The sequence below is a fragment of the Choloepus didactylus genome, chromosome 9, assembly GCF_015220235.1.
Source record: "Choloepus didactylus isolate mChoDid1 chromosome 9, mChoDid1.pri, whole genome shotgun sequence".
In the NCBI taxonomy this organism is placed as follows: Eukaryota; Metazoa; Chordata; class Mammalia; order Pilosa; family Megalonychidae; genus Choloepus; species Choloepus didactylus.
Genome location: NC_051315.1, coordinates 124,225,846 through 124,514,203, shown reverse-complemented (window position 1 = coordinate 124,514,203; position 288,358 = coordinate 124,225,846). Strand labels below are relative to the sequence as shown.

The following is a 288,358-nucleotide window of genomic DNA, read 5'->3' as shown; positions in this document are numbered from 1 at the left end:
CCATTCATATTCAGAGTTATTACTGTGAAGGGAGTTCTTGAATCAGCCATCTTATCCTTTGTTTTCAATTGTTAAATCTATTTTTTTTACCTCTTTCTTTATTTCATTTAAGTTCCCTTACTAATAACTCTTCAGTTCTGTGCAATTTTCCAGACCTCTCTCTCCTTTCTTTTTCTCTCAGCTGACAATTCTCCCTTTAGTATTTCTTGCAGTGCACTTCTCTTGTTAACAAATTCTCTCATTATTTGTTTGTGAAAATTTTAAACTCTCCCTCAATTTTGAAGGAGAGCTTTGCTGAATAAAGAATTCTTGGCTGGCAATTTTTCTCTTTCATAATCTGAAATATGTCATACCACTGCCTTCTTGCCTCTATGGTGCCTCCTGTGTAGTCTCATTTTAATCGTCATTTGACAATCTAATCAGTATATGTCTCAGAGTAGTTTCTTTGGAATTTATTCTTTTTGAACCATCCTTGCATGCCTGGAATGAACCCCACTTGGTCATGGTGTATGATTTTTTTAATGTGTCTTTGGATTCGATTTGCAAGTATTTTGTTGAGGATTTTTGCATCTATATTCATTAGGGAGATTGGCCGGTAGTTTTCCTTTTTTGTAGCATCTTTGCCTGGTTTTGGTATTAGATTGATGTTAGCTTCATAAAATGAATTAGGTAGTGTTCCATTTTTTTCAATGTTTTGAAAGAGTTTGAGTAAGATTGGTGTCAGTTCTTTCTGGAAAGTTTGGTAGAATTCCCCTGTGAAGCCATCTGGCCCTGGGCATTTATTTGTGGGAAGATTTTTGATGACTGATTGGATCTCTTTGCTTGTGATGGGTTGGTTGAGGTCTTCTATTTCTTCTCTGGTCAGTCTAGGTTGTTCATATGTTTCCAGGAAATTGTCCATTTCTTCTACATTATCCAGTTTGTTGCCATACAGTTGTTCATAATATCCTCTTATAATTTTTTTAATTTCTTCAGGATCTGCAGTTATGTCACCTTTTTCATTCATTATTTTGTTTATATGGGTCTTCTCTCTTTTTGATTTTGTCAGTCTAGCTAGGGGCTTGTCAATCTTGTTGATCTTCTCAAAGAACCAACTTTTGGTGATATTTATCCTTTCTATTGTTTTTTTGTTCTCTATGTCATTTATTTCTGCTTTAATCCTTGTTATTTCTTTTCTTGTACTTGGTTTAGGATTGGTTTGCTGTTCATTTTCTAGCTTCTTCAGTTGATCCATTAGTTCTTTGATTTTGGCTCTTTCTTCCTTTTTAATATATGCGTTTAGTGCTATAAATTTCCCCCTTAGCACTGCTTTTGCTGCATCCCATAGGTTTTGGTATGTTGTGTTCTCATTTTCATTCGTCTCTATATATTTAGCAATTTCTCTTGCTATTTCTTCTTTAACCCACTGATTGTTTAGGAGTGTGTTGTTTAACCTCCAGGTATTTGTGAATTTTCTAAGTCTCTGATGGTTATTGACTTCTAATTGTATTCCATTGTGGTCAGAGAATGTGCTTTGAATAATTTCAATCTTTTTAAATTTATTGAGGCTTGTTTTATGTCCCAGCATATGATCTATTCTGGAGAAAGTTCCGTGAGCACTAGAAAAGTATGTGTATCCTGTTGATTTGGGATGTAATGTCCTGTAGATGTCTGTTAAATCTAATTCATTTATCAGATTGTTTAGGTTTTCAATTTCCTTATTGGTCTTCTGTCTGGTTGATCTATCTATAGGAGAGAGTGATGTGTTGAAGTCTCCCACAATTATTGTGGAAACATCAATTGCTTCCTTTAGTTTTGCCAATGTTTCTCTCATGTATTTTGTGGCACCTTGATTGGGTGCATAGACATTTACGATTGTTATTTCTTCTTGCTGAATTGCCCCTTTTATTAGTATGTAGTGGCCTTCTTTGTCTCTCAAAACATCCCTGCATTTGAAGTCTATTTTATCTGAGATTAATATTGCTACACCTGCTTTCTTTTGGCTGTAGCTTGCATGAAATATTTTTTTCCATCCTTTCACTTTCAGTTTCTTTGTGTCCCTGTGTCTAAGATGAGTCTCTTGTATGCAACATATTGATGGTTCATTTTTTTTGATCCATTCTGCGAATCTATATCTTTTAATTGGGGAGTTTAATCCATTTACATTCAACGTTAAAACCGTGAAGGCATTTCTTGAATCGGCCATCTTATCCTTTGGATTATGTTTGCCATATTTTTCCCTCTCTCTATTAATATCCTTTATTGTACCCATACCGAATCTCTTTAGTACTGAACCTTTCTCCAAGTCTCTCTGTCCTGTCTTTGTTTCTCTGTCTGTAGGGCTCCCTTTAGTATGTCCAGTAGGGCAGGTCTCTTGTTAGCAAATTCTCTCAGCATTTCTTTGTCTGTGAAAAATTTAAGCTCTCCCTCAAATTTGAAGGAGAGCTTTGCTGGATAAAGTATTCTTGGCTGGAAATTCCTCTCACTCAGAATTTTAAATATATCGTGCCACTGCCTTCTCGCCTCCATGGTGGCTGCTGAGTAGTCACTACTTAGTCTTATGCTGTTTCCTTTGTATGTGGTGAATTGCTTTTCTCTTGCTGCTTTCAGAACTTGCTCCTTCTCTTCTATGTTTGACAGTGTGATCAGTATATGTCTCGGAGTGGGTTTTTTTGGATTTATTCTATTTGGAGTTCGCTGAGCATTTATGATTTGTGTATTTATGTTGTTTAGAAGATTTGGGAAGTTTTCCCCAACAATTTCTTTGAATACTCTTCCTAGACCTTTACCCTTTTCTTCCCCTTCTGGGACACCAATGAGTCTTATATTCGGACGTTTCATATTATCTATCATATCCCTGAGGTCCATTTCGAGTTTTTCAATTTTTTTCCCCATTCTTTCTTTTATGTTTTCATTTTCCATTCTGTCATCTTCCAGGTCACTGATTCGTTGTTCAACTTCCTCTAGTCTTGTACTATGAGTGTCCAGAATCTTTTTAATTTGGTCAACAGTTTCTTTAATTTCCATAAGATCATCCATTTTTTTATTTAGTCTTGCAATGTCTTCTTTATGCTCTTCTAGGGTCTTCTTGATTTCCTTCATATCCCGTACTAGGGTCTCATTGTTCATCTTTAGTTCTTTGAGTAGCTGCTCTAGGTGTGTCTCTTCTGGTCTTTTGATTTGGGTGCTTGGGCTTGGGTTATCCATATCGTCTGGTTTTTTCATATGCTTTATAATTTTCTGTTGTTTTTGGCCTCGTGGCATTTGCTGACCTTGATAGGGTTCTTTTAGGGTTTGTAGACCAGTTGAAGTCCTTATCTCTAATTTATCAGATCTACAGCTTCGTGGAGTACACTTTCTCTAACTAACCAGCAGGTGGCGTCCACGAGCCACCTGTTCTCCACAAGCCAGATCTCCCCTGCTTAGCCTGTTTGGTGAGTGGGGGAGTGAGTCTTGTGGGGCCCAATTGGTGTCCCAAGCTTGCGTGTGTAGTTGGTGTTGCCTGCCCTGTATGTGGGGCGTGTTTCTGGGCAGTCGGGGAGGGGGGGTGGCCCTAACAATCAAATCTCCCTGATGATCCTAGAGTTTTAAAGCTACTGCAATAGTCTAATCCTTCAGTTCAGTCCTGCCACAGTTTGTCTCTGCCACTGACCCACAAGTCTTTGGTATTGGCGTATGGCTCCTGAGACTTGCAAGTGGGCCCCTCTTCCAGGCTGTGCACCCCGGGTCCTCTGTTGAGGGATGACTGTGCTATGTCGCAGGTGAGTGCCGTCCCCCCAGGGCAGTTCTGGGCTGCTGGGCTGTGTTGGGAGGCTCCCAGTCTGCTCAAATGATGGCTGAATGGGGCTCTGTTAATTCACACTGCTCCCCCTTCCCAGCTCTGGGACATTCAGCTGAGGTTGCAGGGAAGGCTAATGTCCACGCCCAGTTTTGTGGTGTGTGCCTGTTATTTGAAGCACTTCCGTCACTCTGGGTTGTCTGGGGCAGCTCTGGGCTATGGGGCTGGCGATGGGCAGGAGTGTTTCCTGTCCACCAGGATGGTGGCTGTGAGCGGACACCCCCCTTTTCTTGGGAAGTTGTGTTGTTTAGTGAATTTTCTCAGCCACTGGATTATTGCCTTTTGTCTCAGAGCTCTCTTAGTTCTGCTCTTGACTTGACGTGCCCAAATTTCAATTCTTTGAAGCTTTCTGTATTGAGCTTCTTAGAGTAATTGTTTTAGAAAAAGCAAAAAGGATTTAAAAAAAAAAAAAAAAAAAAAAAAAAAAACGGCCCTCCTCAGAGATCTAATGGGTTATTGAAATGCTAATAGACAAAGCAACCAGGGCCATTAAGGAAAAGTGCCCAGGGCAGAGAGATCAGCCTTGCTTCAGGATTTGCATATGCGCCTCAAGGCCTGATCTCCGCCCTTCCCCTTTCTGTGTTCACCAGAACTCCAAAAATCCTCTGCTTTTATTTTGGAGTTTTTCGTGTTGTTTTTTTTCTATGCCTGTCTCCTCTCTGCTGGGCTGGCTGCTCTCAGAGTCTCTGGTGTCTGGCCTCAGTCTATCTATGGTTGGAGTTTGAATCAGTAGAATGAGTTTCCGGTAAGAGCAGCCACTGCAATTCTCCCTTCTCCTTCCTGGAGCTGACAGCCCCTCCTCCCCCGGGACTGAGCCTGGCAGGGAGGGGCGCGGGTCCCCTGGCCGCAAAAACTTACAGATTTCGCTGATCTCAGCAGTTCCACGTTTTCATGAGTGTTGTATGAAGTATGCCCAAAGACAGATTGCTCTGTGGTGTCCAGTCCACGCAGTTCCTGGCTTTTTACCTACTTTCCTGGAGGAGTAACTAAAACATACAGCTCACCAGTCTGCCATCTTCTGGAATTTATTCTTGTTGGAGTTTGTTGGACATCTTTGATTTGCATATTAATGTCATTTAAAAAGTTTGGGAAGTTTCCCTCAACTTTGTCTTGAAACACTCTTCCTAGCCCTTTACCTTTCTCCTTCTGGGACACCAATGATTCTTATATTTGTTTACTTCATGTTGTCAATCACTTCTCTGAGATCCATTTCAAATTTTTCAATTCCCCCCCCATTTGTTCTTTTGTGTGCTCACTTTCAATTAGTCTATCCCTAAGTTCACTTATCCTTTCTTCTACCTCTTCAAATCTGCCACTGTGTGTCTCTAGTATATTTTAAATTTGAGCCATATTGTCTTTTATTTCCATAAAGTCTGCTATTTTTTTGTTTACTCTTTCAAATTCTTCTTTTTGCTCTTGTAGAGTCTTCTTGATTTCCTTTATGTCTTAGCCATCTTTTAAAAGTTGTTTTGTAGATTTACTTGTACTTCTTTAATTAATTGCTCCAAATTTTTTGTCTCTTGCAGCTTTTTAATTTGTTCATTTTGCTTGTCCATATCTTCTAGATCCTTCACGTGCTTTGTAATTTTCTGTTGGCTTTGGGACATTTGCTTGTCTTGGTAGGGTTATTTTGGGAAATGCAGAATTATTTGAGCATTTATATAGAATTTGATTTGCTGGAGTGCAGTTTCCCAATCCTTCCATCAGGTGGTGCTCTCGAGGCACAGCTTGCTGACATGCAGTTTCCCTAACCTACCAGCAGGTAGTGCTCTTGAGGTACAGCTTGCTGGGGTGCAATTTCCCTAACCTACCAGCAGATGGTGCTCTCCAGTTGGGCTTCCCGGAACTTATCCTGTGTGGTAGGCAGTGTCCAGACCCGGTGGGGAACCAATTGGTGCATGGGATCTGGGTGTGCATTGGGGACTGTCTACCCTGGGTTTGTGATGTGGGCCCTGAGCAGGTAGGCAGGGAGTCTGCTCAAGGGCACCCCACAGATGGAACGTGGGCCCTGCCTGCCTTGTGCCCGCAAGTCTCTGGGGTGTAGGAGGGGCTCCTGATTGCTGGTATGATGCATCTCCCTTCCCCGTTTCTCACCACTGCCTCCTCCCAGACTTCCGCTGGGGAGAGCAGTGCTGCCCACCAGGTTCCCTCAGGAGGGCCCCCTGCTGTCTGACTATGGAGCATCACTTCCCCCCCCGGCACCCCCAGCAAACTATCAAGGTAGGTGCTGGGGAGCGGAGAGCCACTGCTCACTCTTTGGTATGGCAGTGGTTTTATTGCTACCAGCTGGGAGGTCATTCAGCAGGGACACACCGCATCCCTCCAGCCGCTCTCTCTCCTCTTTTTTTGTCGGTGCCTCCTCCATGTGCTGTGGGGGATCTTCTGTGGCTGGTCACACCCAGAAATCGTGGTTCCTGGTGTCCTCAGGCCCCTTTCTATTTTCACAGAGGAGAAGCCTGTTCCACCTCACCTACTCCACCATCTTCCCAGAAATTTTCAGTCAATTTATTTTTGACAAAGGTACAATGCATTCAATGAGGAAACCGTAGTCTTTTCAACAAATGGTGTTTGAACAGCTAAATAGTCATTAAAAAAAATAAACTGAACCTTGACTCCTCAAATTAACTTTGAGACCTAAATAGAAAGTCTAAAACTATAAAACTTTAGAAGAAAACAAAGGAGAGTGTCTTTATGATTTAAGGATAGGGGAACATTTCTAAGAAAAGACACAAAAGGCATTAAACAAATGAAAAATCATTGTTAAATTGGACTTCAACAATACCCAAATGTCTGGTCATCAGAAGACAGTGTTAAGAAAGTGAAAAGATAAGCCATACATTGGGAGAAATTATCTGCAGGACACATTTCTAACAAAAGTCTCCTTTTCTGAATTTGTCAAAAAGGTGAAGAGGCAGCCAACTCAATGGAAAAAATTTTTGGAAACCGTGTATCTGACAAAAGACTGATATCTTGCATATATAAAAAATCCTACAACTCAATGACAATAGTACAGACAGCCCAATTATAAAATGGGCAAAAGATATGAAAAGACAGTTCTCTGAAGAGGAAATACAAATGGCCAAGAAACATGAAAAAATGTTCAGCTTCACTAGCTATTAGAGAGATGCAATTTAAGACCACAATGAGATACCATCTCACACCAATTAGAATGGCTGCCATTAAACAAACAGGAAACTACAAATGCTGGAGAGGATGTGGAGAAATTGGAACTCTTATTCGTTGTTGGTGGGACTGTATAATGGTTCAGCCACTCTGGAAGTCAGTCTGGCAGTTCCTTAGAAAACTAGATATAGAGTTACCATTTGATCCAGCGATTGCACTTCTCGGTATATACGCGGAAGATCGGAAAGCAGTGACACAAACAGATATCTGGACGCCAATGTTCATAGCAGCATTATTCACAATTGCCAAGAGATGGAAACAACCGAAATGTCCTTCAACAGATGAGTGGATAATAAAATGTGGTATATACACACGATGGAATACTACACAGCAGTAAGAAGGAACGATGTCGTGAAACATATGACAACATGGATGAACCTTGAAGACATAATGCTGAGCGAAATAAGCCAGGCACAGAAAGAGAAATATTATATGCTACCACTAATGTGAACGTTGAAAAATGTAAAACAAATGGTTTATAATGTAGAATGTAGGGGAACTAGTGATAGAGAGCAATTAAGGAAGGGGGAACGATAATCCAATAAGAACAGATAAGCTATCGTGGGTAAATTTAACATTCTGGGAATGCCCAGGAATGACTATGGCCTGTTAAATTCTAATGGGTGTAGCAGGAACAGGTTCACAGAAATGTTGCTATATTAGGTTACTTTTTGGGGTAGAGGAGGAACATGTTGGAAGTAAAGTAGTTATCTTAGGTTAGTTGTCTTTTTCTTACTCCCTTGTTGTGGTCTGTTTGAAATGTTTATTTATTGTATTTTTTTTTAATTTTTTAAAATTTTTATATAGTTGATAAAAAAAGTTAATTAAAAAAAAAACAATGAAAAAATATGCAGAGCCCCCTTGAGGAGCTGGTGGAGAATGCAGGGGTATTGGCCTACCCCACCTCGATGGTTGCTAACATGCCCACAGACATAGGGGACTGGTGGTTTGATGGATTGAGCCCTCTACCACAGGATTTGCCCTTGGGAAGACTGTTGCTGCAAAGGAGAGGCTAGGCCTCCCTATAATTGTGCCTAAGAGCCTCCTCCCGAATGCCTCTTTGTTGCTCAGATGTGGCCCTCTCTCTCTAGCTAAGCCAGCTTGGCAGGTGAAATCACTGCCCTCCGCCCTACATGGGATCAGACACCCAGGGGAGTGAATCTCCCTGGCAACGTGGAATATGACTTCTGGAAGGAAAGTAGACCTGGCATCGTGGGATGGGGAACATCTTGACCAAAAGGGGGATGTGAAAGGAAATGAAATAAGCTACAGTGGCAGAGAGATTCCAAAAGGAGCCGAGAGGTCACTCTGGTGGGCACTCTTACGCACAATATAGACAACCCTTTTTAGGTTCTAGTGAATTGGAGTAGCTAGCAGTAAATACCTGAAACTATCAAACTACAACCCAGAACCCATGAATCTTGAAGACGATTGTATACAAATGTAGGTTATGAGGAGTGACAATGTGATTGGGAAAGCCATATGGACCATACTCCCCTTTGTCTAGTTTATGGATGGGTGAGTAGAAAACTAGGGGAAGGAAAAAAACAAACAGACAAAGGCACCCAGTGTTCTTTTTTACTTTAATTGCTCTTTTTCACTTTAATTATTATTATTATTCTTATTTTTGTGTGTGTGGAAATGAAGGTGTCAGGGATTGATTTTGGTGATGAATGCACAACTATGTAATGGTACTGTGAACAATTGAATGCACGCTTTGTTTTGTTTGACTGCATGGCATGTGAATATATCTCAATAAAATGAATTTTAAAAAGTCTCCTTTTCTTTCTTTTCATTTCTGTGTTTATTTCATTCAACATAATGTCCTCAGTGTCCATTCACCTAGTTGCATACTTCACAATTTCATTCCTTCTTGTAGCAGCTCAATATTCTATTGTATGTATACACCAGAGTTCACCCTTCCATTTATCAGTCTATATACCCTTAGGCCACCTCCATCCACGCGAATCGTGAATACTGACACCATAAACCCCACTGTGCAAATGTCCATTTGTGTCCCTCTTTTCAGTTCTTCCAAGTATATACCCAATAACAGGATTGCAGGACCATATGGTAACCCCATGCTTAGCTTCCTGTGGACCCACCACACTACTCTCCAGATGGGCTGCTTCATTCTACTTCCCCACCAACTGTGATTAGGTATATCCCTCTCTCCACATATTCGTCAACACTTGTATCCCTCTGTTTATTTTTTAGATGGTTTTATTCACACACCATACATTCCCTCCTAAGTAAATAATCAATGGTTCCCTGTATAATCACATAGTTATGCATTCACAACCACTATCTATATGAGGACATTTCCATTTCTTCCACAAATAAAGAGGAAGAGGTGAAAAAAGAAAAAAAGGAAAAGAAAGAAAAACATGACAACTAAAAAGCAACAAAAGAAAAAATAAATCAAAATACAATACAATACAATAAAAAGGCCAGACAACAACACCAATGCCAAGAATCCCATACCCCTCTCTTATACTCCCCTATTGTAGACATTTAGTTTGGTATATTGCCTCTGTTACAATTAATGGAAGCATATTACAATGTTAGTGTTAACTATAGACTCTAGTTTGCATTGATTGTATTTTCCCCCAATATCACACTACTTTAAACACCTTGCAAGGTTGACATTCATTTATTCTCCCTCATGTAAAAACATTCTTATATTTGTACATTTAATCAAAATCTGTGCCAGTTTGGATGTATTATGGCCCCTAAAATGCCATTGTCTTTAATGCAGTCTTATGGAGGCAGATGCATTAGTGTTGATTGGGTTGGAACCTATTGATTGAGTGTTTTCATGGAGATGTGACTCAACCAACTGTGGGCAAGACCTCTGATTGGATAATTTCCATGAAAGTGTTACCCCACCCATTCAGAGTGGGTCTAAATTAAATCACTGGAGCCATATAAAAAGCTTACAAACAGAAGGAACTCAGAGCAACTGAGAGTGACATTTTGAAGAGGAGCTGCAGCTAAGAGAGGACAAAACACCCCAACAGCAACATTTTGGAGAATACTATTTTGAAATGCAACCTGGGAGCAAGTGGATGCCAGCCACGTGCCTTCCGAGGTTTTCTGGATGCCCAATGGCCATCCTCCAGTGAAGGTACCCTATTGTTGATGCCTTACCTTGGACATTTTATGGCCTTAAGACTGTAACTTTGTAACCAAATAACCCCCCTTTATAAAATCCAATCCATTTCTGATGTTTTGCAAAACAGCAGCATTAGCAAACCAGAACAAAATCACTGACCACTCTAGTGTTCACTTAATTATACCATCCCAGTATTTATCTTCTATCTTTCCTTCTGGTGTCCTACATGCCCCTAACCTTCCTCTTTCAACCATACTCACAGTCATCTTTGTTCAGTGTACTTACAATATTGTGCTATCATCACCCAGTATTGTGCTATCCATTTCTGGATCTATAAAATCAATCCTGTTGAACATTCTGTACTCCTTCAGCATCAAATGCCCAATCTTTACTCTCTATCTCCTTGTATCTTCATTTCTACACTCTTCTCCAGACCTCTCTCTTCTGTCTTTTCCTATCTGTCTGTAGAACTCCATTTGATATTTCTTGTAGAGGAGGTCTCCTGTTCACGAACTCTCTCAGTGTCTGTTTATCTCTACCTCATTTTTGAAGGACAGTTTTGCTGGATATAGGATTCTTGGTTGGCAGTTTTTCTCTTTCAGTATCTTGAGTATATTATACCCTTGCCTTCTTGCCTCCATGGTTTCTACTGAGAAATCCACACTTAGTCTTTCTGAGCATCCCTTGTATGTGATGGATTACTTTTCTGTTGCTGCTTTCAGAATTTTCTCTTTGTCTTTGATATTAGACAATCTGATTAGTGAATTTCTTGGAGTAGGTCTATTTGGATAAATTCTGTTTGGGGTATGCTGCACTTCTTGGAGCTGTAGTTTTATTTCTTTCATAAGAGTTGGGAAATTTTCAGTGAATATTTCTTCTATTATTCTTTCTGCCCCTTTTCCCTTCTCTTCTCCTTCTGGGACACCTATAACATGTATATTCTTGCACTTCACATTGTCATCCAGTTCTCTGAGCCCCTGCTCATATTTTTTCATTCTTTTCCTTATCTGTTCTTTTATGCATAGGATTTCAGATGTTTTGTCCTCTAGTTCAGTAATCCTTTCTTCTGCCTCTCCAAGTCTGATGATGTATGTCTCCATTGTATTTTTCATCTCTTCTATTTTGCCTTTCGTTTCCACAAGTTCTGCCATTTGTTTTTCAAGGTTACAAATTCTTCCTTATGGTCATCCAGTGTCTTCTTTATATCCTTCATCTCTTTTGTCACATTTTCTTTCAACTCGTTGATTTGATTTAGAAGATTTGTTTGAACATCTTCAATTGGTTGTTTTAACTCTTGAATCTCAGTTGAGGTGTTAGTTTATTCCTTTAGCTAGGCAACATCTTCATATTTCCTGGTGTGGCTCATGATTTTTTGCTGTCTGGGCATCTGAGTTTCTTGACTTTTTTTATTCTGGAGGTTTTCTCTTTTGCCTTGTTTTCTTATTGGTTTTCTTATTTCTGTATTTCTTTGTTTCTGTTACTGGCCAGTTGTCAGATTGGCTCTGTCCCCCAGTCTTCCCCCCAAATCAAGCACCCACCATGGACTGCCACATGGATGAGAGGTAGGCACTGGGCAAGTTCACTATGTGTGGTAATATATATCCTGTGTCTTCCAGTGGTGCTCTGTTTTCCACCAGTCAGCAAGACCTTGGTTTGTTTTAGAGCCCTGCTTTGACAGTTGGGTTGTTCATATTTCTCAGCCCAAACCAGGCTTGGTTTCTGTGCAGGGCATGTAGACCAGCTCCTGTGGTCCTAATAAAGGGTCTGGAGCATCTTTTTAAAAGTGTTCTATTCCCTTGCACTTTGCAGACTGTACAGCAGATGGTGCTCTTTGGTAACTTAATCATCCGAGAGGCTGCTTTGCCTCAGAGCACAAGCTGCATCTACATGGGTGAGCTGAAACTGTGAGATTCCTATGCCCTCACTTTGCTGGCTTGATGGCACAGCACTCCCTCAGCTGACCCAGTACTCCAGCCATCCCAGAGGCAAGAAATCGGCCTCTGGCTGCTGCTTCCCTCTAGGGTGGGGGAAGGGTTTTCAGACCCAGGGCTGGAAACTCAGTCTCTGTCCCTGTTTTCTCAGTCTCTTTGTCCCTCACTAACCTGGGCCTTGAAATTTCCTCCCCTGTCCCACGGGTCTTCAAACAGTGGAGGTATGTCTCACTGCTGTGAGAGATTTTAGAATCTGTGTTCTTGGTGGGAGGGTTCCCATCTGCTGATTCTGTGCCTTTCCCATAGGGAGTCCGAGTGAGGGGGAGGGGAGAGGACTGGCTTTTCTGGGATGGATGATCCCTACCTGATATTTCTTCTCTTTCTTCAATTCTGCATATGTAGGATCTTTCTCCAGTCTATATTCTCCTGCAGAATTTCAAAGAATTCAGAATTGTCCTCTTTTTTGGTTGAATCTCTGGAAAGGTATTTTCAGTAGCCATTTACATCACTATGTTGATGATGTCACTCTGACAAAGGTCTTGTGCTCATAATATAGAAAGAATTAAAAATCCATAATAAAATGACAACCCAAATAAAAATGCACTAAAAACTTGGACACTTTGTAAAACAAGAAACATGGATAGCAAAAAAAAAAAAAAAAAAAAAAAAGATAAATAAAAGCACATTAAAAAGGGTAGCAACATAATTCATCATCAGAGAAATACAAATTAAAACCACAATGCGATACCACTAAACAGCCACCAGAATGGCTAAAATTAAAAAGACTGTCAACACCAAATGTTGTCAAAGATATGGGACAACTTGAGATGTCAATTATTGCTGGTGGAATGCAAATGGTATAGCCACTTTGGAAAAGTGTCCATTTATTATAAAGTTAAACATACACCTACACTGACAGTTTATACTATTAGAAAATTAAATGTATACCTACCCAATGACCCAGTAATTCCACTCCTAAATATCTACCCAAGAGAAATTAAAACATATGTCCCCAAAAAGACTGGTATAAAAATGTAGCAGCTTTATTCATGGTAGCCAAAAACTGAAAACAACTCTTATATCCATTAAGAGGAGAATGGAGCAATAAATGTGCTATATTAATGCAATGGAACACTACTCAGCAGTAAGAAGGAACAAACTACTTATTTCCTGAAAAACATGTAGCATGATAGCCAGAATTAATGAGCAAGGCTAATCAGTAGTCATAGAAGTCAGAACTACCTCTGGGAGGTGGTGGGAGATTGAGTGGAAAGGGCTCAAAGGAATTTTCTGGAGAGATGGAAATATTCTGTATCTTGATTGGGGTGATGGTTACACAGATATATGCAATTGTCAAAACTTGTCGAACTGTTTATTTATGATTTGTGCATTTTATTTTAGGGAAATGCAAATCAAAACCACAATGAGATACCACCTCACACCCACTAGAATGGCTACTATTTTTTTAAAAAAGGAAAATTGTTGACAATGTGGAGTAATTGGAGCAGTCATTTATTGCTGGTGGGAATATAAAATGATGCAGCTGCCATGGAAGACAGTGTGGTGGTTCCTCAGAAAGTACAGAATTACCATTCAACCCAGCAATCCCACTTCTAGGTATATACCCAAAAGAACTGAAAGCAGGGGCTCAAACAGATATTTGCAAACCAATCTTCATGGTGGCATTATTCACAATAGCCAAAAAGGTGGAAGCAACCCAAGTGTCTATCAACTGATGAATGGATAAATAAAATGTGGTATATACATTCAATGGAATATTATTCAGTCATGAAAAGGAATGACGTTCTGATACAGCTAAAATGTGGATGAACCTTGAAGGTAGCTTGTTGAGTGAAATAAGCCAGACACAAAAGGACAAATATTGTATGACCTCAATGATTTGAAAAAAGTTAGACTAAGCAAAATCATAAAGTCAGCATCTAGAATACAGGTTACCAGGAGATGGGGTGGGGTAGGGAATGAGGAGTCAATGCTCCAATTGTACAGAGTTTCTATTTGGGTGGATAGTAAAGTTTTGGCAATGGATGGTGGTGAGGGTAGCACAATATTATGAATGTAATTGACAGCACTGAATTATGCATTTGAATGTGGTTAAAAGGAAATTTTAGGTTGTATATATATACTAGAATAAATTTTTAAAGCCAGAAGACTGTACAATACAGTGAACTCTATTGTAAATGATAGACTATAGTCAATAATATAATTATAAAAAGTTCTTTAATGAATTGTAGCAAATGTACCAAAGTAACACAAGGTATTAATAATAGGATGGTATATGGGAATTCTGTATATTATGCATGATTTTTCTGTAAATCTACAACTTCTCTAATAAAAAAAATGATAAAAAAATGAAAAAAAAAACTGTACAACAGGGTGACATGGCAATATATATATAATTTTGGTCATACAATTGATTCCAGCTTTTGGGTTTGATGGTAAAAGTGATGAAGGTCTTGATTAGCAAAGATATATTGTTGCAAATGGTATTTAAGCTTCCATGGCTTTCTTTATTAGGTGAAGATAGCATTTTCTCAAAGAATATCAGAATTTATCAAAGCTCTTTTAGTTAAATTCTAGTTGTAATAGATATTTTTACCTTAGAACAATGAGTTCGTCTTTAGCTAGGTCACAACATAAATACATATTACAGCAGAAAGAAAAGAGTTGTGCATCAGTGGTTCAACTTCGATGCCCTCAAGAAGGAAATGACTTTTGAAAGAGAAATGAAGTGTTTCCAGTTGTTGGCAAATTTCTCCTTGCAAAGAAATTGACAGAGAATTTTGCCTGTCTACTCTCTGCTGGTAAAGTACTCTTCTACATCGGCGATTTAGCCAAGAAAGCTTGACATGTGTTAGAAGCATCCTAAATGGTGACTTCAGGAAATTGAACAGAAAAATTTCTCTCTTTCATTTGGCTAAAGTTTCCTGCCAGGTAAGTCAACCCAAGGACAAATCTTTTCTCTCAAGTGTTTTCAGGAGTGGGCTTTTTTTCCATTAAAAAAAAAAAAAAGTGAAGCTTCTCTCCTTAGTTTGAACAAGTGGTCAGGACTTGTCCATTTTGAAACCCAGTGAGAAGCACTTCATGTATTGTTCTCCTGTTTCCTGATGAACTTTGTGACACGGAATGACTGAGACCCACCTTTGATAAAGTTGATGACTTTTACAAATGCTGATCAGACAGGTTTCAGAGATGCTGGAGAAGCCTTTGCTGGTTGTGTACATCTGGGTGAAAAAAAAGACGAGTGAGGAGATGTGAGGAGATTCTTTTTCACCAAAGTAGCAAAATCAGCTTTGCAGAAGCTCCATCTGTGCTGACAATGAAACTTTTCTCTCTAGGCAAAGTTTTGTGTAGCAAAAAACCTTTCACCATTTCCAAATTGTCGACAGCCTTTGTAGTTTGCAAAAGCAACTCACAAAGTAAGAATCTATTTTGTGTCTGCATGCCCCTGGTGAACAAAAGCGAGGAGTCTATGTTGAGCGATGTCATCTGTCATTACATCCAGTTGCATAATCAAGTGGAATGGCGAGGCTACTGTTCTCTCGATGACCTGCTTCAAAATGCTAAATGAAATATCATCCATTTTAGAACATATCACACCATTTGACAAGGAAACTGCTTCTAGTTTTTCCTTCTGATCCATCCAAAAGCAGCTCAATAATTTCCATGCAGATGCCCTTAACTAGAATCTCTGACAGTGTGGGATTTTTTGATTTTGCTTTTATTGAGGATGCTTCAATAAAAGGTTATTGTGAAGCAGTGAATCCAGGCATTGTATGTTTCCCAACTTTTTGAATTGTGCTTTCCTTACGCACAAAAAACGCCTGCATTTAAAAATGCATTTTCAAAAGGGATAGACATGCTGTGCCCTTTCAGTTTTGCTGCTTTCTTTCTTCCTTTGACAAGAATTTTTCAGCACAAAAAACACTGTGGCTTTTGTGTCCTGCCATGTTCATTATTATTATTTTTTTCCTCCAAGCCCTTTAATACTCACTTAAACAGTTGAGGCACAAGCAATAATAAAAAACTGCATTTTTTTTACAAGAAAAAAAATTTGTATGATGACTGCATGATATGCCAGTTTTCTCAAAATCTCTTCCGCAATAACATTTCATTAACACTCTGGTCCATAGGTTGAATCAGTGAGGTCAAAAAGACAGGCAGGAAAGAGGTAAAAATATCAAACTTACTGAGGGATTAGAAGAATCAATATTTACTGACTGTATGCTAGGCACACTGTATTAGGTTTTACACACTTTACCTAAGTCAAATGTGAACATAAGTTCTAGTTATCTATTAATAGAAAAACAATGCTACTGTCAGGTAAGCCTATGTTTTAAATGCTTTCACCTTAAATAGAAACTATAGAACCTCTGTATTTAACAAAGATCTTTCCCAAAGAAACATGTCAACACACCCTAATACATGTTTGCATTTCTAAAGATTTTATACTAGTGTGCAACATTAGCACTTGGTAACATTGTCTGTTTTACTTGAATTAAATATTGAGTTGTTTTATTCCAATCTACTGGATACCATTTGGCTAGCATCACAATTCCCTGGTTTCATCACCACTATTAAAACTTTAGGTAGGAAACATTGTGTTCACTGGGGTAAAAAAAGCAAGTGATTTTTTCTTTTTTCTTTTTTGTAATATCTTCAAAAGTACCAAAGCTGATTAAGCCAAAATGTACTTGGTTTAATCAGCTCTAAAGTGAGGCTATCATAGACTTTTCAACAAGGCTTAAACCAAAGTGGATTGTTTTCCAGAAAGCCAAGTGATACCCAGCTTGTACTGCACTATAATTTTCAAGGACATAAGTACAGTTGGCTTTCTACCCTCCCCAAATCTAAATTGACCCCTACTCTTCCAGCCAATTCTTAGTTTTTCTGGGCCCATTCTTTTCTTGCCAAGCTGTCTGCTCCTTGCTCTTTTCTCCACCTATATTCTCCCTCTATCTGCCCCACCCACCGCCTCAATCTATACCTCAACTATTGCAAGAGAGAAGCTTGTTTCTCAGCTGCATGGTCAATTATTAACCAATCACTACTACAATGCTTTGAATTTCAGAGCCTATTAGTAAAATAACTGTCATGTTTCTACTGATCATCCCCCCCAAAAAAGTACACTAAGTGTCATGATAATAATAATAATAGAAGTAAGAAGGTACCTGGAGGAAGAGTCCTTAAATGTTTCAACCATCTAGTTTGATGTTCTAATTTATAGGTGAGAATATTACAGGTGATATGACATGATACGCCCAAGGCTATGTGACTAACTAGAGGCAGAAGCTAGACCTGTATTTCAACTGTTTCTACTACACCACAACCACCACACACAAAAACCCCTAAGATAAGTAAGAAAAGTTTGTTAGTAAACCAGAAGCCCAGTACATAGGAAAAACCTTTGGGATCTCTCAGCAGACTTTTAGACACCATCAAAGCCAGTTTGTACAATGTTCAGCACATGTCATACAATACCAAGGATCTTTATCCTCAGTTCTGAAATTGACTGCAGAAAACATGTCAATATTTGGGAACAAAAGGTCCCAATAGCTGCATTCTTTTCAGTCTTCAGCCACAAAGTTAGGCCTTACTCTTAGTGTTCAACAAGATAAATGAATTAAAGATGAATTAGGATTGAAGAAGTACACTAAAGAGAAAAGCAAGGGGAATAAGCACATCTTACAAGCCGGTCATCCAATTACCAATACACTTCAAATTAATTTACAGAGTTGTGACAGAACCATATGATATCAGTGAAAATCAACACAATAGTTAGACATTAACAAAACAGTTTGGAAATACTAAGTCAGGCAAGCAGGCGAAATTCAGAGTATAAAACAATGCAAGCCTGGTAGTCAAACAAAGACATTCCTCAGGTGAAGGTGGATTTGAAGATACTGAAAAGAACAATATACATTAGTTGCTGAAAGGGATGCCTCAGAAATCAGTGGACCGGTTCCCTTATTTTATAAGTGAGGAAAGTGAACAGACATGAATTGGTGAAGCTCATGCAGCTAGTGCTATTTGCAACTACACATGTCTAAAATACGGGGTGATAAATACCCAGAACATATTAAGCCCACTGCTTTAAATAAAACATTTCACTAAGCTCATTGATTTAAACAAAGTATTTCAAGACTGATAGAAGGGGTAGAGGTGAAGTTGATAATACAGCACAGCAGCATGTTTCACAAATATTTGATAAACACAATCAAGTTTTCTTACAATCTTCTGATGCATAGCAAAATGTACTAGCTTTAAAAAATGTGCATCCTTCAGCTTTCTCCTATACTTTTTTTTTTTTTGTCTTAGCTTTCATAACTGAGCACTGGGTATTTTTAACCTAAGTATTGTTACATGTATGTACATTTTAATTGCACATTTTAGGAAGAAACAAAATCCATGCTATTTCAGTGTATTTATAAAATGAAAAATACTCATCAAAATACACTTTTCACTGGGAAAAATAAATAAAACAGACAAATGGATCTACACAAAATAAAAATTAACTTTGGTAGACTTCAGTGTGGTACACAGTGCATATCAAGCACATTTGCCCTTATTCCCCCAGAGCTGTTCATCTTCTGAATTTTTAAAATATTTTAAATTGAGATTTTATTATGCTGACATTTGTTTTTCATTCCACATCATCTTCAGCCAAGCTCTGAGCACTTACAATTCTCTAATTGTTGGGAGCTTAGTCAGACACATCTGGAACACTGGTGGTGGACGAGGTTGCTGTAATACTTGCAATAATCGCTGTGGCCATCCACACACAACAACTGCGTTTCTCAAATGCTCCACACCCTTCTCACGTTCCCCTTGGGCTAGTAACTCTTCACCAAGCTGTATTTCTTCAAGGAAAAATTTCTGAACAACTTCAGCGTCTTTAAGTCCAGGTAACTTGGAAAGCCCTGCTCTCTCCTTGGCAAGTTTTTGTTTCTTTCTTCGCTCTCACAGCCTGTTCTTGAAATTGGGGTCACTCTGTCTCTTGCAGTCGAAGTAAATGCAGAACCCAATGAAAAGTCCCTGCATACACCAGCGGCGATGGCTCTGCTCCCACTGACCGTTTTCTCCCGACTGGGGTGGAGGGTGACAGCGGCGGCCCGTGAGGGAGCAGCTCAAATCTGACCACCACAGGTGAGGGATGTGGAAACCATGTTCATTATTAAAAGCGAAACCTTCATCATACTTCCCTTTCTTCAATGTTACAACTTGTTTTAGTTTCCTAGGCTGCTTAAGCAAATATCACGGAACTGGTTGGCTTAAACAGTGGGAACATATTAGCTTATGGTTTTGAAGTTGGGAAAATGTCCAAACCAAGGCATCATCAAGGCGATGCTTTTCCCCCGAGACCGTGGCGTCCTGGGGCTGGCTGCTGGAGACCCTTGGTCCTCAGCTTGTCACATGGTAAGGTACATGGCAGTGTCTGCTGGTCTCTCCCTTCTCTTCTGGGTTCCATTGATTTCAGCTTCTTGCTCCCTGGCTTTCTCTCTGGTCTGAATTTCATTTTCTTATAAAGCACTCCCGTAATAGGATTAAGAACCATCCTGACGGAGGTGGGTCACACCTTAACTGAAGTAGCCCCATCAAAGGGTCTTAATTACAGCAGGTTTACACTGACATGGATGGATTATTTAAGAACATATTTTTTCTGGGCTATGGACAGCTTCAAACCACCACACAACTGGCACCTATCACATGATATGGCAGTATCTGTGATTTCTTTCTCTGATGGTCAGTTTTATGTGTCAATCTGGCCAGGCTATTCAAACCTTAATCTAGGCATTGCTGTGAAGGAATTTGGTAGATGGGATTACAGTCCTCTCTCAGTTGAGTTTGAGTGAGGGAGGGTCTCCATATCATCCTGATTCAAAAAGTTGAAAGGCTCTAAGAGCAGAGCTGAGACTTTCCTGCAGAAGAAATTCCGCAAGTTCACCCTGTGCTAGAGAGTTTCAGCCCTTCTGGATGGCCTGGCCTCAGGATTGCAGACACACCTCCCCAGCCCCCACAATGGCATAAGTCAATTCTGGCACTAAATCTCTCAGTCTGCATCCCTTGCTCTGCTATTCCTCTGGTTGAACCCTGAATGATACCGAGACAAAGTCATGGAATTGCTCACACCACTGTGGCTTGTTGCCTGCACTGACCACTGAAGGAAAGGTGGGGGTTAATGAAAATGAAGATGTCAGTTTTTTCCCCATCCAGGTTTACAGGCCCCCGGAATTCTCTCTTCGGACCCCTTGAGCATCTGGGGACCCCGGGTTAAGACCACATCCGAAGACGAAGAGAGAGAAGGCCTGGGGAAGGACGGCCCTAGCCGCCCTATCCAAGGTGTCGGAGGCTGGAGGCAGCCCTGGGAGCCCTGGAGGCTGGAGAAGGCCCCGGCAAGTGTGCGGGCGCTGCGGTCGTCACTCACCAGGCGGCAGTGGTCCGGAGGCTGGTCCATCTGGAGAAACAGTGCCTGTCCACAGGTGGGCAGGGGTGGCCCCCAGGGGTGGAATTTGGTCCAGAGTAGCCCCCGGGTTCCTTCAGGTGCTAAGCCTCTGCATGCCTCTCCTCTGACGTTCTCACCCTTCATCCTGTCTGGACAAACTCTCCTTTTGGCCTTTTTGTTACGTTGACCGATGAAGCCTGGTCTGCTGCCCGTGGGGTGACTGTCCACGCGCTCAGGCGCACCATCGGCTTCGTTATGAGCCCAATAAGAGCATTATACCATCTTGTCCAGCCTTTTGTCCATCCGTCCATCCATCAGGGTATAAGCCCTGTGAGGGCAGGACCCGCTCTGCCTCTTCCATGGCTGTCTTTCTAGAACACAGCGGAATTCCGCCGCGGGAAGGGCCTCCACGAGTACTGAAGTCAGTGAGTTTTGAGTGTGTTTCCTTTCTCCAGACATCTGTTGCTGGCTGCCTGTGTGCCGGCACGATGCGGAGCCCGGGAATATGAGCCGCAGCTGGGGCCGGGGTGTGTGTTAATAAAGCCCTTTCCCCCTCATGCTCTCATTTGAAGCGACCCCATCATACTCCTGGGAGGTAGGTGGTGCCTCAGTTTGGGGGGATGTAGACGCTGAGCGCAGAATTCAGAGGCGGATGGTTTATTTGCGCGCCGAGCCCGGGGGACGCTGGTCGGGACGCAGGGAGGCGCGCTCAGCAGGTGCAGGCGCCGGGGCCCATCGCGCGGCGTGTGGCAGGGGCTTTGGGGGGCCCCTTCCCCCTCCCAAGGGCGCAGCCGGTGGCTGCCTGCCGGTCGCGTGGGTAGGCGCGCGCGAGCGCTCCAGCCCTTCGTGTTTGCTCTGAGGGTGCCAGGAACGGTCTCAATTTTACAACAAAAAGCCCCGTGTGCCGGGATCCCCGCCGTCCTCGGTGGGCAAAGGGGCGCTGCGCGGCGCGAAGACGCGAGTGCGGCGGGTGGCCGCCAGGGGGCGCGCGCGGGCGGCGGCGGCTCCCGCTTCAGGCCCCGGGGCTGGGCCGGCGCTGGGGCCCGGACCCCGCAGCGGTGCCCGCGGCTCGTGCCCGTCTTCTCGTGGGTCTGCCTGACTCTACGTCCGCATTTCCTCTTCTTATAAGGACACCCCTGTTCCAGTTTGCTAATGCTGCCGTTTATGCAAAATACCAGAAATGGATTGCCTTTTATAACGGGGGTTTATTTGGTTATAAAGTACAAGTCTTAAGGCCATAAAGTGTCCAAAGTAAGGCATCAACAATAGGGTACTTTCACAGAGAAAGGCCACTGGCATCCCAAAAAACCTGTTAGCTTGGAAGCACGTAGTTGGCATCTGCTTGCTCCCACACTGCGTTTCAAAATGGTGTTCTCCAAAATGTCAGCTTTCAATGGTGGTCTTCAAAATGTGTCTCTCAGCTGCAGCTCCTCTGAAGTCCTTCTATTTCTGAGCTTTTATATATGGCTCTAGTAGATTAAATCAAGACCCAAGCTGAATGTGCAGGGCCACACCTCCATGGAAACAATCCCATCAACAGGTCCCACCCTAATCAAAGGTGTTACTAGTCACATCTCCATGGAAACAACCCAATCCAAAGATTCCAACCTAATCAACACTAATACATGTGCCCCCACAAAATTGCATCAAAGATAATGGCATTTTGGGGGACATAATACATCCAAACTGGCACAGCCCCTGTCACACTGGATTAGGACCCACCCTAACCCAGTTTGGCCTCATCTTCACCACTCACGTCTTCAAAGACTATTTCCAAATAAATGTCCCATTCATGGGGTGGGATTAGGATCTGAGTGTCTCTTTTGGGGGGACATGATTCAACCCAAACACCTCCCTCTGGAGGGAAGCTCCGAGAATGGCTGCTGCATTTGCGGGCCTAGCCTGATTTGGGGTCCTGCTGACCTGGAGGGGGTTGCTGCTCAGAAGAGCTCCAGGCAGCAGGTGTGAGAGAGGCCTTTCCCCCCTCGCTAGCCATTGCTCCCCAAGTCCTGGCACCTCCCTTCCATGGCATCTCCTGCCGGCCTGGACGTTGAACCCCTTTGCCCTGGGCTCCTCCAGACTGCGCTTGGCCAGGAGGAATCTTCCTCAAGCAAATGCCTCTTCTACACCAAACCCTCCGTGCCACCCAGCATGGGCATACATGCTCCCAGGACAGTGTCCGAGGGTGCTTCTTCCTTTAAGTAGCGGATTTTCCTGCACCTTGTCCAGGAGCAGCCAACAGGCTTCCCCTTTGATCTCCACTGTGCTTGGGCAGCTGGCAACCTCTGCTAGTCCCAGCCTCCTTGTCCACAAAATGGGAAGAATATGGGGCTGCCCCAGGGTGGTTATGAGGATGAAATGAAACAAAGCATGTGTGGACTTAGGAAAGTCCCTGCACCAAGTCAGCACAGGGGAACCAGAAGCTCCCACTTACCCCAGGAGCCACTTCTCCTGGAAACCAGGTGCCACGTAGCCACACGTGGGGAAAGTGTCTGCAGTCACTGGACACAGACCATCCGGAGGAGGCTGGTGGTTTCTCAGAAGTGGGAAGGCTGGGCCTCAAGGCCAGGGGTGGGGTTCTTCGGGGTGGGGTGGGGTGACCCTTTCTGAGGTGGACCTCCTCTCTGTAACTGTTCTCTTTGCTGGTGATAAAGGCCAGCCTGCCCTGGTTAATATATATTAAAAAGAAAAAAACACGACTTGTTTTATACCTATTTTGTCCAGACAGAGGCAGAAGTGTTCCACTGTGCTGGCTGTTGGCAGATGTCTCTCTGGCTCCCTCCTTTCACCATGGCTTCCACGTGGCTGCCAAGCACCCATGTGGCAGGGTTTCAGGAAAGCTCGGTGATGCACAGCGCAATCGGCATATGGCCCCCTGTGCACTCGGCGTGTGGCCCCTTTCCCGGTCCACAGGAGACATTGCTAATTGGCTGCCGTTCTCCATCCACGACTAATCAACTGCTCGGCATTTGAAGGGGGAGCTTGCAAAAGCCAACCAGATGCCTGCCTCAGGTGCAAGCTGGCTTCTACCCCAGTGGCAGCTACTTTCTCCATCTTTCTGGCCTGATTCTAATCTTTTCTGTGCAAGCTGCCCACCACTGGCCCTCTGTCTCTTGGGGCCTCCCCTCCTAGGACTGATGCTTGTCAAGAGCTCTCACTCTGTAACTGGTCTGCTACTCCTGGAGGTCTCACCCTCACCAGACTGAGTGTCCTTCCCTGAGAGTGCTGGGGACATGAGGACTTCCCCTGTCATTGTCCCCGAGGCCGTGGGGCTGGGCCTTGGCCCTTCTTGACCTGGCTTGCATTTTACCTGCACTTGATGCTTTCTGAAGCACAGTCCCATTGGTCCTCAGCCTCTCCCTAATGGAGATCTTATTGTTCCCATTTTGTGGATGAGAATTCAGCCTCAAGAGCTGGCTAGACTCGCATGATGTTTTTCCCATGCTGAGCTGACCCTGTCTTACCTTTCTCTCAGATTTTTGCTTGGCCACACCCTTTTGCTTTGATGGCTCGCTGCTTTGGGTGAGGATGGGGCCCTGCTTCAGATCTGGCTGTGTGGAGTTCTGTCCCTGAACGATCCTGGTATCACCATCCATGGAACCAGGGCTGGGGGTTTGTTCATTTTTCCTGGAACCCATGGTTCCCATCCTGGGCTCATGTCTGGGAAATGCTGGTACCACCAGAGACCATGTCTGACCCTCCCACCGCATGAGATTACATGTTCACACGCCCTTTCCAGCTCCACAGTGATGTACTTGTGGTCTCAGAATGATCCAATGGAAGCCTTCCGATACAACTGTCCTCCCAAAGTGGCCATGCTGTCTTCAGAGGGCTCCCTCGTGATCTGGTATCTTTCTTGTGGTCTCTTGATGCCTTATCAGCATCTTAGCACCTGCCCGTGAGCTCCAAAACACCCTCAGTGGACCTGCTACGTATTAGGTCTTGGCACCCGCAAGTGTTGCTTTGAGAATCTGAGGACTCTGTTTCTAGAAAAACCCACATAGGATCTTGCCAGCAATTTCCAGGGACTCATGGGGCCAGTCTTTCTCTCTGTTTCATCCCCCATGTCAAGCATCACTTGATGAGGAGTAAATGCAAAAAGTGAAGGACTCTGGCTTTCTGTTCTTACAAATGTTCTAAGCCAACAGGGAATGCAACTGTGGCTTCCTTCAGCATCTGTGGATAAACCCGGACTCTTACTGGTCACTCCCCAAAGGCCCAGGACCAGTGGCTTATCTCACCTCCCTGTTACCACGGGACACTGAAAAGGTGGCTGCCCCCACAGCCTCCTGCCCCCTGACTTCCCCCACTGGGAGCTCTTTGGAAGTGGAGGTCCTGGGCCACTTCCTGTCCAGCCCAAATATCTGCTCGGTGCGTCAGAACTGGGAAGGCAGATGGTCAGGAGTGAGTAGGAGATGGGAATGTAGACAGTGAGTTGACAACTCTATGGAGGATTCTGGTTGTGAGGGTCAGAATGGAGGCAGGGAGTAGCTGAAGAGGATGATGGGATTGAGGAGCTTATTATTATTATCATTATATTAATACATGAGAGACCTAAGCCCATCTAATTGGCATGGGGAAAGGGCTGAAGGAGCAATGTACAGATGTTGACCACACAGGAGAGAGAGGGGTCCCTGAGGGGCTCTGAGACTCAGGTGGGGGCTGCCTTAGAAAAAAAGGGAGGTGGGCCATCTATTTTAAATTTGGAGGTGCTCTCCTACAAGTCCTTCCATAACCTCTGTGAATTAGGACATGAGGCCCCCTAATGAGCACTGGGGAGATGTTGGCATCAGAGCTTGGTGCAGGGCAAGTGTTCTGGTTTGCTAAAGCTGTTGGAATGCAATATACCAGAAGTGGGTTGGCTTTTACAGTGGAGATTTATTAACTTACTGTTAGGTTCGGAGCCATTCAGGAATCCACACAACGCAGCGAGTCAAAGTATAGAGTTTATTTAGAGGAAGAAAGTGGGTGGGAGCCAGCGAGAGAGAAAGAAAGAAAATGGCTCTGGCTCTCTATCTGAGAGCAGCACTTTTTAAAGCAAAAAACCCACGTTGGGATGGGGGGGTGTCAGGGGAGAAGGGTGCCTGCTGAGTGCGTCCTGTGCCTCGATTGGGTGGGTGTCTATCAATTTCTAGGCTGATAGGTTGTTAGGATTTTAGCCCATTATTCTTCTCAGAAAAGCCGCTGTGTTACCTGTCTAGGGAGAGCAGGTCTGTTCAGTTGTTTGTCTTTTAGACATATCTGACCTTGCTTTTACTCGCCTTTTGGAGTTGGGGCACCACTGTGGCTGGAACAGCCTTCAACAGCCTTCATTCTTTAGTTTATGGGGTGCCTGTTTTCTGTGAGATAAGCTGCGGGGGCCTCTGGGTTAGAAACTCCTTCTACATGTTAGTTTCTTTCTTTCTGGGATCTAACATTCCTGCTTTTTGCTTTTAATAAAATTGGCAAGAATTTGGGTTGTATTAGGGTTAAGGCTTTAACTTAGCTTGAGGCAACCTTTGCAGGGGGCTGGGGCGTCGTTCTTTCTTTGGCTACTTCGGCTGTGTGGGGGTGTAGTTGGGGATAGTTGCCTCAAACTAAGCTTTAGCATTATTAAATTGTTGTTTAAACATCTTCTGATGGAACTGGTTGGTAGTGAGGCTTTTGCTGCGGCAGGAGCAGGTTTCCAAATTTTTGTTGCAGTAGAAGTATGTTTTTGGAATTTTGTTGGTGAGTCATGGCTGCTATTGACCTATTGATAAATTTAATTAGACATTGTAAGAGACAAGGAGCAAAAAGAAAAATTAATATAAGGATAATTAATGGTCCAATAAGGGGGAGTAGAATAGCTCGTAGAGGGTAGAACAGAATGAAAGAAAATTCGACAGAAAGTTTTCTAACCAAGAATCATCTGCATTTGCTAGGCTATTTTTCATTATGTTTACATTTTGTTTAAGTAGTTGTAAGCTTTATTCAACCTGCCCGGTATTATTGATGTAAAAGCGACAGGTTTCATTAATTATTGCACAAACTCGTCCTGCTGTTGCAGTTAGAACGTCCAGTGCTCTTCTATTTTGTATGACTACTTTAGCTAAACTGTTTAAGGATTGTTCTTGTTTCTCTAATGCTTCAATAGTGGCATTCCATGTTTGTTGTAGCATTCGAGATATATTTAGAATAGAGGCTTTTAGCACAGGAATACCAGCAAACCGAAAAAGACCACGATATATGGTGTGACCTAACCCTGGGTTTTCTAAAATTGGATTAAGGTGTCCTCTATCTGGGTTTAGTGTTTGAGTTTGTGCTTTAAGGAGGTCTAATTCCCTATGCTTTCTGTTCCTTTTAAAACCTATTTCAAGGAAGGATCCTAGAATAGGAAACTGTCCTGAGGATGCCATTTCAGCAGGGGCTAAAACTTGAGCGTTGGAAACTAGAGTGGTAATAGTACAGGTTTCTGTCCACCTTTCGGGGAGTAGCAAGTATGCTGTGTCTCCACACAGGAAGTAATACCCGGTACCTGTGAGAGAGAGAGCTGTTGAAGATCCTTGAAGGCGGATAGACCAAGAGTTAGTAGGAAAGAAGGCAGTTTCGGGATTTAAGTTTTCATTTCCATTAAACTGTTCATCTGTACATAGAGGAGAAAAGTGAGGTTTGCAGGGGTTTTGCTGACTGATGTGAATTTGGCTTATATTGCGAAAGAGGAGTTGAAGGAGATTATTTCTTTTTGGTATTTTGGTGAATGAAGTATTGGGAGCTTGGGTTAAGGTTGTTTGGGTACAGAAATTTTTGTTCTTAAGTCTTTGCTATGGCGGGAGTGAAGGTATTGGGGTTTACGGATATTATTTATTGTTTGGAATAGGGTTTGGGGTGATTTGTTAGGGGTATGGGTTAAGCATAAACATTCTTCTGATATTGAACTAGGCTCTTTTAAGTTCCATAAAAGTTCTTTACTTGTATTTTTAACAGCATGATTTTTTGTTACATTAAAGAGTTGCCCTGTGCAAGTTCCTAGGCTGAAAAGTGGGGTGTTATTTAAGGAACTATTGAATACAATTATATCTTTGATGTACTGACTTGTAGCATTTTGTATATTAGATCCCCAAAATAAGAGGCTAGTATGATTGGCATATGTAATATAGTTATTTGGGTTGTTAGGTTCCCATTTAAGCAGAGTTGAGTTTAAAGTTAAAGTATGATTACAGAGAGAAGTGTTAAGATGTCCTAATGCAAGGGCTTTAGGGTCCGAGGAAATGTGAGAGAAGCATAGATAAGGTTTGCCTTCTAGCTTAGGTATGGTTTCAGTGGGGCCAGGACCTCTCTGCTTGGGTTTTTGGTGTAAAGATTTATTAGATGGAGATTGATCATTATAATATTGTACCTTATATGAAGGCTGATTACCTGAGTAAAGTAGGTGATAGCCATAATATTGAGGGGTTATGGTGAGTAGCATTTCTGGACTTACTGGAAAGGCAGAGACAGAGAGAGAGGTAGAGTATATAGAGTCTGGGCATATCCAGCAATTGGTTCTATTAATGGTTGTAGCAATGCTTTGAGTGACCAGTACAAATGGATGTTGAAGTTGAGAAGACAGTTGTGTTGTTACAGTTAGGAGGGCTACAAATTGGAAAAGCCACATGATGGAAGGGCATTAGTTATGCAAAGGATCAGCTATTAGAAGGATAAGAATGAAAGAGTATAGGGTGATTTGGTTAGGGGTGTACTCTTGTAGGTCTCCTTGTAACCAAAGATCAGTAGTAAACTCTAAAAGAGTGTCTAGGGTGAAAGGGTTTTTGAATAATGACCAGGCTAGATTGTCAGAGACTATTTGCAAAAAGGCAAGAACAGAGGAAAAATTAGGCATGGGATATTAGGGTTGGGTGCCACCAAATTAGGGTATAATTAGTGTTGGGAAAATAGTGAAGGCAAATCTCTTCTAGTAGGGCTACAATTACCATATGAAGAAGGAACATAAACATGAAAATAAAGAATGCCAGTCCGCAGATACGGCAAGCTAAAGTACTCATCCTATGCTGGGATTGATTTTGGTGATTCTAAGCTTGAGTGCTCCAGCAGGCATGCAGAAATAATGCTTGTCGTGGTCCCTTGTTGATTTGATTGCATTTTTAGGATTTTTGCTATCAGGATTTGTTTCAAGAAGTTGTTGCGTTAATTTAAACCTGGAGAGGTGAACCCAAAACATTAAGCCTGACAATTTAGCTGCCGTTGGGGTGGTGAGTAACACTAAGTATGGTCCTGTCCATGAGGGAGTTAAGGACTTGTGGTTGTAGACTTTTTAGATATACATAGTCACCTGGAGATATGCAGGGATTAATGGGATCCTGGGTAACCTGGGGAAGATTGGTATTTGCATAATTCCTGAGAGTTGCTTGAATTTGGGTTAAGATGGGAAGATAGTCCCCATAGGGGGAGACTGGGGGGGGGGGTAGGTTGCCAAACAATAAAGGCCTTCCATACATAATCTCAAAAGGGCTTAGCATGTGAGGCTTACGTGGGACACTGCGAATTTTGAGTAGTGCAATTGGTAAAAGTTTAAGCCAAGGTAATTGAGTTTGAGTCCTTAACTTGGTTAGATGCATTTTAATTATGCCATTCATTCGTTCTACCTTGCCTGATGATTGAGGTCCATATGGAGTATGTAGTTGCCAGTGTATACCTAAGGCTTGAGACACTTGTTGTGTAATTTGAGAAATAAAGGCTGGGCCGTTGTTTGATTGTATGGACATAGGGAGGCCAAATCTAGGAATTATGCTTTGCAATAAAACAGTAGTTACTTCAGAAGCTTTTTCTGAGGTGGTGGGGAAGGCTTCAACCCATCCTGAAAAAGTATCTACTAAGACCAAAAAGTATTTAAACTTTTTAATGGGTGGAAGGTTGTAAAGTCAATTTGTTAATCTTGTCTGAGGATTTGTCCCCTTGTCTGGTGAAAAGGATAAGGGGCTGGTTTCAGGTTGCCTTGAGGGGTGGAATGCTGACAGATGGTGCACATTTTTGTAATGTGCTGGAGCTCTGAGTAAAGACTAGGATGATTTAAGGTTTGGGATAAAAGGGAGGTTAGTGGCTTAGCACTGATATGGAATTGGTTATGCAGGTCAGTTAAAATTTTTCTTGCATGCTGTTGTGGTAAGACTACTTTATTATTTATGTAAAACCATTCCTCATTAAGGGTGGCACCAAGCTGTGCTAGATCTGTCTGCTCTATGGTGGAATAAGTGGGTGCTGGGGTAGGCATTACTAGAAGCTGATTAGAGGCTTGGGCTTGTCTTTTTGCTTCTCTATCTGCTTTGTTGTTGCCTATTGAAATGGGGTCTTTCCCACCCTGATGACCCTTACAGTGAATAACTGCCACCTGGGTGGGGATCTGTGCTGCCTCGAGGAGTTTAAGGATAAGAGTTTTATTAATAATTGGAGAATTTTGGGAAGTAAGATATCCTCTCTCTTTCCATATAGCTAAATGTGAATGGATAATATGGAAAGTGTATTTAGAATCTGTATAAATGTTAGTGGGGACACTTGCTGCTAATTTTAGGGCTTGAATGAGGGCTATAAATTCTGCTTGCTGGGAGGTGGTGCCAGGGGTAAAAGTCCGGACTCAATTACTTCTTGTGCAGATACTATGGCATATCCAGCTTGTTTAGAAGGATCTTTAAAAGCACTGCCATCAATAAACCAGTTGTTGGCTGGTGTTGGTAGAGGAGAACTTTTTATGTTGGAAAAAGGATGGAGGAAATGATCTATAGTTTCTGCATAGTCATGTTTAAGTTTCTGGTGCTTTGAGGGTGTAAGGAATTTTGCTGGGTTAGGAGTAGTAGATGAATACGATATTCGTCTTGGGGATTATAAAGGAGCTGTGCATGTAAAGATTGAATACGAGAGGGAGAGGCACTAGAGATAGCTTGGGAGGTTAAGAGAGAAGGGAAGTTATGAGAAGAAAGAACAGACAATTGAGCATAAGGCACAAGTTTAAGGGATTCCTGTATGAGTAAAGCTGCAGAGGCTAAAACTTTAAGACAGAGTGGCCATCCTAGAAAAGGAGGATCTAAGGCTTTAGAGAAATAAGCAATTACATGAGCATTTGGCCCACTTGGTTGGGTTAATACTCCAAGAGCAAAACCATCCTTTGTATCTACATACAGTGTAAAAGGCTTCTTAAGGTTAGGAAGGGTTAAGGCGGGGGCTTGTGTGAGTGCTGTTTTAAGCTGTGTAAATGAGTGTTTGATAGTGGAAGGATTATCCAGCGGGTCTTGGAGGTTTCCTGCAGTAGCTTGCTATAGATGCTTAGTTATAAGTCCAAAATTGGGGATCCAGTTTTGGAAGAAATTGGCTAAACCAAGGAAGGAAAGAAGCTCTTGTTTGGTTTGGGGGAGGGGTATATTTAAAATTGTTTCTTTGCACTGAGTGGTAATGCCCTTTTCGTTGGGGGAGAGGGAAAGTCCTAAGTAAGTGACTTGAGGCTTGGAAAATTGCCCTTTATCTTTGGAAACCTTATATCCCTTTTGTTGTAAGTGGTTAAGGAGGATGACTGTGTGTTCTTGCGATAAGGCTTTAGACGGGCTGCATAGCAAGAGGTTGTCCACGTACTGCAGCAGCTTGCTGGGACGTAAATTTAGTGTTTGTACGTCAGAGGCCAGGGCATGTCCAAAGAGATGTGGGCTGTTTCTAAGCCTTGCGGCAAGACTGTCTGTGTTAATTGCTTAGAGATTCTGGTAAAAGGGTCTGTCCAGGTGGAAGCAAACAGGTTTTGAGAGTTAGGGTGAAGTGGAATGGTAAAGAAAGCATCTTTAAGATCTAAGACTGTATAGTGTGTAGGATTTGGGGGAATTTGAGAGAGTATTGAATACAGATTAGGGACCATAGGAATAATAGGTATTGTAGCTTCGTTAATTGTTCTGAGATCTTGGACCAGCCGGTAAGTGCCGTTTGGTTTTTTTACTGCTAAGATAGGCGTATTGGCTGGGGAGGCCGCTTCTCTAAGGATCCCGGAGGTTAATAGTCTTTCAATTATGGGTTTTAGGCCCACAAGGGCTTGGGGGGTGAGGGGATATTGCGGTTTATTTGGGTATTTTCTGGGTTCCTTAAGAGAAACTTGGATAGGCTTATGATGCTTAGCAACAGAGGGGTGGAGGTGTCCCATACTTGGGGGTCAGCTTTTTTAGCCAGGATGGCAGAGTTACTTCCTCGGGGAAAGAGAGTGTTTCCTCTACTGACAGGAGCAGGACTGTTTGAGGCAGTTTGTTAGCATGCTTTATCTCTGATAATTGAATGGTTGCTTCAAGTTTTGTTAGAATATCTCGACCTAACAAAGGTGTGGGGCAACTAGGAATTATTAGGAAGCTATGAGAGAAGTTATAATTTTCTATGCTACGGGCTAAGGGTAATGTTTTGAGGGGGACTGAGCATTGGCCTGTAATGCCTACAGCTGAAACAGAGGAGGGAACGAGCTGCCCCGAGTGCTCAGGCAGGACTGAGTATGTTGTGCCTGTGTCCAAAACAAAAGAAATGGGCTCACCTGCCACCTTTAAGGTTACCCTGGTTTCCGTGGCAGTGATGGCCACCATCAGTGCAGTGCTGGAGCCCGGGCTCCGTCAGTCGTTTGCGGCCAGTCCAAGGAGATTTACTTAGTTCCAGAGCTGGTGGTGCCTGTTCAGGACGAGATGGCCACCTGAACCCCCGGTAAGAGGCCGAGGCATAGTCAGCCTTCCAATGGCCTGTTTGATGGCACCGGGGGCAAGGGCCTGGCTGTGGGCCTCACGGATTTGGAATTATTTGCTGAGTGCATTGTTTGGCCCAGTGGCCTGTTTTGCCACAACGAAAGCACGGGCGGGGAGGCACTTTTTTGCCCTCTAGATTTTTACTACCACAGTTGAATCTGGGCTGCCTCAAGGCATTGGCAAGGAATAAGTAACGGGCATCATCTCTTTCCTATCTGACCTTTTCTCAAGCCATCTCCCTTTCCTCTTTCTCCTTTTCCTTTTCTTTTTCTTCTTTTTCCTCTTGTCTATTGTTATAGACCTTGAAGGCTGCTTTCATGAGCTCCTGCTGGGGTGCTTGAGGACCTTGCTCTATTTTTTGAAGTTTTTTATGAATATCTGGGGCTGATTGTGTAATAAAATGGGTATGGAGAAAAAGTGCTCCTTCTTGTGTGGTAGGATCAATGTTGGTATATTTTAGGATAGCCTCATTGAGGTGGTTTAAAATGGCAGTGGGGTTTTCATTCGCTTCTTGAGTAATTTCAGAAATTTTATCATAGTTAACAGCTTTAAAACTTTCCTGTCTCATTCCTTCAATAATGCAAGTAAGGAAATGTTGCATTTTTCTTTTGTTGGGGGACTGATCTTGGTAGTTCCAATTTGGGTCTGCTGTGGGAACGGCATTTGTTCCTTGCAGGCCGGGGAGAGAAGCTGGGTTTTCTGCAAATAGTTTATCTGCATGGGCTGTGGCTGCAGCCCATATACGATCTTTTTCTTCAGGAGTTGTGGTGGATAGTATAACAATATAAACATCTTGATAAGTTAAGTCATAGGATTGGGTTAAATACTTAAATTCTTTTGTAAATTTGGCTGGATCAGCTGAGAAAGACCTGAGCCGTTGTTCAATTTGGCCTAAGTCTGAAAGGGAGAAGGGAACATGAACTTTTATTATGCTCTTGCGTCTTGCATCTTGCTACTTCTCGTAAAGGAAACAGACCCTTTGCCGGGGGTTCTATTATAGGCGCCAGACCATGGGATCGAGTGAAAGGAGGTGAAAAGGGTTGGGGAGTTTGAGTGGAGTTTGGGAGAGGGGGACAAAGGGTGGATGGTAGGGTGGGAGAGGACTTATTAGGGTCAGGGATAGGTTCAGGAGAGGGAGCAGGGAGAAGGGAAGGGGAAGCGGTTGGAGAGGAATTTGAGGTTGGGGAGCATTCACTGGTGGATGTGCTGGGAAGGGAAGGGGCTGAGGGGGAGGGAAGGGGAGCTGGAGGGCTGGGAGGGGAAGAGGTTGGGGGACAGGGGAGGGGAGCTGGAGGGCTAGGAAGGGAAGAGATCGAGGATGAGGGACGGGGAACTGAGGGGATTGGAGAAGGATGGGGAGGTGGAGTATAGTCAGGAGGGGAAGGTCTGCAGGGTCAAAGGAACAGAAATTACTTAAAGGCTCTTCAAGATCAGAGGGTGTTACGATTCTCTTGGGAGGGGCAGGGGATTTGAAAGGCTTCTTGTGAAGGAGGAGGATTTGATGAGAGGCAACAGAGTGGCACAGATATGGCCGAGATCAGAGAGTCCAGAAAGCCTGGGAATAAGGGGCTTCAGACCATTTGCCATTGCGCCAAATAAAATTATCAAGTTCAGTGAGAATTTGCCAATCAAAGGTGCCATTTTCTAGCCAACGTTTTTGTTGTTCTAAAGGATACTGTGGACAAATTGTATTACAGAAGTGGATGAGTTTTTTTGCTTTTATTTCCCCTTCTAATTGAAGTTTACTAAGATTGCGGATTAAACATCTGAGGGGAGTAGATTTAGGAGGAAATTCAGTTTTGGAGCCACTGAAAAGTGACTGTATGTTATCCATGATTATTTAAGAAATTTGAGAGGCTCGAGGTTTGTCAGGGAATTTTGCTCGTCACAGGCTTACAGAGATTGCCTATGGGAGACTCACAGTTCCCTGCTCCTTTAGAGGCTTACAGAGGCCACCCAAAACGTTGCTCAAGTGAGACTAACAGCCCAGACCCATATGACTGCTGCAACAACAAAGCAGGCGTCCCCGGTTTGCTGTTAGGGGTCAGGAAATGCCTGCAGTCTTTCTCCCAAGGCATCCCCTGGGTTACTTTGACTGCTGCAATGGGGAAAGACATACATGGAGCATTGGAGAGTTTTGACTGAGCGCTCAGGTTTTCCTAGGCTTACAAAGCCGGGTGCTACTTTAAAGCGGGCCGAGGCACCACACTGAGTGGGCCAGGGTGTCCACGGGATCCCGAGGGGGGGATCTGGGCAGAAAGATGTCACTTACCTACCTAAGGCCGAATTAGTCGTAGAGATTTGAGAGCCATGAGGGTGAGCCGGCGTCGCGTCAAGGTGGTCTGAGTTGACAGACTCAAGCCGCTGAATGCATGGAAACCTGAACAGCTGTAGTTCGGGGAACAGAGTCGACTGGAAGGCTGCCCCATTGCTCTGAGGGGCCGGGAAACTCAAACCTCAGTTGGTCCTTCGAACGGGATTGACCGAGAGGCTGTCTCGTTGCCCACTAAGGGGCCGGAGACTCAAGCCTCAGTTGAAACTCCATCCCAGGTTTCAGCACCAAAATGTTAGGTTCAGAGCTGTTCAGGAAACCACACAATGCAGCAAGTCAAAGTATAGAGTTTATTTACAGGAAGAAAGTGGGTGGGAGCCAGCGAGAGAGAAAGAAAGAAAATGGCTCTGGCTCTCTATCTGAGAGCAGCACTTTTTAAAGCAAAAAACCCACGTTGGGATGGGGGGGTGTCAGAGGAGAAGGGTGTCTGCTGAATGCATCCTATGCCTTGATTGGGTGGGTGTCTATCAATTTCTAGGCTGATAGGTTGTTAGGATTTTAGCCCATTATTCTTCTCAGAAAAGCATCTGTATTATCTATCTAGGGAGAGCAGGCCTTTTTGGTTGTTCGTCTTTTAGACATATCTGATCTTGCTTTTACCCGCCTTTTGGAGTTGGGGCACCACTGTGGCTGGAACAGCCTTGAACAGCCTTCATTCTTTAGTTTATGGGGGTGCCTGTTTTCTGTGAGATAAGCTGTGGGGGCCCCTGGGTTAGAAACTCCTTCTACATGTTAGTTTCTTTCTTTCTGGGATCTAACCCTTACCATTTACAGTTCTTAGGCTGTGAAAATGTCCAACTCAAGGCAATACCTGGGCTCTGAAGATGGGCTGCCTGCGTCCGGGACACCTCTGTCACATGGGAAGGCACATGGCTGGCCTCTGCTGGTCCTTCATTCCCGGTTTTCATTGCTCTTGGCTTCGGCTCCGGTGGCCTTCTCTCTGAGCTTCGCTGGGTCCTCTCTTAGCTTCTCTGGGGCTTTTTTTCTATGAGCTTCTCTTAAATTCATCTCTCAGCTTCTGTGAGCTCCTCTGAATTTCATCTCTTAGCTTCTGTATGTGTTTTGTCCTCTTATAAAGGACCCCAGTCAGAGGATTAAGATCCACCTTGAATGAAGCTGGTCACATCTCAACTGAAGTAACCTAATCAAAAGGTCCCACCCACAGTAATCTTCACCCACAGGAATGGATTAACAGAACATGGCTTTTTCTAGGGTGCATTTAGCTTGAAGTCACCATAGGAAGTTAGGTGTAAATCCTTGCTTACCCACCTCCTTTTCTATTGTGTGCAAGTGTTTCCATCTATTTCCATCCCTCAGGCCAGGGGAGACATTAGGTCTAATGAAAAGGCCTGTCCATACCTTAAACCTTGAAATTAGGGAATGAGGAGCCCCAGCTGCTTACCAGGGTGGGAACTCTCCATGGCGGGGTCCCTCCCCCCTGGGTGAATAAATACTCAACACTCAAACAGCACAGGGTCTCTCCTTTCCTGCTGAGTGGAGTGCGCGGAGCTGCCATCCACCAACCCCAACCCGAGGAGACCAGCCATGATGGAGTCTCTTCCCCTGCTCTTTCAGATCCCTTGTGCTGTTTAAGTAATAAAGAGGCCATTTGCTGAAAGTTTCTTTTGTGCCCGAGCCTGTGTCCTCATGAGACACAATAGAACAACACACTGCACAGTTGGAGAAGACAGGAGAAAATCTCACATAGTGTCATGCATGGGAAGCACAGAATACAGGATATAATGAACTTGACACTTTGAATTGGTGGAAGAAAGATGGAATGGTCAATAAATGATACTGGATGTCCAATAAATGATGTGGATAATCACCTGCCTAGAAAAAAATTGGATTAATGCCTCATGCCATATATTAAAATAAAGTTCATATGTGAATATATCTCAATAAAATGAAGATAAAAAAAATAAAGTTCAGGTAGAACAAAGGTATTCATGTGAAAAATGAAATATAAAAGTACCAGAAGAAAATATGGGAAAATTTTTTTTATAATCTTAGAAAAGTATGAAAGACCATAGAAACTAAAAAGAAATTATGGATAACTTACATGAAAAACAAAATATTATTGCACTGTAGAAAAATAATGAAGTCAAAAGATAAATGACAAGTTGGAGAAAATATTTGCAAGGCATTTCAGATCAACTTCCTTAATGAAACCCTTCTACAAATCAATAAGAAAAAGACAAGCCAACAGAAATTGGACAAAGGATATGGATAAACCATTCTCAGAAAAGGAAATACAAATAACTCAGGTACACTGATAGGTGTTACCCTTACTCAGAGAAAGAGAAATGCAAATTAAAACAATGATGATGCTAGGTATCTTTTCTTACCTATCAGATTGGCGAGCTCCCCGTGTTTGCTAACTCACTCTGTTGGCAGGTTTGTGGGGATAGGGCTCCTTTGTGCATTGCTGTGGAGCATGCAAATTGGTACGGTCTCCAGGGAGAGCAAGTTGGCAATTGCTATCAAAATTTAAATTGGTCTGAAATTTCACTTCTAGAAATTTACGCCCGAGATATAGTGGCACCCTTGTTCGCGAACACGTCAAAGATATGCATGCAGGATTTCTCATAGTCAAGTTTCAGTCAGGAAAACAGAAGCCACTCTAGGTATTTCGAGTAGAAAGAGATTTAATGTAAGGAACTAGCGACTTGCAGAAGCACTGGGAGGACTGGGAGAGGAAAGATCAGGAGGGGATCGCAGGGAAGGCACTGCAGTGATCCCGGATGCTGGCAGGACTGCAGCAGGTGAAGCCCAGAGGACAGCTGGCACCGCTGGTCGTAGCCAACCTGGATCTTGGCTGCCTGTAGGACGACAGTTGGGGTTTGCGGAAGGGCCCCCAGGGACCATGGAACAACTCCACCAACGACTTTCACTGCTTCCCTGCAGCTGCTGCTCAAGAGCTATGGCTTCCAAATCTGGCAAGGGTATCCCTCTTGGGCAGAATTCAGCCTGTAACATTCTAGAAAGAGATTCTGGAAGTGCAGAGGAGCTGTAAAACGGGATGGGGATGATGTTAGTTTAACAGTAACTGATCCAGCACGGTCCATCAACAGGAGCTGGTTAAACACATCATGATTCATTCATGCAATGGAACACCATGGGCTTCGTGATCTCACATTTATTGTTAAGTGAAAAAGCAAAGTACAGCCAGCCTAGTATGCTTCAATTGTGTAAAAGATTAAAATCCATATATGGATGACCTCTAACCCTGACCCTAACCCTAACCCTAAAGAAAGGTGATGGGTGGCTGCTTCAGTGGCTGGGAATGTGGTGACTGGGGGCCCGGGCAGGGAGAAGGGACCTCCTTCAGTACCTTCTCCTTTGTCATTTTGTATACTGTGCATGTATTATTACATATTCAAAAAGCAAGTAAAATAGTTCAAAAAGAAAATGGCCAAAAAAGAAAGAAACAAATCTTCCCAGAAGGTAGAAAGTGGGAGAGCTGACTTGTGGGCTGCAGAAGGAGTTCTGGGTATGGGCAGGGGCCTAGATGAGGCTGGAGTCTGGAAACTTCTTGTTGGTCCCTCTGTCTGGCTGTGTGGTTTCTCCTCCCAGTGCCGGTCAGCTGCCCTGGGTACCAAAGGGATGGCCCACGGGATCTGAGGACGCTCCCAAAGGCTGAGAGGAGGGAGGACAAAGCAGATCTGTGAACCTGGGTGACAGTGTCTGCCAGCCCAGCCCCCAGGCGTGAGGGGAGCAGGGCCAGGAAACAAGCGCTTCCAACAACAGCAAGGGCTCTGAACGCTCTGTCTGAAGCAAAAACAAGAGCCAGGCCTGGCTGGGGTGTCTGCAGGCTGCTGGTTTCCCTCCGGCAGCTCCAGGGATATGATGAAGGACTAGCCCTCCATTCAAAACCCTGAAAAGTGGGTGGGAGCCGGGCAGGATAGCTTGGCCAGGCTGCAGGGGTGAGGGGGTGCCGAGGCCCAGGGCCTGTTCTCCAGACTTCAGCCAGATGACTCCTTGTGAACTTGTGCTCTTGGCTGCTGCTGCTTTTTTACACTTATAAAACCCCACAAACAACACAACCTTCTTGCAGATTGTTTTGGTGTCCCGGCTTTAAACAGACCTTGTTCTGTCTCACACCTGACTACCCTGGGCTGCCTGGCTCTGCCTGCTCTTCCCGTTGGCTTAGCTTTTGCCATCTGTCCAATTTCTTCATCAAGTGCTTCTGAGGCAGGATAGAATCCCTGGTTTTTGATTCGGCCTCAAAAGAGTTAATGCAGAGCTGCAAACTTCAGCTGCAAGCTTCATGGGACAATTTCCCCTAAAGCTCTGAAGCCTCCCCAAACCATGAAAGCTTATAAAATCATGGGCCCCAGGCAAATTCTTAGTTAATGACAGAAAGCATGGGGTCATAAAGGTTGTTCAACATCTGCCCAAAGACAAATTTTGGATACAGTGAAGGCAGGCCTCCAGTCCAGATAAGCTATCTCCTCCTAGAGCTAAGAAGACACCTGCTGGTCAAAGGTCGAGATAAGAAAATCACTGTAAGACTTCCCTATATAAGAGCCAAGGCATTCCCACTCAGTGCATGCTTCTCCCTTGAATGTGTCTGCGTTATCGCTTTAATGTGTGCTTTTTCTCTCTTTCTTTAATAAACTTTACTGCTTATTTCTACAGGCCTCTCTCGTCTCTGAATTCTTTCCGCGACCAGAGTCCTGAACCTGGAACGGGCTTCTGTCTGGCACTGCTGCCAGCCAGGTGCTGGTTACACTGTCTATGTTCACATCTTCCTTTTATCTTCTCATCTGGTGTGTCCTTTAACGTTTTCAGCCCTTGGGCATTTTAGCTGAGTTATAATGTCTTCTGAAAGGAGACTTCTGAGCGTCTGGTTTTCTCTGCATTTTATTAAGCCCGGCTTGGCCAAGGAGCCTGTGGTTGAAGGGAAGAGAAAGCCGCTGGCCCTGCCTTCAGCCAGAATGGCCCTGGTTCCCAACCCAGATGGCAGGGGGAGGGCCGGACATCTCGGGCCCGGGGTGGGTCACAGGTTCCTGTCCCCCACCCCTCCCATTGTCCCTCTCACCTCTGATTCCTGATTTTCTGCCCCCTGCCCAGAACCCCTGACTCTGAGTCACTTTTCCAGTCCAGGACCCAAAGGCTTTTGAAGCCCAGAAGGTTGAAATGTGATTAAGGTTACCCTTGTGTTTTTTTCTTTGTGACTTCCTCCATTCTTTAAGCAGACAGCAGTGACATATTCAACCTCAGCATCATTACTATTATGTGTCATATTTCACTCTTTAATTTCTCCGTATTTTATTTTGTTTTATGTTATTTTTATTATTTTCTAAATAATCAGCTGTTCTAGAAACAAATTTTGAAGGAACAAGTCTCTTGGCTACTCATTTGCAATTCCTCCTTTTGTATATATGACAATCCTGATTATCCCAGGGTCCATTTCTGAGCTATTAAGTATCTTTAATTTGACTATGTATTATCTTGTAGATGATATTAATTTAACTACTTTAGTAGTTAATTTGTAATGGAATTTTTAATCTGGTAAGGTTAGTTCCTTTCCTTTTCAGCTAGCCTTGATTCGTTCTTGTTTATTCTTTCCAATTGCCTTTGAAAGGCCTTTTACAATTCTCAAAAATAAAAAAAAGTAAAAAAACATTTTGGTTACAATTGTGTTAAAACCTAAACATTGATATTTATACTTCTATCTTTAAACATGCCATTGATGAAGAAAAAAAATTCTGTTTCTTTATTTGCTTCTCATAGTTATTATTAAGGTTATTCCTAATATTTTTATGGTTGTAATTCTATATACTAGCAAAGGCCAATCAGAAATTTAAAATTTAAAATCCATACCAAAAGTAACATACAAGTTCCTTTATAAGAGAATGAAATTCAGAGAAAGAAACACAGAGAAAAAGACATAGAAGTTGAGAAAGCCACAGAATTTGACAGAGAAAAGCCACAGAAGCTCAGAAAGAAAGCCATGGAAGCAAGAAGCTGAAAGGAATGAAGCTTGGAAGAGAAGGCAGAGACCAGAAATGTCACCATGTGACTTGCCATCTGACAGAGGAGTCCAGGAGATGGAAGAAGATGGTGGCATAGAAAGGAGTGGAAGCTAGTTTTTCCCCCTGGAATGTAAACAACCAGGAACCACTAGTAAATAATCCAGAATAACTCTGGGGGACAAACGTGACTGTTCACTCATAATGCACCAACCTGAATTGGGAGGAATGCCTGAGATGGCAGCATAAAATCTATAAGTAAAAACTGTGGATCCAAGCTGGGGGCCCCCTCCCCTCAGAGCCTGAACTGCAAAGCCTCGTGGTGCTAGAGAGCAGCACTCTCTGAGCAAGCAAATATAGCTCAGCTTAGCTCCAACTGGGGTTTTAATTCACAAACAGGGACTGCTCAATACAAGCTATGAATCCTAATAAGCAGACAGAGGCTTTTGGTGATGACTGACCTTGGAGGGCTGGAGGGTGGCCACAGACTGGCCCTGAAGGGGACTTTCTGTCCCTGTTTCAGCTCAGTGGAGAAAGCGTCAACCATTTTCAGCTCCCAGCACTCTGACCCAGACAAGGGTGGAGATAGCACAGGCAGAGAGACTATTCAAATATAGATGACGTCTCTCTAGGGGGTGTATGTTCCCTAAGAGGAAGAAGGTGGTGCCAAGCTCTACTACCCACCTTCTATTCAGAATCAGACCCCAGAGCCTGGGGGAAAATAGCAACAGGCCACGACTCCTTACACCAGTTGGGAGCTACAGGCTGACAGGTGCCACCTGCTGGGCAGAAAAGCACAGTGACTTGAGGCCTCACAGGGTGTATCAGTCTTCTAAGACACCCTCAGGGAAGCCAGATACTATTGCTTCCTTTCAAGACCTGAGTCCGTTCTGGTCTGGGAAACCGTGATTGGGGTAACCAAGGAAACCGGATGCCTAGACAACAGAAAACTACAACCTACACTAAGAAAAATGAAGTTATGGCCCAGTCAAAGGAACAAACTTACACTTCAACTGAGAGACAGGAATTGAAACAACTAATGCTAAATCAATTCAAAAAGTTTAGGGAAGATATGGCAAAAGAGATGAAGCATGTAATGAAAACACTGGGCATACATAAGTTAGAAATCGAAAGTGCGAAAAAACAACTGGCAGAATCTACGGAAATAAAAGGCACAACACAAGAGATGAAAGACACAATGGAAACATGCAACAACAGATCTAAAGAAGCAGAAGAAAACACTCAGGAACTGGAGAACAAGACACCTGAAAGCCTACACCAAAAAGAACAGACAGAGAAAAGAATAGAAAAATGTGACCAATGTCTCCAGGAATTGAAGGACAACACAAAATGCAGGAATGTACATGTCATTGGTGTCCCAGAAGGAGAAGAGAAGGGAAAAGGGGCAGAAACAATGATAGAGGAAATAATCAATGAAAATTTCCCATCTCTTATGAAAGACATAAAATTACGGATCCAAGAAGTGCAGCATACTCCAAACAGAATAGAACTGAGTAGGCCTACTCTAAGACACTTAATAATCAGATTATCAAATGTCAAAGATAAAGAGAGAAACCTGAAAGCAGCAAGAGAAAAGTGATCCATCACATACAAAGGAAGCTTGAAAAGACTATGTGCGGATTTCTCAATAGAAACCATGGAGGCAAGAAGGAAGTGGTGTGATATATTAAGATACTGAAAGAGAAAAACCACCAACCAAGAATCCTATATCCAGCAAAACTGTCCTTCAAATATGAGGGAGAGCTTAAAATATTCTCTGACAGACAATCACAGAGTTTGTGAACAAGATACCGGTGCTACAGGAAACACTAAAGGGAGCACTGCAGACAGAAAGGAAAAGACAGGAGTGAGAGGTTCGGAACACAATTTTGGGAGATAGTAGCACAGCAATGTAAGTACACTGAACAAAAATGACTGTGGCTATGGTTGAAAGAGGAAGGTTAGGAGCATGTGGGACACCAGAAGGAAAGAGGAAAGATAAAGACTGGGACTGTATAACTCAGTGAAACCTAGGGTGTGCAGTGATTGTGATAAAAGGTACAAATATGTTTTTACATGAGGTAGAAGAAGTGAATGTCAACATTGCAAGAAGTTAAAAATAGGGTGGGATTGGGGAGAAAATACAATCAATGCAAACTATAGACTATAATTAACAGAAACATTGTGTTATGCTTCCTTGAATATAACAAAGGCAATATACCAAAGCTAAATGCATATGGCGGTGGGGGGGGGGGCATAGGGCAAGGGTATGGGTCTCCTGGCTTTGGTGATGTTTTCTGACTCTTTATTCTACTTTAGTTTAATGCTATCTTTCGTTTTGCTGCTTTCTAGCTGTTATGTTTTTTTCCTCTCTTTCTTTTTTCTTTTTCTTTTGTCTCTCTACCTTTTTTGATTCTTCCTCCTTCTTTGTGGAAGAAATAGAGATGTCCTTATATAGGCAGTGGAGATGGTGCTGAATACATAAATACGTGACTGTACAGGGAGCCAATGGTTGTTTACTTAGGACAGAATGTATGGGGTGTGAATAAAACCATCTTAAAAAAATGGGTTGATGAAGAACCTTGAGGGCACTATATTGAGTGAAATAAGACAGACACATAAGGACAAATATTGCAGGGTCTCACTGATATGAACTAATTATAATATGTAAACTCATAGACATGAAATATAAGTTACCAGGATACAGAATGAGGCTAAAGAATGGGGAGCAGCTGCTTATTATGAGCAGAATGTTCAACTAGGGTAAACTTAAACATTTGGAAATGGACAGAGGTGATGGTAGCAAGTTGTGAGAATAACTAACAGTGGTGAATGGTGTGTGAAGGTGGTGGAAAGGGTAAGCTCAGAGTCACGTATGTCACCAGAAGGAAAGTTGGAGGTTAAAAGATGGAAATGTATAAAATAGTGAATCTTGTGGTGGACAATGTCTGTGATTAACTGTACAAATACTAGAAATCTCTCTCATGAACTAGAACAAATGTATGACACATAACTAGAAGTTAATAATAGAGGGGCACATAGGAAAAAAATATACCTATTGCAAACTATACACTACAATTAATAGTATTTTAACATTCTTTCATCAACAGTAATAAATGTACTACATCAAAACTATGAATGAATAGTTGGGGGGGGTGGTTAGGGGTATGGGAGGATTTGAGTTTCCTTTTTTGGTCTTTATTTCTTTTCTGGAGTAATGAAAGTTTTCTAAAAATTGAAAAAAATTAATTTAGGTGATGGATGCACAGCTGTATGATGGTACCATGGGCAAATGATTGTACACTTTGGATCTTTGGATAATTGTATGGTATGTGAACAATCTCAATAAAAAAAAATCCAAAAAAAAAAAAAAAAGAAAGAAAAAAGAAACACACAAAACAAAAAGAAACCAAATTCCATATCATTTATAATAGCCTCAAAAATTATGAAATAATGAGGGATAAATTTGATGAAAGAGTTGCAAGACCTGTACACTGAAAACTAAAATATATTGCTGAGAGAGATTCAATGAAATATAATGAATCAGAAAACTCAGTATTGCTAAGATGTCAGTTCTCCCCAAAATTGATCTATGGATGCAATACAGTCCCGATCAAAATCCCAGCAGGGTTTTTTGTAGAAATTGATAAGATGATTCTAATATTTATATGAAAATGCAAAGGACCCAGAATAACAAAAGTAACTTTGAAAAAAGGAACAAAGTTTGAGGACTTACATTACCTAATATCTAGACTTGATATAAAGCTACAGAAATCAAGAAAATGTGGTATTGGTGTAGAGATACACAAATATATTGATATAGAAGAATATAGTCCAGAAATACACCCACAGATATATATATATGGTCAACTGATTTTTGACACAGATGCAAAGACAATTCAGTGGGAAAAACACAGTCTTTTTAATAAATGGTGTTGGGAAAATTGGATATCCATGTGCAAAGAAAACAAAACAAAACAAAAAACCAAATGATCTAGATCATGCCTTCTCAATGGAGGAGATATTGCCAACAAGGGGGCAAAAATTGGTTCTTGGAAGGAGGGCAAAGAATTTTAGATATTACAACGGTTTGTGGCCCTCCAACGCTCAACCCTACCTGAAAAAATCTTATTCTTTAATATTTAGTTTCTCTCTTTAGAAATGATTTAACTGAAGTTTAAATTTAAATTAAACATTAAAATTTAAGTTAAGTTAATTTTCCTCCTTAGGTGGAAAAGATTGAGACACACAGATTTAAATTTATACCTCAGATTATATTAAAAAAAAAAAAAACTCAAAATGAATCAGAGACCTAAATGCAAAACCTAAAACTAAAACTTATAGAAGAAAACATAGAAGATCTTTGTACCCTGGGTTAGGCAAAGCATGATTCATAAAGGAAAAATTTTAATACATTGGACTTCATCACTACTAAAACTTCTCTTCAAATGACAATTCACGAACTGGGAGAAAATCTAAGCAAACCCTATATCTGATAAAGGGGTTGCTGGGCCTTGGTCCTCGGTCCTTGCCAGCTATTGTCTGGAGGCCCTCCTCAGTTCCCTCCGCCATGGGCCAACCCGCATGCCAGGGAAAGAGTCTGCTGGCAAGACAGTCTCTTATGCAACCTGACAACAGAAGTGATATCCAGTCACCTTCGTTGTGTTCTGTTGGTTAGAAGCAAGTCAAGGGCCCCACCCATGCTAAAGGGGTGGGGGTCACATCACTGGGGACCATCTCAGAGTCTGCCCACCACACCTGCTCAGTGGTCAGCTGTGTCTGAAATGTGCGGCTACCTTGAATTCTCTAACAACAGATTTGGGATTTTTTATTCTAGTGAACCCTGGATGGGTGTGAGCTGAGCCCGTGAACAAAGTCTTCTCTTCCCCACTCTGGTTGGCTCTCCTGTTTCCATGTGTGTGTTTAGTATTTTATAAAGAGGAAAACAAAATGGTTTTTTTTGCTCTCAATGATCCCGCCTTTGTGTAGGCCCCTGCCACATTAAGCAGGGCTAGCCTGTGCAGCTGACAGGCTGTCGCAGAAGTGAAGGGTGTGTGACTTTGGAGGCTAGACCATAGTGGACAGTGCCGCGTCCATCTGGCTCTCTCTCTAGGATCACCAGCTCTGGGGAAAGCCAGCTGCCATGTCAGCGAGGACACTCAAGCACCCTACGGACAGTCCCAGCTAGCGAGCAACTGAGGCCTTGGGCCAACAGCCAGCACCGATGTGTCCGCCAGGTGCCTGAGCCACCTTGGAATCAGACCCCGCCAGCTCCAAATAAGCCTTCAGAGAAAGGCAGTGCAGGCAACCCCAAACCTGAACCGCCCAGCAAAGCTGCTCCTATATTGCTGATCCACAAAATCCATGAGATGATGACTATCTAGCATTGTTTTAAACTGTTCTGGGATAATTTGTCATGCATCAATGAATAACTAATACAGGCTTCTGTCCTGGGCTCCTCCTTCCCTTCAAATCTGGGGTCAAAGTCACATCTCCAGCTTTATACAGACCCAAAAGCCCCTTGGAAAATGTTGTGCATGCTATCTAAAAATGGGGGTCAGCCACAAGTGAACATTCCTGAAAGACTTTGGGGGACAGGAAATAGAAGTCAAATTGCAAGAAGAGTCAATAGCTCCCAAGAGAAAAACAGTCTTCTTGGAAGGGAGGGATTTGATGGAGGGTGCAGGCTCATCTGGTTGAAGTGTGGCCGACTGTAACTTATCTCAGTTTGGGGTTCTGTGGGCTGAGCCTATATATATTTTTATCTTCTTCTTATGTCTTCCTTTGAGGATGCCATCTTTCCATCACTTCCCTCTTTAATTGTGACCCTGCTCAGGTCATGTGACTCAAGCAGGACTAACCCTACTCCCAGACATGTGATCCAAGCCAACCTAATCAGCATCATCTCTTGAATTATCACTGGAAATATCAGAAAAGACACCCATTTTTTTCCCTTTGGATTGTGAGCTGTAAAAACTATGTAAGTCTGGAACTGCCCGTAGTCCTCTTTCCCTCTACCCAGAGAAAGTCTGGTGGAGAATTGGGTCAACTCTGAGAAAAGCAGAGCAAATAGACGAAGAACAGCCATTCGAGCACCTGGACCCAGCCATGCCTGAAGCCCTAGAGATTTCAGTGGTTATCTAGTAAAAGTTCTTTACTTCTCGAGCTTGTTTGGAGTTGGAGTACCAGTGCCTGCAACCTGAACAGAAAAGGTGTTGTGGTAAAACTATAAGTACCATATCCCCTGGGACCCAAGCAACTCTACTGTGGAATCCACTCTCCAGTAAGAGTGCAAGATACTGAAAAGGGAAGATGCATCTCAGTTTGCTGGAGAGACAGAGGTGCTTCTGAGTTCCCAGGGTCAGCTGCAATTTCACAGGGGGCAGGATGCGTTCTGCTTTCTTGTCTGTCTGGTCCAGGGCTGGTCAGCAACCTGGGGAGCTACCCAGGGGAATGTGGCTGGTCCTAGGGGGCTAGAGGTCCGCCCAGCAGTGGGCACAGGGTGGTGGGTGAGTGGCTGCTGTGTGCAAAGTCCATGAGAACGACGAGAAGGACAGTGGGCAAAACCCAGCCATGGTGGGAAATCTCCAAAAGACAAGCCCCTTGCGGGCTCCAGAGATAATTCTGAAAAGGGAAGCCTGGGTCTGCCTTTGACAGGGGCAACTATCAGTCAATAGGATTTAGGGACAATGGAAATCCAATACCTGGGAGCTGCAAGACTGGGAGACTGAGGGACGTTCTGGTCAGATATGGGTTACATAGGCTGGAATAGTTGTTTCTTGGGAGTTTGAAAGGATTTACTACCAAAATGGTCTCCAGAGACTCTAGGAAAGTGATTCTTTTGTATCTCTTGCAAATTTTTCTTCACTGTGGGGTGCATGTGGGTTTTCCTTTTCTCTCTTTCCTCCTTTCTTCCTTTCCTTTCCTTCCCTCCCTCCCTCCCTTTCTTCCTTTCTTTCTGAGTCTATTTCTTTTGCTTATTTATTTAAACAATACGTTTCAATAAGATATAAACATCTATTCACATATTCATGCACATAATTCTTAAAATTTAAAATTTCACCTATGTTAATTACACCAACTTGCTAATTATATTTGTCATTTCTCTCTTTTTCCTTTATTAGATTTTACATAGGTTTAGTTATCTTGATGCTTTTTTTAAGAATCAGTTTTGAATTTATCAATTCTACTGTTCTCAAATTCATTAAATTCATTTTACTATGTTTTAATTTCCCTTTTCCTGCTTTGTTTAGACTGTTTTGAAATTATTTTTCTAAAATTTTGAGTTGAAATAGTAATTCATTTATTTGCATTTTTTTTCTTATAATGAATGAATTTAAAGTTATTAACTTTCACAGTGTTAGCAGCCACAGCTTTCAAGGACTAATCTTGGATGTCATAATGTCATAATGACATAAGTTGGCTTTATACCCCAAGTATAAATATGTGGTATTCCCAATTTCAAAATAATCAGCCACTATATTTATCTTCTCTTTGACTCAATAGTTATTTGAGAAAGAGGGTTGGCATTTGGTCATTGTTCTTGTTTGGTTTACTTTTGAGCCTAGTTTTCAGTTCATTATGTTATGAACAGAGTTTGACCTATTCGATTTTTGCTTTGGGGGATGCTTGACATTTTCTTTCCTTCCAGTACACGTTTGTGGTTGAGGTTCCATGTGCAAAAAGAAAGTACAAGCTGTGTAGGGTATAGAGCCCAATACAGGTCTTTGATTCCATCTCATTCGTGATAGTGCTTGGGTCTTTGTTTTCTTTAATTTTTGTCAATTAACTCTATACTGGGTGGATAACAGTGTGTTAAAGATTCTCATTACATTTGGGGTTCTGGCAAAATCCCCTTGGATTCCCAATCTTTTTTAATCTTTTAAAAACAGTTTCTATTTATTATGTAACAGTTCTGGAGGTCAGAAGTCCTGCATGGAGTGGCTGGGTTCTCTTCTCAGGCTGAAATCAAAGTGCCTTATCATCTGGAGCTCGGGCTCCTCCTCCAAACTCATTCCTGTGAGAGGCAAAATTCAGTACCTTGCAAATACAGTGCCAAAGACCCCTATTTCCTTGCTGACTGCCAGCCAGCAGCCACTCTCAGCTTCTAAGCCACCCTCAAGCCAGCAGTGGTGCATTGAATCCTCCTCTTGCTTCAATTCTCCGACTCTCTCTGCTCTAAGTCGGAGAAAGTGCTCTGCTTTTAAAGGCTCATATGATTAGGTCAGGCCCACCCAGAAAACATACCTCTCTAAAGGTCAGCTGGGACATATCACCTAACCCGAGTACGGGAATCGTGTATCATTGTATGCACAGGTTCCGAGGGGCAGGCTGGGACGTCACTGGTGACTGCTGTGTGCCTTTTGATGCACAGCAGCTCCTCATTTTCCTCATAGAATGGACAATTATCAGTGGAAAGTTCCACGATTTTTTTGATTCCAGCCAACAGGGCTTCAAATTACATAGAATTAGCAAGAAATGTTTTGATGAGGTCTGGAGGAGCTGGGCTACTGGAGTTGAGTCTGGCCTTTCAACCAGCAGCTGGTTTTCGCTAACTGAAGGTGGCCGTGGGAATGACCAGCTGTTTCCAGACCTGTCTCAGGGTCTGGCAGAGCATGGCCACGTGTTCACTGAGGTGGCCTTTGCCATCAGGGACCCTGAGAGCCCATCTCTCCCATCGGTTACCAACCAGGCGACTCCAGCAAGCGGCATGACCACTTTGTCAGTCCTGGGTGAGAAACTGAGTCAGACTGACACTTGGACTTTCACTCGTGTGAGCCAGCAAATTCCCTTTACAGTTTCACCAGTCTAAGCTATCACTATTCTATCACTTGCCACCAAATGCACCCTAACCAATGTTGGCTGATATTAGCTCTTATGGAAAAAAAATTTTCTTTGTATTATTAATCTCTGAGAGCACTGGATATTGAAAAACAGTCAACTATTCCCTGATGTCTAAAGCCTTCTTTCTGATCTCAGGAGGCCCAGGTGGAGGGGCTGAGTCATCTCTGGCTGTAAAACAAGCTGCTCTCCTTCTTCCCCTGAAGGAGGGTCCCCTAAGGTGGCTGCCAGGGCCCCAAAGCCACCCTCTCCCACCAAGGCCACCCAGTCTGCTCAGATCTTGGCCAAATTCCATCTCTGAACTCTAAGCCTCCACTCAGTGCTACATGCTTAGGATAGAAAGATAAGCGGAAGGAAAAGAATGAAACCCCTGGAATCCCACTCCCCACTCCCGTTAATCAGTTTGGTGGGGGGCCCTCGGGTATTTTTGAGACACACGAGCCTTTCATAAAATGTTCGACTTGGGGTACAGGTAATGCAACTTTACATATTTCACACCCCCAGCTCAAGTCATCTCCCACCCCCACTGCCACGATGTCCCACCGTGGTCGGTTGGGGGCGCTCTCCCTCCTCTCCTGGGATGGCACAGGAACCGGGGCTCCCCCAGGAGCTCCCGCCCAGCCCCGCTCCCTCGCCCTCACCCGGCCCCCGGCTGCCCCAAACACATCGGGCTCACCCGCACCCCTCGGCTGCGCAATGCAAGCCCCCTGCCCCATTAAAGCCCGAGGCCGGCTCAGCGATTGCCTTGGCCGGGTGGGCTGGCCGCCCCGGGGCGCACGCCCCCGCCCAGCGGCTTTTCCGCGCCGGAGGTGGCAGACTCCGGAGGCAGGCAGGGTCCCGGCTGGGGGGGGCGCGTCCGGCGAGCCGTCCCCCGAGAGTCCGCGTTAATCCGCCTGGGGTGGGGCCTGGGCGAGGGTCTTTTTAAAAACTCCCTGCGGGTGCAGAGGAGCCCGGGGGCTGAGCCCCTCGGGGAAGGAGGGGCTGTAAGATTAGGCGCACCTCGAGAGGCCCACAGTGAGTGCCAATTTATTGGAAGACTCGGGTTTTGTATCAGAAAAAATGAATTTAAAAAAAAATTGCATTCTACTCAATAACGTATCGGTGTCCAATTGTTAAAGGTAATTTTCAGGAAAAGGTCAATTAATGACTCATATAGATATAAAAGTAAACACGTTACTTATTGGACTTAAGAGGCAGGGTAGATGCCATAATGGGTTCAAAGGAGAAGTCCAAAAGTACAGATTTATATGGAGTAAAGGAATTGAATTGCAAACTGGTTTTTCCACACAGGAGAGAGAAGTCAACGGAAGTTCTACGGGACCAGACAGAGTTTGCATATCATCAGTACTTGAAATTTAAAAAGAGGAACGGACGGCCGCAGGGTGTTCTACAGACTGCACAGTTTTTCAATGAAACCCAAAACTTTATTCCACACAATATTTTAAGTAGCTATCTAAGGAAAAATACTGATTTTCTTACTGCTAATATCACTGGGCTTCCACCAAATGCCAAATGACCAAATTTCCGGTCACCCATTAGACATATTTTTCTACTCCGGGCTTTTGGGCAAAACCCAACAGACAGGCATTAAGTTCCTGAGAGGACAAAAGGAGGGGTCTGACGCGCTGGGGAGAGGGTAGGGTGCAGGGGTTGGACGCAGCCCCGAGTTCAAATCATGCCCCGTCACACAATATTCTGTGCGATTTCCTCTTGGGAGCCTCCATTTGAAAGTGGTATATAATGGAGTTCCAGAAGCTTCCCTCCTTGCTCCTTCTCAGCTTCAGTGGACTAAGGCACCTCAGAACAGGCTCTCTTTGTCAAGGGTAGAATCCTTTGAGTGGGCTCCTTAGTCATGTAAATGCGCCCGAGAAGGCACCCACCGCCCTGAGGGAGAGCGGGGCTGGCCCTTTTGTGGCCTGACAATGGCCGCCCCTTCTCGAGGCCCCTTGGAATGCAGAGCCGAGGCCGGGAAGGCGGTGAACCAATTGGCACAGGACGCCCAGGGCCTTGGGGAGGAAAGCGAGCCTGCGGGAGTTTGTGGGGTTCCTGCAGCCCACGGTGCAGCTTCGGGGGAGGCCCGGGGGCCGGCACACCTGGCGGCTGCCGCCCTCGGGGAGGGGTCGCTGGGATCGCGTGGGTGACTGAGACAAGGATAACTTGGCGCCCGAAGCGCGGAAACCTGGACCCGCAAAGCTGGCGCGTGGACGCCACAGGGCTGCGCCCGCGCGGTGCTCAACAGCGCCGCCGTGTGGACCGAGAGGCAACGGCGCCCATGGCTGGCCGGGCTGCAGGGGCCAGACTTTCGGACCTTTTGGAATAAGAAAGCCCAGCAAGTTCTTGAGCAGAATGGGAATGAGTGGGCTCCAAGGGGTGATGTTGGATTTTTTTTTTTTTTTTCCAGTAAGGGTACACGAGGGACTGGAGCAACCAAGGAGAAAAATTAAAATGTAACCGTGTTTGTATCCTGAGTTAAGGAAGCAAGTGTAATGATTGGACATGTTAAGTGCCCGGTAGCCTGGAGCCAGGCGTTTCACATGTGCTCCGTAAGATGGCACTTCTCCTCCTGGGCGCAACCTCTTCTTTCAGGAGCCCCTCTTCTGCTGAGAAGCTGGGGGACAGTGGTGGGGGGTCCTTGGGGGTTCCCAGAGCCTGGGATCGGCCACCTCACCCCACCCCACCCCAAATAGGGGATGGGGTGAGGGCACGTTTCCAGATGCCCCTCTGATCTCGTTTCTTCCTGCTGTGAGCTGTGGCAGCTCCTCTGTGCCTGCAGAAGGGTCAGCTCAGGGCCTGACCGCAGCCTGTTCTGGAGCCATCTTCCCCACCAGGACAGCACCCTCAGGCCCTCCCCTTCCCAACCCTGTCCACGGCAGGTGGCTAGCCGGCTGTGCCTCCCAAAGCCCTGCTTCTCTGCTCCCAGCCTGGACTGTCCCTCCCTTCCTCTCCCACCACAGGCAAATGCCTGCTCCTCCTCCAAGATGCAGGTTGGCCCGGGGGGTTGGGTGGGGGAAGACTTCTCCCCACCCTGTGCCCTGGGGCCTGCCACTCTAGCTCCCTTAGGTGGGCTCCTCCTGCCCTCCCTGCCAGCCCACCTGGCCCCTAAGGAATGAAATGGGCTCTGGGGCAAGGCCTGGGGCCAGAGGCTGAAGAAGGCAGGAGTCACCTTGCCCCATGGTGGGTACTTGCGGCCTCCACTTAGAGCTCCTAGCCCGCGGGAGAGACCCCACCAAACAAGCCCAGAGGAAGGGGTGCAGGGGCCCTCTGCTTTCAGGATCTAGCCTACATGCCCTCCTGCAACCAGGGAGACTGCAGAGCCACCCCTTCCTTCCCACACCCCAACCGGAGCTCCTTTCAGCCTCAGAGTGCACCCACCTTCTCTGTCCCCTTCACCCTTTGGGCCCAGCATGGACACACTGTGGCCTTGGGGCCCCTCCCCAACTCCCACCTGGACCTAGTGGCCCATCCACCTCCCTGTCTCCTGGGTGTCCCTCTGCTGCTCTGTCACTGGACCGTCAGTCTGGGAAGGGGTCCCCACCCCGCTCTGCTTTCTGCAGCTTTGGCAGGGCCTGGCCTCAGTGGGTGAGGAATGAAGAGCAAATGCGACCCGTGTGGGCTTGCGAGCTGGGCCGTCACACCAGCCCGCCTCCGAGAGGCCCTGCCCTTGGCTGGACGCTCTGCTGTTGCCACCTTGGAATTTTTAGCTTTTGAAAGCATTTTGCACTGGGCCCTGCAAATCCTGTGGCTGAGGACAAGAGGGGAGGTGGGGGAGGATCTGTGCCCCGGAGGAGGGGATGGCAGCAAGTCCTGTTCCTCCAGGCAGCTGGGGACACGTCAAGATGAACATTTGGTCTCATACGCCCCTCTCCGCTGCTCTGTGCAAGGTGCCAAGGTATCTCCTTCTGTTAGGACCCAACCCCTCCCACCACTGGCCTCAGATGCCCCAGAGAAGCCCAGTGTAGAATTAGTAAGTGGGGGGCTTTCTGGGGGCATCTGACCTGCCCTGGGACACAGGTAGGTTGCTGCTCACTCCTGCCCAGCGACTCTCCCCTGATGGGTAACTGCCCCTACCCCAACCTGGAGGTAAGCAGCTCCTAGGCCGTTTCCTAGTGGGGAGCAGTCCCTGCCCCCCGCCAGGCCACTAGCTAATGCTTCTTGTCAACCACCTTCCCTTTCCAGGCTGAGTGGAAGGGACAGCTCCCTGGGGAGCCCCCAGTCCCTACATGCCCCACCTAATGCCCCCCACTGTCATGACCCTCCTGGGGGGAGGGCCTCCAAGGGAACACATGGGCCCCACTTGAGCCAGAGCGTCAGCTGTCCATGCGGACACGGGGCACAGTGGGGTGCTCTCGGCGCACATGGCTGTCCTGCCCCCAGGGTGCAGCTTCTCGACTCTGGACCTTGTGGTCTCTGCTTCATCCTGGTGGCGCAACTCCCTCCAAGGTCCTGCCCAGGGGTTGCCCAAGAGGGTCCTTGTGTACCCACCAGGCAAGGATGACAAGGAACAAGCCGTATCTTCAGAAATCTCTGACAACCTTGGGCCCCAGGCGGACCCTCTGATGGAGCTGGCAAGTGAGTTTTTGCACCAGATGAAAACCACAGTCCCCTTTTATTGAGAAAATAGAGACGACTCCTCCCTCTTTACCCAGGTGATTCCATCCTGAGGTAGGAGGTGGCACCCTTTCACACCCACCCCCAGGGACCCCCGAACCTGGCGGAGCAGACTGCAGGGGTCACCCATCCTTTCACAGGGGGCAAGTGATGGTCTAGTCAGAACCCTGGAAAAGCAGGGGTGCAGGTAGGGTGGGGCTCTGGGGATGGAAGGGTGGGAGGGCATGGGGGGGGGTCCGGGGAGCCAAGGGAGGTGGTGCCTATTGGGATGGGGGAAGGGAAGGGCAGGGAGACTGGCCACCACCGCCTGGAGCCTCCTTCCTCCAAATTCTTCATAAATAAAACTTCACAGTAACAGAGGAGTGTCCGCTTCCAGGGCCAAACCAGCCGGTTTCCGGCCAGGGAGCGGGGCCTCGTGGGGCTGCAGGAGGACCTGGGCAGGGGGCAGGCAGCACTGTGACGGTGTGTGTGTGTGGGGGGTCAGGAGCACAGCTCCTTTGCCTGGTGTCGGGGGTGGGGTGGGGTGGGGCGAGGGCTGCAGCCCCTCCAGAGGGTGTGCAGGGTGCTGAGGTAGTCCGTGGCCAGTTGTGCCTTCTGGGCATCCTGGAGGGAAGCAGGCTGGGAGCCAAGATTAAACAGCCGGGCTCCAGGCGCATGGGGGGTGCTGTGCTGAGGGGCTTCTGAGGCTCTGTCTCCCAGGAGACCGTGGGGGCCTGTGAGCCTGCAGGGTTGAGCTCCTCCTGAAAGGGCCCCAGTCCCAGTCATGGGCCCCGTGGGGAGACTGAGGCATTTCACAAGAAGAGAATCTCTGTGGGACAAAGAGGGCAGCCACAGACCCTGAGCATGGGGCTCCTTCAGAGGAGAGGGGGCCAGGGAACGGACCTGGGGTAGGAGGGCTGCCAGTGACCAGTGGCCTCCCTCCCGAGATGCCCCTCTCCATCCTGGGCAGGTCCAGCCGTTCCCTCCCGGGTCTGGAACTCACTTTCCAGAAAGTGTCTGCACAGGGAGCCCTACTCCAGCTACCTGCACCCCACCACCCTCCGGGGCACACAGGGCCGGCCTGAACCCCAGTAACGCCCAGCTCCTGCAGCCCCAGCCTATCCTGGCTGGCAGTCCAGTGGGGTTCAGAGCACCTGCAGCTTGAGGGAGCAGGTGAGGTTGCTGTGCACCAGCCCCCACATGGCCAGCAGCTCGGCGGGCAGCAGCTTGTGCACCACGAGCATGGAGCGGAAAAAGCAAGGCTCCTTGTTCATGCGGCTATTGCGGTTCCGCGAGATGCCGAAGGTCTTGAAGCCCTCGTGGGCCACGGGCCGCACGCCCAGCACCTCCAGGCACATGCCCAGGAAGACGTCGTCGATGGGGAAGAGCTGCAGGGTGTCACAGGCGTGGTGCAGGCGCCGGGCCAGGCCGCCGGCCATGAGAAAGCCCCCGCCGCCCGCGTACGGCGGGTAGCTGGTTTTGCTGTACAGGGCCGAGGGGATGTAGTATTTGTTGTCCTTCCTGCGGATGGGCCGGGCGTGCTGCAGGACATCGCCCACAAACAGGTCCTCCTGTGGCCGCCGGTCGGCCAGAAATTCGAGCAGGTTGGTGGGGTTGACGAAGACGTCATCGTCGCCCTTGAAGATGAAGCGGACGTCGGGGCAGTAGGTGTCGAGCCACTTGAGGAAGTGAATTTCCTTGAGGGTCAGGTTGAAGAAGCTGTCGAGAAAGTCCCACTGCAGGATGTCCCCGTAGAGACGGTCCTCGTAGGCCAGCAGCTGCTGGTAGTGGACGCGCTCCTCCTGCTTGGAGGCCGTGCCCAGCAGGAAGAGGGTGCGCACGGCCCCGCGGCCTCCTCCCGCCGCCGCCGCCTCCTCGCGGCCCCAGGTCTGGCGGATGACCTCGCGGCGGTCATGCTGCGTGATGACCGACTTGACCACCACCAGCAGGTGGACGTCACCCTTGCACTTCTCTGGGTGGTTCAGCAGCATGGGGAAGTATCGGCAGTGGCGATAGAGCAGAAACTGCTGGAAGTGCGGCTCCAGGGCCTGGAACCAAGCCTCCTGGGTCAGGTTGAGATTGGCTGAGCAGTTGTTGGTAGTCACGTCCCAGACCTGGGGACCCCGTGAGGCCATGAGTGGGGGGGTGGCTACTTCTTTCAGGTCCTTCCAGAAGCTGTTGGGGTTCACTAGGTGTCCATGTGGCTTCTGGTCCTTCTGTGGCCCCTGGGTGGGTGGCAGGGGGTCCTCCAGAAACTGATCGGGGGTCAGACTGCGCTGGAACACCGTCACGGCCACCAGCAGGGCCAGGGCCAGGCACACGCTCCTGTAGAGGGATCTCTTCCTGGGGAGGGGGTGGTGGTACAGAGGAAAGAAGTAAGGGGTGAGCCCCCCTGGGACCCCCAGCCAGCCCCAGTTGGGTACGTGGACCCTGGGGCCCTGTGCTGTCAGAGGGTCCTGTTCCTTCTCCCACCCTGGCCTCTTTCAAGGGGGGGGGCCACACTGCACAGAGCTCACACCTGAGCATTGTGGCGCTGGGCTGCTGGGTTCAAATCTGGGCCCTGCCACTTGCAGTTTACTTAGCTCATCATCTCACTTAACTTCTCTAAACGCTGATGTCTTCTTCCCCAAATGGGAGTAATGGCCCAGGATTGGAGAGCTACATATAAAGTGCACACATGCTGTGACCCTACCAGACGACACGCTGGTGAGGACCTCTGTCCTGCTCCCTGTCCCCCCCAGCCCCACAAGGCACCCCGCTTGCTTTCATTTTCCTGTGCACATCCCAGTGGTGTGTCATTAGGCGACTTGAACCAGGGCCCTGGGGAGGGGTAAAGATGGTGCCTTTTCTGCCGTCTGGGAGTTCAATAATGTTACAGGGGATTCTGGGCTGCTGGCCTTTCCCTGGGCCCTAAGAAGCCTGCCCCACAGCAACCCCCACTTCTCTGTACTGGCCCCTCTGACCCAACAAAACGAATAGCCCCGGGGGGAAGACCGAGGTCTGGAAGTGGAGTGGACACCCCCTAGCATGACCACTGCCCCCTCCCTCAACCTTCCACCCAGAGACGAGGTCCCCCAGCAATACAGGCCTGGGAGGGGAACCCGTTAGGACCCTCTGCAGGCACCCTCCTGTGGCCTCAGCCCCTCTCACCCCAGCCTCTGCTCCCGGGGTGGTGAGGAAGTCTGCCCGAGTCTCCCCTGCAGACTCAATGGGGGCTAAGGGCTGGGGGAAAGGGCCGGTCAGAAAAGTGTGGCAGGCGAGGGCTGGGAGGCAGGGAGGTTGCTGACGTCCAGGGACAGAGGCCAGGGTGCTGCAGGAAGCAGAGCCCGGAGAGGCTGCAGCGTGGTCAGTGCGGGACACTGGAGGGCGGGCTGCACACCGCCCCCCACCACCGGCGGGTCCGGGTCCAGCTGAGTGAAGCCGCCTAGAGCTGCATTTCCCCGCCATGGGGCCCCAAGATTTCCCAGGCAAGAGGGTTGTGGAAAACCGGGTCACCTCAGGTGCGCCCTCTCAAGAAGGGAGGGGCGCAGGATCCTCAGGTCCGGTTCTCCGGCCCTGGGGGTTCCAGCGAAAGCTCCCCAGCCCCTGCGGAAGGAGGAGGTCCGGCGGGGGTTTGCCCCACCGCGGCCCCGCGGCCCCGGCCCCAGCCGGTTCCACCTGCACCGCTCGATCCATCCGTAAGAGGAAAAAAAGCCCCGCAGGGGAGGGCCGGGGAGGGGGCGAGGTGGGCGGGCGGCGGGAGCTCCCTCCGGGGAAGGGGAGCCACTGGTGCGGGGTGGAGAGGCGGGCGGGGTCCTCCAAGGCGCAGGAGGCCCTCGGTGGTCTCTGAGCCCGACCAGCGGCCGGGGAGATCCCGACTCCCCAACTCCCAGAGTCCCGGAGGAGGATCTAGGTGTCCCGGGCCCGGGTGTAGGGGAAGGGAGGACCCTTTGGGTCTCGGGGCGGGGTTCCCCGGGCAGAGGCTCCGGGTGCCGGCGCGCCCGAGCAGAGCGCAGCGCCCCGCGGTCCCCGCCACCGCGCGCGGCCGGGCATCTTCGCACGGCGCCGGGCGAGCCCCCTCTGCCCCCGGGAAACTGAGGCCCGGAGAGCCGGGGACCCGCGGCACGGCATTCCCGTCCCCGAGAGCCATCTCCGGCCCTCGTGGCTCCGGCCGGGGGTCTCCGCCGCCTACACCTGGGAGGAAAAGCTGGGGGGACCCCGCGCCCCCGACTGCCCCGCGCGCCCCTTACTCACCACAGAGACATGGCGGCCCGGGCCGGGGCGGCGGTGGAGCGGGGCGCGCGGGTCGCAGCTCTGGGCGCCGCGGCGCGGGGCGGGCGGAGGCCGGGCCGCGCCCCCGCGGTGACTTTCCTCTTCCCGGCGGCGGGAGGAGGGGCCGCCAGGGGCGGCGGCGGCCCAGGTGCGTTAACCCCTTCGGCGCCCCCGGCCCACCGCCCCGCGCCCTCCCCACCGCCGGGAGCCCGCGGGGACCCATTTCTCCGAGGCGGAACCCGAGGCCCCGGAGGCGCGCGGCCGCGCCCTGTCGCCCGGCCGGACCGCGAGGGGCTGGGGCGCATCTTCGGACCCACGCCGGTCGCCTCCACTCCGGGCCGAGGTGTCTCTGCCCCGCGTTACGCGGCTGCCCACCGCCCCCTTTCCCCCCACCCCGCCGTCCGAGCCTCCCCCGGAGACCCCGGCCCTTCGCGGATACCGCGCTGCCCCCCACCTCCGATCTCCGCCCGGGGCGCCCTGGGCCCCCCGCTTTTCCCTCCGACCCCACTATAACTTGGGGGGCAGGAGGGGAGGAGGCAGAGGAGAAAGGAGGTTCCTTTTCTTCCTCACTTTCTTTCTGTACTTCTTTTCCCTTCCCAGGGAGAATCCCCATCCTCCCTTCCTCCCTCCCCCTTCCATCCCTTCCACCAAGCGGGTTGGGACTGGGGCTGAGAAGGCAAAGCCCACCCCCCCGGGAGAAGAGGTCCATCCTTCAGACCTCAGCTCAGGAAGCCTTCTCTGAGCCCCCAGGTGTCCCCCCCTCCAAGGGATGGCCTGTTTGGCTGCCCTTTCTCCCAGGCTGGCCGTAGCCCTGAGCCCCCAGGGTGCCCGGCTGTCTGCGGGGGCCCAGCCTCTCCTTTCATTCATCCATAAATATTTCGCCTAAAACCCCTTGGGTCCCCAAGTCTATTCATCTTCCTGCCCTCAGGCCCAGCCCCTCGTAGGGAGTGAGCTGCACGCGGATGATTCTGAGGGGCCCTCTTGGCCCAGGTAGGGGTCTGGGGGGGTCTGGGTGTCGCGGGCTGGTCCTGCCCACGCTCTGGTCTTGTTCCCTGCGGGGGCCCAGTGCTGAGCGTACAGTAGGACCCCAGAAACGCCCATGGAATTGAAATGAAGCGTGACCAGGAAAGAAACAGCTAACATTTTTTGAGCTGTTACAATTTGCCAAGCAGTTTTCCGGGCTGGTAAGCGAGTGACTCAATCTTAGAGGCCGGTAGTGTTCTTACTTGTACTTCATCCAGGAGGAAATGGAGTGCAGGGAGGGGGAAGTCACTGGGTGAAGTCCCATAGTCAAACCCAGGTGGTCTGCCTGGTGCTGGAGGCTGGCCCTGAGGCCCCCCTCAAGGCTTTTCCCAGAGATGGCAGCGATTGAGCTACCCTTTGCCGAGGAGGACACACAGAGGCCAGGGGACGACCCAAGGGGCAGGAAGTCTGGGAGACCCCAGGCTGCTCTTGCCAGATTGGGTCCCAGGCCCCTAAGCCTGGAATGAGGGACACCCCTTCCCCCGAGCCCCCACCTCAGCCTTTTCTTCCGGGAGAAGGAGGGAGAACCTGAGGTGCAATCAAATCTTCCTGGAGGCAGTACATTCTAATCAGGGAATGTGAGACCTTCCAGGCAAAATTCCAGAGGAGAACCCGGGGGCCAGAAGGAGCTCAGGGATCCCTTCCCTTACCCAAGGGGCCTGCCAAGGACAGCCCAGGTGGTCTTAGCTCACCCGGACGGCCTGGAGTCTCCTCTGGTGCTCTAAGGGGTGGACACACCCCTGGGGAGGAGATTTGAGCCCAGGTTTGGGTCTAGAAGGCTGGGGCTGGGTCAGGCCTCTACACTTCCTGGCTCCCCTAAGGGGTAGATGGCCTATGCCCTGGAGACCTCAACTTCCTGCCGTCACAGGGTTAGGTGAAGTGATGCATGCAAAACGCAGTTTGGTCTCCTCCGTGGTGACATCACGACTTGGTGTTGGTCGCTGTTAATACTATTGTCGTATCTGGCCCAAACCCCACTAGGTTCAAGCCGGTCCTCATGGGGAAATTGGTCGGTTGGACCTCTGATCTGTACCTGGGTCCAACTCGGAATGGGGAAGCTGGTGACCTTTATCTACTTGCCTCTCTGACGGTGGGGCGGGGAGGAGGTGCGGGAGCCAGGCCTGGCCCTCATCAGATGACAGTCTGACCCGCCTCCCTGGGGGCCACTTCCTATGAGAAGCACCACCCTGGGGTTCACCCACTCACTTGTCCCTGCTCCTGAGAACAGAGCCCTGGGGGCTGGCTCAGGCCACAGCTGGGGTGGTTGAGCAAGGTCCCTGAGGGGGAGGTGGGTCAGTCCCCATGGGGGGCGGGGGTGAAGCCCCGCTCCACTCCTTCTGGCTGAAGGCAGAGCCCGGGTGTAAATGGGAAGATGGGAGGCCTGGTGGGGGCAGGGGGGGGAGCCTGGAGGGAGGGTGGGAGGATGGGAGGAGCCCGTGGCCAGAGGTGAACTCGAGTCCCTGTCACAGGGCCACCCTGTGGTCCCCTCGAGGAGACTTCTGGAAGAGGGGGCTCAGTGAACCTGGATATGGGAGAACATCAAGAAACTCCCTCCTTCCCGCTTCCCCCTCATCTTTCCCCTCCCCTAAACCCCTTTTGACACCTCATTTCCCCATTCCCTCCTCCCCTCTGGTTCTCCCCCCATCCCCACACTCTCCTCCCCATACCCCTTCCTAATGCCCCCCTCTGCACCCCCACTTCCCTTTCCCCCCTCCTCCCTCCCATTGGACCCCCTACCCGAGGCTCGCCCCCCTTGCATTCCCCTTCCCCCTCTCGATTCCCACTTCCTTCCATCCCCTTTCCCCTCCCTTCTTAGCTGGTTTGACCAGGCCTTGGCCACAGTGAGGGCTTCTGCCTGGGAGCAGGGGCTGCAGAGGCCTTGGGTGTGGGGAGACATCTGCTTGACCAGGGGGTGCACTGAGCCAGGGAGGCAAGATGGGGCCAGAGAGAACCTGAAAGCTAAGGCAGGGTGCAAGGAGCTTCCTGGAGAGGGGCCGCCCTGCAAGAGTGTGGGGCTGGAGCTGGGCGGTGGCCGGCGGGGCTGGCTGTACCCACTTCAGTGAGACGCGCACAAGTGTGTGTGAATTAATTCTACTTGGTGTTTGAAAGATCCTGAGCTTCCAACGTTGCCATCTCGGTTAGCACCAGAGGGTCTGTGACTTAGCCCCAGAGCCAGAAATCAGCGTTCTTTAGTGCAGGAGTGTGGCCGGGGATTGCGCCTGGCAAGCAGCTCTGCCGGGGTCCCTCTGCCGGGGCCCCTCTGCCGGGGCCTGAACGGGGGTGGGAGCACAGGGAGCAGTGCCTGTTCTAGAACTTTCTCTAACTGGTTCTGGCTCCCCCAGAACAAAGTCAGCCAGTCCTTCAGTGAACATGTCTGTGAATTCACCGTGGAGAGAGAACCTTTCCTTTAAAGTGCTTGCTGCTGTGCCTGACGGGACAGAGAGAGGCTTTGCAGAGCTTGTGGAATGTGTCTGTCTCTGTGCTTCTTGCCGCTGGGTGTTTTCAGTGGGGTAGCATTTGACTGGAGGCTCGAATTCCTTGTAACACAGACTCTGGTGAGCAGGTGTGGGGTGAGGCCTATCGTCCTTGTCCACCTCTGGTCATTGGAGGCCACCAAAAACCACAGCAGAGAAACGGACCCATCCTGTGGGCCAGCACTGGGGAGGCCTGGAGGGACCCCAAAGCTGCTAAGTTAAGGGGGACCCCCAAAGCCCACGCACAACCTGTGTTGAGGAGCTGTCCGGGCCCCTGGGGGCTCCCCAGCGGGGATGGCCGCCCCGTGCAGGCCGGGCAGGACCTGGGTCCATGGCTGAGAGATGGGTGGAGGAAGTGAAGAGGGGAACCCTTTTCCTGGGGGAATGGGTGCTCTAATTAAGAGTGGGAAGATGAAAAGGCCAAGATGGAGCAGGCAGAGAGGTGGGGGGGGGGAGCTGAGGGGGTCAGGGGAGATATGGGGTGGGCGGGATACGGACCAGGACAGTGTCCTCGAAACATGGGCAGTCTGTTTTGGAGCCTGGGAAGTCCCCTTGTCCAAGAGAAGACTGAGCAAGAAGAAGTCCAGCTCACAAGGGGGTTGAGCAGCCAGTGGGAGGAAGCTCAAAAGGGGCTCAAGCAGCACAGTGGGCTAATATTTGGTTGTACGGAGCCCTGAGGTGCTGTCTATGGCCAGACCCCAATAAAGCCAAGACTCAGCCACTGAGGAAGTAGCTTGCTATAGCCACCTTGGAAAAGATACTGATTCCGGGGTCCCGCCTGCAGAGAATCTAATTCAGTAGGTATTGGGATGTTGGGGATTGAATCAAGTCCCCCCCAAAAAACCTGCTCAAGTCCTAATGCCCCGCCTTGTGGGTGGGAGCCGGTTTCTAAATAGGATCTTTGAAGATGTTTTTAGTTAGGATGTGGCCCAACTGAAGTGGGGGGGTTAGGGTTAGGGCTGAAGGTGTTATAAGCAAAGGAAATTGGACAGGGGAGCAGGAACCAGAGGTGGCCACAAAAAGAGAGGTTGCCATGTGACCAAGAAAGAGATGATTCTAGAAGCTGAGGAACCCCAAGGACTGCAGCAAGCCAGCCTCAAACGCTGCAGACCCTGGGAGAAAGCATGGCCAGGCGACACCTTGATGTTGGACTTCTAGTTTCCAGAATCAGTCCTTGAGATAGAGACAATCAGTCCGTGTTGTTGAAGCCCCCTGGGGCGTGGGTTTTTTCCCGGCAGCCCTGGCAAGCTCAGACAGTTTGTCCAGACTGGACGTGGGCATCTGTGTCTTCCCAGAGCTTCCCAGGGGGTCCTGGTGTGTAGACAGCCTCAGGACGCACTGGCTTTGAGCTCTCGACTCTGGCTGTCCTGGGCAGACTTGGGCAAGGGCCCAGGGAGGGTCTCCTTCCTGCAAGACTGGGGAGAAGGAAGACAGAATCGGTGCAGCTAGGAAGGAAATCGGGAGCAGAGATGACGAAGGATGAGGAAGTTTGATTTTCCCGTTGAAGTAGATGACAGCAGAGGAAGCAGAAGCTGATTTAGGAGCCTGAGGAGAGGAAAGGGTAGCCATGCTTCTGGGCAGAATCTGAGAAAGTCGGGGAAGGGCAGTGTCAAGTGTCAAGGCCAGGCTTGTGCACCCTGCAGAGCTGGGCCCGCAGCCCACAGGAGCAACTGGGAGAGGGGCAGTTCCCCAGTAGAAGCTGCTAAGCCTCCCTGGACTCTCCAGTTGTCCTCCAAAAAACCACAGACCCGGAACCCCAGAAGGAAGAAGGAAGGAGGTGGTGGCTTTCTTGACACTTTCTTGACAACTCCTTTCCTGAGAGGTCCCCAGGCTGGCCAGTGGAGGGTGGACACAGCTCCTTCCAGGGCTGGGCAGCCATTCCGGCCCTTTCCTGCACCTGGGCACCCACCTGCTGGCTGATCTGGGGGCAGCCAAGGCTACCCATGGCCTTGTGGGCCTCGGAGCCAGGCAGGTAGTGGGGAGCTGGGCAGCCGGAGAGAGAAGCCAGAGTTTAAGGGGCCAAGGAGCTGGGGGCTGGCGGCTGCCGGAAAAGCAAAGCAGAAGCCGAGCAGGGAGGGCTGAGCAGGTAAGGAAGCAGCAGCCAGCGTTTCCCTAGCACCTCCCTGGACGCGGGCCAGCTGGGCTGCACCCCAGGCTCCTGTCAGACGTGGACAGGAGTGGACACACTCACATGGGCACACACTCTGTCACAGACTCACAAACACACCCCCGTAGAGAGAGAGAGAAAGGCACACACACTCAGACGCACATGCAGACCCACACACATACATACAACCCTGGCCCAGACACACACAGAGGGACATAATGTACAGATGCAGATATACACACTCGGAGAGAAACACACACGCAAATATATATCTGTCCACACACACTCATAGACACACAGATCCAGACACAGACACATACACACAGAAACTCAGACACACAGTTACTCCAAGGCCTTTCTTCGGTGGCAGTGGCCTTCCCCAACCAGCTCATACACTACCGCTGAAACCCGGCCTGCTATGCCCCTGGGAATGGGCTCAGGACCGGGCAGGCCCACACTGTGTTTGCAAATGGTCCTTTTTGATCTGTCCTCAGGACCTCAAGCCTGTGCGCACCCCCACCTCCAGGAGCGCTAGGACACTGCCCAAGGCCATGCTGCCCACACTGGCCCCTAAACCCCTGCTCCAGCAATCCCCACCTTGGCCTTCTTCCATTCACCAAAAACCACTGCCTGCCTTCTGCTCAAATATACTTTCCCCTCCCACATGGAGGGAACCTCTGCTCATCTTCCAAAGCCTGGGTGTCCCCTCCCTGCACCCCCTGCCCTGCTCCCAGGGGTAGATTCTCCGTCTTTGACAAGTGCATCTGTCTGTCCCTCCCTGCCTGTCCCCCATGCTGGGCCTTTCTGCCCTCCTGGCGGGCAGCCTGGGGGAGGGGGAAGCACCAACGCCCTTTGTTGAATAAACGAGGAATGAATTGCCAGCACTGGCGGCCAGGAGGAGACCCTGGCAGGGAGAGGGCCAGCCTTGCCCCAGCCGTATTCAGAGGATGACAGGGTGTGCCCAGCTCGGACCCCCTGGGGAGGCCTGCGTGGCACAGACATTTGCAGACACAGGCCACCCCCCCCGCCCTGCCCCAACACACACGTTCAGACTCACACTGATGCACATTTACACGGAGGTGGCACGGTGGGCCCCTCGCCCTGGACAGCTGGGCCCGGGCTGCACCCTCCCCACCCCCCGGCCACCAGTGACTCACGTCCCCACCCGCCAGCGGCCGGCCTGGGCACACACAGCCTCCTTTCAGCCCCTTGGCCTCAAACACTAGCTCAGTCTTTCCTCTCAGTGCCTCCCTCCCGGCTGGCAGCAGAGCCCCACGCCGAGGCCCCCCCCAGTGCCTGCAGCTCCTGTCTCTCGTCACCCGGCTCCAGTCCAGGCTGGCTGGGAGCGGGCGCCTTTCACGGTCCAGAGCCCGGCCAGGTGTATGCTGGGCAGCCCCGGCTCCCGGCCCTTTGCCCATGGCACTGCTCCCAGAGGAAAGGGTCCTGAGGGGTGGGCTGGATAGCAGGAGGGCCTGGCCGAGGGTCAGAGGGTCTGAGTGTCCTCTGCTCAGAGCCCAGAAGCACCTAGAAGTCCCTCCCAGGCTCTGGCCAAGGGCCTCCTCCCCCCTCCGCCCCTGGCCTCCCCTCTCACACTGCATCCCTGCCAGCTCCCCAGAGCCTGAAAAAGCCTTGCCAGGCAGTGTTATTACACCCGTATCAGAAAGAAGGAAACTGAGGCTCGGGGAAAGGTGAGTGGCGGAGCTGGGACTCAGTCTCTGTAACGTGGGACACATGCCGGGCATCTGGAAGAGGGGCTCCACCAGTGGGCACCGTCACCACGATTAGCACAAAAACAGCTCCCAGTTTTGGACCCGGCACCCGCTGCTTCTCTTGTCCCAGGGGTGGGCTCTCGGCCAGGCCGGGCTGATCACAGCATCCGACTCTCCCTCTAGCTGGACAAAGTGTTTGGTGCTAGGGATGGATCTGTGGCCAGAGCTGAGCCCAGCAGGGTCCTTCCCTGGGGGTTTTGAATGGGCACTGGGAGAGGGACACCCTTTTACTCTCTAGTGGTGGGTTTTGAGGGTACAGCTCTGAACACATTGGGGAAATGTTCGGCCACATGCACCTGGCCCCTCTTCACCTAAGAGACAAAGAATAAAGCCAACATCCATGCTGTCATGCAGGAACCTGTGAACATGCCACCTGACGTGGCAAAAAGGACTTTGTCAGCGTGAGCAAGGCCACGGCCCTTAAAGGGGAATGTTCTGGATTATCCACCTGGGCCCAGTCAGATCACGTGAGCCCTTAAAAGCAGCATGAGGGGAGTCAGAGCAGCTCCAGGTGTGGGAAGGGTTTGAGGGGCCCTTGCCGGGCTGAGGAGCAGGGGTCGCTGAGCAAGGATGGAGAGGGGCCTCTGGGAGCTCAGGGCGGCCCTGCTGACAGCCAGCGAAGAAATGGGGAACTCCATCCCCAGCTGCAAACAACAGGGTTCTGCCGACAGCCTCAATCAGCCTGGAAGCGGATTCTTCCCAGAACCTTTTGCTAAGAGCCCGTCTGGCCGGCCCCTTGGATTAGACTCGGAAAACCCGGAGCCAAGCCAGCCTGGACTTCTGACTCCCCGAACTGTGGGAGAATTCATTTGTATTGCTCCAAACCACTAACTTTGTGCTAATTTGCTACGCTGGCAACAGGAAACTAATACAGGCTAGTGCTACTCTGCCTCTCCTGGTTTCGTTCCGTGAGCCAATAATTTTCTATTTGTGGTTTTTGTCACCTATGCCCTAAGACTCCCGACTGATGTCACTGATGTGATCTGTCTGCTTCACCACCCCACAATCAGCTCTCTCACCCCACTGGGTGGGGGACCGGGGGCACCGGGGGACCCAGCTCTTCCCCCCGGCCCTCACCACCCAGGCTTGGGGACAGCAAACGGTGTGAGAGCCTCGGGCCCTCTTGACCTCAGACCTTGGGAGGTGTGAGGCAGTTCTCCAGAAGTCAGGGGCCGGCCCCACCTCTTCCTCACCAAGCCACTGCTCGTCCTCCTTCCCCGGACCCCGGGAGGTCTGAGGCCACTGGGGACAGCCAGGGCCTGGGAGGCAGGGAGGGGTGACTTGCTGGAGATGGTCCTGCAGTGGCCTGGCCAAAGCTTATGGAGGCTGGCAGGGTCAGAAGACACAGGATGTCAGGGTTTGGAGGGAAGATTTGCAGCCCCAGGATAGAAAGGGTGGTGTCTTCACCACATGCAGAATTCATGTGGATAGAAAAAGCAAAGAGACCCCAGGAGAGAAATGGGGTAAGGAAACAAGCAAAGCGTTCACGAAGGAGATGGAAAGCTGGCTCGCAAGCAAGAGATGCCCACCCTCGTGAGAAATAAAGAGGAGGGAGAGGAAGGGAGGATGGGGAGGGAGGGAGGAAGGGACACATGCCATCTTTCGCCTAAAAGGCAGCCTTTATTTTTGAGATAAGGATGCAGTAAGACGGACAGTCATACTTTTCTGGTGCCAATGGGATTTGGTTTAATTTTTCTGGAAAACGCTGGTTTGCATATATCAAAAATCTTAAAATGTTAGTATGATTTGACACAATCTCACTTTTGCCCTTAATAATAACAATAATGATAATCATCATGATAAAAGCTTTATGCACCCGAGATATTTGAATAGGAAACAAATTCATTGTTCAGCAATGGGGTTAAATATTTAGTGGAATGTTGCATAGCCATTAAAGGTGAAAATGTACATGTCAGAATGTTGAGTAAAAACAATCACAATACAAAAATTATTCAAAAAAAAAAAATGTGCCACCATGGTGAGGTGGGGGTGGGGGAAACTGTGAAGAGAAAAAAAAGTTGTTAAGAAATATGACCGATACGTTAGTGGCTGTCCTCGGGTGGGGAGGAAATGGTCAACTTTTCCCTCTTGCTCTTTCCCGATGAGCATACATTATTGAATCAGTCAGAACGCAGGTTCAGCTGCACCAGCAGAGCCCCAAAATGACAGGGGCTTGAACAAGACGGAAGTTCCTTCTCGTCCCCCAGTGGCCCAGGCTGGCCCGTCGCAGGGCTCCCACCTATGGCCCTGGTGTCCCCGGGGTGTTGCCCTTGACTGCCCTCATGGCAGGACCCTGCTTTCTGGGTGGAGGGTGAGAAGGCAGGGGACCCCCTCTCCCCCTTAGAGCTTGCACCCAGAAGCTGCCCTCCTCGGGGCTCCCCGCACCCTGCTGGCCAGGACCTAACCACGAGGGAGAGCGTCTGTGCCTGGAGAGGATGGCCAGCTAGCCAGGAAAGGGAGCCCCCAAGAGCTCTGTCCAACTCCAGGGAGATCCGTCAGTGGACCTACAGGCCCTGAGTCAGCGCCGGCAGGTCTCGTCATGGGGCATAAGCACCCAGGGGAGCTGGAAAGCATGGCAGAGGCCTCCAAAGGAAAATCAAGAGCTGTGAGGAGACACTGGGTCCCTCTGAGCGGTCAGAGGAAGAGACTGAGTTCAGAGGGCTCCCCAGATGTCCACACCCCAATACCCAGAACCTGTGACTACATTACACCACCTGACAAAGAGGAATGAGGGTTGTGAATCAGTTGACTTTAAGATGGGGAGATTATACTGGAATATCCGAGTGGGTCCTATGTCATCACTGGGTGCTTGAAAGTGGGAGAGGGAGGCAGAGGACGAGTCAGAGGGAGATGTGAATATGGGAGAAAGAAACAGAGAGAGGAACATCGATGGCTTTGTAGATGGAGGAAGGGGCCACAAGCCAAGGAATGTGGTCGGCCTCTAGAAGATGGAAAGGGCAGGGCACGTTTTTCCCTACCACCTCCAAAAAGGAACACAGCTCTGCGGAGACCTTGATTTTTACCCCAGTGAGACCATGTCATACATCTGACCTCTAGGAGTATAAGAGAATAGACTAGTGTGATTTAAGCCGCTAACTCTGTGGTGATACAGCAGCAAAAGGAAACTAATAGAGAGGGGTTGGTGGCCAGGGCTTGTGACCAGTCTGCGGTGGGCCAGCTGGAGTTTGAGTTGTATACTGGGTTGTCACTGGAGGTGTTGGCGCCAGTACTGCCTGTGGCTTCTGGAGGCTTGGGAAAGCAAGAACTCAATTAAATTCACCCCAAACCCACCCTGTGCCACATAGTCTGCAGGCCCTGGGGTGCTGATAGAGACAAAACAGCCCCAGCACCCAAGGATCTCGTGGGATGGTGGGGAAGAGAAACCTCAGTGCCATGGTCTGTCCAAGGAGGACTGATCACCTTGCTTCACGGGAGGCCAGGGTAGGGTGGCTCCAGGGCTGGCAGATTCAGCATTCAAGAAACCAGGCTCCATCCGTCTTTGTACTCTGCTGAGCCTGACGTGTCAGTTAATCCACAGCGTGGTTTCCCTTGTGGTTCTGCTGTTTGGCATCCATCTCGACATGATGTCCATCAAAATAAGGTGAGGCAGGCTCTCCTTCCTTGAAATACTTCTGTCACATTTTATGGGCCCATATCATGTTGCTCGCCCACGGCTCAGTATTACGAGCAAGGGGCAAGGGTCCCGAAGGGCAGGGTGGACACACTGGGGTCCCCACAGGAAGGCAGGAATGGGGAGAGAAGGGATGTTGGGGAGACCACCCTGGTGTCATGACTGGGCTCTGGAGATCCCATTTTTGCGTCATCTTCAGATTAAAGCCCTCGGTGGGAGCATCCGATTGACTGAGGCGGGGGTGGGAACTCGACCCTTTGGCTTCTGTAGGAGGAGGCAGGTCCCAACTGTCCCCAAGTCTCCAATGCACAGGGGCGTTCACCCCGAAAGCCTGGGTGCTTGCTTTGGGGGCAGCTCCAGCAATGGCCAATGCCTCCTACAATCCCCTCCCCTCCCCTCCTTTTTAGGTAAAATTCATGTAACATTCATCTTACCATTTTAACCATTTTAAAATGTACAAGCCTGTGACTTTTAGTACATTCACGATGTTGTGTAACCATCACCACTATCTAATTCCAGAACATTTTCATCACTCCAAGAAGAAATCCCGAACCCATTAACAGTCACTTCCCATTCCCTTCTCCCCAGCTCCTGGTAACCACAAATCTGCTTTCTGTCTCTAGAGATTTGCCTTTCTGGACATTCATATAAATAGAGTCAGACACGGTGTGGCCTTGTGCCTCTGGCTTCTTTCATCAGTGTCATGTTTTCAAGGTTCACTATGTTGTAGCATGGATCAGAGCTTCATTCCTCTGATGGCTGAATACTAGTTCACTGCTCAGGTAGACAGGTTTTGTGTGTCCATTCATCCACTGGTGGACACCTGGGTGGTTTTCACTTTTTGGCTACTAGAAATAATGCTGCTATGAACATTCATACACAGGTTTTTGGGAGGACGTAGGTTTTCATTTCTCTTGGGTATACACCTGGGAGTGGAATAGCTGGGCCATACAGTGATGCTTTATGTTCAACTTTTTGAGGAAATGCAGGACTGTTTTCTACAGCGACTGAAGCATTTTGCATCCCTACCAGCAGCACATGAGAGTTTTGATTTCTCCGCATCCCCGCCGATGCTTGTTATTTTCCATTATTGAAAGGGGAGCAAAGGGAAGGGAGGTGTGAAGGCGAGAGGGGAGCAAAGCCCCGGGGTTGGGAAGAGAGGACAGGACATGTCAGGAGGACATGTGACGGGTCTGGGGGCCTGCAGGGGACCCTGGGTAGAAGTGGGAGCAGCGACAGCTCAGAAACATCCTCTGCACGCACAGGCTTGGAGGCCAGCCCTCCAGGGGTTAGTGGGCAACAGCTGGAGCCACAGGCGGGGGAGGCCTGTGTCCGATTGAAGCCACTGCCCCCACCCAAGAACAGGTGACTGTCCCTGTGTGAGAGCGTCTGAATGACAGGAAACAGCTTCCGAGTCTCAAAGTTGCTCCCCCAACCCCCAGACTGCAACCTGCTTCCCCTCACTTGCTCCCAGGAAATGTGCAGGCACCATCCGCCTCTCCACCCCCAGTAATGTGTGAGCAGCGTCTTGAGCCATTGAGCCAGGCTTCCCACGGTCTCTGGTCTCCCCACAGCTAGGGCCATGGCCCTGCAGCCTGCTGCCCCCCACCCCTGTCTCCCTCTTCCTCCCCCATCCTTCTCTCTGCTCTTCACAAACATGGATTGAGCAATGAGGGCTTACAGGAACACTAGTGCCAGGTGCTGGAACTGAGAGCACAGCTCACACCAAGAGCATGGCTCACAAAAAAAAAGCTTGATAAATTGGACTTCATCAAAATTATGAACTGCAGCTCTTTGAAAGACATTGGGGAGAGAGTGAAAAGACAAGCCACAGATTGGGAGAAACTATTTGCAAAGCACATATCTGATAAAGACATATCTGATTATACCAAGAACTCTTAAAACACAATAATAAGAAAACAAACAACTAGATGAAAAAAACAGCAAAAGATTTGAATGGACACATCACCAAAGAAGATACATGCATGGCAAATAATCACATGAAAAGACGCTCAACATCATTAGCCATTAGGGAAATGCAAATTGAACACAGAATGAGGAGCCACTATACACCTATTTGAATGTCTGAAATTAAGAAGACCGACCCTACTAAGTGCTGGTGAGGATGGAGGGGCCGGACCTCTCCTACACTGCTGAAGGGAACATGAAATGGTACAGCCACTTTGGAAACCAGTTTGATGGTTTCTTAGAAAGTTCCATGTACACTTACCATGTGACCCAGCCATTCCACTCCTAAGGGTTTATCAAAGAGAAACAAAAGCGTATGTCCATACAAAGCTTTGTGCATGAATGTGCATAGCAGCTTTATTTGTGATAGCTAAATATGCCAGCTGTGGTACATCCATTTAGTGGAAAACTACTCAGGAAGAAAAAAGAGTAAACTGTTGGTAAACATCACAACATAATTATGCGGAGTGAAAGAAGCCAGATGGTATGTGATTACATACACACATATACAGAAAATTCCAGAAAATGCAAACTCGATCTGTAACGACAGAAAGCTCATGGGTTGTTTAGAGCCAGGGGTGGGATGGATTACAAAAGGGCTGGAAGAAACTCCTGGACTTGTTCACTGTCTCAGGGCGATGGTTCGTGGGCTTCAGACGTGTGTGAAAACTTGTCCCACGTTAACCACATACAGCTGATCGTCAATTAAACCCCAGTAAAGGTGTCAAAAAGGAGAAGTCCAGGACCCAGGTGCCGTCCTCGGGGAGCGTGTGGTTTGTGGGGAAGGCCCAGAGGGTGGGGGTCTGGGGAACCAGAGCACAGTGCTCAGGCCGTCACCTGGGCAGTCGGAAATGCAGACTCCCAGCCCCCCCGCCCAGGTGACTCCCCTGCACTCACTCGGCGTGAGCTGGCCCCGGGCCCTGCCTACCGTCTGGGAGCTCACCTGCACTCAGCCCACAGTGGGTCTCTGCTGTGACAGGGACGTTAGAGGATCTGGGGGAGCTGGGGCAGGGAGGGGGGTGGGAAAGGCCTTCTGAGTTGCTGATGTCCGAGGAGAGACCTGAAGGAGGAGTGGGGTGAGGTGAGGGTGGCCAAGGGGACAGCATGTGCACATGCCCAAAGCTGGGGAAGGGGCTGCATGGGAGCGTCCCAGGGAAGGCTGCAGCAGGAGGGGGCAGGAAGGGTCAGGAGGGGGGAAGGAGAGGGCAGGAGAAGGGCAAGAGGGGAGACAAGGGGTCGGGGGGGGACAGGAGGGGACAGGAGGGGTCAGGAGGGGTTAGGAGGGGTCAGGAGGGGTCAGGAGGGGACAGGAGGGGTCAGGAGGGGACAGGAGTGGGGACGGGCAGGGCCGAGGTGCCAGATGAGGTTGCAGGAGAGCCAGGGAGATGGAGGCAGAGTTAGGAGCCAGGAGAAACCCGACCCTGCCTCAGCCTGGGGGGCTCGAACCCCTCCTCCCAGGATCTGCAGGGCCTTCCTTCAACCAGGTGTGGCCCCTCAGAGGGTCACAGCTTAGCACCCATCTCCAGGGCCCCTCCCTGACCCAGATTGCAACATTCCTAGGCCCCCACAGACTGTCCATTATCGGGAGGCTGCTCTGCCTCCCCTCAGGCTGCTGAGCTCCCTAAGGCCCCCTCAGATGCTCCCTAAGGACCCCCAGGTGCTGCACTCCCTAAGGGCCCCCCAAGTGTTCCCTAAGGGACCCCCCCAGGTGATGAGCTCCCTAAGGCCCCCCGAGATGTTCCCTAAGGCGCCCCCAGGTGCTGAGCTCCCTCAGGGTGGGGCCTGCGTTTTGCTGCCCACTGCCACCTCAGCACCCAGCCTGGGCCCCAAAACTCACTTCCTCCCAGAAAAGTGATAACCCAGAAACCCAGTGTGGTTCCCATTTCTGGGGGCCGTGCTACTCCCTCACCGGGAGGCTGAGTAAAAACCCTTGGAGGCAAACACCCCCAGCAGCTGGTCACTGTGGGAGATGCCCCTGCAGGCAGCACCCCTCAGCCCAGCCTGTCGGTCTCAGTCCTGAGAGTGAGGGGTGCAGGCGTTGAAAGGCACTGGGGGCTGGGGTGGGTTGAAAAAGCCTGGGAGGCTCCGCCACTCGGCCACCCTGGCCTTGCCCCAGGGAGGTAAACACATTTCTGGTCAGTTGGACACACACAAAGCCCTGCATAGTCGTTGCGGTCGCTGAGACTGACAGGAGAGACGGGGCGCGCCCTGGGGATCGAACACGCAGGAGCTGTGGTGCTGCCCTCCCTCCCCGCCAAGGCAGGTAAATGGGAGGGAACAAAGCAGGCTCTGGAAGGGTGAAACTCCACACCCGGCCCTGCCTGGCCAAGGAAGCTTCTAGCAGTGCAAGGAGAGCTGGCCTTGGACCTCCCCTCCCTGCCCTTTCCCCATGGACGGAGACCCCACTTCAGCAGCCTTGGGGACCCTGTGGGAGGGGGAGGCTTTTGGCACAGGAAGGCTGAGCTTGGCCACCTCCAGATGAGAGGCTGCAGGGCAGGGAGGCCATGTCTTCCAGGGGTCCCCCACCCCGCTTCCGTGTGGCGGCTCTTCTCCCCTCCCCACTCCTGTCCAGCTCTCAGGCAAAACAGGGAGGAGAAGCTGGTGGAATCACTTCTTCTTCAACTAACATCCATCCCACCTGTGAGCCGCTTCTAACTGGGATTTGCATCTCCAATCACTTTGTCCAATCCTGGACTTAAATTCACAGCCACTGTCGGGGCCTATGTTTGTTTCCTCGGGCCACCCTAACAAATGACGACAACCGGGCAGCTTACAACAGCCGGAGTTTCTTGTCTCATAGCTCTGGAGGCTGGAACGTGGAACTCAAGGTGTCAGCAGGGCCCCGCTGCCTCTGAAACCTGTAGGGGAGAGTCCTTCCTTGGGTTACCAGGTGTTCTGAGTTGAATTGTGTTCCCCCAAAAGATATGTTGAAGTCTTAATCCCCTGGGCCTAGAATGTGACTTCACTTGGAAATAAGGTGTTTGCGGATGGACTGAGTTACGAGGAGGTGATTTTGGAGCAGGGCGGGCCCTTAATCCCACGACTGGTGTCCATACAAGAAGAGGGGAATTTGGATGCAGAGATGGACAGACCCGGGGAGAAGCCATGTGCAGATGGAGGCAGAGATTGGAGCGATGCACCTACAGGCCGAGGCACGCCAAGGGCCACCGCAAACCCCAGAAGCTGGAAGAGGGAAGGAAGGACCCTCCTTTACAGGTTTCCGAGGGAGCGCGGCCCTCCCACACCTTGATTTTGGACATCTGCCTCCAGAACTGTGACACGGTACATTTCTGTTGTTTGAAGCCATCCCGTTTGTGGTCTGGAAACCAAGGCACGAGGCTATGGGTTTGGTGCCATGTCTGCTGGTGCTTGGGCTGCCAGTGGTTCAATCCCGGGCAGAGGGGGCCAGGCTGGCTCGGGGTGCTGGAGGGGTCTCGGGCCCAGAGGACCATGATAGGAGGTGGCTCCCAGGGCGGAGGGTGGACGAGCCCAGAGCGGCCAGTCAGGGCCTTTAAAACCTGCCTGTCCCTACCCCGGGCAGCTGGTCACAGAGCCTTTCGCTCCACCATCAAGGTTTTTAGGGGCAAATTACCCTGCAGGAGAAGATGGCTATACATTTCATTTGTGGGCCAGACTGAGTTTCTTTCTTTTTTAAAAAAAATAACTTTATCAAAAAAACAAAAACAAAAACATTTTTGAACAAAACAAAGGAATAGGAAAAACAAATATCCTGAAATAACTTCATTACTTCCAATATGCTCCTACCATACCACAAGAAAATTAACGAACCATAGTCATTCCTGAGAATTCCCATATCAAGATTGCTCTCCATATCTTATCTGTCCTTATTAGATTATCGTTCCCCTTCACTTCCCCTGAATTTCTGAGACGTTTTATTTAACTGCCACCGTGACCTTGTGCTGTTTGGTCTGCTGCTGTGTCCCGTGATGACCTCAGGGGCCTTGGTAGCTAACCAACAGCAGTCCCGAGACGCCCGGGTCCCTATCTGGGAGTCTATGTTTCACTCAGTTTCTCTCTCAGAAACTTAAATCCACCAGAGTGTTCCTATGCCAGACAAGTCCTAAAACCCAGAGGCAACAGCCTCTTTAAGAACAACAACCAGATGCAGCCCCTTCCCCATGCTGTTGACACCCCCTTTCAACATGGACAAGTTAGGGTGGTCACTGCCCAGACACCCCTGGAGATCGAGAAGGTGATTAAACGAGACGAAGGGGTAGCCACAGATGAGATTGGGTTTAACAACGGATTAGGAATACTGAATCTTTATATACATTTTTTTTAGATGTTAGAATAGTGGAATAGCTAGAAGGAAATAACTGAAATGGTGGAACTGAAACCCATAACATTCTTTGAAATTTGCTCTATAGCTACTCGTTAAATTTTTACTTTGAAAATTATCACCTTTCTATATATACCTTATATTTCACAATAAAGAAAGAACTAAAACTGTGGAACCCATAACATTTTTTGAAATTGCCTGTATAACTACTTGTGAAATTGTACTTTGAAAGTTATAAGCTTTCTGAATATATATTTAACAACAAGGAAGAAACTGAAATTGTGGAACTGTGACCAATTACATTCTTTGAAATAACCTGTATAACCGCTTGTGAAATTGTACTTCGAAAGTTATTACCTTTCTGTATCTATATTTCACAATGAGGAAGCTACTGGAATTGTGGCACTGTGACCCATGACATCTTTGAAATTTGCTCTCTAACTACTTGTTAAATCATGCTTTGAAAGTTATCACTGTTAGGTATACATGTTAAATTTCACAATAAAAAATTTATTAAAAAGAAACAAAGCCTTGGCAGGAGCCTTGACCCCAAGAGCATGGCAATGGTGTGGTTCTCCACCAGCAGGACCAAGGGGCTGGCGGCTGGACGACCGACGTGGCCCTGCCAGCATCATTTCCATCCCACCTTGTGCCCACCCCACCGTCATTCCCAGCTCCCTGGCCCCATCGTCACCTCTCTGCCCCTCTCCTAGTCTTGCATTTGCACATGGCACAGGGGAACCCTCGTTGCTGTGAAATGAAAATGAAAGTGGGTTGGTCTTGAACTTCGTGGAAGAGATGTTTGTTGCTAAAGAATCAGAAGGGACCCAGCTAAACGACGGCTCCCCAAGGACAGAGCCCGAGGCTGAGGCCAGTGCCACAGGCAGCTCTGCCCAGGCGTCCTGATGGTCCTGGTGAAGGTGATGCGTGTGGGTGGGAGGGGGCTGGTGCAGAAAGAAAAAGGTGCAGACACTGGACTGGAGGTGGGTTTTGAAGGTGGCATGCTGAACTCAGGCAGCCGGCCCCAGGCTAAGCCACCAGGGTCATTGTTTTAGTTATAAATCTCTTGGTTGCTAGCAACTGACGCCAACTTGAAGAATGCCTTAAAAAAGAAATGGCTGGAATTTATCGGTGCAGAGAAGCAGAAGCGGGCAGTGCACGGCTGGAGGCAATTGCACCGAGACAGCTGCAACCTGGCCTTTTCCTGCTCATTCTCTCCTCGTGCCCCAGTGGCTTTCTCCAGAACTGGGGCACAGCCACCAGCCACTGTCATCTCAGCTAGGCCATCGAGAGGGACAGGGCTCTTGCCGCCCAGCTCCTGGCCACGCTCCCCAGGGCAGGCTCTGACTGGCCCAGCTTGGGTGGGCTGCAGGGTCATGGAGAGAACGGGAATTCCCATTGGGGTCACGAGGCAAGAGAGGGCAGGAGGCGGAGATGCCCCACACCTGCAGGGAAGAAAGCTCAGGCATAGCTGTGGCCAGGCAGCCGACAGCCCGGAGGCACCCTGACTTCCAACTGCTATGCAATCCCAAGCACAAACCAGAAGCCCCCACAGGTGGCGTCAGCAGAGCACCTGATGCTGTAAAGCCTGACTACCCGGTATGTGCAATGTCAGCGACATGCCGTGTCTGGGCAGCAGCCCCTCTGCCCCTGGGTTGTCCCTGGCCCTCCCTCACCAGCTGTGGTTCTGTGCCCGCCTTGGTGGATGATTCTCCTTGAAGTCGTCGTTGCAAATGGCCACTCCCTCCATTCCTCCCCCTCCTCGCAGCCACTAGAGCAACAAACACCCAGCGGCCTGGGCAGCAGTCTCCCCTTGATTGCCGAGGGGGTCTGGTCCTGCCGGGCTGTGCCTCCTTCCCGTGGTGGGGCTGGGGGTGGTCCCGGGCTCTCCCCTGCCCTTGGGTGGCTTGCAGATGACTGTGAGTCCCATGGTCAGGCCCCTCTTTCTTTCTCTTGCCTGTTTTTGCATTTTCCCACCTGACGGCCGACCCACGCCCCTTGGCCACTGTTGGGAGTCTCCACGACAAGACTTTCCTGCCCAGGCTACATCAGCATGCTCTACTCCAAGCCACGAGAGCTGGAAGGGCAAGGGCCCTGGGCCTCTGGGCAGCCCCCGGCTGGAGCCTCCCTGAGCTCTTGCCCACAGTGGGGCCCTGCACCCCACTCCACGCCTGAGCCGTGAGCCCACAGAGCCCGTGCCCAGCACCCCTGGCCTGTGCCCCTCTGCGTGGGCCAGCACACGCCTTGTCCGGCGCCTACCCGCGGGTCTGCTCTTCGGGCTCAGGCCGGCTGGAATCCCAGTGCAGCTCCAGCTGGGCTCCTGCTGCCAGTCCCTTAGTCCTTCCCTGGGCTCGACAATGGAGAAGCAGAGGCTGCGGCCTCCCCTGGCTCCAGTGGGCCTCTCTCGAGGCCCTGTACTCATGCTCCTCCCCTAACCACCCTGAAAGGCTTTGGGCCTAGGCCTGGGGACCCTATGCCACGTTCCTGCCTTTGGCTCAGGTGGTTTAGCCAGGCTTTATCTCCTGCCTTCTGCCACGAAACCCCAGGGCTCTGGCCCTGCCCCTCTGGAGCTCTGGGTCAGCGGGCACTTCTCCTTGGCTTCTCCTGGGAAGACGCTGCTGTCCGAGCTCAAGCCTGGCCTGGGCCTGGCTGAGGGCCCGCGAGTCCGAGGAAGGCACCCCACTTCTCTCTGTTTCACTTCAGGGCCCTCTGCCCCAGGCTGGCTTAAGAACCAGAGTCCACGCCGTGCAACGGGCATCGCTGGGACAGCTGGCAGAAGCACTGCAAGACCGGGGGCAAGAGAAAACCCTACCCCAAGAAGCGGAAGTATGAACTAGGTTCAGGTGTAAGGAGGCAGCAAGAAGTACCGTGCCCTGAGGCTGAATGTGGGGAACTTCTCCTGGGGTTCTGAGTGTTGCACTCGCAAAACAAGGATCATCGATGTTGTCTACAACGCATCCAATAACGAGCTGGTGAAGATCGTATCGTGCTCACTGACAGCACAATGTACCCGCAGTGGTACGAGTCCCACTATGCGCTGCCCCTGGGCCACAAGGGAGCCAAGCTGACTCCTGAGGAGGAAGAAATTTTAAACAAAAAACAATCAAAGAAAATTCAGAAGAAATATGATGGAAGGAAAAGGAATGCCAAGATCAGCAGTCTCCCCGAGGAGCAGTTCCAGCAGGGCAAGCTCCTTGCGTGCATTGCTTCGAGGCCAGGCCAGCGTGGCTGAGCGGATGGCTATGTGCTAGAAGGCAAGGAGCTGGAGTTTTATCAGAGGAAAATCAAGGCCCGGAAAGGCAAATAATTCCTCCCTCCCATCCTAGCCCATGTAATAAAGGTTTGTTCTATGTTAAAAAAAAAAAAAAAAAAAGAACCAGAGTCCAAAGTCCAGATGGTCTGGAATGATCTGTGTATCCAGTGCAGGCTCCTCAACCCCAGGAAGGGTTGGTCAGCCCCGATGACCAGCCCGCAGCCCTGTGCCCCTACGCAAGCAGGCAGATATGTATCTGCAAGGCGGGGAGATAGAGGGAGTGTGAACATGGAGGCGCCAAGCAGGAAGTTGTCCAAGGCGGGGAATCCTGAGTTATCTAGTAACCCAGAGGGAAAGGCTCCAGGCTAGTTCCTGTAAGGTGAAGGCCTGGAAGTGAAATGATGCTAGTGCCCTGGGGTGATGCCAGAGATCTGAGGACACGCGGGAAGAGAGGCAGGTGGAGACTTCCAGAGCAGCCACCTGCCTGCCCATCACACGTGCCGCACTTTGGGTCTGCTGATCCAGGGGGAACGGCACGTCCGGATCCTTCCCACTTGCCCCAGCACAGTCCCTGGTCCACCCAGCCCTCCGCCTCTTTGCCCATCTCCCGCCAGTGCTGTGCTGGTGAGGCCTGACAACCGGCTCTCGGGGACCCCTGCTTTTATCACCCCTGTCATCCTCCTCCCTGGAGACTCCTCTCACTCTCACCCCCAGTCCTGTCCCTAGTCCTTGTTGCCGCGGTCCCCTTCTCTGAGATCCCACCCACTCCAGGCTTCAAACGACACCTGATGCAGATGACCACCATGGGTCCCTCTGGGCCGACTTCCCCCCACTTTCACCCACCCTTCCTCCTGGGACCAAAGCTCTGGTCCTCATCGAGGTCCTCCTCAAAGGCTGGGGGTTCTCTGGAGAAGATGGACAGTAACTTGGGGGCCAGTGGGACTGTGCAGCCCCCCAGGAAACACTTGCTGAATTGAATTAAAATGGGGAGGTTACTCCACAGTGGAAAACCGATCCTGAGAGATTTAGTTCAGAGAAGTAGGCAAGTACTGAGCACCTTCCTTGGTAGATTGTTGCAGTGAAGCCCCCAGGGTGCTCAGCTTCCCTGTGTCCACATCCTTAGCAGGCCCCTTCCATCTGGGATTTGCTCTTGGCCATGCGACTTATTTTGGTCAATGGGACAGCAGTAAACATGCTGTGAGTAGGGCTTTGAAAGGCACTTGTGCACAGGGGCTTGAGCTCTCTTCCTGCAGCTGGAGCCCTGGGGCCACCACGTGAAGGAGCTCGGACTGGCTCATTGGAGGATGAGAGCCCCGTGGTGGACAGAGGGCTCCAGCCAACAGCCAAATGTCAGACCTGCAGGTGAGGCCTTAGCCTGCTCTGACCACAGACGCATGGCAGAGTTCAGCCCAGGCCAGTGACCGAACCACCGGGCTGAGCCCAGCCCCCATTCTGATCCGCCTAATTGTAAGCTAATAAATTATTGTTTTAAGCCACTAAATTTTGGGGAAGGTTTGTTTTGTGCAAAAGCTAACTGCTACACCCTTTAACACAGCCCACCACAGTGTCTGGGGAGACGGACTGGTCAGGCAGATAGGCCTGGGGACCCAGCCGCAGGCCGTGCCATCCTGGAGGACCCCACCATCCAGAGAAAAGACTAGAGAAAGGGGACTGGGACATTTGCCACAGGTGCAAAATTTAAGGGTGCCACCCAAAACTCAGTAATCAAGAGAAATAATATTTTAATGCAATATTAAAGAAAAAAAGAACTCAAATTGGCCAACTATGGCCTGTGGGCAAGCTGCCTATGTTTGTAAATAAAGTAGTATTTGAATTAGGGCTTGGGGATAGGGTCAGGCACGCAAGGTAGGGTCCTGCGAGAGCAGGGTCAGATCTTGTCTTTGTTAAAAAGCTTATCTTGTTTATCAAGGATTTTATTTTTTATTTTTTGCATTAATCTCTTTTGTTAATGTTTTCTTTTGATTTGGGCCAAATCCTTCCCAACCTACTGAGTGACAGCTGGTGTCTGACTGGATCTCAAACCTCCACCTGCCCATTTTATTCCCAAGGAAGGGGAATTTAAGCTGTCACCAGCCATTTATACCTCGCTGAGAATGAAGCAAATGGGATCAAGCTCTACTTGGGAGAGACTATGGGATGGAGGTAACCCCTGGGGAGCCCCGGGGAGCTTCTTGGGGAGGATCCACAATCTTCCCGAAGGCCTACTGTTTTCCCAGTGTTGTAAGGAGCCCTCCCTGTGCTTCCCTTGGTAGGTTTCCGATGATTAGATCGCCAGATGACCTTTGACGATGTTTTGGTTTATTATGTCCTTGTTTTTCCGCCCCTTAGATTGTGTTCGTATCCAGTTAAGCCAGCAGAAGGCTGGAATATGTATAACCTTTGGAATTTAAAAACTCTCTATTTCTGGCCTTTGGTCTTGGAATGCAGAGGTGTGAGGCTGCAAGGGGTCACTCCCAGAGGCGGGCCGCAGAGACCTGTGCAGTATCTATTTTCCGGAAGAAACACCCAGCCCACAGCTATTTATGATATCAGTGTATTCTGACCCAATTAGGATAGCACTCTTATCTCTAAAAAACGGTCTTTCTCCTGGAATGATCAGGAATTTAAAGGTCAGACTTTAGCTCATCCATAGGCTCACGGGTGAAGCAGCGGTTGCTGTCACACTAGGGGGACACGCGTGAAACCGTGTGGCTCTCCCACCCACCCCAGTGGGGTTTCTGAGACAGGGCTGCTCCCACGCCAAGGCAGGGGAAAGGCTGTGCCAGTCGGCGCCGTCTGAGGAATCTGCAGGGGAGTGGATATGTGAGGGGAAGGAGTGGGATCTTCCCACCACACTCCTCGGCTGGCCATCGGCATCCACCGCACAGCTTTTCAGACTGGCCACAGGGATCCATTCTCCGCTTTTCCAGTCCTTATAAAGAATACTACAGATGCCCCCAGCTCAGATGAGCATTTCTATTTTCTTTTTATACCTCCACAGGGCAAGTCAGAAGTGCGGAGAGGGCTGGGGGGTGACAGCTCCCAGGGGCCAGGGGCCATGTTTGCCACAGCCTTCCTCCCCTCTGCACCGGCAGAGCACGGAGACGGGGCGGCGCTGCCCCGATGGGGCCTGTTGGTGTGGCCTGCGGGCCGGTCGCCCCACGCTGCATGGCTGTCACCCTACCAGCCTGGCGCTGCTGCCAGGGACCCTGGAGAACACCCCGGGGTCCCAGCCCTCGCCGAGCTTCCTGCCATCTCTGGGGTAACCTGGCCTCTTGCCTGCTCAGACGTTCTTCTGTTTACCCCCTCTGCCTGCTCTTTGGAAAAGTCAGAAGGCCAGGAGACGTGCAGTGCTTATACTCTCTTTATGTCCAGGACAGCTCCACCAAAGGCCACGGCCAGGGCAGATCGAGTGTTGGACGATAATGAGATTTTATGTACTTTCCATTGCCACGTGCGTGCGTGCGTGCGCGCACACACACACACACGCACACACGGGCCATCTAAACAGCGATTTATTTTATTTCAATATTTGAATTTGGAGGGAGGATTAGACTGCAGGGATTAGACCCATAGCTTGGGTAACGTCCAGGATCCCCGTGCCTTGCTGGCTGACAGCGAATTTCCTCCCTCTTGTTCCATGACTTGGCCCCTTGTTCTGTGACTTGGTTCCCCTCCATGGCCCGCCAGCCGGGTGGGCCGACCCTCCGCGGAGCTGTCTGCGTTTATGGAGGGAGGGAGGCAGAGGGCGTTATGCTGGTCACGCTTTTGGGGCCTTTAAAAAACGTCCATGCAGAAACGCAGGTCTGCTCTGCAGAGGCAGATGCCTGTCATAAACCTTATCAGATTTTAAAAGAGGAAGGAAAGTCCAAATCCGCTGCCGGGGCACGTGGATGGAGAATGTGCTTCCTTTATTCCAAATCCACTTCTGTTTCCACAGTCGGTCAAAGGGAGTTGCCTGTCAGCAGGCTCCGAAGGGGCCGCGCGCTCCGGCTGCGGAAACAGCCCGGGGTTCCCCACGCCCGCTTCCCCCACGGGGAACTGGGCTCGCTGGTTTGGCCTCGCACTTTCCACCCGGCTGGGTGCCTGTGTTCACCGGGGCCGGAGGTCTCCAGAGGTGCCTTCCTCCGGGTGTGGGAAGGCTGCGAGGGGCGTCCCAGCCAAGGCCGAGAGCAGGCTCCCCCGGCCCCCGGCTACTGCCCGGCTGCCCCCAGCTGCCCGGAGAGCCGCCCCCTCGGCCCTGAGCGCCCCGTCACGCCGCCACCTGCAGCTGCGGGGAGCTGGCTGGGCCTCAGGCGAGGCCAGGGGTTCGCCCGGAGAAAGACGCCATCCTCACTTCCGGCAGGACTGGCCGCCTGGGGGAGAAAAGCGAGGGGAAGGCGCCAGCTCCCAGGCGGGCTCCGGACAAACCCCCTCTGTCCCCGACAATCCCGTCTTTCCACCTGCTCACGTGCACAGGGGATGAAGAGCGCCTTCCTGCCGGGTCGCCTGCCCTGTGACCGGGGCAGGGCTGCTCGGGGCCCTCTCCTTCCCCGCAGGAAGCGGGCGGTTTGGCGCGGGGCGCTCAGCGACTTCTGCTGGCAGTGGCTTGTGTGTCTGTCGCGTCCCTGGGACACATAAGCCCCCCGCCCTCCCAGCCAGGCCCCCGGCCAGGGCCACGCTGTGTCCTGGGCTGTGAGTGAGGCCAGCCCGCCTGACTGCTGTGAGCCGGGGCTCCCCCGACCCGGGCGGCCTGGTCTCAGGGCAGGGCCGCAGAGGCCCGGCTGCCCTCCAACGGGCCCAGCGACCCCCGAGCTCGCGGCGCTCGCTCCCCCTGGGCCGGGTGAGGAAGCACCTTGCCCTGCGCTGCGGGGTGTGTTTCCCACCACAGCTTCCCACACGGCCCAGTAACCACAGCGGCTCCCAGCTGGCCAGCGCCCCAGGGCCAGTCAGGAAGCGGGGCAGGGGCAGGAATGCGCACATCCTGAGGGTGCTTCACATTCTTTTGTTCTGTTTCTCTTTAGCAAAGCCCTTTAGGAAGGCCCGGCTCAGCTGGGGAGCATGTGTGTGTGGGGGAGACTGGCCGGGGCTGGGAGGGGGTGCAGAGAAGAAGGGAGAAGTGTTATCACGAGAGCACCAACAGGGCGGAAGGGAAGCCCCGAGGACAGAGATGGGCCTTGTGTCCTCGGGCCCACCCCAGCCCCGGAGCCCCTGGGTGCAGCCTGCAGGGAGGCTGCTGCTGTCTGCTGTTGGGTGGGGGAGGCCGCGGCAGCTGCGGGGCGGCAGGGACGCTGTCAGGGTTGGGGCCGGCGGCCTCCCCCAGGATGCAGGCACGGATTTCAGGGCCAACTGGGGGACGTGAGGACAGGTCAGGCAGACTGGCACCCCCACAAGAGGGGTCCATATCTCCGAGTGGCCCGGCCTGGAGGTCTCACTCAGCCAGTTTGCTTGTGAGCCACCGAGGCCACTGGCAACTTCATCAACTGGAACGATTAAGAACCCATCTGGAGAGCAAAGGAAGCCGTCGGCGAGGGCCACGACCATGGAGAAGGGGCACAGGCCTTTCCCAACCCGGGCGGACCACATGTGGACGCAAAGTGCCCTTCCCCCCGGGTTGGCACGGCCAGGCCAGGGCCCCTCAAAGCCTCACCCCGTGGGTCCCTCGAGACCACCTCACTCTGTGGGCCCCTCGAGGCTGACTCACCCTGCAGGCCCCTTGAGACCACCTCACCCCATGGGCCCCTTGAGTCTCACCCCACAGTCCTCTCCAGACCACCTCACCCCGTGGGCCCCTTGAGCCTCACCCTGCGGGCCCCTCGAGGCTGACTCACCCAGTGGGCCCCTGGAGGAGGATGCTGTGGGGCCCGGGCAGCTGGCCCGCTGGGGGCTGCATGGGGAGAACTGAGGGGCAGAAGCCGACGCCTTGGCCTTGGGCAGATTCAGATTCAGGATCTCTGGAGAGCGGGGAGTCCGGGGCTTGTTGGCGAAGGCCGATGTAAATTCCCTGGAACAAAATGTGCAAACTGGAGTCCCAGCTCACGCCCCTCGTGAGCACAAACAGACGCCAGGCAGGCACAGTCCTAGGCCCAGCACGGGGTGGAGTCGCAGGGGGCCAACGGGAGAACCCCTGCCTCAGTGGAGCTCACTTTCTAGGGGAGGAGGGAGACACTGCAATAGAGAAAGGAATGCTGAGAGGACAAAGAGGGAAGGGGGATCGGAAGGTTGAGAGACTTCTGAAGTTTTAATCAGAGCGGTCAGGGAAGGTGTGGGTGGCAGATTTATGGCCCCCAAAGGTGTCCACATCCTAATCCCCAGAACCTGTGAATACTTTAGGGTACATGGTGTTGAACAGTGTCCCTTCCCGAATTCCTGTCCACCCAGAACCTGTGAATGTGACTTTATTTGGAAACAGGGTCTTTGCAGATAGAATCAAGTTAACATGAGGTCACACTGCATCAGGGCCTGGAGCCCCATATGACAGGTGTACAGAGACACACCGGGAAGACAACACGGGACGACGGAGGCAGAGATGGGAGTGATGGGGCCACAAGCCAAGGGGGCCCAGGAAGGCGGGCCACCCCCAGAAGCTGGGAGAGCAAGGACAGACTCCCCTCGGGAGCCTTCAGAGGGAGCATGGCTAAGCCGATGTCCTGAGTTAGGACTTCTAGAACTACGAGGCAGCAGATTTCTATTGTTTTGAACCACCTGGTGTGTGGGAATTTTCTCACTGAGCTCCTAGGACACTACTAGGTATGGCAGATGAATCAAGGTTGCTATCAGGAGATATGGAGCGGGGCAGATTATCAGATTATCCGGGAGGGCGCTTAAACGTGGGAGGGGGGGCAGGGGAAGGGAGTCAGAGGGAGCTGTCGCCATGAAGGAGAGGCACAGAGAGGCCACGTTGCTGGCTATGAAGATGGAGGCTGGGGCCACGAGCCAAGGAATGCAGCCGTTCCTGGAAGCAAGGACACTGTTTCTCCCCCGGGGCCTCCAGAAGGAACTCAGGCCAACACCTTGATCATGTCAGACTTCTGACCGCCAGAATTGTAAGATGATAAATCTGTGTTGTTTTAATCCACTAAATTTGTGGTAATTTTTCCCAGCAGCAAGAGGAAACTAATTTTAGACAGTGTAACCAGGGAAGACTTCGCTGAGGTGATGTTTGACTCTCAAATGGTCCCACGATGTAGGTGTTACTAACCCCATTTTTCAGATGTAGAAACTGAGCGTCCAATGTTCACGAACTTTGCAGCGGTCATGCACATCGTGCGCAGGACCCAGTGGGATCTGAAGGCCAACGGTTTCCTGGACGCCTTCCGCCCCACCACGGAGCCGTGGGAGCCGCATCCGGAAGACGGCCCCTGCCTTCCCAGCAGCCCCAGCCACCCGTGGTGAGTGCTGGCGGGAGGGGAGCTGGCTCTGTTACCTCCCAGCTACACAGCTGGGTTTGGGAAGTGATTTTCTGCCCCCACCCAGCACTGAGCCCTCTTGCTGTCACCGAGCTGTGTGCACGCTGGATCCTTCCGCCCTGCTTCAACTTCTATGTGCCCAAGACTCAGTGTCCCAGTCTGTCAGCCAAGGATCAACACCCTTCCTCACAGCCAGCTCGGCTCCAGGCACACAGTAGACGCTCCATTAAAAGCAGCTCCAGTCTTCCCACCCCCAAGTGGGCGACTGAGTCTCAGCGAGAGTGCTGACCTTGAGGAGTGAGGGACACCAGAGGGGCGTGGAGATGCTGGTGGGCCGCAGGGCCTTCCCAGCGTGCAGTGGTGTGTGTGTGTGTGCGCACGGGTGTGTCGGAGGAAGCACCCGCCGCTGGAGGAATCACAGGGAGAGGCTGCGGGGCCAGGCTGCCGGGGACTGAGGGAAACTTCCAACTGAGCGTGAGGTGTGGCTGGCGGAGGCGCCCCGAGGGTGTGCCCACCGGAAGGGCCCAGACACTTGCGGCCTGGATGAAAGTCCGGTTCCCACCCTCTAACTGGGGACTGAACATGAGCAAGTTCACTAACATTTGGGAGCCTCGGTTTCTTCATCTGTAACATAAGGATACATCTCTCCATAAAACCTGTCGAGGGTTTGGCGAGGTCATGCCCTATAAGTAGGACTTGGAAGAAATGGGGGGATTTTTTACTTGGTTCATTTCTTAATGCTTTAGCCCTATTGCACTTTAAGCAGGAATAACTAAGAGAAACTGATAAATAAACCACTCCCGTGAACGACGGTTCCTGGCAGTGGTGACCTGGGCATGTCCCCATCACAGGGTCCTGGGACAGGGGGACCAGCACGGCCAGCCCTGGAGGGATGACCCACTCCACCATATGGGGCCTTCGGGGCAAAGGACTGAGCTGGGGGGGCAGCAAAGTCACGGTCAGGGGCTCTGCCGAGGTGAGATGGCAGGTAGCAAGAGGAGAGAAGGGCCACCGGGCTCAGAATCCATAACCTCACCATGCAAGCGTGGCCAGAAAAGGACACCGTCCTTTGGGGGAGAAATTTGGCAGTATCAAAACCCTTAAAAGCAAGCCTCCTCTTTGTCCTGGGACAGGCTCTTTGTGTGGGCAGGGTAGTGTCCTTGGGGAAGGAGCACCTCCGACAGGGGTCCCACCCACTGGCCCTTGGCATGGGCCATGCCACGAGGTCCTCCAAGCCACTCTGGGGTCAGCTGCCAGAGCCAGCTGTGCTGACTGAGGATGCTGGGCCATTGTCACTGAGTTTTGCCTGGGCGATTGCATCAGGGTCCTCTGGGAAGGACAGTGTCAGGAGCCAGGGGTGGACAGCTGTTAGCAGGGGTCACCTCACCATCACCACCACCTGGTCTCCCAGCATGGTGAGCTCAACAGCCTGGAGGCAGCCCAGAGCCAGGAGGGCAGAGAAAACATGTGGAAAGGAAGTTGGGAGTGCAGAGTCATCAATGATTTAGAAGAAGTTATTAATTCACTACAGGAGCACATGGCACTGGGGACAAGAACACATGGCATTGGGTACCAGGAAAAAAAAATTCACTGAAGTAAGCTGCCCTGCAAGATAGGTGGGTATTTATTAGGGAGGCCCAGCTGGCTCATATCAGCTTTATCAATAGGAGCCATTGTGTTGGAAGAGAAGAGCAATAAAGAAGCTATTTAATCTTTCCTGGTGTTTGGAATGCTGCTGAGTCAACAGCCAGCTCATCTCCCAAGTCCTCCGGTCTCAAGGTTAGTGCTTGCATTAAAGAACAAGTGAGAAGTGCTCAGGGGTCCCCTAAGAGGACCAGGCTCATTAGGTTCATAACCGGCTCTTGGTGGCTGCCTGGGTTATAACAGAACCCAGAATGGACTGGGGAGGAGGTCGGGGTGAGAAGAGAATACACCAGATGCAGGCAAATCTAAAACCCGCACAGAGCCGTTTGCATGCAGATGTGCACGTCACACGCATAGCCACGCTCTCGGGCACCCCTCGGCCTCCTGGGGCTTAAGGCGCAGTTCCTTTTAGCTGGGTGCATCACAAGTGTGCACGAGCCTCCGCAGAGCCTTTTGGGGAAAATGCGGGGAAAAATACGCTTCTACCCATATGTAAAATCTCTTCCTTCCCTACCTTCAAAAGTCATGATACTTGCAAACGATCATTTCCCGTCTGTGGCAGGACAGGAACTTTAAGACCCTTTGCTGCTGCCCCCGCCTGGGACTGGGTGGCCTCTGTGCCAGGGAGAGCCAGCGACTGCACAGGTCACGTGCAGGGGACACGCTCTCCGCAGTCACGGGGCGCCCTCCAGGCTGGGACGCCCTGGCCCTGTGCCAGTCTAGGCAGTGCAGCCCATGACCTCCCGGGAGGTGACAGCCGGTCACCAACCCCGCACATTCCAAGGTGCCAGGCAGCCCCGGGGTCCGGACTGAGATGCTTCCTGGGAGAGCACCTTGACTCTGCGCGGTAAATGCATTTTTGAAAGCCTGGTCAGTAGCACGTTTCCGCAGCCACTCAATGCTAAGGATTCTAAGAAGCTGATCCGACTGCAGAAAACAGAAAAGAGAAACTTAGCCTTGGCAGAGGGTAGGGGAGGCAGCGGGGTGGTGGGGCTGAAGCTTTGTGCCCTGCTTCCTGGAAGGCAATTTTATGGCAAGACCGGCTGCTGCAAGCTTGGGTAGATTCTGAGCCGCAATTATCTTCTAAACCACCTGAAAGTCGGCCTGGCCAAGCCCGTGCCCTATCATTCAATCTACCGTTTCCTGAAGTGTCCCTCCAGGGGCTTTCTGCCAGGCTGGCGTCCAGCAGACGCCCGCCTCCTTTTCCTGGGGGCAAGGGGTGTCCTTACCCTAAAGACCTAAAGACTGAGAGGGAGGAGTTGGGGGAGGCTGAGGGGACAAACGTCCCTCCTACCCCCCCAAAGCCCTGCAGAGCCTGCTCTGGGCCCGGATGGGGAGGGCCCAGGAGCCCCGGGACACACCGTGGGGTTTGCACCCCTGTGGAGGCTGGGGGTGGGGTGAGAACTGGACTTTGGGGTGAGGCAGGAGGAAGGAGTGCTTGGCTGAGAGGTGACGTCAGTAGGGTAAAGAGGTCAGGGGTAATGAACAACTTGTACTTCTCCCTCTTTCATCCTCCCCTTCCCCAAACAGACTTAATATGGGAGTGGAATTCAGGTGAGGGGGCCCCTGGGTGAACCCCAGCAGAGGCACGGAGGGCCAATTAGGCAACCCCACTTGGGAGGTTGCCATAAAGGGAGCCTTCAGGAAAAATTATTTCCCTGGGGGGAGGGAGCTGCCCCCAGTGGTGAGCCTCAGAAACGAATTCAGCATTTACAGGAAGGAAAAAGAAATGGCCGGCCTGGGGCGGGCAGGCTTGGCCTGGTGGGCTGCAGGGGGAGCTGATCTGGCTCTGGGAGCCAGGGGCGGGGGCTCAGAGCAGGCAGTGAGAGCCCGGCCCCCGGCTCCGGCCTGCCTGGAGGAGGTTGCTCATTGTTTGGGATCCCCCCATTTCAGGAGGGCCCGACAGCCAGAGGACCCCCGACCCGCGACCCTGGGCGCCGCAGTCCGCAGTCCCGGTGCTCACTGGAGCGGGGAGGGGGGTGGGGGGGATTCCCTGGTCCAGAGGCCAATCAGCAGGGGGTGTTCTCCATGACCTCACCCCAGTCCTTCACTCCCGCTGCCACCTTTTAGGCCCTTCTGCCCTGCTCTTCCACAGGGCCCGGCCCGGCCACCCGGCTGGGCCGCACACAGCTCTGCCAGCACTAGCAGCAGTTCTGGGGCCCTTCCTGCCAACCCCCAACCTCCGTGCTGACCATGGAAGGGAAAGTGCGATGCAGGGACCCTGCTGGCTTCCAACAGTCCTTGGCTCAGAGTCCTTCTCGGCCACTCCTCTCTCCCCTCTCCCCCTTTCCACCTCCCCGACTTGCTCCACCACTGGCTGCAGGCACTGCTGGTTCTACCCCCCATTCTTGACTGCGGAAGCAGTTCCAGGTGTTTTTGTGGGGTTTCCAGCAGTGAGGCGGGGGTGGGAGACTGCGGAAGGGGGGTCAGCGGTTGGGGTGGCCCCCAGGCTCCGCCGGGAATGTGGCTCTCCCATGGCCTGCCTGGCTCCTGGAGGCCCTGCCTGCTGCTGAGACCTTAACATTCCCCTAATTCCGAGGCTCCAAGGGTGCCTGCACTTTAAACACGGCCTTGGCCCAAGATACTAGATCGGGGGTGGCTTCTCTGCCCTGCCCAGCAGGCTCTGCAGTGGTCAGGAGGAAGCAGCAAGGGGGGTGGGGGTGGGGGTCAAGAGACAGTTGGGGTCTGAACCTCAACCTGGGCCTCCTCCCTCGCAGACCAGCTCTCCCCAGATCTGAAAGATGGGGCTGGTTAGAGCCTCAGAAAGGCCCTTTCTAGATTCTAAAAAACTCCAGTAACCCAGCAAGGGCCCATCTGCACCCATTTGGTGGAGAGGAAGGAGAAAACACCTTTTACTGCACTTGGGGACAGAACACTGACCTCTGAGCCAGGGCCTTCCAGGTACCCTGTGCTCTACCTGGAGGGCTTGCCGTGCATCTCCCAAGGCATTGCCTCCCCTCCATCCCACCCCCTGCTAAGATTTGCCCCAGTCACCCCAAATCACGCACCCCTCCCACCACGTTAACCCACCCTTTGGGTGTGTGCCCGAGTCTCCTGCTCCCGCCTGACAAGGAAGGCACTCAGGCTCTTCTGACCCCAGGTTATCAGCCGAGTGGCCCCACTAGTATCTCAGCACCACATCGCAGATCCCAGCGACAGGCTCCCCATGTCCATTGCAGGAGCTGCGTTCCCCGGACTCCTGGGCTCTGTATCCCAGGCCCACCCAGAGCCCGGTCTCGTTGCTGGATTGGGAAATGAAGCCTTGAGACACCTTCCCCATCCCTACCTGGAGATCTCTCCACTGTCTGGGTCCTGGGACATCTCCCTGGGCTGGCTGGGACCTCCAGCGGGGGGCAGGCGAGGATCTTCTGGAAGCCCTGCTGACAACCACTCTTCTGGTTTGGCATCCATGGCTGCTGGGGGGGAGGAGAGAGCAAATGTTTTTGAGCTTAGTCTATACCTTTCTGGAGCCTCTTGGAGGATGCTTTTTACTGGGTTGGGCCAAAAGGCCCAGAAAAGCACAGACCCCAGGCCAGTCCCAGATGGTTCCCTGTGCCTGTGGGTGGGGGAACTGCTGACTGGGCAGCTGGGGCACTTGCTGGGCAGCCGCTGGGCTGGCCCTGTAACCCAGAGGAGGCGCCCGCAGACAGCTGGCTGTCACATGTGGCAGGGGCAGGCACAAACCACCCTCCCTGTTCAGCCTCCCCTGGCTCCTCGCTGCCTCTTGGTGAACAGCCTGGCAGAGCACGGGATTCTCTCCTGGGCCACAGGGGCATGGAGACACACTCAACACTTGTTCATTGTTTACTGGAAATTAAAATTTAACCGGACATACTCTATTTTTATTTGCTAAATCTGGCAACCCCAGAGGTGGGGCTCTTCCCACGTGGAGCTGCCCAAGGCTCCTTCAGGACTGAATCCCTCAGCCCCCCACAGGATCCAGGAAATGCCCCAACTCCAACTAGCAGAGTCCAGCTGACACCCACGGCCAAGGACCAGGGGACTGGGCCGTAAGGAGACCTTCACATGGAAGCAGAGAGGAGAAGTCCCAGAAAAGACAGTCCAGGCGCTCTCCCAAGGGCTGGGCACAGGGCAGATGAGGGCTCCCACCCTACTCTGTATTTCAAATGCCACAACTCTTCTCCGGCCCCACTTCTCTGCTCTTCTCGTTCTGTAGCCAAAGGGATCCGTTATCACTATTGGAGCAACACACTGATAGAGTCTGGATTTGCTGCGTCCTTAATCCCAGCTCCTTTCAGCTCCTTCATTTTCAAAATGCATCTCCCCTACCTTTGCAGTGTGACCCCTCTGCTTTTATCCTGAGTGTCAAAGGAAGCTTCCTTGCTGGATTTGGCAAACAACCAGGGCAAATGGCACAGCTAAGACTTCCAGATAATTCTGTTTTGTCCCAAACAAGAAATCTGCTTTGGCTATGGAGCCCAAATGGGTGGTTTTATTTACAGACTCGCAGCCTGATCACCACACTGAACTGTCCCCGACAGGACTGGGTCTGGGAACGAGGATTCCAGTCTCCCCTGAGCTATTCTCGAACAGACCATCGGTGAGTGCTTGCTGTATTCTCTGCTCAATGGGCTTCCAGTAAGGTCCAGGAGAAAAAGCTTAGGCATCTGAAACAACGTTTGAGGGAAGCCACACACAGTGTGGGAGATACACAGGAAAAATCTCACGACAGCTAGTGGTCTTGCAAAGATGGCGCCCAGAGGTGGGCCAGTCCTCCAGGATGGTAACTTTCCGAGGGGAGACAGGGCGGTGAGAGGGGGTACGCTGCTGAACTCTCTTGAGAACCTTTGAGGAGTTCCTGGTTCTGTCACCAAGTAGCAGTCACCTCCTCTCCTCACGCATATGAGGTTGGAAGGCACAGCAAGGAGGGGCAGGCACGCTGCGTGGGTGCCTGGGCTCCCTGGGCTCCCTGGGACCACGGTACTGTTTTCCTACCTGATAATTCACTTCAGATGGGCCAAGCATTTTAACTCCAGGGTCCACCAACAAGGCATGTGATTTTAATATTCAAGGCAGTCTTGGCCGATGAGGAAATGAGAAATTTCCTTGGGCCAAGATCTCAGAAAATTCTAAGTCACTTTCTTGGCCTTTTCCTTTGGGAATTATTTCCTTTTGGCCCGCCGGGCTGAGACCTTTGCTTAAAAAGAATGAACTTTCTGGCCTGCCTCTAACTGATCATGCAGTTTGAGGATGCCACAGGTTCCTGTATACGTAGATGCTAAGGGGACTTAGAAAACTCATTGTGTAGGCCCTTGGCAGTGGGTTGTCAACTGGGTCTCTTGGTCGGGGGCTGATTCCTAGGGAAGGAATTGCTTGTGCTTTGGTGTCAAGTCAAAGAAACCACTGTCTAACACAAGATTCTGAAGCTGCTTCCTTACATTTTCTTCTATGAGTTTTATAGTCCTGGGACTATTATATTAAGTTCTTTGATCCATATGGAGTTAATTGTTCTATATGGGATCAGACAGGGGTCCTCTTTCATTCTTTGCATTTGGATATACAGTTCTCCCAGCACCATTTGTTGAAGAGATGTTCTTCCCCAGTTGTGTGGACTTGGTATCCTTGTCAAAAATGAATTGGTCATAAGTGTGAGGATCTATTTATGAACTCTCAATTCAGTTCCATTGGTTGATATATCTATCCTTGTGCCAGTAACATGATGTTTTTACCACCAGCATTGTAATGTGCTTTAAAGTCAGAAAATGTAAGTCCTCCAAATTTGTTCTTTTTCAAGATGTTTTTGGCCATTTAGGGCCCCTTACCCTCCCAAATCAATTTGATAATTGGCTTTTCCACTTCTGCCAAGTTAGCTGTTGGAATTTTGATTGGGATTGTATTGAATCTATAAATCAATTTGGGTAGCATTGACATCTTAATGATATTTAGTCTTCTAATCCATGAATGTGGATTTATTTAGGTCTTCTTTGCTTTCTTTTAGCAAGTTTTGTAGTTTTCTGTTTACCAGTCCTTTACTTCCTTGGGTAAATTTATTCCTAGATATTTGATTCCTTTAGTTGCTATTGTAAGTGGAATTTTTTTTCTTGATTTCCTCCTCAGCTTGCTCATTACTAGTATACATAAACATTACTGATTTTTGCACCCCACCACTTAGCTGAACTTGTTTATTTAGCTCTAGTAACTTTGTTGCAGATTTTTCGGACTTTATATATGTAGGACCATGTCATCTGCAAATAGTGAAAGTTACTTCTTCCCTTCCGAATTGGGTGCCTTTTCTTTCTTTCTTTTTTTTTTTTGCCTACCCACTCTGGCTAGAACTTTCAGTACTATGTTGAATAATCGTGGTGACAGTGGGCATCCTTATCTTGTTCCAGATCTTACAAAGGAAGCTTTCAGTCTTTCACCATTGAGTATGATGTTAGCTGTGATGTTATGCCTTTATCATGTTGAGGAAGTTTCCTTCTATTTCTATTTTTCTAAGTGCTTTTATCAAGAAAGGATTCTGAATTTTGTCATATACCTTTTCTGCATCAATTAAGATGGTCATGCAGTTTCTTCTCATTCTGTTGATGTGATGTTTTACATTAATCGATTTTATGTTGAAGCACCCTTGTATTTGGGGGATAAAACCCACTTTATCATGGTGTATGATTCTCTTGATGTGCTGTGGATTCGATTTGCAAGTATTTTGTTGAGGATTTTTGCATCTATATTCATAAGAGAACTTGGTCTGCAATTTTTTATCTGGGTTTGGTATAAGGGCGATGTTGGCCTCAAAGAATCAGTTAGGGAGTGTTCCCTCCTCTTCAATTTTTTGGAAGAGTTTGAGCAGAACTGAAGTTAAGTCATCTAGGAATGATTGGTAGAATTCACTTGTGAAGCCATCTGGTCCTGGGCTTGCTTTTTTGGGAGGTTTTTGATGACTGATTCAATCTCTACTTGTAATTGGTCTGTTGAGGTCTTCTATTTTCTTCTAGAGTCAGTGTAGGTTGTTTGTGTGTTTCTAGGAATTTGTCCATTTCATCTAAGTTGTCTAATTCACAGTATCCTCTTATGATCCTTTTTATTTGTGAGGTCAGCAGTAACGTTCCCCCTCTCATTTCTGATTTTATTTATTTGCAACTTCTCTCTTTTTTTTCTTTTGTCAGTCTAGCTAAGGGTTTGTTAATTGTATTGTCTTCTCAAAGAACTGACTTTTGGTTTTGTTAATTCTATTGTTTTTTATTCTTGATTTCATTTATTTCTGCTCTAATCTTTGTTATTTCTTTCCTTCTGCTTGCTTTGGGGTTAATTTGCTGTCATTTTTCTAGTTCCTTCAGGTGTTCAGATAGGTCTTTGATTTTAGCTCTTTCTATTTTTTTAATGTAAGCATTTAGGGTTATAAATTCCCCCACTCAGCACTGCCTTCACTGCATCCCATAAGTTTTGATACGTTGTGTTCTCATTTTTATTCATTTCAAGATATTTACTGATTTCCCTTGCAATTTCTTCTTTGACCCACTGATTTTTTTTTTTTAGTTCAGTTTTACTGAGATATATTCACATACCATACAACCATCCACAATGTACAATCAATTGTTCACAGTACCATCATATCGTTGGATATTCATCACGACAATCAATTTTTGAACATTTCCTTACTCCAAAAAAAAAAAAAAAAAAAAAGAATAAAAATAAAAGTAAAAATCATCTAAAGCATTCTATCCCCCCCCCCATTTTTCATTTAAGTTTTGTCCCCATTTTTCTACTAATCTGTCCATACATACACTGGATAAAGAGAGTGTAAGCCACATGTTTTTCACAGTCACATGGTCACACCGTGTAAGTTACATAGTTATACCACTGTCTTCAAAATCAGGGCTATGGGGTTGCAGCTCGATAGTTTCAGATATTTCCTTCTAGCTATTCCAATACACTAAAAACTATAAAGGGATATCTATATAGTGCTTAAGAATGCCCTCCGGAGTGACCTCTCGACCCCATTTGAAATCTCTCAGCCACTGAAACTTTATTTTGTTTCATTTCGCTTCCCCCTTTTGGTCAAGAAGATTTTCTCAATCCCATGATGCCAGGTCCAGGCTCATCCTCAGGAGTCATGTCTTGCGTTGCCAGGGAGATTTACACCCCTGGGAGTCAGGTCCCATGTAGCGGGGAGGGCAGTGAGTTTACCTGCCATGGACCCACTGATTCTCTAAAAGAGTGTTATATAACTTCCATATATTGTTGGATTTTCCAATTCTCTGCCCGTTATTGATTTCCAGCTTCATTCCATTAGTGAAGATGCTTTGTATGATTTCAATCTTTCTAAATTTATTGAGACTTGTTTTGTGTCCTAATACATGGTCTATCCTGGAGAATATCCATAATCACTTGAAAAAAATGCATATCCTGCTGTTTTGGGGTGCAATGCTCTGTATATGTCTGTTAGGAGTAGCTCATTTATCACAGTATTCAAGTTCTCTGTTTGCTTATTGATCTTCCTTGTGGATAGTCTACCTATTGATGAGCGTGGTATATTGAAGTCTCCAATTATTATTGTAGAAGTGCCAGTGTTTGCCTCATGTATTTCAGGGCACTGTGGTTTGGTGCATAAATATTTATGATTGTTATTTCTTGGTGGATTGCCCCTTTTATTAATACATAATATCTTTCTTTGTCTCTTAAAACAGTTTTTTACTTAGAGTCTATTTTGTCCAGTAGTAGGATAACTACACCAGCTCTTTTTTGGTTACTATCTGCATGGAATAGCCCTTTCCATCTTTTCACTTTCAACCTGTTTGTGTCTTTGGGTCTAAGGTGAGTCTCTAATAAACAACATATAGTTGGATCAAACTTTTTTAATCCATTCTTCCAAGCTGTGTCTTTTGATTGGGTAGTTTAATTCATTAACATTCAGTGTTATCACTGCAAAGGCAGTACTTACTTCAGCCATTTCGTCTTTTGGTTTTTATATGCCATATATATACATATTTTTTGGTCTCTCTTTTCCTTTATTGCAACCTCCTTTTCCGTATCGTTGATCTTTTGTGATGCATCTGATGGGTCCCATTCTCATTTCTGTTTCTGTATATTTTTAAAATATTTTCTTTGTGGTTACCCTGGGGTTTATATTACACAACCTAATCTATAATCTGCCAGTTTGAAAATATAACAATTTAGCTTCAATAGCATACACATTCTCTGCTCCCATATCCCTCTGTTTCCACTCTTTTGTTTTTATTCCACTTTAATACTTTATATTTTGCATGTCCATTATCAGGAAATATGACTTTTTTCTTGTTCAAGTGTATTCTGATTCTCATATGAATTAAAGAGTAGAGTTGTATATTGAGGATACAGTACTATTGGGTTTTACATTCACCCTTCTAGTTACTCTTACTAATGATTTTCATTTCTTTACATTACTCCAAACCACTCTCTACTGTCTTTTTCTTTCAACCTGCAGAACTCCCTTTAGTAATTCTTGTTGGGCAGATTTCTTGTTGATGAACTCTCAGTTTCTGTTTATCTGTGAATATTTTAAACTCTCCCTCATTTTTTTTTTCTATTTTTGCCTTACCATCTATTCTTTTTTTTTTTTCAATTATACAGTCACCTGTGGTATACAATGTACAATCAACTGTTCACAGTACCATGATATAGTTGTGGATTTATCACCCCAATCTAGTTTTGAGAACATTTTCCTTTTACCAGAAAAAGTAAAAATAAGAATAAAAAATAAAATTAAAAAAGAACACCCAAATCACTCCCCCCATCCTATTTTTCATTTAGTTTTTGTCCCCATTTTTCTACTCATCCATCCATACACTGGATAAAGGGAGTGTGATCCACAAGGTTTTCACAATCACACTGTCACCCCTTGTAATCTACATTGTCATACAGTCGTCTTCGAGAGTCAAGGCTACTGGGTTGCAGTTTGATAGTTTCAGGTATTTACTTCTAGCTGTTCCAGTACATTAAAACCTAAAAAGAGTTATCTATATAGTGCATAAGAATGCCCACCCGAGTGACCTGTTGACTCCATTTGGAATCTCTCAGCCATTGAAACTTTATTTTGTTTCATTTCGCATCCCCCTTTTGGTCAAGATGTTCTCAAGCCCACGATGCCGGGTCCAGATTCATCCTTGGAAGTCATATTTTGTGTTGCCAGGGAGATTTACACTTCTGGGAGTCAGGCCCCATGTAAGGGGGAGGGCAGTGAGTTCACCTGCCAAGTTGGGTTAGCTGGAGAGAGCCACATCTGAGCAACAAAGAGGTACTCAGGGGGAGATTCTTAGGCACAAGCATAAGCAGGTTTAGCCTTTCCTTTGCAGTTCTCTCTCATTTTTGAAGGACTGTTTTTCTGGATAAAGGATGTTTGGCTGGCAGTTTTTCTCTTTCAGTATCTTAACTATATTGTACCACTGCCATCTCACCTCCATGGTTTCTGATGAGAAACTGGCACTTATTCTTATTGAGCACTCCTTGTATGTGACAAGTTGCTTTTCTCTTTCTGCTTTCAGAATTCGTTCTTTCTCTTTGGCATTTGACATTCTGATTAATATGTGTCTTGGAGTAGGTCTATTAGGATGCTGTGCCAGTTTGGATGTATTGTGTCCCTCAAAACAACGTGTTCTTTGACGCAATCTTGTGGGGGCAGACATATTAGTGTTGATTAGGTTGGAATCGTTTGACTGTTTCCATGGAGATGTGACTCAATCAACTATGGGCAAGACTGTTGATTGGATAATTTCCATGGAGGTGTTACCCCACCCATTTAGGGTGGGTCTGAATTAAATCACTGGAGGCACATAAAGAGCAGCTGTGAGGGACATTTGAGAAAGCAACTGAGAGTGATATTTTGAAGAGCAGCCACAGCTAAGAGAGTACAAAATGCCCCAAGAGCAACATTTTGGAGAATGCCATTTTGAAACGCCACCTGGGAGCAAGTGGACGACAGCCATGTGCCTTCTGAGCTAACAGAGGTTTTCCGGATGCCAATGGCCATCCTTCAGTGAAAGTACCTGATTGTTGATGACTTACCTTGGACATTTTATGGCCTTCAGACTGTAACTTTGTAACCAAATAAACCCCCTTTCTAAAAGCCAATCCATTTCTAGTATTTTGCTTAATGGCAGCATTAGCAAACCAGAACAGATTTATTCTGTTTGGAGTATGTTGTGCTTCTTGAACATGTATATTTATGTCTTTATAGGAGTTAGGAAGTTTTCGGTCATTATCTCCTCAAATATTCTTTCTACCCCTTTTTGCCTTTCTTCTCCTTTTGGGAAGCCCATGATGTGCATGTTTGTGCACTTCATGTTGTCACTCAATCCCCGAGACACAGCTCAATTTTTTCTATTCTTTTCTATTCTTTTCTCTACTTGTTCTTCTAGACTGTATGATTTCAACTGTTCTGTCTTCTAACTTGCTGATTCTTTCTTCTGCCTGTTCAAATCTACTGTTATATACCTCTAGTGTATTTTAAATCTCAACTATTGTGCCTTTCACCCCCATAATTTCTGTTATGTTTCTTTTTATAGTTTCAAATTCTTCCTTATGCTCACACTTTGTCTTCTTAATATCCTTTATCTCTTTATGCATATTTTCCTTCATCTCCTTGAATTGATTTAGGAGATTTGTTTGAACATCTTTGATAAACTGTTCCAACTTCTGAATCTCCTCTGAAGTTTTAATTTGTTCCTTTGACTGAAACATATCTTCCTGTTTCTTAGTATGGCTTGTGACCTTTTTGCTGATGTCTAGGCATTTGATTCTCTTGAAGGGTTAACTCCCTCTTGTCTAGGGTTTTATGATTGGCTCTGTGTTAAGGCTTTTCTTTGACACTTGGTCCAACTAATTCTAGACCTTTAGAATAGCCTGTGTTTAACAGATGCTTTCTTCTTCATCTGATTCTTGCCCGGAATATGCAGTACAATTTTTAAGATTGCACAATTATTTCACCTCCAAGAGAGACCTTCCTCTTCTTTCTTCCTTCTCTGGAAATCTCAAGAGAGACCTTCCTCTTCTTTCTTCCTTCTCTGGAAATCTCAATCTGGTCTGCTTGTTTTTGTGCAGAATTTTCTCCCCAGGTCCTATGATTTGTTTTAATTCTCTCCCTTATTCAGTGCCCTGTTTTCCTTACACTTTTCAGTTCTGGGACCCATCCTATCTTATAGCAGCTCAGTTTACCTCCCCCCTCTTTTTTTTTTTTTTTTCTCTTTGAGACTTTCCTGCCTCTGGTTTCTTCCCTGTTAGTGTATCCCACCCCAGGGAGCCAGACGGGGTCAATCCAGAAAGATGGGTCACTTCAGAAAAGTCTGTTTTGCCTTTAGGTGGTCTAGCCGATGGAAACTGGATTGGTCACAGAAGTTCTTACAGTTTTTCTATGGCAGTCTTCCCCGCCCCTGCCCCAATGGCCCTTCTGTATGCAGCACCCTGAGTCTCTGTGGACTTAGGTCCCTGTGCCTGGATATGCGTGGCATTCTAACTCATCTGTCATTCGGTCTACGGTCTCTGTCTGTGGTGAGAGGGGCCCGGGGTCGTGCTGCCTCTTTGTGGCTCCCGAGCTATGCGGGACCAAGTCAGGGGAAGGGTAAACAGAAACTGGCTGTCGGTCCGGGATGGACTTCTCCTACCTGAGATTTTTGTGTTTCTTATATTCAGCATCTGTGGTGGTTCTCAAGTCCCTGTTGTCCCCCAGAGTTCAAAACAAGTGGAATTTGTCCTTTTGCTAATCACCTTTTAGTGAAGGCATATTAATATTTACAGCACTAATTAAACACATGCAAAATGACAGATGATTAAAGTTAGCAGAATCTCTAAAACTGTTCATAATTAAAAGACTCTGCTCAGTTCTTCCCCGTCACATCCCCCACCCCATCCTCAGCCACGCAGCCTTCCTCTAGCTTGGTAACTGGCTCTACCACCCAAAACCTGGGCCTGGAAGCTTTTGAATCCAATTGTGAGAAGATTGTGAAAGTTCTCAGATGTTTCTCATACTGGAACCTGACCTCCTCCTCTGTTGTTTTTCCTATTTGAATTGGAGATTAGAGGCTTATCTGGCCTGCTCCTAATCCTTGTAATTTCCTTTTGAAAATTAAAGATAAAACCCAAGTTTGTATATTTCTGAGTTCTGTATTTTTTTTCTGGCATCTACAAACACCCTTATTGCACGTCAGTGTCCAGTGAACTCAACTAGATGCTTTGAAGTGGGTTTGGATCCCAGAAAAGCACACTGCTGACTTGAGTCACCCCTCTCACCTGCAGCAGAACCCCTCAGCACCAGAGTTTTAGACACCAAAGCTTGGTCATGGATCTACGTCATTCTGAGATGCCCACTCCCAAGTCTCACAGTGAACATGACTTCGCCTGGTTGGAGAAACCTTGCCCGGATAGCTTTCAGACGTGAGCAGCTGACCCAGCGTGGAGAAGACGCCCCGGGTCAGGCCTGGCCTGTGATCAGAGGCCCACGAGCCTCTGTGACTCGGGGCGATGGCTCCTCTCCTCCCGGCTGTGGCTGAGATGAAAGGGCTTCCCCGGGCAGGGTCTGGATCGCTCTCTCACTTCTGCTGCCCAGCCAGGAGGGTGCTCACCCAGGCTCAGGCAACAAATTTCCTCTTTCCACAGGAGAGGCCCTGGGAACCCCTGGGGTTTATGCAAAGTTTGGGGGTGCCATGTGTATGTTCAATGTGTTCTGAAGAGGGGGGTCCACAGTTGTCACCAGATCCTCAGCAGTGCCAAAATTCCATCACTAGATAAGTCAAAAATTTATACCATAAACTCCTAAAGCCACCATTAAGACACATACATTCGTGAAAGCTCTTCCAATTGTTTACTCGGGATCTGTGCATTTTACTGTATTTAATTTTGTCAACTTTTTTTAAAGAAACAATTTAAAGAATAGAAAGAGCAGTATTAGAAATATTAGAAATATGGGGGTAAAATGAAAGGAATTGAAGGATGTTTTCTCAGGGGACTAGGATTCAACGGTGAGGAAGGATATGTAAGGAGGGTGCTAATTTTCATTATAAACCTTATAGTGCTTGGATTTTTGGAAACTTCTTTTATAAAAACTGTGTATGCATATTACTTTGATTAAAATAAAAGTTAAGTTAATCTGGAAAAAAAAAAAAAGCCCTCACTCGAGATCACTCTCCCAACAGGGAGGGGGTTTGCCTTCCAGCCCTGTGCTTGCACACACCGGGCCTCGGGGAGCAGCCGGTCCCTGCCCCTCACTCCACAGGTGAGGAATTCCATGGGCAGTAACTTCCTGAGGTCGCTCCATGGTCCCCGGTGCCTGGCTCCCACCAGTCAGGCTGCCTGGTTCATCCTGTACATTTCCACTGATCCCCAATTGTGTGCCAAATCCCCGAGCTTCGTCTGGAGCAAAACACATCTTACTCTTCTTCTCTCCTACTCGCCTCCCCTGCTGAAGCTGGCATTGGTGACCCCCACTGACCTGCGCTCAGCTCTCGGAACGTGTCACGGCATCCAAGACACTGGCCAAGACTCCCCCATACAGGGGACCCTCATCTGGTGCCAGAAAAAAGGAGGCTCAGTAAGGTTAGGACACTTGCTCAAAGCCACAGAGCTGGTCCTGAGCCCACGTGTACGCAGCTGGAGCCCAGTGAATATTTGTTGGGGTGGAGGATACAAAATTAAAGGCGCCATGATGGCTCCAGAAGGGGTCCAGATGAAGAGTTGGGAGTTCAACCCATAAAGGACACCCCAAGGATTTGGCCCCTGGAGGTGGGGGCATGGACACACGCTGGGCAAAGGAAGAGAGAGAAGTGTGGAGTCGGGCTCCTGTGGGTGTGCCTCAGCACTGCGAGTGTCCAGTTGGCTTGGAGTTTGGGGCTGCAAACGCCAACCACACTCACACCAAGCACTGCAGTTCCTTAAAATGAGCAGCTGGCCCAATGCTCGGAGAAGGGGACTCGGAGAAGAATCCGGGTCAAGCCTGGCTGTGCGATCAGAGCCGGGAGTCTCTGCAGCCGGGGGTGATGGGGTGACGCCGCCTCCCCGCTGGGGCGGAGATCAAACGGCTTCCGGAGCGGGCCTGGGCCTGACTCCCCACCAGCCTGCAACTCCCCTCTGCTTCTGTCAGGTTCCAGGGAGCCCCCGCCCCAGCACAGCCCGGGGTGCTGCCCAGGTGCTTACGTGAGGCGGAAGTGCGAGCCTTGGGGGTGCCGGGCCTCCCCTCTCTGCAGACGGGCAGTGGAGCCCTGGGCAGGGACTGGAGGCGGCCGTTCCTGGTATGTCGGGCCGTCTGGGGAGAAACGGGATCATCTTCCAGCCTGGAGGAAAAATGAAAAAGCAGCAATAAATAGAAAGCCAGGAGGTATCTGCCTGCCGGCTACCACACAGGATGACAAATGCGGGATGTGGCAGTGCTGGAGAGGCCTTTGTGAAGCCACCATTAGCGGATAAAGCAGATTTTTTAGCCATGACAAGAGTTAGGGAAGAATAAGATGAGAGGAAATTATTTTCTTTCCTTATAAAACATCCTGAGCGATGCAGGCAGGACAAGCCCTTTCCATTGGTTAATGCGGCAGAGACACTAGCTAGACGCATCCATCCAGGGGACATCTACTGGGTGCCTCGTCATGCTGGGCGTGAGAGAGATGACCGTGCCCGCGGTTCTGAGGGGGGCAGCGGAGCGTCTGCCTCTCCAGTGCCCACTGCCTGCCCACCCACCACCAGCAATGGCTTGGTGGGGACACACGACGGCAAGCATGTGCCCGCCCTTCCCAGGCTATTTTTTAATGTCCCAAATAGTCAACATTGGCCGTTTCATATGGTTCAACTCAATGCAAGGGGACAAAGGGGCAGAGGGAGAGCCGGGCTGGTTGAGAGCCACAGGGCGGCTGAAGGAGGCCCGGGAGAATGTGAGGGGACGCTGACCCCTGCCTCCCTGGCGGTGGGAAGGGCCTCCAAGGGGTGACACTCAGGCTGTCCTGAACTCTGAGCCGGGTGTGCCAGGCCACAAAAAAGGGAAAGCTTTTCCCGCAGATGTAATACAATAAGCAACGTGAAGAGGCAAAAACCAGAAAAGTATATATTCATGGCCACCAGTTACCGAGGATTTCAGGCACCACAGACAAGGCATGGCAGGCCGAGCAGGACTGAACGCCGAGAGGGTCCTGGGAGCTCCGAGCGCCGGGCCGGGAAGGGAGGCCAGGCCACCCAGAAGGGCCCTGAGGGCAGGCCGGAGAAATGGGGTTAGAGAAGCACATCCCATGGTGATGTGCCAGAAGGGCATTTACCTGGAGGTAATAAGCAGCGTGGGGCAGGAGGGGTGCAGGGAGATGGGTGGGGGGGCTCTCGCAGGGAGGGCTCAGGCTGAGGCCAGTGGGGTAGAGAGGGAGGCCCTGAGCTCGGAGAACTCCCAAGGGTGGGCGGGAGGACCCCACGGCCGATGGCTGGGAGAGGCCAGGATTCTGGCTCCAGTGTTGGAGGGTTGGGGGCGCCATTTGTCTTCAGAAAGAAGACGGTGGAGTTGACCTAGGAGGTGCTGAATTTGGGTGCTGTGGGAACACATCTTGAGCTTGGGGGTGAGTCTGGGCTGGAAAGGGGTTTGGGAGTAGTTAGTGTGCAGAGGGGTGGGCAGGGTGGGGTGGAACTTTGGGGCCCGCAGGACACAGCATTTCAGTCGGAAGAGGGGCCTGCGGTGCAGACTCAGGGGCGAGGGGCAGCAGGGACGTCGAGGGGGGAGAGCCACCAGGGGGAGGGGGTCAGCGATGGCAGCCGGGAGACAAGGAAGATGCAGTTGTGGGGTGTCCTTGGAGTCAGGACTGGACAGTCACCTGTGACCACAGCGACAGGAGCTTCCTGAGGTCGCTGCCAGACCTCTCAGGGCTGTGAAGGGAGTTGGGGCGGGGGACGGAGGCAGCCAGGGAGGGCCCGAGGGTGAGGAGAGCTGGGGGACACCGCAGTAGGGTGAAAGGAGGGAGGAAAGGCAGTGGCGGGGGAAGGTGAAGATAGAGTAGAAAGAGGCGTGAAACGATGGGCCAACATTGTACCGAGATTGGAGGTGAGAGTATCTAGAATGGATGGAGGTTTCGGCCTGGGCTGAAAATAGGGGCACCTGATGCAGGGCTGGGGGAGGCTGGGAGAGTTCCACATTTAACAGGGGTGACTCTGTTGGTTTTTATTTCCATCCTTTTATCTTGATAATAAGACCAGTTAGTGTTTATCATGAAAAATCTGGAAAATGTATAGAATATATGGAATGAACCACCCTCCCAATATCTAGACACAACCACTATTAACATTTGATATCTTTTCAAAAATTTTTAATGCAAATACATACTTAAAAAAAACTAATGGGGGATTACTCTAATTGGCTTAACATGGCTAGAGTTATGCAAGTTTATAATTGGCTTTTTATCCATTTTTCCCTTAGCAATATATGGAGAGGCGCTTCCCATGTCATTAAATATTCTTCTAAAACATCATTTTCAATACGGTTTTGTGTGAATGTGTCATAATTTATGTAACCAACTCCTGTTGTAGATTATTTCTCATATTATAAATTATGCTGCAATAAATACCTCTATACACGTCTGTGAACACTTCTGATCACTTCTTAGTGTAAAATGCTAGCAGTGAATTACTGACTCCAAAAATACTATCTTGAATGCATGTAATACATACTGTCAGAGTGTCCCCAAGAGATTGGGATTCTTGATTTATCTTCCCTTCCAGCAATGGGGGGGGATCAGAGGTGCTGGTTGCGAATGGAGAGCCACAGAAACTTCTAAAGTTCAGGATGTGGAGACTGCATGGAAAAAGCGCTCAACGGTGAGCCGTGCCCCCGGCCATCGCGTACTAATCACCGTCTTTCCCCTGCTAGACAGATGCTCTGTGTGCTAACGAGGGCAGGGACCATGTCTCGTTTCATTTTGCACCCCCAGCGACTGGCACACCATTTGGCACGCAGAAGCAACCAGTGTTTGTTGAAATGGCCCAACTGTGGCATCCGAGCCGTTTCAGAAAATGACGTGCTCGCAGCACTTGGCAGGTTTGCAACAGCCAAAGGCTTTGATGGGACCCCCTCCATGAATCAGGAGACAGCCAGACAGGCCCCCAGGCAGGGAAAATATCCTCTTCTTTCCCTCCAAAAAGCAGAAAATCTGGCCCAAGAACTAACTACGCCCATTGGTTAGATCTTGTATTTATTAAGTTCCTGTTATCCTGATCTCTGATTAAAATGTCTGCACATCAGGTTTAATTTTTTCATTAAATAAAAAAAAGATTTTAAAATCATTTTTTCCAAATGATGATTTGGGGTCCCCTTTCCCAAGTCAACCAAGATGAATTTTAGCTCCTGTTACTGCTTCTAATCAAAAAGATATTATTTTTATAAACCACATTTGCTAGTGGTTTGATACTTGGCTGTATTCTGGATCAAAAAACAGACAAAAAAGCCCTCAGATATAAATGATATTTGGGGGGAAATTAGGGAAATTTGAGCATTGGTATGTATTGTATAATATTATTAAATTAATGTTAATTTTCTTAGGTGTGATAATAGGGTTGTGAACAAGGATATCCTTATCATTAGGAAATGCACACTGAAAGTCTATGACCTTCAAATAGTTTGGTAAAAATATCTGTATGTAAAGTATATATTATGCACACAGAGTAAGTGACAAAGGAAACGCAGCAAAGTATTAACACGTGGAGGGGTATTCATTGTAATATTCTTTCCACTTTTCTGTAGCTTACAAAATATTGGTTGTAGGTTTAAGAGAGAAAGAAGCATAGTATTTGTTTGTGTATTGGTAATAAAAAACAAAAACCTAGAAACATGAAGCCTATGACAGCTAATTTTGAAATCAAATCAGACAGCTCTCAGAGAACCGATCACGGTCCAGGACTTGAAATATCCACAGGCCAACCCCCAGGTGGGCTCTAGAGCAACCCCAGCACCCCTGGCACCCCCAGCCTAGAGCCCTTCCAAGGCAGGCATTTCTGTTTTACTCGGTGCCGGTGGTTTATTACAAAATTCTTACAGAGTTAAAACCGGAAACAACCTAACTGCCCAGCCATAGGGGCATATTCATTTGAAATGTTAGATGGCCAATATTTGTTGAAGGAATAAACGTAGCCTGCTGTCTATACCCCCCTTGTTTGCATCTGTTTCTCTACAGCCTGTTCTCTAGATGGGAAAAGAGGGGCCCCCCCAGACCGTGGGAGAGCCTTCTAGTCTCCTGTCCAAGTGGGTCGGCTGTGCTGGGGCACCCCCAGGCCCTGGGGAGACCAGAGGCTCTGGGTACCACACTCACATTTTATGTACATACTTGGGGAAGGAGCAAGGCTGTGAGGAATGCACAAGGCTTGGCAACTAAAGATGCATGTAGTTGCTTTAAAAATCGTCTAAAATAAATTGACTGACGTCTTAACTCCTTCCTCTGACAAAGCATTGTTGCTATAATTCAGGTGTTTATTTTGGTGAAATTCAGTGAAATAAACTGGGAAAAGAAACCTGATGTGAAAACACTGCAGTGACCTGGATGGCCTTCCCAAAAGAAATAGACAAGGAAAAATCAGGGCTGGGTATTACAAACCCATCGCTCCTGTGGAACTCGGAGTGTTTGGTGGGAGGCCCAGGGATCTAGAGGTGAAGCCCCCAAAGGGGGAGACCACAAAGATGTCAGCCTGGAGTCAAAACTGCACTGACTGGAATTTAAAAATTGTCTTTGTTTCCTGTTGTGGGTCTGCTGATAACGGTGGGTTCCCACCCTGAATGGGTGAAAAGTGGGAAAAGACCCCGTTTCCCACAGTGCACCCGCCTACACCCCAGGGAGATGGCGCCCGCCCCAAGGGGGTGGTCTGGAGGGACTCAGATGGCAGTCTCAACCGAGGACCTGGGGCCATGAGGAGGGGCTGCAGAAAGGAAGGACAGGAGCCTTCGGGGGAGAACCCAGGACACCTTTCTGGTCCTCTCCGAGGAAATTACATCGGTCAATGCTTGTCCTCTCAGGGGCAAAGGCCGGAAGTGGCCCTGGAGACCTGGCCCTCTGCCCACTTCACCTTTTGGAAGAAGAAACCTGGGTGGTGCTGGTGGCGGGGTGGGAAACCTCTTTTTCACCAGGAAAACCCAGAAAGATAATACAGAGATGAGTGCTGTTCAGTATGAATGCTTTATTTTTAGTTTTTTTTTTTTTTTTTTTTTTTTTTTTAATGAAAACTCTCACACTGTAGTTGATCAAAATGAAGCTAAGAAAAGAAGTTCGCTCCTCCGCTAGCCCGCACTTACGCTGGGTGCCCGTTCCTGTGGCCGCCAGGGGTGACGGGCCTGCGCAGGGGCTCGTCGGCGCCCCACTGCCCGCCCGCAGGCCCCTTCCGCTTCATCTTGCCCGTGTTGGTCATGATCTGGTGGAAGGAAAGGGAAATGGGGCTCAAGCGATCCACTGCTTGAGAGCAGAGTTCATGACATTTAAAACTTCATCTACCGGGGAGGAATGTAGACCCGGCATCGTGGGATGGAGAACATCTTCTTGACCAAAAGGGGGATGTGAAAGGAAATGAAATAAGCTTCAGTGGCAGAGAGATTCCAAAGGAGCTGAGAGGTCACTCTGGTGGGCACTCTTACGCACACTATAGACAACCCTTTTTAGGTTCTAAAGAATTGGGGTAGCTGGTGGTGGATACCTGAAACTATCAAACTACAACCCAGAACCCATGAATCTTGACAATTGTTTAAAAATGTGGCTTATGAGGGGGGACAGTGGGATCGGGGGAGCCATAGGGATTACACTCCCGTTTGTCTAGTTTGTGGATGGATGAGTGGAAAGGTGGGGGAAGGAAACAAACAAACAGACAAGGGCGCCCAGTGTTCTTTTTTACTTTAGTTGCTCTTTTTCACTTTAATTATTATTCTGGTTATTTTTGTGTGTGTGGTAATGAAGGTGTCAGGGATTGATTTAGGTGATGAATGTACAACTATGTAATGGTACTGTAAACAATCGAATGTACAATTTGTTTTGTATGACTGCGTGGTATGTGAATATATCTCAATAAAATGAATATTAAAAAAAAACAAACTTCATCTACAGTGACAAGAGGCGATGCAAATAAATGAGGAAGGATCATGCAACGTTATTCAGATAAGCAGAAGTTTGGGGGTGGGGAATTCATTTAAATTAATTTAAAAACAAAAATCAAACCACACTAAAAGGAAAAGAAGAGAATTGAATACACCAACTTATCTCTGGAGTGAGCAGGCTTTTGAAAATGTAAAGGAAAAAAGACTGATGGCTTTGGTTTTTAAAAAATGAACATTTCCATATATAATATATCAAAGGCAATCCAAATTAACAGGCAAACTGGGAAGAAATATTTGCAGCAAATTTAACAGATAAAAGGTTAAATTGAAGAAATATTTGCAGCAAATTTAACAGATAAAAGGTTAAATTTTTCATTACATAAGGAGCTCTTAGCAAATTAATAAGTAAAACACCAAATAAATAATTGGGCCAAGAATTCACAAAGCCAATTCACAAAACAAAGTATAACAATAAACAGAAGGAAAAAAACCAACTTCACCAGTAATTAGAATGACAACTTTTCATAAAAAATGGTAACTGTTCTAGAACAATGCTGGCATTGAAACTTGAGACAACTCTTTTGGGAAGCAAATTGTCATATCAAGAGTCATAAAAATGCTCAGATCTTTGGGTATATATAACAGCGAAAGACTCCAAAATATGGAAAATGTTAAATAAACAAGGTTGTTTATTATAAAATTATTATAGAGTAAAACCAGAACAACCCAACTGTCCAGGAATAGGGGAATAATTAAGTAAATTGTGGCATATTCATTTGAAATATCATGTGGCTATTTACATTGATAAAGAATAGGCTATGAAGAACAATGTCTATTTAAAACATTAGATAAAAGCAGGTTATAATATTGTACGTAAACCATGCTTTCAATTAGGTTAAAAGTGCTTAAAAAGACTGGAAGGAAATGAAAACTAAAATGATGACAGTGGCTCTATAGGTTAGTAGAATTTTGAATAATTTTTCTTTTTTCCAAATTTTCTGGAAAGTGGTTCTATTACATTAATAATTAAGAAAAACTGTTCAAAAAATAAATCACTGCAAAATGGTTAAAAATCTAAATAAGGCCTGTGGATTGCACCACTGTCCATCTCTTGGTTTGACACAATTGTGTTGATGTCACCACTGGGGGGAACCAGGTGAAGGGTATGGGGGCCTCTCTGGGTGATTTTTGCAACTTCCAGTGACTCTATAATTATTTCAAAATAAAAAGTTAAAAAAAAATTAAAACAATTGGAATCTTATCTTTGATTTCTTTTTGCTGAAGTTATCTGGGTTTATCTAGCATTTGCAGTGGGGAGAGGAAAAAAGGACCCATTTCCTGTGGGACTCGATGGGCCTCACCGACCTGTGCCCTGGGGACAGCGAGCAGCCAGGGGTGTGCTTGGGTGGGGCAGTGTGATGAGGAAGAAGATGGGGGGAGAGAAAAGGCGAGGAGGCCTCTACCTCCCTGGAGGAAGCTGACACAAGCTTTCCAGACACCAGCGTGCAGTTCCAAGTCCCTTTATTTCTCTTGAAAAATGTGCCAACCCAGGATCCCATGACTGCCATCCTGCCCTCGCCTCCTACCTGCCCTGTTCTCTGCCACACTCGCCCTGCCCAGCACCTGGGTCAAGGTGACATGACCCTCTCATGAGCAGAGCAGCTTCGATTTTCAAAGGCACTTGGGGCCACTCACTCCTTCTCTTCTTCCCTTTCCATTTTGCCAGTCAGAACGCCTGGGCCCTTCCACAGTGGTGAGGTAAGAAGGCTCCATCTTAAATTACCGGGAAAGGGGAAATTGTTATTACGTGGGTTCTTTCAAGTCAGCTAGCCTCTCCTCCTCCTCCTCCTCCCTGCAGTCCGAGCTCACCTCTTCCCAATTCCTACCCAGAGAAGAGAGGACGCCTCACTTATAACGGAGAGTGTTTCGCACTTCTGAGAACCCTGTCAGCTCTGCCATCCCCTTAGAACCTCACAGTCTCAGCTGGGGGAATAACTGAAGGAGGGTAGTGGTTTTCCTCTCTGATGGCTAAGGAAACAGTCTGGTCCGTGGGCCAGAATTTCCTGTGCACTCTCAGAAGGCCCAAGGAGGGGCCTTGGTGGAGAGGCTCTGTGTGGAGTATACACCTGGCCTGGAGCGTAGCTGCTTTCCTGTCTATCCCTGTGGGCCAGAGTTTCCCGTTCACCTCAATCTGCTGTGCTTGCATGGGGGGGTGGGGGAGGGTGTCTCGGAGAAGCTCCTGAGCTTCCTGGGCCCTTCTTGGGGCCCCTCATTGCAAAGGAGCCTTTCTAGCTGGAAGGATCTAATGGGGTATCTAGCCCAACAACCTGCTGAAGCAGAGCTATTTCTTCTGAGTTCCACAGAAATGTTTCAGGGGTTGTCGGGAGGAGAAGAGAAAACTGGTTCCTGGCACCCTTCTTCATTCACCCAGAGAAACTCGGCTCATCTGTTACAGATAACAGATGGAGATTTTGTTTGAAAGAAGGTTTGGCTACCAAGAAATACCACATATGATTTAGCTGAATGCAATTTATGCAGTAGCAAAAGTTGGTCAACACATGTCAATTTAGGTAAAAAAAATTTGGTTCCCATTTACTAGTTTTTGAGTATTGGTGAATCACTTAAAGAAATTATGACACATTACAAGACATACAAGCACACAACATCTAATCTATTTATACATGCAGAAAACAATCTGGAAGCTGAAGCAGACTACTGCTAGCTGCCTACCTGATATCCATTCTTTTCTTCTTGACCCAGAGAACTCTGATTTTGTAGGCACAGAATGTGTCTACCTAGAAAGACTCACCTTCCCATAGTCCCTTGCAGCTAGGGGAGGCCACAAGACCCAGTTCTGACCAATGAGAAGTAAGTGGAGGGGACCAGATGGGACTGTGGGGAAAGCACTGCAGAGGAGGTAGATTTGGCTGCCTGCACGATTGTCTGGCTTTCTTTCCTACTTTTTTGGGGGATTTGTGCCAGGAAAGCTGCATCTGGCAACAGCTGGCACAGAGGCCCTCCTGTTTCTGGTTTGTAACTAGAGAAGGAGCCACTGGCCTGGGCTTCTGTCCTTTCCTGGATGGGGGCGGCGGGAGCCAGCCAGGTCCCAGGGTCCCCCCATCACTCCCTGGGCTAGAAGGCGCCAGCCTCAGCCTGGTCCCCTAGGAGGGGCTCACTTTGCACCCCCTCCCTGATGGACCACGCCCTCCAGCTGCCAAGGGGTTTCCATTGCCCCAGCTTCAGAATCCCTGAGGGGTGTAATAAAAATGCACCCCTGGGTACATTTTTAATAAAAAATTTTATTAAAATTTTTGTACCCTGGGCACATTTTAAATAAAAATTCCTGGGGCTATCCCAAGGCTCAGTCCCTGGAGGCAGGGAGGGAAGCTGCACTTTAACAAACACGATAGGGAATCTTAGGAAAACTAATTAATTGTGGGTCCTCATTTTACTGAGGGGAAAAAAGGAGACGTAGAGAGGGGGCAGCTTCTATTGACCATTAGCATTTGCCTCCCCAAAACTAAGTCTCCGTTGAAAAATTAGACCATATATTAATGATGAACACTACACCGGTGGGAGCTGTGTAAGTTTTCAAGCACAGAATCCAACTTGCCAGAAAATCCACAGCTCTTCCAGAAGAAGGTAAAGAGCAAGCAGGCTCATACAACACCAGAGAAAGTGACTGGATCCTTCTAAGCCTCAGTTTCCCCAACTATAAAATGTGGATACTAGCAGAATTTACCTCAAAATTTGTTGTGAGGATTAAATTAAGGGCTGGGCTGGCTCTGTGCTGGATTAATTTAAGAAGTGCCTACTGCAGTTGTTCATGGTAATTGAACATTCAGCTCAAACTTCAAAAATAGAAACCAAACACTGGGATTCTAGAATTTTGTCATAATTAACTGTGGTGGTGAAGGCATTTAAATCGGGACATTCTTTTTAGGAAGAACTAAATGATTGTTTAGCACAGTGTGGAGGACACTAAAAAGTTCACCAATACCCAAGGAGGGGCAGGTGGCAGCTTGTCAGCGTTGAACTGCTGATGTTTACCATCTGAAAGAGAAACTGTGGCATCCTGCTTTTCACCAGAATTATGAGTAAGAAATACATTTCACGTGACAACCACCACTCTCCTTCAAGCTGAGGAAAAGTGCCTCCTCTTGCCACAGTGTTCAGGGTTCCCAGTGGTTCTTGGCCATTTCAGGCGGCCTGGGCTCTGGGTGTAGAAGGAGCCAGGCGTTCGGACCTGGGGAGGGCAGGGCCAGAAGGGGCCAGGGAAGGGACGGCTGGGCAGTTGTGGCGGGGTGGGCGGGTTCTTGGGTCCAGACATTTGGGGAACACCCGGGGACCCTCACCCCCTTGCTAGTGGTTTCTTAAATTGCTGAGGTGCCTGACAGTCAGTTCCTGGGTTATGGTTAAGGAGGTCTGGGTGGGGTCCCGAATCTGTATTGTCCCCCACAATCGGTGGTCTGGGCCTCTGAGGAAGCCTGGCCGGGAGACTCCCAGCTCTGAAGCTCGGGGGCCATGGCCGCCCCCCCAGCCCACCCGCTGCAGCCTCTCCCAGCCACACACGCCTGCCCTGGTCTGTGTCTTCTCTTGTTAGACACGTGGAAGGCAGCAGCTGTGCCTCAAACCTCTGGGGCATTCTGCTGTGTTGGGCAAATGGCACAGGCTTGATAAAAACTTTTTTCGGTACAGTTTTGAGAGAATGTTTCAGAGTCAACAACGTTCGACTCATGCTGAAAAACTGACAATAGCGCTAGTGCATCAGAGCAGGGCACACATTCCCCAGTGAAATGTCTTCTGTCTTTGGCAGGTACCCTCATTTGTCGCGAGCAGTTATAAAGGTAAGAACTTACAGTCCTTGCAGGTACCACTAGATCATAACGTGTGGCAAGGAAAGACGCCCTCTCCTTTGAAATCACAGACTAGTACATGAGGGCTGCCAGGCTGTCAGCTCCAAATCACAAGATGGGGTGACCGAGGGCTGCTTAAGGCAGTGCAAGTGGGAATGTCCTCCCCACCTCAGTGACGGCCACTCCCAACACTAAGATTTCTAGTAAAGCTTCAGATGTTTATATTCTGAGAGCCTCGGGGGACTGGTCTCCACGTCTCTACAAGGAATTCCTCCTGCCTCATTCTTGTCACTCACGCCTGCACTGCAAGGATAAGCAGGGTAAACAAGCATGTGGGGAACTTCATTTTGTTGGACTGAAAATATCTCCACCTGTTAAAAGGGTAGTGAGGACACATGCACTACGGGGGACATAGGGCTGTGTGCCATGCTGAGAACACCATTTCCGATGCCATTAAATCGGGCTTTCTGATTGACGTGTAGGCCCCGTCCCTCTGCTCCTCACCAATTTGCTCGATTATACTAGACTTCCCAGCACGTTCCATGTCTGTCTGTCTGCTTGTTAAAAGTCTTCACCATGTGAGCACCAGAGCTCTCCCGTCCTCACTGACACTCTTGACCTGCTTGTGTGACTTGCCCGTGGGACAACCCACAGTGCACAGGTGCTGGGGCAGGGACGGGTGTCACCACCTGAGCCCAGGGAGGCCGTGCCACTCGCCTCCTCAGGGTTTCCCTCATTACCTGCCCTCAGAGCCAGCGATCTCCCACGGGAGAAGAGAGGCGGTGGCGTGGCTCGCACCTGCCACCGATGATTCGGAACCTGGATCTCCTCACCTCTGCCCTTTCCCTGATAGCCCCCACCCCCAAAACCTGGCCCACTGTAAACAGAGCCCCCATGGTCAGGTCAGACCCCTTGGATCCTTGATACATTCTAAGGACAGTCTACTCTCCGTGACGTAGCCTGAGTGAAAATATAAACTGAAACAGTAAAACGTAAGCACACCCAGTCAGTCCCCTGCTCTCGGCCCTCCAGTGGTCTCGCAGCTCACACAGAGCAAAATCTCCCATGGCACCACTCTGCTGCATGCCCCACATACTGGTCTGGGGCCTTGGAGGGTCCCTGAACCGTGGGGAAGAGACGAGGGCTGGGGACAGGGAGTAAGCCGTGGTAAGGGCAGGCCTGTCTGTTCCCACACGCTCCTGCGAAGAGCCAGCTGCACGCACCGTCTTTTTCCTCTCCATGTCAGCGCCGTGGCCAGTCCATCGTGACTGAGGATGGACATCCCTCAGACATCACGCAGGCCCCTGTCATGCGCCTTCAGGTCTATGTTTCCCAGTCCCTTACCTGCACACCAGCAGCTCTACTGGCGACACGTGGCTGGGGTCAAAGAGCACGCAGGGCCACTGAAAGCAGAGTGACTAACGCAGACGTCCTCATGAACACAAGATTGTAACAAACACAACCAAGCCCTTATGTGTTATTGAAAATACCAATTACACCCACAGGCCACGAATCCCTTCCATTCTAGGCCCCCCGCCGTGGGCACTTACTCCCAGGTACTCCGTGGTCAGCAGCTTCTCGCCCGAGAGTTCTCCAAGCTGGGGTTGGATCAGTTCGTCTTTGTCCAGATCGGCTTCCAGAGTGTCATGGTCCTCCTGTTTCCAAGGAGACGTGGGGTCAGAGATCTGGGCACTTTGCTGGTGGTGCCCAGAGGGGGTCCCCAAACTTTCCGTTCCCCAGTGCAGCGGCCGTGAAATGAGAGGCCTCAGGCAGCCACTGCAACTCCCAGTTTACGTTTTGGGGGGTCTCCGGGGTTGGCCCTCTGCTCATAACCTCTCTAGGAAGACGCAAGGGGAAACGAAGCCTCCTGAGGAGGCCTGGCGCCTCACCGACACGTCCATGGCCACAGGAGTAAAGGGGTGAAATAAAGCTCTTCAGAGATCTCCTGCTCAGAGTTCTCAGAATTTCTCTCTCCATGAGGTCAAGGTACCACGGACCAGCCAAATCCTTCAGTCTACAAGTCACTAGGCGGCCCCTCCACACGCCCGGGCCCTCTGGGGGACGTGGAATCACACACTAGACGTCCGCTCCTCTCGAGTGGTTCGTGGTCAGGAAGGAAGAGGACTCAGCAAGAAGAGAGGAGTTGATGTGCTTCCGGGAAAAGGGAGTAGATGTGGCTTTCCCGACTCCTCCCACTAAACACAATAAAAATCCTGGGCATTACGGAAAGCAAATGTAAGAAGACCCTGAGAGGTGGAGAGAAGGCAGACCAGCTGGGGACTAGGAATCCAAGGAACCACACGATGGCAAGTTCCCCAGTGTCCTCTCTGTCTCATATAGCCCAGACTTAGAGCTGAAGAAGTCACCAACCCAGAAACGCCAATGAGTGCAGACAAAAATACCCTCCAACAAGCCTGTTCTCTCCAAAGGAGCAGGAAAGGCAGAGCCTAGCAAGACAGAAAACTTTTAGAAAATAACCAAACACCTCAGAAAAAGCTGTAGCCAACCACATCAGCAAGGGCCGAGTGGGGAGCCTAGATTTCCACCCTCAAGGTTATAACAAGGCGCCCGCACCCCTGTCTGGGGTGGTGTCAGGGAAGGCCAAATCGGGAGTTGGGACTTTCATTTTGGCAGTGACAGTAGAGTCCTTGTGGAGAGCCTGGATTTCCACCCCCACCTGGAAGGAACAGGTGCCCTTCCCTCTCCTTTGTTGGGGTGGTATTAGAAGGGGCCTAAGGAAGAGTCCAGACTTGCACTACCACCCACCGTGTCCCTGTGGGGTCAGTGGAGGCCATGTAGGGAGCCAGAATTCCACCCTGCCCTACAGTAATGAGGAACGTCCCCACTGGGCATCAGTGGCCGCTGAGTGGGGGACCCAGACTTCTACCTGCACCCGGCAGTAATGACATGGCACCCTCCCATCTGTTCCCGAAGCAGTGTCAGAAGAGGCCAGAAGAAAACAGAAGGTTTAAATAAGACCCAGAGTCTCGTAGCATAATATCCCAAACATCTAGGTTTCCATCAGAGTCATTCATCATACTTGACGGAAAAAAGACAATCAATGGATTCCAACACCAACATGACAGTGATGCTAGAATTATCTGACATAGATTTTAAAACAACATCATGAAAGTGATTCAGTGAATACTTTTGAACATGCTTGGGACAAATGAAAAAATAGACAGCCTCAGCAAAGAAACAGAAGATTTAAAGGAAAACCAAATGGAGATTTTAGAACTGAAAAATACAATACCCAAAAGAAAAAAATCTTAATGGTGAGACTCAGCAGCAGAATGGAGGGAACAGAGGAAAGAACTGGTGAACTGAAAGACAGAATGATAGAAATTAATCACCTGAATATCAGAAAAAAAACAGACTGACAAAATTGAAGAGTGCCTTAGGGATCTGTGGAGCTGGGTCTTCTGAGAACTTGGGGTCCCTGTGGCCAGGTGCGTGGCTGGGGCTGCGCTCAGCTGGGCAGAGGGAATGACGGGCAGGAGGGCAGCAACAGTGTTGTACAGTCCACAGTCTCGTCCCTTTCTCTCTCTCTCTCTTCCTGTCCCTCTCGTCCCACCTGGGAACACCAGGTTCATGGTCACCGCTGTGATCTAACCTTAGCCCTGACGCGTTCTCCTTACTGAGGACGGCTGCCTTTCCTCCGGCTGCTTCACCTGAGCCGTCACCACTGCCAAGTGCTAGCCTATGTGCCATCCTGAAATTCCACACGGGGTTCCTTCAGGGTAGCGTTAACTGTGAGACCCCATCCCGAGGTCAACACTGGGCCAACCCTATAACGTTGAAACTGCTGCGTCGGCTCAGAGTTTAGCTTACTAAAATGCCAACATCTTACTAGTCAAATAATATGTGTACATATATGATTATTTTAGGAAAAGGCCTGCCTACTTATGACCCAAGCAGCAGGCGCTGTGGTCTGAGCGATGCCAGGGAGGGCAGGGGGTCATATTTCACCTGCTGCCCTTTCTCCGGGGAACAAAGCCCTGGAGGCACCAGCTGGAAATGACATGTGAATCACAGTTTCACGGAGGTATTGGCGATATACCGCCTCCCTGCCAGGATGGAATATGAAACGTTAGAGACAAAACAAATGTTCAAATTCCATCTCAGAGAGAAACAAACGGTCAATGGCTAAGCTCAGTCAATGCTGGCAAAAGTATTGCTTTACCCTTGACAACAAATACATATGTAGAACACATTCATTTGCCAAGTCCGCCTATGTATACGTAAACTAGCTAACAACACATTCTCAGTCACACGTTAAAGCTTGATTTATTAATTTATTAGAAAACAAGTTAATAAGAGATTCACTTAAAAAAAACACACCCTGAGTTTTAAGGAAAAAAAAAAAACTTAAAATTCAAATGTAAAACATGATTTTTTAACATGATGATCTAAGTTGATACCTTGTTTCTTAAATGCTTCTTTTTTTAAAGAATTTAAACAAACATAAGCTGTTTTTTAAATTAAAAGCACCTTAAAATTCAATACACTGATAATTTAAACAAGGCCCTCCCTAACCTTCAAAACACAGGACAGTTTTCTACATTTGGTTCCGAATGTCTATAGTTCATCAATAAACGTTAACTTGAATCCCTGTTTGGTAAAGACGGTCTGGGGCCAGAGACGAGCCCCCAGGCACTACGGCTGACCCACTCACCATGCAGGGAATTTGCTGCTCCTGCCTCAGTTTCTCTGCTGGCAACATGCAGACAAATACTGGTTCTCTGAATAATATTATGCTATTGTAAGGCACACAAATGTAAGAAAACTGATGTGAGAATCACCCTTAAATGAGAGTTCTGGTTAAGAAAGATTCATATTGCAGTTCTAATTCGGAGAGACATGACTCTCATCAGGGCCTCCAGTTCTCCTGCCTTTGAATGGATTAACACCTGCTGCCTCCTTTAAATCACGACTGTCTGATTTAGGAGACTTCTTTAGTTCTCCAATTTTGAAAAGCCAAGGTACTGGGTGAATTAACCAAGTCACCGTCAAGGCTTCTGCAAGGAACACTAACAGCAGCGAAAAGGAAACAGAGGCATCGTCAGGGCTCAGGGAACCTGCAGATTGAGAGTAAAACGGGTTGTACTGGTTAAGTTGGAAGGTGCTGCTTAACAAAGAGGGCAAGAGCTTAATTCAATACCGTTCACTCTTTTTCAGCAACTCTTGGGAAACCACAAGCAGGCCGAGCTTTCGGGAAGGCAGAGGGAACCACTAGACGCGGTGGGAAGTGTAAGGAGAGAGCCTGCCAGAAGCGATGCGTGCTGATAGCAGAGCACTTGCTCCACTTTTTCACTCGGTGCCAAGTGGCTGAAAAAAAAAACCTCTGAAGATGCATAAGAACTTTCTGAAATGGGCAAGCCTAGAGGTGGAGCAGGAAGCACTCAGGGAGAGTTCAGCTCAAGCGTTCTGTCTGGGAGGGGCGCCCTCCTTTCCACTAGTTTCCTCCCAATTTAGATCTCTCCTCGCCTCACTCAGGTGCGGCACCAGCAGCGGAGTGGGGTAACGCTTTAGTGACCCACTCGCTGTGTGAGAACAGTGTGCCCGCTGCGTCTTTAACTTTCCCGAGCTGCTCAAGAACTTCAAATGAAACGACATATTTCATATCTACTTTGTGAAGTACAGGGGTGATGGATAAGAAATTGCTTCAAGAATAAATGCCTCGTTAGGGTGGGTCTTAAATACCATTGTTGGAAGGAATTTTACTAAAATTACTGGTCTTTATGTACTTTAGCAGCATGCATCAGGTTACTCACAGCTACAGCTCAGTGATAATGGATTACTTCAAGAAATTAAGAACACTTTATAAAAAAAGGCACTTGAGCTGAGATGAATTCAGATGTTCTAATAATGAAGCTTCCCCATGGCGGCTTGGTGAACTTATGACACTACAAGATTCTTAACTGGAGGCTTTAGATACATAATACTCCAGACAAACCAGATTCTAAGCAATTGACCTGAAAACCAAACTAAGACTGACCACTAAATGCATTTGAAAACTCAGATTCTTGCAGATATAATGCAGAGAGCAGAATGTATTCAAGTGGTTTTACGTATGGCAAGTGAAAGTATCGAGTGTGTTTTCCACTTGAAATAATTACAAGACTTCTCCCAGCAGTTTAAATTTGAGACACCTTCTCAGAACACTGCATTATAAATCTCACTCTTTATAAAAATAAGGGCACAGCATTCAACACGGGAGAGAGCAAAGGGCAGAGTGACGGGAGCAGGCTGGGCCGAGGAATCAACGTGTTGCTCTAAGCCAAACAGACCCTTTGCGTTTTTGCAGTTTTGTTCCTTGGTGTCTGCCCAGGACTGCAGATGGAAGCAGGTTCTGGTTGCTTGATGGGTTCACCATGATGCTGAGAAGTTGCTCTCTGACCTTCCACTTCCCGGGGTAATGACAGTTCGTCTAATATGCAGATCAGTTCATTAACTAACCATGTGACAGCAGAGAAACCGTAACATCCTTTACTTCCCTAATTCTTCTAATCTACTGCTTGAGCTGCTCAATTTGCTTGCTTCAACTTTTTAAGCCTAAGCAAAAATGGCAAGATATTTGGAAATAATGGCGGTTGCTCTATGAAAAGCAGGGCTTTTCAAAATATTTAATATATAGAATCAGAAGAGATGTGGAGGCTCAATAGAACCAGAAGTGAAAGAAAATAGAAAGCTTTTGTGAGATAAAGGGAGCGAAACCCCACATTATAGCTGTGTCCCAGACGCCATTCTGTGGGTGTGCTTGGGAGCCACGGGAAGCAACAGTCCCAGGGACCAAGGCAGGGTGGGTCTCCCCAACAAGAAACCACCACCCTGGGCCTGGAAACATGCCCTGACATGATCATGGTGTTTTCCTACACATCAACAAGTACGTCGTAAAGAAAAAGCCTTTACTCAATAAACTGGATGTTCTCAAAGAACATCATAAACAAAATAAACTGGACATTCTCTTGCTAGACAAAAGAGATTAGAAAAGTAAAAATTTGCCCGTGTTTCTCAGGCTGCCTGGGGTGGGGGTGATGGACGGAATATGAATTTGGCTTCCTAGGGAAAAACTCCAAGGCAAGTGGATACCAGCATTCTGCGTTAGGACAGCCTGGCTCCCACCCCACGCCTCTCCCCATCAAGTGTTTTCAATGTCTCTTGTCCCTGCTCTCTAGCCCGACCTTCCATCAGCCCTGGCTCAGCCCTGACCGCCCACTCTGGCCAGGGAACCCATGAGCAACACTGCTTGGGTGGACTTTGGAGCAAGCCAGGCTCCCTCTAGATCACGATGACAACGTTAAAAACAGCGAATACGCACCGTGTCCGTGCCAAGCACTGTACAGATTATTTCAACCGATCCTCACAACCACCTGGCTAAAGAGGTGTTGATATTCCCATTTTACGGATTAGAGACTGACGCTTCTACAGGTTCACCAACTCACCCAAGACCACACAGCTGACAACCGGAGGGCAGGGACACCTTATTCCTAAGCCACTTTCTTGATACTTAGATTCAGCCATTGACCGAGTCGACATTCAGCAGATACTAGCAATGCACCTGTCATTTCCTAGGGCCTCTAGGGGGTACAAAGAGGCTTCTGGGCTTAGCCCCTTCCCATCCCCTGTCAGCTTTGACTCTAAATGAGGACACCAACAGCACCCTGATGAAATGCACACAGGACACAAGACAAGAACTTGGTCCCAAGGGGCCCAGCGAGCTGCAACAAGCTGACCCCGGACTGGAAAGTATGTAACATATCTGTCAGGCATAAATAGAGCATCCTAGCATTGGGTTCAACAACCCGCTCCCCCTCAGCTTCTTTGGATTAGATATATTCTGCATTGTCCAGAAGAAGGGCCAATGAGTGGATACTTCAAAGATAGAAAGGAAGGAGCGGAAAACTCGCTTTTGCATGTGTCCATTAGGTGTTGCCATTTAACTTACTAATCTCACAACAATTCTGTAATGAGTATTCATCCCCAGTTTTACAGACAAAGAAACAGAACTATTAATGTAAAAAATATATAAAGGTACACTGGGTACAATGAGTGGGGCTTTGACACCACATTAGTGACTGGAGATTTAGTTAGGTGACGGGAGCAGAGAAATGTCCCTGAGAAGGGGCCAAGTGGAAGTGTGAACTGGGTCAGCTGCTTGGGAGAGCCATGTGGCAATATCTAGCAACGACGAGACCCTCAAAACCTGGGACTCGGCAATTCAATGTCTCAGCGTGTACTTGACAGAAACCCCCCCATCCGTGTACAAGGAAACCTGGACAGGGACACTCTTGGCTGCACTGTGAAAAAAACGGGAACAAGTGACTGACTGCCCCTCAGAAGGGAATGGATTAAAAAATGGTGGCTGATTCTTACAATGGAATGCCATACAGCAGTTAGATGAACTAGGGCAAATAAATCTCTAAAATATAATGTTGAATGAAAAAAAGCAGGAGAGCAAAGGATTTATTTAGCAGTATGCCATTTAGGGAAAATTAAAAACCCTAAAACAAGAGTGTACATTGTTTATGGAAAGGTACAGATGTTGTAAAAGCAGAATCACATGTGGAATTGTTACACCACCTCCAGGACAGCGGTTCGTTCTGGAGAGGGAGCGAAGAGGGATGAAGGGATGGCCCCATCGCCATATGTTATATTGTTTTCTGTAATTTTTGGAATGTTTAAAATGTTCTCTAATTTAAAAAAACTAAGCGATCAGGTTCCTGCGCGGTCCACACCCTCCTTTCGGAAGATGGTCTGGTGGCCACAGGTGGACAGGCTGGGCCGTCAGCACTGAGAAAGCAAACGAGGCTTAAGAAGTGTGGGCGGGAAAGGAAATGAAGGGGAAGATGAAAGTGATTCTCAGTGAAGAAGTACAGGATGTGGTGACTGTCTGGAAGCTGATGACAGAGGACAAGGGGACAGGAAGATTCACAAATCCCTGATCGAATGAGGTGGCATGGGTGCCTGCGCCAACCAGGAAACTTAACTAACCTCCCAGTGTTTGCTGCTGCCCGACTTAGACCAATTTACTGAATACACATTCAATATTCTGGGGGACTCTGCCGGGCACAGCTCTTGTTCATGGTAGTTAGAATCTGGCCCGTTGAGAGAAACTGACGCTGGCCCACGGCAGAGTTAGGACTCAAAGAAGGATCCTCATATTCTGAGACACGTGATGTTTGGCTGAGCCCAGACGCCTCCTAGGTTCAGAGATTTCATGAGGTCCACAAGGCCACCTGTCCCAGGGAGAGCCAAGCCCACTCAACGACCTCTTAAATTCACTTGGAAGTTTTATTTCTCACTGTAAAGCAGCAAATTGGCACCCTGGGTGATCACATAAAAATGCAAGAGGAGTGACTGTGCCTTTTGTCACGTAACACCACCTCCAGCTTCCTGCTGCTCTCAGAGTAAAATCTCCTGTTCTTGCCAAGGCCCTAGGTGATCCGACCGACCCACCTTCTCTGTCCCCATATCCCAGATCTCTCAGGGCCTTGACATTCATTGTTCCCTCTGCCTCCCTCCAGCCCTTCCTGCTTTGTTTGTTCTTTCAAGCACTTATCACCCTTTAACATATTAGATTTCTCCTAGCTTATTTGTTTCAGGTCTGTTTTCTCCCAGACCTGAAACAAATGTCTATTTTGTTTCCTGCTACATCCCCAGAGCCTAGAATAGGCCTGATGGCTTCTGCTAATGAGGTGTGAGGAGGATAGGGAATTCCTCAGGACAGAAATCAAGTACAAAAATGAGACAAATTTAATATAAACAATAATTTCAGGACACCGGCAAATGACCAACGGCAGGGGACAACTTGAGAAGTGTTTGCTCACGGAAAACTGCTACTGCACTTGGTAAGGACACTGCCTGGGAGTGCGCCCATCATTTCAGGCAATATAAAAACCACAGCTCGACTGGCTGGAGGCATGGACCCAGTACAGGACAAGTGGAAGAACAGCTAGAAATTAAAGGGGGAAGTTTGGAAGCAAGAGAGCCTTACAAGACTGAAATAATAAAAATTCTTGACTGACGGCTGAACTACAGATGCATGCAGAAACCCTAGGGAACCCAGAGAAAATGATCTGGAGAAACCTGCAAATTTTTTGTACTTTTAAATGCATCAATCAACCTACAACACAGCTCAGGTGGCAAAAGGTAGAAACCTTCCTGGCTTGGGTTGTGTGAGCATAACCGCTGCCCAAATCACTGACTGACAGTTAAACTATACAGGAAAGATCCCTAAGATTAGGGAAAAAAATAAGCAAAGACATAGTGACTGCAGCCCCCAAACAAAGAATTATCTGGTCCAAAATGTCAACAGTTCTGAGGATGAGACTCTGGGTTGGGCAAAGAGTTCTTAGATAAAACAAAAGCATAAACCATAAACAAACAAACAAAAAAGACAAACTAGACTTAATCAAAGTAAAAAACTTCTACACTTCAAAAGACACCATTACAAAAGTAAGAAGGCAAGCCACTGACTGAAAGAAAATATTTGCAAATCATATGTTTGAAAAAAGACTTGTATCCATAATATATAAAGAATTCTTATAATTCAATAACAGATATTTCACCAAAGAAGATATACGAGTGGCTAGTAAGCACATGTCAAGATGCTTAACAGCATTAATCATTAGGGAAATGTAAATCAAAACCACAATAAGATACCACTGTTCACCCTCTAGCATGACTATAATAAAAAAGACAGATAAGTGTTGGTGAGAATGTGGAGAAACTGCAACCCTCATACACTGCTGGTGAGGATGTAAAATGATGCAGATACTTTGGAAAATGATTGTTTCTTAAAAAGTCAAACACAAATTTGCCTTAAAACCAGCAATTCCACTCCTGGTAATGACGCAAGAGAAATGGAAATGTATTTTTCATTCCACACAAAGACTTGCCCACAATTGTTTATAGCAGCATTATTCATTAGAGATTAAAAAGTGGAGACAACCCAAATGTCTATTAACCGGTGTATTGATAAATGAAATGTATATATCCATACAATTGAATACTACTTAGCAATAAAAGGAAATGAACTACCGATGCATACTGTAACACAGGTCAAACCTCAAAAACATTATGCTAAGTGAAGGAAGCCAGACACAAAAGACTATATATATATATATATATATATATATATATATATATATATATATATATATATATAATGAAACATACAGAAGAGGCAAATCTATAGAGACAGAAAGCAAATTAGTGGTTTCCTAGAGAAGAGTGAGAACAGGGATTAAACAAAATTGGATTGCGGTGATGGTAGCACAGCTCTGTAAATATACTAAAAAATCACTGGCTTGTAAAGAAAACAGATAAATTTTATAGGGGGTAAATTATACCTCAATAAAACAGTTAAAAAACATGAATACACAAAACATTCCAATCAAAAGGCAGAGAGAGTCAGACTGGATCAAACAGCCTAACCCAGATGTATGCTGGCCACAAGGGAAGCACCTGAAATTCAGACACAAATTGGCTGAAATGGAAAGTTTGCGAATGAAATGGATCTACCTGCAAAGAGCAGCACAGAGAGCTGGAGGGGCTGTTAGTCTTAGAGTATGCTAGGAACACCACAAGAGACGGAAAGCCCAGCTCATGGTGACAAAAGGGGCAACAAAAGTATTTTCTTAGAAGTACTCCAAAATACATGAAGTAAAACCTGATGGAATTGAAGGGAAAAAGAGGCAAATCCACTATTATAGTTGGAGATTTCAATACTCCTCTCCCAGTAACTGGGACAACAAGTGGAGAGAAAATCTGTAAGGATATAGGATGGGCCTGCCACATGGGAGGCACTGGATAAATATTTGTTACGTAGATGAATTCTAGTTAAGCCAGGTTTTCTAACCTTCCCAGAGCTTGCTCTACTTGGGTTAACTGAGAGGAAACCAAAGATCTCCTGCTGCCTGGGTGCCCACTGTACCCACCAGGCACCCAGCCAAAGACCTTCACGGTCATTTCATTTACTCCTCAAGTCACTACCGCTGGTTGTAAAATAACACAGTTTCAGAAGTTGAAAACCAGGCACAGACCCTTGGAAGGCTGCGTAGGGTAAGATTTAGACTTAAATAGCCAGTTGTTTTTCCCCATTTGATAATGGTTAGCATGGTAAGAAATGTCAATTTAGACTGCTAAAATTCCATTGGAAAGAACTTTCTTAGTCTTTTATTATTATTATTATTATTATTATTTTTAGTGAAGCCACAGAAGGCTCTTTTGTCTGTCTTAGCGTGGCCTGTCCTGAGAGGAAGTGCACTGTGGTAAACTGCTCCTCCCATCCCAGCCCCTCTGCCTAACCCCTGGGTCTGGGCTGGTTTGACTTTGAACATAGCAGAAGCGAGGCCCTAAGGGTTCTGCTGGGCCTCAAGAGACCTGGCAGCTTCCGCCTGGGCTCTCCCGGACCCCGGAGACACAGGGGTGCAGGGAAGCCCAGCAAATTTGCTGGGTTAGAGAGGCAGTGCGGAGGGCTGACGCTGGGCACGTGAGGGGGGACCTTGTGGGCCCACACGCAATCAGTCTGGGCGAGTCCAGGTGAAGCTGGCATAGGGAATGCCCACCCAGCCAACCCACAGAATTGGGAGGAAAACACTGCTTTTTGGGCCACCAAATTTTGGGGGACTTTGTAGCAAAGGTTCACCTATATGTACACTCACAAACCTATTGTTGGCCAAATGAATCAAACGCAGAGTACCTGGTACCGTAAGATGCCAGGGAGAGAACATGAAGGGGCTTCTGCGGTGGCTTGAATGAGCTAGGTGGTGGTTATGCAGGTTTTGCCCTTTGTGACATTCTTCTGGAGGAATGCTCTGCAGAGGGAAGTTTTACCAGCACCGCATGCTATCTTAAGTCTTTACTCAGTCAGCGACGATTGCGATCTATTAAACAAAACCAGAGTGTGCAGGTTTTTCTACTTATTGGGGATAGTCTAGGGAACAAACTGGTACCTTCCCTGCTCTAGAAGCACTCACAGGTCACTGGGAGAGAATAAAAGGCAGTGTGAAGAAACAGCAGCTAAAAATAACACAACACACGCATCACAAAAGAAATCCCAGAAGGCAGCCATACCACCTGCAGCTAAGTGCTCTGCGTGAGGACTCTGCCATGTCTCACCACATAGCAAGGCTTCCTTCCACTTTGCTTCTGGTATTTTCTATTGTAAGTGCTTTTCCCTTGAAACACGTGACTTAGGTGTAGCAGGTATCTGCCTGCTTCCTCAGGTAAACGGAAAACAGGCACCGTAGCTTAATATGACATCCTGCTTAATACTGTTTAATGGACGTTCACCAATTTTATAGCTCTTGTTACCATTCTACCAAATTTAGTGTGGCGCACTGTTCGTTTTGCTCACTGGCAACAGAAAATTGCTTCTGGTTCTATCATTCAGTGTATTTCTCTATATTTCTATTTCTATGTTTTATATACCAGGCATATTCAATATTTTATATAACATCTGTGACATATAGTATTTAGCTACCATACCAGTTTGTATATATTATGTCACCCAGAAAAAGTCATGTTCTTTAATGCACTCTTGTGGGGGCAGACGTATTAGTGTTGATTAAATTGGAACCTTTGGATTACGTTGTTTCCATGAAGATGTGACCCACCCAACCGTAGGTGATAACTCTGATTAGATAATTTCCATGGAGGCGTGGCCCCGCCCATTCAGCCTGGGCCTTGATTAGTTTACTAGAGCCCTACATAGTGCTCAGACAGAAGGAGCTTGGAGCTTCAGTCAAGAGACAGCAACTGAGAGTGACATTTTGAAGAGGAGCTGCAGCTAAGAGAGGACAAAATGCCCCAAGAGCAACATTTTAGAGAATGCAATTTTTAAATGCAACCTGGCAGCAAGCGAACACCAGCCATGTGCCTTCCCAGCTAACAGAGGTTTTCCGGACGCCACTGGCCATCCTCCAGTGAAGGTACCCAATTGATGATGCTTTACATTGGATGCTTTATGGCCTTAAGACTATAACTTTGTAACCAAATAAACCCCCTTTATAAAAGCCAATTCATTTCTGGTATTTTGCATAATTGCAGCATTAGCAAACCGGAACAGGTACCAAAAGACTCAATATGAGTATAACAGACACTGAGTCTTTACAGCCCAGTCACAGTGATGCAAGGAAGGGCCTCAGTCCCTGCCCAGAGCACAGGCAGCTTGAATTCTGAAGGGAAAGGACACAGACTACACACTACTTTTTAATCCAGTAATCTTCTTAGACATCGACACAAAGCATTTCATCTCTGGATGCCAAGTGATGGTAATTTGATTGGACAGGTAGGAACACATTTATTAAACAAAAATTCTAAAATAAAAAAAACCATAAAATGCACTTAAGTAGTAAGATTTTACTGAATAGGTAAAAATTAGAAATATACACGCCTCACTACATAAAACTATTAATTCAAGAATCTGCGATAATAGGAAAAAACCACCCATTGCTTTGATACAATTTTAAAAAAATTAGATAAGAAAAAAAGTTTACTGTACTACAGTGGTTGGCTTTTCTGGAAAACAGTTTGCTAACGCCTAAATGAGGTTTCTGGGTGTTTTGAACCATCTGATGTCTGTTACCATGAAAACCACAGTGGAAATGAGACCATCAGCCATGAGTCAGCCTCTCGGCTGGTTCACCCCAGCCATCGTCTGGGAGCTGTGTTACAGAAATAAATGAATTTAGAAGCTGAAAAGGCACCAGGAAAAAAAAAAAAAAAAAGCAGAACCCCTAATTGGGAAACACTGGTTTCTTTATTGACTTGGTTAAATAATGGAAAGGCCCTGCAAGTAATACAGACATAAAACAGACGTTTAAAAGGGCATTAAAAGTTATGTGCTCCAGCAGGCCAGCAGGCAGGGGGCCGTCAGGTGGCCGTGGAAAGCGGCCTGCTGTTTTGGCTTCAGGTGGGTCAACAATCCCCAGGGCTATGTGTGACGGCAGCCAGAGGGGGCCACGGTCCCTAGGCTCAACGAGACCCCTCTGCCTGCCGAGGCCTGGTCCCTGGAGGCAGCCCAGTCAGGAACTGCCTGGCTTTCTGCCCCATCACTGTCGATCCAGCCAGGTAATCTTCTGTCCCCCCATCGAAAATCAAGTTTCACCCTACACGCTATCTGTTCCCCACCTGCAGGTCTGTTTCCTCGTTCTTGTTAACGGTATCACCATTTTCCCAGCAACCTGGGGTCCAAACTCAGCCGCCTGCAGGTCCTCAGCCATGGGTGCTGGTACCGATTCTTGCTGGTTCTCCTGCCGGGACTCACCCAGGCGAACACCTCCTTGCCACCCCCCAGGCGCAGGCGGCCCTCCCGGCTGGAGGGCAGGCCCAGGACGGCTGGGTTTAAGTTCTTTCCCACCAATTCCTGCCTGTGCGTGTTATGGGTCACGGTGTGTCTTTTTTCTCCACAAAAAGGTAAGTTCAAGTCTTACCCTCCCAAGAATGTGACCCAATTTGGAAATCTGAAGACGTGATATGTTAAGATGAGGCCAAACTGGCTTAGGGCCCCCCCTGCTATGACTGGGGTCCCGATGGGAAGGGCAGAGCTGCACACAGACAGGCAGAGGGGAGGCGGCTGTGTGACATGGAGGCGCATGCAGCTGCAGGAAGCGGAGCAGCAAGGCTTGCCAGAAAGCAGCACTGGGAGAGGCAGGGAGCGGGCCCTTGACTTCCGACTTCGCAGGCCCTGCTGACACCTTGACTTCCGACTTCTAGCCTTCAGAACCATGAGACAATAGATTTATATTTTTTCAGCCATCCAGTTCTTGGCACTTTGTTAGGGTAGCCTGGGGAAACTGAAACCATGTGACCTTAAGCAAGTTTCTGATCCATGCTACACTTTGGTTTTCTCATCCATGAAATGGGGCTAATAATAGTTCCTACTCGGAGGAATTGTGAGGACTAAACAAAAGCACACTTGGCCCCCACATGCACACAGGGGGCCCTTGGAAAATACCAGCTACCATTTATCAAGGGCTTATAATGCCCCAGGCACTGAGCCAAGCACTTTGCTGTGGATTACCCCTTAGATTGCCTTAACAAACAGGGAAGTTGTAAAAGCAGCTAATTCAGTTCTACTGCAGGAGCCTCAAGTTTCTTTGAGTACTGCTGTTTACACCTAAGGGCCATGGGCTGGGAAAATGCATCCGAAGAGGGAGTCTGATTAAAGTGTGTATCAAAACCAATGATGTGAAATTATTTTCTTTTACAGAAAAAAGCCCAGTTTTCTTTGGTGATGGAAGGGGAATGGCAGCACAGTGCTGTGCGTGTAATTAATGGCATTGAATCGTACAGTTAAATGTACTCAAAATAACACATTTTATATGTTACTACAATAAAGTTAAAAGAAAAATGAAGAGACATGGTGTTCTAGTTTGCTAATGCTGCCAGAATGCAAAACACCAGAAATGAATTGGCTTTTATAAAAGGGGGTTTATTTGGTTACACAGCTACAGTCTTAAGGCCATAAAGTGTCCAAGGTAACACCTCAGCAATTGGGTGCCTTCACTGGAGGATGGCCAATGGTGTCCGGAAAACCTCTGTTAGCTGGGAAGGCATGTGGTTGGCGTCTACTCCAAAGTTCTGGTTTCAAAATGGCTTTCTCCCAGGATGTTCCTCTCTAGGCTGCAGTTCCTCAAATATGTCACTCTTAGTTGCTTTTGGAGTGTTTTTCCTCTCTTAGCTTCTCTGCAGCAAAAGTCTGCTTTCAATAGCCGTCCTCCAACCCTTTTTAGGTTCCAAAGAATTGGGGTAGCTGGTGGTGGATGCCTGAGACTATCAAACTACAACCCAGAACCCATGAATCTCGAAGACAGTTGTATAAAAATGTAGCTTATGAGGGGTGACAATGGGATTGGGAAAGCCATAAGGACCACACTCCACTTTATCTAGTTTATGGATGGATGAGTAGAAAAATAGGGGAAGGAAACAAACAGACAAAGGTACCCAGTGTTCTTTTTTACTTCAATTGCTCTTTTTCACTCTAATTATTATTCTTGTTATTTTTGTGTGTGTGCTAATGAAGGTGTCAGGGATTGATTTAGGTGATGAATGTACAACTATGTAATGGTACTGTGAACAATCGAAAGTACGATTTGTTTTGTATGACTGTGTGGTATGTGAATATATCTCAATAAAATGAAGATTAAAAAAAAAATAGCCATCCTCAAACTGTCTCTCATCTGTAGCTCCTGTGCATTCGTCAAAGAGTCCCTCTGGGCTGTGGCAAGCTCGCTCCTTCTGTCTGATCTTATACAGTGTGCCAGTGTCCTAGTTTGCTAATGCTGCAGAATGCAAAACACCAGAGATGGATAGGCTTTTACAAAACGTGGGTTTATTTCGCCACACAGTTACAGTCTTAAGGCCACAAAGCTTCCAAGCTAACACCTCAGCAATCGGGTACCTTCACCGGAGGATGGCCAATGGCATCCAGAAAACCTCCGTTAGCTGGGAAGGCAGCTGGCATCTGCTCCAAAGCTCCGGCCTCAAAACGGCTTTCTCCCAGGACGTTCCTCTCTAGCAAGCTTACTCCTCTTCAAAACATCACTCCCAGCTACACTCCATTCCCTCTCTTTGAGTCAGCTCATTTACATAGCTCCACCAATCAAGGCCCACCCCGAATGGGTGGGGCCACGCCTCCATGGGAACAACTCATCAGAATCATCACCCACAGCTGGGTGGGGCACATTCCAAGCAAATCCAACCAGCACCAAAAACGTCTGTCCCACAAGACCACAAAGATAATGGCATTTGGGGGACACAATACTTTCAAACTGGCACAGCCAGTAATTTAATTCAGACCCACCCAATGGGCAGGCCAACACCTCCATGGAAATTATCCAATCAGAGTCATCACCCACAGTTGGGTGGGGCGCATCTCCATGGAAACACTCAAAGAATTTCAATCTAATTAACACTGATAGGTCTGCCCACACAAGATTACATCAAAGATAATGGCATTTGGGGGGACATAATACATTCAAACTGGCACACATGGTTTTCTGCTTTCCACGTTGATGCTTTAGGAAGTATGGCTTAGGAAAAAAGTCCACCCTTCCTATGTTGGCCACATGCGGTGGTCACTGGCTCTGACTCCCCAGCCGACGGGGGCCAACGGCAGACCTCACACTCCTTCCTGCACCCAAGAAGCATCGCTTCCTCAGGAGAACCTGTGCCTGTGCCCCGGGGCAGGGTGGAATGGCTGGGGGCAGAAGAACTTATAAGACAGAAAAAGAAAGCTTTGAACTCCTACGCCCTTCTGCTGGGACACCCTTCCTCCAAGATATTCACACAGTCACTCCCTCACCTCCTTCTCTTCACTCAAATGTGATCTCTGTTTTAGTTTCCTGCTGCCAAAGCAAATTCCATGCAATGGCTTGGCTTAAACAATGAGAATTTATCGGCTCACAATTTTGATAAAGGAAGTTGAAATCAAGGCGTCATCAAGGTGATGCTTTCTTCCCAAAGACTGGTGCTCTGGGGCCAGCTGCCAGCGATCCTTGGCCCTGGGCTCCTGTCACATTGCAATGCACATGGCGGCCTCTCTGGTCTCTTCTGGGTTCTGATGGCCTTCAGCTTCTTGCTTCCCGTGGTTTTCTATTTGTCTATCTGAGTTGCATTCTGCTTAGGAAGGACTCCAGAAATAGGATTAAGACCCATCCTGACTGAATTGGGCCACACTGTAACTGAAGTAGCCTCATCGAAAGTCCCACAGGAATGAATTAAGCTTAAGAAAGTGTTTTTCTGGGGGTACATAGCTCCCTCCACAGTGGGGCTTTTCATGACCAACCAATTTAAAACTGCAAGCCAGTTCCCCACCACACCTTCCCAACTCCCTTACCTGTTTTACGTTTATTCATTACACCTAGACAGCCCCCGAGGAACCCCATCTCCTTGTGTTCAAAGCATTGTGCAGTTCCGTGTCCTCCCCCAGCCCCCCAAGAGAATGAGGCAGAAGTGATGGAGTGTTACTTCGTGGATTAGGTTATAAAAGACACTGTGGCTTCTGTCTTGCTCACCTCCTCTCTTGGATCACTCCCTCTGGGGGAGGCCAGCTGCTATGCTGTGAGCAGCCCCATGGAGAGGCCCACGTGGCATGGAACTAGGGCCTCCTGCCAACAACTTCAGGAGCGAATTGTCTTGGAAGTGGATCCTCCAGCCCCAGTCAAGCCTTCAGGTGGTGGCAGCCGTGCGGACAGCTTGCTGCAACCTCATGGGAGACCCTGAGCCAGAGCCACCCACTAAGCTGCTCCCAGATCTCCACCCTCAGACACTGTGTGAGATGATAAATGTTTGCTGATTTAAGCCACTCCATTCTGGGGTAATTTGTTATGCAGTGATAGATAACAAATACAAGACTGTATAAGTTAGGTATTTTTATTATCTTCCTTGCTCCCTTTCCCCCACAACAATGGAAGTACCATGAGGGCAGGGATTTTTGTCTGTTCTGCTCATTGACCTATCTCAGGTGCCTAGGACAGTGCCCGGAGGATAGCAAGTGCTCAATAAATATCAGTGGCCTGAATGGACATAATGAGTAAAAAGCAAAGAAAAATGGAAAGTTACTAAAGACAAAGGCCGAAATCAATGCAACAGAAAACAAAGAATAGAAGACTAAATACATCCAACAGTTGATTCTTTGAAAACATCAAAAAAAGAGACCAATCCTTTTGTGCCTCACTAGGGAAAAGGAAGGCAACCAAAAGTATATGAGGTTAAAATGAGAAAAGAGACAAACCACAGATATGGAAAGTTTAAGGAACCATAAGAATACCACACATAACTCTACAGCTTAAGAGAGAGAGAGGCAAGTTGCTACTATATTCAGTGTCAACTATTCAGCTTCTTCATGCTCTGGCCTCTATACTTATTAAAGAGCCTTACCTCTCTCTGCCCCTACCTCTCACTTCCCCAGTTTGACCAGACTCCTCCTGGTCCCACATTAGTGCCCACCTCTGTACTTCCATGGGTCCTCCTTCCCACCCTGTGTTCTCCCTCCTTTCCCTCCCTTCCTGCCCTCCTCCCTCCTTTTCCCCTGCTTCTCGCCTTCCTACCCACTTTCCATCCCTTCTAGCTTTTGTTGATCTCAATATCCTCTGGAAGCCTGCAGTACTTTAAGTATTCTCCCACAATCTAACATGTAACATTGTTTGCTCCTCTTTATAACGTGTGTTCCTTTTGTCACTCCAACTAAATTGTCGCCTATGTCAGAGGAGAGATCAAGGCTTTTATGCACCTTCTATAATGCTGTATTATCTGGGTACAATGCTGAGCACACTGTAAGTTCCTAATCAATACTTGCTGATTAAACTTTCTGTTTGCACATGGAAAAAAAAAGAGAGAGAGAGAGAGAGGAAAAAAGAGACAAAAACTAGAGGAAATGGATGATTTCCTGGCAAAATACTTAATAGTCCAATTAATCTGATCGATAGAAAGCTTTGATACACCAATTAACCATAGATGAAACTGGAAAGACCCACTGCTGAAAAAGGCTTCAAGGTTAGATGATTCATAGTGATGTTCTAACTCTATCCTAAAAAAAACAACAACAAAACTAATTCTGATCCCTAGGGAAAGATGAAAAACTTCCTAATTTATTTTATGACATCAGAATAAATTTTAACACCAATACTCATAAAGATGGAGGGGGCGGGTCTTTGAAGTCTAAACTATTTTCACAGTAATATATTACTACATAGTACATGTAATATATATGTTTGATATAATTTATAAAACAGAAAATAATATATTATATATTATAATTATTTTAAAAACAATATGTGCCTTTTTTGCTCTCATTCTCTTTCAAGTACACAGAGGCGTTTTTAGAAGTTGCATAACATGATGACATCATTCTGATGGCTGAGAGAATGTAAGCCTGGATATTCTCGTGTTTTCCAGAAATTTTTAAGGTAATAAGTTTAGAGAGTAAATATGTACATTTTCAGAGGTTAATTCAGTTTGTTCTCAGTGTTTCTATAGCCCTCTTACTAGCTATCTTTGGTTATATCTGCTACAGCTGATGTAACCTCATTATTGCCCAATAAATTGTTATTTTGAAATCCTCAAGCTTTCCTTGCTTCTTCCATGTGGAAACACAATTAGAAGTTAACTACACTTGGTGTTTTATTTTATAATAATATTTTAACAATTTTTCAAAAACTTCCCCAATTAAAAAAATTTTCTTTGACTATTATTGTAACTGTGGCCCATGGCATCATTTGGGTTTGTTCTGCAGCTACCTGTTGAGTTGTGGTTTGAAAGCTGTTGCCTTTTTGTGTATATGTTATGTTTCACAAAAAGGAAATAACTGAAACTGCGGTACTGTAATGCATAACAACGTTGGAGATTTCCTATATAACTACTTATTAAATTATACTTTGAAAGATAAAAAAAATTATTCTAAAATAAAAGAAAATGTTTTTATAATATCTTTTTCTTATATTTTTAAGGACAGATCATTGGTCTACAAAAAAGAGCTAGTGGACCAATTTTCTCAACACATAGCTGTACTGTCTGTATGGAAAGATGCTGAAAAAGATGACACTGACTGATCAGAGAGTCCTATGACCCTCCTCTAGAAGTCTCTGTACTCTCTTTTCTGTAAATCTAAAATTATTCCCTTCCCATGACAAAATTATCGGGGGAAAAAAAAAGGAACAAAAAGAACAAAGCTACTGAAGACCTCAGAGGGCAAGTGAACATATCGCTTTGCCTGGAGAAACATCCACAATAGCCTCGCACGGCTGGTATTGCTGAATGCCTGCTGGATGGGAAGTTAGCAAAAGAAATTCCAGCAGTGTCACTTTCTAATGTTAGAGCAGCTGGCCAAATTAGAGTTTTAGCTGCAAACATGAACACTGAGTTAATACTTTGTTGGCAGAACATGCCTGGACTTGCTATTTTGCTTGTATTTGTCCCGTTTCAGCAGTAATTAATCATCAAAGATCTTTTGTGTGAATGCTTGACAACAAAACACAGGTAGTGCTGGCTGAAATAGTTAAAGTGCTGAATATTTTTACCGGCTTTCATGGTTCATCCTGGAACAACTATATTGGCATTTGCACTGATGATGGGAAAACCCCTGGTGCCTTAGCACAAATCAAGGCAGTCGCTGTGTTCTTGACTGCTACTAGATGGATGGATAGACAGATAGACAGAGCTTCATTTAAGAATGCTCTTGATGAAGCAGCAGAAATTATTAGTTTTATTAAATCCAGACCTTTGAGGCTTGCCTTTTTAAGATTCCGTGTGAGAAAAAGGAAAGTACAGATAAAGCACTTCTGCTCTATACCAAATTATGATGGGGGTCTTGGGGGAAAAACACTGGTGAGATTGAGTTGCAAGCTGAACCAGCCACTTTTTTCAAGGAACACCATGTTTACTTGAAAGACTGAGAGACAAACTATGGATTTTCAGACCCAGGTGTTTGGCAGGCAATTTTTTGAAAAATAATGAAGTGAGCCTGTTGCTTCAAGGAAGATAACTGACAGTACTGTTGTCAATAATACAATTTGAGCTTTCAAGAGTAAGTGAGATTTTGAAAAATTGTATCTGCCATTGTGAGCTTGATAGCTTCCCAGTACCTAAAGACTTTTCTGATGAGGTCAGTGGTGATATTTTTGATATGGTACTATATAACGAAATGTATTAACATTTGGAAGAACTGCAAAACTTGGTAAACCAATATTTTCCAAGTGACCCATGCGTGATAATACAAAATCATGTATGGGTAAAAGAACTACTAAAAATGAAAAATAGGTGGTATGCCGGCAAGAATTGTAAGGAAAGAACTTCATATCTACTCATCTGTAAAAGCAGTGAGAACACTGGCAAAAACCATCAAAATCAACCTTTTTTTTAGAACTCTGGCAATTAACCAAAAGCTTGCAACAATCTGAGGAACATTTATTCAAGACAAATGGCTAACTCTCAGTAAGAGCAGGGAATATTGTGGCATTTTTTATCTCTTTCTCCCTGGCTCCACGGTAGCCTTGGAAACCAACAGCCCCACAACCACAGTGAAAACCAGCAGACTCACAGTCGCTGGAGGGAACGGAACAGGTTTGGGGTTCCCGCAAAGCATCATTCCTAGAGAACTGTCATTATTTGACTTGTCTGGCAACTCCCTGGAAACCCTCACTAACAGGGCTTGCCTTTATTTGACCTGAGAGCTTGCTCAGGATCAACAGCCTTTTCCTGGGTGTGCATTTGTCAATAACATACTCAAACAACCAAAGAGTCAAAGAAAAAATTACAAGGGAAATTAGAAAATACTTTGAGATTAGTGAAAGCAAAAACACAACATACCATTATGGGATGCAGAAAAAGCAGCGCTCAGAGGGAAATTTATAGCTGTAAATGCCCACATTAGAAAAGAAGAAAGATTTCTAATCAATGACCCAACTTCACGCCTGAAGGAACTAGAAAAAGAAGGGCAAACAAAACCCAAAGCTAGCAGAAGGAAGGAATTAATAAAGATTAGAGTAGAGATAAACAAAACGGAGAACAGAAAAACAATAGAGAAATCAACAAAATCAAAGTTGGTTCTTTGAAAAGGTCAACAGAATTGACCAACTTTTAAGTTGACTGACCAAGAGAAAAAGAGAAAAGACTCAAATTACTAAAATCAGGAATAAAAGATGGGCCATCACTACCAAGCTTACAGAAATAACAAGGATTATAAGGGACAACTAAGAATAACTATATGCCAACAAATTAGATAATTTAGATGAACTGGACAAATTCCTAGAAAGACACAAAATACTAGCAAATTGAATACAGCAACATATGGAAAGGATTATACCTCATGATGAAGTGGGATTTATCCCAAGTGCAAAGGTAGTTTAATATAGAAAAGTCAATGAAATATACCACATTAATAGAATGGAGGAAAAAATCCACACAATCATCCCAATCGATGCAGAAAAAGCATTCAACAAAATCCCACACTATTTCATGATTAAAAAAAATTAAAAAAACTAGGAACAGAAGTAAACTTCCTCAACCTGATAATGAGCATCCACAAACAATTGAGGGCTAACATTATACTAGATAGAGAAAGACTGAAAATTTTCAAGAATAAGACAAGGATGTCTGCTCTCATCAGTTCTATTCAACACTGAACTGGAGCAATCTTGCCAGGGCAATTAGGCAAGAAAAAGAAATAAAAGGCATCCAAATTCAAAAGGTAGAAGTAAAACTGTCTCTATTAGATGATATACTCTTGCATGTAGAAAATCCTAAGGAATACACCAAACAAACAAACAAACAAACAAAAACTATCAGAACTAATAAACTGAGTTTGGCCAAGTTTCAGAATACAAGATCAGCACACAAAAATCTACTGTATTTCTATACACCTACAATGATCAATCAGAAGGCCAAAAATGAAATTAGCTGGAATTTTATTAACAGAATAAAAAGGAATTGTTGATATAGATTCTGATTCCACACTGCAATTAACCTTTAATAAACTATCACTTGACCAGGGTTGAAGTAGTAACAAAGAATAGCTCTAACTATCTGAAAAGTCTGTTAAAATACTCCACTCCCTTCCAAATACTTAAATGTCTGAGGCTGGATTTGCTTTATATCCTTCCGTCAAAACAACACACTGCAACAGATGAAACACAGAGGCAGATTTGAGAATCCAACTGTCTTCTTCTAATCCAGACATTAAAGAGATTTTCAAAAATAAAACACAGTGCTACTCTTCTTCATAAATTTTTTTGGAAAAGAATTCTTTTTCATAAAAATATCTTATTTGTATTAAAATGTGATGGGTTTATTACTGTCATTTAAAAATTAATTAATATATATCAACATTTATTTTAACATCTTATCACTTTTAAGTCCTAATTTGGTAAATACTGATATATCCAATACATGTAAACCAAAGCTTTCTGGGGTCTTCAGTAAATTTTTGAGTGTAAAACGTTCTTATAACAGCAAATTGAAAACAGTTGCTTCAAACCTTATATAAACATCCCATATATTTTCTTTTTATCTATAAAATATTTAATAATTAATATTTAAATGAAAAAATAAAAATCTTGAAAGAAAATTTAGAAGATTACAGGTATAATTTAGGGTTAGGGGAAAACTTCATCAGGCAGAAAATCTAGTAGCTTTAAAAAGAAAAGCCATTACATTTATTTTTTAAAAAAATTTGAAGGATTTGCAGCTAAGTCAATAAATAAAATATATATCTTAAAATATTTGTAATGAAGGTGAAAAAGGCACAATATCTGTAATATAGAGATTTCCTACAAACTGACATGGAATAATAAACACAAATAAAAAAAAAAGACAAAAGATGTGAATAAGAAATTTACAGTCTAGCAAATAGAAACATCCAATAAGCATAAAAGATGCTCAAACTCACTAGTTGTCAGGGAAATGCAAAGTAAAATAACAATAAGATAGCACTTTACCACCATTATATTGGCAAAAAATAAAAAGGGCAATAACATTTATTGCTGGTGGAGATGGGGAGAAACCGAGATCGTTGCAGTCTCTTTGAAAAGCAATCTGGAGAAATCCATCACAATTAAAAACACATACATGCTTTGATCCAGCAATGCAGCAGAATCCAATGCATGTAAATCAAAGCACCAGTAAATGAAGATCTACTTACAAAGATGTTTCGTGTAGCATAGTTTAAAGCAGCAAAAATCTGGAAAATTGTATAGCCATGGCATTAAAAAGAATTTTCTATACTGGCTGACTTAGAAGGATTTCCAAAAAGCATTAACAAGAGAAAAAGGCAACATAGAGTGTGTATGTGTGTGTGCCTATGTATGTCTATATCTATATAATATGTTATCCCATTTCATCAAATGAGTATTGACAAAAAGCATAGATGAATATATCCTTATAAAATTTGATGAGAATGCAGTAGAGTATGGAAGGTTAACTTGGGTTTCTGCATGGCAGTGCCTGAGGGGGAGGGGAGAGGCACAGCATAAGGGTTCGGCCTGTGCTGTCGTCCCAGAAGGTAGCTCCTCTGCTTTCCCACCTGCAGCCTCCTCTGCAGCCATCCATCCCAGTTACTTTCACCCTGGGCCGGGCAAAGTTCTGCTTGAGACGGCCATCGTCCAGTGTTCCCTGATCACTTTGAATTTCCGCAGCACTTTTCAGTTCCATCCCATTTAGGAATCTGTAATTACATCCTATTTTCTGTTTGCTGGCTGTGGTGTTTTTATATATGGCTCACGACAGGCAACACAGTGCAGTGGTTAGGAGCACGGACTGTGAGTGAGACCACCTGGGCTAGAATCCAACCCCACTACTCACTATTAGATGTGACAGCTTGGCAAGGGGCCCATTTTCTCAGTTTCCTCATCTATAGATGAGACAGGAAATCTGCGAGAACTCATCACAGGGTCTCTGGGAGGGAAGGCGTGTAGAGCTGTGTCTGGCATGTGGCGATGCTACACAAGTGTGAGCTGCCTTACCACGATCACTCTCTCTATCTAGATTCTGAACTCTGGGAGGGACAGAAACCACAGACACTCTTTTAGATTTCTTTTGCAACCCTTCCCCATTATTTCCTAGAATAATGCTATTCAAGGCACTGAGAGTTATTGAATAAACAAATGAAGGACTTCCATGTTTGAGATATTTGTATAGAATGAAGTTGCTGAGCATGTGATAGTCACCTACATGGCAACCTGCAAGTAAATGTCCATGGCTGACCTTATGTGGCATTTAAATCTATTCTGCCTTGAAACTGGTCTTCTAGAACAGCACAGGAAGGCCCTTCCTCTCCACTTACAAAGCCCCTTGTGAGCTGGACACAAGGAAACTTGCCATAATATGTGAAAAGAACCGCCAGCCATTGGGGTGAGAATATTGGAATCAGGGCTCCTGAACCTTGGGGATTACCACTGGCCCTTGTGAAACATATCACACATGTTTAATGTGAAAATAAATGGTATTAGTACATTTTTTTTTCAAAGCACTGGATGAGATGCGTTTGAACCCGTAAACAGCAGTCCCCACCTGCCCACTCTGTTGTGTGCTGTCCAAGCTTAACTAATGATAGTTTCGTTCCTCTGCAGGTTTGAGTGAGCCTGAGGCTTCCTGAACCAAGAGACTAAAATGCCTGTCCTTCTGCCCTGGGCCCCTACTGTCAGCCTCTTTACATGCTTATGTCTCCCCCATCTTCAAGTGGACAAACAAAACCAAAACACTCCCTTGAGCACCATCCTAGCTCTCTTTTCTTGCTCTTGGCCAAGTTTGTGGGAAGAGCCAAGTGTATGTAGCTTCATTTTCTCACTTCCCACTTGCCCCTCAACCCACTCCAGTTGGGCTTCTGCCCTGTCAGTCAACAACAACATGCATGTCACTGAATCCGCTACCCTTTCCATTTTTAGAAATTAGAGAGGAAAACGAGGTTTTGCACGTGGGGCTTCTCCTGGGAGTCTGCAGGGGGCAGGACCCCTGGCTGTAGTCACAAGGGTGCAGATTTTAGCTTGATGAAGGCAAAGAGAGCCCAGTTTACCCCAGCCTACAGCCCTGCCCCAACAGAGCCATTTTATCTTTAGAGTCACTGATCAGCTGATTGAAAACAGTGATTTCATTATCTGTGTTTTGGGTCTAAATATTAAAATTAAAAAATAATAATATTTCACATTGCTAAGCAAGATGAGGGATGACTCTGATGCTGAGAAAATAAATTTGCTGTCTGCTTGGGACATGCCATCCATATTCCAATGACGGTGCTACTGCTCAACTGAGTTTTGGAAATAGTCTTTTCGTCTAAGCACCTGCCACCCCCTGCACCCCCCTCCCAATTTTAAAAGAAAATTATCAAAGTATAGCCTGCCTGTTGTTCAGTGAAGTACACATGATCACTCTTGCCCGAGGGCAGCCCTATCTAACAGCTGCAATGTACCGTGAGGATCCTTAGGAAGGCAGAGCTCAGCATTTGCTGACCTGAGCTCATTACAAAAAAACGAGTTACATTTTGGTCCCAAATGACAGTCCTTTTTCTTGTAATTCCCCTGCTAGACTTCTTTTAGGATTCTTCTGAAAGTCTAGCTACTGCAACAAGTATTTTCAAAGTTTAAACTCTCTTAAAACAAAGATGGGTGCAGAGTAGTGAAAAGACCAGAAAATTAAAGGAAGACCTCTATATTCATTCATTTACAGTAGACTACAGTTGCTTCACAGGGAAATTTTGCAAAGTGGAATTCCTTAACCAGATAGCTGAACCACATGAATTTCTCCCTACAATACAAAAAAACAAAGGGATGACAGAGGAAGGAGGAAAAATGGATCTTGAGAGGTACTTTGGGACACAATGACATAGTTACTGGAATTAAGGAATTAAAATATTAACTCAAAATATAATTTGCCGTAGGCAAAGTGGTGGTATCTTACTAGAGTCCTGAGAAGACTGAGTTAGTGAGCTAGGCTCTATCCCAGGGGTTGGCAAACTGGCCCATAGGCCAAATCAGGTCTGTGGCCTGCTTTTGTATGGCCTGTGAGCTAAGAATGAATTTTTACATTTTTAAATGGTTGATAAAAAGATCAAAAGAATACATTTAGTGACAAGTGAAAATTATATGAAATTCCATTTTCAGCGTCCATAAGTTTTATTTACGTATTGTCTATGGCTGCTTCGTGCTGTAACTGCCTAGTTGAGCAGCTGAAATGGAGATCACGTGGCCAGCAAAGCCGAAAATATTTATTATTTGCCCCTTTACAGAAAAAGTCTGCTGACCCCTGTTTTACCGCAGATTCTATCGCCATCAACTACCGTTGTGACTTCGGCCGGGCTCCTCCCCTCTCGGATCCCCCTTAGTAATGGAGGGCCCTGGATGAGATGATGGTCAAGATCCCCGGATCAGGTCACCTACAGCTCGTCTGACAAGGCAGGAGGGAGCAAGGACGCCCACTGGTGCCACCTGCCGTCCACGAAGGAAACGGCAGCCAAGGAGGCTGCCTGCGGAGGCACAAGTCACTTCAGGGATCTCTCAGTGCTGGGGCTCTTGAATGAACTGTCTCCCCCAAACAACGACATCCAGTGAACAAAAACCTGGTTGTCACATTTTTAAACTGAGAGACTACAATTCCAAATGAAAATACCTCTCCCAATCTTCACTTTAGGAGTGAATCCTACCCCAAATGGAAGAATACATCTTCCAGCCTTCACTTCTGGAATAACTGCTCCCCACAAACAGAAGGAATGCAAATCACGTATTACCACAGTGAAACAGAGAGGACAATATAGGCTCTTTCTAGGCCTCTGAAGGAAAAGCAATGAGAAGTTTGCTATCTGAAAATCTATCTGTATTCAACGTGTCACCAAACAAGCTGATTCCCACAGCTGAGAAAAGCCAAGTCAAAAGAAAGCAAAAAACAGAGGAAAGTGTTTGATTCTGGCAGCTGTGACCCAAGCTCAGGACCCTTCACTAGAGACTCACCAGGAGTCTGCCCAATGTTTACATCCATGAGGAAGACAGGGGCAGGCTCACAGAGGGGTCAAGCCCCTTGGAAACAAGAAACTCATGAAGAAGAACTTTATCTTTCAACTTCCCATAAAATCCAAATGACACAGAAGGCTGCATCTCTGTGCTGGTGTGTAATGAACCCACTCTAGGCGTGGTGGCCTTCAAACCTGGCCACCAGCACTTCCTCCCATCCCTGTCCCCTTCTTCACTGCTCCATCCATCACGAGGGAGAGTCTATTTCCATCCCCCAGTATGGGCTGGTCTTGTGATGTGTTTTGACCAGAATGCAGCAGAAGTGATGTTCTGAGACTACTGAGCCCTGAAGAGGATTGGAAGCTTTCACTTCTTCTCTCTTGGAGTCCAGCTGCCAACCTAAAAGGAAGTCTGGGCTAGACTACTGACTGACTAGAGGCCACATGAAGAGAGGCCCTGGAGGAAAGAGGCTGGCTTGGAGGCTGAAAGCATCTGCAGGAGACCCTAAGTGAGACCCGCAGAAGAACCACCCAGCTGAGCTTCAGCCAACCCACACAACTGGGAGAAATAATGCAGCAGGAATTAAAACCTCCATCTCTGGACTAACTTTTCAAAGCAAGGAAGAGACTCAGAACAGTTTGGTGGGAATTTTTCTATGTAGTGTCACAAGCGCCTCCGACTTACCTCATCATCTTCATCTTCATCATCATCAGATTCAAGATCCCCATCTGGTAACTCTTCTAAAAAGAAACAAAATCAACAGATAACTGTGAAAACAGTGGGAGCCCTGGTCATCAGAATCCTTTAGTGACTGCAGAGACAAACACCCTAAGGAGAATTAAGTTATATAAAAATAATCATATTTTTGGTATCATTTCAGCCACATCTTGATAGTCCTCCTAAACGACTCTAAAGAAATCTCTCCATTGCTACTGGGAATACATTTATGGTAGCACGTGAAAAACTGAAAGCCAATGATTTGAGGGGAATTGGGGAGAAAGCAATAAACTAATATTTATTGTGAGATATTTTGCTAGATGCTGCCATCTGTGTTATTTCACATAAGCCTTAGAAAGATCTGGTTGACCATTAGCCCCATTTTACAGATAGCAAATGGAGGAACAGAGAGGATAAGAGACTTGCTTCCAGTCACGCTGCCAGTAAGTGGCAGAGGTGGGATTCAAAACTGGGTGTTTTTCTAAATCCCATGATTGTTCCATGAGTACACGGTGGTGGTCATAGCAGGTAGGCTTTCTGAATGCTCTTGGGGGCCCTTGCTAGATCTGAAAAAGTTTACAAGGGAGGAATAAATGAAGAAGCACAATGGAGTCAGAGAAAGAATGAGCCTCCTTCAGGTTGTTGGGGGGTATGGTAGCCCAGGCCAGGCAGAGGGGCCTTACAAAGAAGCTGGTTACTTTCTTCTCCACAAAGCCTTCCCTGATCCCCTCGCCAAGCAGCAAACTCTCCCTCTCCAGAACACACTCAGCATTTGATGAACTCTCTGATAGGGTGCACTGCTTTGGGACCAGCGAGGTTTACCTATGATGAATGACGGCTGACTTGTTTGGGTATCTCTCACTTGCTGACTGGACCGTGAGTCCTTGGGAAGAGTGCTCCCCACTTATTCATCCCTATGTCCCCACCGCATCTTCCTTATTCTCACTCATTTCTTGAGTGAGTGCCATGAAAGTAAAGAAAGCCTGCAAGAAGAGGAAAGGAAGTCAAAGTGGAAGAAGAAAGAGGGAACCACAGGCCATCTTTGAAGAGGTGGCAGACAGAGTCACCAAAATTTAACCAAACACCAAAACCGTCTCCTGCTGCTGCCGAGAAGGAAGTCAGGATGCCCTTCATCCCCGACGCTGCACCGGGAGCACCCATCCTAAAGGGAAGGGCTCCAGTGATGCTGGACTGAGGTCGGCGAGACCCTGCCTCTTTCCCCATCTGGCCAGGGTGTGGACACCTTCACTCCCGTCACGGGGCGCTGCCACCCCCATGGAGTCCTATTTGGTCAGGAAAGCTACCCTGCAGACAGCAGGCTGCTCTGTCATTCTGTGTTTTGGATGAAGCCTCGTTGTCTAATGTCTATTCCCCGCCAGTCTAGGAACAGCGCTGCTCCATTCTACCTTCAGGAGACAAGAAAGTGGCTTTCAAAATGGTACTGCTGCCGTATCCACCAAGTATAAGCCTCTTATTTCCCAATATGCAAACGCTTTTGTTTCGAATCTCGGTCATTCCATTTAGGCCACAGACTGGTTATCTTGTTTGTTTCTGACCCCAGATCTGGAATCAGTCATGCCTTTAAGGAGCTCTGGTTCTCTTTGTTGGGAAATGGTTGGAGGGGAATTCATTGCAACTAGGATGTGACTTCTTCTAGGTCTTTCCAGTGGGAGCTGGGAAAAGGTGTACGTTTTTAGAAAGAAAAAGTAAATCATGATTTTATACTAATACTTCCAATTCAAAAGAAAGAATATAGGGCTTTTATTTCTTTGATTTCATATTTGTGTTTCTTCTCATATAACAGTCTTTGTTCCGAATGACACTAACATAATTGCTTATTTGTTTCACTCTATAATATATGATGATTTAAAAATAATAGCAATATGATTAGCAATAAGATCATTAAGCGAAGTTTAAGACTGCTCTGTCATTCTTTTTTTCCGTTGGGATTTATATATACCACCAGAGGAGCACAGTCAAAACACCTTTGAAATAATCCTTCTCTGGGTGGTTATGCCACTGACTTGACAAATAATAAAGGATCATTTGTATGTTTTTTATTTTTATGCATTTTTTTCTCTTTGATTAAATTTTATTTTTTTCATTATATAAAATATTTACATGGTTCTAAAGATAAAACTATAAAGCCAAGTAGATTGAGAGCAGTCTGGCTTCCCTCCTTGCCTTTATTCTCCCCACATACCTTAGAGGTATACATTTTTAAAAAAAATGTTTATTCTGGTACATGTAAACAACCTAAAATTTCTCCTTTTAACCAGATTCAAATATATAATCCAGTGCTTGTTAATTACATTCACAATGTTGTCCCACTATGACCACCATCCGTTACCAAAACTTTTCTATCACCCCCAAAAGAAATTCTGTACCAGCTGTCAACTCCCTATTCCCTACCTCTGCCCTGGCCCCTGGTAACCTGTATTCTAGTTTCCTGATATTTTATATCAGTGGGATCAGTCCTTTGGTGTCTCGCTTAATTCACTCCACATGAGGTCTTCAAGGTTCATCTAGGTCATTACATGTATCAGAACCTCATTATTTTATACCGATGAGTCATATCTCATTGTATGTATATATCACATTCTGTTTTTCCATTCATCTGTTAATGGACACTGGGGCTGCTTCCACCTTTTGGCAATTGTGAATAATGCCAAAAGGCTTATATCTGTTTAAATCCCTGTTTTCAATTCTTTTGGGTATATACCTAGAAGTGGGATTGCTGGATCATATGGTAATTCTATACTTAACTTTCTGAGGAACAGCCAAACTGTCTTCCATAGCGGCTGCACCACTGTGCATTCCTACCAGCAACGAATGTTCCTATTTTCCTACACCCTCTCCAACACTTGTTATTCTCTGTCTTTTTAAAAGCAGCCATTCTAGTGGGTATTGTGGTTTTAATTTCCGTTTCCCTAATGGATAATGATGTTGAGCATCTTTTCACGTGCTTTTTGGCCTTTTGTATATCTTCTTTGGTAAAATGTCTACTCAAGTCTTATGCCCATTTTAAAACTATATTATTTGTCTTCTGTTGTTGATAGGTAAACATTTTTATTGGTTTTTTTGGGGGGTTATTCTTCCATAGCTTGTTTTTAAACATACAAGCAGATAAGTATCTATCTATATATATTTACATCCCCTCACTCTGCTCCACCCTGTTTTATTTCTTTCCTTGTTTTTTCATCTTAGCAATCATATTTCTCATTTCCAAGAATTCTCTCTTGATTTCCACTTCTATTATAGTTGCTTGCTTTTGTTTTAAGGATGAATTATCTTCTCAAATCTCTCTGAAGATACCAGTGAGAATTTCTTTTTGGGTCTTTTTCTGGGACTAAAATGTATGTTTCTTCTGGGATCTGATCTTTCCATCTTCACTGACCTTTTTTGTCCTCTTGATCTTCCTTCCCTAGCTGGTGATCCTTATGAATGGAGGACTGGGTTGATTATATAGGTAACTGGCAGGAAGTTCCTGTGATTTTCTAGCAGTCCTCTTGTCTCAGTGAATTGGCTGATTCAGTGATGGGGAGTGCGAAGTACGGATGAGATCAGGTTGATTCACCCACTGCCCACTCCCGATCTCTGTACTGCAGACTCTAGGCTGGGCATTTACGCAGCTCCTCCAGGAACGGGGGGCCACTTCACACCCACTAGGGCAGCCATATTGAAAAGACAGACAATAGCAAGTGCTGGCAAGAGTGTTAGTGAGGCCTGTAAATTCATCTGGATATGTGGCTGATGATATGTGTATATCTGGTCCTCAGCCCAAATGTGCAGTGACTTTCTAATTTTATGTTTCAAAGAGGCAGACCCGGGGTAGTCCTCTCTGTGGTCCTGCCATTGGCCTATGGGATACGGAATAACTTTGGTGATGAGATGAAAATAGAAATACCTTAGAGTTTCTTTATTTACTGAGCTGAGTAGGTACTTCCCAAGCATTTCCTGACTACTCAGGGTTATAAGGCTTTAGCTCTGCTGGTGATTCTTGTCAAAGTATATCCTTTACAAAACTGTAAACTGACCCCACCCTCCCCACAATCTTTAGCATGTTGTTCCAAAGGCCAGGTTGGAAAGAGATGGTTCCTGGACCAGAGAGCAAATGGGGTTTGCATCCTGCTTCTTAGCACTGCTGCCAGGGAAGAGGCAAGGCCGACAAGGAGATACATGTGGATGTGTCTCAGTACACCGAAACAAAGGCAGCCTTGAAGAAAACTCCCAGCCCAAATGCAACCCCAAAGCTGCAGAGAACCCCTGGCCTTTGAGGGGGGGTCTCAGCCCAGCCCCCGGCCATGGACCAGGCAAGTAACAACCCCCGCCCCCAGCCCAGCCCTCCCAAACTGTGGCCTCCCCAGCAGGTCAGGGAGAAACCCCAACCAGGATTGAGGTTAAGGTTAAGGTTTTACTTTTATTTTTAAAAAATATGCCAACCCAGCAGAATGGTGACTCAGAGTCAGAAATGACGTTGTTACAGAAAATAAAGTTCTGTCCCTTGCCCACCTGAATTTGGGTGGATTAAATAATTTACATGCTTCATAGAAACCAAGTTCAAATGGAAATGGGCACCCAGTCTGAAAGGGACCAAAGGTTCTAAACCTCCTCCGGCTGCTCTCCCCAGCCGCCCCCTTTCTGCATCCAGGCAGCATGAGCAAGCTTGGCTGCACATTGGAATCACCTAGGGAGCTTTAAGAACTATTAGCAGCTGGGTCACCCCCCAGAGATTCTGATTTGATTGGTTCGGAGTGTGCCTGGGGATTCTCAAACCTCCCCAGGTGACTGCCCCATGCAGCCACAGCTGTGAACCCTGAAGCCGGCCGAAGGGCGCCTGCTGACAGCTGGCACGCCCCTTTTCTCGGTGTTAGTCATAGCCCCTGACTTGTGATTAGGGTGCAGATCGTGACATTCACTTTTTACCTTTCCCTGGTGTGCTCTGCAGGATGTTGGCACTTGGACTTCCAGTGCTGCGGACCACCGGGTGTCAGGGAAGGGCATGTGGAGAGACAGAGGGACAGGCTGGGCCTCAAGAGGACGGCAGTGCCAGTCGGGGCAGATGCCATGGATCAAGGTGTGAGGGGCCCACAGGAAGAGCTAAAGATGCCTCCCCACTGCCCCGGCCCCCAGAGCTTCCCTCGCCTTCCTTTCCTGCTAACTGGGAATGGGGGAAGCCGAACAGGGAGGGGATCATATTGCCTCCTCTTGTGTTGCAGTGGGTGACATAAATTTTTCTTGAGTAAAAGAACGAATGTAGGAGGACAGCGACATCTTCTACCATGTTGCTAGAAAGCTTGGCATCTTTTTCATGATCTGACCCCAGGACCCCGGGGAAACCACCCTTACAAAGTGGGATGGGAGTGAGGAGGGGAGACGGAGGCTGCACAGTGAGAGAATTTACAGTGACAGCAGAGTTTCTGCTACTGCTTTTCAACTGTCTTTGCTGATTACATGCCTAAAGTGGGGTGAGAGGCCGTTCTGTCTTTGGAAAATCAGGCCTCACCTACCTGGTTGAACTTCTGGTTGTGAGTTCACTTGGGTCGAGCCTTACCCTGCCAGCCTCTCTAGGTCGCAGGTCCTCCCCCACCCCCCCCAAGGCCTCCTAAATGAATCCCAAGGTGTGGCAAGTCCCTGGGAGAAAGCCCATGCCCGTCTCAGGCATATGTGAAAGATTTTAAAGCAGAGATTGTGGATTCCTGCATATAGCTGACCTGAATTAAGCTGCTTGATGATAAATTCTATCTGGCGGATCATTTCAGCGTTGCCTTCTTTGATGAAGCAGCGCAGGATGTCTTCCATTCCCTAGAAGCATTGGCGAGAGAAACAGTCAACTTTTCAGTTTTGTTGAGGAGGGGAATGTTTTTCAATGGGGTTTCATCTAATAAAAAAAAAAAAAGCAAAAACAAAACAAAACACTCTTTCTTTGGGGGATGGGATATGCAGCATAACATTTCCTCTACTCAATACTAAAGATTTTGTTGTTTTTTAAATATAATTCACAGTGAAATTATCCTCTTCTTGGTTGACTGACTTAAATATGATACACTTAGCAAAAAACAAACAAACAAAAAACTATTATAAAATTTTACTGCATAAGTATTCCCTTTAGTTTTGGCAATATTTTGTTGTGGGAGGTGGTTTCTTTCTTGGGTTTTTCCTAAGTTTATAAATTGCCATTTGGATTTTAGGGCCCAATATGGTCTTTCAAAAGTGAAACATATGTTCTGAGAAGTAAACAAACAAAAACTCTCTTTAAACAGCTATTTATTCTTTTTCTATCAAGAGGATTATAAAGTCACTGCATTATACATTATTTACTTTATTACAACATACTGACATCAGAATTTTCAATGTTGGCTAACAGAAGTCCAGGGAAATGTAGAGGTAAGATATGGATTTAAGCACAAAGGTCTAATTCTCCCCCTCCCTCTTTCTTGAGAAATATGAATTAGTATTTACAGCTGGAGCTGGTGAGGCCTTCTTGCCACTGAGAGGGGAAACTGTGTCTAATGATGATCCTAAACCAGAGGAAACAGGCCAGAGACACCAGCAGGGAAACAGGATCTAGTGCCATCATGTGGAACCCTGATCAAGCTGTGCCTGAAGCTCACTAACCCTGGACTTTTCAGTTATGTAAGCCAATACGTTCCCTTTTTACGTAGGCCAGTTTGGAGTCAATAGCTCTAACTAAATCAAGGAAGAAGTGCTGAGTCAGTTCTGAACATGCTGAGTTTCCAACATCTAAAGCAAGCACTGACTTCTAGAAAATGTAAATCTGGATTATAATCTGGATTGTACGCCTAGCTCTCCCATGAATTAACTGTGTGACGGTCAAACTACTTCACTTTTCCTACCCTTTTTCCTCAACTATAAAATGACAATGACAACTTGAGTTGACATGAGATTTTAAAAGATAAAGTATATATATTAAAAGATAAAGTATATACATATATACACACACATTTGTAAAAAAAAATACACTGACCTGTACATGTAAGGCCTGTGCATTTCACTGTCAGTTAAACCTAAAAGAATGTATGTAAAGCATCTAGTCCAATGGCTAGCACATAGATGCTCAATAAATGGTTGAGAATGTGTTTGCTGTGCCTGGAAGGGGGTGCAACTCAGGAGACAGATCTGGTAGCTGAAACCAAAGGAATAAATGAGGTTCTCCAGTGACAGCAGAGGGAGAAAAGAAGAGGGCTGGGGCAAAACCGTGGAGAACAGTAACATTTACCTGGGAGGCAGAGACAGATAAACCCATAGAGGAGATCAAGAAGTTGTCTGATACACGGAAGTATTGAGTGTCCAAGGAGCTTGATGCATGCAATCCACCCTCAAATGCTTAGAAAATAGAGGGATGGATGGATGCATGTGTGGGTGGGGGGATGGACAGATAAACAGAGATATAGATAGACAGATACATATGGATGGATGGGAGAATGAAATAGCAAATGTGGCAAACTGTTAAAAGTTGATAAACCTGGGTAGGGGGTATACTGGAGTTCTCTGTATTTTTTTGTATTATTTTTGCAACTCTCCTGTAAATTTGAAGTTATTTCAAATTAAAAAGTTAAAATAATAATAAAGGAGTGGTCTGGAAGGTAGAAGAATCTCTGGAAAATCTGAGTTTGTCTTAAAAAAGAGATAGTCAGAAACCAATGGCTTCCTTGCCTCTTCACTGGCAGGAGAGCTGAATTTTATGTCTCTCTATCTCATAAACTGAGCTCTCCATTCTTCATCCCATCCATGGTAAGGGCCGGGGGAATATTGCCAAGTGGAAGCAGCGTGAGAACCCCCAAATGCCTATTATCAGGGTCACCACCGACTGCCTTAGGAATATCAATGTCTTTCACATTTTCACCAGTGGAGTAAGACAAATAATCCATTCAGGCTCTCTTCTATACTTTTTTTCCCTGGATGTTATTTTTATAAACAGTTATCTCAACTAAATATCTCAGCTGATACATTCAAAGCTCTTCTTAGTGTCGTTTGTTCTCTTTCATGTATCTCTAGCCCAGCTGTCACTTCAGGAAGAAACCACAAATTGCTTCATTCTAATTAGGAGGCTTATTTGGGGAAGATTTCTTAATAGAAAATGCCCCAGTGAGAAATTCCACTTTTTAAAAACCATATATATTAGGTAATGTTTAATCTAAAGTATAAATTGCAGAAATAATAAATCATAAAAATAAAATAATATTTTATCAGGAAAAGAACAGCCTGACATTTCAGATAATCCAGGTTGAATAAAACAGCCAAGGCATTTGAAAAAGATGGCAACAGGTGTCTCTGTGTCAGCCAGAGGTGGGAGGCAGGTCTCAATGAGAACCTGGAGCCTGGGTAAAAAGGAAGAAACGAGGAACAACAATGCTCCTGCCGGCTAGCTGGGATTAAAGGTCACCCTACAAAAGGCTGCTTTTATATTACAATTCATCCTTTCCAGATTTCTTACTAGGTAAAAGGGTAGGGACAAAGAATTTAACCTCTAAGCCTCAAGGGCATCATCTGCAAAATGGGCATAACTTCAGTAATTCCTTCTTAGGGCTTTCAGAGGGTTAACTGAAAAGAAACAGCTCTCACAGCGCCTGACAATCTCACTGAACACTGCCCAGGCCAACTAATTTTTAGCTCGCCTCTACCACTATGCTCACCACATCAACTCTCCACCATATTCTATTTTGTTCCAGCCCAAATGGGGTAAACTTACATCACTAAAGGTCAGTAAAGGGTTTTCCTCTCTATAGCTATTTCAGGTGGATATAAATATTTTCCCGTATTTATGCAAATTACAAGGTTCTCTATGGAAAATCTGTAAAATAAATAGAAGAATTAAAACTGCTCACATGTCCCCTATCCAGAAATAACAATTGTGACCATTCTTGAGTTATTTCCTTACTTTCATGTGCATTGTTTTACCTAGCTGATATCACATGAATAACACAATTGTGCTTACCATTTTTAACTTAACTTTATGATCATTTTCATGTATCAATGAAAATTACATAGCCAAAATTTTGATATGACTAATAATAGCGGCAGCTGACATTCCTCAAAGCTTATTAGGTGTGAGGCGCCATTCTAAATACTTGCTATGTGTTAGCTCATTTAACTTTCACAGCCATCCTGTGAGTTTGGTAGCAGAGGAACCCCTGAGAGGGATGTCCCCCTGAGAGGTAAGTCAGAATAAAGCTGCCCGACTAGGAAGCGGCAGAGGCGAGAATTAAACAAGGCCAACTGGCTCACAAGTCTCCGTTCGTAACCACTTCACCACCTGCTTCTGTTACGCCTGACTTACTCATTCCCCTAATACTGGGTGTTTAGGTTGTTTCCCATTTTCACTGTGATGAAGAACGCAGCAATGAACATATTAATGCAGAAATCATTAGTCATGTTTTGTATGGAACTGCAGAAGTAGAGTTTATGGGCAAAGAATACGAACATTTTTGAGGATTATTAAACATATTGCAAAATTGATTTCCAAATCAACTTCTAATCCTCTTGGCAATATTTCCACATTAATTTTGAAAGGTCCCTACACTTTGGATGCCAGGGAACACAATGAACTGTAATGGTCAGTTGCTATACCGTGGCTAACACCTTAGCAATAGCTCCTCTACATTTTGTTGATTTCCCAAGGCAGAAGCCAGAAAATTCACATTCCCAGCCTCCCTTTCAGCTAAGGTGCAGGCACACAGCTTTGATTCTGCCAATCAAATGCACCCACGTGAGACTGTTTTGGAAGCGGGTGATGTGAAGAATCAGGAACTTGGGGAATGCATGTCTTTTTGAGGGGTTGGTACCAGTGACATCCAGCCCTCTGGGGAACAGCAGAGGCAGAATTCCTGGTGTCACTGGGACAAGCTGTGGGGCAGCACCCCTGGAGCAGCTCCACGGAGAGCCTGGGCACCCCTCTGGCTGTGTGGCTTTCATGCCCAGCTAGCTGGCTGTCCCAGAGATTCTGGGAGCTTCACGGCTAACAGAGCGCCCAGTCTGCTCCAGCCCAGAATGGAAAGTCTGGCTGGGGTTTAGATCCCAGGGAAGAGCTCTACAGCCTACAATTACTCCAGCCCTGGGTGCAGGCAGGAAGCTTTTGGGGTGGATGTTAGGGATAGCCCTCTCTGATCTGTTCTCTAGCCTGCCCTTGACAGTCTCTCAAAGTTCAAGTGAGCCTCAGGGTACTCATTAATCTCCCCCCCCCCTTTCTTTTTTCTTCTTTGCCCCGGATATTATTTTAAGAACAGTATAATAGCATTTGTTACTAAAATAATTTTTATGTGTTCTGTCATTTTCCACAAGCACACAAATGTTTCACATAGTTGCAAAAACAGAATTCCTATAATGTCATATTCTCCCTTTATCTCTCATTATACTGCCTCATACTGCTTTTTCTAACTATCATCTTCAATGGCTACTAATATTTTGAGCAAAAAAACCCATAATTTCATTAGCAACTCCTCTATTACCAGACATTTGTGCTAGATGCTTCCAGTTTTTCACAATCATAAAAATGTTGAAATAAGCACCTTTATGCATAGAGGGCTTCATCTGGATTTTTCCTGCCGCATCAACCACCAGAGGTAAAATGAAATAGCCCAACATGTGGATGTCACGTGGGTCTCCATGTACACTGCCACCCCGACTGCTGATCCAAGCATAGCAGCTATTTCCCCGATACTGTATATCAGCAGATGTTAAGGTGGTAAAATTAGTGGGATATTTTCCTCTTTGGTTTCCTTTATTATTGTTATATACAAAAAGAATTTTTTATTATAATAGTTTTATCATTCTAAAAACTTCCTCAAGGATATGAGTGAAATGAGGGAAATCTCAGGGCTTTAGAAAAACTCTCTTTTGGCCATAACCACTTTTTTTTTTAATTCAGTTTTATTGAGATACATTCACACACTATACAATCATCCATGGTTTACAATCAACTGTTCACAGCACCATCACAAAGCTGTGCATTCATCACCCTAATCCACCCTTGAACATTTTCCTTACACCAGAAAGAACCAGAATAAGAATAAAAAATAAAAAGAAAAAAGAACACCCAAACCGCACCTCCCATACCACCCCACTTTTCATTTAGTTTCTGTCCCCACTCTTCCACTCATCCATCCATACACTGGATAAAGGGAGTGTGATCCACAAGGTTTTCACAATCACACTGTCACCCCTTGTAAGCTACATTGCATAAACATCTTTTAGAGGTCGTCTCCTATAAAGAGTTAACAAGGTAACCACCCAGGAGATATGTCCACTTGGCTAAAAGGGATCCTTCATCAGGTTAAGACTTTGATCCTTGTTAAAATGCCAGAGGGAAGCTTATGCTTCTTACACCTTTTTCTAAGTGACACAGGTTTTCTTTTTAAAGTTAATAGTTTAGAGACTATCTAGTAACATGTCAGAAACTATAAGGGGAAATATTAATAGACTTGACTACAATTAGAGCTGCTATACAAAACAAAACCTACCATAACCCAAGTTAAAAGACCAATGAAAAATTGGGAAAATACTTGTAATATACGTCAAAGGTTAGCAGCCTTTAATTTCCCTCCTGATTCCTTCTTTGATCCATGGGCAGAAGGGTGTACTGGTCAGCCTCCGGGACAGACTCTGATGAGGCCCACATCCCCACCACCCTCGCAAAGGCCCTCCCACACTGTACCAGTGTGGTCTGTGCAACCAGCAGAACAGGGTATAAGTGATAGTGGGGCACTTCTCAGATTGGGTTCTAAGAGATCCTGTGGCTTCCATCTGGCTCCTTGGCTCTCTTGGATAACTCTCTGGGGGAAGCCAGCTGCAAGGCTGAGGTCAGCCCCATAGAGAGACCTCTGTGGCAAGGGAGTGAGGTCTCCAGCCCACAGCCCTGTGAGTGAGCACAGAAGTGGACCTCCAGCCTCACTGAGCCTTCCGACACCTGCTGCCCTGACTCAAGGCTTGACGACAACCTAACGAGAGACCCGAGCCAGACCCCTGCAGCTAACCTGCCCTCAAACCCTGTTCCACAAAACTGTGAGATAATAAAGGCTTGATTTTTAAGCCACTAAGCTTTGGGGTAGTTTGTTACACAGCAATGGATAACTAACACAAGTGTATTGTTTAATTTCCAAATATTGGGGGATTTTCTAGATATCTTACGTTCACGTGTTTCACCAAATTTCACCATTATTTATTTCCTCAACTTTTTTCCTGCCCTACCATCTCTCTTCCTTTCCTCTTGACATTGTTGCACAGGTTTCTGGGGCTCTGTCCCTTTGCTTCCCTCTTTTTTCTCTATGGTCTCGGTGATCTCCAGAGTGCCCTCCTGCTGGCAGGACCTACAACTGGGAGTCTTTGCGCCTCTCCTAATTTCTGTCCCTCGACTGCCACTCCCTCCCCCTTCTCCACCTCCTTGCCCTGGATGTCTGCCCTCCGCTCTGCCTTCCACTCTTTTTAATCCAATGTGCTCTCCATCCTTTCTCTTCAGCCTAGATATTTCTTTCCTTATTCTTCATCTTGGTCAACAATCCCTTTCTCTCACCTAAATGACCATAATGCAGAATGTTTAAATCAAGTTTATTTTCCTCTGGTCTTTATTGAAAAAGCACATTTTTTATTAAAAAGCAGTGGGCAATTAAGTCCCACTATTTACTGTGACCACACAGGACAGTTCTTATCTAAGTCTTTATCTGTGGCATAACTGTTGATGTAATTTTAGATGACCAGTGAGAAGATTTCAGATTCCAAGTAAGCAAAACCAATTGGAAGAACATGTTTTGTTCTCCTCAAACTCAATTTCACCAGTGTTCTGACCATGGAAACATATTTAATCCCTTTACCACAGCATTTAATAGCCACACTGTTAACCTGGTTTCATATGTTGTAAGGAAAAAGGACAAGGCTCTTGTGGTTTTGCTGATTAGATCTGGAAACACTTGTGCTCACAAAATAAGATGTTAATCACCTGAGATGAATTTTTTACTTCACATCTAAGCACAAATGTAAACACATTTAAATATCAAATTCACTATTTCCCAACAAAACCAAGTACAGACAGTTGTATAATCTTTAGCAGCTTTTCCGTTCCATTTGGTTGCTTTTAAAATATCTGCCACTTAAAAAAAACAAAAAATTCTGCTGTGAACTTACTAACATTGTGGTTCTTAAGCATTTGGGCATAAGGGAACCCCTGGAGAATCCGATAAAAGTTACAGACTCTCTCAGAATATTGAAGAAGAAAAATATATACTTACATATATTTATAAAAATAAATAAATATATATATATATGGCATACAATTTCAGGGAGTTCATAAACCATCTGAAGCTTAGGCTAGGAACTCTTTGCTCTAACAGTTTCTGAACCGTGAAATGTGATAGAAATGTGATAGAAACTTCCACATTTCTCAAGCACATTTCTTACCATTGCTCTGGCCTCCTCGCGGATGGACGGAATAGAAAGGATGCTGTACAGAGCTCCATTCACATATGGCTGTATCTTTAAGGGGAGAAAAAAAAGCATCAACTGTACATTTTCAAATATCATGCCACTCAGTTATCCAACAGCAAACCTGAGAACAGTGTGGCTACCAGGAGAGCGAGGGCTGCCCTCCTAACAACCTTCCTGAGTTCCAGAAGCACGTTTCCAAAAGACAGACATCTCCATCTGCGTGTCCCACTGACAGTGACAACTCAACTTACTCCCTCCAGATTTACTCCTGCCATGTTTTATAGCTAATTAATGACATTACTAACCTCCCAATCATTTAGGCTAGAAATTTTGGAGACAGAGTAAGTAAAATGGGATGGGTGCAAACAACGGAATACGTTGCAGCAGTGAGAATTAATGAACTAAATGTGTATAAAGCAACACAGAAAGGGCCTAAAAACACAGTGAAAAGAGTAAGAAACAGAAGGAGTTCCAACATGCAATATTATTTGTGTAAACTTCACACATAATATTATGTATATTTTAAAGATACACATATATCCATGAGCATACGTTAAACACACCAGAGGGAGTGTCACTGTGGGGTAAGGGATGAAGCAGGCATGGATGATAGAGAGAAAAAAGTCAAACAACGCAGAAGAGGGACCTAGCAGGGGCCAGTGAGGACGCTGTGCCAATGAAGGAGGAATGAAGGAACAAGTTCCAAAATCAACAAAATTACAAACGATTTGAAGTCACTTAAAAAAATACCTGGAGGAGGGAGAACATGCATACTTTTCAAATGCAGTCCAGTCCCCAGGCCTGGGGGGTCCCAGGTGTCCAGGTTCTCCCCTGCCCTCCCTCCAGCCCAGGGCCAGCAGTGCTGGCTGAGTACCTCGTGGTTTTCATGGCCAAGCAGATCCGAAAGAACTTTCAGCACAAGGCCTGCCACCTTGGCACACATGTTCTTTCCTATGGGAAACAACAACACATAAGCCGAAGGGTGGCAGTTCTAAACTTCGAAGCACACTTTGGAATCTGGCAGACTTGAGTCCAGATCGTGGCTCTTCAGCTAACCAGCTGTGTGGCCTTAGGCAGGTCACTTAACTAATCTGGGCCTCGGTTTCTTCCTCTTTGAAACAGGAATTAATACCTTCCTCAAAGGGGACTAGAGAATTATGTGGAATAATGTATGTAAAGGGCTCACTCTGTATAAAGCTTGGCACATCCCAAGGGCTCCATGAATGACAGTGGGTATTATTATTACAGCCAGGGCACACAGTCATTCATCAGTGTGAAAACACATCAGGTTACAGAGCAGTGTTCTACCCCCCAAATGCATACGCCATCATCACAAAAATCATACCAGCATTTTAGTAATCCCAAATCACCATAAATCGTTGCAAATAAACTGATGATAATGAAGGATAATTATAATCTGGTAAATATATTAAAAACCAGGATTTTTGAATATGCTATTTTAAAAAAAACACAGAAGATTGAGATAACAGTCATTTACTCAATCAACAAGACAGTTAGGGGTTCCGAGTTGCGAAGCATTTGAGGGTGGGGCACTGGTCAGGCAAAGAAACTTGTAACAAACATCCCTGAGCTACTTACCCAGGGAACAAAGTTTTCTCCAAACACTGCGGCTGCTCAGACTGAGTTCAGTCACAGCCTGGATTTGGGATCTCATCGAAAGGAGGTTCTTTAAACCCAGTGAACAGAAAATTTAAATGAGATGGTGCCTGTAGCAAAGCTAAGATCACTACCTTGGTGGATCAAGCATATAAATGATTTGATGGCCACATGAGATTGCCCATTTCCAGGGGGTGAGCAGGGAAAAATGACTGTGATTAAAGGCAGGGAGCATAGCTTAATACCCTGGCTTCTGCTACCAACTTAATATCACACAATCTTGGGAAAACTTCTCCGTCCTCAAATACAAGGGATCATAATTCTTAGCTTCCTTTCTTTGAATAATGTGATAAAGATGAAGAAAAATGCAAGCTAATTTAATTTCCTCTTAGTGCAGGCACAATATATACATATAGAGTATTATTTACAAGGCCAGAATGGTACTTTGGCTTCAGTGACTCAACGGCTTTATGCCTAGTGGGAAATGCTTTTATACCTGTAAGCCCTTCATCTTTTTCTGCTTCTTGTTTTCTACAAGGGAGATTAAAAGAAAACTGCAGCAGGCTTACAGGTGACCCAGCTCTGAGAGTCAGAATCTTTTCCCTTTCCCACCGGACCCGGGGTACCTGAGCTCCGGAGGCAGAGGTTCATGAGCAAGGCCACCGAGTACTCCAGAGTATAGTCACTCAGGCAGTCAGGGTCCTTCAGGATCTCCATCAGCCAGAAAATGAGGCCGTCTCGAATCATGGCTGTCTGCAGCGGGCGCCTAGGATGAAATGGCCGGCAGGTAAATTAAAACTGGCAGGAAATTAACTTTTCATACAAGAGTACATAGTAATGTGAATGTAGATCAGGAAAGCCAAAGCTGCAGAAGATACAGACCAGGGAATAGTTTATTGGTAGACCCGTACAGCTGAAAACAACAAGCAATTCCTTACCTTTCAGGGATATTACTGAGGGTTTAAAGAAAAATAAGGCAGTAAGGAGGCCTCATACTTTGAGAGTTTCCTTTTTCAATATTTAAAATTAACAGATCATTCCTTCAAATATTTAATAAATATTTGAGAGCTTTTGGTACACTTAACCAGGAAACAGGCCCAAAGAAATAGCTCCTTGGTGGACAGATTTTTATTTAAGGTTAGGCACTTTGAGTTGTGTAAAAAAGCAAAGAGGAAAACAAAAAATAAAGGCAAAAAAACAGCTCAATACCACTTTGATTTGGATCTCTGTAGTCAGGGCAGTTTAGTGACCTGGGTGGGATGATTTATAAGTCATGATTTTCCACCCAATGTCCAGGTGCAAAATCTTCCAAACCCAATACCTCATCTGTATGGGTAAGGTGAAAGTCATCATGTCAGCCTTAAGAATGTCAAACCCACGGAGAAGCCAACACCGTGCGCCAATTGATGGACAGGTTACAGCAGAACCACACCCAGGAAAGTACACAGCAGTGAGCATCTGTTCGTGCTGTTCTGAAACACACACCCACCAGATCAGCAGGACTTATTAAATACAATGACAAATGTGCTCTTGTGGTCAGCCTGGCTCCTTTCTATCTATGTTCATTGTAGAGACTTGGGAAAAGTACAGAAACGATAAGCGCATTTCCAGAACAGAGAAGCTTAAATGACTGTTGGGCAGGGGGGAGAATAAACAGGCATGAAATAGCTGCATCACCAGAAAGTGGTGTTTCTTCACCATATCTTATCTATCACTTAATTGTAGTTATTGAGTTTCTAAAAATTTTCCAAATACGGTCAACATCAAGCTAAGCTATCTTTATAAGCAAACAGAAAAGAAGTTGTCATATGAGGAAGTAATAATTCAGGGGATTACTTACAGATCTTTTCAATTCACGTAGTTAGAACAAGGAATTTTTGCTGGCAGGGATCTGGCAAATAGTAAGTACTAAATGCTGACCCCTTCCCCCCTGAACTGTCAACACTTTGAATACTGCCCTTTGCAGGCGTAAGGTTATTAGTGAGAGTCAGTCGAATGTTAACTGTGTTTGGTGGGAAGAAAGTGTGCTCAGGAGAGGACTGACAGTCAGAAAAAGCTGAGGACTCAAGGTAGCAGAATTCTCAATAAAGTCACAGTGGCTGTGAGGGAGGAGGTTGCTTGAAAGAATTACCGCATGACCCAGCAATTCCATTCCCAGGCATCTACCAAGGAGACAGGAAAAACAAATGCTCAGACCCAAACATGTGGATGAAGTTCACAGCACACTGTTCACAGACAGCCCAAAGTGGAAACAACCCAATGTCCACACAAAACATGGACACACAAAACACGGTTTATAAAAAGGAACCAAGCACTGATTCCCGTCACTATGCAGATGAACCTCAAGAACATTATGCTGAGTCAAAGAAGCCAATCACAAATGACATATCTGATTCCACTTATATGAAACGTCCAGAAAAGGCAGATCTACAGACACAGAAAGGGCATTATGGCTGCCAAGGGCTGGGAGAAGGAATGAGCAGTGACTGTAAATAGACACGCGGTTTCTTTCTGGGGTGAGGGAAATCTCCAATTAGAGTGTGGCGATGGTGGCACAACTCTGTAAATCTCCTACAAATCATTGACTTGTACACTTAAAATAGGTGAGTTTTATGGTATGTAAATTATATCTCAATAAAGCCGTTCATTAAAAAAAAAAAAGAGCACTAGAAGGACACCAGGTGTGGTTTAAGAAGGTATCGATTTTAACATTTCCCATGTAGAGCAGTTCCGAGCCCAGGATGGGGTCCAGGCTGAGGTTGCAGGGTGTGTGGCAAGTGGCCAGAAGGCTCCAACCTGGACGCCACACGACTGCTTCTCACCCCTCCTGTAGATAACTCACTTCTGGGCGCAGCTCCCACAACAGACCGTGAGCAACTTGAAAGCTGAGGCTCCATCTTGTTTCATTTATCTGAATGTCTCTAAACCCTCATGGGGCTGAGACATAATCCAGCACTTGGCTGGCACTAGAAAATGTTCAGTAAGAGAATACAGTGATGCTTGTAAAACGTCTTTCTCCATCCCCAGCAGCCTTGAGAAGGACAGTTTAGTGGATAAGAAGTAAACTTTTGAGCTCTACCTTGGAGAGTCACCCAACCTCTCCTAAGTGTTGGATGAAAAATATCATCTGCTTGTTGGGTTGTCATGGGGATTAAATAAGCACTAAATGGCAGCTAAAAAGAGAAATCCCAACAAATGTGATTTCACAGGAGCTCCGTGGCCCGTGGCACAGTCCATCACCTGAGGCTGAACTTCTGCAAGGCCCCGAGAACATTCTCCCGAGTGACGATGTCCTTGTCCTCCTCCCTCAGCCTTTCCTCCAGCATCCGCAGCACCTTCGTGTTCTGGGCAAGGTAGAGGCGACCTAATAATATAACCAGAGATGAAAGAGCACTCAGGAGAAGTGAAATATGGACACAATTTATCTTGTATTAAATTAAGTTCATGCTCCAAAACACACTTTCTATGAAAACTTTGTTTGCACATAATACATGCAGAGTTTGGGTAATTACATCATCTATAAAACTTATTAAAAACTTCCATAAAGTTGCTTTCATGCAATCAACTATTTAATGAATAACAAACCACTCTTCTTAGTAATCTAAATGTAATTCATTGCCATGTTTTTGTGGGAGTACCATCCTTTATTTATCTGAAATCTTGACCCAACGATCAGATCTATAAAGGAGAAAAGCGGGAGATGGGGAAGGGAGAGATTTGGGTGCCATGAGCCCCTGGGCCTTCACGGGAGAGGCAGTGAGAGGTGCTTCTGGCCCCACTCCTGCTCTCTCTAGACACGCCCAAGGCCTGGAGAAGAGGCTGAGAACTGGATCTGAGACCCTATAGTTAGCCATGAATTGTCACTAGCCTGTTGTGGACTTCTGCTTTGATACAGAAGACCTTAATTTCAGACATAAATGTTGAAAATTATAAGAATATTATAAGAAGGTCTCCAGCACATATCCTAGCTTATTATGAATGCTTTAAATGGATGGAAGAACCACCGGTAAACAAATGAAGAAACTTTGGAAGTATCATATATTCACAATCTGAAAACTCCCTTTATTCACACTAAAAAGAGCTCAAACAAATTAGAACTTATGGGAAATGATGATGCTTTGTAAACTCATTTTGAATCAGTTATGGTAACATGTTATTTTGGAATTTTCAGCTTCTCTTTGATTTAAGAGTTTATAGTCTTCTGAAAGAAATGGTGCAGCGTTTACTAGAATCAGCTTTAATTGTTTCTCCAACCTTATTTTGCCTCAATAGAGAAATATAGAAAATGCACTAGCTGTTAGACACTTGGAAGTGACCTAAAAAGCACCATGACGCAAAACCAGAAAGTTTATCAAATAAAACCAGAAGGCGTATAAAATAAACTGTAAACCCATACATTTGCTCTGACATAAAACTAAAACAATATGACAACCAATTTTTCACAAAAGACCTTAGGTGCATTAAAAAGTTACAAATTGAGGAAACATATGTCATTTCTAAGAAACTTGGGGAAGAGCACCCGTTTTACATGCCTCAAGAAGACCTTGCTCCTCTCTTGGAAGGAAGTCTGACGTCTTACCTTCTGCTAGTGACGCGAACGCATTGACAAGCCTGGCCATGTACTGCCGCACCACCTCGCTCTTGGCGTGCAGCAGCTGGAGCACGTTTCTCTGCAAGGGAACACAGCAAGAGAGGGAAAATGATGGGGTTCAAGAAAAGCTGGAGACAAACCTAGGTCTCCTCTGTAGATCTGGTATTCTCTTTCTCTGTTCATTTGGGGTGAAATAAACAAATGAAAGCCAAATATTTCATTTGGAAATCTTGATTCCCAACCGAAATTTGATGATATTTGTCAAAAATAAATGATGCAGACTTCTGAACTAAATGAGTTAGTTACACAAAGTACTTAGAACAGCAACCAGCACAGAGGCAACCCTCTGTATTGTCTACTATTACTGTGGCTTCCATTCCAGGTTAGGATGGGAGATCCAACACATGCATCGTATCTTCCCCAAAGCACAGCATATGGACACCTTAAAAAGACATAACTTCTCAAGGACAGAGAGAACAGCACAAGAAATGACAACAACAAATTTTGGATGCTGGAAAGCCCTGCTGTAACAGACCTAGAGGCCAAGAGTGGCAAAGCCCAAGGCAGCAATGGGCAAAGCTGAGAAATTACCCAATTTATATCACTTAATCCTCAAAAGGTTCAAGACCAGGGGGAGAGGAGAGAGAGCATCAAAATAAAGAAGAATGAATGAAAGCTGTTTAGGGAGCAGGTGGATCCCTCTCCAGGTGGCTGGGCAATGGCCCCCTGCCTACCTCCCAGCATAGGTCTGCGGTGTGTGTGATTTTCTGGTGAGGGTAACACAAAGGGTCTTTAGATTGGGAGATGCCAGGCTCAACTGAGCTGGGGCTCTATAACAAAAATGGGGGGGGGGGGAGTAGTATCTATATGCACAATGGGTACTGGACAGAGAGCCACCCCCAGCCCCCTTTCCCAACTTTGCTCCCAGAACACTGGCAACCAGACCCTAACTATCCAGGCAGGAGATCAGAAGACTCTTCTCTGAGGAACATGGCCAGTCCAAGAGGAAAGAGCTAGAAATCTTGAAATCAGAGGTTCCCAATAAATGGCCCACCTGACCACCTCAGTGGAGCCCAAGTATGCAGGCCCCAATTCTCACACTCAGAGTTTTCTATAGGCTTTTTAGTCTCCCTCACATCAAATCATTAGGGGATACCCAAGGATTACCAGGCATCCAAGGAAAGTTTCCAACACCGAAAATAGAACCAAAAAATGGGGGGAAAGGCAACGTGAAGAAATTAGTACAAGGAGAAGAAAACTAAAAATAAACAAAAATCTGTCTGTATATCCTCAGAGATACGAGACCATATTGTATCCATGAAGTAACAACAGAATGGTATATGAAACGAAATGAAAAATCCAAAAGAAGGTTTGAAAAATAAAGTTGAGAAAATTTCCCAGAAAGTGGAGCAAAAATAAAAACAGGGAAAATTGACAGAAAAGATAAGAAAATTAGAGAATCAGTTCAGGGGTCCAACATTCCATGCAGAGAAAACAGAAGGGAGGTGTCACCCACAAAATAACTCAAGGAAATTTCCAACAACTGAACTTGCCAGATTGAAAAGGCCCACAAAGGGCTCCCAACGATGAATCAAAATACACTCTTACAAAGCACATCAATGGGAAACTTCCTAACATTGGTGCTTAAGAGAAGATTCAACACACTTCTAGAGAGGAAAAAAAAACCAGATCGGATACAAAGGATCAAGGTTCAGAATGGCTTTGGACTTCTCAACAGCAACATTGGAAGCTAAAAGACAATAGAACAATGTCTTCAAAATTCTAAATTAAAATTATTTACAGAAATCTGTATGAAGAATAAAGACTTTTTTTGATATATATGGCTCCCCAAAATATACTTCCCATGAATCCTTTCTCTAGAAACTGCTAACTAGCGAATATGCTCTAGCAAACCGAGAGGACAGATTAAGAAAGATGATGATACAGGATAATGTTTCCAGGAGAGCCAACTCAGGAGAGAACTGAAAGGAACCAACCAAAGATTGGTGAAGAGAAAGTCTAGGCTGGCAGCTCTGCACAGAGGTAGGGGCTGAGTAAGAGGGAGACATGTTGAAGGTTGTCATCCCCAAAATGCCTACTGCCATTGCACCGTCTCTATTTGGGTGACTTTTTATTCAAGAATAACATCCACATAGAAAACGGCACAAATCGTAAGTGTACAGGTCAATGAATTCTCACAAAGTGAGCATGTAGGTAACCAGCAACCATAGAAGCCCTATTGTGCCCCCTCCCAGTCTCTACTCCCCACCACCAGCAACACCTCTCCTGACTTCTAACATCATAGGTTAGTTTTGCCTGTTTTTTAATTTTTATATAAATGAAACCATACAGCATATATTCTTTTTTTTTGTAGGAATCTCTTGCCATTAATTGTTTTTTTTTTTTTTTAGTTTTTATTGAGATTGTTCAGATACCATACAATTATCCAAAGTTCCAAAGTGTACAATCAGCTGCCCCTGGTACCCTCGTACCGCTGTGCATCCATCACCACACTTAATTTTTGTTCAATTTTTAGAAACTTTTCATTACTCCAGACAAGAAATAAAGTGAAAGATGAAAAAAAGAAAAAAAAAAAAAAAGAAAAGGAAACTTGAATCCTCCCATATCACTAACCAACCCCCCTCAATTGTTGACTCATACTGTTGGTATAGTACCTTTGTTACTATTTATGAAAGAACATTGAAATATTACTAACTGTAGTATATAGTTTGCAATAGGTATAAATTTCTTCCCTATATGCTCCTCTATTATTAACTTCTAATTGTATTGTCATACATTTGTTCTGGTTCATGGAAGAGATTTCTAATATTTGTACAGTTAATCATGGACATTGCCTACCATAGGATTCAGTTTTATACATTCCCATCTTTTGACCTCCAACTTTCCTTCTGGTGACATATATGACTCTGAGCTTCCCTTTTCCACCTCATTTATGCACCATTCGACACTGTTAGTTATCCTCACATCTTGTTACTGACACCTCTGTTCATTTCCAAACATTTAAATTCATCCTAGTTGAACATTCTGCTCATACTAAGCAATCGCTCCCCATTCTTAATCCTCGTCCTACATCTTGGTACCTTATATTTCATGTCCATGAGTTTACATATTACAATTAGTTCCTATCAGTGAGACCCTGCAATATTTGTCCTTATGTGTCTGGCTTATTTCACTCAGTATATTGCCCTTGAGGTTTTGTCATCAACCCATTTTTTTTTTTTTTAAGATGGTTTTGTTCACACACCATACATTCCATCCTAAGTAAACAATCGATGGTTCTCTGTATGGTCACATATTTATGTGTTCACCACCTTCACCACTATCTATATAAGGGCATCTACATTTCTTCCACAAGGCAGGAGGGATAGTCAAAGAAGGTAGAGAGGCAAAAGAGGAAAAAAAAATGACAGCTAGGAAACAGCAAAAGGAAAAACAACCTTAAATCAAAGTAAAGAGTCAGACAACACCACCAATGTCAATTGTCTAACATGCCTCCCCTATCCCCCACTCTTATCTGCATTTACCTTGGTATATCGCCTTTGTTACATTAAAGGAAGCATGATACAATGATTCTGTTAGTTACAGTCTCTAGTTTACATTGATTGCATCCCTCCCCCAATGCCTCCCCATTTTTAACACCTTGCAAGGTTGACATTTGCTTGTTCTCCCTTATAAAAGAACGTATTTGTACATTTTTTCACAATTGTTGAACACTAGATTTCACCAAGTTACACAGTCCCATTCTTTATCCTTCCTCCTTTCTTTTGGTGTCTCACATGCTCCCAACTTTCCTCTCTCAACCGTATTCATAGTTATCTTTGTTCAGTATACTTACATTGCTGTGCTACCATCTCCCAAAATTGCGTCCCAAACCACGCACTCCTGTCTTCTCCTATCATTCTGTAGTGCTCCCTTTAGTATTTCCTGTAGGGCGGGTGTCTTGTTTACAAAGACTCTCATTGTCTGTTTGTTGGAAGATATTTTGACTTCTCCCTCATATCTGAAGGACAGCTTTGCTGGATATAGGATTCTTGGTTGGCGGTTCTTCTCCTTCAGTATCTTAAATATATCACACCACTTCCTTCTTGCCTCCATGGTTTCTGCTGAGAGATCCACAAATAGTCTTATTAAGCTTCCTTTGTATGTGATGGACTGCTTTTCTCTTGCTGCTTTCAGGATTCTCTCTGTCTTTGACATTTGATAATCTGATTATTAAGAGTCTTGGCATAGGCTTGTTCAGATCTATTCTGTTTAGAGTACGCTGCGCTTCTTGGATCTGTAATTTTATGTCTTTCATAAGAGATGGGAAATTTTCATTGATTATTTCCTCTATTATTGCTTCTGCCCCTTTTCCCATCTCTTCTCCTTCTGGGACACCAATGATACGTACATTCTTGTACTTTGTTTCATCCTTAAGTTCCCAGAGACATTGCTCATATTTTTTCATTCTTTTCTCCATCTGCTCCTTTGCATGTAGGCTTTCAGGTATTTTGTTCTCCAGTTCCTGAGTGTTTTCTTTTGCCTCTTGAGATCTGCTGTTGTATGTTTCCATTGTTGTGTCTTTCATCTCTTGTGTTGTGCCTTTCATTTCCATAGATTCTCTAGTTGTTTTTTTTTTGAACTTTTGATTTCTGCCCTATGTATGCCCAGTGTTTTCTTTATAGCCTCTATCTCTTTTGCAAAATCTTCTCTAAACTTTTTGAATTGATTTAGCATTAGTTGTTTAAATTCCTGTAACTCAGTTGAAGTATACGTTTGTTCCTTTGACTGGGCCATAATTTCGTTTTTCTTAGTGTAGGTTGTAGTTTTCTGTTGTCTAGGCATCTGACCTCCTAGGCCACCCCAATCAGGTTTTCCCAGATGAGAACAGGCTCAGGTCACAGATGGAGGAAATATTCAGTATCCAGTTTCCCTGATGGTTTTTCTTAGAGGATTGACACACCTTTGCTTTTCTGCCTGGCAGGTGCACCTGTCAGCCTGTCACCAGCTGGTGTAAGAGGGTGTGGCCCATGGCTCTCCTCCCCCAGGCTTTGGGGTCTGGTTCTGGTAAGGCAGGCAGTAGAGCTGGGCTCCTCCCTTTCCTCTTGGGAAGCTATGCCCCCTCCAAAGAGGTCATCTGCATATCAGTAAGTTCTCTGTTTCTCTGACTCTGCTGGTCAAAGTGTTTTGATTTTAAAATGGCTGAGGCTTTCTTTACTGCAAAGAGCTGTGGGCTAAAAATGGCTGAGGCTTTCTCCACAGAGAGAGAAAGGGACAGAAAGCTCCCAGATTCACCTGTCAGCCAGAGATAGCACCCGATCCTCTGGGCTGAGGTCCACTCACTTGTTTGGAGAGTGCTGCTCTCTAGCACCGTGAGGCTTCCGTGAGGGAGGGGCTCTCGGCTCTCGGCTCTCAGCGCGGGTCTGCAGTTTTTATTCACAGATTTTATGCTGCGATGTCGGGTATTCCTCCCAATTCAGGTTGGTGGATGATGAGTGGACAGTCACATTTTCTCCCCGCAGTTATTCCAGGTTATTTACTAGCTTTTTGGTCATTTATGAATTGTTCCGGGGGGGACTAACAGTCTTCCACTCCTCTCTATGTCGCCATCTTAGCTCCTCTAGCATACATTCTTTTATATCTGACTTTTTCATTCAACATTATATTTGTGAGATTCATGCAGTTGTGTTGTGTGTTCCTTCTCATTGCTCCAGGTATCCTATTTTACGAATATATCATAATTAATAATCCATTCTACTGTTTATGGATGTTTGCGTTGTATCCGGTGCTTTGCTTCTTGAAAGTCGTGCTGCGCGGAATATTCTTGTACATCTTTTAGTGAACACATGGGCACATTTCTGATGGGCTGATACCCAGGTGGGGTTTTGCCAGGACCCAGGGTGTGCCTATGTCCAGCTTTAGAAAACACTTACAGTGTTCCAAAGTAGTGCAGCAGGCACTATATTTCTTAATAAGTACAAAATGCCTGGGTGAGCCCAGATTCTTTTCTGTCTGATGGAGCTGATGGAGTTCTTCTGGCTACCCCTTCTACACACTGCTGTGTAGATCAGCTGTGGCCAGTCTGGACAGTTCTTTTAACCCACAGAGTTGTTCTCATGTGGTCCATTCCTGAGAACTAGAAAGTAGGCCATGTTGAGCTTATAGGCCAAAATTACAGAGCAGCTCACCCCTCATCCCTTGCCCATATACACTGCTGCTGGGCAACTGGTACCTGCTCCATCTTTCAGCCCTGCCGGCTGCCCCAGGTTTCCCAGGACTTTCCTGACCTTGACCACCAATGTCCCCAGAGGGTCAGTAAGTGCCCAGGGAAGCTGATGTCCTATTATGACCCAGAGATTCTGTGCATGTTTTCTTCCCTGTTGCCTTCTTCTAACAGCAGGAACAAGCCTCTTTCCGTGAACACCTAGGTTTGTGCTTGCTACTCGGTTAGTGAACATAAAAGTAAACACTGTATTGCTCAGAGTACATATACAGATGATAAAACTACGGAGAAGCAAGGAACTCATTAACACAAAAGTCAGGGTGGTGGTTACCTCTTGAAGGAAGGAGAGAGAGGAGATCTAGCAGTTTCTAAGGTACTGGTAAATGTCTATTTCTTAATCTGGGTGGTAGAGACATAGGTATTGTTTTATTATTATTTATACAGCTCCCATTTGTTTTATACATTCATCTGTGTGAATGATACATTCCACATTTGAAAACATGATTCTGGGAAATAAGACAAAATTCCTTAGATTTAAAGAATCACGCCTTTGTATAATTGTATACATAACGCTAAATAGGTAAAACTGTCAAATGTGGAAAATTTGGCTCATAGTACCTCCAGCAGTCTGAGATGGAGGTGATCTGCTAAAAATGAAAAACTCAATTCACTGCAATTTGATTCAATTCTATTCAGTTTTAATTTTTTGGTCTAGAGCAGTGGTTCTTGAATTGTGTTCCAGAGACCACAGCATCAGCATCACCTGGAAACCTGCTGGAAATGCAAATTCCCAGGCCCCAGCCCAGACCGACTGTAGAACTGTACTTAAAAATTGTCCCCCCTCAGCCCCTGCTTCCTGCAAATTCATGTCCACCTTGAACCTTAGAATTGACATTAGAATGGAAATTGGGTCTTTGCGGATGTAATGAGGGTAAGGTTTGGGATGAGATCACACCGGATTGGGGTGGAACCTAAATCCAATGAGACTGTTCTTACAAAAGACAGAAAAGGACACACGAAGAGACGCAAGGAGAAAGCCACATAAGGACGGAAGCAGAGAACGGAGTGATGCAACTACAAACCAAGCACACCAGGGCTCGTCAACAAGCCCCTGGAAGAGGCAGGATTCTTCCCTAAGCCTTCAGAGGGAGCAGGGCCCTGCCGACACCTTGATTTCAGACCTCTCGCCCCTAGGACTGCGGGACGTTAAGTTCTGTTGGTTTAAGCTACTAGTCTGTGGAAATTTGTTACAGCAGCCCTGGGAAATCAGTGTAACCCACTGAATCAGAAACTGCAGGGGAGTGGGGTCCAGTAATCTGCGTTTTAATGAGCCTTCCAAGTGATAATGATGCATGCTAAAATCTGACAGTCACTCGGCTAGAAGTCACCAACCAGTTCAACTTCCTGACTGGAAGGGCCAATTAATTTTGGTGCCATGGTGGCAGGACATCCATGTCACACAAGGAATTTTCCTGCTCTGCAGATTCTCTGACATCTTAAGAGAACTCCAGCTTATTCCTTATTAAAAAAATAATAAACCATGGCAATTAAAAATAACAACTTGAGTAAGAAATGACACTCTTTATTCAATGGCTATTCAAATCAAAGCATTTTGACAAATACCATATAACATAAAACCTAAAACACCTGTCATCAGAGGACACATCACTATTTTAATATACAACAAAAGAAAGAAAAATGCACTGCCAGGTCCTTCCTTGAGCTTCCCCAGGTGGAGATGCTGTGACTCCACTGTGGGCAGGGGCAGCTCCGGGCAGGACCTGGTACTTGCATGCCCGTTCCGCTCCTTTTTGGTGTCGAGATGCCTAAGAAGGCTGGTGTGATGAACAAGATTTGACACCTAAAGCAGTAAATGTAGCTATTGCAGCACCACTCCCAGAAGGAGAGGCTAATGCTGAGCTCTGTTGGTATCTTTCCAAGTCTTAGAACTCAGGAAGAGTGATGTGGTGTTGGACAACGGTAGCAAATCTCATGAGAAAGTGGTAAAGCTTTTGGCCTCCACAATTCCAAAAATTAAAAAAGCAAGCTGAGAACAAATGGAGGCCAGAAATGAAAAATGTATCCTTGAGAAATTTTTTTACTGCTAACAATGAAGAGGCTGCTAAATAGGAAAACAGATTGAAATATAGAAAAACATGGAAATATATTTTTTGATTCAGAACAAGACTGAAGAAGGAAGTAGAAATTCAAAAAGTACTATACATTGATTACAGGGTTTAAACTCCCTGACCTCAGACGGCTTGGAGCATGTAAACGTGATTTCACGGTACTGCAAAGTAACAGAGCTGGAAAGGGTATTGGAGATGACCTCACGTCACCCCTTTCATTTCATGATGGAGCTTCTAGAATCCAGAGGTTGAGAGACTAAATCAAGATCACACTGTGCAAGATGGTAACAGAACCCAGGTCCCTGGATTCCTAGTTGAGTGCAGTTTATCTTGATTATAAATTAAAGTGCTATTTCCAATCAAGCTTCGTTTAGGACACTTCTGGAGTTCTGGAGATTGCCTTCTAATCCCGTTAACAAGTGACAGAAGAATCCCTGTCACTGCATTGTAGTCTTACTTTATATTTTAAATGTAAAATGTAAATCTAAATGTAAAAATGTTTTCTACATCTTTTAAAAACTATATTGAGCCTTTTATGAAAAAGTAAATAAGAAAAATCCAGACTTGTAATTTACTGATATTAATTATAATTTCAAGAAGTCAATGAACTTTTTCTCCTTGGAACACTGATGGTAACTGCACTCATCAAATCCGGTGGTTCATGTGAATCTCCAAAGATCCTTAAAAGAAGAAAGAGGATCTGGAAGCTATCTTCAGTACTTGTAAAAGCCTTTCAGAAATCACATCCATATTAAAGCTTCAATAGCTAATAACAAGCATCTTCTTTTTACATATTCAGTGCAAATCATAGTAACTTGGTAAGGTAAATAACTTGACTACCTTGTGCTAAACAGGAGAGATGATATGTAGTTGTGTGCTTTGCCTAATATGTAGGAGAGAATGTATTGGTAGACAAAATCTTTAGAAACACAAAATCCACAAGAAGGACCAATAATTAAAATTCTTGCTGGTAAGAGGTGGGGGGAGAAAAAGCACTACCAATTGAACTATAACATGCCATTGACTGTAAGATGCACCCCGATTTCAGACAGGCTAAAATCGGGTGGGGGGAGTGCATCCTAGACTCATTAGAATATGATAGTGTAGAAAGAATCAGTATTACATTTATTCTTTGAATTAAGTATGAGTCATAACAATAAATTTTTCAGCTGCTTTGTGCGCTATAAGCTGGTTTCAATGCCATTAAATAGCAATAGGAAAAAAAAAACAGGGCACAAGAAATAAGTCAAGAATATGAGACGATTTTTAAAGCTTATCACACCTCTTTTTCATATGAGCAACAGGACTAGTTCAAAGAATAAACTGGCAACTCAAAACTCTTGAAATTTATCACCTGTGCACAAAAGAGATTACCATGTAAGTAGTCCCCCTGGGGTGCTGTTTATCAGTGAGCGCTAAGAGAAGTTGATACTCCACTCTGAGCACACATGGCAAAGCTTGGCAACAGGGAGATGGAGTATTTAGAGTATTTTGGATATAAATTCAACTGAAATAATGGAATGCTGCATCTTCTTTATGCGTGGCGTGCTCAAGACCCAGACCCACTTCCTCTCTAGTCAAGTTTGGTGCAGATGACAGGTAAGGAGGAGGGTGAGGAGTAGGATTACATGGTTTGACCACTTGGAGCTGGGCGTTGGCTCAGTACTTCCCACACATGACTGCATATAACCATCCCACCAGCCTCCCCAGGTAGGTGAGAAGCTCCCTGAGATTGAGTAACTGGCTTAAGATGATCTGCTAATAAGCGGGAGGGTAGAGATTAGAAACCAGGTTTAACTCACTCCAACTCCTGTACTTTTTCCACTACACCATTAAAGCTATATGCAAACATAGTTTTAAGGAAGGGCCCAGGTGAGTATTAAACCCTCCCTGCCTTGCCACCCTAAGTCATGCTCAGGCTCCAGGACTCATGGTAAGCACTGGTGTGAGGGCCAGTGAGAAAAGGAAACAATGGTAGAAAAGGGCTCTAGAGCTGAACCAGGCAGCTCGAACTTGTTTAGGACTCGTTACCAGAGGCAAAAGGTGGGCCAGTGTCCAGGGAGAACAGCAGCCCTCACTGGCCAACAGAAGCTCAAGGCTGACCTACAGCCGCTCTACTGAAAATGTGCTTAGAAATGAAAGCCTCCCCAGCTGGTAGGATCATTTCCCAGAAATGAGGGCCCTGGGTGGGCTCGGGCCCATCTCTCGCTGACCTGGTTGTTGCTGTGACAGTCCAGGAGGTCGTTGCTGATGTAGGCCTGCAGGACGGTCTCCCTCTGCTCTCCGGGATGCGAAGTGGTCAAGCGCTAGAGCGGAGGGAAACCAAAGTAACAAGACTGAAGAGAAAAGTTTTCATATAGCAAGTATGTTTTAAGCGGTGCTGCCGGTAACTACACATTTAACCAAATGAAAGAAATAATATCCAGCTGGGAGGGGGCCAGTTAACCAGTCAACAAGAAACTGCAGTGCTGTGCTTTCTAATGGGTGATGAAGGGGATGCTGGAGTCACATCTGAGAACTCTCTAGAGAAGTGACGTGTCAACGCACGCACAGATTGTACGTGTGCAGACGAGGGAGAGCTCACCAACACCTGCAGAGGTTTTTTGGAGGGAGGGGCTTAAGAGCTGGCCCCTGAAGGAGGAGCAGACTGTCAACAGGGCCAGAGGCATGCGAGTGGGGCGGCTGGGGCAGAGCTTCCAGGGCAGGGAGGATGCAGAGGCAGGGCGGAGACAAGGCCGACCAAGATAACAATTAGACTTTCTCCTCTAGGAATCAATAAACCAATAGTGTGTGTGTGTGTGTGTGTGTGTGTGTGTGTGTGCGCGTGCGTGTGTGTGTGTGTGTGTGTGTGTGTGTGTGTGTAGGGGGTAGCCGGGAAAAATTTTGCAGATTTTGAGAAGTTCTAAGGCTGTTGCTATAAGAATTTCTGGAAACTCCATAGGGCTAGAAGAAAAATTGTGCATGGGAAGCAAGTGAAGGTACACCTGGGTGTGTAAGGTGTGGGTTAGGAGGCAAGAAAGACACGTAACTAAAGTGAGCAAAAGGCCTTACTCTTTCAGGACAATCCTATTAGATAAAAATCCCCAAGGCTGCAGGACCTGCTTTTGGCTGAGGAGAGGCTGGATGTGAAAGATGACCACAGTTCTTAACAGGGGAAAGAGGACAAGCAAGAGCAGCAGCCACTCTGGGGCTGAAAGGAAGGTGGAGGTCTCCAGCGGTAGGTGTCACGCACAGGCCCTCACCTACCAGGCCAAGGAGGGAAGGCCTTAAAGGTAAGAGAGGACTATACTAAAGGAGGGTGGGCAGAGCTGAGTCCCATCTGTTGAGTACAGAGACTGGGTTGGGGTGCTGAGCTGGGGTAGAGGGGCAGGGGGGAACCCGAAGAGGGGGTGCTGGGCTGAGTTGGAGGGCCAGAGGGGCGGGGTGGGGGTGCTGGGCTGGGGTGGAGGTGCAGGGGTTGGGGTGGGGGCACTAGAGGGGAACAAGACCAAAAGAAACCTGTTTATTTTCCCTGGTGATTGTGCGAAAATGTCATTACCCTGCCTCCCCAGGGGGCTCAGGAGCAGCATGGACTAATGGGAAGCGCTGGGTGGGCAACTAAAAGCCAACTTGAAGCTGAGATTGATGACTTGAGCAGAGAAACAGCGGAGGGGCAAAGAGTTAGACCCCTCTAGTCGACCCTACCGAACAAACCTATGGCTGACATCACTTTCTGCTGACCCTGGATGCATCCTCAGAGGATTTCTGTGGACTACGTTCCAGGAAGCCCTACAAGACGATCAGAAGTGGCAAGCGAGGAGACCAATCTCCACCCAAAGATGGCGGATTCACTCAAAGGCATTTTGATGCCAACATACCCTGAAATCCAGGGATCCACGAAAGGGGGCTGACAGTAACACAGGGTGAGTTAGAATGGACAGTGCAGTTAAAGCCCCAGCCAGTGTTGGCTTAGGCCAGCTGTTCTCAAACTGTAGTCTGGGGAACCCTGGCGGCAGGGCGTGGGGGGTAGGGCGGTTCACAAAACCCTTTCAGAGGCCAACGAAGTCAAAATCATTTTCCTAATAGTATGGCAGTGTGATTTGTCTTTTTCATGTTCAGTCTCTCAGAAGCTACATGAAGTGTGACAGTATGACAAATCAAATGCAGAAGCAGATATGAGAACCCAGCTGTTTTCCATTAACCAGACATTAAAGAAGTTACAAAAATGTAAAACAACGCCATTCTTCTCACTAATTTCTTTTTAGGTTTGGAAAATAGTTATTTTCATTTAAAAATATGTTATTTATGTTAACATGCGAAGGCTTACTGTTGAATTAATAAACATATGTTTAAGATTTTCTCGGTTTTAATTTCTAATACAGCTAATATTGGTAGGTATAATTCACATAAACAAAAGCTCTTTGGGGTCCTCAGTAAGTTTTGAGAGTGTAAAGGGGTCTGAGACCAAAAAGCTTGAGAACTGCTGGCTTAAACTATGATTACTCTGAACATCAGGGAGAGAAGTAACAATTTAGACTAGGCATGATTTTCCTTTAAAAACATAGTTTTTACCCCTGACGTCTGCCAGGTGTGGGTGGTGAGTGCATGACTGTGGCGGTCTGGGCAGAGGAGCCCGACTGCAGGCTCTGCCACGGGGCCACTAGGTCGCGAGTGTGGCTTATACCAGAAGAGGCCCCGGAGGACAGAGGCAGCTCCTGGGCCTTGAAACTGCATGTGTCAAATTATTGGGTGAAGGCAAAAGGCAACTGTGGTGTAATGAACCAATTTTCAAAAAGAGGCTGAGGCTACCTTCAGAAGCTGCCTGTTGTGTTCTTTCATCTGTAGCTCTCGGTGTCAGCAGACAGAAGGAAGTAAGAGTTTTTGTAGATGGATTAAAAGTACAAGCAAAGTAGACAGCCAAGAAAATCACCACAGTTTTTTTGTTTTTGTTTTTGTTTTTGTTTTTTTAACTTCAAGGGAAAGTTACCTACCCAGCGCAGGGCCTGCAATAAGAAGGCTTTCAGGCGGTCACTGCCGAAGATCAAATCCTTCTTCAGTTTCTCATAATCCAGGGAGGGCAATAACGGGACATCCTTCAGTTTCCTATTTGGCAAGTTCAAAGAGAAAGAAAAGGGTGTTCTCTCAATACCTCCCGAGTACCGGGGCAGGCGATTTAGAGCTGCTCTCGCAGAGTGGACCAGCAGGCCCGGGTGTTTGCCCCGCGCTCCGGGAGTTAACACCGGGCTCCCCACCAGGCTCCCCACCAGCCTCCACCAGCTCAGCTCTGCCGTTCCTGTTGTATGTACCAGGGTTTTGGACATTTTTCCCGGAACAGGGAGTCTCTGCCTATACAGGCTTAGAAACTTAGCATTCACATCAAGCCTCATTCAGCTCCACGTGACTGGGAAGAAACCAGACTTTCCACCAAAGTTCTCTCTGGAAACCGGAGGAAAGCCCAAAGATGATTACTGCCTGCAGGCCCCAAGCCTTCTACCTAAAAACCCAAAGCCATCGTCCTGCTCAAGCCTGAGGTGCGAGACTGGGCAGGAGTGAAGGAGAGACTGAGGCGGGTGGGGGGTGGGTGGTGGAGGGGCGTGGTCAGGAAGCAGTGTGGGGGCATCCGGGTCCTAGGACAAGCTGCAAATTTCCCACAGGAGGTTTCCCAGGACAGAGCCTCAGGGGAAGCCAGGTTCCATCACATGAGGTGTCTGTTCAGAGACCCACTCAGTGTGGCTGGGGACGGACTCAGCACTGGCCTTGGTCTGCCAGAAACAAAGGGAACCGCCCCAGATTCCTTGTCACCCGCCCAAGCGGAGATCTGTTGAGTGAAAGGGAAATGGTGTGTCCTGATGAAGCGGAATCTGGGCTGTGGCCTGGCTAGCAGTACTGCGTCCATGCTAATTTCCTCAGTTTGATAATGTACCAGAATCATCTAAGATGTCACCACTGGGGAAGCTGGCAGAAGGGTTCATGGGATTCTATGTATCATTTTTGCAACTTCCTGAGAGTCTACAATTATTTCAAAATTAAAAATTAAAACAAGAAAAACCCCACAAAAATATGATTCTGCCAATATGAAGAAGAAAAGGAAGAGTTTGCACAATATGAAAAGAAAGTCATGAAGAGTTTGGTGAAAAGACTAAAGATGTAGGCTTTCATTTGTTTTTAAGGGTAGAATGGAAACTGAGAAAATAGTGGTTATCTCTAGGAGGTAGGATATGGGGTAATTTAAATTTTCTTCTTCATATGTTTTTATAGCATGCAAATTTTCTATAATAAGCACAAGTTATTTCCATAGGAAGGGGAAAAAATTACATGCTCATTTTTTAACTGTTCATTTTTAAAAGACAAAATGAGACTCTAGCAGGTCCAAAAGAAAGGCCCAGCAAATAGGCAACAAATGAGATCTCAGTCACTTCGGGGGGCAGAAGTCTTCTATGTTATACACCAACAGGAAGCACACATAATGTGCAAACTGATCATTTTGCTGCCTTTTTTTCTTTTTTTTTGGTGACAGATACTACAGTGAGTTCAAAAATTAATAGACCTTCTTTTAAAATCCAACTGTAAATAACTGGCCAGTATTCTTCAAAAACATCAAGGTCATGAAAGACAAAGACAGACTGAGGAAATGTTTTAAATTAAAGGAAACTAAGAAGAGCTGTTGACTAAACCAATGTGTGATCCTGGATTGGGTGCTGGAGCAGAAAGAGGACATGACAGTTGTGGTAAAATGTGAATAAGGGCTGCATGCAGACTGGATGATAATATTGGATTGATTTTTGGTAAGTGTCCTTATGTAATCAAAGATAACTTATGTAAAATTTTAACACTGGGGAATCTGGGTGAAGGGTAATATGGGAAATCTTTCATACTAGTTTTGCAACTCTGAAATTATTTCAAAGTGAAAAGTTCAAAAAAGTTTTTAAAAATTTAAACAGGCTCTTGGTTTTAGACCAAAAAAAAAAAAAAAAAAAAAAAAAAAAAAAAAAAAAATCCAGTTGTGAAGCCAAGTTTGGTAACACTCTGTAGCTGGGGTGTTTCCTTTGGAGGGAACAGAAACTGTCGTATGTGGGCACTGACGTGCCAATGGTGGCAATTCATCAGCTAAGTGCTCAGCCACCCCATGTTTCCGAGGGTCAGGCACTCCCCCAGTGTCCACAAAGACCATGTCCTACTTTCTCTTCTGTCCACTTAACCCCACCAGCCAACAGCCCCTTACCCTGTTATTCTCTGCAGGTCACCCTGCCACTTATCTCACTGGGAAAATTATCAGCAAAAACCAGAGTGTTATTTATGTACTCAGCACTGTACTAAGTGCTTTATACATCGTAACTCATTTTTATCCTCGCAACAACCCTATACTAGAGGCACAATTATCGTTCTCATTTTACAAATGAGGAAATCAGGCACCGAGAAGTCCATGGTCTGAGGTCACAGTGGCAGAGGCGGGACTTTCTCCCAGGCAGCCTGTGCTATGTGATGGTGCCTGTGTGAGAGGGGCACGAAGGGCAGAGTCAACGCTAGGCCCTGGCAGGGCCGAGGAGGACTGTGGAGGCTACCATGGGGGTTTGAGGAATGCCACAGCCACCCCAACCACAAGCTGGCTCAGGGGGTCACCAGGACCTATCCCAGCCGTCACATCCAAGTCAAAGGGTCATGTGACACACCTACCCGCTGATGTTCACCTGCACAAGCCATGCCCATGGGTGACACCCTGACTGATTTGGGTGGGCAAATCTGGCATACGCTATGCTCTCCTGTGGCCCTGGTCACAGCACAAACCAGCAGAAAGCATCAAATGGAGACACTGCAACTCTCTGCTGACTGCCCCGTGACATTAAACTAATCCCTGCAGAACACTGTAGGGACAAGTTCACAATTTTTTCCATTTGATGTCACCTCACCAAAATAAATGGAGACTTAACATTAAAAGATACTTCTAGTTTACTATAACCACTGCTATTTCCTTTATCCACATGTAGCTCTAGCAAACCAAAGTCATTCTGCTAAGTTAGACTATGAAGACAAGTGTTAATTAATGCCACTTTGAATTCCACTTTTATGTCTAGCTGTTCTCCTTAATAAAAATCCTAAGAGCTGTTACTTACCCAGGTGCCAGGGAGGCTCTTAACATGGTTGAAGCCTGGGGAGAGGTGGGGAGACAGAAAAAACAGCTCATGTTAAACATGGAGAGTAATGTGTTACTCCTCAATCACTAAACAGCACTCAGCAAGAGAGCTGCAAAGTTTTGAATCCATTAGGATTCCCTAACCATCATCATTTATGATCTAAAAATTAACATCTGTGCTGATTTGAATCTGTTATATACCCCATAAAAAGCCATGTTCTTTCACGCAATCTTGTGGGGGCAGACCTAATGTGGGTGGGATTTTTTTTTATTATTACTAAAAGATATATTCACATGCCACATAATCATCCATGGTATATAATCAGCTGTTCACAGTATCATCATATAGTTGTGCATTCATCACCCCAATCTATTTTTGAACATTTTCCTTATATCAGAAAAAATCAAAATAAGAATAAAAAATAAAAGTAAAACAGGACACCTGAATCATACTCCCATCCCACCCTATTTTTCATTTAGTTTTTGTCCCTATTTTTCTACTCAGCCATCCATATACTAGATAAAGGGAGTGTGACCCACAAGGTTTTCACAATCACACTGTCACCCCTTGTTAAGCTACACTGTTATACAATCATCTTCAAGAGTCCAGGCTACTAGGTTGGAGTTTGACAGTTTCAGGTATCTACTGCTAGCTATTCCAACACGTTAAAACCTAAAAAGGGTTATCTATATAGTGCATAAGAATGCCACTGGAGTGACCTCTCGACTCCATTTGAAATCTCTCAGCCACTGAAACTTTACTTTGTTTTATTTCACATCCCCCTTTTGGTCAAGAAGATGTTCTCAATCCCATGATGCTGGGTCCAGATTCATCCCCGGGAGTCATATCCTGCGTTGCCAGGGAGATTTACACCCCTGGGAGTCAGGTCTCACGTGGGGGGAGGGCAGTGAGTTCACCTGCCAAGTTGGCTTAGCTAGAGAGATTGGCCACATCTGAGCAACAGAGAGGTACCTGGGGAGACTCTTAGGCACAGTTATAAGCAGGTTTAGCCTCTCCTTTGCAGTAACGAGCTTCATAAGGGCAAGTACCATGACAGAGGACTCAGCACACCAAACCGCCAGTCCTCAATGTTTGTGAGAACATCAGCAACAATCCAAGTGAGGAAGTCCAACACTTCCGCACTTTCCCCCAGCTCCTCAGGGGGGCCCTGCACATATATTTTTATTCTCTGCCCAAATTATTTTGGGATGTGTTGCTATTTCACACTAACCTATACAAAACCTACCAGATCTCACTTTGTATTCAAAGTTCCATGTAATTGAGCTGTTTGAACAAACTGACTGTTTAGAAAACATAGATCCTGCACCAAATAAACATCTCTTCCCTTGTTCTCACATGGCAGTTGAAGTTTTACACACAGTCAGTTTCAATCTTAACTCTTTGGCCCGATTTGCCCTAGTCTTAGCCAGATCTGCATCATTCATATCTCTAATTGAAGTCTGGGCTTTTTTTCAGCTTTTTTTTTTTTTTTTTTTAACAGTTGCTGTATGGGCTAATATTGATATTCATATCTGCTAAGCTCTAGCTGAGTTTCAGTTATCACACAGATACCCAATGTTCAGAGACCAATCAGGTTATATACACAAAGGGATCAACATCTCAGAGTTTGGAGATAGCCGCTACAATTCAGGAATAGATTTGACTGCTGTAAGAGCTTACAATCAAGGGACCATTACAATAATCATTTCCCTGTTAGGCTGTGCTCTACGATTCAATTCTGAGTTCACACATTGTAGTTAGTCCATACTGGTGAGGCATTACAGTGTTTGCCTTTGTTTCTGGCGTACTTCACTCAAAATGCTGTCGATAGGATCCATTCACCTTGTTGCATGTCTTACAGCTTCACTCCTTCTTGAAGTTGCTCAATCTTCCATTGTATGCATACACCACAGTTCACCATTCTGTTCCTCAGTCAATGTACCCTTAGGCCACCCTGTGGGTGGGATTTTTGATTAGGTTGTTTCCATGGATATGTGACCCACCCAGTTGTGGGCAGGACCTTTTGATTAGATTATTTCCATGGAGATGTGACCCTGCCCATTCAGGGTGGATCTTGATTAGTTTACTGGAGTCCTTAAGAGAGCTCAAGAGAGCTCAGAGCTGACACAGACCCAGATGTTTGGAGATGCTAAGCTAAGAGATGAAGCCCAGAGTTTGCCCCAGAGAAGCTAAGTAAGAACCACAGATGCTTAAGGAGAAAGCCAGTGGAATCAGAAGTGGAAAGCACTGCAACCTGGGAGCAAAAAACCAGCAGATGCCAGCCACGTGCCTTTCCAGCTGACAGAAGTGTTCCAGACACCACCGGCCTTTTCATCAGAGAAGGTATCTACCTCTTGATGCCTTAATTTGGACATTTCCATGGCCTTAGAACTGTAAATTTGTGAACTAATAAACCTCCATTGTAAAAGCCAATCCATTTCTGGTATATTGCATTTCTGGCAGCCTTAGCAAACCGGAGCAACACCCAAACTAAAGGTAAGCAATATACCACTGATGTATTTCACAAGCCGCCACAATGGATTTATTGATACTCTACTCCAAGCAGTACTCCTTAAAAAAACATGTGGGTTCTCCCCACCCAAATTCCCAGAGGCACACCGCTAGGCCCACTGGAAGGCATTATAAAAAACAAAAGCTGCGTGAATCATTCTATTATCCTGTGCTTTTTTCTTCCCTTTATTAAGATTTTCTCTTCAAGTATAAAAATAACATGCATTTTGTACCAAGTCACACACTGTAGGGGCTTTTCAAGGAAACACAAACACTCTCCCTCCCACAGGCCAAGTCAGTCCCTCCTGGAGGGACAACTGCACAGGTCCCCTTTCCCACCACAGGCAGCGCCGGATTGAACAGGCACTGAAGGAGAGGGAAGAAACATTGTCACCCGACGGCCGTGTGTGCCACTGCTGTGGACGCATTTACAGTGACAACTGTAAAAAGACACTGTGAGGTGACAAGGGGAATTTGAATAAGGACTAGATATTAGCTGATATTAAAGAATTAGTCTCGCTGTACTTGATCTTGTGGTGGGGCTTCTTTTGTTTTTGTTTTTAAAGCCCTTACCAGGCAGAGATATACATTAAGGGTATTTATGGGTGAAATGATATATCTGGAGTCAGCTTTAAAAAAAAAAACAAACTCCAGGAACAATAACAACAACAACAACAAAAACCTAGTAACAGTGGGAGAGACGACCCAAGATTGGCAAACGCTGTCAGCTGCTGTAGCCGGGTGACACACACATGGGGACTCACTCATTTTACGATCCTCTTTGCTTTGGGCTGTTTGAAAATCCCTAACAAAATAAAAAAGCCTTGTTCAAAACCTTGTTCGTACGATGGTGCTTACTCTTAGCTCTGTAGGACTCCCAGGAGTGGCTCGACTGGATCAAAAGGTATGTGATTTTTTAATTTTGGTAACTATTGCCAGATTTCCAGCAGTGTGTCATCAGCACTGAATAGATGACTCTTAAATTTTTTGTCAATTCAATGGGTTAAAAACAGAAAGCTACCCATATTTCATTACTGTTGTAATTTTTAAAACGTAAACTTTTGGTGATGTTGACTATTACTTGTTCACAGAAATTGTTTTCTAAGCTGGCTTTTGATGCCTTCCGTGATACAAAACTGTTTTCACGGGTTTTGTGGTTAAGAGGGCAGGGTATGACCACGAGGCTATACACACACAGTCTCTCATTTCTTCTAACAATTATACAGGTTTATTTTTTGCACTTAGATATTTAGTCCTTCAGAATTGATGCTAACATATTTTCCTTTGTGGTGTGAGTTAGGTCCCCAGCTTTGTTTTCTTGTGCACAGATAGCCAAAGACGCCAGCTCCATTTAAACCAGCGGTCACTGCCTGGCAGCCTAATTCCGTCCATGGAGTGTTTCACACAATTTTCCTTCTCCCACCCCCACCCCCCCTTTCTTTCTTTTTCCTTTTTAAAAATTTTTAAAAAATATTTGAATTTGATGCTGAGGCACAAAGAAATGTAATCATCAGCCCCTGCCCCCTCACACGCTACAGTCTGACTTCAGCTGCTTCACATATTCCCCCGTGATCCACAAAATAAACTACCCATTTCCCACTGAATTAAAATACCAATTTTGTCACGTGTCAGGTTCATGTACATCCTTAGATCTGGTTCTGGATCCTCTAGCCTCTTGCTGCTCAAAGTGTGCACATCAGACCAGCAAACACTGGGATCACCTGGGAGCCTGTTGGAAATGCAGAATCTCAGGACCCACCCTGACCCCCTGAGGCATAATCTGCTTTTCAGCCAGATCCCCAGGGACACGTCTGCACACTGAAGTCTGAGAAGCAAAACTCGGGTCCACAGACCTGTTTATTCCCAAGCCGATAACCACCCTTTCTGATCACAGTCACTTTACTTAAGGAAGTTTATACCAGGTAAGGCAAGGCCTCCTTCGTTAACTCTAGTTTTTCAAACACTTTTTGGCTAGTCTAAGATATTAATCCTTCCATGTAAACTTTAAAATCCTTTTACATATAGACTAAAGACTAAAAAGATGCACACCAAATGGAATGATGGAATTATAGGTGGTTTAAAAATTTTCTTTTTTCTACTTTATTTTATACGGATATGAATGACTTTTGTGATGGGACCCAAAACGGGTTTTGTTGGTTTGTTGATTTGGCAGAGAATGGAAATCTCTGCCTTCTGTGGAGCCTTCCCTGAAGCCCGCAGGCAGTGGTACTCTGTCCCCTCTACGTCACCACAGCTCCTGAAGGGAACATGATCTGTACATATATTGAACTGTGATTACTTTGCAATTATTTCTGTCTCTTTCTCTTTCACCAGACAATGAGCTCCCTATAGGCCCCGAGTTATGTCACTCTTGTGTCCCCAGCACTCAGTTCAATGCCTGGATATGCGGAGGCACTGGTTCAACAATTGTTGAATGAATGAATGAAGACTGACTTCCAGAAGGGGGCACCCCAGAATCCCTGGTTGATTTAATAAATAAATGGCCCGACGGTATGTTAGACAAACATTATTGAGACACTGGTATCCAAACGACTGGGAAAGAAAAAAAACAAAAAAACTGAGTCTTGATTTTTGAAGATGATTATATAACTACACAGATTACACTGTGTGACCATGTGCTTGTGAAAACCTTGTGGCTCCCACTCCCTTTATCCAAGGTATGGACAGATGAGTAGAAAAATGAGGACAAAAAGTAAATGAATTATAGGGAGGGATGGGGGGGATGGGATGTTTTGTGTGCTTTTTTTTACTTTAATTTTTATTCTTATTTTGTGTGTGTATGGTAATGAAAATGTTCAAAAATTGATTGTGGTGAGGAATGCACAACTATATAATGATACTGTGAACAACTAATTGTACACTGTGGATGACTGGTTTGTGAAAATATCTCAATAAAACTGAATTTTTAAAAAAAAGCTGGCGGTGAGCTGTGAAAAGAATGGCGCAGTCTGAAGGAGGTTGTGGTATTTCACTCATTCAACACATACTTCCTGACGGCCCACTCCCTGTCGGCAGGGCTCCACTAGGCGCTGGGGACATGTGAGTGATCAAAGCAAACGCTCTCCTCTCAGGGAGCTTGCAATCCAATGGGGAGAATCATAACCACATAACTCTGTGCCTCAGTTTCCTCATCTGAAAAACGGTGGCAGTGGTCATACTCACCTCAGAGGATTATCATGAAGATTAAATTAGTTAATATTTGTTCCCTTTCATCCCCTATATCTCCCAAATCATCAGGTCCTATTGATTCTACCCCTGCAGTGCCCCCACAGCCACACTGTGCCCTGCCCTGCAGCTCCGCTCTCAACCCTCCACCTCCCCAACTCCTCATCCTGAGCCTCAGCTCCAACAGTCTGTCAGGGGTGAAACCTTCCCAGCATCGTCCACCCCCCTCACCTTCTCAGAGTGCAGGCAAGCCCCGGTTTTCCCTGGTGTCCACTGCATTCTGTATGTAGCAGCGTTTTCCAGAGTGGGCTAACAGTCTGTGTTTTCCTTTCCCTCTAGTGATTCTCAACCAGAGGGAATTTTGACCTCCAGGGGACATTTGGCAATGTCTGGATTCTGGGTCATCACACTGGGGTGGTGGAGGTGGGAGGGGGCACACCCATGGCACACAGTGGTGGGGGCCAGGGACGATGCTAAACATCCTGCAATGGTCGGGACAGTCTCACAAAGGGTTATCTGGCCCTAAATGACAATAGCTGAGGTTGAGAAACCCTGCTCTAGACACAGGTTTGATTTATTTGTTAATTATCTTTATATGTAATTGAGAGTCATCCTGGCACAGAGTGGATACTCAAAAAATCTCTGAGATGAAGTGAATGACACCAGGCCTCACCATCACATCCATGATTTGCAAGAAGGTGTTTGCCTAGAAAGGCCAGTGAGGACAACGGCAGTGGGTGCAGACATTCAGGAGCGCCCACAGTAAGTCCACACAGCTCCCCCTTCCTTCACCTCTGGCGCTGAGCTCCTCCCCCTGAGGGGTAGCCGGAGTTGAGAAGTACCGGGTTCCGGTTTACGTTAACTTGCAGTTTACCTTAACACAGTCACTTGGGTATAAATGTGCCCAAGGCTACATACCTTGTGCCCTTGCCCAGTGTGGAGGGGTTATTGATACTTTAACAGGATGGAGGCTTCTCTGAGGTACTGTTTATCGACCTTAGTTTTGTATTGGATTTCTAAAATTCTAAGTCGGCAGATTCTAGAGCGAGGCCACCCTCAGCAGTTGGTGTCACCTGCTCCTATGCCTCTGTGTAAGGACTGTGTGGACACGTCCTCAACAGGTGGCAGAGAACAGGCCTGGGAGGAGACAGATGGGGGAGGCTCCAAATTCATCAATCACAACTGGAACGAATTCCCTCTCGGAGCCAACATCGGAAGGACAAGCCCCAGTCAGGACCCGCTTCCTAAGGAGAGGCTAAGGTGGCCCAGATTCCAGTTCAAGTGGGGGCTCTGTGATGTCTAGGGGGCAGCATTTTATGCTGGGAGCTCAGGCAAAGGCCCGCGATGGTCATGAGGACATCAGAAGGAAGCCGGGTGCTCCCCCACAGAGGACTGCATGAATGGAGAGTCACTCTTCCCCATCTGAGGACGTGCCAGAAGCGTGTGGTGGCAAACTTGTCAGGCCACAGGTAGAGGACAGCATGGAGCAATTCACATATTAATCCATCGACTGTTCGCTGAGCACTGCGCTCACCGTGCCAGGAGCTGTGCGAGGCTCTCTGGTGCCTTCAGGTGGGTGAGACAAACATTTTACCTAAGCTGAGGGTGAATGGGCAGCAGTTATGCATCCCTCACCTCTCAGCTGCACCCAAAGAACCTCAGCCTGGCCCTCCCAGTGGATCTGGCTCCCTGAAACTGGTGGTCAGCGAGGAGTAGGGGATGGGGGATGTCACACACCGGTAACAGGGTGAGGGGCTTGACTAATGATATAGGATGTCAGGCTTCAAAAGTGGGTACAAAGCAGCTGGTATTAGGGGTAACGTGAAGAAAAGGGCTCCTCGGAGATTTCCCACGTTCAACAAAGGTCAACAGGCCTCTGCTGTTGGACTTTTTAAGGGTCTTTAGTGTGCTCCTGTGAGTCGAGAACCTTAGCAAACAGAGGCTCTCAGACTCATTAAATTAGGGGAGGAGAAGCTCTGTGGGCTTGTGCTTTCAGGGACCTACTTTGGAGAGTGCTGCTCCGCAGGACCAATGCAAGCAGCAAGATGGCGGCAGGTGTTTGCAGCCCCGAGACCCAACAAGGGTCAGAAAGAAACATGATTGTGGCTCCTGTGCCTCCAGGTGATGGGAATGTACCACTTGGGGCTGGTAAGCCTCCCAAGACACCCCGTTTGCTGCCACCCCCTTCTCCCTGCCCTGTACACAGAGGACTCTTGTTCTGGGAAGAGTGAGGCAAGAGACCTTAAGGGGCATGACTATCTAGGAGAGACCAAATCACCAGAGCAGTAAACAAGGAGGAAACGTGCCTCAGCCAGGGGATCAGGCCCAGACCAAGGCCCAGATGAGCCTATGGAGGCCAGAGAACTTAAGGAACACTGCACAGTATCGAGAAGGAGGTTGTGCTGGATTGAATCTGTTATGTACCCCATAAAAGACTACGTTCTTTTCAATTATATAATAATGTAGATTACAAGGGGTGACAGTGTGATTGTGAAGACCTTGTGGATCACACCCCCTTTATCTAGTGTATGGATGAGTGGAGGAATGGGGATAAAAACTAAAGGACAAATGGGGTGGGATGGGGGGATTATTTGGGTGTTCTTTTCTCACTTTTATTTTTTATTCTTATTCTGGTTCTTTCTGATGTAAGGAAAATGTTCAGAGATAGATTGTGGTGATGAACGCATAACTATGTTATCATACTGTGGACAGTGGATTGTATATCATGGATGATTGTATGGTGTGTGAATGTATTTCAATAAAACTGAATTTAATAAAAAAAAAAAGACTACGTTCTTTTAATCTATTCTTGTGGGGGCAGAGTTATATTGGGTGGGACCTTTTGATTAGATTGTTTCCATGGAGATGTGACCCTGCTGATTCAGGGTGGGTCTTGATTAGTTTACTGGAGTCCTTAAGAGAGCCAGAGCTGACACAGACCCAGATGCTTAGAGACGCTTAGAGAGAAATGCCAGAGACATTTTGGAGACAGCCATTGAAACCTGAACCAGGAGAGAAGCTAAGAGATGAAATCCAGAGTTTGCTCCAGAGAAGGTAAGAGAGGATCCCCAGTCGCTTAGAGAAACAACCTGGAAGAAACAAGCAAAGATGCACAGGAGCTGAGAGAGAAAAGCTAAGACAGAAGCCCAGAGACATTTTGGAGAAAGCAATGGAAATGAGAAGCTAACCCCGGGAAAGGCCCAGCGGACTCCAGCCATGTGCTTCCCATGTGACAGAGGAACCCTAGATGCCCTTGGCCTTTCTTCAGAGAAGGTACCTTACTCTTGATTCCTTAACTGGGACATTTTCATGGCCTTACAACTGTAAATTTGTGAACTAATAACCCCCTCATTGTAAAAGCCAATCCATTCCTCATATTTTGCATTCTGACAGCTTTAGCAAACTAGAACAGGGTGCTATGGCCAAGCTCATGACAGGAAGGGGCACTTACACAAAATGAAAATGCAGGGTTGCAAAGGTAGGAGGGAGGGCTGAAATGGACACTGAGGCTGCTGAGTTTGGAAATGCTACCAAGGATGTAAGCAGAGGGGAGCGTCCGGGCTCCGGGATGCCCCTGAGGACACTGCTCTTGGCCTGCTTCACCCCTGCGGCCTGCAGGCAGCTGAGGGCGTTGGGGCTGGGTAAGGTGCACAAGTGCCAGGGGCTGGGCTTCCTGGAGCTTCTTAGGGTTTACAGAGCTGGTGGCCAGAGTGGAAGTTGGACAGGAAGGGGGACATCGGGTCATCAGGCCACAGGGGGCCGTGGACTGCCTGTGGACTGTCCACTTTACCCAGAAGCAATGACAGGTATTACGCAAGGGGTAACATGACCAGACGGATGCCTGTAAGATACCTAAATCCTTCCTGGAACATGAAGGGTAATAAGTAAATAAATAAATATATATATATATGTAAATAACTAGACACCATCAGAAAAGTCACTCACTCCGGCTCTTGTGGGAAAAAACTACTAGGAAGGCAAGGGCTTTGGCTGAGACCAGTTAGGAATGTTCCTTTAATCCAGGACAGATGTAGTAAGAGCCTGAAGGGAACTGAAGCACCCAAGCCGGGGCAGGGAGCAGGGAGCCTGAGGTTTGGACACTCTTTCCAAGCTTGAAGACTGGCTGGCTATGCATAAAGGAGAGGGGAAAGCCAAGATGCTGCCCAGGATTTTCTCTGGAATGCCACCAGTGGAGACAGGAAATAAGGAGGGTTTGGAGGAAAAGATGACACAGAAAATATGATGTGCCTCTGTGAGATGCTCAGGTGCAGGCCTGGCAGCCTGGGTTGGGGGCTCAGGGGAAAGCACTGAGCTGATGGCACTGTCACCCTCGGCCAATTTTGGCTGTACCAATGGGCTGAGATAACAGGTACTTAATACTCACTCAGGAGGTTTGGTTCAGGTACAGGACATGCATTGCTGTACGAGGGGCAGCTGGAGAGGGGAGCTTGGTGTGCAGCTACTCAGCTTACAGGCAGGCCGGGCCCAGAAGGACAGCCTTGAAATGCAGTGGCAACGTGTGAAAAGGCCAGCATTTCACCAGGATTTAGAAAATCACACTTAAGACTTAAAAGGTACAGAGTTTCTATTTGAGACAAACAGAAAGCTTTGGTAACGGATGGCAGTGATGGTAGCACAACATTGTGAATATAATTAAAAGCACTGAATTATAGATTTGAATGTGGTTATTACAGGATATGTTAGGTTGTATACATGGTACTAGAATAAAAATCCATGGAACTGCACATCGCAGTGAACCCTAAGTTAAACCATGGGCTATAGTTAACAGTCCAATTATAAAAATCTGTTTTCATCAGTTGTAACAAATATACCACACCAATGCACGGTGTTAATAACAGGACGGTATAAGAGAATTCTGTATTTTATGTGTGATTGTTCTGTAAACCCACAACTTCTCTGATGGATGGATGGATGGATGGATGGATGGATGGATGAATGGACAGATGGACAGGTGGATGGACAGACAGACAGACAGATAGATAGAAAATCACATAAGGGAGGATGTGAGGGCTGAGGACACTGAACTTCAGGACAGAGCTACAGACTACACAGTAGGAAACTCTGGGACGAGTCCCCTTCAGTAGTGTGATGCTACCGCAATCCCAGAAAAGCGTGACCAACCCCCTGACCCCATATGTTTTCATTGTTAACAAAGATGGTTGATTTGGGTAGTAGACGCCGTCTGAGTTTCACATGTCCTGTGGCTTTAATATATTTAGTTGCTTTCATACATGGAAGTATTTAACTTTTATTTCAAACTTGGCCCCATATTCAAAAAAAGGGAGGGCAGACTGGTGAGCTGTATGTTTTAGTTACTTCTCCAGGAAAGTAGGTAGAAAGCCAGGAACTGCGTGGACTGGACACCACAGAGTAATCTGACTTTGGGCATACTTCATACAACACTCATGAAAACGTGGAACTGCTGAGATCAGCGAAATCTGTAAGTTTTTGCGACCAGGGGACCCGCGCCCCTCCCTGCCAGGCTCAGTCCCTTGGGAGGAGGGGCTGTCAGCTCCGGGAAGGAGAAGGGAGAAGTGCAGTGGCAGCCCTTATCGGAAACTCATTCTACTGATCCAAACTCCAACCATAGATAGACTGAGACCAGACACCAGAGAATCTGAGAGCAGCCAGCCCAGCAGAGAGGAGACAGGCATAGAAAAAAAACAACACGAAAAACTCCAAAATAAAAGCGGAGGATTTTTGGAGTTCTGGTGAACATAGAAAGGGGAAGGGCCCTGAGGCGCATATGCAAATCCCGAAGAAAAGCTGATCTCTCTGCCCTGTGGACCTTTCCTTAATGGCCCTGGTTGCTTTGTCTCTTAGCATTTCAATAACCCATTAGATCTCTGAGGAGGGCCCGTTTTTCTTTGTTTTTTTTTGTTTTTTTTTGTTTTTTTTTTTGTTTTTTTAATCCTTTTTTCTTTTTCTACAACAATTACTCTAAGAAGCCAATACAGAAAGCTTCAAAGACTTACTATTTGGGCAGGTCAAGTCAAGAGCAGAACTAGGAGAGCTCTGAGACAAAACGCAATAATCCTGTGGCTGAGAAAATTCACTAAACACCACAACTTCCCAAGAAAAGGGGGGTGTCCGCTCACAGCCATCATCCTGGTGGACAGGAAACACTCCTGCCCATCGCCAGCCCCATAGCCCAGAACTCCCCAGACAACCCAGTGTGACGGAAGTGCTTCAAATAACAGGCACACACCACAAAACTGGGCGTGGACATTAGCCTTCCCTGCAACCTCAGCTGATTGTCCCAGAGCTGGGAAGGTGGAGCAGTGTGAATTAACAAAGCCCCACTCAGCCATAATTTGAGCAGACTGGGAGCCTCCCTACACAGCCCAGCAGCCCAGAACTGCCCTGGGGGGACGGCACTCACCTGTGACATAGCACAGTCATCCCTCAACAGAGGACCCGGGGTGCACGGCCCGGAAGAGGGGCCCACTTGCAAGTCTCTGGAGCCATACGCCAATACCAAGGACTTGTGGGTCAGTGGCAGAGACAAACTGTGGCAGGACTGAACTGAAGGATTAGACTATTGCAGCAGCTTTAAAACTCTAGGATCACCAGGGAGATTTGATTGTTAGAGCCACCTCCCCCTCCCTGACTGCCCAGAAACACGCCCCATATACAGGGCAGGCAACACCAACTACACACGCAAGCTTGGTACACCAATTGGACCCCACAAGACTCACTCCCCCACTCACCAAAAAGGCTAAGCAGGGGAGAACTGGCTTGTGGAGAACAGGTGGCTCGTGGACGCCACCTGCTGGTTAGTTAGAGAAAGTGTACTCCACGAAGCTGTAGATCTGATAAATTAGAGATAAGGACTTCAATTGGTCTACAAATCCTAAAAGAACCCTATCAAGTTCAGCAAATGCCAAGAGGCCAAAAACAACAGAAAATTATAAAGCATATGAAAAAACCAGATGATATGGATAACCCAAGCCCAAGCACCCAAATCAAAAGACCAGAAGAGACACAGCACCTAGAGCAGCTACTCAAAGAACTAAAGATGAACAATGAGACCATAGTACGGGAGATAAAGGAAATCAAGAAGACCCTAGAAGAGCATAAAGAAGACATTGCAAGACTAAATAAAAAAATGGATGATCTTATGGAAATTAAAGAAACTGTTGACCAAATTAAAAAGATTCTGGACACTCATAGTACAAGACTAGAGGAAGTTGAACAACGAATCAGTGACCTGGAAGATGACAGAATGGAAAATGAAAGCATAAAAGAAAGAATGGGGAAAAAAATTGAAAAAATCAAAATGGACCTCAGGGATATGACAGATAATATGAAACGTCCAAATATAAGACTCATTGGTGTCCCAGAAGGGGAAGAAAAGGGTAAAGGTCTAGGAAGAGTATTCAAAGAAATTGTTGGGGAACACTTCCCAAATCTTCTAAACAACATAAATACAGAAATCATAAATGCTCAGCGAACTCCAAATAGAATAAATCCAAATAAACCCACTCCGAGACATATACTGATCACACTATCAAACACAGAAGAGAAGGAGCAAGTTCTGAAAGCAGCAAGAGAAAAGCAATTCACCACATACAAAGGAAACAGCATAAGACTAAGTAGTGACTACTCAGCAGCCACCATGGAGGCAAGAAGGCAGTGGCACGATATATTTAAAATTCTGAGTGAGAAAAATTTCCAGCCAAGAATACTTTATCCAGCAAAGCTCTCCTTCAAATTTGAGGGAGAGCTTAAATTTTTCACAGACAAACAAATGCTGAGAGAATTTGCTAACAAGAGACCTGCCCTACTGGAGATTCTAAAGGGAGCCCTACACACAGAGAAACAAAGAAAGGACAGAGAGACCTGGAGAAAGGTTCAGTACTAAAGAGATTCGGTATGGGTACAATAAAGGATATTAATAGACAGAGGGGAAAAAAATGACAAACATAAACCAAAGGATAAGATGGCTGATTCAAGAAATGCCTTCACGGTTATAACGTTGAATGTAAATGGATTAAACTCCCCAATTAAAAGATACAGATTCGCAGAATGGATCAAAAAAAATGAACCATCAATATGTTGCATACAAGAGACTCATCTTAGACACAGGGACACAAAGAAACTGAAAGTGAAAGGATGGAAAAAAATATTTCATGCAAGCTACAGCCAAAAGAAAGCAGGTGTAGCAATATTAATCTCAGATAAAATAGACTTCAAATGTAGGGATGTTTTGAGAGACAAAGAAGGCCACTACGTACTAATAAAAGGGGCAATTCAGCAAGAAGAAATAACAATCGTAAATGTCTATGCACCCAACCAAGGTGCCACAAAATACATGAGAGAAACACTGGCAAAACTAAAGGAAGCAATTGATGTTTCCACAATAATTGTGGGAGACTTCAACACATCACTCTCTCCTATCGATAGATCAACCAGACAGAAGACCAATAAGGAAACTGAAAACCTAAACAATCTGATAAATGAATTAGATTTAACAGACATATACAGGACATTACATCCCAAATCACCAGGATACACATACTTTTCTAGTGCTCATGGAACTTTCTCCAGAATAGATCATATGCTGGGACATAAAACAAGCCTCAATAAATTTAAAAAGATTGAAATTATTCAAAGCACATTCTCTGACCACAATGGAATACAATTAGAAGTCAATAACCATCAGAGACTTAGAAAATTCACAAATACCTGGAGGTTAAAAAACACACTCCTAAACAATCAGTGGGTTAAAGAAGAAATAGCAAGAGAAATTGCTAAATATATAGAGACGAATGAAAATGAGAACACAACATACCAAAACCTATGGGATGCAGCAAAAGCAGTGCTAAGGGGGAAATTTATAGCACTAAACGCATATATTAAAAAGGAAGAAAGAGCCAAAATCAAAGAACTAATGGATCAACTGAAGAAGCTAGAAAATGAACAGCAAACCAATCCTAAACCAAATACAAGAAAAGAAATAACAAGGATTAAAGCAGAAATAAATTACATAGAGAACAAAAAAACAATAGAGAGGATAAATATCACCAAAAGTTGGTTCTTTGAGAAGATCAACAAGATTGACAAGCCCCTAGCTAGACTGACAAAATCAAAAAGAGAGAAGACCCATATCAACAAAATAATGAATGAAAAAGGTGACATAACTGCAGATCCTGAAGAAATTAAAAAAATTATAAGAGGATACTATGAACAACTGTACGGCAACAAACTGGATAACGTAGAGGAAATGGACAATTTCCTGGAAACATATGAACAACCTAGACTGACCAGAGAAGAAACAGAAGACCTCAACCAACACATCACAAGCAAAGAGATCCAATCAGTCATCAAAAATCTCCCCACAAATAAATGCCCAGGGCCAGATGGCTTCACAGGGGAATTCTACCAAACTTTCCAGAAAGAACTGACACCAATCTTACTCAAACTCTTTCAAAACATTGAAGAAAATGGAACAGTACCTAACTCATTCTATGAAGCTAACATCAATCTAATACCAAAACCAGGCAAAGAAGCTACAAAAAAGGAAAACTACTGGCCAATCTCCCTAATGAATATAGATGCAAAAATCCTCAACAAAATACTTGCAAATCGAATCCAAAGACACATTAAAAAAATCATACACCATGACCAAGTGGGGTTCATTCCAGGCATGCAAGGATGGTTCAACATAAGAAAACCAATCAATGTATTACAACACATTAACAAGTCAAAAGGGAAAAATCAATTGATCATCTCAATAGATGCTGAAAAAGCATTTGACAAAATCCAACACCGTTTTTTGATAAAAACACTTCAAAAGTTAGGAATTGAAGGAAACTTCCTCAATAGGATAAAGAGCATATATGAAAAACCCACAGCCAGCATAGTACTCAATGGTGAGAGACTGAAAGCCTTCCCCCTAAGATCAGGAACAAGACAAGGATGCCCGCTGTCACCACTGTTATTCAACATTGTGCTGGAAGTGCTAGCCAGGGCAATCCGGCAAGACAAAGAAATAAAAGGCATCCAAATTGGAAAAGAAGAAGTAAAACTGTCATTGTTTGCAGATGATATGATCTTATATCTAGAAAACCCTGAGAAATCAACGATACAGCTACTAGAGCTAATAAACAAATTTAGCAAAGTAGCGGGATACAAGGTTAATGCACATAAGTCAGTAATGTTTCTATATGCTAGAAATGAACCAACTGAAGAGACACTCAAGAAAAAGATACCATTTTCAATAGCAACTAAAAAAATCAAGTACCTAGGAATAAACTTAACCAAAGATGTAAAAGACCTATACAAAGAAAACTACATAACTCTACTAAAAGAAATAGAAGGGAACCTTAAAAGATGGAAAAATATTCCATGTTCATGGATAGGAAGACTAAATGTCATTAAGATGTCAATTCTACCCAAACTCATCTACAGATTCAATGCAATCCCAATCAAAATTCCAACAACCTACTTTGCAGACTTGGAAAAGCTAGTTATCAAATTTATTTGGAAAGGGAAGATGCCTCGAATTGCTAAAGACACTCTAAAAAAGAAAAACGAAGTGGGAGGACTTACACTCCCTGACTTTGAAGCTTATTATAAAGCCACAGTTGCCAAAACAGCATGGTACTGGCACAAAGATAGACATATAGATCAATGGAATCGAATTGAGAATTCAGAGATAGACCCTCAGATCTATGGCCGACTGATCTTTGATAAGGCCCCCAAAGTCACTGAACTGAGTCATAATGGTCTTTTCAACAAATGGGGCTGGGAGAGTTGGATATCCATATCCAAAAGAATGAAAGGGGACCCCTACCTCACCCCCTAAACAAAAATTAACTCAAAATGGACCAAAGATCTCAATATAAAAGAAAGTACCATAAAACTCCTAGAAGATAATGTAGGAAAACATCTTCAAGACCTTGTATTAGGCAGCCACTTCCTAGACTTTACACCCAAAGCACAAGCAACAAAAGAAAAAATAGATAAATGGGAACTCCTCAAGCTTAGAAGTTTCTGCACCTCAAAGGAATTTCTCAAAAAGGTAAAGAGGCAGCCAACTCAATGGGAAAAATTTTTTGGAAACCATGTATCTGACAAAAGACTGATATCTTGCATATATAAAGAAATCCTACAACTCAATGACAATAGTACAGACAGCCCAATTATAAAATGGGCAAAAGATATGAAAAGACAGTTCTCTGAAGAGGAAATACAAATGGCCAAGAAACACATGAAAAAATGTTCAGCTTCACTAGCTATTAGAGAGATGCAAATTAAGACCACAATGAGATACCATCTAACACCGATTAGAATGGCTGCCATTAAACAAACAGGAAACTACAAACGCTGGAGGGGATGTGGAGAAATTGGAACTCTCATTCATTGTTGGTGGGACTGTATAATGGTTCAGCCACTCTGGAAGTCAGTCTGGCAGTTCCTTAGAAAACTAGATATAGAGTTACCATTCGATCCAGCGATTGCACTTCTCGGTATATACCCGGAAGATCGGAAAGCAGTGACACAAACAGATATTGCACGCCAATGTTCATAGCAGCATTATTCACAATTGCCAAGAGATGGAAACAACCCAAATGTCCTTCAACAGATGAGTGGATAAAGAAAATGTGGTATATACACACGATGGAATACTACGCGGCAGTAAGAAGGAACGATCTCGTGAAACATATGATAACATGGATGAACCTTGAAGACATAATGCTGAGCGAAATAAGCCAGGCACAAAAAGAGAAATATTATATGCTACCACTAATGTGAACTTTGAAAAATGTAAAACAAATGGTTTATAATGTAGAATGTAGGGGAACTAGCAATAGAGAGCAATTAAAGAAGGGGGAACAATAATCCAAGAAGAACAGATAAGCTATTTAACGTTCTGGGGATGCCCAGGAATGACTATGGTCTGTTAATTTCTGATGGATATAGTAGGAACAAGTTCACAGAAATGTTGCTATATTAGGTAACTTTCTTGGGGTAAAGTAGGAACATGTTGGAAGTTAAGCAGTTATCTTAGGTTAGTTGTCTTTTTCTTACTCCCTTGTTATGGTCTCTTTGAAATGTTCTTTTATTGTATGTTTGTTTTCTTTTTAACTTTTTTTTCATACAGTTGATTTAAAAAAGAAGGGAAAGTTAAAAAAAAAAAAAAAAAGAAAAACAAGGAAAAACAGATGTAGTGCCCCCTTGAGGAGCCTGTGGAGAATGCAGGGGTATCCCCCTACCCCACGTCGATGGTTGCTAACATGACCACAGACATAGGGGACTGGTGGTTTGACGGGTTGAGCCCTCTACCATAGGTTTTACCCTTGGGAAGACAGTTGCTGCAAAGGAGAGGCTAGGCCTCCCTATGGTTTTGCCTAATAGCCTCCTCCCGAATGCCTCTTTGTTGCTCAGATGTGGCCCTCTCTCTCTGGCTAAGCCAACTTGAAAGGTGAAATCACTGCCCTCACCCCTACGTGGGATCAGACACCCAGGGGAGTGAATCTCCCTGGCAACGTGGAATATGACTCCCGGGGAGGAATGTAGACCCGGCATCGTGGGACGGAGAACATCTTCTTGACCAAAAGGGGGATGTGAAAGGAAATGCAATAAGCTTCAGTGGCAGAGAGATTCCAAAAGGAGCCAAGAGGTCACTCTGGTGGGCACTCTTACGCACACTTTAGACAACCCTTTTTAGGTTCTAAAGAATTGGGGTAGCTGGTGGTGGATACCTGAAACTATCAAACTACAACCCAGAACCCATGAATCTCGAAGACAGTTGTATAAAAATGTAGCTTATGAGGGGTGACAATGGGATTGGGAAAGCCATAAGGACCACACTCCACTTTGTCTAGTTTATGGATGGATGAGTAGAAAAATAGGGGAAGGAAACAAACAGACAAAGGTACCCAGTGTTCTTTTTTACTTCAATTGCTCTTTTTCACTCTAATTATTATTCTTGTTATTTTTGTGTGTGTGCTAATGAAGGTGTCAGGGATTGATTTAGGTGATGAATGTACAACTATGTAATGGTACTGTAAACAATCGAAAGTACGATTTGTTTTGTATGACTGCGTGGTATGTGAATATATCTCAATAAAATGAAGATAAAAAAACAAAAACAAAAACAAACAAACAAAAAAAAATGTAGCTTATGAGGGGTGACAATGGGATTGGGAAAGCCATAAGGACCACACTCCACTTTGTCTAGTTTATGGATGGATAAGTAGAAAAATAGGGGAAGGAAACAAACAGACAAAGGTACCCAGTGTTCTTTTTTACTTCAATTGCTCTTTTTCACTCTAATTATTATTCTTGTTATTTTTGTGTGTGTGCTAATGAAGGCATCAGGGATTGATTTAGGTGATCAATGTACAACTATCTAATGGTACTGTGAACAATCGAAAGTACGATTTGTTTTGTATGACTGTGTGGTATGTGAATATATTTCAACAAAATGAAGATAAAAAAAAAACAAAAAAAAACCTCAGTGTCGAAGGTACTAACCTTTATAGAAACCAGCAGTTTTCTGGTGGCGGCCCTGAGGAAGAGCTGATTGAGGACCACTCTAAAAAGAGGCTGATCTGGGACCACCTACTGACCTCAAAATCGAGGGCATTCTGTTTGAACCTAGAGTAGAATTTATCCCCTTAAAAAATAAAAAAGCAACCTTCTTTCAAATCCCCAAATCCTACCAGTTCACTCATTAGACAGCTCATCTGAGCTGTATCCTAATTTCTTCCTCATACATCACAAAGCTGAGCTCCTGAGACCAATATCACACATCAACCCTAGACATGCCTAGTCAACTACAATACTGTTATACACTTTTACAAATACACACAAGTATCATCCTGTAGACAAATCTGCTGGGAACAATACAAGAGTATTTGCAGCTTTTACTGTCTGTTTCTAAGCCAATGACCGAGTAGAAAGAAAATGGTTATGAGCAAAGCTAAAAATAATTCATCGTCCTTCCCCGGCTTATGAAGCTCAGGCAGGGCCTGGACCTAACCTTAACCCCACCTTCGAGGTCAAGGGTGGCAGGGTGGGGCGGGGGGGGGGGGGGGTCCTGACAGGTGAAGTTAATAACTTCTAATGAGATAAAATATCAGATATGGCATGCCTCCCCCCTTTCCAAACTGCCCCTTAACAGCTTGATATCAGTTTTAAATATGCTGAATCATGGTGTCTCCCAGAGAAAATGGAAAGAGAAGGATTCTTGTACAGGCAGGGTTTAATAACACCAACCTGAACTAATGAATAAACAGGAGGGAGAATGGAGCAGTCCTGTTAGCCATGGGTCCTGCTGTGCTAACCACTGCTCCAGCCACTCCGCCCCCTCCCCGACAGCTGTGTGTCCCAGCAGACAGAGCCAACCCGGCCAGTCCTTGGGGATATGGCCTGAAGTCCCTCAACCTGGAGGGCCCACAAGGAGGTTACTTTTCTGAAACTCAGGTGTTTTTTGTGTGCTTTGCTGACATTTTAAAAGTAGTCAATTCTCTAAGATGTTTCCCTGCTAAAACCAAGGTGGCCAAAGCCTAAAACACAGAACTCACAGCTTGCCATCCACCTGCCAACACAAGTGACAGCCTAACGAGCTTCGACAGACCTGTGGGGATTTGTCCTTCATCACTTTACTACATCCTGTCCCTGAAGATTTGTGAGAGAGACAATTCTTGAGTCATAGTGCCAGGGGTAACTGTGTGTATTAGTTGTTTGACCTTCCACTCGTTTAAAAAATGTATTCAAGCTTGTTTTTTAAATTATAAAAGTAATATGCTTACTAGGAAAAATTAACAATTTGAAGGGCACACAGAGAACTTTCAGAGCCTTGAAAATGGTCTGTTTCTTGGGATATGTAGAAGGCTTTTGGGTGCTCACTTTATTGTGCTTTGTGGGTTGCATGTGTAGGATACGTATAATTTTGTATGCAGCCAATATTATCCAATCAAAATTATATGACTACCTGCTTCAAGTAACTCTTGCTTTATAAGCAATGTGAAATGTGTAACTGCATGCTTCCCTTTTTGCATGGGCTGCCAGGAAGCGCAGAGCCAAATGTGTGGCCTCTCTCTCTACTGGTACAGCAAATTATGGCATGTATTTTCGATATTAGTCTTAGCCCTGATTTACTTGTATTTTCCCTACCCTTATTTTCCTTTAACCACAATTTCTTTACACATTTTTACTTTCTGTTTTCTCAATTCTCATATTTTTGTTTTCTCATATTATAAGCTGCTTCAAATCTACTTGAGAATGAGGAAGGGTATAATTCCGTAAAAATACTAAAAAAAGGCCTCTGCTTATTAAGACTCTATTATTAATATGCAAATCCATATTTAAAAGCTCAAGAGCCCAGACTCTCCCTGCAGAGCCATGGCTCTGACCCTTGAGGGATGCCTGAGGATCACCCAGGTTGCTTCATGCCAACTCCATGCACCTGGCTCCACCCACCCAGACTGACCCAGGCAGCAGGTTGGGGTGAGCTCCAGGAAAGTGGGTTCATGAAGTCTGAAAAAGCCCTTGGCAGACACTGGTGTGCTGCCCTTGTTAAGAAGCCCTGCCAGAAAACCACACGCCTCCAGATGTGATACCCCAAGAAGGACACAGCATTACCTACGTAATGTTTTAGCCTGGGATGCATAACCTGAATTTCTAACCATGAGGAAACATCAACTATAAAAGGAGGGATGTTCTATTTTTAAAAAGTTGAAGAGGACTGTATTCTTGAGAAACATCAATGTCATAAAAGTCAAAGAAAGTCTGGGGAAATGTTCATGATGAAAGGAAGCTTAAGAGACATGACAACTAAATGCAATACCTGACCTAGACTACAAGAGAGGAAAATGCTATCAAGAACATCAACTGATAGAACTGGAAAATGCACAGATTAGATAAGAATAGTGTATCAATGCTAAATCTAACTGAAGTTGATAACTGTATGGAGGCTATGCAAGAGAATGTTCCTATTTTTAAGAAACACACACTGAACTATTTAGAAGTAAAGGGCTGTAAGATATGCAATTTACCGTCAAATGGTTCAGAAAATAAATTGTGTGTGTGTATGCATGCTGTACATAGAGAGAGAAAGAGAAAGGTGGTAGGGAGAATGAGAAAGCAAATGAACAGGGTAATATGCTAGTAGTAAGTGATTCTGGGTAAAGGGTTCAACAAACAGTGTCCTTTGTGCTGTGTTTGCACCTTTCCTGTAAGTGTGCCATTATTTGAAGTAAAAAATAAAAAAATAGAAAGAACCCTTGCCTTAGATCTTACAGCTTCCAACCCAGCCGTTATTTTGAAAAAGAGAATGTTTTCTCCTTTCCTACTAATTTGCTGCCAATTGTTCCCAGCCCTTGGAGTTTCATCCGAAGGGCGGAACCACACTCCTCTCACCACCGTTCCCAGGAGTCAGTGGTCCACTCTACTGGTGATATTCACAAACAGCTGTCATTACCTTCTTGGAGTTTATAGACCACAAAGGCCAGTGAAATGCAGCCTCTGGAGTGTTATTTTCTCACAGTCTGCCTTTTTCCCCATTACGTTATGCTTTAGATTTGACGGGACAGACCGTGCCCACTGCCCCGAGCACCGAGCAGGAGGAGCCGGAGCCTCACCGTCCCGGGCCTCGTGAAGTCCACGCTGTGCGTCAGGCTTTGCCGCATCTGATTGCTGAAGAGGCGGACACACACGCTCTGCAGGTACTCAGGGGTGATCTGCAAAGTGGACATGAGGATGTTAGGTAGAAGGCTTGAAACACTCGCACGACCCCAGAGCCACGCTTGCAATTATCAGAGCTGCCTCTCAACAGTCTTTCTGTGACAGACGAAGATGAATGCGTGAGCTAGGGAAGCATCACTTGGCTCTAACACTGGAGCTCCCGGAGTTAGAGCACTGAGCTTGTCAGAAAAGGCTGTTAATACACTACAGGTGTCATCACAGTCATCCTACTCTAAATGAAGTAATAACACTCAGCAGACTTGCACTGTTATGTAAAATAAACGGATTTTAAACCAGTTTTTGTTAATTCAAATAATAAAATCTTTGGGTGGCCATATGTGGTGGAAAGAACACCAAACTTAAAATCTGAAGATGTGAGTTCGAGTCATGGACTCTGGGGAAAACCAACAGCTCTGCTTCTGGGTTTCCTGACCTGTCAAGTGAGACGAACAACATCTGCCTCTCTGGGTCCCAGTGACAGGGTCAATGAAATCACAGGTATGCTTAATATCCACTAGGTGACTCGGTAAATGCTTACTGAATGGATGATGGAGATATTTTCATAAACCGTCAAGGGCACCAGGGCTACTGCATGACAGTGTCTTCTTTAGCAGCTCCCAAACCTCTCATTAGCTACCATAATTTAGGATTGATATATATTATCCAAGCTGGTGATCTCTGCAATTCTTTCTTTCCATTTTATATCTTCTGTTTCTACAAAAGTGGCACATGCTCATTTAAAAATGTACCAGTACCATGACCTCTCCCCAGTCTTGTCTCTCCTCCCTAAGCCAATCGCTGGAGGTAGCTACATTTGCAATTGTGCATCCTTTCAGACTTTTTTCTACGCGTGATTGAGGGGGGAACCTCCTTTAGCCCGCTCAGGCTTCCATGTGGAGGAACTTCCACATAGGAATATACTCGGCCTTTTTCTCTGCTCCTCCCCTCTCCCTCACTGCTGTGAGAGGAGGACTGACTGTTCACCCGCCAGGTGGGCTGGGAGGAGCTAGGAGTGTTGGGCCAGGATTTTTGTTCTTTTTGGACTCCCGCCTACCTGCTGGAAGCTTCTGGTCTGCTTCAGCCATGTGGAAAGGCCTGTCTGCCCCATGGCAGATGTCTATGGTAAACCACTTGTGCCAGCAGGAGCGGAACACGGGCATGCCTGCCTGGTCACAACCTAGTCAGGCTTTCCAATCAGCCTTTTTCAATACTAAAGGTGACATTTTGATGTCTACCCTTCCGACTCCCATATCTTTCTCTCACTGAAGTTCAAATTTGAGAAGAGGATGTTATCTGCTGACTTTCTAAAATCCCAATAGTAATTGTATATAATTTTTTTTTAAATCATCATTTTATTGAGATATATTCACATACCACGCAGTCATACAAAACAAATTGTACTTTCGATTGTTTACAGTACCATTACATAGTTGTACATTCATCACCTAAATCAATCCCTGACACCTTCATTAGCACACACACAAAAATAACAAGAATAATAATTAGAGTGAAAAAGAGCAATTGAAGTAAAAAAGAACACTGGGTACCTTTGTCTGTTTGTTTGCTTCCCCTACTTTTCTACACATCCATCCATAAACTAGACAAAGTGGAGTTTGGTCCTTATGGCATTCCCAATCCCACTGTCACCCCTCATAAGCTACATTTTTATACAACTGTCTTCGAGATTCATGGGTTCTGGGTTGTAGTTTAATAGTTTCAGGTATCCACCACCAGCTACCCCAATTCTTTAGAGCCTAAAAAAGGTTGTCTAAAGTGTGCGTAAGAGTGCCCACCAGAGTGATCTCTCGGCTCGTTTTGGAATCTCTCTGCCACTGAAGCTTATTTCATTTCCTTTCCCATCCCCCTTTTGGTCAAGAAGATGTTCTCCATCCCACGATGCCGGGTCTACATTCCTCCCCGGGAGTCATATTCCACGTTGCCAGGGAGATTCACTTCCCTGGGTGTCTGATCCCACGTAGGGGGGAGGGCAGTGATTTCACCTTTCAAGTTGGCTTAGCCAGAGAGAGAGGGCCACATCTGAGCAACAAAGAGGCATTCAGGAGGAGACTCTTAGGCACAAATACAGGGAGGCCTAGCCTCTCCTTTGCAGCAACCGTCTTCCCAAGGGTAAAACTTATGGTAGAGGGCTCAACCCATCAAACCACCAGTCCCCTATGTCTGTGGTCATGTTAGCAACCATGAAGGTGGGGTAGGCAAATACCCCTGCATTCTCCACAGGCTCCTCAAGAGGGCACTACATCTTTTTTTATTTTTTTTTTCCTTGTTTGTCTTTTTTCTTTTTTTTTTTTTTTTTTAACTTTCCCTTCTTTTTTAAATCAACTGTATGAAAAAAAAAGTTAAAAAGAAAACAAACATACAATAAAAGAACATTTCAAAGAGACCATAACAAGGGAGTAAGAAAAAGAAAACTAACCTAAGATAACTGCTTAACTTCCAACATGTTCCTACTTTACCCCAAGAAAGTTACATAATATAGCAACATTTCAGTGAACTTGTTCCTACTACATCCATCAGAAATTAACAGACCATAGTCATTTCTGGGCATCCCCAGAACGTTAAATAGCTTATCTGTTCTTCTTGGATTATTGTTCCCCCTACCTTAATTGCTCTCTACTGCTAGTTCCCCTACATTCTACATTATAAACCATTTGTTTTACATTTTTCAAAGTTCACATTAGTGGTAGCATATAATATTTCTCTTTTTGTGCCTGGCTTATTTCGCTCAGCATTATGTCTTCAAGGTTCATCCATGTTGTCATATGTTTCACCAGATCGTTCCTTCTTACTGCCGCGTAGTATTCCATCGTGTGTATATACCACATTTTATTTATCCACTCATCTGTTGAAGGACATTTGGGTTGTTTCCATCTCTTGGCAATTGTGAATAATGCTGCTATGAACATTGGCGTGCAGGTATCTGTTCGTGTCACTGCTTTCCAATCTTCCGGGTATATACCGAGAAGTGCAATCGCTGGATCGAATGGTAGCTCTATATCTAGTTTTCTAAGGAACTGCCAGACTGACTTCCAGAGTGGCTGAACCATTATACAGTCCCACCAACAATGAATAAGAGTTCCAATTTCTCCACATCCCCTCCAGCATTTGTAGTTTCCTGTTTGTTTAATGGCAGCCATTCTAACCGGTGTTAGATGGTATCTCATTGTGGTCTTAATTTGCATCTCTCTAATAGCTAGTGAAGCTGAACATTTTTTCATGTGTTTCTTGGCCATTTGTATTTCCTCTTCAGAGAACTGTCTTTTCATATCTTTTGCCCATTTTATAATTGGGCTGTCTGTACTATTGTCATTGAGTTGTAGGATTTCTTTGTATATGCAAGATATCAGTCTTTTGTCAGATACATGGTTTCCAAAAATTTTTTCCCATTGAGTTGGCTGCCTCTTTACCTTTTTGAGAAATTCCTTTGAGGTGCAGAAACTTCTAAGCTTGAGGAGTTCCCATTTATCTATTTTCTCTTTTGTTGCTTGTGCTTTGGGTGTAAAGTCTAGGAAGTGGCCTCCTAATACAAGGTCTTGAAGATGTTTTCCTACATTATCTTCTAGGAGTTTTATGGTACTTTCTTTTATATTGAGATCTTTGGTCCATTTTGAGTTAATTTTTGTGTAGGGGGTGAGGTAGGGGTCCTCTTTCATTCTTTTGGATATGGATATCCAACTCTCCCAGCCCCATTTTTTGAAAAGACCATTATGGCTCAGTTCGGTGACTTTGGGGGCCTTATCAAAGATCAGTCGGCCATAGATCTGAGGGTCTATCTCTGAATTCTCAATTCGATTCCATTGATCTATATGTCTATCTTTGTGCCAGTACCATGCTGTTTTGGCAACTGTGGCTTTATAATAAGCTTCAAAGTCAGGGAGTGTAAGTCCTCCCACTTCGTTTTTCTTTTTTAGAGTGTCTTTAGCAATTCGAGGCATCTTCCCTTTCCAAATAAATTTGATAACTAGCTTTTCCAAGTCTGCAAAGTAGGTTGTTGGAATTTTGATTGGGATTGCATTGAATCTGTAGATGAGTTTGGGTAGAATTGACATCTTAATGACATTTAGCCTTCCTATCCATGAACATGGAATATTTTTCCATCTTTTAAGGTCCCCTTCTATTTCTTTTAGTAGAGTTATGTAGTTTTCTTTGTATAGGTCTTTTACATCTTTGGTTAAGTTGATTCCTAGGTACTTGATTTTTTTAGTTGCTATTGAAAATGGTATCTTTTTCTTGAGTGTCTCTTCAGTTTGTTCATTTCTAGCATATAGAAACATTACTGACTTATGTGCATTAATCTTGTATCCTGCTACTTTGCTAAATTTGTTTATTAGCTCTAGTAGGTGTATCGTCGATTTCTCAGGGTTTTCTAGATATAAGATCATATCATCTGCAAACAATGACAGTTTTACTTCTTCTTTTCCAATTTGGATGCCTTTTATTTCTTTGTCTTGCCGGATTGCCCTGGCTAGCACTTCCAGCACAATGTTGAATAACAGTGGTGACAGCGGGCATCCTTGTCTTGTTCCTGATCTTAGAAGGAAGGCTTTCAGTCTCTCACCATTGAGTACTATGCTGGCTGTGGGTTTTTCATATATGCTCTTTATCATGTTGAGGAAGTTTCCTTCAATTCCTACCTTTTGAAGTGTTTTATCAAAAAGGGATGTTGGATTTTGTCAAATGCTTTTTCAGCATCTATTGAGATGATCAATTGATTTTTCCCTTTCGAGTTTTTAATGTGTTGTAATACATTGATTGTTTTTCTTATGTTGAACCATCCTTGCATGCCTGGAATGAACCCCACTTGGTCATGGTGTATGATTTTTTTAATGTGTCTTTGGATTCGATTTGCAAGTATTTTGTTGAGGATTTTTGCATCTATATTCATTAGGGAGATTGGCCGGTAGTTTTCCTTTTTTTGTAGCATCTTTGCCTGGTTTTGGTATTAGATTGATGTTAGCTTCATAAAATGAGTTAGGCAGTGTTCCACTTTTTTCAATGTTTTGAAAGAGTTTGAGTAAGATTGGTGTCAGTTCTTTCTGGAAAGTTTGGTAGAATTCCCCTGTGAAGCCATCTGGCCCTGGGCATTTATTTGTGGGAAGATTTTTGATGACTGATTGGATCTCTTTGCTTGTGATGGGTTGGTTGAGGTCTTCTATTTCTTCTCTGGTCAGTCTAGGTTGTTCATATGTTTCCAGGAAATTGTCCATTTCTTCTACATTATCCAGTTTGTTGCCATACAGTTGTTCATAATATCCTCTTATAATTTTTTTAATTTCTTCAGGATCTGCAGTTATGTTACCTTTTTCATTCATTATTTTGTATATATGGGTCTTCTCTCTTTTTGATTTTGTCAGTCTAGCTAGGGGCTTGTCAATCTTGTTGATCTTCTCAAAGAACCAACTTTTGGTGATATTTATCCTTTCTATTGTTTTTTTGTTCTCTATGTCATTTATTTCTGCTTTAATCCTTGTTATTTCTTTTCTTGTACTTGGTTTAGGACTGGTTTGCTGTTCATTTTCTAGCTTCTTCAGTTGATCCATTAGTTCTTTGATTTTGGCTCTTTCTTCCTTTTTAATATATGCGTTTAGTGCTATAAATTTCCCCCTTAGCACTGCTTTTGCTGCATCCCATAGGTTTTGGTATGTTGTGTTCTCATTTTCATTTGTCTCTATATATTTAGCAATTTCTCTTGCTATTTCTTCTTTAACCCACTGATTGTTTAGGAGTGTGTTGTTTAACCTCCAGGTATTTGTGAATTTTCTAAGTCTCTGATGGTTATTGACTTCTAATTGTATTCCATTGTGGTCAGAGAATGTGCTTTGAATAATTTCAATCTTTTTAAATTTATTGAGGCTTGTTTTATGTCCCAGCATATGATCTATTCTGGAGAAAGTTCCGTGAGCACTAGAAAAGTATGTGTATCCTGGTGATTTGGGATGTAATGTCCTGTAGATGTCTGTTAAATCTAATTCATTTATCATATTGTTTAGGTTTTCAATTTCCTTATTGGTCTTCTGTCTGGTTGATCTATCTATAGGAGAGAGTGATGTGTTGAAGTCTCCCACAATTATTGTGGAAACATCAATTGCTTCCTTTAGTTTTGCCAATGTTTCTCTCATGTATTTTGTGGCACCTTGATTGGGTGCATAGACATTTACGATTGTTATTTCTTCTTGCTGAATTGCCCCTTTTATTAGTATGTAGTGGCCTTCTTTGTCTCTCAAAACATCCCTGCATTTGAAGTCTATTTTATCTGAGATTAATATTGCTACACCTGCTTTCTTTTGGCTGTAGCTTGCATGAAATATTTTTTTCCATCCTTTCACTTTCAGTTTCTTTGTGTCCCTGTGTCTAAGATGAGTCTCTTGTATGCAACATATTGATGGTTCATTTTTTTTGATCCATTCTGCGAATCTATATCTTTTAATTGGGGAGTTTAATCCATTTACATTCAACGTTAAAACCGTGAAGGCATTTCTTGAATCGGCCATCTTATCCTTTGGATTATGTTTGCCATATTTTTCCCTCTCTCTATTAATATCCTTTATTGTACCCATACCGAATCTCTTTAGTACTGAACCTTTCTCCAGGTCTCTCTGTCCTGTCTTTGTTTCTCTGTCTGTAGGGCTCCCTTTAGTATCTCCAGTAGGGCAGGTCTCTTGTTAGCAAATTCTCTCAGCATTTCTTTGTCTGTGAAAAATTTAAGCTCTCCCTCAAATTTGAAGGAGAGCTTTGCTGGATAAAGTATTCTTGGCTGGAAATTCCTCTCACTCAGAATTTTAAATATATCGTGCCACTGCCTTCTTGCCTCCATGGTGGCTGCTGAGTAGTCACTACTTAGTCTTATGCTGTTTCCTTTGTATGTGGTGAATTGCTTTTCTCTTGCTGCTTTCAGAACTTGCTCCTTCTCTTCTATGTTTGACAGTGTGATCAGTATATGTCTCGGAGTGGGTTTTTTTGGATTTATTCTATTTGGAGTTCGCTGAGCATTTATGATTTGTGTATTTATGTTGTTTAGAAGATTTGGGAAGTTTTCCCCAACAATTTCTTTGAATAGTCTTCCTAGACCTTTACCCTTTTCTTCCCCTTCTGGGACACCAATGAGTCTTATATTCGGACGTTTCATATTATCTATCATATCCCTGAGGTCCATTTCGAGTTTTTCAATTTTTTTCCCCATTCTTTCTTTTATGCTTTCATTTTCCATTCTGTCATCTTCCAGGTCACTGATTCGTTGTTCAACTTCCTCTAGTCTTGTACTATGAGTGTCCAGAATCTTTTTAATTTGGTCAACAGTTTCTTTAATTTCCATAAGATCATCCATTTTTTTATTTAGTCTTGCAATGTCTTCTTTATGCTCTTCTAGGGTCTTCTTGATTTCCTTCATATCCCGTACTAGGGTCTCATTGTTCATCTTTAGTTCTTTGAGTAGCTGCTCTAGGTGGTGTGTCTCTTCTGGTCTTTTGATTTGGGTGCTTGGGCTTGGGTTATCCATATCGTCTGGTTTTTTCATATGCTTTATAATTTTCTGTTGTTTTTGGCCTCTTGGCATTTGCTGAACTTGATAGGGTTCTTTTAGGGTTTGTAGACCAGTTGAAGTCCTTATCTCTAATTTATCAGATCTACAGCTTCGTGGAGTACACTTTCTCTAACTAACCAGCAGGTGGCGTCCACGAGCCACCTGTTCTTCACAAGCCAGATCTCCCCTGCTTAGCCTTTTTGGTGAGTGGGGGAGTGAGTCTTGTGGGGCCCAATTGGTGTCCCAAGCTTGCGTGTGTAGTTGGTGTTGCCTGCCCTGTATGTGGGGCGTGTTTCTGGGCAGTCGGGGAGGAGGGGTGGCCCTAACAATCAAATCTCCCTGATGATCCTAGAGTTTTAGAGCTGCTGCAATAGTCTAATCCTTCAGTTCAGTCCTGCCACAGTTTGTCTCTGCCACTGACCCACAAGTCTTTGGTATTGGCGTATGGCTCCTGAGACTTGCAAGTGGGCCCCTCTTCCAGGCTGTGCACCCCGGGTCCTCTGTTGAGGGATGACTGTGCTATGTCACAGGTGAGTGCCGTCTCCCCAGGGCAGTTCTGGGCTGCTGGGCTGTGTTGGGAGGCTCCCAGTCTGCTCAAATGATGGCTGAATGGGGCTCTGTTAATTCACACTGCTCCCCCTTCCCAGCTCTGGGACATTCAGCTGAGGTTGCAGGGAAGGCTAATGTCCACGCCCAGTTTTGTGGTGTGTGCCTGTTATTTGAAGCACTTCCGTCACACTGGGTTGTCTGGGGCAGCTCTGGGCTATGGGGCTGGCGATGGGCAGGAGTGTTTCCTGTCCACCAGGATGGTGGCTGTGAGCGGACACCCCCCTTTTCTTGGGAAGTTGTGTTGTTTAGTGAATTTTCTCAGCCACTGGAATATTGCCTTTTGTCTCAGAGCTCTCTTAGTTCTGCTCTTGACTTGACGTGCCCAAATTTCAATTCTTTGAAGCTTTCTGTATTGAGCTTCTTAGAGTAATTGTTTTAGAAAAAGCAAAAAGGATTTAAAAAAAAAAAAAAAAAAAAAAAAAACGGCCCTCCTCAGAGATCTAATGGGTTATTGAAATGCTAATAGACAAAGCAACCAGGGCCATTAAGGAAAGGTGCCCAGGGCAGAGAGATCAGCTTTGCTTCGGGATTTGCATATGCGCCTCAAGGCCTGATCTCCGCCCTTCCCCTTTCTGTGTTCACTAGAACTCCAAAAATCCTCTGCTTTTATTTTGGAGTTTTTCGTGTTGTTTTTTTTCTATGTCTGTCTCCTCTCTGCTGGGCTGGCTGCTCTCAGAGTCTCTGGTGTCTGGTCTCAGTCTATCTATGGTTGGAGTTTGAATCAGTAGAATGAGTTTCCGATAAGAGCAGCCACTGCAATTCTCCCTTCTCCTTCCCGGAGCTGACAGCCCCTCCTCCCCCGGGACTGAGCCTGGCAGGGAGGGGCGCGGGTCCCCTGGCCGCAAAAACTTACAGATTTCGCTGATCTCAGCAGTTCCACGTTTTCATGAGTGTTGTATGAAGTATGCCCAAAGACAGATTGCTCTGTGGTGTCCAGTCCACGCAGTTCCTGGCTTTTTACCTACTTTCCTGGAGGAGTAACTAAAACATACAGCTCACCAGTCTGCCATCTGTACTTCCTTTTAAGTGGAATCCTGTATATAATTTTTATAGAAAAAAATGATAGCATATATAATTCTGCTTTGCAGCCTGCTTTTTGTTGTTGTTGTTGTTAACTATAGGTTCTAGTTCGTATTTTTTTCCCCAATACCACCCCATTTTTAACACCCTGCAGGGTTGACATTCATTTGTTCTCCTTCATGTAAAAACAAATTTGTACATTTTATCACATTTGTTGAGCACTCTAGGTTTCACTGAGTTAAACAGTCCCAGTCTCTACTTTTCCTCTTTCCTTCTGGTGTCCCACATGCTCCTGACCTTCCTCTTTCAACTACACTCATAGTCATCTTTGTTTAGTGTACTTACATTGTAGTGCTACCATCACCCAAAACAGTGTCCCAAACCTCTCACTCCTGTCTTTTCCTTTCTCTCTGTAGTGCTCCCTTTATTATTTCCTGTAGCACAGGTAACTTGTTCACAAACTCATTGCCTGTTTGTCAGAGAATATTTTAAACTCTCCCTCATATCTGATATAGGATTCTTGGTTGGCAGTTTTTCTCTTTCAGTATCCTAAATATATCACACCACTTCCTTCACAACTCCATGGTTTCTACTGAGAAATCCACACATACTCTTCTCAAGCTTCCTCTGTAAGTGATGGATCACTTTTCTCTTGCTGCTTTCAGGATTCTCTCTTTGTCTTTGACATTTGATTATCTGATTATTAACAGTCTTGGTGTAGGTCTGTTCAGATCTATTCTGTTTGGGGTATGCTGCACTTCTTGGATCTGTAATTTTATGTCTTTCATAAGAGATGGGAAATTTTCATTGATTATTTCCTCTATTATTGCTTCTGCCTCTTTTCCCTTCTCTTCTCCTTCTGGGACACCCATGACACATACATTCGTGTGCTTCATGTTGTCATTCAATTCCCTGAGATGTTGCTCATATTTTTCCATTCTTTTCCCTATCTGTTCTTTTGTGTATAGGATTTCAGGTGTCTTGTTCTCCAGTTCCTGAATATTTTCTTCTACCTTTTGAAATCTGCTGTTGAGTGTCTCCAATGTTTTTCATCTCTTATGTTGTGCCTTTCATTTCCACAGATTCTTCCCATTGTTTTTTTCAAACTTTCAGAACGGGTTCAGGTCTCAGAATGGGGTTATATTCAGTCTCAAGTTAGCTTGTGGGTGTATCTTAGAAGATTGACAGACTTTCCTGTGAGGATTCTAACTGCTGCGCTTTTCCTAACCTGCCCAGCAGGTGGCACCTGTCAGCCTGTTGCTCCTGACTGGTGTAAGAAGGTGTGGCCCCTTTAGTTTCTGTTTTGACTGTTTTCCCCAACGGCCCTGGGGTCTGAGTTCTTAAGGGAAGGCCAGCACTAGTGCTGGGCCCCACCTCATTCCTCTTAGGGAAGATACACCCCCTAGGGAATTATCTTCTGTATTTGAATTGCTCCCTTGTCTTTCTAACTCTGTTATCTCCACCCCTGTATGGGTCAGAGCACTGTGAACTGAAAATGGCTGAGGCTCTCTCCACTGAGTCACTCAGGTTGAGAGAGAGAAAAAGGGACAAAAAGCCCCCTTTCAGGGCCAGTCCATGGCCCCCCACTTTCACCCATTCATCAGAGAGAGCACCTGGTTTTCTGGGCTCCCTTTCCTGGGACACAGGAGTTTTCTGGCTCTTTAAGGTAGGTTGTCACTAAAAGCCTCTGTCTGCTTATTGGGGGTTTGTAGTGTGTATTCAGCAGTCCACATCTGTTAATTAAAACCCATTTACAGGAGGCGGGACAAGATGGCAGACTGGTGAGCTGTATGTTTTAGTTACTCCTCCAGGAAAGTAGGTAGAAAGCCAGGAACTGCGTGGACTGGACACCACACAGCAATCTGACTTTGGGCATACTTCATACAACACTCATGAAAACATGGAACTGCTGAGAACAGCGAAATCTGTAAGTTTTTGTGGTCAGGGGACCCACACCCCTCCCTGCCAGGCTCAGTCCCGTGGGAGGAGGGGCTGTCAGCTCTGGGAAGGAGAAGGGAGGACTGCAGTGGCAGCCCTTATTGGAAACTCATTCTACTGATCCAAACTCCAACCATAGATAGACTGAGACCAGACACCAGAGAATCTGAGAGCAGCCAGCCCAGCAGAGAGGAGACAGGCATAGAAAAAAACAACACGAAAAACTCCAAAATAAAAGCGGAGGATTTTTGGAGTTCTGGTGAACATAGAAAGGGGAAGGGCAGAGCTCAGGCCCTGAGACTCATATGCAAATCCCGAAGAAAAGCTGATCTCTCTGCCCTGCGCACCTTTCCTTAATGGCCCTAATTGCTTTGTCTCTTAGCATTTCAATAACCCATAAGTCTCTGAGGAGGGCCCTTTTTTTTTTTTTTTTTAAATCCTTTTTCTTTTTCTAAAACAATTACTCTAAGAAGCCCAATACAGAAAGCTTCAAAGGCTTGCAATTTGGGCAGGTCAAGACAACAGCACAACTAAGAGAGCTCTGAGACAAAAGGCAATAATCCAGTGGCTGAGAAAATTCACTAAACACCACAACTTCCCAAGAAAAGGGGGGTGTCCGCTCACAGCCATCATCCTGGTGGACAGGAAACACTCCTGCCCATCGCCAGCCCCATAGCCCAGAGCTGCCCCAGACAACCCAGTGTGACGGAAGTGCTTCAAATAACAGGCACACATCACAAAACTGGGCGTGGACATTAGCCTTCCCTGCAACCTCAGCTGATTGTCCCAGAGTTGGGAAGGTGGAGCAGTGTGAATTAACAAAGCCCCATTCAGCCATCATTGCAGCAGACTGGGAGCCTCCCTACACAGCCCAGCAGCCCAGAACCGCCCTGGGGGGGATGGCACTCACCTGTGACATAGCACAGTCATCCCTCAACAGAGGACCAGGGGTGCACAGCCTGGAAGAGGGGCCCACTTGCAAGTCTCAGGAGCCATACGCCAATACCAAGGACTTGTGGGTCAGTGGCAGTGACAAACTGTGGCAGGACCGAACTGAAGGATTAGACTATTGCAGCAGCTTTAAAACTCCAGGATCACCAGGGAGATTTGATTGTTAGAGCCACACCTCATCCCTGACTGCCCAGAAACACGTCCCATATACAGGGCGGGCAACACCAACTACACACGCAAGCTTGGTACACCAATTGGACCCCACAAGACTCACTCCCCCACTCACCACAAAGGCAAAGCAGGGGAGAACTGGCTTGTGGAGAACAGGTGGCTCGTGGACGCCACCTGCTGGTTAGTTAGAGAAAGTGTACTCCATGAAGCTGTAGATCTGATAAATTAGAGATAAGGACTTCAATTGGTCTACAAATCCTAAAAGAACCCTATCAAGTTCAGCAAATGCCAAGAGGCCAAAAACAACAGAAAATTATAAAGCATATGAAAAAACCAGACGATATGGATAACCCAAGCCCAAACACCCAAATCAAAAGATCAGAAGAGACACAGTACCTAGAGCAGCTACTCAAAGAACTAAAGATGAACAATGAGACCATAGTAGACAATACAAAGGATATCAAGAAGACCCTAGAAGAGCATAAAGAAGACATTGCAAGACTAAATAAAAAAATAGATGATCTTATGGAAATTAAAGAAACTGTTGACCAAATTAAAAAGTTTCTGGACACTCATAGTACAAGACTAGAGGAAGTTGAACAACGAATCAGTGACCTGGAAGATGACAGAATGGAAAATGAAAGCATAAAAGAAAGAATGGGGAAAAAAAATTGAAAAAATCAAAACGGACCTCAGGGATATGATAGATAATATAAAACGTCCGAATATAAGACTCATTGGTGTTCCAGAAGGGGAAGAAAAGGGTAAAGTTCTAGGAAGAGTATTCAAAGAAATTGTTGGGGGAAACTTCCCAAATCTTCTAAACAACATAAATACACAAATCATAAATGCTCAGCGAACTCCAAATAGAATAAATCCAAATAAACCTACTCCGAGACATATTCTGATCACACTGTCAAACACGGAAGAGAAGGAGCAAGTTCTGAAAGCAGCAAGAGAAAAGCAATTCACCACACACAAAGGAAACAGCATAAGACTAAGTAGTGACTACTCAGCAGCCACCATGGAGGCAAGAAGGCAGTGGCACGATATATTTAAAATTCTGAGTGAGAAAAATTTCCAACCAAGAATACTTTATCCAGCAAAGCTCTCCTTCAAATTTGAGGGAGAGCTTAAATTTTTCACAGACAAACAAATGCTGAGAGAATTTGCTAACAAGAGACCTGCCCTACTGGAGATACTCAAGGGAGCCCTACAGACAGAGAAACAAAGAAAGGAGAGAGAGACTTGGAGAAAGGTTCAGTACTAAAGAGATTCGGTATGGGTACAATAAAGGATATTAATAGATAGAGGGGAAAAATATGACAAACATAAACCAAAGGATAAGATGGCTGATTCAAGAAATGCCTTCACGGTTATAACGTTGAATGTAAATGGATTAAACTCCCCAATTAAAAGATATAGATTCGCAGAATGGATCAAAAAAAATGAACCATCAATATGTTGCATACAAGAGACTCATCTTAGACACAGGGACACAAAGAAATTGAAAGTGAAAGGATGGAAAAAAATATTTCATGCAAGCTACAGCCAAAAGAAAGCAGGTGTAGCAATATTAATCTCAGATAAAATAGACTTTAAATGCAGGGATGTTTTGAGAGACAAAGAAGGCCACTACATACTAGTAAAAGGGGCAATTCAACAAGAAGAAATAACAATCGTAAATGTCTATGCACCCAATCAAGGTGCCACAAAATACATGAGAGAAACACTGGCAAAACTAAAGGAAGCAATTGATGTTTCCACAATAATTGTGGGAGACTTCAACACATCACTCTCTCCTATAGATAGATCAACCAGACAGAAGACCAATAAGGAAATTGAAAACCTAAACAATATGATAAATGAATTAGATTTAACAGACATCTACAGGACATTACATCCCAAATCACCAGGATACACATACTTTTCTAGTGCTCACGGAACTTTCTCCAGAATAGATCATATGCTGGGACATAAAACAAGCCTCAATAAATTTAAAAAGATTGAAATTATTCAAAGCACATTCTCTGACCACAATGGAATACAATTAGAAGTCAATAACCATCAGAGACTTAGAAAATTCACAAATACCTGGAGGTTAAAAAACACACTCCTAAACAATCAGTGGGTTAAAGAAGAAATAGCAAGAAAAATTGCTAAATATATAGAGACGAATGAAAATGAGAACACAACATACCAAAACCTATAGGATGCAGCAAAAGCAGTGCTAAGGGGGAAATTTATAGCACTAAACACATATATTAAAAAGGAAGAAAGAGCCAAAATCAAAGAACTAATGGATCAACTGAAGAAGCTAGAAAATGAACAGCAAACCAATCCTAAACCAAGTAGAAGAAAAGAAATAACAAGGATTAAAGCAGAAATAAATGACACAGAGAACAAAAAACAATAGAGAGGATAAATATCACCAAAAGTTGGTTCTTTGAGAAGATCAACAAGATTGACAAGCCCCTAGCTAGACTGACAAAACCAAAAAGAGAGAAGACCCATATAAACAAAATAATGAATGAAAAAGGTGACATAACTGCAGATCGTGAAGAAATTTAAAAAATTATAAGAGGATACTATGAACAACTGTATGGCAACAAACTGGATAATGTAGAGGAAATGGACAATTTCCTGGAAACATATGAACAACCTAGAATGACCAGAGAAGAAACAGAGGACCTCAACCAACCCATCACAAGCAAAGAGATCCAATCCATCATCAAAAATCTTCCCACAAATAAATGCCCAGGGCCAGATGGCTTCACAGGGGAATTCTACCAAACTTTCCAGAAAGAACTGACACCAATCTTACTCAAACTCTTTTGAAACATTGAAGAAAATGGAACACTACCTAACTCATTTTATGAAGCTAACATCAATCTAATACCAAAACCAGGCAAAGATGCTACAAAAAAGGAAAACTACCGGCCAATCTCCCTAATGAATATAGATGCAAAAATCCTCAACAAAATACTTGCAAATCAAATCCAAAGACACATTAAAAAATCATACACCATGATCAAGTGGGGTTCATTCCAGGCATGGAAGGATGGTTCAACATAAGAAAATCAATCAGTGTATTACAACACATTAACAATTCGAAAGGGAAAAATCAAATGATCATCTCAATAGATGCTGAAAAAGCATTTTAACAAAATCCAACATCCGTTTTTGATAAAAACACTTCAAAAGTTAGGAATTGAAGGAAACTTCTCAATATGATAAAGAGCATATATGAAAAACCCACAGTCAGCATAGTACTCAATGGTGAGAGACTGAAAGCCTTCCCCCTAAGATCAGGAACAAGACAAGGATGGTCGCTGTCACCACTGTTATTCAACATTGTGCTGGAAGTGCTAGCCAGGGCAATCCGGCAAGACAAAGAAATAAAAGGCATCCAAATTGGAAAAGAAGAAGTAAAACTGTCATTGTTTGCAGATGATATGATCTTATATCTAGAAAACCCTGAGAAATCAACGATACAGCTACTAGAGCTAATAAACAAATTTAGCAAAGTAGCGGGATACAAGATTAATGCACATAAGTCAGTAATATTTCTATATGCTAGAAATGAGCAAACTGAAGAGACACTCAAGAAAAAGATACCATTTTCAATAGCAACTAAAAAAATCAAGCACCTAGGAATAAACTTAACCAAAGATGTAAAAGACCTATACAAAGAAAACTACATAACTCTACTAAAACAAATAGAGGGGGACCTTAAAAGATGGAAAAATATCCCATGTTCATGGATAGGAAGGCTAAATGTCATTAAGATGTCAATTCTACCCAAACTCATCTACAGATTCAATGCAATCCCAATCAAAATTCCAACAAACTACTTTGCAGACTTGGAAAAGCTAGTTATCAAATTTATTTGGAAAGGGAAGATGCCTCGAATTGCTAAAGACACTCTAAAAGAGAAAAACGAAGTGGGAGGACTTACACTCCCTGATTTTGAAGCTTATTATAAAGCCACAGTTGTCAAAACAGCATGGTACTGGCACAAAGACAGACATATAGATCAAGGGAATCGCATTGAGAATTCGGAGATAGACCCTCAGATCTATGGCCGACTGATCTTTGATAAGGCCCCCAAAGTCACTGAACTGAGTCATAATGGTCTTTTCAAGAAATGTGGCTGGGAGAGTTGGATCCATATCCAAAAGAATGAAAGAGGACCCCTACCTCACACCCTACACAAAAATTAACTCAAAATGGACCAAAGATCTCAATATAAAAGAAAGTACCATAAAACTCCTAGAAGATAATGTAGGAAAACATCTTCAAGACCTTGTATTAGGCGGCCACTTCCTAGACTTTACACCCAAAGCACAAGCAACAAAAGAAAAAATAGATAAATGGGAACTCCTCAAGCTTAGAAGTTTCTGCACCTCAAAGGAATTTCTCAAAAAGGTAAAGAGGCAGCCAACTCAATGGGAAAAAATTTTTGGACACCATGTATCTGACAAAAGACTGATATCTTGCATATATAAAGAAATCCTACAACTCAATGACAATAGTACAGACAGCCCAATTATAAAATGGGCAAAAGATATGAAAAGACAGTTCTCTGAAGAGGAAATACAAATGGCCAAGAAACACATGAAAAAATGTTCAGCTTCACTAGCTATTAGAGAGATGCAATTTAAGACTACAATGAGATACCATCTAACACCGATTAGAATGGCTGCCATTAAACAAACAGGAAACTACAAATGCTGGAGGGGATGTGGAGAAATTGGAACTCTCATTCATTGTTGGTGGGACTGTATAATGGTTCAGCCACTCTGGAAGTCAGTCTGGCAGTTCCTTAGAAAACTAGATATAGAGTTACCATTCGATCCAGCGATTGCACTTCTCGGTATATACCCGGAAGATCAGAAAGCAGTGACACGAACAGATATCTGCACGCCAATGTTCATAGCAGCATTATTCACAATTGCCAAGAGATGGAAACAACCCAAATGTCCTTCAACAGATGAGTGGATAAATAAAATCTGGCATATACACACGATGGAATACTACACGGCAGTAAGAAGGAACGATATCGTGAAACATATGACAACATGGATGAACCTTGAAGACATAATGCTGAGTGAAATAAGCCAGGCACAAAAAGAGAAATATTATATGCTACCACTAATGTGAACTTTGAAAAATGTAAAAGAAATGGTTTATAATGTAGAATGTGGGGGAACTAGCAATAGAGAGCAATTAAGGAAGGGGGAACAATAATCTAAGAAGAACAGATAAGCTATTTAATGTTCTGGGGATGCCCAGGAATGACTATGGTCTGTTAATTTCTCATGGATATAGTAGGAACAAGTTCACAGAAATGTTGCCATATTAGGTATCTTTCTTGGGTAAAGTAGGAACAGGTTGGAAGTTAAGCAGTTATCTTAGGTTAGTTGTCTTTTTCTTACTCCCCTGTTATGGTCTCTTTGAAATGTTCTTTTATTGTATGTTTTTTTTTTTAAATTTTTTTTCCATACAGTTGATTTAAAAAAGAAAGGAAAGTTAAAAAAAAAAAAAAAAGAAAAGAAAAGAAAAACAAGGAAAAAAAGATGCAGTGCCCCCTTGAGGAGCTTGTGGAGAATGCAGGGGTATTGGCCTACCCCACGTCGATGGTTGCTAACATGACCACAGACATAGGGGACTGGTGGTTTGATGGGTTGAGCCCTCTACCATAGGTTTTACCCTTGGGAAGACGGTTGCTGCAAAGGAGAGGCTAGGCCTCCCTATAATTGTGCCTAAGAGCCTCCTCCTTAATGCCTCTTTGTTGCTCAGATGTGGCCCTCTCTTTCTAGCTAAGCCAACTTGAAAGGTGAAATCACTGCCCTCCCCGCTACGTGGGATCAGACACCCAGGGGAGTGAATCTCCCTGGCAACGTGGAATATGACTCCCGGGGAGGAATGTAGACCTGGCATCGTGGGACGGAGAACATCTTCTTGACCAAAAGGGGTAGGTGAAAGGAAATGCAATAAGCTTCAGTGGCAGAGAGATTCCAAAAGGAGCCGAAAGGTCACTCTGGTGGGCACTCTTACGCACACTTTAGACAACCCTTTTTAGGTTCTAAAGAATTGGGGTAGCTGGTGGTGGATACCTGAAACTATCAAACTACAACCCAGAACCCATGAATCTCGAAGACAATTGTATAAAAATGTAGCTTATGAGGGGTGACAATGGGATTGGGAAAGCCATAAGGACCACACTCCACTTTGTCTAGTTTATGGATGGATGAGTAGAATAATAGGGGAAGGAAACAAACAGACAAAGGCACCCAGTGTTCTTTTTTACTTCAATTGCTCTTTTTCACTCTAATTATTATTCTTGTTATTTTTGTGTGTGTGCTAATGAAGGTGTCAGGGATTGATTTAGGTGATGAATGTACAACTATGTAATGGTACTGTGAACAATCGAATGTATGATTTGTTTTGTATGACTGTGTGGTATGTGAATATATCTCAATAAAATGAAGATAAAAAAACAAACAAACAAACAAAAAAACATTTACAGCTAGGTTGAGCTATATTTGCTTGCTCCCCACAGGGACTGCTGCTTTCTCCCACAGCGAGGTTTTGCAGCTCAGCCTGCCATGGGGGGAGGGGGCTTCCAGCATGGTCCCGCAGTTCTTACTTACAGATTTTATGCTGCAATGTCAGCCATTCCACCCAATTCAGGTTGGTGTACGATGTGTGGACAGTCACAGTTGTCCCCTAGCAGTTATTCCAGATTATTTACTAGTTGTTCCTGGTTGTTCATTAGTTGTTCCAGGGGAACTAACTAAATTCCACACCTCTCTATGCCACCATCTTGCCCTCTGCTGCCTGCTTTTTTTGCTTAACACTATGTCTTAGGCATACTTCCAGGTCAAGACTTAGACATCTATGTTCCTTAAACCATTAAGAGTCCTCTGTTATACGGCTATAACTACTTGAATACAGTTATTCAATCATGCTAGTTGCTATTCAGAGTGTTTCCAGTTTTGCCCTATAACAAATGATGCTCATCCTTGACCATCTTTGCACATTTGTGCAAGTATCTCTGAAGATAAGTTCCTGGGAGAACTTCTGGGTCTAAGGGTTTGTAGATTTTCCCCTTGAGGATACTGACATATCGCCCTCCAAAAGGCTATATCAATTTATTCTCCCAACAACACTGTTTGTGAGTAACCATTTCTCTACACTTATACCAACACTGAAATTTCCACTAATGTGACAGGTATCATGGTTATATTTGCATGTCTCTGAAATCTAGACATGAAAACACAACTTTTGATGATGGTCTTCTCTTACTTTATTTCAAGGACACCTGCTCTAAACCATCAAGACCTTCACACCTGCCTCTTCTCCCAGCCTGCCACCTACTTCATTTTGATGCCTTGGTTCCATGTCTTTGCACTCTGCCCACTCTGCAAATCCCCCCACCTTGGACCAATCCAGTCACTCTTCTCCTCCCATAAACCAGGCTCCTGCCAAATAAAAGCACCCACACACTGATGGTCTCCACCCTCACTCCTAGTTGGCAGACTTTTACTACATGGTCAGCACACCCTTCTATTCTCCACAAGAACCTATCCAATCCTGTACCAATCTTCCTGAGCCCCGCCCCAGGACCTCCACAACTCCTTCTTGCAGATGGATGTCCTTCCTACTTCACAGAGACAGCTGGAGTTCACTATTGGAAATTCCCTCAACACTCAGCAAGACATAAAGTCACCTTCCCCAGCCTCAAAGAGGGGCCCCACCTCAAGGCTAAATCTCCTTTCTTCTCTTTAAGTCCATTCCGCCTGAATTCTCACAGTAAATTCTTGCAGTACTGGATTTAAACATTCCTTTTCATATGGTATTTTTAACCTTTCCTTCTACTCTTGTACCTTTCCCACAACCCAAAAACATGCTGAAATCTATCTCAGATTAAAAAAATACCTTCCCCTCCCTCGAACCCATGTCTTCATCTATCCATCACCCTCTCAATATCCTTCTTTCATAGCCAAGGCCCTTGGAACAACAGCCTACATTTGCTGTCTCACCTCCCTTTTACCTGTCAATGCACTGTAATCAAGCTACCGTCTGCATTACACTGCTGAAACTTACACAGCAAAGGTCACCTCCAATGACCTGCTAAATGTCAAAAACACTGGACACTACTCAGTGCTAGTCTGTAACAAAGACTCATCTCCAAGGATATTTCTCAATGTATTTATCATTTTAAAAAGTAAGACCCTAGAAATGTCCAAAAATGGGGACTGAACACTAAATAAAGCATGGTTTTACCTTTTATGATGGGAAACTTCACAGGCACTAAATGTAAATATTGTAAAAGAATATTTAATGGCTTCAGGAAAAACTCAATTCAGTATTAAGACAAATGCAGATTAAAAAATAGTGTGTGAACTAGAGTCTATTTTTGCAAAATGTGCATCTAAGTATTGAAAAAAGTCTGGAATGTTAACAAGTGTTATTACTAAGTGACATAATTATACATAATTTAAAATTTTATTTTTGGATAGTTCAATATTTTTGAGATTTTCTATAACATATATTTGTAATCAGCTTTTTTAAGCTATTAAAATTTTTAATATACAAACCTACACAGGTGATAAAAATACATAGAAAGTAACACAGACACACACTCAAATAAGTACAAGTAAAACTGAGTAAATCTGAATAAGATCAGTTGATTTTTATCACTGTCTATACCTTGTCTGTGATAATGTACTAGAGTTTTGCAAAACGTTACCATTGGGGGAAACTGGTAAAAGTGTACACGGGATTCTCTGAATTACTTTTTTACAACTGCATGTGAATCCACAATTATCTCATTTTTTTTTTAAAGGAAGAAACAACTTAATATCTCCACAAAGACATTTTATTGTACTCTTTAATTTTTTTCAAGTGAAACTCTAGAGCCACTCACATTAACATTAGGAATAAGAGAAGGACACACAGTCGCACCATTCAACAATGTCCCATAGGTCTTAGCCTCCATGCTAAGACAAGGGGAAAAAAAAATTATGATAAATAATGGAAAAAGTAAACCAAAAATATCATTTTTTGGAGATGATATGATTATCAATCTAGAATACAAGAAAACCCCTCAAAATACCTGTCAGATGAATAGGGTTCAGAAAGGCAGCTGGATACGAAATCAATATATTACAATCATATATACCATATTTCCTATATATAGCAGCCCAGCATTCCCCCCTCCCCAATTTTTATGCCATGACATATTTTTTTTTCTATTAACCCATTCTTATATAAATAAAGTAGAGAATAAAGATATGGTAGCTGTGTTAGGAAGAAGAAATAAAACATTGCAAGTAGCATGATAAAAACAGCTTGAAACATCAACTTGGTTTCCATGTTCAGAAAGCACACGAGCCTCCCGTGTGGAGGAGCAAGCCCCACTGGCCCGGGAGTGGCTGGGAATCCCATATCAACATAGTCCATGCCTGTAACACTTTGTTTTCTTGAAGCAGACACACATGCACTTGGGGACTTTCCTTACCATCTTGCCACTGACTGTGGCCTCCAGCGAGTCCACCAGCTCCGCCGTGACCCCGATGAGATTGTGGTAGTCTGCCTGGATCTTACTGTACCGTCTCAAGTATGTCATCGACCTACGTTCCGCCTCCACCAGCTGCTGGTGGAGCTGCTGCAACATTTCTAGGAAGACAATTTATATGAAAAAAAAAAGACAATTATAGTAAAATTAAAATCTATATTAAAACAAACCAAAAGAATAGCAACAAAAGCCCCACAAAAATAAAAAATTATATTCTTCTCAAAGGACTTCCATACCTCTTGTCAGATTATTTTGCTGAAACAATGAACTTGGTACTATTCATGTTTGACACTTTACTTCTATTTTATGCCACAAAGCGCTTTGCAATCACTGATTTTACATTTTTTGTCTTTGAGTGTTCAACTGAATCATTGCTAGTTTTCCTAATAAAATCTATTTCCTTGACTGAACCCTATGCAACTGCTTTTAGTTCTATGTATAAGAAACAAAACATTTCCTTGTATAATCAGCTCACAAAATAGTTGAACCAAACCTGTGTCTTTCCTGTTTTTGCCCTGTGAAGTTATCTGGGGAACAATTCATATCTGTAGGACTGCTTGACTGATGCTAGAAAAACTAGACTCCAGGAGGAGATTCCATGTGCTCATTCTGACAGCTTGATAAAGCACAAAACCACTCCCTCCAGACCTTGGAGCAAGCCGTCTTGGGAGGCTCCAGTGTTCTCTGCTTGGAATTCCTCCCCACCTCCCTTCTCTGGAAGGAAAGGACTGATGGCCAAGCCATCCCAGGCACAGTGGCCTAGGTGAACCTTCATCAGAGTTGACACATCGCTACTCTATCCTAGGACAAAGCCACTAGAGCTAATAAATGAGTTCAGCAAAGTGGCAGAATACGCCCAAGTATCAGTAGTGTTTTTATATGCTAGTAATGAGCTACCCAAGGAGGAAATCAAGAAAAAAATTCCATTGGCAATAGCAACTGCAATAATCAAATATCTAGAAATAAATTTAAGCAAAGACGTAAAGGACTTCTACACAGAAAACTACAAAATGCTGCTAAAAGAAATAAAAGACCTAAATAAATGGAAGGACATTCCATGTTCATAGATTAGAAGACTATCGCTAGAATAAAATTAAAAGATAAAACATAGGACTGTACAACATAGTGAACCCTACTGTAGACGATGAACTATAGTTAATAGCACAAGTATAAGAATGTTCTTCCATGAATTATAACAAATACACAATAATAATACAAAGTGTTAAATAAGAGGGTAGAATATGCGAAAAAATACACCTAACGTAAATTATGGTTGACAGATAACAGTATGATTTAATAATCTTTCATCAATGGTAACAAAGGCAATTACTGTTAAAAGATAGTACAATTATTTTTAAAATGCTATCATTAATTGTAATAAATGTTCCACATCAATGCAAGGTGTTGTGGGTGGTGTGGTATATGGGAATCCTGTATTTCATACATGATTCTTGTACACCCACAACTTGTCTAAGAAAAAAAAAAAAGTCATCTGATCTGAATTTACAACCAGTACTTGAACCCCAGGAGAACATTCCTGGAAATCATTTGTTCAGCTTCTCCTTAAACATTATTAGGGAGAGGGAGTCACCGCCTTCTTCCTTACCCTATGATGCATTAAAATTGTGCTGAGTGTAATTAAAGCTTTCTCATATGTATAAAATACAAATTTAAATAAATTAAAACTTTCAACGATGAAAATATAGAGTACTCATAATCCTATTTAATGGTAATACATATTAAAGAGCATCATGTGCAAACTTTCTCAACATATATCAAGTGGCAGATGATGAATGAAGCTCCAAAATCCCTTAGCTGGGCCAAAGGACCTCCCAAATCATCAATGTAAAAGCCAACCAAGTAGTCCCTCTCTAAGGAAGACTGCACAAGGGAACTCTTCCCCACAGAAATTCATTTTGCAATTAACTAAATGTCAGGGATTATTTGTAGAACTTTTGCCTTGGGAACCAGAATTGAATTTATGACCATTTCAAAATATAGCAGGTCTGAGGGAAAAGAAACCTAATGGCCGGCAGCCTACTGGAATAAAAAAAGTAGGCAATCGGGCTGAAATGTTTGTGACCATTTTCAAATACACCATTTAACAGAGGAACAGCCTGCTCTCCAGAGACATCACCTTGAAGGCACATTAACTGGCTAGAAACAGGACCCAAGCATTACTGTAAACTATTTGAGCAATGACTCAAAGATATCAACTTTCTTTCAGAGCATTAAACAGAACTTTGACTCTTCCTTGTCAAAAGTTTTATGAGACAATCACCACTAAGCCAAGATGCCTCGCCATGCAAGACTTCAACTTTAAATGGAGATGTCTTATTAGAAATTTCATGTTATTTTAATAAAGCTATCATAGTCTTGCCAGTGAAATTTATTGAAACTCTTCATATTTCAAAAGGAGTGACATAAATTTGTGCAAAAGTCCAAAGAACATCAAGCCAAGTTTTAAAGAAGAGATATAAGACTAAAAGAATGTCAGTTAAGGTTTGCAGAAAGTTTCCTCTAATTCCATTACACAATAATCAGTAACAAACATGATGCAAATCTCTCCTCCAGCCAAGAAGCCAAAGCTGCTTTCTCTGCATTGTTTTTTTTTTTAAACAGAGAAGAGATTTTAATTTTAGAGCCCCTCTAGGGCTCAAGAAAGAAGAATAAATTTTGAAATATGGAACTATTTTTCTAAAGTAATATAAAAATCTATGATCAGTCACTTTCTCTTTACAATATGATACCCTCTCTCTTCTTTGTATTCAGATACAAATTGGCTCTTTGCTATTTGGTAATCTACAAACACTGGATGAAGAAAATCATAACTTATAACTATGAATATGTCATCATTAAAAAAATACCATTTAGGTCTCTGAATTCTAGAAATATGATTAGTAGCTCATTTTCTGAAGGTGCTGAACCAACTAATATCAGAAATGCTAGAGGATAATATTTCTATAGCCTTTTTAAATGGCTAGATGAAAACAGTAATCTATGTGCTATATTGCCAACCTAAGTTTTCATTCTAAACACCATTTTCAATGTGTTTTATGTGTTTGAGAGAATTTTCCACTCCAAGTACTTTTCCTACCTTCTTCAAAAGCTTGTGGAAATCTTAATATAGCCATGAAACCTCTTCTATCAAGGCTTATAGAATAATATTACCTAACCATTTAGCTTCAAAAACATCAAATTAAATTGGGGGTGTGTCTGCATCTTGAGGTTGTTGCAGTCTTTGCTGTGGGAGGAGGGGCCAAAGCAGTGACAACCGGCTGTCATGCCACTAAAAGAGGTGCCCGCAGTGCTAATCTCTGATCTCTGTGTTGAGACCACATCAAGGCAAGTTTTTCAGCCACAGAAACTAACTGTGCCAGACTCAACTCCACAGACTTCTGCTCAGGTAGCCACAGTAAACACAATCAAATTCAAACATAAAGAGGGCTTGACAATGCTGGTCTCCTTGCTAGATTTCCAAATTAAAGATCTGTAGAGAAACTCTGGCTCCTCTATTTGCACTCTCCCTCTTATGCATATTTTAACTGCAGAATGGGCCACTTATCAGAGATATAACTGGTTCCTTGCAGAAAGCTAGACTCAAAAACTGCAAGGTAGGGTGTGAGGTGACAGGAACAGAGAGAAACTCAGGAATCAGAGAGCAGTTTCCATATTCTTCCCTTCCCCAGTGCTTAGAAGCCCAAAGACCAAATCTGACCAGGGGTAAACAGACTTAAAACAGACCTAAGGCAGTTCTCTGGGGCCAAAGAATGTGGGGTGGGGTGGGGTGGTGTGGTGGTTTTAAAATGTGTCTTCAACTTCCTTGACACTCCTTTCCATCAAGAGGTGGAGTGTACGTCCCTTTCTTGAAGTAGGGGCTGACCTTTGTAATTTGCGTTTAAGGAAGAGGATGCAGCAGAAATGACTCCATTACTTCAGAGGCTGGATTAGGAAAAGTGATATGGCTTCCACCTGGCTCTCTTGGGATGCTCGCCCTGGGAACCGAGCCCCACTGCCTGGAGAAGGCCCAGGCCACGAAGAGGCCATTTGGTTTTCTAGTTAAAGGCCTCCACTAAGATCCCGGCCTACAGCCAGCCTCGACCACTAGACGTGCAAACGCGCCGAAAGAGCCCTTAAGATGATGCCTCTAACTGAGCCCACGACTCCCGAACCATGGAAGATGATGATGATGATGATGATAATAATAAACGAATGCTGTTGTCTTATGCCACAACATCTGGAGTGGCTTGTTACGCAGCTATAGCACAGTGCGGTGAAGGTGCATTTCTAGGAGTTGCAGGGCGAGATCCAGACGCCACGCTCAGTTAGAGAGTTCCAAGTGTGGTGGGTGTAAGAAAACTGGCAGAGAGAGCACCCCAGCCAAGGCCCAGGAAGGGTACTGACACTTTCTGGAGCAGCTGAAGAGCTGGCAAGTCCAGCGGGGACCTCTCCTCAAGCTTAACTGTGCTGCTGAGCAGAGCAACCTCAACAGGCCCCAAAGCTTGCGCCAAAGCCAGAGAGCAGCGGGTGACCCGTGGGGCGTTCCAGATGGACCCCCTGAGGCACCTCCGTACCCTTGCTCCTCCCTACAAGGCCAGGCAGGGGACGGAGGGAGACGATTCCATGAGAGCCTAGGGAGGGGGCAGCGCAGCTGGCAGGAGCGGTCGCCCATTTAGAACTGCTCAGGGAGAAAACTGCAAACAGGGTGGAAACCCTTCTCCCTGAACTTACCAGACCTCCCTTTGTTTGTCACATCTCGCTTGTCACTGCTCGCTTGTCAACTCCTGGCAAAGGGCTAACAGAAGAGCAATTTCATGTGGTGAAACTCCCCCTGCTGGCAGCTGAGGAGCACGCCATCAACATGTAAGGGCTCTGCCCTACCCAAGGGCACCAATCACAATGTGGCGTCGCAGATAACATTCAGGCAAAGTCCCCAACCATGGCCACCAATATCATATTAACTAACATGCATTTCACCTTACTGAAAAATGAACCTGACTGGTAAAAATAATTGACCACAGGAAAACATCATTTTATGCTAAAAACTGAAGACTGGAATTCCTATTTCGATTGTAAAAACCTGGAAATGCTTTATAATAACAAGTACTCCAGACTGCTACTGGGCTGACACCCCACTTGACTAGTTGAAGGTAAATGCACTCCTGGGTCTTCTAAACGTGCTACTGCAGCTACTTCCCTTTGGGACACTGCTTGAATTCTCTTCATTTCTCCATGTCTTAGTTATCTGATGCCAATAATACCAGCCATCCTGAAAGGGGGCCTCAAGGAATCACAGATAAACAAGATTGCAAAGCAATTCACAAACGCTGAGGCTTTTACAGCCCTCATTGGCCAAGTCCCTAAATTCTTGCCATCCCAGTCCCTAGCTCACTACTAGAAATTTGAGTTGGCAAAGTAGACTTTATTCACACTTTAAACAGATGATTTACCTTTGTTACTTTGTCCATTCTCCTTCTGGGATGAGAAAGAAGTTCAGGAAAATAGGCATTTGGGATCTGGTACTTGGGGTGGCTCCCACTGCATGGCCAATTTGAGAAAGAAACACAGCGTGGTAAAACAGATTTCTCAAGACAGAAGAGCCAGCTGCTAAATGGTGCTATAAACAGCCACGACAGTCAGTGACTTCTCAATATTTGGATATCCAAATAAACCCTCTTCTCTCCTTCTCAATCACTGCTGTGAGTCTGAGGCTTGCACTGTGTCAGCAGCCTCTTAACTGGCTCCTACCTCCCTGTCCAAAGCCCCTCCCCGCTGCTACCAAAATGGTCCACTAAATGCAAACCTGAATTCATACTCTCGAACTCCATAACTTCATTTCTAAAGCTTTACCCAAAGGAAACTGAGATTGGGTTGAGAACGGCTTAGTGCTGTGGTTAGATCAGAGATTCAGGAATTTCAGCTCCCACACCTCTGGCTACAGGACTGAAGACAAATTACTTCTGTTTTAACTTTTTTTTTCGTAACAGTTTTATGGAGATATAACTCATACACAATATAACTCACCCATTTAAATCGTATATTTCTATGGTTTTAAGTCTATTCACAGAGTTGCACAGCCGTCACCACTACCCCATTTCCATTACCCCAAAAAGAAACCCAGTACCCATCAGCAGTTGCATCCATTCCCCCATTCCCTCAGACCGAGGCAACCACTGATCTACTTTCTGCCTTTATGGATTTGCCTTTCTGGACATTTCATACAATGGACTCAGACAACAGGTGACCCTGGGTATCTGCCTTCTTTCACGCAGCATAATGTTTTCATCCATGTTATTACATGTATCAAAATTTCATTCATTTTTGTTGCCAAAAATATTCCATTGTACGGACAGATCACATTTTGTATATCATCAGCTGATGGCTATTCGGGTTGTTTTCACTTTCTGGCAATTATGTATAATGCTGCTATGAACATTTGTGTACAAGTTTTTGTGTGAATATGTTTTCATTTCTCTTGGAGTAGAGTGGAACTGCCGTGTCATAAGGTAACACTATTTTTAACCTTTTGCGGAAACAATCTGTTCTTGAAAAACATTTAATGATAGGGAGAAATCTTCTCTGCATTTGGTAAAAATATTAAAAAATACATACACATGTATCTAGTCACACTTATTGAATACATGACACACTTTGGGGTACATATATGTATACAAACACATTTCTGTGTTTTCCAAGTTTTCTATAAAAGAATATGTATCACTTTTATAATCAGAGAGAAAAAAAGTTTTGTTTTATTTTTTAATGTAAATCTGAACATATCATTCTCCTCATTACTTACAGGGCTTCACCCACACCTTCATGGCCGACCCCTGTCTCCATCCTTCTGCTCTGGCAATGCTGAATTCTTTACAGTTTCTCAAACATACTGTCTCAGGGCCTTTGCACAGGCTGTTCCCTCTACCTGGAATTCCCGTTCCTCACTCTGCCCACTTCATAAATTCCCATTTTATTGTTTCCAACTGCAACTTGGCTAAGAGAACTACATCTTGGCCCTTTTCTTTGTATCCCTAATTCTGAGAACAATATTAAACTCATAGCAGAAGCTTAATAAATGTGTTGAACTGAACTGCACATATTTTTATGTAACAGTGAAAAGAAAGGAATTGTGTTTATAGTTTGCTGCTATATTTCAGTGTATTTGCTTTTAACAGGTCAAATAGGAAGAGAGGTGACAAGTACTTGCAAACTATAAAACTAACAGCTAGCATTTATCACGCACTTACTACATGCCAGACTGTTTTACAAGGGTTACATGGATTAATTCAATCCTCATAATATTCCCATGAAGTGAGTGCTGTTATTAACGTGCTAATATATTATTAATATAACTAATATACTTCAATACGTAAAACAATTTCTTTTGGATTCTTAACATAGCACCCATTAAAAGTGTTAAGCTAAGAAATACTTTTTTAAAAAAAGTATTAAAATAATCATAAGCCAGGTTGGAAATGTCTCCCAATTTCACTGAAAACTGTCGTTTGTATATAGAAATCCAGGAGGAAAATGGCTTAGACACACCAACATCACGCTGTTATATGTACAGGGAAGTATGTGAACGAAAGCTGTCAGGAGATGAGAACCTAGAGGCTGTCGTTCAGTTTGATGGTGGAGAGTATCGAGGCTGGGCTAAGGATGTGAGTACAGGCAATGAGGGGCCGCTCACTGGAGGCTTCAGAAGCTGAAGCAGAAGAACTGGGTCATGGAATCCCAGGAACAAGAGTTTAAATTAGGAAAAGGAAGTCGAGTGCACTAGAGTTAGAAAAGAAGGGGAAAGGATTATGCAGCAAAACAGCCTAAATATTTCATTAAATTCAACATAACCATGCTAACTTTGCAATTCAAAATGTTATATTCTTGATGCGAGATAACATTAACTTTTGATGTATTCTTGCTCAGAATGAAAGAAGGTGAGTGTCCTTAAATACTAACGGGTTTTGGGTAACCCAGCCTCCCACGTGTTTGGGGACCCCTCACGTTCCCCCCTCCTGGGGCGGTCTCTGTGTACACCTGGGGCCCTGGTGCCTCTCTGGTCAGTGCCCCTTTTTACTCTCAAAGTGTTGTGGTTTGAATGGATTGTGGTGGTGGTTGTGTCACTCCATACATTTACTAAGAGTGATTGAGTTGTTTGCTTACGATGGGTTAATTTAATGGTATATAATTATACCTCAATAAAGTGTTAGGGAAAACAAAAGTCCCGATTTCAATGACAAGTTATATGGTCACTCATCCATATGTCATGGCCTCAAGGCCTTAAAAGCAGCTGACTGATCTTCTTGTACCAAAGGACAATTTTTCCAAGGATTCTTTTCCAAGGAGGAGAACATCGTTTTCCGACCAAGACAACTTCTAAGCACATGACACAAAAATAAGACCCTTGCCAAGTTTCAGAGACCCGATCCCATGGAAGTTGACTTGTTCAAGCCTCAGCACATCCTCCTGTTAACGCTGCACTCACCTTGTAAAGATTCAAGTAACACTTAAGGAAGCCAATGTGGGACTCTAAATAAAATCAGCTCTAAAAACAGTAGGTGGTCTCTATTTCCTTCAAAAGGATACATACAGTGTTAAGAGCTTTGGTGTGTTACTAGCTTTGAAAATTAAAGCCAGAAACTTTTCCAACTTGAACTTTAACTCTGGAACCCAAGAATCCTGAAGAAAAAAAAAACAAAGAGACAAAAATAAAAGTGTTATGTCACTAAATGCAAGGGCATCATCAAGTCGATGTGGTTACTGGGATAAAGTGCATTGCCAGAGTTATTGTAACAAAAAGCAACATGTCTTGCCAGTGATGCGATGCTGTGAACAACATGCTTTAGGACACCTGACCAATTCATTTACAGAGGATTCAAGTACTCGCAGCAGAAGCAAAGGACAAAGTAACCCTGAAGATGATTTAAACATAAGCACGACAAGTAACCTTAATAAATTGAATACTGAAAATAACCCATTACGCTTTAGGTGCACATGGCACCAGCAGGCCTAACACAACCAGGTAACACTAAGTTACTGAAAGTTTCCTGAAGAAAGGGACTCATTTCTATAACACCCATCTGGATCAAGACAAAAGACAGAAGCCTCAAATACCCCATTACATCAAATTCAGCTGATTTGTCCCTTAAAAATAAATTATTTATCTTACTTGGCTCATTAAGAAGGAAAAAAAAAAAGGACTTAAAAGAGTTAAAGGAAAAAAAAATGACAAGCAATGATCTTTTTCAGACAATTCACCCCACAGTCTTCACACAAAAATATTTAAAGCAAGAAATTCCAGAAAAAAGTTATTTCGCTAAGAATTCACATCTACTTACCTCTTAGAACCTGCCTTATCTCTGTCATACCTTCCCATCCTTTCCCATATTCTCCACCTCTCCAGCTCTACAGCCGTAGACTCCCACCCCCACAGCCCCTATCATTCTATCCAGTATTTCCTCTAACTTCTGGGAAAAATACTGCCACCTAAGCAGAAAATTCCTATAGTTTTAAAGATACGTAGTTCCCTGGCACTGCATGATAATTTTGTCTATAATGTGTGTTACAGTTCAAAGCTCTCGGGCTCAACCATATAGAAAAGTATCTCAAGAAAGGACTTCTGTGTTGGCCAACATAAATCAAGACATCTTAAAAAACTAAACAAAATGAACAAAAACCCTACTGGGGACATGTAGACTGTGGTTAGATTGCTCTGTTGTCAATTGACATTTCCTATAGCTCTTCTAATGGCAGGGATAAGGATGCAGGAAAACGTCTCCGGAAAATGGGTCCCTTATTTTTTCCTTCAATGTTCCTATTTTCTCTGAGCTTTCAGCTTTGAGGATAAGAATGTTTCTGAGGTCTGATGGGCCTCTGGCTGCCAAGCTTCCAAAAACAGTTTAATGAGATGAATGTTCAGTATGATGGGAACAGCTCTGGGCCAGCCCTGCTGTATTGTCTTGGAAAAGTCGCTCACCCTCTTTCATCCTCTTTCCTTCACTTGCAGAACATAGACTTTAGATTAGTGATTGACTTTTTATTCCCAACAGCAGAATGCTTTTTAATCATTCAAAATCTTACTCAGAACCCTAAAACATAAATTTAATAAAAGCAAGGTTATTCTGGTGGAGGGGTGGCAGGGCCCAGAGCTCAACTCCCTATGTTTACCCAATCCTTCCTCTTTCCCTTATAGAGCCTTCAGGAGGTCTCTTTCATTTCTTTAAATCTTCCTTAATCTTCCTTAACACAGTCCTTGGATACGTAATAGGTGCTTAAAGATTTGCCCTGAAGTGATCAATTATAGGAATACCTGTGTATCTCAGGCAAGAAGATGTGCACTGAGAAACCGAGTTTGAAGAAAAGAGCTCATTATAATCTCTAAAAAGGAATTTCTTTTCTGGAAGCATACCAGAAGAGATACCCCAGAAAAGCAATAGTGAAAACAAGGAAAAGAGCTGGATAAAATAAAGACCATCTTTTAACATATATTCCTGAGTGGCAATAAAGGAACTGCAGAGGCCAAAAACAAACTAAACACAGGAATCCTGAGAGTTAAGAGAGCATCAAAGACAGTTTTCACCCTAAGGATAACTGTAGAATCTTGATAACCTTAAACTTGAAGACTTCTGCAAAAAACTGGGGTCCCAAAGGATTACACCATCAGTTTACTTAAGGATAAGTAAAGCCATTGCACAGAAACATACCTACCTTGATCTTGGCACTAGTGGAAGGGGGACAGGGGACCTCATTTGAGACTTCAGAACCACAAACCCGCCCCATAAAAGTTTGCAGCCTAAATTCACACTATCTTTGTGGTTCCCAAACATCAAGCAAATAAAGTAATTTAAAATGGTCCAGGGTTGGTAATACCCCAGGTGATGGGCAGATGCAAATGCAAATCTTCTCTGGAAGAATCAAACTCTACCCAGGCCTCAAAAAAATTCCTACAAGTTCCAAGTAAAACAAACTCACCGTCAAAAATCAATAAACATATAAGGGAACAAGGCACTGTGAATGAGAGCCAGCAGAAACAAAACATGGCTGGATCAACACTACAAAGACTTCTGATTCTGAAATTATTAGACAGAGAATATAAAATAAATATTTAATATGTTAAAGACAGAAAAGAGAGGCTTGGAAATATTTGCAAGGAGTAAGAGACTATAAAACTGACCCAAAAAATTTGAATAAAAACAAAAAGAACTTCTAAAAATAAAAAAGTTAACAAATTATGAATTTAATGAAAACGTTAAAGAACAGATTAGACATAGCTAAAGGGTGAATATGTAAACTAGAAGACAGATGTGGATAAATCACCCAGAATACAGAGCAGAGAAAGATGTAGACATGGACAATATGAGATGTTAAAAGACATGGAAGACAAAATGAGAAAGCCTAATATATTACATTTAATCAGAAATCTGGAGGGAGATAATAGAGAGAACAGGGTAGAGGCCATATATGAAGGGATATTGTTCTAGTTTGCTAATGCTGCTGGAATGCAAAACACCAGAGATGGATTGGTTTTTATAAAAGGGGGTTTATTTGGTTACACAGTTACAGTCTTAAGGCCATAAAGTGTCCAAGGAAACACATCAGCAATCGGGTAACTTCACTGGAGGATGGCCAGTGGTGTCCGGGAAACCTCTGTTAGCCGGGAAGGCACATGGCTGGCATCTGCTCCAAAGTTCTGGTTTCAAAGTGGCTTCCTCCCAGGACGTTCCTCTCTCAGCTGCAGTTCCTCAAAAATGTCACTCTTAGTTGGACTTGGGGTATTTGTCCTCTCTCAGCTTCTCTGGAGCAAGGGTCTGCTTTCAAAGGCTGTCTTCAAACTGCAGTTCCTCTCTCACCTTCTGGGCATTCTTCAGAGTGTCCTTCTTGGCTGTAGCAAGCTTGCTCCCTCTGTCTGAGCTTATATAGTGCTCCAGTAAACTAAACAAGGCCCATGATGAATGGGTGGGGCCACACCTCCATGGAAATTATCCAATGAAAGATCTCGCCCACAGGTGAGTGATCACATCTCCATGGAAATATACAATTAAAAGTCTCCAATCTAATCAACACCAATACATTTCCTGCCCACACAAGACTGCATCAAAGATAATGGTGTTTTGGGGGACATAATACATCCGAACCAGCACAGATATAGGTTGAAAATTTCCCAGAATTGTTGAAAGACACAAAACCTCACATGCAAGAAACACAAAAATTCCAAGTAAAAACAGAAATCTATCCTTAGACATACCATAATGAAATTATAAAATCTCAAAGACCAGAGGTAAAAACAGATCACTTATGAAGAAACAGCAATTAGACTGATAGCTGACTCCAAAATAGCAATAAGGGGAGGTAGGAGACCATGTAATATCTTCAAAGGGCTAGAAGAAAATAACTCTAAACCTAGTGTTCTAAACCCTATGTGAGAAAGCAATAAAGACATTTTCAGACAAACAAGAACTGAAAGAAGAGACCCTCACTGAAGGAGATCTTAAAGGAATGTACTTAAGGCAGAGGAGAAAATGACCTGAGACAGAAGGTTCTCAATGCAAGATGGAATGGTAAGCAAAAATCTGGTAAATACAAGGGTAAATCCATTTACACACTGATTCTATAAAATAATAGCAATGTCTGATTTGTAGGGTTGAAAATGCACAGTTAAGGACAGAGAGAAGGAACTTAGAGCAAGTGAGAGTGACATTTTGGAGAGCAGCTGCAGCTAAGAGAGGACAAAACACCCCAAGAACAACATTTTGGAGAATGCCATTTTGAAATGCAACCTGGGAGCAAGCAGACACCAGCCACGAGTCCTCCAAGCTAACAGAGGTTCTCGGACACCAATGGCCATCTTTCAGTGAAAGCCCATTCATCAGTAAAATAGTCAACCAGTCAACAAACCTATCAGTGAATCCTTAAACCAGTCAACAAACCAACAAACCAGCCAAGGAGCCAATGAACCAGGCAAACAACTATCAATGAACCAGTCAACCAGTCAACCATCCATCCAACCAACCAACCAACCAATGAACTAGTCAACCAACCAACCAAGGAACCAGTCAGCCATCCAACTAACCAACCAATAAAAGTACTAGTCAGTCAACCAACTAAGGAACAAGTCAACCAACTCATCAACCAACTAAGGAAACAGTCAACCAATCCACCAAGGAACCACTCAACCATCATCCAACATCCTCTTTACCAATTACATCAGTGGTTTCTCTGATTCATCCTCTAGTTTTGTTTTTAAAATACAAACTAGATCACATCACACACATGTACACACACGCACACACACACCTTATTTCATCTTTAGTTCATTAATTATTGAAAACCCACTATATGCCAAGCATTTGGGATACTGTAATGAATAATATAATTGCTGCCTCAAAAAAAAAAATACATAGTTAAAATACTTGACAGCAATGGCACATAAATTGGGAAGGGGGTGAATGAAGGTAATGCATTCTAAGTTCCTTGTAACATTTGGGAAGAGAACAGAGATACTAACTTTGGACTTTACTGTGTATGCTTGCTAAAATATCTGTGATACAACTATATAATGGTACTGTGAACAACTGAATGTATGCTTTGTATGACTGCATGGTATGTGAATATATCTCAATAAAATTGAATTAAAAAATAAAATATCTGTGATAAACATTAAAAGAACATATATAGAGAACAGCAAAAGGAGAAAACACATGGAATAAAATGAATCTCCATGAATACTTAAGGTCAGCTCTGCCTTGGAGTGCCAGATCAAAGGGGCGGCAGCTGCCTGCTGCAGCCTAAGCTGGTTCGCTCTCTGACTCTGCCAGCAACACCTCAGCGTGATCTAAGGCTTCCTCCATGCTGCTGTACTAACTTTCATAAACAGAAGTCTTTGCTGTGAGAAAATATAATGTCCCCTTTCAAGTTTCTTCAAATTCTTAGCCGTTTTACTTCTTCAACCTTCTTGGAGAAGAAGCAGGTAAAACTGAATTCAGACAGACCAAGAAAAATAAGCATAAAATTCAACTTGGCTACTCTACAACAAGCCTGCCTTGATGAAATCAGCCAACCAGCTGGCCTCTGGTTTAGCAGCCACTATTGAGGAGTGAGGAAAGCTCTTTTACAGAATCACAGCTGAGGAGGAAACTGAAATGTCCTGAGGTTTGGAAGAACAATTGCATCAACTGTTCAGTGGCAGGAGAGCTCCATTCAAGATCATCAGAGACAGCGTGAGGTCTTTAGAAAAAGCAATTTAATTACATCAAAATTATTTCAGTCTCTAAATATTTCAATAAAGCTCTCATTGGGGTATCTTAATTTTTGTAAGACAACAAACATTACTATTACGGGTAAATCTGGTTAATAGATGTGACGCTAAAATGTCAACTAAATGAAATATAACAATTAAAATAGCTACAAGGGACTCACACTCCCTTTATCCAGTGTACGGACAGACAAATGGAAAAATGGAGACAAAAATTAGATGAAGAATAGGGTGGGATGGAGAGAATGGAAAGATTTAGGTGCTCTTTTTTGCTTTTATTTTTATTTTGGAGTAAGGAAAAGGTTCAAAAATTGATTCTGGTGATGAACGCACAACTATATGACGGTGCTGTGAATAATTGATGGTACACTGTGGATGACTGTAGGATGTGTGAATATATCTCAATTAAACTGTATTAAAAAAAGTAAATGAACAATGGGGGGAGAAGGGGAATGGGATGTTTTGGATGTTCTTTTTTACTTTAATTTTAATTTTATTTTTTGGAGTAATGAAAATGTTCAAAGTTTGTGGTGACGAAAGCACAACTATATGATGATACTTTGAATAACTGATTGTACACTTTGAACGACTGTATGTTATGTGATTATATCTCAGTAAAATTGCATTAAAAAAAAAAAGAGCTACAAGGCTAACAGCCTGATGGAAATAAAAAAACACAATCAAGTTATCAGACATATGCCAAGCAAGTGAGAACTGTAAGACAAATTAAAACATACAAGGTCAGCTATTGTGTAAAATAACCTATTTCTATTTCAGGCTACTAATTTTCAGTGCAATTGAATAAAGTATCCTTTCAAAATTAAAAATTATATATGGCACAATTTAGGAGGCTATTATAGTTTAAAATACTTATGTCAGTCTGGGTGAAAGGTTTTAGCGCAACCAAAAAATTATAAGTTACGACTCGAGAAAATTTTGTTAAAGTAAATTCTTCTACTTCTTTAAACATAATGTAGGCAAATTTTCATTTTTCAAAGCATCATTCAGAAACCCCCGCACACACAAAGTGAAACTGCAATGTTGCCCAGCATCCAAGAGACAAAGGCCGCCACCCACCTGGAAGAGTTCCTTAAACGACGGGTGCACCACAGGGTTGGGAACAAAAGGAAGGGCATAGAAAGGAAGAAACTCCGTGGTCTGGCTCAGTGTGGCCCCTCTGGTCTCCAGGTAAGTTTTGAAATAAGAAATCCTTTCGTCCAGTTCTTCTTTGTCCTGTGAGGAAGGGAACACACTTACTTTGGGTCTCCTGCTTGATGCCCGGCCACCGGCCCGTCTGTCTTCTCCCACAACTTCTTTCCGTCCAGCCACGATGTCAACATCCTCCACATCTGGCCTGGAAAGTGGACTCTGTCTGGGCATTCCAACCTCCCCTCCAATTTCACCCCCACTTAGAACTTTCTCAGGCATCTCAGAGAACTATACATACAATTTAATTTGGGGCTCTGTTGATTTATTACCATTTTTTCATGTCCTTAAAATTCTTCATAAACATCATTTTCAATGACAGGACAAAACCACATGTTACGGTTCTACTGTAATTTATTTAACTAATTCCCCATATTAGACATGTACATTCTTTCCAGTTTTCAGATATTAGAAATAAATACTTATCTGCATTCCGATAATTTCCTAGGGAGACATTCCTAAAAGTGAACAGGTGTATCTTTTTTGTTTTTTGAAACAGAAGTTTCCATGTCATTACTCCTCGTCTTTATGAGACACTAAGGCAGCTCTGCTCCACTAATTCCCTGTGTAATCTTGGCAAGTCAATTTACCTCTAAGTGTCTCACTTCTCTCTTGCACCTCTGTGAGAAGGCTGGATAAGCTGAGCTGCTCAACATCTAATCTGGTACTTCCCTTCCCTGACACAGCAGCCTTACCAGCCTAACACACAGCCAAGCCCATTCTTCTAATTGACTCATATCATTTTACCTACACCATGAAGCCCCGTTCTGACTGATGTACTTTAAAAAATGTAATGTTTATTGTTTTTCCTTACACATTTGGAAAAACACTACAGGAGCCAAATTCAACTTATCACTCAAATGGACTTTCCACAAACAGGCATACCATTTTTCCACCGTTAAGTTTAAATTTAAATTGTATTCTAATATACAATCTATGTGATCTCAATAGTTCTCTTTGACACACATGTATCAATTAAGTTGTCAAATAAATAAACTTTATTTTGCTGAGTTTCCAAAAACTTGAGGTATTCAACAACCCTTTCATTACAGAGATAATACTAAGTCTCCATATAAATTAGAAAATAAACTGCTGGGAATGAGGTAGAAAGTCATTCATCAATGCATGAGATGCATATGCCCTGTAAGCAATATGAGAAAATGGCCACAAAATTAAAACAATGCTTATTTGGAAATCCTAATAGGTAACATTCTTTCACACAATATTCAGACAAACCCAAATCACAAGGGGAACCTACAGGTCTCCCGACGGAGTGCTTCAGAGGATAGATGGCAAAATGGATGTGGAGATAGAATTCCAACTTCCGGGCGAGGGAGTCACCATCTCGGACTGAAATGGGAATGTGCTCCTCCCACAAATCGAAGAACGTCTTCTGGTCTCCACTGTCAAATGCAGCAACGAGATCCTTCTGCGGAGAATACATCAGACCAAACCCCAGTCAGAAGGGATACCGGTTCTCCCAACACCCCAATTTCTCCCAATCCACCCAAGACCTCAGATACCCCATAGATCCATAGTTTCTATGTGAGGAAAACTAAGTTTCCTTTTCAGGGGTAGGAGATAGAAAAACAAGAGATCCTACGAGACAAGGATGCCCACTGTCACCACTGTTATTCAACATTGTGCCAGAAGTACTAGCCAGAGCAAAACAGCAAGACAAAGAAATAAAAGGCATCCAAATTGGAAAGGAAGAAGTAAAACTGTCATTATTTGCCAGTGATATGATCTTATATCTGGAAAACCCTGAGAAATCGATGACAAAGTTACTTGAGCTAATAAGCAAATTTAGCAAAGTAGAGGGATACAAGATTAATGCACATAAGTCAGTAATGTTCCTATATACCAGAAATGACCTAACTGAATAGACACTCAAGAAAAAGATTCCATTCTCAATAGCATCAAAAAATCAAGTACATAGGAATAAACTTAACGAAGGATATAAAAGACCTATACACAGAAAACTACCTAACTTTACTAAAAGAAATAGAAGGGGACCTAAAGAGATCGAAAAATATTCCATGTTCATGGATAGGAAGGCTAAATGTTGTTAAGATGTCATTTCTACCCAAACTCATCTACAGATTCAATGCAATTCCAGTCAAAATTCCAACAACCCACTTTGAAGACTTGGAAAAGCTAGATATCAAATTTATTTTTTTAAGGGAAAGATGCCTCAAATTGCTAAAAACATTCTGAAAAAGAAAAACAAAGCAGGAGGACTTACACTCCCTGCCTTTGAAGATTATTATAAACCCACAGTTGTCAAAACAGCATGGTACTGGCACAAAGATAGGCATATTGATCAATGGAATCGAATTGAGAATTCAGAGATAGACCCCCAGATCTACGGTTGACTGATCTTTGATAAAGTCTCCAAAACCACTGAGCCAGGCAGGACATAACAGTCTATTCAACAAATGGGGCTGGGAAAGCTGGATGCCCATATCCAAAAGAATGAAAGAGGTCCCCTACCTCGCAACCTACAGAAAAAATAAGTCGAAGTGGATTAAAGACCTCAATATAAGAGACAGTACCATAAAACTCCTAGAAGATAATGTAGGGAAACATCTTAAAAACCTTGTTTAAGGAGGTCACTTCTTAGACCTTACACCCAAAGCACAAGCAACAACAGAAAAAAATAGATAAACAGAAACTCCTCAAACTTAAAAGCTTCTGTACCTCAAAGGAATTTGTCAAAAAGGTGAAGAGGCAGCCAACTCAATGGGAAAAAAATATTTGGAAACCATGTAACTGACAAAAGACTGATACCTTGCATATATAAAGAAATCCTACAACTCAATGACAATAGTACAGACAGCCCAATTATAAAATGGGCAAAAGATAAGAAAAGTCAGTTCTCTGAAGAGGAAATACAAATGGCCAAAAAACACATGAAAAAATGTTCAGGTTCACTAGCTAATAGGGAGCTGCAAATTAAAACCACAATGAGATATCATCTCACATCAATTAGATTGGCTGCCATTAAACAAACAGGAAACTACAATTGCTAGAGAGGATGTGGAGAAATTGGAACTCTTATTCATTGTTAGTGGGACTGTGTAATGGTACAGCCACTCTGGAAGACAGTCTGGCGGTTCCTCAGAAAACTAGATATAGAGATACCCTTCAATCCAGCAATTTCACTTCACAGTATATATCTGGAAGACCTGGAAGCAGTGACACAAACGGATATCTGCATGCCAATGTTCATAGCAGCATTATTTACAATTGCCAAGAGATGAAAACAACCCAAATGTCCTTCAACAGATGAGTAGATAAACAAAACATGGTATATACAAGCGATGGAATACTACGCGGCAGTAAGAAGGAACGATGTCGTGAAACATATGACAACATGGATGAACCTTGAAGACATAATGCTGAGCGAAATAAGCCAGACACAAAAAGACAGATATTGTATGTTACCACTAATGTGAACTCTGTGAAAAATGTAAAATAAATGGTTTATATTGTAGAATATAGGGGACCTAGTGATAGGCAGCAAATAGCGAAGGGGGAATGATAATCTAATAACAGGTAAGTTATGGAGGGTAAACTTAAAGTTACGAGAATGCTCAGGAATGACTATTGTTTGTTAATTTCTGAGGGGTATGGTAGGAACAAGTTGGCAGCAATGTAGTTATTTTAGGTTAATTGTTTCTCTTATTCCTTTGTTTGGTTATAGTTTGTTTATTTTCTTGGGGTAGCAGGAACACGTTAGAAGCAATGTAGTTATTTTAGGTTGTTTTTTCTTATTCTTTTGTTTTGGTTTTGTATGAAATTTTTTATTGTTTTTAAATTTCTAGATAAAGTTAAAAAAAAACAATGAGAGTTAAAAAAAAGTAAATAAGTAAATGAACAATGAGGGGATGAGGGGAATGGAATGTTTTTGATGTTCTTTTTTATTTTAATTTTTATTTTATTTTTTGGAGTAATGAAAATTTTGAAAGATTGTGGTGACGAATGCACAACTATATGGTGATACTATGAACAACTGATTGTACACTTTGGAGGACTGTATGTTACATGAATATATCTCAATAAAATTGCATTTAAAAAAAAGAAAAGAAAAATAAGAGAACCTAGAGATGTGCAAGCTCCTTAGGCTGAGACTCCTGCAGACTGACCCTGGTTTCTCACCCCTTTGTGACATTGAATCTGGGCTTAGAAAGAACAGATGAAGTCTTTAAGGTCATTGAGCTGGAAGGAACCAGGCACAGGCTGAAGACTCAAGGCCAGAGAACTCACATGCACAAAAGTACACTCAAGTCACTCTTGGAACCTGCTGACCCTCAGAATGCAACTTATAAAAAACAGGCCACAAAATTAAAAACAACAACAACAACGAAAACCAGGCCAGGACCAAGAGCTCAGCCATGCCTCCCTGGAATCAACCTCACCCAGGAGTGCCTCACTAGCTGCTCATACATTTATGTCATAAGGACACCAGGAGAATTTCAGAAATTGGGGGTCTCCGCCCTTCCTGGTTTTCTATCAGGTCAGCTATGACTTAGCCTTTCTGGGTTGGTTCCAATTCCAAACTTCTTGTTCTCAGCCAGAAGCCCTGCATGCTCCAAGCCAGCATTTAAGTCAATTCAGGCCTAGGAGATGGGCGTTGACACTTGCCCTGTTGCTAGAAGTATTTCCGGCTGAGAAGGCACTGCAGGACGCTATTGCCGACCCCAACACGCTCAGGTGGTCCCACCAGGTACAGTGACAGGGAAGCATAAGCTGGAGATGGAGGGGGAGCACAGGAGTGGCACCACACCCAGCACGGAGCTGTGCGAGTCTGAGTCCACGGGCAGAGATGGTTTCCAGCTGTACCACGTAGAACACAACCTTTGCTATATCATTATAACCACATCTCTCATCCATCCTAACTTACAATTCGTTTTGTATCCCCGGAAATGGTCCCTGCATTTAAAATAAAACTCACACATAAATAATCCACTGTTACAACTTCTATGGATACAAAATATTAGTCATCTCCTGCAAACCATGACCACAGCCAGAGTCAACAAGCTCAAAACAATCTGCACAACACAAATAACCCACACATCCACACACACACCCTCCCTTCTTACAGAACTTAGGGAAACTCTCTATTTCTTGAGCACCACTGATAGCACATCTTGCTAAACAGCTGCTCTGGATTTTTTTTGGTGGGGAGGGGGGTAGAAGGAGTGGGGGTACTTATCACAGTGGGGAACAGCTGTTTTTTGGATGAGCAGAAAACAAAGATAAGCTTGAGGCAATCTGAAATCTTCAAAGTTTTTCACGTTAAATAAAAACGGACCTGAAGGAAATGCTCTCGTGCAGCTGGAGCTGAAGTGTGATGCCAAACTAGTTGCAAAAGTGTACAGCAGCTGCTGAGGTACCAGATATGGAGAAAAGCTTCAAGACACACAGCTTGTCCTTGTCGTATGTCTGGCGTGAACTTCACAAAAGACTCTCACTGTTCTGCTGGTCAGGTATTGAGGATATGCTGTACTCCTCCCAAACGGTAGTTTCCGAGTTTATTTAAGAGATGCTCACCTTTTACTCCAACTTGGTGAGTCCTTTACCCAGAAGGAACCGATAAGCTGGGTGCTATGAGTACTAGGGAGTGGGGCTGATTTTCCAAAGAACAAGCTTGACTTTATGAAAACAACCTCTGTGTCCGCCTGTAAAAATGACTCGACTCTTGTTTTAGATTCTGAAACTTTTGCTCCATGGTCAGAAGGTGCCAGGTAGGGCTGGCTGGCAGCATCCGCCAAGAAGCCTGCATCCAAGGTGGGCAGCTCAGCATCAGGCACCTGAGGCCCAGGGAAGAACTGAGCAGGGGCACAGCACCACCGTGAACGCCATGGGCTCAGCGGTGCCCCGCTCACCGGAGTCTCCCACCAGCCACTGAGCCACTGGTCAGGGACCCAGAGCAGGTGGGCAGTGGCTGCCACCTGCCCTCCAGCGCCTCGGTGGCACTTGCAAACCCACCTCAAATTCTTTTTGGAAATAGATATATTAAAATAAATTAAATTTATTAAAACAATAAAATCATTGAGAGATGAAATACGCTGTCTAGGGAACAGCAATGTTCTATCATCAGGGGAAATATTCAAGGCAATCCAGTCACTTACCTGGAATGTTTAAAGTGGGAGTTAGGCACCAAATCATGGCTGAAAAAAGAAAGTTTAAGCTCTTTATCACGCTGAGACCTTAAGACCATACAACCTCTGTATGCTTTACAGCCCACTGGTGGTTGCAGAGCTGCTCCAGGTTTTCCTTTGACAAGAGGCTGCCTTGTTAATTTTTCTCTTGCTCCCTGTCCCTTCTGGCCTCCCCAAATAGAATGCCAGTGCCACAGGGGCAGAGACTTTGTCTTGTGTTGTTTACCTGTGTCCTCAGTACCTAGAATCCATAACCTAAAACTCCTCAGGCAGAGGTCACATTTGTCTAGGTTCCCGAGCATTGTACGGGTTCCCTTTTGTCTTCTTCCTAATAAATACGTCTGAGAGATCGTATATCACCACACAATTCCTAGGTTGGATGTAGAAATTTAAAGACGACATTCCTAATTTGCCCATAAAGACTTCAGCAGACTAAAAGTAATTCTGACCAAGTAAAAGGGATTCCAACAGTCTCTGATGGAAGCAGTTTTAAAAGTTGGGAACAGCCTGATTAACTACAGAGATAAAAAATAATAATAATAAGCAAACTGTTACCTGGATTATTTTTGATTTAGAGTCTCTTAAAGATCCACCTGATGTTTTAGACAATGGTTTTCCTTTGATTTTGCATTCCTTTGAAAATATTTTCAAGGTGTCTTCAAACTCAGCAAAATCTAAATACTATGGAAAGAACATAAATATATATATTCTTCTGTTTTGAACAACAAAGTAACTACCTTTAATGTAATGTAATTATATCAGCTCAATATTATTATCCATTTATAATGGGCTTAGGAAACCGTCATCTTTAGGGGACACAGAGGGATTTAGGATCCAGCTTAGAGGAACACTTTAAAAGCCTAGAAAGTCAGTGTCATAGAAAATGTTTCTTTCCAGAAAACAAATCTGTTCTCAAAAGGAAAATGTGAGCTGCATGATTCATTCTAAATATTAACAGAAAATAAATGACATGGGCAGCAGTCTGAGAAAGGCAAAAGTGATCGACAGAAGGTCTGGCGGCTTTGGGTGGCGTAGGTCTCCGGGAATTTGTTACCTGAGGCAGAGGCATTAGAAACCTGTCTGTTCCTAAGGCCAGGCGAAGATAATTCATGACAAGGTGGCCGCTGCCAAGCACAGCACCAGGCCCCCTGCCCTGCCGGAACGCTCCTTTCCCTGCGTCCAGGGCAATGAACTCTAACATGCGCTCCGCTGCTGCTGTTCACGCACCTCCCCACCCCACCCGCCCGTCCTCCTTCTCAGTGTGTGCGTTTCCACGTCCTCTGACCGTGGCTACGTCCCCAGGCCTGTCCACAACCCTCGGCTGTGCTGGCTTTAAGCACTTATTCACCATCCTGCCAACAAATCCCAAAGTGGTGTTTCCAGGGGGGGGGGCCTCCTCCTGCTCCAGGGCCATGTCTCTCAATGCCCAATGTCTAATGGACAGTTTAATCCGACAGCAAAACAGCAGTGACCGTTTCTTTAGCACCAACTATGTGCCAGGTCCAGGCTAAAAGCATAAGGTGTGGTTTCTGCTCTTCAGAAGCTTTCAGTGCAGAAAACCTAACTGTTCATTAATAGGAAATGAGTCAAATTATGATACGCCCACTCAACAAAATACTCTGCAGCATCAAAGAGAACAAAACATACCACGGGAGGATGTTCACACTATATTATTGTTGAAAGATCAAAAGCAGGCTATGAAACAATGTGTATGGTGTCATCCCATTATGTAAAACAAACTACTTACATGTGAATATATTTTGAACATTCACAGAAAAATTCTGGAAGGATATGCACTAAACCACTAACAGCGGTTACTGCAGGAGTGGAGTGGGGAAATTCTTTTCACACTTCTATAGTATTTGAGTTTTTCTACCATAGTATATATTACTTATACAATTTTCTTTAAAACAATTTTAAAAAGTGGTTTCAAGATTCCAGTTTCGTCATGAAAACAAAATGTAACTACATGGAAAATCATATAATGGAAAATAGATAAATAACTACACTGAAAAAACAGAACATTACCAGGCTCTATAGAATTCACTGCCTTTTAAAGTACAAGCTTTTCACATTTTCAAGATCTTTTTTTGTGACCTCTTTTGTATAGCATACCTACCTCTTTCACCAGTCCAAGTAACTCAGATTCATGAGCCAGAATATCCCCCATATTGGAGCGTTACTGGTAATTCTCACGGCAAATATCTCTATAAGGCAAAAATTCAGACACAGTCTTCATTTCCATCATCTCTGAAATCACAAGGCGGCTGTGGTTGGCAGAATACTGGCCCTAAAGAGGTCCCGACCTAATCCCCAGGACCTGGGACCATCTTAGGTCCCAAGGCCGGGGGAATGACGGTGGCAGACAGAATTACGGTGGCTGGCCAGCTGACCTTAGAATGGGGAGAGTACGCTGGATTATCCAGGTGGGCCCAAGGCAATCACAAAGCTCCTTATACCCAAAAGAAGGAAGTAGGCAAAGAATTGTCATGGTGATGCATTGTGACAAAGGCTTGGCCGGCCACTGCTAGTTCTGAAAACGGAAGAAGGGGCTATGAGCCAAGGAAGATGGGCGGCCCCTGAGAAGCCAGAAAAGGTAAAGAATGGGTCCTCCCCTGGAGCCTCCAGAAACGAGTGCAGTTCTGCCGACATCTTGATTTTAGCCCAGTAAGGCTGATCCCGGACTTCTAAGCTCTAGCACTGTAAGATAAATCTGTGTGGTTTCAAGGCAGTTTGTAGTGTCACAGCAGCAATGGGAAATATAGTGGCTAGAAAAAAAGTAACTCTCTCTACTCTTCCTGACATGGCCCATCCCCAGGGTCCAACCCGAGAGTGGGCTACACCCCAGGGAAATGCACAGGCCCGGGCTCCACAACTGAAAGCGCCCAGTAGCACTGGATCTGGGGCAAACCACTGTAACTCGGAGCCTTCTTCCATCTGGTTAGTAAAATGGAGAGCTGGTCCCAACCCTTCCAGTTCTAACAAGGCACAACCTCCCATTTTTCTGCCCATCACAGTGATTTGATTAGAATTCTCTGAATGCAAGTCAGGAAGATTAGATTTGGTCATTTCCCCCTATTCATTCTCCTTCTGTCTCACCACCACTGTCCTGGGGCTCCCCACCTCTCCCCAGATACGGCAGCATGACCGGCGGCTCCTCTCTCCACTCTAAACCAATTTCTATCCAGTTAACAAGCAACCCTCCCCTCCTGCGCAGGCCCAGCCACAGTTCCCTCACCCTCCGGCTGAGGGTCGGCCTCCTTAGGCCCAGTTCTCAAAGGCATCCCCTGCTTCCCCGTTCTGTGCATTTGAGCCACACCGAGCCCTGCAGACCCCAAGGGGCTGAGCCCACAGCGGCAAGTCCTGTTCCCTCTGCCTCAGGGTCCTTCTCCAGATCTGCGCATCTAACCCAGGTCTCCGCTTACAGGGGCCTCCTCGAGAGCCGCCCTGAGCACCTCCCAACAGAGCAGCCCCATGGTCCCCCACCCCTCATTCTGCTTTTATTTTCTAGACAGCACTAACCACTAGCTGACTCACATCCTCTCATCACTGTATTTGCTCACTGTCTGTCATTCCCACCCACAAAGTAGAGGTCACAAGAAGGGTACTGGTCCCCTCAGCATCCCCAGGGCCTAGACCTATGCCCAGGGCAGTGTGGTGCTTGCTCAAAAATCCTCACTGAATGAAAGGAAGCAATTTCAGCCATGGAGAAAACAAAGCAAGGCAGGGGCAGAGCGCAGAGGAGATGGCTGTGGATGGTCGCAGACCGCCACAGTGGGAAAGGGACATTTGAGCAAAGATGCCAGGACAGGAGCACTTAGTTGGGAGAAGAGGGACTTGCAAGTGCAGAGGTCTCCGGCCAGAAGAGCTTTATGGTGTCGGGGTGTTGGGTGTGACTAGAGGGGGGAGCGAGGCAGACCCCCGAAGGCAGCGAGGGGCCAGGTCGAGGAGGCCTTGCGCAGCAGGTAAGGGAAGTGGACGCTGTTCTGAGTGGTGGGGAGCTCCGAGAGGGTACTGGGCAGGGGCCGGCCACAAGCTGACAACACGCTTTCACAAGCACTCTGTCTGCTGTGGGAGGACGGGCTGGAAGGCAGCAAGAATAGAAGCGTGGAGGCCAGGCAGGCGGCGCCTGCAAGTCCCTGCTGGCAAAGAGGGCAATTTGGACGAACAATGGAAGCCGTGGGGAGGGCCCTGATTCTGGATGTATCTTAAAGGTGAGATGACCCAGCCTGCCGACGGCTTGGAGGTGGGACTTGAGGGCAAGAAGCCAAGGATGACATGAGGATCTGAGCAGCTGGGCGAACTGTACGCCATTTACTGGAATGGGGAAAACTTGGGGAGGAAAGTTTTAGAGGTAAACTCAAGAGTTCTGTTTCATCTTGTGACTGACACCCCCTTTATCCAGTGTATTGGCAGATGAGTAATAAAATAAAGGCAAAATATATGTATAAATAATAGGGGGGTATAAGGGGTATGTGATGTTTTGGGTGTTCTTTTTAATTTACTTTTTCTATATTTTGGAGTAATGAAAATGTTCTAAAATTGATTATGGTGATGAAAGCACAACTATGTAATCATACCGTGAGCCACTGATTGTACACTTTGATGGATTATATGGTGTGTGACTACACTGCAAAAAAATTGCATTTAAAAAAAAAAAGAGTTCTGTTTTGGCCATAACTCTGAGATGCCACCTAGACACTCAAGCAGAGAGGCTGGAAAGGGAGGTGGCTATATGAGTCTGGAGCTTGGGGAAAAACAGGACCTGGAGATCAACATGTGGAAGTCATTGGCATACGGATGGCATTGAAACAGCTGAGTATCCTACCAGGGAAGTGCAGAGGGAGAAGCGAGCAGGCCGATCCCTGGAGCCCTTGAGGACTGAGAGGTCAGGGACAGGAGCCAGCAAAAGAGATCAAGCAAGGTAGTGAGGTGGGAGACAACCAGGAGACTGGGATCCCAGGAATTGAGCGAAGGTGTTTCACATCCAACCGTGGGGCTAGACATCTGCACAGAAGAACTAATCACTGGATTTGCAAAATAGAGTCTGATGGCAATGGTGACAAGCACAGTGAGGACAGGTGCTTGACTGGAAAGGGTTAAAGAGAGAAAGAGAAGCAAGAAAGCAGAGAAGGGGAGATATGTTACAGAAAGGAGAAGAAAGACAGGGCAGTGGTTGGAAAGACAGGTGAGGGTTTTTTAAGGAAGACATCATAAGCAGCAGGTTTGTTGGTGGGAATGACCCAGAGAGAAGGAAACATCATTGAGGCAGGAGGGAGAGGAGACGGTTAAGGAAGCCACGATCAGGTTGCACCCAGTATCCCAGTGCAGGGGCCAGCTTTAAACAGGGAGCGGGGGACAGACACGGAGGGATAGCAGAGGATATGGGACCTAAGCAAAGAGATGGACAGATTTCAGGAAGTGAAGTAAAATGAGGGGAGACAAGATCATCAGCTGAGAGGAAGGAGCATGTTGACAGTTTGAGAGAGGGGAAAGCAGGAAGTTTCTAGTATTGTAGGGTCACTTGAGATCCATGCATTGGGATCTACATGGAACCTGTCTCACAGATTTGTAGTTTTCTCCAGTCACTTTCAGCTCCCTGGGTTGATAAAAAGTTAGCTTAACCAGGGTTGAGGGTTTTCCACAAGACAGGGGAAGAGAAAATAAGTATAACAGTGATGGGACATTAAAGCTAAGGTAGTTAAAGGATGGGGGGTGAGGCACAGGGATGCAAGGCAGTGGGGTCAAGTGATGGGGTCAACGATCTGTCTAAGGAGGCTTGTTAAAGTGAGCCTGAAAGACAGGAGACTGGTCAGAGAGTGGGATGCTTAAAGCAAGATACTGCAGGTGATGCAGTAATAAAAAGTTTATGGGAGCAGGTAAATGAAGAGGATGGAAGGAAAAAAAGGTGCCTAGAAGTAAAAAGGACAAAGAAATTGGAGCAGTCAGGATGTTGAAATGTCCAAAAATTAAGAAGTAGAGAGACGGTAAGCAGGTGCTGACGTCAGAGTCTTCCCAGGAAACAGGTGTGCCCTTGAGGTGAGCGCACTGAGATGGGGTAGCCAGTGGCGTGCTCGGCTGGCATGGGCTTCAAAGGAGTTGGGGGTGGGTCCGGAAGCAGCAACTGCCTTGCCCACCTCCAGACCTGCTAGATACACAAGGTGAGGTCACCCACCTCTCCAGCCCTTCTCTGGACAAGCCACCTCTCCCTGTCCCTCTCCCTGCTCCCTTCTACCACTTCCCCATGTTGGACCTGGCCAGCAGCGAACCACCTGCCATTCCCCCAGACAACAATATATGATTCTAAGCCCTTTGTTTGATGTGCTCGCCCCACCTCCTGGGCAAACTCTCACCATTCAAACCTACTCCAGTCTTGACCTCCTTCAGAAAGCCTTCCACGAACCCCTCCCCTTCCTTTCCCATCCAGGCAATACTCCCTCTTCTGGGGCACCTCTGTAACCAACACCTACTTCAACTTTTAGACTTATTACCCTATTAAGAAGGCAGGGAGCTGTATTTAAATTTTGTAGCCCCAGAACCTAGCCGAGTGTCTGGTAGGCAAGACAGGTGCTGTGATGGTTAATTTCATGTGTCAACTTGGCTAGGTAGTGGCACTCACTTGTTGGGTCAGACAAGCATGAGTGTTACTGTGAGGGTATATTTAGTTGATGGATTAGCATCCATAGTCAAATGACTGCATCTATGGCTGACTGCATCTACATCAACAAAGGAGATTGCCCTCAGCAATGAGGGACTTCTCATCCAATCTGTTGGCGGTCTTAAAGCAAAAATGAGGATTTCATCCAATCTGTTGGCGGTCTTAAAGCAAAAATGAGGATTTCAAAGTCAGAAAGAATTCCTGCCTCTACTTCAGCCAACCAGCTTCTCCTTGGGAATCCACCCTCACCTTCATTGGAGTTTGGAACTTCAGCCTGTCCTCCGGAATTTGGACTTGCCAATTCCCATGGTCATGTGAGCTAATTCCTATAATAAACCTCTTAATATTTATACACATATGTAAATGTTATTTAAAGTTCTTTACACAGATACATATATTTTATATTATTTATATTTACATATATGTATATGTAAACTCTATATATGCATATCTTGTCTGTTCTGCTTCTCTGGGGAGTCCTAGCACACACACTCAGACATTTGAAGAATAAATGAAGCTCAAGCAAAGGAACACATTTTTGAAGACCCAGGGGCAAGGAAAACTTTGCTGCTATTGAGAACTTGAGCTCCTTCCCACTTTGGGGCCTTTGCATATTATTATTCTCCCTGCCTGGAACACTCTTTCCCTCTCTTTCTTCACCTGGCTAACCTCCATGCTTAACAAATGTCACTTCCTCAGAGAAGTCCTCCATCACCACCATTTGAATAAGATTCTACCATTATCATTTGTCAGTGAATGTGAGCTACAGTTGGGTATCCTATTACTCTGACATCCTTACAAATTATAGTATATTCTCCAAACCTTAATATCATAATAGCTATCATTTATTGAGGATTTATTGTATGCCAGACAATGTGCAAAATGCTTCACATTTAATCTTCACAAGAAACCTGAGAGGTATATATAATTTATATTCTCCTTTTACAGATGAGGCAATTGGGGTTGAAGGAAGTTGTCACTCTCCCAATAGCCACAGCTAGTAAGTGACACAGCAGGAATTTAAATGTAGCCAGAGCTTTGCTACCACACAAGTGCTAACCTCAAGGTTTGCCACCACCTTAATCCGCATCATCTGGGATGCTTGTGAAAATGCAAATTCCTGACACCACCTTCTTACTAAACCCCGTGGCAGGCATGACACCCAGAAATCTGCATTTTAAACACTCTCCTCAGATGACTTTTATGCACACTCATGTTTGAGAACCACTACTCTATTCTATGCAGAAACTGGGCGAAACTTCTTTAGTCACACCTAGGGATTGCAGTGGCAGCTTTTGAACCTTTATATCAGAGATTTAGGGTCCACAAGAGGGTTGGATAAAGGGAAAGGGATGGGATGGGATTTGTCTTGGGACTAGTTTGCACAGAAAACATAGTATTTTTGCTTAGATTAGTAAAGTCTGGGCTTAATTTATATGGAGTGGCTGGGAAGGAGGGCCAATTCATGGAGATTACCACGAAGTCTAAAGGCCCCCAGGCCACCCGCTGGCACAGCCACTACGAGCTGGATGACTTGGGGGACCCCCCCACAAGTCTGGCCTTCTACAGCCAAGATCAGGTACTACTCGCGGGAAGCGGCTGTGCCTGTCCCCGGGACGGGAAAATCCTAGCGGCCGCCTCCCGCCCATGCGGAATAAAAGCTCCGTGCCACAGGCGACAGATGGGGGCATCAGGCAAGGTCCCCAGAGCCGGCTCGTCGGGGATTCCCTCCGGGGAGAGGGGCCAGCAGAGCCTCGGCCTCCGGGGCCCATCGTGGCTCCTCTCCGCACCGAGCCGGCGGGTTCAGGGGGGTGGCTAGGGCGGCACTGCAAGGGGTACCTGCGGGAACCCGGGAGAGGCGAGCCTGTGGGGGTGCCGTCGGGGCGGCGGGGGACGCGCTTACCTGCTGCCCTGCAGCGGACACCCGCGCTCAGTCGGCCGGGTCACCGCCTCTGCAGCCGTCACCCGGGCAACCGCCGCCGCCAGCCCACCGTCACGTGGGGCGGCGCAGCCAATCACGCGGGGCACGGCCGACGTGGAGCATCCTGGGAGCGAAGACGGGAGCCTCCCGGGCTGGGCACGCGAAGCTTCTTGGTGATGAAAGGGAAAGCTGACGGCCCGGTGGATCGCTGCGGTCACACGCTGTATATCCGCCGACTCCTGTGCACCTCTGCACGACTTCCCATTCATTCATTCCACAGATAAATGTGCCAGACGCTGGGCCCAGCTCTAGGGATAAGCCGGAGCAGGCTCAGCCCCTAACGTCAAAGAGGTCATTGCCTAATAGGGAAAACAAACAGGAAATGAGAAGATTACATTACAGTGTGGTGGTGGTGGTGGTGGAAAAAGAGATATGCATTTTTGTTCCCATTTTACAGGAGGGACACTGGGCCGTGGATCTCGGAGCCAACTTAGAACCAGGCAGGAGGGTTCCACCCCACCGCTGCAGTTTCCAGGGATTCTAGAGAAACATTTCTTTTTTCTATATGCAATTTGGGTTTTTAAAAATAAAACAGGAGCACAAATCCTCCCTCTCTTTGCGGGTGCTGCTTTTGAACTGCAGTTCACCAACACTGAACCAGCTGCCAGAGATGGAGAAAATCCCTCCCCCTGCGGGCACCGAGGCCCGGTGGTGAGAGTCTTTGCATTTCTACCTGCTTTCTTCCTAGGCCAGAGGCAGGGAAGAGGGCATGGAGAAAGTATGTGAGCTTGCCTTTGAAGAAGCCCTAAGATGTGCTAGGTAGATAGACTCCTCCAGGCTGGCCACTGTTCTGGTTTGCTAATGCTGCCCTTTATGCAAAATACCAGAAATGGATTGGCTTTTTATAAAGGGGGTTTATTTGGTTACAAAGGAACGAATTTTGGTCTTATGGCCATAAAGTGTCCAAGCTATGGCATCAACAAGTATACCTTCACCAAAGGAAGGCCAATGGCGTTAGCTGGGAAGTCACGTGGCTGGCATCTGCTGATCCCAGATTGTGTTCCAGCGCCTCTCTCAGCTCCTGTGCATTCTTCAAAGTGTCCCTCTTGGCTGTAACTCAGTCTGGGCCTGTGTGGCTCTTTTTAAAGTACTCCACTGATCCAATACAGACTCACCCTGAATGGGTGGGGCAACACCTACATGGAAATAATCCAATGAAAGGTCTCACCCACAGTTGATTGATGTGTTTCCATGGAGATGTGAACACTGAACCAATAGGTTCCAACCTATTCAACACTAATATGTCTGCCCCCAGAAGATTGCATCAAAGAACATGGAGTTTGGGGGGACGTAATACATCCAAGCTGGCACAGCCACCATTTTCCCAGCTCCTGTCCCTGTGGGTGCTTTTTTGACTGCTGAGATTGTCTTTTCAGAAACTGAACGGACGAATGGACAATGACCAGGAAAGTCTGGCCCACTACCTGCAAGAATCAGTCCAGGAAGCTGGCTGTTATCTACAGCAAATGTCCCAGAAAGTCAAACCACAATCCCTTTAACAGTTGACCCAGAATAGCTGGGACTTAATCATTGACTGCCAGATTCCCTAATTTTTGCCCCCACTTCCAAATTATGACCAACTGGAGAAAGCCAAATATGTCCCCCTAACTAATCACATAGGATGCCCCTTTTTTGGTTATCTGCCTCCAGCCTCACCATTCTCATCGTCTCCAATCAGGAGATACCTGAAGCCTTCCTTTTTTTTTCCCTCAATATAAAGCTTTTCCACTGCCTTGCAATCTCTGCTAAATACAAGTGATGGTGGCTCACTCCGCAAGCTCTTGAGTAAATAGCCTTTGTTTGTTCCCTTTTGGGTGGTCTTCAAAGAAAGTCTGTATTTAGCAGAAAGAGACATCCTGCCCACCATTAATTCCCCATGGCTACTCCATTCACCCTGGTGCTTGTTTAGTAATATGTCTTGAAAACAAATCTTCCTGGCCATAATAACGTCAGTTAACATTTCTTGTTAACTTCCTGTGTGCCGAGGGCTGTCAGAAAAAAAAAATTGATTTTTAAATTTATATATAAGTATGTCCCAGATATTGCATTATTTTATTGCACATTTTCTGTGCATACAGAACATTATACTGTCTTCTAATTTTTTTTTTTTTTTTGCTAAATATGGCAATCCTATGTGTGCCAGGCATTGCGCTAAATTACCTAAATTACTTATTTAATCCTCACACCACATCCATGAGATGGATAATGTTTTCAGCATTTCACAGATTGACTGTGATGAACTTTACCTGAGGCCTGTGTTCCCAGAAAACAGTGATTGATTTAGAAATATCCCCAAACTTTTATTTTTCAAAATTTTCCCAAGCCGGTGGCGCCGCGTTGGCGTGCACGCGCCTGAGCGCGCGCCTATGGGGGCCGGCCGGGCCTCCCGCTTGTCGCCCGCTGGTCCGGGACCGCGACGGGCACTGGCTCCTTCTCCCTTCCGCTTCCGACCGCGGCCGCCGAGCGGTGCATGTGCCGCAGTAACATGTCAGTCCCGCTGCCCGCCATCGTGCCCGCCGCCCGCAAGGCTACCGCGGCGGTTATTTTTCTTCCCAGATTGGGAGACACAGGGCATGGATGCACAGAGCCTTTGCAGGAATCAGAAGTTCACATATCATATGTATCTGCCCGCATGCACCGGTTATGCCTGTTACATTAAATAGGGATATGAGTATGCCTTATTGGTTTGATATATTACTGGGCTTTCACCCAATTCCCAGGAATATGAACTTGGAATCAAGCGAGCAGCAGAAAACCTCAAATCTTTGATAGACCAAGAGGTAAAGAATGGAATTCTTTCCAACAGGATTATTTTGGGAGGATTTTCCCAGGGAGGAGGTTTATCTTTGTATACTGCTCTTACCACACAGCGGAAACTGGCAGGTGTCGTGGCACTCAGTTGCTGGCTTCCACTCTGGGATTGGTTTCCACAGGTCCCATCAGTGGCACTAATAAAGATATGTCTAGCCGCCAGTGCCATGGAGATTGCCACCCTTTAGCTCCCCTAATGTTTGGTTCTCTTACTGCTGAAAAGTTAAAACATTGGCAAATGCAGCCAATGTAACCTTCAAAACCTATGGGGCTTGATGCACAGTTCATGTCACCAGGAAATGATGGCTATCAAGCAATTCATTGATAAAGTCCTACCATTAGTTGATTGACATCACTCAGAGGCCTTGGGTAGAAGTACACTAGCATCAGTGTAGTAGAGTAGAAACTTTTAAATGTGCCCAATCCTGTGACTTCTTCTTTGCTGTGTTAGAATGTTTTCCAAATACATACCAGTGACACAAACTAAATAATGTCTCCTCATGGGAAATGTATGTTCTTTTAAGTTTCTATTCCTGTATTTGTATAATGTGATCCCAGAGTAGTACTAGTTGTAAAATCCATGAAGCAGCTGGCTTCTTTTTCCCAAATGTAATTCAGAAAAATAATAAAATACTGCAACCAGAATATTTATTACATCATTTGGAAATTATTAGTATGTTTAATGAAAATTTGTTGAGGTATAAATGAGCAATTAAGATATAAATGATTTAAGTGCACTGTGACTTAGACTGTGGAGTTATTCCAAAATTACCTAGTCACTATACAGTGGCCATATTTTTATATATGTATTCATACATACATAATAATTTGTAATAAAATATGAGATGGCATTATATTATTCCTAATAATAGGGGTAATACTTTTAAGTGTTAATGAAAGAGTAATATTGTTCTCCTCAATTAATGGCCCTTTTATTTGGGGGACCAGACTTTTTTTCCTATCATTTCCATTTAATACTCTTAAGACACGTGTTCTTCCTTTATTATCCTGCATAGGAGACCAAATATTGCTTCCCTGCCATAGACATCTGGTGTTAATAAATGCTATAATTTGACATTTTGAATCAACCAGACATATAGTATTTCTGATGTACTTACTTATAATGCAACCAAACATCACTTAAAACTTCTGCACTACTTAACTTCTTCAATTGTATTTTAGTCCAAATTTAGATGTATAGGAATAGTTCCAGGATTTCAATGTTCTGTAATCAACTGGCAGAATACTTAGATCATACTTTAGTATGTTCTGAAATATTTAAAATGGTTTTAAAAATTGTAATTTCTAAGGTGATTTGGTCTAAGATGATTCTCCTTGTAGCAAAGATTTTAATTTTACTTATTTTGTACATTTTTGATACCAACTACTGTGGAAAATTAGAATTCATCAGAAAATTTTGCTTTATTTTTATCTGCCAATGAATTTCTTTGAAATTTTGACTTTAGTCAAATGATTCTTTAATTAGTTTTTGTGCAAACATAAAAATAGCAATCTTTTGATTTTATAAAGTCAGTATTTTCAGACTACTGGTAAAAATTATTTGAAAACAAATTTCTGAGTAATAAAGTTTAGTCAGAACTTGACACATATGGTATAATTACCAAATGGTTTAATATTTAATTGAAGTGTATGCTTGGTATTTTTGAATTGTTAATTTTGGGGCAGTATTTCAACAGATCAAAACAATGATGGGATTGCATCTATATAAATGGGTGCTAATTGATAATGGAAATAATTTGGCAGGGTACTATATAGAATGTTAATAATTAAGCCATATGTTTATGTTTGGATTCAAAATTTTTAAACAATCATTTACAAATGCATTGTCTTTTACTTTGATGAATATAAACAGCTATATTCAGTTATACAAACCAACATGTTATTTATGTAAGATATCTTATTCCATTGAAAAGTTTTGCTGTCGTGTGGGAACAGGTAAATCTTTTTCACAGTTTCTATTCTTGTGAAATAAAATTTAATTCTGACTTTCTGTGAAAAGAAAAAAAAATTCTCTCAACCCTTTTGGTTTTGGGGTAATGGCTTTCTGCAAAGAGTTACCCTTCCTCAGATGACTTAGATAAGGCTCCCTGCCACTTTTTCCCATGACTCCCTATAAGCCTCACAAATTTACCTGTGACAAGGCCAAACACAGTTCTTTCTCCTTTTGCCTGAACCTACTGACATTGCTGGAATAGACCCTCTAAGTCCCCATTCTCATGAGTGATTAGCTGAGATTAGAACTGTTTGTCCCCCTGAAATTAGCTGGACACAGAGATAAACATTTCCTTTCCCACCAACTGACTGAGGCTTCCCTGACTGCAAACCAATTCTAACTGTAAAACCTCCCACCCATACCTGGCTACTCTGCTCTGCAGAAGTCTAAGCCCAAACCACCCTGCAGAGATCCTGACCTTCAGAACTGGGGTGCTGTCCCTACTGCAATAGCCTGTGTAAATCGGTCTCCTTACTTATCTGGGTATTTTCCTTGACGGGATGAATAGCACCAGGCAGAGAAATGTTAAGAAACTCCTCAAGGTTTGTGCAGCTGGGGAGTAGTGGTACCAGGACTCAAACCCAGGCCTTTGTACCTCTGAACCCTGGGCTCTTAAGCACAATGAAAACAGCTCCCGCCTTGCTTTCCATTCCACGTATATTTGCCTGACTGCCAGGACTATGGTCGCCATGGTGGCTATAATCATTTTCTGCCTAGCACTCTTCTCCCTTCTGGGAGCAGACAACCCCCCTGCCCCGCCCTGCCCACAGGGATGGGCTCATGGCCCAGAGTGGACAATCGTACCCTGCCCCTCTGATCACAGCCCAAGGGGACGTGATCCAAACTGGGCCAAACCCCTTCCCTGGGATTTATTCACTGAAGCCAGTCACTGTAAATGATGACAGTCATTGTCCTTCACCATGCAGAGAAGCCATCACCCAGAGGAAGAGAGACCAGGGACAGTGGGAGCCTGCTGGGGCATCAAATCCCCAGCCCCAGGCTCTGAGTTCCCTGGAGCTGCCCTCCTTCCAGCTCTCTGTCCATTCTGTGAGTCCCTGACTCACCTCCAGCATCCTTCCAGTCAACCTTCTTTGTAATTTAAACTGGTTCCAGTTGGGTTTCTTTCATTTGCAACCAAAAGAAGCTTGACTAATACTGACATAATTTCTATATATGTTGTACCAACTGGAAGTGGCTCCAACAATGGAAGTGGAGGGATTGTTTCCTTATACTAAGCCCAGAGGTAGCCTCTTACAAGGTTGGTTAGTTCAGCAGCTCAAGCTGGCAAGGATCTGGGTTGGCGTCTGAACTGTAACATCTGTGTGATTGTGGGTGACTCCGCAACAAGTAGAAATGGCTTCATGCAGTTAATAAATAGTTAAACTAATTCCTGAGAATTTGTTTTAAGACTTCCTTCTAATCCTGAAACATTTCTGGGATGCTTAATACAGTATTAAATTGGAAAAATCTCGTAGACTCAGAATATTTAACCCATTGTATATGTCATAGTGTCAAACAATTCTTTTCCCACAACAGGTGACAAATTAGATCTGAAGGTTCATCTGCATTGTACGCAAGCTGGCTCTGTTCTGTATATCCCAAGAATTCATAGCACTACGCTGAATCAGCTGCCTAAATTCCCTGGTTCTTAGGACTTGCCAAAGCACCCTATTTGCCCTAAATATTCTGGTTTGATCAACCCCAGTTTTCCTAAAGTGGGATGCACACCAGCAGTGGACCCCAGATAACTTTCTAAAATATTTAATTATGAAAATTTCAAACATACACAAAAGTAGAAAGAATAGTCTAATACATCTCCATAATAACCCCATCACTCAGATTCTAGGGTTAGCAAGATTTTGCCACTAAGAAAGACCTGACCCCAAATTAAATCCTTAGAATATACAGAACACCCCAGGGGAGCCAAACAGTCAAGGTGTTCAGCTCTGCACTGGACATCAAAGGGACTAACTGAGCTCTCTATTCAGGGAAGGCCCCAGCCCCAGAGCACCTTAGGGACAGGAGGCCACACTCACTGGCTGCTGTCAGCTCATGAATGAATTCATCTTTGCAGCTGGAGCATGCTCAGCAGCTGTCTCTGTTGGAAGGCAAAGAGCTGAGACCACGAGCAGAGGAATAGGGTATGAATCCCCAAAGACAAAGAGGCCAGTTACCACCCCCCAAGTTGGATGAGAGGGTGAAGCCACCTAAGACCAATAAATGGTGCAACCAGCGGGACTGAGAGCAGCTTGCCTGGCCTCCGATCTCCTGCAGGGGGAGCTCAGACCAAGAGCATGTCTCCCAACAAGTCCAGGGCCTGGATTTCATCAGTGGGTTGGTGGGAGGAGAATCAGATCAAAATAACAGATGTAAATCAAAAGATGCATTACCGCAAGATGCTGCTTAGGTGCAAAATGTTTCCTTCCGAGTAAGTCAGGTTTTGGTCACTGCTCAAAACTCATGACGTGTGAAGCCTTCAGAGCCATCTGTTTTCCCGGCCTGGTGTCCAGGCAGAGGTGGGGGAGCCGGGTCTTGGGGCCTCCCAGGGGCTTCCTCACCTCCCACACCACTGCCCAAAGCAGTTTTTACCACGGAGCTGGAAGGAGAACATGCTGGGGTGGGAGAGAGAGCTGCTGGCGCTCAGCAAGCACAGGGGGATGGAAGGGGCCGGACCCCTAGGAGTCTCACCACAGCCCCGAGAGCTCTGTGACCTGGACCTGGTTGGCGGAAGGACCCAGGCAGGCCTGAAATGGACTTCCAGAAGAGCAAACCTGGATTCCAAGCTTGTCTCAGAGTAAACGGTCTTAAGAGTCCAGGAGTCAAGAGCAAACACAGATTCCAAGATAGTTTTACTCTTCTGCAGGAGGTTGGTGTGTCTCATAGCTGCAGACTTCAGAGTTTTAGTGAGAATATCACTAATTTCCAAGCGCACTTAGGAGCTGCAGCTTGCAGGGCATGCGATATAAGCAGAGAGGCGTATGCGGCTTTGAACTGGAAGAGAAGATGCTAAAAAGTGACCAAATGTGGGCGGTTTCCTGGCAGGTGAACACCTTGAGGACCAGCAAGATTTGGCACACACAAAGCATCTTTAGTTGTGGGGCCCTCCTTCTATTTGGGAAGGGATGCTGCTGGAGGGGTTCCTGCCTCGGGCCACACAAGCCACTAAGCAGGTCCTGGCATTACTGTCATCTCAGCCTAAATCCTCGTCCTACTTGCCCCAAACTAACTTTATATTAGGATTATGACTTTCACAGTGAGACCTGCTGTTCTAGTTTGCTAATGCTGCTGGAATGCAAAACACCCGAGATGGATTGGCTTTTATAAAAGGGGGTTTATTTGGTTACACAGTTACAGTCTTAAGGCTGTAAAGTGTCCAAGGTAACACATCAGCAATCGAGTACCTTCACTGGAGGATGGCCAATGGTGTCTGGAAAACCTCTGTTAGCTGGGAAGGCATGTGGCTGGCATATGCTCCAAAGTTCTGGTTTCAAAATGGTTTTCTCCCAGGACGTTCCTCTCTAGGCTGCAGTTCCTCAAAAATGTCACTCTTAGTTGCACTTGGGGTATTTGTCCTCCCTTAGCTTCTCTGGAGCAAGAGTCTGCTTTCAATGGCTGTTTTCAAACTGTACCTCATCTGCAGCTCCTGTGCTTTCTTCAAAGTGTCCCTCTGGGCTGTAGCAGCTTGCTCCTTCTGTCTGGTCTTATATAGTGCTCCAGTAATTTAATTCAGACCCACCCAATGGGTGGGCCAACACCTCCATGGAAATTATCCAATCAGAGTCATCACCCACAGTTGGGTTGGGCGCATCTCCATGGAAACACTCAAAGAATTACAATCTAATTAACACTGATAGGTCCACCCACACAAGATTACATCAAAGATAATGGTGTTTGGGGGGACATAAAACATTCAAACCGGAACACCTACATATGGTTTGGGGGGGGCGGCAGTATGTGAGATAAAGTGAGAACTGGGCTAATAGATCAATAGGTGATTAATCTTAACAATACCAAAAAAAAAAAAATGTCAGTAATGAAGTCCTGATGCCTGTGACAACACGGACAAACGTGGAGAACATTGTGTTGAGTGAAATAAGCCAGACACAAAAGGACAAATATTATATGATCTGACTACTATGAACTAATTATAATCAGCAAACTCATGGAGTTCAAATCTAGAGTATATGTTACCAGGAGCTAGACTGAAGGTAGACAGTGGGGAGCTGAAGCTTAGTCTGTACAGAATTTCTATATAGATTGATTATAAAGGTTTGGAAATGGATGTGGTGATGGTAGCACCTTATTGTGAGTGTTAGTAACAGCAATGAATTATGGGTATGATTGTGGTTGAAAAGGGAAGTTTAGGGTCGTGTATGTCACTAGAAAGAAAGCTAGAGGATAAAACTCTAGCTGTGTAACCTAGTGAACCCTGTTGTGGATGATGACTGTGGTGAACTGTACTAATATAAGAATGTTCTTCCATGAACTAGAACAAATAAATGTCACTATTACAAGGTGTTTAATAACAGGATGGGATATGTGAAAAAATACAACTAATGCAAACTACAGACCAATATCGTAATATTTTTCATTGGTTGTAACAATGCTAAGTGTTAATAATGGGGGTAGTAAGAGTATGGGGCTTTTTTTTTGGAGCAATGAGAATGTTCTCAAATTGATTGTGGTGATGGAAGCACAGCTCTGTGATTATACTGAGGGCCACTGATTGTACACTTTGGATGGATTGTATGGTACATGTATAAAGCCGTTTTAAATAAAAAATGTCCTGAGACTAGAAGGTGCAGATCGTAACATCAAATGTCCTCTTTTACTCATCTCCCCACTTATAATGAATGTCCCATGAGTTCAGCCGAACCCGAGGGCACGGATGTAAGACTCCTTTCCCGCCCCAGAATGATGTCCTTCACGGCTGACAATTATTTGAAGCCAAAAGAGAACCTAGGAGCCAGGTGAGGAGGGGATATGCAAGGACCGACAGCTTGGTTTTCCAAGTGTGTTCCCCAGCGGCATCCCCTGGGAACAGTTAGAAATGCATTCTCAGGCCCCACCATAGACCAACTGAATCAGACTTTGGCAGGGGTGGGGCCCGACAATCCCGGTGCTTCTGCAGGGTGCTGGGGTTTGAGAACCCCTGGACTGAAGGGTCCTGGAGCTTCCGTGGGCAAGAGAGCCGAAACCCACGCGGAAAAGTCCCAGGCTTCTCTCACTCGCGTGTGCAGCCACCACCAGACTCCGGGACGAGCATTCCACCAGGGGCCTGGCCGGTGTCCCAACTCCAGTCGGCGATGGCGGATCGTCCGCCGCCCAGGGGGTTCGGTTCCCTACAAGGCGAGGGCGCACAATCGCAGCCGCCGCTTCCCCACGTGCTCCCGGGAGCACTCGCCCCGCGGCCGCGTTCCCGGGGAGAAGGCAAGCATCGCGCCCGCCAGGCCGCCCACGGCCCAGGAAGCCGCCCCGACGCCGCGCTGCCCGACCCGGGGCGCGGGTGCCAGCTCGGGGAAGTCGGCGGCTCCTCCGACGCGGGCCGGGAGCCAGACCCTCCAAGCTGCGGCTCACGTCCGCGCCTCTCCCGCCCGAGAAGGAATTTTTACTCGGTGACCCGACACTGCGGGGCGGGGGTCGTCCCAGCGAACCCCACCTGCTCAGGGCCCGGGGTTTGCGCGGCGTCTCGGCACGGTCTGCAGGGAGCAGCCATCCCAGCCGGGCCTGGGCCCCCGTGGAAACAGCCCCCAGGCACGCCCCCACCTTCCCCGGGCCTCACTTCCAGGAACCCCGACCCCGGCCCTGCCAGCCGAGCGGTCAGGGAGCGCAGTGGTTCCCGGAAACAACGCGCGCTCTGGAGCGCAGAGCCTGCCCCACGCGGCCGCCCCGGCGACACGGTTTCCGCCCCTCGCCCAGCCCCAGCACGCGCCCCCGCCCGGCCCCCCGCCCCGGGCCCCGCGCGTCGTCATCTGGAGCCACCGCCCAGGCAGAGACGTCCAGGCCGACCTCGGGCTTCCGCCCTCTTGCCAGTGACTCCGGGGAAGCTTCGGGAAGCGACTGGGGCGGCTCTCGCCGGCGGCGCCTTAGGGGGGCTGCGTGGGCCCGGGGCCCGCCTGCACACTCCGCTGCCTCCCTTCCAGGGGTGCCTCGCTCTGCTCGGGTGGGGGCTGCTGTGTCCAGAGTCGGCTGTCCTCAGCCCCCGACTCCGGCCACACCTCTCAGCACGCCCCCTCGCCAGCCCGCAGCTCTGTTTCCGCGGGAGAAGCCCCCGGCCCCTGCATTTCACTCCTCCCAGGCTCTGCTCTCACGACCCTCCCACCAGTTCTCGGACTGGCCTGGACGTTCCCAAACAAAAGTGGAAGCCAGTTGAAAGGGAACAGCGACCTCTCCCCCACCCGACCCCTCTCCCCCAAAGGAAAAAAAAAAAAACAACTCAAAAACCTGCCACCCGGAGCAACCGCCATTAACACCTTGGAACCCCCATCAACTGCTAGGTAGTTGCTCGCCCCAGTGACCACCGAGCACTTATGTGGGTTGTAAGTGCAAAATCCACACTGTTGTTCAGCGATAGTATTTTTGGTATCTTGGGTTAAATAAACATGTTAGTATTACAATTAGTCTCACCTGTTTCTCTGAGTGTTTCTTAATGTTGGCTGCTAGAAAATTTTAAATTACACGTGTGGCTCACAAGGTATTTCTATTGGATAATGCTGCCTTAGAAGTAAACTCCCCCAAGACAGGCCTCTTCATAAACAGAATTATCCTCTGCTGGTACATAGCAGATGCTCAATAAATATTTGTCGGTTGAATGAAGTCCTCCCAGATTTTTTCCTATGTATATTTTATACAAGAATTTTATGTGTATGTGTGTTCCTTCTGTTTAAATGGTATCCTGTTATACATACTACTCTGTAACTTGCTTTTCTCACTTAAGAAATATTTTCACTAATTGGTTAATATTAAAGCAAGAAGGAGCCAAATAAGCATGTTACTTAGGGATACAGAGCTATGTCACAGAACATTTAAAATCGTCGAAAGTGGTTGCCTCTGGAAAGCACAACTCTGACGTGGGGCAGGGAACTCCTGTTTTCCTTTAGAAGGCTTTTTGAACTATTCAATTCTGAAAACTATATATTTGGATATTAAAAAAATGTAATAGACAACAGCATAGTTTTTTTTTTTTTTTTTTTTTTTAAAGGTACAGGCTGCAGCAAACAGGTCAAAAATGTAAGTGTGTGAGAAGAGGTGATGATAGCCAAAGTGAAAATGCCTGTGGTGGTAACTAGATGTGCCATATCCCCCCAACCTCTTTAATTTTATTGTATCATCTTTTAGTAAATTAGTTAAAAAAGAAAGAGAAGTTTAAGAAATTCACGCACGCATGTCCATGTTAATAAATATAGATCTCACTGTGTATTTTTATGTCTGTGGAGTGTTCATTCTGGGGTTTTGATGTGCCTCCTAAACCACCCCTCTCTGGTCGGACATTGGGTCCTTTCCAGTTCTTTGTTATTGTAAGACGAAGCTACGATAAACCTCCCTGTACTTCTATGCCTCTGAACATTAAATATTTCTGCAGGATAAAATCCTAGGAGTAACATCGCTAGATAAAAGAGCCTGAACGTCTTCCAGAATTTTGATCTACCTTGCCAAGCCATCCTCCAGAAAGTCTGCACCACAGAGAGCAGACAGGCTCAGGCCTCTTGCTTCTTCAAGCACAGGAGTAGGTGGTCAGAGCGCGTGAGCAGCTGCCATGCAAGGATAGATGGGATCTGGGACCGTGAGCACATCCAACTTACCACAGACATAAGCTGGGGCAGCTATGGCTTCCATCATGCTGGCTGTGCTGTGTGGGCCACACTTCAAGCCAGTGGCTCCAGTTCCAATCACTTTTTGTAGGAAGGAAGAAAGGGCTTCCATGAAGCCTCAGGTTGACTTAGGAAGCTTGGGAGCCCTCTTTATACACACACACTAGAGAACCCCAGTTCCTGCACCACCACTCTGCCCCCTCTCCCCCAGCAGGCAGTAGCCTGACCTCGGCGGGGGGCCTGCCCACAGGTGTTCTGAGTAGGACCGAGCCAGACACCGCCATAGATCTTCCATGGCAGCCCCCCACCCCCATTAGTTTTCCACTGCTACATAACAAATCACCCTGAGCTTAGCTGCTTAAAATGACATCCATTTATCAGCTCACAGTTTGGGGGTCAGAAGTCTAACACAGTGTGGCTGAGTTCTTTGCTCAGGGAATCATAGGACTGAAATGCAAGTGTTGACTCACCTCGTCTGGGGGCTCAACTAAGGAAAGTTTCACTTCACAGCTCCGTCTGGCCACTGGCAACTCCTTGGGATTGTAGCACTGAGGTCCCCAGTGTCTCGCCAGCTGTTGGACATGGACTGCTCTTGGCAATCGGAGGCTGAACTCAGGTACTTGCCCGGTGACCCCTCCTTCTCAGCCATGGAGAGCCTGCCTGTGTGCAACCTGTCTGACTCACTGTTTTAGATTCTTTGGCTGCTCAAGCAAATACCATGCAATGGGCCAACTTAAACAATGGGAATTTATTAGCCTATAGTTTTGAGGGTAAGAGAAAATCCAAATTAAGGCATCACCAAGGTGATGCTTTCCCCCTAAAGACTGTGGCATTTTGGGATTGGCTGCTGGCAATCCTTGGTCCTTTACTTGTCACATGGCAAGGCACCTGGAGGCTTCACCCAGTCTCTCCCTTCTCTTTGGGGTTCTGTTGATGTTCAGCTTCTGGCTGCTCCCTTGATGACTTTCACTCCATTTGTCTGAATTTCATTCTGCTTATAAAGGACTCCAGGAATAGGATTTACACCTACCTTAACTGAAGTAACCTCATCAAAAGGGCCTACTTACAATGTGTTCACACTCACAGCCCTGGATTAAGTTTTAGGACATATTTTTCTGGGGTACGTGTCTCCACCACACTTGCCCTTCTGCAACCAGCCAGAGCAAATGGTCTGCTTTTGAAGGGCTCATCTGATTAGGTCAGGCCCACCTGGACACCACCCCACTTCAGGTCAGCAGTGTCATCGCAGGGGTTAAAGCCATCACATTACGGTCCCAGTGACGACACAGGGCATGTGGACACCTTACAGGTCATCCTGGAATTCTGCCTACCACACCTCTCCACTCACACTGAGGAGGCAGGAGGGCCACTCTGCATTTCTGGTTCCTTCCCCTTTCCCTGTGTGGTGGTTGGAAGCTGTATGTATCCCAGAAAAACACTTTTTTAAACTTAATCCATTCCTGTGGGTGTGAACCCACTGTAAGGAGGAACTTTTGATGAGGTCACTTCAGTTAAGGTGTGGCCCACCTCAGTCAGGATGCATCTTAATCCTATTACTGGAGTCCTTTATAAGTGGAATAAAATCAGGCACAGAGAGAGAAGGCCATGGGAAGCAAGAAGCTGAAAGTCAAAGAAACCCAGAAGAGAAGGAAGAGAGCAGCAGACAGCGCCAGGTGCCTTGCATGTGGCCGAGCAGCCCAGGGTCGCTGGCACAGTGAACCTGAGCACTGGGGTGGGGGGCGGGGGGTCCCAGTACGTTCTGGAAGCTGATCCCAGCTCATCGGACGTTTGCAGAAGGCGCAGTATTCACGAATGCTGTGACACTCTGAGGCTCCGACGGCTGCTGGCTGGGACCCTCCATGCCCAGCAATGGAGACTAACACCTCAAGACTGTGCTCCCCACTCTGCAGGCTGGAGACCTGGCAGCCGCATGCCAGTTCCACCTGCTCCAGGTGCCAGCTCTGAGGAAGCAGCTCCCAGCCCCGCAGGGTCCCATTTGGGAGCCATGGATCTCTGGCGTGGCTGGGACCTGAGGCTCTGGAGTCTCCGGAACCCCACAGGAGAAAACATGTGGAGAGTGAGAGAAGTCGTGGGAGGGGCCTATGGAGAAGCCTGGGGTTCCTGCTGTCTCGGGGGGGCCTCCTGTTCCCCCTTTTATAACTCACTGAGGAAGTAGGAGCCCCTCGGATTCAGCAGCCCCCTTTCCTCTGGGGCCCTTGTTTGGGGTTCTGACAAGATGCTCTGAGTTTGAAGGTTGCCCAGTGGGGCCAGGAGTGGCAGGCAACGGGGTCTGCCATCAAGATGAAGGACATTTCTTTCTGCAGAGCTCCTCTTAGGGAGAGCCCGGGATTCGTGTGGAAGACAGCCTTAGTCAAGCCCCTCGCGGTGAGGGTGGAGGTGGGGGCAGGTGAGACCCCCTGAGACCAACTCGACTCATGGCTACCCTGTCTCCCGAGGAGAGGCGCCCTAGAAGCCCCCAGGATTTCACTTCCAAGCACCAGGGTGGGGTGGGGTTGCATGGTTCAAGCTGGGAGCCAGAGCCAACCTGAAGCTCCTGGGATCCAGAATCTGGGAGAGGGGGTATCTGGCAGGGTGGGGTGCTGCTTGGGGCTCCATCAGAGGGGGATGTGGGGACCAGAAACTTCTAATGGGGGTGAGTTGTTTATTGTGGAATACGTGACATTGTGCCCCAATTCCCCTTCTCCAATAGTAATAGAACCAACCACTCATTTTTAAAAATTGTACTAAAATATATGTAACACAATTTGCCAATGTAACCATTGTTAAGTGTACAATCCAGTAGCATTAACTGCATCTGCAAGGATGCGCGACCATCACCAGTATTTCCAAAATTTGTCATCACCACAAACAGAGATTCTGTACCCATTAGGTACAGAATTACCCTTCATTCCCCTCTCCTTCCACTCATCTACTTTCCATCTCTATGGATTTGTCTGTTCTAGATATTTCATATGAATGGAATCAGACAATAATTGTCCTTTTCTGATTGACTTCTCAGCATAGTGCTTCAAGATTCATCCATGTTGTAGCAGGTATCAGAACTTCATTTCTTTTTGCGCATGAATAATATTCCATCTTATGGATAGAACATATTTTTGTGTTTGTTTATCCATTCATCTGTTGACAGAAACTTGAGTTGTTCCCACCTTTTGGCAATTATGAATCATGCCGCTATAAACATTGGTGTACATGTATGTGTTTGAGTCCCTGTTTTCAGTTCTTTGGGGTGTATACCTAGAAATGGAGCTGCTGGGTCATATGGTAATTCTATGTTTAACTTTTTGAGGAACCACCAAACTTTTTCACAGTGGCTGCACCACTTTACATTCCCACTAGCAATGCATGAGGGTTCTAATTTCTCCACATTCTCACCAACACTAACTTGCTGATTTTTTTCTATAGCCATCTAGTAGATGTGAGGTGCTATCTCAGTGTGGTTTTGATTTGCGTTTCCCTAATGTTTAATGATGCTGAACATCTTTTCATGTGCTTGTTGGCCACTGGCATACCTTTCTTTAAGAAATGTCTATTCAAGCCCTTTGCCCTTTTTAAAATTGGAGAACCACCCATTTTTAGCTGGGCACATACTGCTAGGTGACTCAACTCAGGCCAAGGGGACGGATGCAGGAATTATGTGTTCAACTCCTGGAAAGTGCCCATAAATGGCAGGGCTGAGCCCTCTTCGCTCCTTCCTCCTTCCTCTTGGCTGGAATGTAGAGGATTGTTTGAACCACGGGCGCCATATTGGACACGAGGTGACCTCAGGAAAGGAACTCATGCCTGGGAGCACAACAAGATAGAGGTCTGGGGTCCCTGACATCATGGTGCCCCAGCCCAGCCCTGCACCAGCTACCTGCAGACTTCATGAATAAGAGGGAGAAACAATCTCTGTCTTATTTAAGCCACTGTTACTTTGGCTACTTTCTGTGGCCCATGATCAAATCTAACCCACTGTGCTCCAGAGCCTCTCATGCCAATGACACATTTCCATGGGGGATTTCCTGGGTGGGTGGGGATGCTCTTGAAGGGGAGATGAGTTCTATTTACAGGCAGGCCCAGGGTGAAAAACCAAGACAAGTGCCTGGTTGATGGAGCCGAGGAGGGGCAGCTGGCACCCACTTGGAGCCATATTTGCTTAGGCACAGATTTGCTGAATCAGGCCTCTGAATTGGGAGGACTGGGTGAAGGAGCTGCGCCTTCAGTGGGTGGGTCCCGGGTCTGGCAAAACATTAGGGAGGGACTGGATGCCTCGGGGTGAGTCCCCACTCTCTTCTGTGCCTCCGTTTCCCCTTCAGCCTGCCCATGAAGGTTCCTCCTTGGAGGAACTACCAAAAGGCTGGGAGACAAACATTTCTGGTTCCAAGGGCAGCTGTGGAAGGAGCCTTCTCCCTGGAGCCAGCCTGGAAGTGCTGGAGGAGGGCTGGGGTCTGGGGATGCCCTGGCCCTCTGGGGAGGTGGGGGTGCTGGCCGCCTGACTGCTGCACCCAGGGGACCCCTGAGGTCCAGGACAGTGGACTGCAAACCCCCTCTCATCTAAGCTGCCCGGGCCTTTGGAAAGGCAGGCCTCAGGCCAAGCCAACTGGGGTTTCCTAGCTGCCCAGGCCAGTCATTCGCCACCTCCACCAGCGTCACGGAACCAGAATGTGCCCCGGGAAGGAGAGGAGCCCTCCATCCTAGCCCTGGGGCCCGCAGGGCTCTGATCTGTCCTGACTCACACTTTCTGGGAACCATCTGGTCCCATGAAAATGTGGGTGCACCTGCCTGCAGGGAGGGACGGGGCTTGTGGTCCCATGAAAATGCGGGTGCACCTGCCTGCAGGGAGGGACGGGGCTTGTGGACAGGCCATTTTCCTCACCCTGCTGGGAAGGGTGTCGGGCTGGCCTAGGATCTGACTTGGAGCCTGCCAACTTTTTGGGGGCTCCCAGGGCAGGGGCATGGTGGAGCCCAAGCCCTGGGGTGGGGCCCTCTCCTGGGGATCTGCTTGGTCTCCAGCCCTTGGCCCTCTGCTCTCTGCACGTGCATCCATCCCCTGCAGGAAGCTGGGAGGGCCGCCGGCTCGGTGCCACGGGGCCCATTCATTTTCTCTGCCAGCTCAGCCCTGGCATGGCCTTATAGGGTAGAGCCGAGACTGATGGAGACCAGACCTCTGGGGAGGGACAGGCGGGGGCCTATGAGGGGCTCCCCCATTGAGAAAGCCGACCAAACCCTCCCAGATGCCCTCCTTTAGTGACACGTTTCATAATACCCTCTTTCCTGTCCTGAAAAGACTCACAGATAATACAACCTACTTACCCACATGATTTTAAAATGTTCATGACAATGCCCTAACTGTAACAGGAATTAAAAAAGAAAAGAAAAGCAATTTATACAAACTACATATATATTTCAATCCCTGAGAGCTTGGGCCTGATGATACCAGAAGACCCAGGCAGAGTCCCCATGGGGCCTCGGACCTCGGGGCTGCGGTGGCCTTACATCACCACAGGTGGTGTGGCCATCTCTGACGCGGCTTTTCCAAACAACGATCAGCTCTAAACAAACTCGAGTTCAGGGTCACCTAACCCTGCACGGCAGGACGTCCAGCGGGTTGGCTCCCACCAGGCCACGCCATCTGAGCTCCCCAATCACTGTGGAAGCCACAGAGGCCCCCAACACCTGCGAAATGCCTTCTGGGGGTAGTGGGGCCCCCACTCTGAGAGTCGCTGCCCCAGGCCACAGAAGCCGAGGGGGTGTGAACGCAAGCTGACGTCCTTCTGGCGGAGTAAGGACAGATACAGGGAACAGCTCGCCGTCACCCCTCAGAGCCATAGTCCATGAGGGCTTTGTCAGTTCTGCCTACAATTTCTCTCATATCCATATTCTCCTTGTGGGGGTGTGAACTTGCGTATCCCAGAAAAACAAGTTCTCAAATCTGATCTGCCCCTGTGGGTGTGGACCCACTGTAAGCAGGACCTTTTGATGAGGCTACTCCAGTTAAGGTGTGACCCACCTCAGTCTCAGGATGGGTCTTAATTCTATTACTGGAGTCCTTTATAAGAGAATGAAATTCAAGCAGAGAAAAAGAGAAAGCCACAGGAAGCAAGAGGCTGAAATGGAACTCAGAAGAGAGGGGGGTCCGGCAGACGCTGCCATGTGCCTTGCCATGCGGCAGAGGAGCCACTGATTTCCGGCAGCTGGTTTTCAGGAAGAAAGCATCATCTGATGATGCCTTGATTTGGACATTTTCCCAGGCTCAAAAGTGTAAGCTAATACATTCCCATTGTTGAAGTCGACCCATTTCATGGTATTTGCTGAAGCAGCCTAGGGACCTAAAACACCCCTCTTTATCATTTCTGCCTTTTCCTTACCACAGGCTGCCTCACCTCTCCAATGGGTGACTGCAACAATTTCTTCACACCGATTCCTCCAAAATTCACATCTACCTGGAACCTCAGAATGTGACCTTATTTGGAAATAGGGTCTTTGCTGATGTAATCAGCTAAGGATCTTGAGATGAAGTCATCCTGGATTCAGGGTGGGCTCTAAATTCAATGCCCGGAATACTTGCATGAAGAAAGGATACAGACAGACACAGAGAAGAAGGTTATGGGAAGGGGGAGGCAGCCGCAAGCCAAGGACTGCTAAGGGTGCTGGTAACTGCCAGAAGGAAGGAAGAGGCAAAGAAGGACCCTCTCCTAGAGACTTAAGAGAGAGCAGAACCACGAGAGGATAAATTTCTGTTGTTTTAAGCCACCAGTTTGTGGTTCTTTGTTACGGCGGCCCTAGGAAACCAAGACATCCCTGTCTTTCATGCCTCCCATTCAATCGTCCCATCTTCCTCCTCATTAAACCCCCCTCCAGGACTCCTCCTGAAGTGCCATCAACTTCCTCATCTCCCATTCACTCTGCAGTATGAGCTGGTGGACTCCAGCTGCTCTCCTCCGGGTATCTGTGACGTGCCCCCTCAGGGAAAATAGGAATTTGCATTGGGAGAGATGGGGGAGTTTCATTCTAGATCATGGGATATAGTGCATTTCCAATCATTGTGGAAACCCTGGTGAAATGCCTGCCAGGGGTTAAGGCAGGTCTAGGAGAGAGAAGAGAAGAGAGGTGGGCCGAAGGTGAACTCACTACCACCCTCCACCCAACACCCGCCATGGGACCTGACTCCCAGGGGTGTGAATCCCACAGGCAACACGGGAAACGACTCCTGGGGATGAGCCTGGACCCAGCACTGTGGGATTGAGAAGATCTTCTTGACCAAAAAGGGGAAGACAGATGAAACAAAATTAGGTTCCAGTGGCTGAGAGATTTCAAATGGAGTCGAGAGATCCCTCTGGAGGGTATTCCTATGTGCTATATAGATATCAACTTTTAGTTTTCAGTGTGTTGGAATAGCTAGAAGGAAATACCTGAAGCTGTCAAACTGCAACCCAGTGACCCCGATTTTTGAAGACGACTGTATAACTATGCAGCCTGCACAGTGTGACCGTGTGATTTTGAAAACCCTGTGGCTCGTACTCCCTTTATCCAGTGTATGGACAGATGAATGGAAAAATGGGGACAAAAATTAGATAAAGAATAGGGTGGGATGGAAAGATTTAGGTGTTCTTTTTTGCTTTTATTTTTATTTTGGAGTAAGGAAAAGTTTCAAAAACTGATTCTGGTGATGAAAGCACAAATGCATGATGGTGCTGTAGGGTGTCTGAATATGTCTCAATAAAACTGTATTTGAAAAAAAGTAAATGAACAATGGGAGGGAGGGGAATGGGATAGTTTGGATGTTCTTTTTAATTTTAATTTTAATTTTATTTTTTGGAGTAATGAAAATGTTCAAAGATTGTGGTGATGAATGCGCAACTATATGATGATACTGTGAACAGCTGATTGTACACTTTGAATGAATGATTGTATGTTATGTGAATATATCTCAATAAAATTGCATTAAAAAAAAAGAAAGGTGGGCAGAGGCCACGGAGGGACAGCCAAAGTATACGGCACATAGGAGGCAGAAAGAAAGGGGCTGAGAACAGAGTTCTGGACTTGAGGCATCTGGAAGCTGGTTCAGTTATTTGGTGAGGAAGTCATAAGATGAGAAAGCTGCAAGCAAGAGACCCTTGAAGCAGCAAAAGGAAGAAACACTGAGGCAGCAGGGTCGAGAGGAATTTAATTTTTCTAACCAGGTGAGACTCAAGTGTCCATGGAGAGAGCAATGGGAGGAAAGGGGTGTGAGTGGGGCTGAAGTTTCCGCAGCGGTGGGGAGACAGTGGGCTGGGGAAGGTGCAGGGTGGGACACCTGGAGAGGAGGCAGGGTGAGTGGGACCCCGGCCTCCACGTGGCCTCTCCCCTGGGTTGCTTGGCCCCTGAGCCTCCCTCCTAATTCACTCGGAACAGAAATGCCTTCCCCTCAACTGCAAAAAACGCTTCTGCGTGCTGCCCTCCCTCACTTTGTCCAAAGCTCCTAGCACATCAATTCAACAGGGTGAAAAAAAAAATCACAAAAATGTATGTGACATAAAATAGACTCACATAAATAATAAATATACTTTATATGTTAAATGCAAACACATTTTCATCTATTCCAACAATAATCTATGAGGGGATATTGATGCATTATAGTTACAGAAGGTCGGGATCTTCCCTGTCTCCTTCCCGTCCATAATCCCTGGGCCTAGCGTGCACTGGACACCACATTCAGGTTTGTGGGATGAATGAATGAGTGAGTGAATGAATGAGGGTTTTGTGAGGAACTAAATTGTCAATGGCCTCTTTTTATCATGACAAATTAGCCTGAAATAAGTGCAGGATTAGAGAGCAAGGAAATGTTTCCGGAGTCTCATCCTTGCAGTTCATGGGCCTGAACGCCTCACTCGTCAGTCGCTTCCTTGGTCTTGAACTTTCTGTCTTCCTCGGCTTCTCAACCAGCACAGGCTCTGCCTTTTGCTTGAGAATGAGAGACTGGCTGTTCCCCAAGGTCTGCTGGACCTCCAGTCACGGCTGGCTGCCTCTTCTCCTGTCCCGGGGCCCTCTTCCCTTTGGAAAGCAGCCATGAAGTCCTTCCAGACGCTACAGAGGCTGAATTACTAACTTCCGTCTAAAAATTCCCGGAGCTCTTTATATTACCCAGTCTTTGAACCTGGTTGACCCCTACTCAGGTTTTCACAAGAGGGAAGTGTTGGGGACAAGACGACTCTTAATGCTAAGATGTCCACATTCTCAAAAACAGGGCTGCTTTTGGTACAATAATTGTGCATCATTTTTAGGGTTTGAGAATTGGACTTGAAAACTAGCCTTAAAATCTGCGGGATGCAGGGAGAGGAATCTGAGTTTGAAATCACTATACAGGATTATACAACAGGGTAAATCTATGATTGGCTGCTTTCAAGCAAGGCATTGATGTTACCAGGATAAAATTCCATCGGGAATGACCTAGCTTCATCACTATGGAATATTTGCCTGATATAATTCAGCTCTTCCTTTAAAGATTTCAGTCACTAACCTTCAGGAACATCTAAAGCTGCAGTTTCATTTTGCTCCTTGCTGCAATTGCTATAAAGCAGATCCACCTTCATGGAAGTTTCCATTCTTCCATCTCTCGCTAGGTTGTTCTCCAGTGTCAAATTGAATGATGACCCCATTCAAAGGCTCACAGACTGTGGCCAACCCTGAATCTCTCCTGCACATGGACACGTGGTTTTAAAATAGTGAATTATAATAATGCTGCATCATTAGCCTTCCATTTTTATTTTTGTCTTTAGAGTCTAGGCAGGGCCTTGCACCCATTGAACATTCAATTTAATCTTAGCCAGATAAATAAATGAATGACTCTTTTGGTAACAAGTACCAGGAATTCAACTCAGAGTGGTTTGCATTTTGCTTAAGCAAAGAGGAGAATGTATTGCTCATAGATTGGCTGTGGAGAGAGTTGCTATATGGCACGTCATGTGAACACAGGCTCAGACACAACAAAACGTTCAGAAAATGACCACTTTATTACTTACACAGCACAAAGGGTCCAAAAGAGCCGGGGAAGAGATTCCATAACGGCCAGTCCCAGGGGGAGACGAACTGCTTGGGTCAGGTTTGGTGGGCGGCAGCTCTGCATGCCCCACTTCACACAGGAGACGAGAGACAAATCTGTTACCCAACATGGGGTATTTATACAACCCTCGGGCAGCGTGGGGGGCCTGCCCCGGAGAGCTCCTACTCTGAAAAACCGCTGGAACTGCTTGTTCCCAGGGTTTAAGTTCTGGTCAGGCCTTTTCATTAGACCAACTATTTCCCCCTGGGCCGCGGAGTGGAGACCGACTGATACATCAATGCACAGCAGAGAATGAGGCGGAGGGGGCGATAGCTGGGAGATGGCCGCTAGGTGTGTCCCTGACTTCCTCAGCATCCACCCGGTGGCCTCCCGGCCAGGCCTCGCCTACTCCTCCCCATTAGCTTCCACGACATAAGACACGAAGGCGGAAGCGGGTCGGGCCTACTGGCCCGTGGCTCTCAACCATGTTGACAATGAAGGTTTGGAAACAGCAGCAGCTGCGACATGTTGGGAGGCTTCACCTATGCTTTATGTTACTTCAAACAGGGTGATCAGGTCTGTCTGGAGAGATGGTTGCACTGATGCTCCCCACCCCACTGGGAGACCACTGAGGAGGTCCACATAGAATCTGTTTGTACCATTTGCAGCCAGTGGAATTGCTCTTGGAACACTTCCGGTTCCACCTCCCTGAGGCATTAACCCATGTTTAGCAGTAGGTGTTAACATGAGCACACAGGCCTTCTTGATGGGCTAGGAGGAAGCCCGAGGCAATGTGTTTACCAAACACTAATTAGGCTAGAAAGTCTAACGGCTTTTGTTGAGCCTGAAGGGCTTGTGCTGTGCTCAGCCATGTCAGCCGAGGTGGCTGACAGCTTGTGTATCATGTGTTCCTTGGTGCCTCCTCCCAGCCAGGGCAATAATGATCCGATGAAAGAGACAAATTCCAGAATCATGGACCCCCAGGGAAATTATGCTTTGCTACAGATAATAAATTGGAAAGATGACTGAGTCATTTGCCTGTTTTACTACATCAGGTGTTAAGGGTTCCCAACAGATTGTCCAAGGGTGTGGAGAACAAGTGTGCACAGACAACACACTTCTTTGGTTATCTTTGTCCTTTATGAGTTCAGTCATGTCCTTTTCCCCACCAGGGAGGTGGTATTGCTGCTGCTGGACAATGTGGCGAGGCGGTGGGAGCCCTGGGGTGCACGGTCTGTCACTTGCCCAGCCATGATAGCCAGAATTTGTTGGCAGCAGTCACTGCTGGGATGTGCAATGATGCAGGATATCAATCCCTATAATGCATTCCTTGGTGGGAAATATGATCACAGGGGCAGCCAAAGGACCAAAGGGACCAACCCGCAGGGTAGTGGTAACCTTCCATCCCCATGCCCATGTGGAATGCCTTCCCAATGCAGGAATGAGGAAAACGTCCCAACACTGTTCATCACCCCTACTTCTCTGTGTCTCCCAGAACGATGGTGACCTGGGCAAATGTAACCAAAAGTGCCATAAGGGCTTTTTCACAGCCCCCAAATCATACATGCAGTGGGGCGTATGGTCTTCAGACCCCAGTGGGTGGTTGAGGCCCTTGGCCATCTTCAATTTAGTCAAGACTGGGTGAAGTGGTCCCCGGAGCTGCAAACGGGAAACATACTGAAACATCTGAACACAATAGAAAAGGAGACCGGGGTAGGCCAGTGCTGCTCAATGGCCACTAGGTGTGTCCGTGACTCCCCAGCAACTGCACAGTCTGGAAGGAGAGGGACAGCTTGATTCAGGGCTAAAAGGGTGCCATTTGGCTCCACCTGTTAGCTCGGTTTCCTCTTGGTTGGTTCCATATGTTGGAAGGAGCAACTTCAGGACACACCACAAGAACAAAGAGTGGTTCCCAATACCTGGAACAGATGTCCCAGAATTGGGTCCTGCTGGCTCTGATTGGCTTGACTTGGGGCATGTGTGTTCGTTCCTGAACCAATCACTGTGGCCTAACGGATGGCACATGCTGACTGGCACCTGGGCTGGGCCAGGAAGTAAACAGTTTCCTTAAAGAGAAATGAAGATACAGGCTGCAAAAGTTATTGACGTTCACTCCTATAATTATACAAGAGAATGAAAAGACCAATGAACAAGACTCTCAGGTCTTCTCTAATGTGGGACAGAAATATGAGCTAAACCCAGTTGTCTATGGATTCCAATTTTCCACAGTTTGATTTTGTTGCATTGGCTTTCTTCTCCAATGTGATGCTTTTCCATCTTCCTTCCATCAACTCCACTGCCGGAGCTTGACTTTATCACGGACCAGTGCTGTGAGAATGCTGAGGGACTTGGGGAAGATGATTTGTCCCTGTTCAGGGCTGGATTAAGACCTTAAAAGACTCTAAATACTGAAAAGATGATGGTGCCTTCTAATTATGACCCTGTCACCCCCATTAAAAATAAGAACTTTCCTAAGCTATAAAACAAATGTAAGGAAGTTCAACAACTAGTTTATTTTTCCTATGAAGAATATATTTCAACTACAAATATATGCCTATCAAATTATTTTAAAAGAAATGAGATTAGTTTTTCCTGGGCCTCTGCTGCTCTGGTTCTAGCATATGCTTAACCTTCTTATGTGGAATCTGACCCTGTTGTCCTCACTTGAACTTGGAGTGTGTCTCTTTCACCTTCCCCAAGCTGCTGGCCGAGGTGTTACTGGAACACTGAAGAGAGGAGGGGCCAAGGTTCCTATGTCTAGGCCATGGGGGTGGCCCGAGGCCTGGAGATCCAGGGGCCAGAACTAACTGGATGGCACCCATTCACAGGCGCTGTGTGCCTTGGGTAATGTCATGTGCAACTGATCTCCCTGGGTCCCGGCAAGCTGCAGAGAGAGTCTCCGGCTTGGGACCAGGCTGGGCACTTCCCAGGGTGAGCCATGCCATGTGGCTGCCCTGCTGCTCTCTTGGCCTCTCGGCTCCAGGGGATGCCAGTCCCAGGGCTCCAAGAAAGAGAGCAAGAAGCATCACACAATACAGTCTGCTGCCAAGTTACACAGACCTACCGTCCTTTCTGATGGTCAATAGCGACCACCGTGGTGAGTGTAGGAGAGCCTGGGGCCAGAGAAGCCAGCAGGACAGGCACCTGCCATGTCCAGGGGTCAGAGCAGGACGGCACTCCCGCCTTCTGCCACTCAGTCCATCGATTTCTTTTCTGGGGAACACTCCTTTGGGAGATACATTATATTTCTAGGTGTATTAGTTTTCTAGGGCTGCTGTAACAAATAACCATGAACTTGGTGGATTAAAGCAATAGAAATGTATTCTTTCTCAGTTAGAGAGGCTAGAAGTCCAAAGTCAAGGTGTTGGCAGGGCCACGCTCCCTCTGAAGGCTCTGGTGGAAAACCTTTGCGTGCTTCTTCCAGCTCCTGGTGCTCCGTGGCTTGTGGCAGCAGAACTCCATTCTCTGCCTCCGTCCTCACAAGGCCTTCATCCCTATGTCCTCTTCTTCCCAGGACATCACTCACTGGATTTAGGGCCCATCCTAAATCCAGGATGATTTCATTTCAATCCAGGATGATTTCCTTTCAAGAACCTTATTTAATTAAATCGGCAAAGACCCTATTTCCAAATAAGGTCACATTCTGGGTTTTCGGATGGACATGAATTTTGGGGACACACTATTCAACTCACTACACTATGTATGTTCATGCTTTCTTGGTAACAAGGTCCTGCATTACCTCTTAGAGACATCTGTCTTTTAGAGAAGGCTTCTGCTGACGTCTGTTCTCATCCATGCTGTGGAGGGGTTCTGGAGTGCTCACTACTCCTGCTTCCAAACCTCATCTAAATGATAAGAAGACTCAGTTCTCCTAGAGGCAGCCTTGTACAGATTGGTGATTCTCCCAGGACCACCTGTATCAGAATTATCTAAGTGTTTGTTAAACTTGCTAGATTCCTGAGTTGGATTCCAGCTCTGTTGCTCATTGCCATAGCGGTTAAAAACTAAGTAGCACAAACAAACAAACAAAAAAGCCACATATAGAACTGGAAAAACTGATCCTAAAATTTACATGGAACAGCAAGAGGTCCCCAAACAGCCAGAGACTATGTTGAAAAAGAAAAATATGGTTGGACGACTCACAGTTCCCAATTTCAAATTGTTTTACAAGGTTGCAGTAACCCTAACAGTGTAGTACGGGTATGAAGATAGACAAATAGATCAGCGGAACAGAATCAAAAGTCCAGAAATAGACCCAAAATTAGACCAATCAAATTTTTTTATTAAATTCAGTTTTATTGAGATATATACACATTCATACAATCATCCATGGTACACAATCAACTGTTAACAGTACCATCATATAGTTGTGCATTCATCACCCCAATCTATTTTTTGAAGACTTTCCTTACACCAGAAAAAGTAAAAATAAGAATAAAAAGGAAAATAAAAAAGAACACCCAAATCGCTCCCCCCTTTTCATTTAGTTTTTGTCCCCATTTTTCTACTCAGCCATCCATACACTGGATAAAGGGAGTGTGATCCGCAAGGCTTTCACAATCACACTGTCACCCCTCATAAGCTACATTGTTATACAATCATCTTCAAGAATCAAGGCTACTGGGTTGGAGTTTGATAGTTTCATGTATTTACTTCTAGCTGTTCCAATACATTAAAACCTAAAAAGGGTTATCTATATAGTGTGTAAGAATGTCCACCAGAGTGACCTCTCGACTCCATTTGAAATCTCTCAGTTACTGAAACTTTATTTTGTTTTCATTTTGCATCCCCCTTTTGGTCAAGAAGATGTTCTCAATCCCATGATGTCGGGTACAGATTCATCCTCAGGAGTCATATCCTGCATTGCCAGGAGATTTACACCCCTGGGAGTCAGATCCCACGTAGGGGGGAGGGCAGTGAGTTCACCTGCTGAGTTGGGTTAGCTAGAGAGAGAGGCCACATCTGAGCAACAAAGGGGTACTCAGGGGGAGACTCTTAGGCACAATTATAAGCAGGTTTAGCCTGTCCTTTGCAGTGATGAGCTTCATAAGGGCAAGCCCCAAGACAGAGGGCTCGGCACACCAAACCGCCAGTCCTCAGTTTGTGAGAACATCAGCAACAATCCAGGTGAGGAAGTCCAACACTTCCACATTTTTCCTCAGCTCCTCAGGGTTCCCTGCATATATATTTTTATTCTCTGCCCAAATTACTTTGGGATGTTAGACCAATCAAATTTTGACAAGGGTGCTAATTACATGCAGTGGGGAAAGAACAGTCTCTTCAACAAATGGTGTTGGGAAAACTGGATCTCCACATGCGGAAGAATGAAGTTAGACACCTACCTCACACCATATACAAAATCAACAAAAATGGATCAAGGACCTGAATATAAGAGCTAAAGCTATGAAACTCTTAGAAGATAACAGGGGCAAATCTTTATGACCTGAGATTCAGCAGTGGATTCTTAGGATGCTAAAAGCATGAGCTACTAAAGAAACAATAGATACATTTTATTTCATGAAAATTAAAAAGTTTTGTGTATCTAAGGAAATTTTCAAGAAAGTGAAAAGACAACCTACAGAATGGGAGAAAATAGTTTCAAACAATATATGAGATAAGGGTTCAATATCCAGAATATATAAAACAACAACTCCTACAACACAAAAACAAAAAGACAAACAACACAATTAAAAAATGAGCAAAGAATTTGAATAAGCATTTCTCCAAAGAGCACATACAAATGGTCAATAAACACATGAAACAATGCTCAACATCATTAGCCATCAGAGAAATGCAAATTAAAACCACAGTGAGATAACGTTTTAATAGCTCCCCACAAGGATGGCTATTATAAAACAGAAAATAACAAGCATTGGAGAGGACATGGAGAACTTGGCATTCTAGCACATTGTTGATGAGAATATAAAATGGTGCAGCAATATGATGGTTCTTCAAAGAGTTAAATACAGAATTACCATTTGACCCAGTAAACTCACTTCTAGGTGTTTACACAAAGAGAGTGAAAACAGGGTTGCAAACAGATACAATAAACACAATAGCCAAAAGCTGAACACAGTGCAAATGTCCATCAACAAATGAATGGATAAATAAAATATGGTACATATACAAAATGGAATATTATTCAACCGTAAGGAAAATGAAGTTATGAGACATGCTGCAACATGAAATAACCTTGAAAGCATCATGCTCAGTGAAATAAGCAAGACACATAAGGACAAAAATGATATGATATCACATATAAGAGATAACTAGGAATAGCAAATATACAGAGATAGAAGCAGAATAGAGGGTACCAGGGAAGGGGGTGGGAGACAGAGGAAAAGGAGGAAGAGGAGTGTTTATTAAAAAAAAAAGAAAAGAAAAGAAAAAGAAATAAACAGTAAATGACACCTAAAAAAAAAAAAAAAGGCAACACAAACAAAACAGACTTTGTAGTCAGATAGCTCTGGGTTTGAATTCCAGTCCTATAACTTACAGTCCTGTAACAGTCCTATAGCTTAATTTCTTTAAGCCTTATTTTCCTCATCTCTGAAATGGGGAAAATAATACTTACTTCACAATATAATTGTGAGTATTAAAGACAGTAATATGAATGAAGGGCTGAAATAGTGCCTTGCACACAGGAGATAAATCCATCCATCCATCTATCTGTCCATCCATCTGTCCAACAAATTATTTTCTGAGTGCCCACAATGAGCCAGGCACTGCTCTAGGCACTAAGGGTACAGCAGTCATTAAAGACAAACTCCCTGACCTCATGTAGCTTATGTGCTAGTTGGGAGAGAAAGTCAATAAACAAATAAACATATAATATGCCAGGTGGTTACAAGTGTCACAGAGCAAAATAAATCAGGACCAAGGGTATCACCAGCCTCCCCAGAGCTGAAGGAATTATTTGAGCTGGAACTAATAGGCATTATTTGAGCTGGAACTAATAGGCATTATTTATCAAACACTGTAACAGGGACCTTGGGGTTTTGTCCTTAAGGAGTTTACTTATAGACTGGTGGGAAACAAAATCAGATATACCCAGGAAACCACTGGAGAACAATTAATTGCCAGGCACACGATATGTCATACATGAAAGAGAGCAGCTCAGAGGATAGATCACTGGCAGTAGCAGCGAGGAGGCAGAGAATACCCCTACCAGGCTTCTAATCCAGGAAAAAGGACAGAATTTGCTTAGCAGTACATCACTCATCCATATTTTGGAGACGCTAGCTCATACACAACATAAGCAAAAAGACTTGGACACTTGGAAACCTCTGAAATCTTTAGAACATGAATCAGAGCTTCTGAGAGATCATGGCACGCAAGTCAGAGGCTGCTTACAATGGGTCAGGGGAATAAGGCCTGATGGGAACTTCTTTATCTCCATCCAACTCTTTGGCAAGTCCAAGCTCCATATAATGCCCAAGATCTTTAAATGTACTTATCTCCCGGATGCAATTCTATTATAAATAAATAACTCACTCATTTGGAAAACATTGAGTGCTTGCACCAAAGGAACTGCCAGATCCCAGCAAGCAGATGGGAAATGCCTACATCCTCCACATTGTTGAAGCTACAGGGATTTGAAAATATTGCTTTTGTTAATCAATTTCTGAAAAGGCATACTGCTTTAAGAGTGTGGAGGAAGATACAAACTTGGGAGTAGAGGATAGATGAAGGATAGGCAGAGAAATGGTTATTTGGGGATCTGCCAAACCTTTGGATCGAACAAGTCCAAAAAATTAAGAGAACAAAGGCTAGCTTAATGAAAAAATGAAATGGAAACACAACTGTAAAAATGGCTCTTGATGTTGAACAAGTCCTTTCACTCTAATGAGTATCCTCAGTTGTAAAATTCCATTTCAACTAAAATTTAGCGAATATCCGCTAGGTTCTGTAACATAGATTATCTCAGGGTGACAGCAGCCACCTCACAAAATGGTTGTGAGGAACAGGTTAATACATGTGGTTCCTAGCACAGAGCCTAGCATATAGTAGGCATGTAATAATTAGCCATTATTATTATTATTTTTAATTAGAGAAGTTGTATGTTTACAGAAAAGTCAGGTAAAAAATACAATGTTCCCATATATCCTGCTATTGTTGACATTTTGTTAGTGTGATACCTTTGTTCCAGTCGAAGAAAGAATATTAAAATAGTACTATTGACTATAGTCCATAGCTTACATTAGGTGTATTTTTTCTCTGATACCACCTAATTATTGACATCTTATATTAGTGTCATACATTTGTTATAATTAATGAGAAACATTCTTATGCTTGTACTGTTAAACCCAGTCCATCATCCACAACAGAGTTCACTGTGTTATATGGTCCCATGTTTTACCTTCTAACGTTCATTCCGGTAACATACATGACCCAAAACTTCCCCTTTCAATCATATTCACAAGCATAATTCAGTGCTGTTAATTACACTCATGATAATGTGCTACCATCACCACTGTGTATTTCCAAACCTTTTCAATCAACCTGAATAGAAATTCTGTACAAATTAAGCATCCGCTCCCCATTCTCTACCCCAATTAATCAATCCCCTAGTAACCTATATTCTAGATTCTATCTCTATGAGTTTGCTTATTATAACTAGTTCATATCTGTGAGAACATACAATATTTGTCCTTTTGTGCCTGGCTTACTTCACTCAGCATATTGTCCTCAAGTTTCCCTCATGTTGTTGCATGTACCAGGACTTCATTCCTTCTCACAGCTGAATGACATTCCATCGTCTGCATATACCACATTATGTTTATCCATTCATTCGTTGATGGACCCTTGGGTTGTTTCAACTTTTGGCAATTGTGAATAATGCCACTATGAACATTGGTGTGCAAATATCTGTTTGAGTCCTTCTTTCAATTCTTCTGGGCATGTACGTAGAAGTGGGATTGCTGGGTCATATGGTAATTCTATATTTAGCTTCCTGGGAAACCGCCAATATGTATTCCACTGTGGCTGCATGGCTGTACATTCCCAGCAATGAAAGAGTGTTCCTATTTCTCCACATCCTCTCCAACACTTGTAATTTTCTGTTTTTCAATAGTAGTCATTCTAGTGGGTATGAAATGATATCTCATTGTGGTTTTGATCTGCATTTCCATAATACCTAGTGATGCTGAGCATCTTTTCATGTGTTTTTAGCCATTTGTATATCCTTTTGGAAAAATGTTTAAGTCTTTTTGGCAAAAGACTTAAATAAACATTGGATTGTTTGTTAAACAAATTGGTTTGTTTGTGTTTTTATTGTTGAGTTGTAGGATTTCTTTATACATTCTGGATATTAAGCCCTTATTGGATATGTTGGTTTCCAAATATTTTCTCCCACTGAGTAGGTTGTCTTTTCACTTTCATGACAAAGTCCTTTGATGCACAAAAGTTTTTAATTTTGAGGAGGTCCCATTTATCTATTTTTTTCTGTCATTGCCTGTACTTTGAGTGTAAAGTTTAAGAAATCATTGCCTATCACAATGTCCTGAAGATGCTTCCCTACATTTTCTTCTAGTTTTATAGTCCTGGCTGTTATACTTAGGTCTTTGATCCATGTTGAGATTATTTTTTTGTATATGGTGTGAGGTAGGGGTCTACCTCAATTCTTTTACATATGGCTATCCAGTTTTCCCAGCACCATTTGTTGAAAAGACTACTCTTCCCAGTTGAGTGGATGTGGCAGCCTTGTCAGAAATCAATTGGCCAAAGGTGTGCGGGTCTATTTCTGAACTCACAATTTGATTCCATTGGTCAATATATCTATCCTTGTGCCAGTACCATGCTGTTTTCACCACTGTAGCTTTGTAATATGCTTTAAGGTCAGGAAGTGTGAATGAGACCCTCAACGTCATTCTTCTTTATCAAGATGTTTTTGGTTATTCGGGGCCCCTTACCCTTCCAAATAAATTTGATAACTGGCTTTTCTATTTCTGCAAAGTAGGCTGTTGGAATTTTGATTGGGATTGTGTTGAATCTGTAAATCAATTTGGGTAGACTTGACACCTTAATGATATTTAGACTTAACAATCCATGAACATGGAATGTCCTTCCATTTATTCAGGTCTTCTTTGTTTTCTTGTAGTGAAGTTTTGTATTTTTCTGTGTACAAGTCCTTTACATCCTTGCCTAAATTTATTCCTAGGTATTTGATTCTTTTAGTTGCTATTGTAAATGGGATTTTAAAAATTTCCTCCTCAGTTTGCTCATTACTAGTGTACAGAAACACTACTGATTTTTGAGTGTTGATTTTGTACCCCATCATTTTGTTGAATTCATTTATAAGCTCTAGTAGCTTTGTTGTAGATTTTTCGGAACTTTCTATGTATAGGATCACATCATATGCAAATAGTGAAAGTTTTACTTTTTCCTCTCCAATTTGGATGCTTTTTATTTTTTTCTCTTGCCTAATTGCTCTGGCCAGGACTTCCAGTATAATGTTGAATAACTGGTGACAGTGGACTAACTTTCTTGTTCCAGATCTTAGAGGGAAAGCTTTCAGTCTTTCACCATTGAGTATGATGTTAGCTGTGGGTTTTTCATATATGCCCTTATCATGTTGAGGAGGTTTCCTTCTCTTCCTATTTTTCTTGTTTTTTTTTTTTTTAAATCAAGAAAGGATGCTGGATTTTGTTAAATGCTTTTCTGCATCAATTGAGATGTGTTTTTCCCCCCTCATTTTGTTGATATGATGTATTACATTAATTGATTTTCATATTGTACCAGTTTGAAGTTTGAATGGATTATGTCCCCCAAAATGCCACTATCTTTGATGCAATCTTGTGTGGGCAGACATATTAGTGTTGATTAGATTGTAATTCTCTGAGTGTTTCCATGGAGATGTGACACATCCAATGGTAGGTGATAACTCTGATTAGATAATTTCCATGGAGGCATGGGCCCATCCATTCAGTGTAGGCCTTAGAGCACTATATAAGCTCAGACAGAAGGCGCTCACTGCTAGCTGCAGATGAGAGACAGTTTGAAGATAGCCATTGGAAGCAGACTTTTGCTCCAGAGAAGCTAAGAGAGGACAAATGCCCCAAGAGAGTGACATTTTGAAGAGCAGCTAAAGCCAAGAGGGACACTTTGAAGAATGCACAGGAGCTGAGGGAGGAGCATTCTGGGAGAAAGCCATTTTGAAGCCAGAACTCTGGAACAGATGCCAGCCATATGCCTTCCCAGCTAACACAGGTTTTCTGGATGCCATTGGCCATCCTCCAGTGAAGGTACCCTATTGTCGATGCATTACCTTGGACACTTTATGGCCTTAGGACTGTAACTTTGTAAACAAATAAACCCTCTT

The 288,358-nt window shown here is 45.3% G+C and overlaps 3 protein-coding genes and 2 pseudogenes across 9 annotated transcripts; 1 reads left to right on the top strand and 4 right to left on the bottom strand.

The window, feature by feature from the left end:
• Window positions 1–18,707: 18,707 nt before the first annotated feature.
• On the bottom strand, window positions 18,708–20,752 carry LOC119543856 (annotated as a pseudogene).
• Window positions 20,753–53,953: 33,201 nt separating this feature from the next.
• Window positions 53,954–58,569, bottom strand: B3GNT7 (UDP-GlcNAc:betaGal beta-1,3-N-acetylglucosaminyltransferase 7). Its single transcript, XM_037850206.1, has 2 exons — window positions 58,187–58,569; window positions 53,954–56,296 (listed from the first exon to the last, which is right to left on the bottom strand). Exons 1-2 carry the CDS (start codon window positions 58,507–58,509, stop codon window positions 55,099–55,101), a joined length of 1,521 nt encoding a protein of 506 aa, XP_037706134.1. The 5' UTR covers window positions 58,510–58,569; the 3' UTR covers window positions 53,954–55,098.
• On the bottom strand, window positions 56,153–58,172 carry LOC119544708 (basic proline-rich protein-like). The gene is made up of 2 exons (XM_037850207.1): window positions 57,104–58,172; window positions 56,153–56,611 (listed from the first exon to the last, which is right to left on the bottom strand). Exon 1 carries the CDS (start codon window positions 58,080–58,082, stop codon window positions 57,489–57,491), a length of 594 nt encoding a protein of 197 aa, XP_037706135.1. The 5' UTR covers window positions 58,083–58,172; the 3' UTR covers window positions 56,153–56,611; window positions 57,104–57,488.
• A 23,664-nt stretch (window positions 58,570–82,233) lies between the features above and the next one.
• ARMC9 (armadillo repeat containing 9) lies at window positions 82,234–254,378 on the bottom strand. 7 transcript variants are annotated; one of them, XR_005218790.1, is made up of 26 exons: window positions 254,304–254,378; window positions 247,862–247,949; window positions 246,298–246,423; window positions 240,834–241,004; window positions 239,447–239,602; window positions 232,705–232,797; window positions 229,575–229,599; window positions 224,068–224,225; window positions 202,210–202,308; window positions 179,876–179,910; window positions 176,756–176,867; window positions 173,999–174,091; window positions 163,422–163,512; window positions 162,083–162,206; window positions 159,469–159,608; window positions 158,100–158,176; window positions 157,199–157,273; window positions 149,503–149,593; window positions 143,756–143,811; window positions 115,181–115,285; window positions 107,986–108,101; window positions 102,882–103,018; window positions 91,048–91,177; window positions 84,540–84,712; window positions 83,172–84,212; window positions 82,234–83,084 (listed from the first exon to the last, which is right to left on the bottom strand). XR_005218790.1 is itself a non-coding variant. In XM_037849509.1 (25 exons), exons 2-25 carry the CDS (start codon window positions 247,910–247,912, stop codon window positions 83,704–83,706), a joined length of 2,943 nt encoding a protein of 980 aa, XP_037705437.1. In that variant the 5' UTR covers window positions 247,913–247,949; window positions 254,304–254,378; the 3' UTR covers window positions 82,234–83,703. The 7 variants fall into 7 exon arrangements, 5 of the variants coding, with proteins under 5 accessions (XP_037705437.1, XP_037705439.1, XP_037705438.1 ...); XR_005218791.1 differs by having other exon boundaries at window positions 83,180–84,212; XM_037849509.1 differs by having other exon boundaries at window positions 82,234–84,212.
• Window positions 254,379–256,851: 2,473 nt separating this feature from the next.
• Window positions 256,852–257,542, top strand: LOC119544128 (annotated as a pseudogene).
• The last annotated feature ends 30,816 nt before the right edge of the window (window positions 257,543–288,358 follow it).

Excerpts from the sequence above, each read along its gene's own strand:
- LOC119544708 (XM_037850207.1), bottom strand. The coding sequence starts at position 58,082 with ATGGCTCTCGGGGACGGGAATGCCGTGCCGCGGGTCCCCGGCTCTCCG.
- B3GNT7 (XM_037850206.1), bottom strand. The coding sequence starts at position 58,509 with ATGCGCCCCAGCCCCTCGCGGTCCGGCCGGGCGACAGGGCGCGGCCGC. Across the intron at positions 56,297-58,186 it reads CGGGCCGCCATGTCTCTGTG|GAAGAGATCCCTCTACAGGA; the intron begins GTGAGTAAGGGG and ends CCCCCTCCCCAG.
- ARMC9 (XM_037849509.1), bottom strand. The coding sequence starts at position 247,912 with ATGGGGGATATTCTGGCTCATGAATCTGAGTTACTTGGACTGGTGAAA. Across the intron at positions 224,226-229,574 it reads GAATGGACAAAGTAACAAAG|AAATGTTGCAGCAGCTCCAC; the intron begins GTAAATCATCTG and ends TTGTCTTCCTAG. Across the intron at positions 84,713-91,047 it reads GACAGTGGAGAGATCTCCAG|GGAATTTACATCGGCCTTCG; the intron begins GTAGGGATGGGG and ends ATTTTGTTCCAG.